The sequence below is a fragment of the Silurus meridionalis genome, chromosome 1, assembly GCF_014805685.1.
Source record: "Silurus meridionalis isolate SWU-2019-XX chromosome 1, ASM1480568v1, whole genome shotgun sequence".
Classification (NCBI taxonomy): domain Eukaryota; kingdom Metazoa; phylum Chordata; class Actinopteri; order Siluriformes; family Siluridae; genus Silurus; species Silurus meridionalis.
This window is the reverse complement of record NC_060884.1, coordinates 14,879,253-15,164,355: the sequence shown is the minus strand read 5'-3', so window position 1 is coordinate 15,164,355 and position 285,103 is coordinate 14,879,253. Positions and strand designations below refer to the sequence as shown.

Here is a 285,103-nt window from a genome sequence, read left to right as displayed (position 1 = left end):
CTGATTATCTGATTGTGACCAGACCGCACCACATTCTCTCGACTTAATCCACTGCTTGCCAGTATTTCGTTTTTCAGTGATGTATTTCCTCATCATATTTAGTTTTTGCGTTTCTGCCCTCAACAATTGTTTCATACAAATTGATATGGCACTCGCTCTCTGAAAAAAAAAACAAACACAACATTTGACATGTAAAGTAGAATGAACACTTTTTGATGCATGGGTTTAAACTGTTTGTTGGACAACAGTGGTAGGACTCCCCCGACAGCAGCCCCTGGTTTTAAATCAGTCTGTCCACCTTCCAACGTTCCGGTCGTGCCTCATGTCATGTCGTCATATCCGTGTATTGGGTTTGGAACGTCGGTGCTCATGCAAGCAGGCCTAAACGCTTCACCTTGGCCGAGAGGAAAGAGTGAATGATGAAGACAATGGTCTTGGGACAGGCATGAAGATCCAGATGCTGTAGGGAGAGAAAATGGAATGAAAGCAAAGTGAATGGAGGAAGGAATGAACTGAATGCAAAAGAAGGAAGAGAAAATACAAGTGAAAAATAGGGTACAGAGTGGTACGGTGAGAAAAACCGTACGGAGGTGGGCAGAGTCTTTACAAAATAGTCCGTTGAATATTTCATCCAAAAGAATGGAGTCAAAAGAGAATAACTATGAGCTCACTGTGTATACAGACCTGTGATCTGGAATGAAAGTGAAAGAGAAAGACTACTTGAATTGAGAGAGAATAAAAGAACAGGACAGAAGAAGCAGTGCGTTCAAAAACGTATGAAGAGTTACGTATGTTCAGAAGAAAACTTAGAACTAAAGACGAGAAAAGGGGAGAAGAAAGGAAGAGGAAGGTAGGACTGAAAGAGAGAAAGAGAGATGGGAAAAAAAAGGGTGCTCTTACAATCTCAGCCTCCGGGCCTCCAAAGTCAAGGAACATCATGCGCACTCCGTCGTCGGAGGACATGCGGAGACGCTCAAACGGCTGCTGCAAAAGAATGTGTCTCCTCACACCTGCCTCCTCGGTGAACAGAGTAAAACCGTTCTCTATGTGCACACTGAGCATGCATGACTGACCGTTCCAACTGCATGCTGCAGGACAGAGAGAGAGAGAGAGAGAGAGAGAGAGAGAGAGAGAATGGGGCTATAAGGAACATTTTCCACACGCTTACACCGAGAAACATTTGAAAATTCAGCATATAAAATCATTATTTGTCGAGTACCAGAAATCTGTCACCTGTAATAACGCTATAGCAACCTGACCTCATCAAATTCATCATTAAAAACCTTGAAACTTACGTGAACACCTCGATCCTTGATTCTTTACAGAGTATATAACAATAACCTTTTCTGTTAAAATTCTGTTTCATATTTTTACAATTCAGTGAAGTTGCATGGCATCTGTTGTCTCTAATATTACCTTGTCTGTACACCGATACAGGAATCCATATGTAGTGATTTATTACACTTTTGCAGTAGTTGAAAATGAGTGACCTTGGTGACAAAGTACGCAAACCATTCACTTGAGAAAAAGTACAAAATGATTCGCCTCCACATGTACTTGAGTGTCCTTAATATGATTTATTATGGCTGTAATGTTCCTATTTAAATTTTTCTACCAAGATTCTTTTCTTGAATCAACTCAGTTTATATAAAAAAGACTCTAATGTTACTCTTAGCACATTAATCTATTAATAGAATGGTATGAATTAGTCTTATTTTAAAAGTAAGATATTTGACTTTGAAATGTAGTGAAGTTTAAATGAAAATACTTCAGGACAGTACGGATACGCGAAAAAGCTACTAATTTCCTTCGTTGCTGAACACCACTGCTGACAAAGGAAGAATTTTCTTCCCATTTACATTTGTTTCAGATAATCAACTAATTTAAATATTAGTAAAAGATAACACAAGTGAACACAACATGCAGATTTTATACAATAACTGGTTGGGTCACCCTTCGCGTTTGCGATAACTTGCAGTGAGTCTGTTGTTACAGTGCTGTGGAGGAATTTTGGTCACTCATCTACGCAGAATTGTTGTAATTCAGCCACATTGGAGGGTATTTCAGCATGAACCGCCTTTTTAAGGTCGTGCCACAACATCTCAATAGGATTCAGGTCAGGACTTTGACTAGGCCACTCCAAAGTCTTCATTTTGTTGTTCTTTAGCCATTCAGAGGTGGACTTACTGGTGTGTTTTGGATCATTATCCTGCTGCAGAACCCAAGTTCGCTTTAGCTTGAAGTCACAAACAGATGGCCGGATATTCTCCTTTAGGATTTTTTGGTAAACAGCAGAATTCATGGTTTCATTTATCAAAGTAAGTCTTTCAGGTCCTGAAGCAGCGAAACCATACCCCAAACCATGCCCCAGACCATCACAATACCACCACCATATTCTACTGTTGGTATGTTCTTTTTTGAAACGCGGTGTTACTTTTACACCAGACGTAATTGGACACACACCTTCCAAAAAGTTCAACTATTGTCTCGTCAGTCCACAGAGTATTTTCCCAAAAGTCTTGGGGAACATTAAGATGTTTTCTGGCAAAACTGAGACGAGCCTTTATGGGTGTGGCTAGAGAAATTGAACTCAGTTGTGATAAACCACAGTTTTAACCGAGGGTGCAAACACTTTTTCACACAGGGCCATGTAGTTTTGGATTTAGTTTTCCCTCAATAATAAAAACTGAATGTTGTGTTCACTTGTGTTAATTTTTACTAAAATTTTAATTAGTTTGATGATCTCAAACATTAAAGTGTGACAAACATGCAAATAAATAAGAAATAACACTTTTTTACACCACTGTAGAAAAGGAGAGTGCAACACACAGCATAACCAGCAGAGGGCGGCACAATGCTGTTCTGACCTGCAACTGTATTCAGCTTTTCACACACTTGTTGGGTGGTCTTTATTAACATGCATTATTAGTGTTTTTCTAGCAACATGACAAAGTTTTTTACATTCTACTCTCAGTATGCACTTGTTTTTATGATGTTTTATACTTTAATACGTTGATTTCTGTTATAATGCTGGCACTATAAGGAATTTTAATACAGAGTTAAGGTGTGAAAGTGTAATAAATGTACCTGTAGTGACTTCCTGGATGAGCTCAGCAGCACTGTGACAGCCTTCCACCAAGAGGTGGCTCCAAGTGGAAAGTTCTTTGGCAGTGTCCACTCGGAACAGGTGGGTCTCCACACCATGCTTAGTGCCTAAACGCAGGCCGAATGTTAAATCACAGTCCTGTCCTGATGAACTTTTTCCAGGCCCAGAATGAACAAGCCTACATGAGACAGACCGAGAATGGGATATGGCAAAATGCATCTGCTTTACAGATTGTTTACTCCGATATATTTACTGTAGCACAAACTACCGGGGGTAAAAACAAAATTACAAGAAGCATCAATGAATCACATAAAACTTGGCATAAAAAAAGAAAAAAATTTAATGAGAATGAGAAACAAAAATATCTTCAAATTGCAACACATACTTCCTAGTTAGCCTGTATATATCTAGTTTCACACACACACACACACACACACACACACACACACACACACACACACACACACACACACACAAAACCATTCTCAATTTCTGTCATGCTTTTATTTATAAGCATTTACTATAATTATTTTATTTATTATTGGATGTGAAATTAATAAATGCTTACGAATGCTTACTGGTACACTTTTTTTTCCCTCCTTGCATAATTGTCCCAATGGCCACAGTGAACTGAGTTTATATTAAAGAACAGCAGAGTGGAGCTTTCAGCATCACTACAACGTCTAATATTATTTACATATTGCAAAATATTGAACTGAGAAATTCAATGTTTTGTGAATTATATACTATTTATAGAAGATGGCACCAGTCCAATACGCCAGGGTCAGTCCCGAGCCAATACCAGCAAACATTGTGGATGGGATATCAGAGAAACATATCCTGTAACGAACAGCAAAGATTGGAATTTGGTTTGAAAAGGAAAAGCATTCTTGTGACTGGAACAGTTTGTACTGTATACAGAGATATACATAGATGTATTTCTTTCGGCTCCTCCTATTAGGGGTCGCCACAGCGGATCATCCACATGTTTAATTTGGCACGTTTTAATTATCATATACAGCACTACAGACTGTAGATTTTGGATTTTGTTGATGCTGGTGGTACATTCTAGTGTATATGTTGTTGCTATGAAATAATAGTTCAGTTTTAGGTGTCTAAGTTTTGAGTTTAATGTATTGCCCAAAATACTCCTATAATGTTACAACCCCTCAGCTACCAAATTTATATTTATTATATATTTTAAAATAAAAGTTGTTTTGAGTGAAAAAGACTTTTTTAAGCATATCTAACAATGCTTTTTTGGCATATCTAACAGCTGATACTCTAAGTTTTAGTATTTGTATCAGAATCTGAAAAGAAACTGAAAAATCTACATGGTATCCTGTACAGGATCACATGGAACGGAGTTTAAATTCGAGTTTCCGGCAGGAGCGTATTAAGTGGCGGACCGCAAGTTTGTTTAGTCTCCCCCTCGCACCTTGAGTGCATTTTTTAAAATGCTTACTATTAATAAAACTTTCTTTCGGCTTCTCCCACTAGGGGTCGCCACAGCGGATCATCCGCATGTTTGATTTGATGTTTTTACGCTGGATGCCCTTCCTAACGCAACCCTCCCCATTTATCCGGGCTTGGGACCAGCACTAAGAGTGGCTGGGGTTGGTTCCCTGACCGGGGATTGAACTCGGGCCGCAGCGGTGAGAGCGCCGCATCCTAACCACTAGACCACCAAGGGACCTGCTTACTATTAATAAAGGTGTAAAAAAAAAGAAACTAGAGTTAGCGCAGTGTCACCGTGGCTACTCGCTCTGTACCGGAAAATAGTTTTTCACATGCATGAAAACGCTAAAGATCCATAGCGCTAGCCAGGAAGTGGCTCGTGGGTAACGTTATGTCCAGCTTCAAAACTTTTCTTTAAAGGATGAAAATCCTGACAATTCTGCATATCGGAGGAGTAAATGAATGAAGGATGGATTTAATTGGTGGCAATTTAATTGATTACTCAATTTTATCAATATAATAAAAAATTGTATTGCGTTCCTTTGATTAGATTTTTTTAAATATTAAATATTATATATATATTATTTAACCAAGCATGCATTTTATTTAAAATTATTACAAAAATGAAAACTGTTGATGTTCTCAATAATAATAATCTGCGATAATTAAAAAAAACTAATAACTGAACAAATTATTTGTATTAAAAAGCAATTTTATGTTTTGCATTTCTTTTTCCCTAACTGTACAGAAATTGAACTGCACCGTGAGTTAATAGCGATGTACGTACCAAACCGCGATTTTTGTGTACCGCCACACCCCTACTAAATAGTGCCAATGGCTTAATCTCGTTTCTCTTATTTCCTTCCACTGAAATAATGATCTTACTCCCAAGCTTTCTGCAGGTTGTTCCCACGTGGGTATAAGTGCATGATTTTGTATTATATATGGATGCCACCACACTATGTTTTCTGTGTGATGGAAGTGATCATAACTCTTAGTTTGTGTGTCTCTCTGTGTACCTGGTGGTAATGAGGGGATGGTTCTTGTCTGGGCTATTAAGACTCTCTCTGCTCTCAGGGAAAGAGCTGTACAGGAACAGATCGCAGTTTGTTAGCACTGCCAGTATCGGCTTCTCGGATCCCTGCGCACACACAAACACTTAATATTCAGCTGGATTATTCACCTCATGCACATAAAATTGATTCTAATTAATAAAACACACACACACACACACACACACACACACACACACACACACACACACACCTGTTCTATTATCCAGCCCATGTGTGTAATGTCCATGCCTGGCTGCAAGGCTCTGAGGCTGTCTTTAGCTGTAGGGAGAAGTGCAGCACAGCCTGATTGGATAGCATTATACCAGGACTGGGCCATTGCAGGATCCTTTGCCCTCAGAAATGCAGACTGCTTCCTGTCAGCTGACACCACCTCAAAATATCTACACACACACACACATGGATAGGAGGAAGAGAACAAACAAATTACAAAACGACATGATGCAGAAGGAGGGGAGGTTTTTCTAAATGAAAAGCAAATATTAATAGTTATTAAGAATATTGATTCAGTACATATTCTTCTTCACACCCTGATGAAGAGGCAAAATAAATTTGCACTCTTCTCTCTATTTGTACGTGTGCGTGCTCTGTCTGTAGTGAGTTTTACCTGTCCTCGGTGTCTGGTGGACATTGTTTGCGGGTAACGTGGCACATTTTCAGCGGGATGGTTCTGGTCTCCTTCATGACTGGCTCGACATGCTTCTGCGGTGTGGAAGGAGGAGAGTCCAGGAGAGAAGGAGTGCCCGAAGAGGCGTTCTTAAAAAACGTAGACATCTCTTTTATGTATTTCACTACAAAGTGAGATAAAAGGAGAATGACTGAATGGTTAATAAGAGGTAAGAATGCAACACAATCTGAGCACCATTTATTAAAATAATAATTAATACATATTGACTGTGATTTAACCATTTTCAATAAACTGCAGGGTTAGTTGTTAAGAATTTATCAGCTGCCTTTAACAGCATTTCTGGGGTTTTGAGGCGGCACTGTGTAGTCCTTTAAACAACTTTCTTAGCCACAGCAACAGTTTTGGTCTACTTTCTACAAGCTTTAATGTACCTACAGGGAGTGCAGTGGACTTTCTACATGCACTGCATGTGTATGTTGTCCTGAACCCATTGTCAATGATTGGTTTCTGACTACAGAGCTAATGCTAACTGGGAATTATACATTAGTTGGAGAAGTATTCTACAGTGGCCGAGAAGTGAAAAACTCATTAACAAATCTGAAAACAAAATAACAAATGCAAAAACAAAACAACAAATTCAAAAACAAATTCAAAAACCAATTAACAAATCCGAAAACACAACGACAAAATTCAGACAAACTGGAAAAGGTAGGTATAGTTTGTGAATGGAAGCTTACCGATCAGTGGACAAGACACCTGTCATTCACATGTATATCTTGAATGACAGGTGTCTCGTCCAATGATCTGTAAGTTTCCATTCACAAACTATACCTACCTTTTCCGGTTTGTCTGAATCGTTGCACGAAACACATTAACAAATCACAAATCCAAAGACACAACGACAATTCAAACGACAACCGGAAAATGTAGGTATAGTTTGTGAATGAAAACTTACCGATCATTGGACGAGACACATCAGATTTGTTAATGTGTTTTGCACTTCTCGGCCACCGTAGTATTCACATCACTGTTGCATGCTAATATCAGTGCCTCAAACTCATCACCTTTCTATTACCAGACCCCATGGTGTAGGTTAAATGTGGGATAAAATAGTGTAACTGTAGTATTAATATACCGTAATGTTGAGAAAACGTTAATAATTAGTGCTGTTTTGCAAACTGGTGAATTTGTAAATATGATTGGTCAAAAGAGGATTAATGTTCCATAACAATGCAGCTCTCACAGTATGTTCATTCTAATATGTTATTCATTTAGGAACGAGATTAACATATTAAACTGTAATGTTTTTCATAACTATATATTACATTTACATATGTAAATTTACATGAACAGTTTCATTGGTCTTATATTAACATATTAGACCTATAAACGATTTTCTTTTTAATTATTTAAAGCCGTCTGCACAGTCAGGGCGTTGTGAGTGAGACATAAAGCTGTAACTTTCAGTATTTAATTACAGAAGGGTCTTTAGAATTAAGGGATCTTCATGATTTGAGCATTTTTGCCTAACTTCAAGTAAGTAAAAGAGAAAAAGCTGCTGGAGTAATGATGTTGTTTATAGCTGTAATAGCATAAGTGATAACAGGAATCATGGGTGCCCTTCAACATCCTAGAAAGATAAATGGAAAAAAAAGTAGAATGTGCTGTTTATTTCTAAATAGAAATTTGTTCGCATTCTCAAATCGCAAGCGAATTAAAACTGTTGTTTCATCATTATTCAGTAGCCATGACACATTATTCTGTACTATTGTACACCAGACACTTCAGCACAAAATAAATGCTGCTTGCTACATGAATAATATCTGCCAATGACAAACACAAGTGGACCCTAGAGGACCTTCAGTACCTCATCCTTACAGTTCACGGCTCTGATCATCTGAAATAATTAAGTCTTTAGTCTTTTATGTCATCTCTCTCTCTATCTCTCTCTCTCCATCAACAACTCTCACACAGACATACATGCACACACACACACACACACACACACACACACACACACACACACACACACACACACACACACACTCACACGTAGTGAGAGAATATTTATAGCAGGCGCCACTAAGGGCCACAGCAGATCAGATTTCAGTCAGTGTTGGGACTGAGGTCTCTGAGAGTGTGTCTGTGAACAGCAGTTCCTCGGCACATGAAAAGTTCAGCCTCTAACTCACACACACACACACACACACACACACACTGAGTCACCGAGTCAGCACATAGACCAAGTAGTGGGGCACACACTACTGTGTTGAGATCACAGTACACAACCAACACTTGTGCAAAAAAGTTAATCACACCCACACCCTTTTAGCACTTACACACACAGCTAAAGCTGCACTTTCCCATACAGCTAGCATTCCCCCCCCAAAAAAAGTATGCCTGCCATGGAATTTCTGCATGGTGGTAATCTCTTAGTAAACAGTAATCATATCCAACAAAAGGATCCTGACAGTCACAGACACGAGGTAGAGAGTATTTCTGTGTGTATTTTTGGAAACAGGGATTTTGCCGGTACAAAAGCCTCTTAGGACTTGATATTAAATGACCTTTTGTGAAATTAAAGAGACCAGGCGATGCCACAAGTTGGAGAGCACACTCTATCCTCTTCAGAGAGAGTGATGAAAAAGCACAATTTCAAGCTGGTGGTAGGGTTTGGGAAACAAAACAAAGCAAAGCTCAGTGACTTAAACGTAAAGACTTTTTAATATCATTTTAATAATGTTCACGTCTTTAATGCATAAGGTGGAATTAAAGTTCACAACGTCTACAATACAACGACAGCCATTTTGTTATCCAGACTACCACGTGGCCTCTGAGACTTATGTGCAAAATTGATAACACCCAGATGGTGGTAGTATTTTGTTAGTGCAAGTCCCTGCATGTAGTTGTTCCCACCTTCCATGGATTTCACTGGTGTTTTATAATGCCAAGTCAAGAAATAAGCATGAAGAAGGTGAACTATCAGAAACTTGATCTTGGTACATGAGTAGGTCACCACCATTGCTGCACATTAACACTTTTTTTTTTTTACAGAGAAAAAAAATGAAAAGTGTTTGAAAATACAATCAAATTTTAGACGAGTTTCAATTAGCATCAGCAGCAATCGAATCAGAGATGAGAGGTAATAAAGTACAAATGCTTCATTACTGTAATAGATTTGTGCAGAGGGTGGGCGGGCGCTGGATAGAACCTGAAATTTCCGTCCCGTGCAGGTCTCTACTGCAAACAGCTTCAGAGATTACCTTTAGATTTAACCTTTAGAGTTACCCTTATTCTCTTATCTGCTCCTCTGACTAATGACATCCTTGTCACTTACTTATATTGGATGGTCTCCTTTAGGCAAAATCATATTGATGCCACGTTCTTAACAATTTCTTTCAAACAACAGATTAAATGTTGTGTCTGATGTTCAACTTTTTTTAAATATTATTTTATAACCAAACTCTGTCTTTTCCAGAACTTTTTCCTGTATTCTCGAACAAATTTCAACAAATGTATATTTCTACTGAGATCATATTAAACTTTGAATTGCACACAGAAAGGGTCCTAGAGAATGTGCAATTTTTAGGCTACTGAATAATGGATTTTAGCATGGATTTTAGATTCTAAACTTGAAATTAAAATATTTCAATAATTTAGCAGTGATTTATTGTATTATATTATAAAACTAATGGAATACCACTGTAAATGTGCCAATAAATAAGTGATGATATGTCAGGGGTATAAAAAAGAAACTGGAGTTAGCGCAGTGTCACTGTGGCTACTCACTCTGTACCAGAAATAAGATTTCTTTTGTGCATACATGTAAACTCTAGAAAATTTCATAGCACTAGCATTATCCGCTAACTAGGAAGTGGCTAGCGGCTAAACAGAAAGTGGCTAGTGGCTAAACAGAAAGTGGCTAGTGGCTAACGTTAACGCTATGGATTCTTTAGTGTTTTATGTCCAGCTTCAAGAATTTCTCTTAAAAGTAGAAAATCCTGACAACTTCACATATCAAAGGAGTGAATGAATGAAGGATGGAAGGAATGAAGACATTTGGTAAAGTATTCTGAAATAAGCAGAACAGTTAAGTAGATAATAAGTAGATTTGTGATTTAATTGATAGCTCAATTTAATCAATATAATATTTTTTTTATTGCATTCATCTGATTTGTTTTATTTTATTTTATAAAATATATAATATAATTGTATATTATATTTAAAATTATTTAAAACGTGTAGACTGTTGATGTTCACAAATAAACTGTTATTAAAAAATTACAAGCAATTTTATGTTTGTATGTTTGTATTTCTTTCTCCTAACCTTTTAAAATTTGTTTACCATTTTACCCTAATATATATATATATATATATATATATATATATATATATATATATATATATATATATATATATATATATATATATATACAGTGGAACCTCGGTTACGAATGCCCCGGCATACGTATAATTCAGGTTACGAATCGCAGTTCATCAAAATTTTGCCCTGGTTACGAACAATATATCGGGATACGAACGTCGCTCACCAAAAATCGCAGGCAAGTTAGTTGTTTTGCTCTATCCACGCAGCTCGTCACATCAGTTAGCGTCCTGTGTCCCTAGCGAGAGCATCGTGTTACTTATCCGCTTGAACTTTTCCGGCAGAAGCGTAACAACTCGTTAGTTGATGCTCGTGGAATGATGAGATGGACAACATTAGCCGATGCATAACCACTTTACTTGTTTTTATGAAGATAGATTAGCAGGGTTACAGTCTTTTCCGAAGTACAATACCCATAATGAATTTCACTCTGGACTTCAATACCAACTGATAGTAGCCTTAAAGAAACAGCTCTCATTTTCCTCTAATGCAACAATTGTCTCAGCGTTCGTGTTAATAACACTGTCTTTAATATTCTATAATATAATATATAATAATATATAATAATATAATATAATAAGATTCTCCTTCCAAACAATAACTCTCCCTCCTCCCCCTTCTACGAACGTCGTCTCCTGCAGCGAGTCTTCTCAAAGGGAAAGTACCCGGTAAAGATCTTTTCCTCTTTTGTATGTTTTTATGTGGTATGATTTTAATATAACATGTTAAAAGTAAATAATATTAGTGAATATTGGCTTTATTTTTATTTAAGTAATATTTTTGGTTGTCCAGAACAAATTACCGAAGTTTCTGTTCATTATTATGGGGAAATTTGTATCGGGATACGAACTTTTTAGGTTACGAATAAAGTACCGGAACGAATTAAATTCGTAACCCGAGGTTCCACTGTATATATATATATATATATATATATATATATATATATATATATGTAACCTTGACAGTCGATAGTTCACGACTTTTCATTAAAATCTGATAGTTCACGGGAAGCCGTGAGAGGCTCGAAAGTTCAGAGTAACATTTCAAAACTTTAACTTATTTTTTCCTAATAAATTACATAAAAATGTTTGAAAACTATTTTATTATTGTATTATTCATTTAAAGTAGTAAATAAAACATTTGACAAGTAATTCACAATTTTTGTTCTGTATAAATGTGTATTGTTCATTATATGGTAAGTACACAGATAAGATAGGATAACATAATTAAAATGTATGTGGAATACAGCTCTAGCCTCCTACTGCTGTTAGCAGTTTTGCCTTAATCAATAAAATTATAGGAGCACATTTTTTATTAAAATGATCTAAACAACTTCATTTATAATTAAGAGGATTATGTAGGAACTTGGAAGTAAGGGAACAATGCAGGGAGGAAAAGCTGCGGAATTCCCCAATAAAACAGAGACCAAATGAAACTAATAATAGCATACACTAAAGTAAACTACTGAACTTCTTTTCAAACTGAATTACTACTGTATTGAAATCTAGGGAATGTGAGAGGCCTCCTTAAACCTTCAACATTCAACTAAAGCTTTAAAGCTTTCATGAATCTTCTGGAAGTTTAATTCCTAAAAGTCTGAACACAAAGGAGGTAAAGAGTGATATGTGGGTATACTGTGGTTTAAGAACAGTGATTCTTCAGATTTTTCTTATTGGTCAGTGTTTCCATTGGAGTTGTTTATCTTGCTGCCTCATTGGACAAACATAAGACTGGGTTGCCAAGTCAAAGTCAAAGGCGTCCTATCCCAGTGTTCTTCTGCTCGCTGGTTGCCGTGGGAGCTTCTGGAATGCGCCTGATTGGCTACTCAATGACTCCTGAAGCATGTTTGGCTCTGTAAAGTCTCTGTTAGGCCAGGAATGTCCCTCAGAATGCCCCCGCAAAAATGTACCAATAAGAATAAACACACACATATACACACACACACACACACACACACACACACACACACACACACACACACACACACACAAAGGCAGCAACATCACTGCTGACAAGGGTACAAATTAAGCACTGTTTCTCATTTGCACGGATAATAGGCTCTGAACAGTTTTAATCACATATGCAAGACGCAACAATTTGAAACCATATAAAAATGTGAGCTTGTGTAAACATTGTGTGAAAGTGTAAATGTTGTGTGTGTTGTGTGTGTGTGTGTGTGTGTGTGTGTGTCAGGACATAATTTTACTTTTAAACTGATGCTATTGTTTCTGTGGGGATAAGGGCTTATGTGGTTTAGTTTGTTGCAACCTCCAGAGATCAGGCGAGGAAATTAGCAGAATAACTAGCAGAACTCAATTTACATAAGATCCCCTTATCGGCAATGTCTCACATGAGCTCATTAAACGAGTGGCCCACTGCCAGAGAGAACCATGCTTTTTGGAATCCGACTCTTTGGATCATTTATTATAAGTACGAGCTAGCACATTCTGATGATACAGCACAAAAGGCCATAATGGCTAATGGTGTTAATTTAGTTAAGTGTGAAACTTCAGTTAAGTGAGAAAAAATCAAGTCCTGACTTGGAGAGCAACCAACCTTTTGAAAGAAATAAAGACCGTATTGTACAATCTATTCACATCTCTGTTAGCATTAAATGTAAAAGGACCAACCTGACAATTTGGATTCTAGGCCAAATTTAATAAAAATATCTGGAAATCCTTCTCAGGAAAAGAGAAAAATGGATTATTACACACACACACACACACACACACACACACACACACACACACACATATATATATATATTCTGTGGTTTCCTTGTTCCTTGAGAATATGAAATATTTTGAAGACCTGACCGCGAGTATTTTAAAATATCAACCATAATAATATTAAGAAGAAGAAGAAGAAATGTTTAATTTTCTGTGAAACGGTATTAGGCGTAGCTTCAGTGTAAAACTATACTGTGCCCTGCGGTTCACTGTGACTCCCAAAAATCATTTGAAGTCTGTTCATGAAATCTAATAAATGTGCATTTAATACATCATGGTCATATTTGCTGTCTAAATTTTCTTCATGTGGTGGTGGTCAAAGGTTATACTACAGGAGTTGGCCTCTATCTGTCTGCCCATGTAAACTCTATAGGTGAATGGATTTACAAATGTACATGTATACTGTACATATTTAAGCACTACCAAAAACCATACACTAGCACTTTTCCCATTTGATTCTGCCTTTGTTTAAATATATATTTATTTATAAAAAAAAGTGTGCTATAATTCCTCTCAGCATCGTTTTCAGGCTGAAGGAGTGTTAAGTTTGTAATCTTGTGAACTAGTATTGATTTATTCATTGATAGAGACGCAAAGCACTTTCGTATGCCGCTCTGGATAAGGGCATCTGCTAAATGCTGTAAATGTAAATGTAACATGGCTGTAATTTTCCTTAGGCATAAGGCTGTAGGTAAGCTTCAGAACACCAGCTTTTATACAAACATACTAAAACATGATAATTCAATACTGAGTAACTGACATAGATACAATATGGACATGATTTTGCTTTTCTTCTTGTCTTTTTTTTATATTTTTTATTTATCAGGAAAAATTGTTAGGATAAATGCTAGATAGGGTGCTAAAACATTAACTCCTGCCCAATCAAATAAATTGATCAGAACTAACATGTGTACAAATTACAACATTAGTATTTACGGTTCCGTTAAATTGTACATAATAATAATAATAATAATGAAAAATGTTTAAATTCTTTTCTGAAAGTCGTAGCTCAGAGGTTAAGATGTTGCACTTCTGATCAGAAGATTGTGAGTTTAAATTCAAGCACCACCAAGATGGTGCTCCTGGGCCCTAGAGCAAGGCCCTTAACACTTAACTGCTCAGTTGTATAAATAAGAATACCAGTTGTAATTTACTCTGGATAAGAACGGCTACCAAATGCCTTAAAAGTATATGTAAACTTGCATCAAACTCTTTTATGTTTTGGATATGTTTGCTTGTTGTAGAAATCGAATTTAAACTGACTTAAATTGAAAATGTCTCCGCTGCATGGCACTGTTTACTATACTTCGATAGTATTAATAATGAGAATTTAACCATTCCCTCTTTCAGTTTGTCAGGCATTATTTTCAGGTTGTAAAATGCGCTCAATTTCACATGCACTCAGATCAGATATTTTATTATATAATGAATATATATAAAGAAACATCTGTGAAGTTGTAATAGTTTTCGCAATACGCAGGTATCCTGCATAAGAACCATTACGATTGTGAATTATGAAGTGTCAAACATGATTTTAAACAAATCAGATTGTCGTGTAAAGTTTGTGTAGTTCCGTCAATGTGAATTATTGCCAAACATCAATTTGAAGTGCTTCACTAAAGCAGGCACTTGTCTAATGAAAGAGCAAATTTGATATCTTGAGGCAGTGAGGGAAATTAGAATGATTAAAGCGGGACTACATTAAGCCTGGCTTCACCAGTCTGCATAGTGAGGTCCTTCTATGTGTTAAGATAGTGCTGGTATTTTTGGACAGAATTGTCTTTTCTCAGGGTGGTATTATATGAGCTTCCACATGGTGCTGTTAAATTGAGAACAAATGACGCACAGCCAAATGAGATTATTATTATTTTTTTTTGTAATATTGTATTAATGTGAAGTAAAATGCAAGTCCTTTCATGGTTTTACTATTTACATTTCAGAATACTGTTGATCTTCTTGCCTGCTCCTGCTGGAAATGCATGACAATTTTTACATCCCCATCTTCATATTCCTCTTACCTTTGCAGCTCTTTGCTACACAGATGGCAGGCACCACACTTCTTTGCCAATGCTGCTGATTTTAAAGGTATTTACATGTATGAATTTCTGTTAGTTGTTTTTAAAAACGTGGTAATAGCTGACGTCGTAATTAATTCGATATGCATCACCCAAGTAGCTGCCTTAGTAGTCAACCACCAGTAAAACCACAAACAGGGAAAGTTGATGTGATGGAAGTTGGAAAACTTGCCAACCAACCGCATAAGAGCAACTCCATGATTCATCAGACCAGGCGATGTTTTTTTCCAGTTTTTATCTGTCCAGTTAATGACGCTACTGTGCCTCTGCTTTCTGTTCTTGGCTGACAAAAGTGAAACCCAATATAATGTCTAATGTTGTAGCCAATCTGCCTCAAGTCTCTGCGTGTTCTGAGATACATTCTGAGATTTTCTGCTCATCGCAATTGTATAAAAGTGGTCAACTGAATCACTCTAGAATTCTTTTCACCAAAACACCAGTCTGATTTGACCATTCTTATCAACAAGGCATTTCTGTCTACAGATTTCTGGGTGTTTTCTGTTTGAAAATCTCAGGAGATCAGCATCATACCAGCCCTTCTGGCACCAACAACTATGCCACAATCAAAACCTCTTAGATTTTCCCCATTGTGATGTAAACATTGCCCATATCTGCGTGGTTTTATGCATTACACTGCCATACCATTGCACAAATCCTGTATTTACGTTGTATTAAAGTCTCTGTGAGAGTAACTCACGGAATAAAGAACTGAAATATTCTTACCTAACTCGCTACAGGCGGGAAACTATCACAATATAATGTCCTTTAGCTCTTAAAAATCAGAATAACTTTAAATCACAGAAATTTTAACAGCATGGGAAGCAGAACTGAGCTTGGATGGGCTTGGATTTCACTCACAAGCTCTGGCTTCTATATGATGCCCAGAAGGACTGGTGTGTAGGACATGAAGAAATGGAAGCCTAAGGGAGCATTTGTTCGTGAGTAATGGAGTTTAAGATGCGCGAAAATAGCTGGTTTCCAATGCAGCTTTTTTCACCATACAAGAGTGAGAAAAGACCATAATTCACAGATACACAAATACACACACATGAACACACCAGACTGGTAGTGCTTGGCTGTTCCTATCTGTGTAAGTTTATTTAGTTTATTATAACTGTGAGAAAATTAGCCTGCTTCATTCTCTCTCTCTCTCTCTCTCTCTCTCTCTCTCTCTCTCTCTCTCTCTCTCTTTCTCTCTCTCTCTTTCTCTCACTCTCACTCTCACACACACACACTTTCCTTAATTACTCATTGCCCCTTTCTGCAACACTGTTCCTACTTAATTATCAATTAGTGGACTTGCTATCTCTATTTCTCAGGGATACAATAATTGTTTTCCTCTGTTCTCTCTATCGGTCTTGGAAAAGGACCGGGTGGACAGTGAATGTTCGCACACAGACATTACACACACCTTTATAGTTGCACTATTCCACTTCTAAGAGCCTTGTTACAGAAGCTAAAATGCTGATATGGCACTTCACAGCACTTATCATATCCAATAACTCCTGAATCTTTATTCTATCATTCCATCTATTTGGCAGTATCTCTCCCACAGTTTCTGAATTCATCTATTTTGAACATCCTCGCTACTAGCACGCCATTGAACAACGATCATTAACACATCATATGGCGTCCAAGCCGTTCTCAATGATTTATTATAGAACAAATGTTGCGCTGCGATCTGGCAACCTGCCTTGGCCGCAAATCCACAGCTCTGGTGTGCTTTGCTTCTCACATTGATTTACTCACTGAACCCATGCCTGAGCTTGATGTCTTCTGGATGAGATAGAAAGCTAAACTGAGAAAGCAGTAGTAGTGTTTAGGACATGGCTCGCTCTCAGCACACTGTCCAAAGTGTTTCGTTTGTTTAGCCCTGAGGACAATGACAGATTGTTGTATGACCATATGCACGACCACATGTCTGTTTATAATGACGGTGGTAAGAATTAACAGTGTTAACTGTGGTAGAGCGTATGCGTGTGTGTGTGTGTGTGTGTGTGTGTGTGTGTGTGTGTGTGTGTGTGTGTGGGAAGGTGTGGGAGTGTATTTTTTTCCTGTGTGCGGGGGCGAGGCTGGGATGAGGTCATCGCCAGAGACCAGCTGTAGCTTTATGATATCATCTGCACTATTTTATGCCTACATTCACCTGACCTTGCTTTGTGTAGCCTGTTGGCTCCAACGGCAGAACATTACTCACATGGAACCTTAAATTCACTTGCAAAATTAAACGTAACCGCAAATCCTAGAAAGAGTACCGTGTGATTTATTGTAGAACGTCATACCTCCTTACTCATTTCCCATTTCTCTAGCACTCTTGAAATCCGGTAGGTTTAATATCACATCAAAGAAGGCGGTATTTTTTTAGAAATGGAGCTGTCTATAGACAGTTCAGCACTTTAAATTACAATTGAGCATAATAGAAAGTTGAATGGAATGCATAGACCTTGTCCAGTATTGCAGCTCTGTCTTAAAGATATGATGATGCACTGTGAAAACTCACAAACAAATTTTTAACTCAGTAATTCTTCAACTTTGGGCTGCTGATCAGCAGTTTCATCCAAAATCCCAAGTAAAAGAACATCCTGAGTTCATGCTGATCTCAGTGTTTACTAGATTTCATACTCATCCCTGCTTCTGTTGCATTTGGGTGTGCGAAGGTACAATTTTTCAGCCTCACTTAAGATCACATTTCCTGTTTAGCATCAACCAAAAGTGCAAATGTACATTGTTATATGGCCAAAAATATTGGGACACCTGACTTTTCTATCCGTATGTGATTCTTCCCCAAACTGTAACCACAAAGTTGGAGGCACTCAGGTCTATAGGATGTTTTTCACTTGAACTGAGGAGACCCAATTCTGATCCAGCATGACAGCACAATTGAAGCTCCTAGACGATATGATTTACATGGGTTGAAGTTAAAGATCTAAAGTGGCCTGCTATAGAGCTCTGACCTCAACCCTATTGAACACCTTCGGGATGAATCGCTTTACATCAGTACCTGAATTTCCTAAATCCTGGTGGGGGATTGAGCACGAATCTCCACAACCACACTCCAAAATCGAGTAGAACACCTTCCTAGAACTATGGAGGTTATATATAGAGGTTATTATGAAGGGGAAGTAAATGTGGAATGGGATGTTCAATAAGCACATAAGAATCTTATGTTTGAGTAATATGTAGTTTCACTGTGGAAATGAACAAAGTGCAGCTAAATATGTATATCTGAAGACGTATAAATAAATAACAAGTCCATGGCCAGTGAATACGTGGCAACTCATAATTATGTAATTTCACCCTCCAAGTATCAAGCTGCATGTTTTGTTAGCAATGAGCTAGATAAACATGATGCGCCTCAAAACATCAAACTGTACATTCGGCGTTATGAAAGCTGAGATGTCTGTATGCTAAATGATTTCAAGATTTCATAACATATTCAAATGTAAGAAATGCTACTTTGTATACTGTCATGCTGTGAGCAGACATTTTGACATAATGTCACTTGCTGATTTCAAAGCTGAAGATTCTGAGTTATGGGTTTTTACTTTTTACAGCATCAGATCTATGATTTCTTACCCTCCAAGATGACTTCTTTCCCTGTCTTTTTCAGAGCTTGTACGGCTTCATCATGAGTAGCTTCTCGCAGATCGCATCCGTTGACAGATAAAATGGCGTCACCGACATACAAAGCCTCAGTCTGGTCTGCGGCGAGTCCTTTAAAGATCTTAGAAATCAGGATGGGCATCTTGTTCTCTTTACCACCTGAAAGATAGTAAATAAAAAAATAGTCACATTTAATTCACTGCCATACTGTTGATTTGTATTTTTACAGAACAATTATATTTCAAAAGGCCTGCAGAATTATATGATATTTCACACTGGAAGTAAAGCTGAAACAGAAACTGAAAACCAAATTAAGTTGTCTAAGTTTGAAACAAATAACCAAAGCATGGAACTCCATATTTCTCTCAAAAAGTAATACCGTATTTTCCGGACTATAAGCCGCTACTTTTTCCCCACGCTTTGAACCCCGCGGCTTAAACAATGAAGCGGCTAATTTGTGGATTTTTCCTGGGTTTTTCCCGGTTTCACAAGCTTCAAGCCAAAAATCTGAGCCCCATAACATTAGACCAATGAAATTGCCGAACGGGTTCAGGTGAACCAATGAAATTCTTTATATTAAATCAGATGCTCTCCCACTGAATCGGGCCGCAGCACATCATAAATATGGATGATGTTCCTCTGACGTTTGACCTGCCGCTCACTCGGACTGTCAGCAGGAAATGCAAAATATTCGTCACGCTGAAAACAACCGGGAGTGAAAAAACACACTTCACCTGTGTTCTGAGCTGCACGGCATCGGGAGAAAAAATTCACCGATGGTGATTTTTAAACGCACGACGATGCCAAAAGTAAAATTGTAATTTACACAGAATGCACAGAAGACTAAGGTTTACAACTCATCTTAAACCAGACATCAACATTTCATTATTACATCTCACTTCGCTAGGCCAGACGTACAAGACATTCCGCCCTTTCTCAAACTTAACTGATGTAAGCGTAACCATCACATCAGCTTCCACTATAAACATTTTGCTTATGAGTTGTGTTGTAGAGCCCTTGAACTTCATTGCCATTTAAAAATAAAAAAAAAACCAAAATAAAATGGATTATTATCACTTTTGTTTGCACATGGGTATAATGTATTTTCTAATGAATTGTGGTTGTTCAACATTACAAAGTAGAAATGAAAAAGTAATTTATACCATAGTGATGCTGACCACTAGTGCATTTACTGAAGTGGAACGAATAAACGATCACAACACCGAAACACCATCCACGTTCGATGCACTCCCGTGATAATAAATGTTATATTATATCTTTGCACTTCCTGAGATCATAAAAATGCCACTTTTACTTATGTCTCTCATGATTCTAAAAAACAAACTTAGATAGCGAATTTAAACACATTTTATTTAATCCGACATACTGTAGCACACTACTGCCAGCATTTCCGGTAATAGTGAAATCAATTAAATCTTAGTTTCGGGATCTTGTGTGGTTTCTTGAATTGATGGATGACATGAATTCTTGAAGGTTATCAATTATTTTCAGTAGAAGTACAGTGCTTATTTTTCTAACATACATGAATTGTATGGCAGCTCTTAGGCTTTCGATAACACACAATAATATCTAACCAACTAACTAACTACACAATTGAGATCGGCTTATACAGTATGTTATAAACACAACAAATGTGGCTATGTAACAATATTTATGATGAGAAGAACCCTTTATTTCTTACATACAGTAAAATTATTTTCTTTGAGCAAATGATATGGTGCACCTAAAGCAGAAAGGTTTCAGGGCAGCAGCAGTTTGAACCCCTGACCTTCTTATCAATACCCGAGAGTCTTAGACCAATGAGTCACCACTGCCCCGGTTGAAGTCTTGGGTAAAAGAAGATTGTCTACCAAATATGGTAAAAGAAAAGGGCTATGTTTGTTAGAATGCACAGCTTTTACATAAGGCCATTTCCTAAACATTGCATTTATATTCAAAATTGTTTCAGACTGCCTGTTGTTACTGACATATTGAATTGAATACCGGAAAGAGGTCATGACCAGAAAAAAATGTCCTGATCCCAATTTTGTGCAAGAAATTCACTCTCAGCAGGCTTCCCAATTGCTGCAACCGGAAGTGAGCATTGTAGCGTCCTGGCAGCATATGTTAATGGCCCAGGAGACCAACGAGCCCCAAAATGAAGAGAAATATGTACATTCTCTTAGGGCACAATCATGATTTTTACAAAATTCTAGCCTGTCATACAGAGCAAGTGACTAATGTGCAATAATATTGCAGAAAGAAAAGGAGCAGTAAGGTAGAATCTTCACCCACCGTATTGTATAAATAATTCGGAAATTTCAATGCTAAAATTTGTGTTGCGTGCATACAATGTACTATATTTCTTCATGCAATATGCTAGATAAAGCTAAATATTTATTTAAGTCATTTCACACCAGCTTGATTTTTTTTTTCCGCATTTGGCACTTGGTTTCTTGGCGCTAGGTAATATGACCGGCTCTCGAGCTGATTCTACAGTATTCCCATTAAATGCTTCCACTGCAAGAGGTAGCTCTTTGGGAATAATTTCGAAATCCAGCCAAACATTCGCTCCTCAGGAAATTAATAATGTTGATGAGAGCAGATTAAATCATGCTAATTCTCAGCCCCCGTCTCACCCGCTAGCTCCTGGAATGGATTTATGAGGGTTGGAAGAAGGTTAGATGCTAATGTCTCCATCTGTGTCTATTTAATGGCCCTGTTTAAGGAGGGGTTTCAGATAATTCTAATAAATACTACATGTAATACACCAGTGGTTGCAAGATCATGTTGAGTGTATCCCAGAGTGCATTTTTAAAGAGACTCCAATATTTGGTGACTGAACACATCAAATTAAATGTGAAAACTAGAAAGTTTTTATCAGATTTTCGAAGAAATGCATTGCATGCAATGTATAAGTTGTGCTAGGTAAAAAAAGAAAAAAGTACATCTCAGAATATGTAATTTCATTACACTGACCACTTTCCTATATCAGATGTCCTCTACCTTCCAGTGAATTACGCTGAACACTCTGACAATGAGAATTATGCTCGGTTTGATCCTTGCGTTAGAGCATGCTCCAAAACAAATACATAGATCTTCTTCAGTACAGAAAGGTTATGCCTGCAGTATATCTTCAGAGGAAGCATCTTTAAATCATTTTCAATGAACATTGGGTTGCCACTGCGACTGGTCTCAAGGGTTTCTGAATATCAGACATCCATCTGGTGATGCTGGAGGAAGCAAAAAATGCCCTTGAGTTTTGCCTTGTGAAGCACTACATGGAAAACAAGGTTTACACATTTACCCAATGGACCAACAACGATACTTTAGAAAATCTTACTTAAAAACCTTTAAAAACCTGCAAATATTCTTTTCACACATTCAAATTGCAACGGTTCTTGTTTTCATATACACTCAACGGTCACTGTTCATTTACACAGTTATCTAATGAGCCAATCATCTGTCAGCAGGTCAATGCATAAAATTATGCAGATTCAGGCCAAGAGCTTCAACTGATATTCACATCAAACATCAAAATGAAAAAACTCTTTGACCTTAACCATGGCATTGTTGTTGTTATCATCTGGTTTGAATATTTCAGAAATGTTCTGCTCTCCTGTGATTTTCACACACAGCAATCTGTAGAGTTTCTGCAGAATGGACAAGCCTTGTTGATAAGAAAAAATCACAGTCACATGAAAATAGAAAGATTGGCTTATTTGTTTAAAGGGTGTTTTCTGTATTTCGCACCACTCTATGTAAAGGGTAAAGACTGTTGTGTGTAAATATCTATGGAGATCAGCAGTTTCTAAACTCCTCAAACCAGCCCATATGATACCAGGAAGCAATGACAGGGTTAAAGTCCCGGAGACGTCATTCACAAGTTCTTCATTCTAACATTGTAAACATTAACTGATGCTCTTGACCTGTATCTGCATGTTTTTTATGCACTGGGCTGCTGCCATGTGAACGGCTAAATAGAGTACTGCATTTATATGATGATAAATGAAGATGAAGAACCCTACCTTTATTAGGGTTGATAAAGTGGACAATGAGCATATTTTTGTCAAAGCTATGCAGCATTGATTTCATTCACTGATTGTGATTTTGTGATTTTTGATTCAAATATAATTAGTAAAAACTGTGAATCAACCTATTATCACAGGAAAAGTATAATTTCCACAATTTCTGGTTTGGATCAATTGTGGGATGTGTACAAATATCACCCCAAATAAATGGTAGGATTTTATGTAATTCTGCTGCAATTCTTATTACAATTTTTTTTTATTGCTTGTACAAGGTCCATATAGCTGAAAAAGTGTTTGTTTGCCACTCCATAGAATGTTTGTTTAGTATGTTGGGTATATTCGCATGATGAATAGATAGTAGACGTGGTAATACCGTATAATTGGGAATAAATGTCACTGTATATTGTGGCAACACAGTATCACATAGACATGATATATAGACCTGAATGATAAAAGCACATTTCAATGATAGAAATGTAGGAAAACATTTGGTATGTTTGTTCTGAAAATAAAATGCACTTGCTATTTTCTGTAATCATACCCACAAGTTGGTGGTCAAGCTGAAGACCTAGAGTGACAAACCTCTGCTTTATTTGGGTAGATACCAAAACAGTTGTATGTTTGAAAATGTGCCACAGCTATGTTTTGCCCTTCAGATCGCTCCCCATCGCTTTAAATAGGCACCATTCATAAAAGCCTAATTGCTGCACTTTTGAAATACTGTCGCTTTACTCCAATCATTCTGGCCCCATCTACTGATCCTTATTGAAGATCTTTGACCTTTAAAGACCTTCTAGATGGTTTGTTGTTGCCCTCAATTCCGTTGGCTAAATACCGATACTGATGGAAGGTTGGAACTGTGCCACTGGCTTAGATTTAGTTATGACCCTTTTAATGGATCTTTGTCACTCTACCAATCATTAGTTCACCCCTGTGCTTTTACATGCTACTTTTTAAACATGAACATGCTACTTTTACAAACTTACTCAAACTGTTTGGGCTTAAAATTGCCTCAATTGATCTGCAAATACATTTTTTTTTCAAATGAATTGTATTATGTACAGTATCGTACTGATGTTTTCTATGCTGTCGAGTATTATCCTACATTTTCAGTGGGGAGATCTTCCTGCACCGCTGCATATAACTTTCTCTGAAACATCCTGACCTTTGAAAAGAAGAATAGGGACATATTAGTCATTTATATACGTAATAAGAAGGAAGGGTTGACATTTAATATGCTGACAGAGAGAGGGGTAACTTCTTAGCTTATTGCCTTCATTAGAGGAAATGAAATGATATGTATGAAATGTCAGATTAAAAATCTGGGGGGGTGAACAGCACAAGGCAGAGCTGGATTAAAAGTATCAGGGTTTGCCTGAATAACTAAGCCAGTTATGTAACTTTTTATTCTGCTATGTTGTTCCCTGGTGACATCTGTGAAAAATGCACTGAAAAAGCACTGAGCATCTAATAAGCTTCTGCCTGGTTAACATTGGAAAACAAACCACAATTTAATGACATGTAGGGAAACTGCAAACCAGAATTACTGGGAGCTGGCAAAGGTATATAACCCGATGGAAATTCTTCTCAGTGGAAAATTTCAGATCATGGAACTCTTTCTTGGTTACACTTGGGGTTTCGACAAGAAAAAGCACAGCAGATCTGCTTACATCTGGCACTACAGTAAATGTAAAAATACAGCTGCACTTTAGACTCAATGCAAGGTCGTCTCTCTCTCTCTCTCTCTCTCTCGCTCTACCTAAAATAAATACCACCAAAACCCACCACTCCTCCTTGCTCTCGTTCCATAGCTTTCATTTCAAGCCAGTGACAACGCTGAGCATTGTGGGTAATTCTCTTGTCAGCTGTTGGCATTGGGGTGCAACTCCCTTCCCCCTCATACACACGTTCTGCCTCGACCCATTCTGACCTCCTCCTTAGTTATTGACACAAACAACCGCTCTCAGAGGAAAGGCCATTTCATTAATAAATGATTATATCTGAACCCAACAGAGTGGAGAGCATGAATCATGGTGTTCAAGCAAGACCAGACACTTCTTAATAAAACCCGAACAATTTCTCAAGGAATAGAACTCTTTCTTGACTCTTTCTTGGTCAGACACGAGTGAAACAGCTGCAATCCTGAGACATTCTCAAGGCACTATATTAAATATAGACATACAACTCCAACGTGTTTGTGGGTGTATGAGGAGGGGGTGTGTATGTATGTGTGTGTGTGTGTGTGTGTGTGTGTGTGTGTGTGTGTGTGTATATAATTTCTAAGTGTGTGTGAGGGCAAGGTTTGAGTTATCAGTCTATGCTCATTCATGCACCGAAAGTAAAATTATGCAAGTTGAGAAACATTTCAGAGCAAAGACTGCAACAAGCTGGGCTTCACAGCTGCTATAATATGCCAATAACTCAGCCATGAAACTACCCGCTTAAAGATATTATCATTAAATCTATTTCACGAGCCTGTTCCCAGTGTGGGTGTAATCCAGGGAGCTCTTAACACTCGCAGTTCTGAGTGCGGTGTAGAACTGGATGATTTGTGGATGACTTTTTTTTAGTCTTGAAATACAAGAGAGTCCTGGTTTGGACATGCGGATGGTTTCGCGATGGGAATGAGAGCATATAACGGGTTTATAACACTCCACTGAAGCGGATTATACCAGGAATAACCCAAATCTGTTGTAGTTCTGTGACAGTTTTTTTCCCGTGTTAACTATTGTTTAATATTCATCTGGATTGATATATGTAACTCTTCTATTAGTCCACAGTGATGAGTTTAGAGACATGTAGATAACAGAAAGTTCATATGGACTCGTAACTTTTTTTAGTACTACACAGCTTTAAATGTCAAGCATATGTATGTGGATGTGGATCAACTTTTTAGCTGTTTAATTCAATTCAGGAGAAGTTTATGATGTTGTAAAGTGTAAACTTAGTGGCTACCTTTAATGCTGATGCCGAGTCCTCCCACGTCCTGTTTGGTAACACGCACGGTTCTCTTCACGTTGCTGATGGAGTCCGGGACAGCGGGGGAGCTCAGGTGGCCCGGTTCTCCATTCACAGTACCGCCGGCGGCCGGCGTGCTTTTAGCCGCCTCAGCGCTCACCTCCCCCGGACTCAGAGTAAGCGTCTCACCGCTGAGTGTAGCCAACACCCGGCTCCAGCGCTCCGCGGCCAGGCGAACCTCGAGCAGTCCGCTTTTCGGAGCCTTCGCTGCGGCCGCCATGTTCCACACATTCCTGGAATACCGGCCTGCCAGAGTCCCGTAAAGAGATAGGGGTGGAGAGAGAGAGAGAGAGAGAGAGAGAGAGAGAGAGAGAGAGAGAGAGAGAGAGAGGAGGTGGAGTGGGGGTTGTTCCTTCCTCTCTCTCTCTCTCTCTCTCTCTCTCTCTTTCTCGTTGACTTTACATACTTTTCCCTTATTCAGTTGTTTAGGTGAATTATCAGTTCTTTCTTTCTTTCTTTCTTTCTTTCTTTCTTTCTTTCTTTCTTTCTTTCTTTCTTTCTTTCTTTCTTTCTTTCTTTCACTTTATTGAGGTTATTCCTTTTGGACTGTAAATATAGTTAAATGTATAAAATATTGAAAAGTTTCTGCATTTTTTTTCATATCATGTCACATCAGTACCTATTCAGGCAAAGATTTAGAAAAAATATCCTAAATTTTGCTATGATCAATTTCAGATTTTAACATCTAAAAAATTGGTATAATTGGATTCCTGAAATAAACTATGAGTACAGGCAACCATGTACTTTTCTACCATGAACTACAATAGTAAACGTTTATTGTGGATTGGTCACAAACATTAAAAACCTATGGAACAGTGCACATTCATACAATAATCTAATATGCCAATGAAGTGGTAGCAGCACATTGCAGGAATAAATATGCAGATAGAAATTAAGATATAGAAAGATTAAGAAATATGCAGATACAGAACAAGAGCTTCGGGTAATGTGCACATCCAACATCAGAATGGGGAGAAAGTGTGATCTTTGAGGTAATCCCCTCGGCTGGGTTGTTGGTACAAGATGGGCTTGCTTGAGATTTCAGAAACTGCTAATCTCTTTGGATTTTTCATAACCAGTATTTTTGTTTGGCTGGTGCAAAAAACAAAAAACATTCTGCGAGTCGAGGGTCTGCAGGCTTAATCTCTTGTTTATTAGAAAGTTCAGTGGAGAATGATTAGACCATTCTAAATTTATCGGAACTCAAATAAGCACTTGTTGGAAGTGGTGAAACATAGAACACACAACACATTCGATGCGCTCCAACAGCAGAAGACCATATCACGAAAATCTGAGGCCATCATGAGCACAGACTTATACAAACTGGAAAGTTTAGGATTAGATTTAGTTTTAACTAGTCATTTTTTGACCAGTCTGTGCCAATAACCTCAAATTCCTGGCTGAGAAAACTGAAACCTAATGTGGTCCTCTGTATTTGTAGTCCGTCCATCTGCATTATGTGTTCTTAGGTGCTTTGCCGCACACCACAGTTGCAAAATGTGCTTATTTAAGTTACTTTGTCCTAATAGATCATGCCAAGTCCTCTTACCTCTTTTATGATCAAGGCATTTGCACCCACAAAACTGTCCTCCATACATTGTTTTTTGTTTTTTTTCTCACCCTTCTGTGTAACACTGTTGTGTGTGAAATTCTCAGGTGAGCAGTTTCTGAAATTCTCTTATCAGCCTACCTGGTACAAAAACCAATGCCACGAAAAAAAGTTAGATCACATTTTTGTCATCATGATGTTTGATTTGAAAATTAGCTTAAACTTTTGATCTGTATTGGCCATTCTTTACCACATGATTGCCTAGAAATATATCTATATGAATGTGCAGATGTAGAGGTGTTCGTACACGTCATAAAGTGGACACTAAATGTATATATATAGGATGCACAAAATCTTTTCAGCATTAAGCCGATCTACAGGCAAATCTTTGTCTCCCTCTGGTGGTAAAGAAATGACCCCCAAAAAGATTAAAGTAGGAATTATTTGCTTGTGTTCGGCGGCTCTTCTCCGTTTTTAATTTGTTCGTATCCGCGAAAGTACGTAAAGTAAATGTTCGTAAGGTGTATCTTGAATCAAAATGGTTAAATTCTAAACATTATAAACACGTGATTTCAGCTGTCTGTCACACATTGCGTACGTTGTTGGACTGATGGAGTGCAGTTATGGGACAAGTCCCCACTGCCAACGAGACGCTTGCGAGCTATCTCTCCCCCGGTGCTGCATCATCCCTTAAGGCCCTGGTGTTGCCTACCAAGCCCCTTCCGACCTCCTTCAGCTTTGGTGGGCAAAGCGAACATGGCGGCGGGTCAGCTCGGTGGCTACCTGCACACCATGGCAGTATTGCGGGTGTACCAGGCTGACCTGCTTAAGGAGCTGAACGAGGAAGGAGATATAAAAAGTGACAATGTCCTGTAGTTGCATCATGCCACAGACCTGTCTCTTTGGGCCACTAAAGAGACTGCTATAGCTATTGGCCAGTCTATGGCAGCCCTGGTGGCTGCCAAGAGGCAACTGTGGAGATGTGGATGCTGCGCTGCTGCTCTGGCAACTTAAAGACTCCAGGGCATGCACATACTAAAATATTTTGACAATTGGTTGATATTACCTCTATCTGAGCATTTGGCAATTCAGCATTGAGATGTCGTTCTCGCCCACATGATGGAGTTCGGGTTTAGACCAAATGGCAAAAAAAAGTGCGTGAGGACCACATATCTATGCATAGTGTGGGATTCGACCACAATGCAGGCAAATTTGTCTCCTGCTCGGATCGAGTTGCTCCTCACGGCCATGAAGAGAGTAAGACAAGGCCAGTCACTCAGTGAAAAGGGTTTTCGAAGAATGCAATGGTGGCTCAGGAACAGAGGGTTTCCTGGAAGGGCAAGGTCAAGGTCACATGGTGAGCCTCACAGAACTCCTTGTCATTTCATTACATTAATGACAGATGCCTCCCTCACGGGCTGTTGTGTGGTCATGACCAGCCGCTCTGCCCTAGGTCTCTGAAAAGGGACCCCATATCTTGTGGCACATCAACTGCCTGGAGATGCTGGCCGTGCTTCTAGCATTGAAGAATTTCCTCCAAGACTTGAGGGGTCATTAACTGCTGGTCCGTACAGACAACATATCCGTGGTCTCTTACATCAACCACCAGAGGGTCTGCAATCTTCACCCCTCACCTGGAGTTGTGTGGGTTGGGTTCCTAAGGGTGTACAGCTTGTAACCTCTGGTCACTCAGCAGAGGTTGTAGAGACCCTTCTCCAGTCCAGAGCTTCATTCACGAGGAGGTATATCAAAAATGGTGCGAGAACCATCACTTAGATCCATTTAACTGCCTGGTTGGCCCAGTGCTGGAATTCCTTCAAGAAAAGTTCGCTAAAGGGTTGTCTTCTTCCACCCTACAGGATCACATCTGCTATTGCTGCATATCATGCTCCGCTTGCCGAGCAGTCACTAGGGAAAAACCCATTGGTGACACGTTTCCTTTGTGTTACTCAGAGGCTGAGACCTCAGGTGCGACCTAGAGTGCCTTTGTGGCATCTGGCCATAGTTCTGGAGGCCCTGTCCAAGCCTTCCTTAGAGCCTTTGTATCAGGTGCCTTTAAGATTTCTTGCAGTCAAGACTGTTTTTCTACTGGCCATCTCGTCTCTAGAGACTTGAGGAACTTCAGGCCCTTTCTGTGAACCCCTCTTGTCTAGAGTTTACCCCAGGCATGGCCAGTGCCTTTCTCTGCCCCAGGCCGAATTATGTTTTTAAGGTGCCCTCTGTTGACCTACACCAGTCCTGCTCCAGGCATTCTATTGTTCTCCCTCTTGAGCCTCTGACGAGGAGAAGCTTAATCGTGTGTTGGCACTGAACACATATTTACACAGGACTGCCCTGTAGAGGAAGTTAGACCAGCTGTTTGTCTGCTACAGTTTGTATAATAGGGGTCTTCCTGCAGACAAGCAGACCCTCAGCAAGTGGATTGTGGATGCTATCTCCTCCTCTTATGAATCCTCTGGTCTCCCCGCTCCTTTCGGGGTCAGAGTTCACTTGACCTAGAGTGTGGCAGCCTCTAAGGCTTTTTCCTCTGGGGTTTCTGTCCAGGACATCTGCAATGCTGCAGGCTGGTCTACCCCCTGAAATGAAGAGGCCAAAAGCGTTGTGTACACAGTGCCTTATTCCCTCTGGGAACCACGGTTACTTATGGGACAAACGTGGATAAGACAGAGGGAGTCAGCGATGTAAACATGACTTAGAACAGAGATATTCCTTATCACCTGATCATCAGCATCTTATTTCTGCTTGTGTTCTATATGGTGGATGTTCAGCCTGGAAACATTCATTACAATTTTTTTATTTGTTTTGTACTAATATATTAATTAGGGCTGTCCGCAAATTAATTTGAACAGCACTAATGTAGCGTGCATTTCTGTTGGAACAGTTTTATTACAAATATAAGTAAAAACAAAAAAGGCGAAATTAAAACCTTCAGCACAATATACATCTATTCATAACGTCCTTTATTTATTCAGATATAGAAAAAAAACTCCACAGAAAAATAAAATGTAATCAATAAACATTTCTTGTGTGCCAAGTCTCAAATCAAGCACCAAAATCCATCTTGATGCATACAATTAATCCTGTGGGGTTGTTTTGGGGTCTTTTTTCCTCATAACGCCAAACAAACTTAACTCTTTTTTATCGTAGATATGAGAGCAATACATCATTTGAATCTGTAAAGGGTCAATTTCCATTTGTATGCACTCTCAATAACAACAAAATACTGTGCTTTTGTAAAATAAAGAAAATAGACAGGGAGCATTCTCTGTTGTCTTTCATCTCTCTTCACACACATAAATCCAACAACCTGAGTCTCAGTGAATACTTGCCTTACAGATTTAATAAATATATGAATGGAAAGCTTGAAATGATTAAATATTTTAATCAATTGACAGCCCTAATATTAATATGACGTGAGGTCCAGTTACCACCGTCACCACTTTAGCGACACTAAAACAGGTAGTATTAATGGCTACTTTGTATTTAAGTACATGTCTAAGAGCAAAATTCTTTACTTTAACTTTAGTAAAAAAGTATATTCAGCATTTGAACTTTTACCAGAGTATTTTAAAACATGAGTATTTGTACTTCTACTTAAGTGAAGGATGTGTGTACTTTTGCCAAGTCTGGCCATGTGTAACATATAACATGTGATGTCACAAACTTTAAATTACAACGAGAAAATAAACTTTTTAGCATTTTTCCGATCAGTTTCAAATGTGTTATTTCTAGCAATTAGTTACACTGTAAGCACCTAGTAACATAAGATTTTACCTTTGCTTTGCAGGGCAAAACATTAATGATGACTTTAGATGTCTAGATATCGGGAGATTGGGGGAAGATAAGGCAATTCTTTTATTATCTGGTCCTCAAGATAAGGAAAAAGAAGTACAACGAAGTACAATGCAAGCATCTACCTTAATTTCAGGATGTTTCCTATTAATTAGAATTAATATATATAAGAACAAGAATGCATATATTACAAAGTGTTCCTAAGATATGGATTTTTATATTAAAGAAAAGTGTTCCTGTGGTTTAATTTGCCCCAGATTAGGGCTGAGTTGATCCGTTAGTAGGTAAATTCCCCAGTCTGAGGATAAATTGACTATCAAACTAACCATTAATCAAACCTTGTTTGTAAATTTTTAAATATAATTTACCTTTTTTTAATTCAATTTTTTACTAATTTTATATAAATTTGTATTTTACAATTTATTTTCTTAAATATGACCCTAAACCTAACTTACACAGCATAAAGCCAAACAAATTAAGTTCAAATTTCAATATCTTTATTGTATTATCTTACCAGTGTGCCCCAGAATTCTCTTCAAAAACTTTGCACACAATTCATTGCTCTCAAGGCTCTAAAACAAGCCAATGTATTGGTAGCTCTGGCTTCTGTATCAAATTTTGCTATTACAAAGTCACAGACTGACAAATCTGAGATGCCTGGTTCACTTCTCTCATCGTCGAAGGTCTCAGAAATGTCATCAAATAGAATGGGAAGATCATTCTCCTCAGAGCTGCTGTTTTCTGTGATTTTCTTCTTGGTTTGTTTCTTTAGCAGCTTTCTTTGCTCTTTGTTACTTTCTTTTTCCCCTTCTGTTTATTCTTTCCCTTTTCATGTTCCATTTCAATTGCTTTTCAGTTATATCAGTTAGGACTCTTTTCTTCAGACGCTTTTGATTTGTTTTGTATCCCTAGACAGGGTAGGAGTAACATTTCAGTAGGAGACACATATCCAAGTTTAATGGTGTCCAACTCTTTCCCACTTGTTTAAAATGAAGGCAGCGTTAAAAAGCGTTTTATAGACTGAATTGGTAAGCTAGCTAGTTTTTTTTTTTTTCCAAAATAAAAACTAGCTAGCTTACCAATTCAGTCTATAAAACGCTTTTAAAACACTGGTAAATTACCAATGTGCATCTTATATATTTCAAAATGCTGATATATTTGATTTTGCAACCTTTAAATCTGACATGCAAAAAGTTTACTTTGACAAGCCAAAAACAGTTTTTAAAGTATTCCAATCTACACAAATGTACCCTGTATAAGATGTATCACTGCTGCAAAAAAAAAAAGTATAAGAAAAACTGGAAATTCAAAAATCTGATTTTACAAAAAGAAAATCCTCAAAAAAAAAGGAGCAGCTGTAATAAGTGCTGTTTTATATATATATATATATATATATATATATATATATATATATATATATATATATATATATATATATTCATATAAGAAATAAAGGAACAGGAAGAACATTAAACTGTCTCTTAAACTGTCAACCATTGCTATTAAAGACAGTTGTTGTTTCTGGTTAGAGTTTCTCCATACACAAGTGTCCTTTATTATCACAGCTCGAAAGATCTGATGTGGTGAATGTTTCCTCTCTTTGGACCTGACTTCTCTACATCTAATATATCAGAGCTACATTTAGGCTACAGGAAGTGCTGGGCAAGATATTTTTAAGCTCCTCTTGCACTTTTAAATGCATAGTAATCAGTGATTGTGTCATCTTCTGGGTAAGTTCTCTGTTGGTGCTTATTAGAGGAAGACCACTGAGATGCTCATGTTCAGGTTTAGGTATTGATTAGATTTAGTAATCCTCTGCTTTCTTGCAGATTTTGTATCAGTTTTTTATGATATTAAAAAAGAGCTTCTTTCTAACCACATATAAAAATTATTATTAAAGTGACCAGTAGTTGCTAGATGCTTCAGCAGCTCGCTTCAGCAGCTCGCTTCAGCAGCTCGCTTCAGCAGCTCGCTTAAGATTCTTCTTGTCTTTCTGTCCTGTTTAGAGGAACGTCCTTTATCTTTTATACCCCTCTGCTGACTAATAACAATAATTAACAATAAATATAAAGATGAAAAGAATATCCTGCACAAGCAGCATATATTTATCTGGTGTGAATCAAAATCTTGGCAGGTGTATGATTACTTTTGTACCTAAATGTAAATCTGATTGGTTTATTTATCACATAGTCATGTGCTTCAGTATTCCATTGTAAGCACTTGTACATGAAACACTTGATTTTTTTTTTTTTTTTTTTGCAACCGTGGTCTCCAAATGTTATTGTTGTTGTCTGATGTGATTTAAAATAGTTTCATGTTCTTACATCACAAGAACCTGCAATTACTTTTGAATGAAAACATGCACAGTGTAACCTAATAGATTTGTTTGATCGTTAAGCATTCTACATTTTGTCCACAAGGGGGCATTAAAGCAACATGTTTTAATATTCTTTCCCTGCTTTTACACTACACAGTTTAATTTAGTTTTTCTCTTTGGAAATTTATAGAAATTCACCATTAATTCAAGAGAATACACATTTTTCCACAGCAGACAAATGTTTACTCAATAGAGCCACCACCAGAACATAATCCATAAACCAGTCTGGTATAGAAGGAGCAGAGGGACATTGCACACCTGCTCAATTGAGGTATGTTTGCATAGAGGGTGGAAACATTTTATAAAAGTTTACCAACCAGTTACTCTTTCTGTCCATGTGGAGCAATAATGCAGAGGACTTCAGTAATTATGTATACTTCATATATCCGCCACCAGTTCTGAATGAAATGGAATGACAAATTAGATTAAATATTTTATGCTTACAGTTAATACTCCCAGAATGAAACCTATAATCGCAATAAGGAGTGGCTGCATTGTCCCACACATGAGGTTAAACTGAATGTGGCAGTATAATGTTTTTGAGGAAATGTTTCCCAGGCTACATGTTGCTTGGTTTATCTTCAAATCAAACTATATTGATTTTTATTATTTATTTATAAGAACTTACAGCATATTGTGACAGATACTAAAGATATGATAGACCTGCTTGCAAAAAAAAGCAATTTTATACAAGCTTATAAAAACACCGTAGCACTGTAGTTTTAAAAAAAAAAAAAAAAAAAGTGTTGTGAATGTAATATAACATTTCTGAATTAATTTCATATTACGTATAGAATGATGAGAAAGGGGATTTTGATCTTGCACTACATTTTTTAATCAAAGAGGAAATATTGTTGCATGAGGATTTGGAGGAAATCGTGTCACTAAATAGTACTGCATTATTATCAGTTTAATGGACTTGGTTTTAATGAATATTTGTTTGTTTCATGGTATTAGTCTTATTTTCCAATTTTCCCTTTTCCACTCTTTCAATACGATGGGCAGTATTTTATTTTTATTTTTCATAGAAGCTGAAACACTATTCAGTGAGAAACTGTATCCAAATGTGCCTTCCGGAGTTTTCTGCTCCTGCGTTGGCACATTTGAGTACGGAAAAACATGAACATCTCAACAAAATTTAAACAACATGTTAGCTCACGTTAGTAATCCTAAGTTTATTATACATCCATAAAACATTCAACTTTATTGTCATTGTTACAAATGTAACCACATAATATATATATGCATTTTATTCTGAAGTAAAAACTACATTTAAAGCAATGAAGTGATATTTATTTACTGATATTTTATTATTGATTATTATTCTGTATAAAAGATAAGACAAGTTACAACTAACAGACACTATTTGCTTTTTTTGCTGACAACCACAAAATGTCTTCGTCCTGTGTGTTGCATGACATACAGACCTGTTTACAATTCACTTTATTCGGTTTCTATATATTATTTAGTTCCTATTCTCTCTAGTTCAATTGTCTGACAGTTTGGTCTGTGAAGACTCCATTTACAAGTTGCGTGGTTCTGAATCTTGAATTGCTTACATACCTTTACTATGTATGATTAGGTTTCGCCCTTTAATGCCCTTTTATTTTGTCTAACATAATTTTTGATGTTACTATGGTGATCTTGCTATTATACAGTTCAGAGTTAAAAGTTAATTAAGGCTAAGGACTAAATATATGTAGTGCCCGTCAAAAGTTTGGAAACACCTCATGGATTTCATTTTTGAGACACATGCATGTTCCTTTTGTTGATATGCAACACACAGATGAGGGCAAAATTTAAATCTTTTAGCTCCAACAGAAGAATTTCTGTTAGACAGTGAACAGGAAAGATATTAGCACCCTGTGTGGGATTGTTTTGGAGCAGGGAAGTTGGATATTTATGTCAGGTGAAAGGAATACTGAACCAGCATGTCTACAATTCTATAATTCAGCACCATGCAATACCAAATGGACTGCTGCTAACTGGAACAAACGTCACTATAAAACAAGACAATGGCCCAGAGCAGACATCCAAGCTCTGTAAGCAGTATTCATAGAGAAAATATGGAATGCCCTGCCGACGACCTAAATCTAATTAAAGTTCTCTGGGATGAACTGGATGACAAAGTAAGAAAGAAATATCTCACTAAAGCAGACCAGCTTTGGCGAGGCATGGCAAAGCATTTCAATGGAATGTTTGTAGAAACTAACTGTACAGATGCCAAGAATGTGTAAAGCTGTTACTCGTGCTAAAGAAGGAATTTTCATTATAAATTAAGTTTAACTTGTGTACATTTATCCATTATATTTTTGTCCAACTAAATGTTCATACTGTTATTTTACATGGTTTGTTGCATATAAACAAAAGAAGCATGCATGAATCTCTCAAAAACAATAAAAGACTTGGTGCTTCCAAACTGTGGATAGGCATTTTAACTAAGGAAATGAATACTTAAGTTCTGAAAAAAAAATAATGTTTTACACTGTCCTGTTTTTTACAAGTTTGCTTTGCTCTGGTACCCTGTACATGTCACTGTAAAGACTGTGAAAGAAACAGCCTTAAATGGCTGTTGAACACATACCGAGGGCTTATCTTCTCAAAAACAATAGCCAGTTGGTCTAGTGTTGTATCTAATCCTGGTTTCTACTGAGTGCCCATATGGAAGAGGAACTATGGAGATTCTGTACAATGTCTCTGTCTGACACACACACACACACACACACACACACACACACACACACACACATACACACACACACACACACACACACACATACACACACACACACACACACACACACACACACACACACACACACACACACACATAGAGTGCACCGAGATAAATGCATGACGTTCTAAGACAACACTAACTTTATATGGTAGGTATTAATAATTCAAATCTGATGTATTGTATCCTTTATTGATTAAATAATTTCATGTTATGACTAGTCTCATTTCCATTAGAAATGCCCACAAAGCTATATACTTACTAGCTATAATAAAATTTGTTGTCACTGATATGTATATCTGTCCTTATCTAGGCAAGATGTTAACAAAACGAAGATTTTCTTCAAAATGTGTCATTGTATTACCATTAATCATTGTTACATTTCCTCTCAAGTTATTTAGCGTCAGCTTTTTAAGTAATAAATATAATGAATTTTGTGTTGTAATTTTTGTGTATTCAGGACACGATACAATATAAATACACCCATTTACTTCATATAATAACAGAATGCAGAATGCATTGAGTGTTTTTCAGTTACACGCCTCAATACTCAATACCAGTTGTTTGAATGCATTTATACCATCGTTGAAAAGATAACTATCCAATTTCTGTTTTACTTTTAATATATACGTGGCTTTAATATATATGTAAATACATGTCTAGGGTTAGATGTTTGATTGATGGGGCTGTGGCCTGCATTATGCTAACATGATAAGCAATTTTCAGTTTCCATCTGGCCATATATAATCTTTCTATTTGTCTGTCTGGACATGGCAACATGGCATGCACGTGTGTGTAGATGGCTTTACTCTGGAGGTTTAACCAGGCGTCTGCTGGCTGACCTCGTTGACCCCGGACCTTTTGCTTCATACTGAAGTGGTCGAAAGAACAGCAGGTACACATATAACACACACGGACATACACAGACATGCACTGATGAGCTTCGGTATAATGAACAGCAGGAGAGCAAGAGGAGTGGGGGAAGATGGATGAAGGCCTTTGGCATTGTTATCATGAAGGAACAGTACAGGCACAGTCGGGTCACTTAGAATGTGTAAGTGTGTGTGGTACATGCCTGGGTCACACTCAAGCTGTTGCTCAGTGACAGACCTGCTTGTACTCTACAAAGGCCAATGACAAAAGACCCACATTCAGAGAGGCAATCCCAGCTGTCAAATAAACACGTGCATGTGTACGCACACACACACACACACACACACACACACACACACACACACACACACACTGCCACGAGTCACATCACCAGGGTGACTTCTGCCACTCTGTCTAATTTATAGCTCTCTTTGTTAATAACACACACAGACTGGCAAGCTTTCTGTTTACTTTGTCCGTTAAAAATTATCATCACAAAAGGCATCCCATGTGACATGTGTGTTATATTCATAAGAAGAATGACCAATGATTTCCCCCAAAATCAATTTGTATGGTAAATTTGAGAAAACAAATGGCAACTGGACTGGCTTATCAATTTCAACCGTAAAAAACTAAATCGGGCTCACATAATGGCTGGATTAGCTGCATCTAGAATTTGCAATAAACAAAATTTCACCAGCAAATATAGACCATTATGATCTCTTAATGCCTAATATTAGCCTTTTTAGAATGTTGGATTTTTTTTTTTTTTTTTTGGGGGTATTTTGCATTGTGGAAATAGGAAAATCTAGCTACTTTCTATTCTAGTATTAAAGATAATTAGCTTAACTTACCAATTAGCTTTTGCTAGTGAGCTTGGTTAGCTACTAACATCATTTGCTGCTAGGAATGTGACATTAGATTAGATCATTTTTTACAATGATATTGTGTAATCAAAGATCGGATTTTAGGCAAGGAAGTTGAAGATGTGACGAAAGGAGTATTAGAAAGGGCAATATAAGCAAACCGTTGCAAATAGGTGGATTAATTGAAGAAATTAAAGAACGAACACAACAATGTAGGTTGGAAGAATTGAATTAATTAAATTGTCTTGCTTTTTTGCTGAGTCTGAATCATTGTATATAGATCTAAAGTGCCTCTAAAAAAGACACAAGTGGCAGCAGTCACAAGGAAGACATCTCGTTTGCTTTCTCTCTCTCTCTTCCTAGTTCACGCTCGTGTTCATTTGTTGTTGCGGGCTGGCAGCTGTGCAGCATGTTCTAGAGCAGGTGGCCGGCTCGCAGGGTGGACAGGGAAAAAAACGAGTGCCATGTGTTTGCGTAGGCGGTGGAGAGAGAGAGAGAGAGAGAGAGAGAGAGAGAGAGAGAGAGAGAGAGGTGGGGATGGAGGCAAGTCTCAGCATCCCATCCATATATCCTGTTTTGAGATGGGAACCATCTATGAGTGTTCAGCTGTCATCACTGGCCATAAAGCATCCGCAGACCATCCATGTACCGAACACTGATCCCGACTTCAAGAGCCACTTGTTGAGCATGCAGTGTGTGTAGAGTTTAAAGCAGTAAATATTATAGTGAGAATCATAAATATCTGTTATCTTTATTCATTTGTGTCATTTATTTGATTGTTTGAACTAAAATAGATGATTTCTATGAGGAAAAATGGTATTATGTACAAAACAAACTAACAAAAAAATATTTTTTTTCATCAGTTATATAAGTACCGTTATTTAAGTTCCAAATCTAATAAGAATATTAACTGATATGCTAAAATATAGTGTATTGATTTAACAAAACCCAAACCTTAAGGGGTCTTCCCATTCACAGACAGGCACGCTTTAGATTCATACTTTGTAGAAGAAAACATCAATTGCTGTATGTTCCACCTAAGTGTTTTTGTAGCAGGCACATAAATATCTTATGAGTCACATAAATAATATTTATGAGTGGAGCCCATTTTGCACTTTGTCACTGCAGAAGTCTTATAAGATTACTACTTGTCACACTGTGTGATTATAACAATAAAACTGAGGCTGAATTCTATAACAGAATATGTTCACTTGTTCTTCATGTCAGATTATTTGATGAAGAAATATATATATATATATATATATATATATATATATATATATATATATATATATATATATATATATATATAAATTGAGTAAAAATTGTACAGTGTAAAACTGGCTTCCATGAACCAAGTTAGTGGAAGAGCTGCAGTGTGGAGTGTGGAAGAAACAGAGCTGCAGCATACAGAATTTTCTCATATATTGCTGGAATATCAGACAGTTTCATTTGCTTTATCTTATCTGACAGCCATGTGTTACTTAGTGGATTTCCCTTGGTGTTACTCTGATACGTCTTATTTCCAGGTGGTGTGTGAAAAGCAGAACGTGCCATTATGTTGAAAGCTAAACTCAGTTTTCCGGCAGTTTTCCCAGGGACGTGTGAGCCAGAGCAGGTGACTATAAGACATTGGGCAACCAATGTGAAAACTAAAACCACATATAATCCTATAATATCTAGTAGTTTGCATTCATTATGTCTTTGTTCGTTTGAGGTGTGCATCTGGATGGGCTAACAAAAAAAGTTATTGGAGAAGGTGATTTTTACTCCAATGTGCACAGCAGCGAAACTGAGCAGCTTTAACGCTTGTGGCACAAAGAACGCCACGTTGATTAACGTGAGCATTTACCATGTGTGGTGTTGGGCTTTACTCATGTTTTTTTTTTTTTTATCTCAGACAAGGACATTGTGGTTTAAAATACATTTTGGAACATAGAATTTATTATGCTTATTAGAAAATAATAGAAATTGAAAAGTAGTTTACTAGCTTGCTACCCTAATTGATCCCTTCCTTTAATTGCAATCAGCACAGCACACAGCTATAGCTTTGTTAGTTATGCTATAACATCAAATACCTACCACTGCTCTCTTCGTAACCGGACCCTGTAACCCAACTATAGGGTCTTCAGTCTATCCTGAGCTAGAGTTACTGTCTGTGCTAAAATTCACACATTCTCCACATGTCCCTATAAGTTTCCTCTAGGTTCTCTGGTTACCCAGAAATATACCAGGAGTTGGATTAACTCTGAAGTGTTGCTGGTGTGAATGCGCAGGTGCATTCTTTGAACCGCCTTCCCATCCAGGCTGTATCTCACATCCAGTTTCCCACAATATCCTTGAGATCAACCACAATTCTTACCAGGGTAACAGTTACAGATGATAAATAAATGAACGGACAAACAACATTGTTAATTATTTTTCTCATGCTCTGATTAGTGATTGTTTCTTCTATGGGTGCATGTGTTTTTAACTGTACTTCATTAATCCATTTACATTTATGGCATTTGGCAAACATTCTTATACAGAGCCACTTACAATTACCTCATTTATACAACTGAGCAGTTGAGGGTTAATGGACATTGGAGACATTTATGGCATTTGGCAGATGCCCTTATCCAGAGCGACTTACAACTTCTTACAGCTGAGCAGCTACAAGGTTAAGGGCCTTACTCAGGAAACTAGGAGTGGCAGCTTGGTGTGGCTGGGATTTGAACTCATGACCTTCAGACTCAAAGCCCACTATCTTAAACACTAAGCTACCATCTCCCCTAAATTACCACCTCCCCCAAGACCACAGCAGTGGCAGTTTAGTGTTGCTGGGACTGGATCCCACAACCAGAAGTCCACCATCTTAACCACTGAACTACCACCTGCCCTTATTACCAAAGGGCACTTGTAATTTTTTGCATAACCCAGCTTGTCGGAGCCTGGGATCAGAGTGTGGTTTCAGCTATGGTAAGGCACCCCTGGAGCAGATTGTGTTAAGTGTTGGCAGCACTGAACCCCCATTGTGTTTTGGTGGAGGCATTGTGAAGCCAAAGCCAACTGTCCAAAAAATATACAATTATCTATCTATCTATCTATCTATCTATCTATCTATCTATCTATCTATCTATCTATCTATCTATCTATCTGTCTGTCTGTCTGTCCATGCATACCTGCTAGTTTCTAATTAGGTGATTATATTTCAGCAGCATATTAGCTCAATGGTTAAGGTGCTGGGTTACTGATCATGGCTGACCTCAGCTTCTGACAAGTTGAGATATGCAAAGAAAATAATGTCACTGTGCTGTAATGTAGAAGTGACAAAAAAAAGGCTATTCTGTTAATCTTGGAGCTTTTGTGTGTGTGTGTGTGTGTGTGTGTGTGTGTGTGTGTAATGGAGTAAATACTTATTGGCCAGTCTAAAGCGTTCTATCTGTCTATCTGTCTGTCTGTCTTTTAATACTTATTCACCAGTCCTACTATAAATCATTAGATTTTTCACTTGGCCATCTGCCAGGTTCATAATTAAGGTTTGCACTCCATATTAGTTTGCATTATTTAGCATGCAGCACGTGCCTATTAGCTGATCAGGAGCTGATCGGATGCAGGTGATTATTGGCCACTTATCAAATTAGGAACGGTTGTTCGCACGTGGTGAGGCACGTGATGCGGCAGCACGCGCTCGCGTGCCTCTTCAGCGTTATCCCGCCCCTCCGAGGCCGCGTTTCAGTCGGTCTGTTTTTTCCTCTCCTTCTCCTTCTCTCGCGCGCGCTGCAGTCGCAGAGTTGAGCAAAATTTATTCGTCTTTTCTTTTCTTTTTTTGTGCTATTTGTGTTTTTACCGGACGCGGCGCCGATATTTCGGACCCGAGACCCTGCCTTCAAGGAGTAATGGTCGGAATTTCGGGCACTTTCCAATGTAAGTTTTACCGTTTACTGTTATTATATTCAGGTCGTTACTCTTTAAGGACACCTTTCACACTCGGGTGGTCCGTATTTATCATTTCATTTTACATAAGAATTGGAGCGGCGCTGCTCACTTTATTAGCTTTAATGAGTTTATTTATTGCTCAGAAAGGTTTGAAAGTTTTGGGTAAAAAAAGGCAGTGTATTTGGGAAAACGTCATACAAAACTGTAACATTAACAGTATCGTTGTTAACTGTTACTGCGTGATTTGGTATTTAATTATACTTTACATTGGAAAAGAAAAGATTTGTAAAGAATATTAATGGAAATATACCTTCTCAGGGGAAACCCAACACTGAAAATAAACCCTGCTTTTTATTGTTCTTGTTGTGGTATTAATAATTTATGTATTGTACATCTTTTGTGTATGTTTTACATAGTGTTGATGTAAATCATTACATAGCCTGTCAGGTACAAACCTCGACCCTGAGGACCACTCGTGTCCTTTTCTAAATGTCTGAGTAATGCACTACATACACCTTTTTTAGGTAAAGAATATCCCATTGACAACGAAAGGGTACAGTTTAATAGAAACATTTATTTGACTCTTCAGAGATATAAAACTCCTAAACTGTTGACTTCTGCTCAGTTTGCTCATGTCGAATAAACACAAAATAGTCTCCAGGCGTCCACTCAGTGCTGCTTCGAGGTGCAGAATGTCTGTCTTGTACAGTTCAATGAATAAAATCTTGCTTATGTGAGAAAAGCTTAGAGGAGGATGAGCCCCCTTCTCCATCCGTTCCTCATACTGAAGGATTTGGAGCTAATCCACTCAGCGAAGTTTCACACCATCTGGACCTTAGTGCTGCTAAAGAACAGAACTGCAGGAGGCCTCGCCGTGCCGGTGCGTCTGTCTGTCCTGAGGCACGCTGGTGCCAAAAACCCAAACGAGACAAGACCGCTGTTGTTGAACCATTGGGGTGTAGCCAAGGCATAAATAACAAAACTTGGTGATGAAGACGTGGATGCTGATGTGGGTAATGATGGGAATGAAAAAGTCTTATAAGTGTTTGCACCACAAGAGGGCAGTGGTTAAACTCTCAGTTGGTAATGGAGGCCGGACTGGCGTTCATTTGTTTATTTTTCGAGACCTGGTCAGTCAGGAGTATATTCCTGCCTCTTGTCCTGTGTTCTTTAAAGTGTGGAGGCTGTGGCTCTAGGATTGGCTCTGGATGAATATGGGGCATGAGGCAGGAATATACCCCGGATAGGGCACCAGTTTATTGCAGATTACCAAATACACACACATTCACACTCGTGTGTATGAGCAATTTTATAGCCAACAATTGCCATGCTTTTGAGAATTGAGAGGTATGTGACACAGGCACAACATGCAAAACTGGACCCACAGTAACCCAAGCCCAGGAGTGAATTGTGGACTATGGTTCTTTGAGAGGAACAGTGCTACTTGCTGTGCTGCCGAGCAGGTGCTGAACCATCTTAAACAATAAAGTACACAAGCTGCCAAACAGATTGTGACTTTGTATTATATTTATTCCATATTCCTCTATCGTTTTTAACCTTTGAAAACATGTGCCCACTTAGACAGTGGAATGTTCTATTAGAAAATAGCGGTGTGTGTGTTTGTATGCATGTGTGAATTAGATTCCCTTTCTCTCACTTGAAGCATGTAACTGTGGACAATGAGGCCCTTCAGGTTTGAATTGGAGCTCTAATTGCTTTTGGCTCTTGCTACTGTGGGGCTCCATTGCTGGCAGTCCAGCACTTTGGTCGCACGGGAGAGTTTGTGAATGTCAGAGAGGAAGCAGGGGATTGGAAAGGCTGGAGTTTAGATCTCTCCCCCAGCCTTAGCAGCTGTAAGTGTTTAAAGGAGCCCTAGGCTAGGACAGTCTTCCCAAATGTGTTGACCTCCTGTGAACCATCATGCATGTTGTTCGTGGAACTGGAGATTATTTTGGAAAAGGAGTTCTTTCTGCAAAAAAAAAAAAAAAAAAAGTTGATGGTTCATTTAGTTTTATGCAACCCTTCAGAAGTCTATTAGAAGTAACTGAATTTATTTCTAAGAATGTATAATAAACATTATGTGCTTTAGTCATTAATGAATGTTTGGTTATATGTGCGACAGATTCCCTGTACGTATATAATGTACGTAGTGAGTTCATCCTATATGATACTGGTGTACATGTCCAGAAGAGATATCTAGGTGCAGCAATCATTGGTTTAACAGCTGTGCATGTTCCTGGTATCATTTTGTTGCTCTGTGTGAGAGAGAATGAGAGAGGGAGAGTGTTTAAGAACAGATTATCCATGAAGGGAAATGTGATGAAGTAATTGACATCAGCTTCAGCAGATGTTTCTTGTTGCGTGGCGCTGTGTGGACAGGCTGGGAAAGATGGGATCCAGATGTCTGCTCCCTCCACCAGCGCCTGGTGCCCAGAATAGCGCTCCACTGGAGACGGGGTTATTAGTGGGACCGGACCTCCTGGAGTCGGTCCTCTGCCTTGAGTTTAGAAATGCGGATATGAGCTTGACTTTAATGCTGATTGCTGCCTTCTGTCTTTCTTGAAGTTGTCCAGTCTTGATTCCAAGCTGATAACACTGAACTGCTGTTGGCTCTCCTAAGAAGGTGACTGGTTACTTTAAAACAGAACAAAATTAAATAATGAAAAAAAATATATAAACTGAAATAGAAGCAATAAATGTCCCTATTCTTTTGTCATTAATTATTTTGTATTCTAATTAATGCACACAGTGGTGCTCATTCGATGATTAGAGCACACATCATTTACCAGCAGTTCATTCAGTAGCTCACTTTCACTGGCACACAGTAGTGAGTGGTTTGGGTTTCTCTTTCTGATTGGGGTCATCCCCACCCCCTCTCTCTCTCTCTCTCTCACACCAGTGTGCTTGAGGGGACAAAGACACCAGTCAGTAGGCCGTCATAGGGAAAGTGTTCAAAACCTTATGACCACATTAAGCTTCATCGTCTTAAACTCATACCCCCAACCCTGCTCGCCTCCCACTTTCAATAGGAAAGCCAGCTGTTCCATGGCTGTCAGCGGTCAATGGATTATTGAATAAAAAAAGGAAAATGTTTCCCACCCTAGACTGTGAGAACTCTCACTATGTGTTGACAGACTGTATGTGCATGCCTCTGTGTGTGTGTGTGTGTGTGTGTGTGTGTGTGTGTGTGTGTGTGTGTGTGTGTGTGTGTGTGTGTGCATGCGCAGGCACACCTCTCTGTGTGTGTAAGACTGGCTATATCTGCATGCAGCATAACCTATATAAATTATAAATATTAGCTTTTTTTCTTTGTTCTGATTTCATTTGAACATTGGGCATAAACACCCAAACATTAGTTTTAGTATTTAAATTCTATATCTTGAATTGTTCACTAGGTTTTCGATTACTATTAAAAATGGTGCTTGCCTATAGTGTGGATGTTGCATTTAAAATTTGGATAAAACGCTGTATAAGTCCTCATAACTGTAGCATAAAATTAAAGCCTGAAAGCCTGTTGGTCTCTTTAACTGTTATTTTGTGCAGTAAACATATTAGAAGCTTTTATAGAAGGTTTTTCTTTGTATTATATGAAAATAGACAGCCTTGGAAAGAGTCGCAGAGGGTGTCCTTGACAAGTGCGAACAGGTCCTGCAATCCAACCTGAGGAAAGGCACTCTCCCACAGTCTCTTCTTACTACCAGGTGTTTCCAGCACACCACAGCTGAGCCACCTGCACAGCACAGGTGTGTGTACGCGAGCGCGTGTGTGTGTGTGTGTGTGTGTGTGTGCGCGCATGTGTGTGTGTGTGTGTGTGTGTGTGGTAATAACACAGCTGCGTCTCTTGCCTAGAGGCCAGTAAGAGGCAGAAAGACGGATTAAAGGATACATTTCGGGTGATGAACTCGGAAGCCATTGAACAAGGGTTTTTAGCAAACAACCATTTTTGAGCAGCGGAGCACTTGCATATGCAGTCTCTTTCCCATCTTTCTTTTATTATTATTTATTTATTTGACGTATATAACCTTACTTTCTATGCAATATTGCTTTCTTGCATCGTCCCATCTGGTAAGGAGACAATTACTTAAACAACATTTGATATTGATATTGCTGTTCTTAATGCCAAATATTCTTCCTCATTTGCTTATGATTTAATTTGAAGTCGTGATCAATGCAGTACATTCCTTTATCCAAGAAAATTCACAAGCAATCACTAAATTTAGTTTGGCCAGGTAGTTTGTTGGCTATGTAATCTTGACATGCAACTAGAGGATTTAGTTTTTTTATTATTTTAAATTAGTTACTTGTATAGCCCACTAAATTATCACTTATATCTTACTGTGGAAGTTCCAAACGTGTGTGAATCGATTTCGTCATACATGATTTAATGCAGTATATAATTTTACCAATGCTATAAAGCAAAGGTATCTGCAGGGATTTAGTTCATGCATGAAGAAACAAAGAAAATCTAAATAGTCTTTTTATTACACATAATCTGGACTGTTTATTGTTGTGCTGCCATGAAAGAAACACTGTTTAGCTAGCTGACTTAGATCAGAGGTGGGTAATTAGCTAGCTAGCATATCTGCACATTTTTAAACTGAGACTTTTATAACTATATGACAATATGTGATGCTGGTTTTGAGACCTTTTGATGATTACATCCAGTAAATAATTATGGGCTGTTTTATAGTTATGTTGCAGGGCAAACAAAACAATTCTAATACAAACCCAGCTGTTGGGACTAACGGCTTTCCAAACCTACTTTTGTATTATATTCCTCTCTAGGTGTAGCTTGTTTAAAGGATGGAATTACTGTGATGGATTAAACTCAAAAACTGAAACTTTCAAATATCTTTTTATGTATTTAAACACTCACAGCAAGCATATGGTTTGTGCACACTACTATAATGCATATAATTATATGCATATAATATAATTATAATGGTTAGCCCAGTGGGACAAACACTGTGTTTCAGATTTCTCAGGGCATAATACACTTGGATTTCAGATTTAAGACAAAATGACTTGAAAGTTTGATGATTCATGTGTGTGTCTGTGAGTGTATGCGCGTCTTGTGTGCTTTCATATGCTTCATCTATACTCTTGGCTGCAAACTGTGGAAACTCTGGGTTACTGTAGCCAAGTGAGCGTGTGACCCACCTCTCATAAATTTTAGTGCAGACTCATGCACATACTAACGCTCTTGTTACTCCTGGTCTTTCACTTTTGCTCTTTTACTCATTCACTCATTCTGTCTTTTTCATTCACCCCTTTTCCCTCATTTATATATACAAAAAACCCAAAAATATATATTTTAAACTCTCTCCCTTCTTGATCACAGACAATCATTTACTATCACAACACTTTTTGTTTTTCTACCTGTCCATTTTTCCACTTTAAATGTTCTATGTATACACAGTCTCTCCCTCCACAAACCATGTGTGTGCTCATGTGGCTATAATGGGGGTAGGCAGGGTGCGTCAGGCTTTACTTGAACTAATGGCTCCCAGGCGTGCAGCATGGCCAGACATACTGGAGCCGAGAGCAGAGAGAAGGAATGCCACTCCAAAACCCAGCATGAGAGGGGAGAGATAGAGGGAGAAAGGGAGGGAGTGCGTGGCTGGAGGAAGGTTGTGAAGAATTTTGTTGGCAGGGAAGACAGCGGTTTTGGGTAGGTAAGACAGGAATGTCTGCCCACCTTTGATTCCCCCCCAATGTGTTGAACATCTGTGTAAACGTCTATCGGTTCGAATAATGTATTAAAATGTAGTGGAGAATAAACGTAGGTTATGAATTTTTTTTTTTTCCATTCACTAATTGGATGAGTAGATGTTTATTCTTAGAGAATGGAATTCAGCAGGAGTTCTATGTATTTGCTCTCAATTTCAATTCACTTTTAAACCCAAGATCATATCCATAGCTCATGGAAAGTCACATTTTTTTCTAAGTCTAGGACTTTAATGAGCATAACACTCCACACTGTTTTTATTACCATTCATTTATACCCTACTCTCTTTTCAAGCAACAGGCCTGCTGTAAAGAGCATGGTGCAGATGAGCAGACAAGCATTGCTGACTGAAATTTGGAAAATAAGTGAAATCTGGTTAAATTACCAAACATTAGCACTCGTTTTCTCACATGGTATTAGAAATGTAGTAATTGTACCTATTGCAACTTGAGCAGTCTTAAGTAACGGCGTCCTAAAATGTTAATGGAGAGATTTGTTTCTCACACTCGTGTATTATGCCATCTTAAATTTTGTATGCAAATTCTTTAGCTCTACCCCCACAAATTGTGTAACATCACATGGGCACACTCAAGCACACACCGCCTCACTTTTATGGGTCCTGAACTTTTCAGGGGAGAGACCTATAGCTCTTTATTAGCATGTAAATGAAATCAGTTGGCATGAACTCGGATTAACTCGGGGCTATGAGCATTGACCCCACTTGATTGAGTTTGACTTACTTGGATCAATTCTATAGAATTTTTTTGAATGAGTTTAGCGTTCTCCAAATGGACTGACATAACCAGGACTGGCTTGGCATTTAAAACATGAATAGATGTTGAAATCATGTGTAAATAATCAGTAAAATTAAGTATCTGTTGAGTATGCAGACTTAAATGGGCAGTAGATGGGATTTGTAGGGGAAAGACTTTTTTCACATTTAGGAGTTTGTCTTCTCATACATTTCCACATGCTCCCTCTCAGCCTGGGAAGAGGAACACTTCCTATGTGCAGCTGTGTGAAGACTGGCTACACAGCTGCTTCCACTGTACGCATGTGTGCACGCACATGCATCTTAACTTGGTCACACTGAAAAATACAGCCACATCTCTGAATGTGCTTTTTTTGCTGCAACTTTTGTTACAAACGTTAGTGTACACACTTTAAACTGAGGAGCTTCTGTTGCAATCTGCAGTAATGTAGCAAAATAATCATATCTTTATACCTAACCCTGATCTTAACCTCTATCAAATAATAAGTTTTTTATTTTTATAGTTTTTCAAATGAATTTTAAGGGGACCCTCGACTTGGATATACTTTCTTGATCCCGTGAGGGAAAAATTATTGAAATATTGTATTTGACCTGCAAAAGTGCTTGTGATTATTTATTGGAATTGTGCATATAAAGGGGTTTAAAATGTCCCCCAAAACACATATTGGGAGAGCCAGGGAGAGATGTTAGAGATTCCCAGTTGTGAAGTCTGTTTTCACAAGTACACTTTAAGTATTTAGCAGTTGCTTTGTGCCTCGTAGCTCCACTGTGACCCTTGAAACAAAGTCTGCAAAAGAGACATTTAACGCCTTATAATGCTATTGACACTAGGTGTTTGGCTCACCTAATTAAATACAAAAATTTATAGGATACCCTATTTTTTTTTATTTGAACTCATTCACATTTTCTTTTTTTAGTTGGGTAAAATGTGAACATCCAATTAAATTAAAGAAAAATTTTATTGCAGTAATCAGGGTATTTTCATTAAATGGCCATCTTTGCCCCTATTTCTGGCATATACTTTGTTTGACCTTTTAGTGCCAGAACAATTAGTTATGTTAATCACTAGACCCGCCTCACTAAATACATTAAATAGATTATCAGATGATTGGCTAGGAGCCACCAAGTGGGCGTGGTGTTAATCCAGCCGGCTGCGCTTCAAGTGAGCATCGTGAAGTCGGGGGAAGTGTGGGTGCGTTTTGTGTGCGAGACAGCGATGGAGAGAAAAACAAAATGAGATTGTTAAGAGAGGTGAAAAGGTTGGATAGCTGAGCAACAAAAGAACGAAAGGAAAAAGAGACTCGGAGACAAATAGAGCTGTAACCCAAGTGAGAAAGGAAGCAAGAGAGAAATAAAGAAGTCTTTCTGAATCTCCTCGCCCATCTGGACTCCATCTGTGTTTCTCTGGCTGCAAAAAGAGGTTGGACTGCAGTTCGCATATGCAGGGGGCTTATGCACATGCCCCACATATGAAGGAGTGAAAAGAGGTGCAAAAAGGAGCTGTAAACAAGCAAAACCAAGGGACTCACTTGTTTATGGAATAAGAGAGAAAGAAAAAAGGGCTGTCCAAAGAGAGGTAAGGGGTGTATGTGTGTACTGTATCTGCAAATGTACTGATGTATGCCTTATATATATGGGACTTTTTTGTTGTTGCTAGAATGTTATCTGCATTTAAATTAAACATTATCACTAAAAATTAGCTGTTCTTAATACTTACACTGATAGTATTTAGCAGTTTTGATGCAGTGATTATAATTCTTTTGGATGTGGATAAAGGTGGTCAGTGGCTTTTCCACATGCCACATACTTGAACCACAAATAAGATGACATACTGGGAAAGTCTGACATTCATAATCATCTTTTGCTTTGCTGGATCTATCTGTCTAAATCTCATTTAATCATATTAATTAATTAATTAATTAATTAATTCCTTTTTGTTTATAAATATGCTTTGTGTATGGTATTGGGTTGAGATTCATAGTATGCTTGGGCAAAATGTGTAATAAATACATTTAGCTTGAAGGTAGTGTTGGTGTTTGTTTGTTTAATAACAGCACATTTCCCAGACTTGCTTGAAACTGTGCTGAATCGGACTGGAAAAGGTGCTCTATGGCAGTGTTTGTTGTAGACTGCTAGTCATCGCGGGTCTGCATAATTTCAGCAAACACAATCTCCTGGCAAGCCCTGACAGACAAACACCAGAGCATGCTGTGCACTGTCAGCTTGACAGTTCTGAGTGTTTGTGGAGGTGTGTGCGTACGTGTGTGTATGCCTTTCTGCAGACTAGCTGTCTGCTTAGTTGTAAAGGTAAGAGTTTTGGGCTGTGTAATTTTTTTTACACTCCATCAAGAAAGAGAAGAGGGCTGTGGAGGGCAGGACAGGTTGAATGGTATGCTTGTTTTCTTTATTTGGTTAGAAGTAAATCTAAATAGGTGTGGGGCACATGTCGGTGGGCATGTTTTCAGGGCTGAAACAAACCTCCAAAAATTCATGCTCCCCATGTATACCAGCGTGCACACATGGGTCAGCTACAGGAACCACCACCAGGAAGTACCCTATTAGCACTAACCCACAATAACTGTTGCTATGTCATGAACCAATCTATTGATCCGGCTGATTTACTATGTATGTGTACGTGTCATGCTTAATAAGCTTGAGATTGTGACCCTGCGCTTCCCTGGGTCACGCCGAGAATGGGGCCCCGAAGGACATCGGCTGTTCTCAATGTGCAGTATCAGTAGCCACAGTGGCGCGCCTTTTTTTTGTATTCACTGACCCCAAACTTTAACCTACACTGTCCATCAGATTTCCCTAGGGAAACAGCTGTAAGGTAATCTCCTCTTGGGCCCTGCAATTAGAGAGATGGGATTTGGGCCTGACCTAATGTTCACAGGCTCTGCGTGGGAGTGTTGGAGGGAAAAGTATACCTTTTTTCCTTTTTTACATGAGGTAGTTGAGTATTCATTCATTTTGAGTTGTTTTCTATTCTAGCTGATCACATTGGTCCAAATTAGCATGCACAAGTTAATTATTGGAAAGTTTGAATATTCTAGAACTTTACCATTTTATTCATGTCATTTTAAATGTCCTGACCTCATTAGTCTCTACATTTTTAGAGCTGTTGTAATAGCTACAGTGTACAAAGGCTTAAAGTATGTAGAAACCACCTTCTTGCTACCCTTTCTTCCCCCTATTAAAATGCAATTCTTTTTAATGTTTATATGCCTCTGTTTGATTCAGTCGAGTCGCTGCTAATGAGAAGACACATACGTGTATGGGGCTATGTTGATTCAAGACCCATGTGGGAGATCTCTGAATTGCTCCTGTGATTTGTTATCGAGGAACTTAATAAAAGCCACAGGCTTGTCCTTTCACAGAAAGAAAAGCCATAAATGAAGTTCATTTGAATACAGTCGATGAGTGTGGGGTCAAGAGGGGGTTTCCTTTGTTGCAATTAGTAAGGCCAAAGTAGTTCTATACAACAGTCAGACAGCCGTGCAACCTGTTGCTGAGCACACACACACACACATGCGCGCCTACATTGCTGGAGAGGAACAGATGTGTGTGTGTATTGTTGGTGTGTGAGGGCTGACAAGCACCAGGTGCAGCCTTTGTTTTGCTTGCCTTTACCCAACCCCCCTCCCCCCACACACATATACACACACTCCCCATCAGCCATGTATTCTATCCTCTTCGTCTCCATGTCCCCCGCTCCCCTTTCTCCCCTTCTGCTGAGACACAGGTGACTGTTGGAGCCTCCAGCTGCCAGCATGCTGCCCCATTAGGTCCATATGGTAGGGATGCTCTGAGGCTGCTGCCACCCTTCCCCCTACAACCCCCAACACACACTCGCGCACACACACACATCTTCGCTTTGTTGAAGATTTGCTAGCTAAACCCTTTGTATCCATGCTTTGAGGGGGGGTTTGTGTGGGTGCTGAGTGCCCGAAGGTGGTACAAGTCTTTCAATCTTTTGTTGTGCTGTGTTTAAATGATTTTCCAGTCTGGACGCACTCAAGTGCTTTTAATGGAAAGTTGTATATCGTTTTAAACAAAGGTGGAGCAGGGCCTTTAAATAAGCTCTTTGTGCAAGTTGCTCCAATGTTAAGCGCTTTATCCAGTGAAGGGGGAGTAAATATCTCTACTTATTCATGCTAATGGACTTGGTTACGCTTTGCAGTGCTCTATGCACAAACCGATGTTTATATGTGCATCTTAGCTTCAGTGGTTGCTGGCTTGGAGACGCATTTGTTTTTAAAGGATCCTATTTTCAATGCAACTGTTGTTTTGTGTGTTTTTATTGAAGGTGTAGTGTAAATCATGCAAAAATTATGCTTACGTTTATTATTCTCAAATTTTCATATTCTCTTAATTCTCAATACCATTTTCTAGTCATTCTGTCAACTAATAATTGCTGGTGCCATTGTTTTTATTACTGTTTTCTTTGTTTCTGACTTGTCTGTAAGAACTGTAAGTGCAGAGCAGGAGTATGTTTAGCTTTGAGGTTGTACAGGTTTGGATGGATGTTGATGTGTATGGTGTGGATAATTGTGTGTAAGTGTCAGGTAAATATGTTGCCCCAGCATGCAAAGCTAAACACACACATGTTCCAAAGCTGAACCTTCCTCGGTGTGTTGATAAAGCTAAACAACAATATTTAAATAACAAAAGACAGGTAAAAGCTGTGTTGCTTTATTTGCATAACAAAGGTGCACACCTGTACATATAAAACTAGGTTTTTGTTCAAGCTTTCTTCTCTAAAGCATTTTAATTTATTTTTATTTTTATTTTTTCTACACATTTTAGTCTGCCCTGTTGCTCTCCCACTCCTTCTATACACATCAGTTTATATTGTTTAATGCTATATAATAACAGTTGGTGTTCAGGGGAAGTGACGGTCAATGTTTGTTGTTGTTGAATCAATATTTAGCTGAGCAGATAAAGATGGGCTTTGTTAACCGCAGCATGTTCTTGCCAGGTGATCAGTACAAAGTCCCGTGCGCCAGCTGCCTTTTGTGTGTGTATGTATGTACCTGTTTAATGTAGCTTGATCATCTCCCTGCTGTAACAAGTAATGCAAAGCAGAGTCCAAACATAATCCAAGAGCTACTGTCTCACATGACTTATTTGCCAAAACATATGAGGTTTGTGTCCATAAACAAGACGTAGAGATCTTTTAAACAGTAAAAAGGCAAATCATTTTGGTAAAAAGTATAAAATGATCCATTTCCTTCTCACCAAAACCTGCATTTTATGGTGTTTATTTGTGTCATTTAGAAAGACAGTTAATTTTATGGCACGATGCCAATCCACCGTGCTCATCTGCTTATATCCTAATGACTTGTTCTGTCTTTTATTCCTGCCTTCTGGGTAAAACAGGTGGTCACTCAAAAAAGAGAACCACATTTGCAGTAAGGTATAAGTAGCTAAGGTTTTTAAGATGCAAGTAGGCAGGTGGGAGTCTTTCACCAAACTGAGCCGTTTGTGTTGCACATACAAGATTATGTGCTGTCTCACCAACTTTATTTGTAGGAGTAAAACATATGGGTCAGAAGCTTAAAAAAGGCATTCATTTCTAAGAGAGATGTCTTCTTTTAAAACTATTCCATTATACCTATTCAGCCTATTAGTCATAATGAATAAACATAGATCAAAAATATTCCTGCTTACAATGAAATGCCCATAAATCTATAAAATGTCTCATAAGAAGCATATCATGACCTTTGACAGCTTGAGCTATGCTTGTCTATTAGCCACTATTCTAAAAGTATTTTCAAGCATCAGATGTACTCGGAATGGAGCTAATGGCTCTGCTCATGGTTCTTTTAAGGACAATAGTTTCTCTGATCTACGACTGTTGAGCTTGGTGGTCCATTCAAAGGCAGAAAGTATGCAGTGAATGTTCTTTGTGAAGGCTAGTTAGCAAGCGTGAAATAGCCAAGCCTCTCTTTTCTAACTGGGGGCTCAATGATGGACTATTCTTTCCAGGGACAAAGCTTGGTTCATTTGCACCTCAGCTGTGGGGCCTCCATGGTTAATAAGCAAAAGACATCTGGCATCCTTCAGCCATGGGAGAAAGGTTCCTCAAAGCCCTATGTTGGGCCAAAGCTCAGTTTGTTTTGTGTAGATGGTGTGAATCCCCACTGACGTTCACTTATTAACCAGAAAAATACATTTGAGTGATGCATAAACATATTTAGATGTTAAAATTTCTAGTATAAACCCAGTTCCTTTGAGTTCCATCTCTAAACATGTATCTGTTACTTTCCAAAATAATCAAAGCAGAGAATTTTTATGTTTTTGCTTCTAATGCATATTTTAAATATCAGAATATAGCAGATAAATATTGGATGACATTATTAAGAAATCTGAAAACAAATTTCATCACTGTTCTCTCACCTACCAGACATTGGAGAGAAGAAGGTTCCTGCCATGCCCGGTTCTCCAGTGGATGTAAAGACTCATTCCAGACCGACAGTATCCGCCATGCCCCCTCTCCCCTCAGTCAACCCCAGTGGGCCTCGGCCTGCTGCCTTTTCTTCCACAGCATGTATGTTCTTCACACAAATGCATCATTAACCCAGTATACATTTTTCCTTATACTGCCTACTAGATATGTGGGAATTCCAAAAAGTGTAAAGAGCAGGAGGTCAAAATGGGTAAAAAAAAAGTCAATAAATATAGGACAATATTCTCCATTTCTGAGTGTTCACAGCACCTACTGTTATACATTTGTGTAATATAATTATATAAGTTTATTCATCTTTTATAATGGCCTTTATCTGTTGTTTTGTAACTAAGTGTATTCTAATATTGTGACTAATAGCCCCAAATTTTTTATAAATGATCACATCTTAATACAAGCAAAATATTACAGAAAAGGAAGAATTGGTCAAAATAAATAGAACTGGTTATAAACAACTCTCTTTTAGGAAGGTAATTTCCATGAATGGTTACAAACTTATCAATTAATTTTTTTACTTTTATTTTCTTCAAAAGTGACCAACGGGATGAACCATTCTCCACCAACCCTCAACGCAGTCCCCTCCCCACCTCAGCGATATAGTAACGGGCCATCCTCATCCTCATCCTCTTCATTGGCCAATCAGCAGCTTCCAGCCACATGCGGTGCTAGGCAGCTTAGTAAACTGAAGCGGTTCCTCACAACACTGCAGCAGTTTGGAAATGACATCTCGCCTGAAATTGGAGAGAGTGTGCGAAGCTTGGTCCTTGCCTTGGTGGTACGTTCTGTCCAAGTGTGTGTTTTTGTGTGCGTACACGCACGTCAACTGTTCAGCTTAACAAAACACTTAATTTCCCTGCTTCTGACAGAATTCCACCGTCACTATTGAGGAGTTTCATTCCAGACTACAAGAGGCCACGAATTTCCCCTTAAGACCATTTGTTATCCCTTTCTTAAAGGTAAATACATTAAATACTCTAAGCACTTTTATCCATTTTGTTCCTCAGTGTGTGTGTGTGTGTGTGTGTGTGTGTAGTGTTCTGAGTAAATGTATGTGCGATCTCTTTCTTTCTGTCTTAGCCATGTATGAGGAGTGGAAATATGTTAAATTTAACATTTTTAAGTAAAATCAAGATTAAATATAGAGAATATAAATGAATTTGAGTTTATTTAATGTACATTCATACTTCCAAGTGCATGTACATCATGCTTAGTGACCCTCAACAACCAGCTATTTATGGAAAGCTTGAGGCGGTGAGACAGAACAGAGATACTGTTTTGAAAGAATATTTGTTAAGAAACAAAATTCTTTAGCTTATGGAGGTGAGAACATTTTCCAACAAGCAACATTGCCGGCTGTGCACCAAAAGTTAATCAATTTTGATTTTTGGCATTTTATAGGAAATATTTTGGGCACCTCTGCTGTAAATGAACTGAAATTATGGCCTATTGAGTTCATGTCCCAAAAGAAATGATTTGATATAGATGGTAGTTATAGACCCGGACTTTGTACAGCTTTAAATAAGATGAATGGAATTTTATGTATGGTTTCACCATGTGTGCTGAATCACGTTCAGGCAATGATATCACGAGGTTGGAAATTGTAGATGAAAGAAAACTTCCTCTCCGAACTCTCAATTCTCTGAGAACAAGAATTTCTCTGATTAATGCACCAGGGGAGCAGAACAGTCTCAAAAACTCAGGGACATAAATCTAAGACACATTCAAAACTTTCGGAAGTGTGAAACATGGCTGTAAATTGTCCCAGCACTTTTTATGTGGGGCTGAGCGACATATGGACTCCTGGTTGGATTAACGCAAGCATCCAGAGGATTGGCTCATGCTGGAAACGTCTTGCCTAAATGATGGCCAGCATATGTACTGGCAGAGGATTGAGAATGAGAAAGGAATGGTAATTATGCAAAGTGTGGTCTTATTTAAAAAAAAATAATTGGAGGGAGAGAATAGGAAAACCCATCTTGAAACGGTAACCTACTAACCCAGGTCAGGGTTAAACATGTCTTAACATGTAACTGTGGGTAGGGGTGAAACTTGTGTTAGATATTTACATAGTGTTGTAAATGCAGTTTAAATTGCCTCCAAAAGGTTGTTTTTTTTTTTTTTATTGAATAAATGTATCAGTATTGACAGAAACCAGCTTTTCATAATCAGCATGTCTGTCCTAATAACACGGTCCATATACCAGTACTGTGCAAGGAATGCTATAGATCTGTTTTGTGTCATCTTGACAACTTTGCAAATCTTTTCTCCTCCCTTCATCTCTGGAGTTTTCACATGACAGATTTAGTGTGTATTTTGTCTGGAGACGTTAATGCCAACAGTAGTCTGGAGGGGGACGTAATGCTAAGGGAGTGTTTAGTAATGCTGAGCAGGGCCTCCATCAATCAAAGACTGCATGCAGACGCCACAGTCCCAGACAAGGAGGCTGCTTTGAGGTTTTTGCACAGATTGATTCTTAGCCCTGATTCTGGATCAGTGTGTGGGCGGCTAATTTGAACCAGCTTGAGGGGAAAAATTTAACTGCTTGCAAATCTGCAGCCGGTAAAAACTTAAAGCAATACAAAAAACTCATGGAATGATTTGCAATAAGCACCCACTCTACCATGTCAAAGATTCAGAAAACTAGAAACTATATGTAGCCCTATCTAAAACATTCCCCTGTTTTTGCCTTGTTTGAGCTTCATTTTCCAAAGCGTTTAGACTTCTTGGAAAGCTCCTATATTTTTCAGTAAAGTTTTATGTATATATATATTTTATTTTATTTTATTTTATTTTTTTTTCCTCACAGGCAAACCTACCGTTGCTGCAAAGAGAGCTTCTGCATTGTGCACGAGCAGCTAAGCAGACTCCGGCACAATATTTGTCCCAACACGAGCACTTGCTGCTCAGCACAGCTGCACCTTCTCCTGCAGACTCCACTGAGCTACTGTTGGAGCCAAGTGACAACAGCAAGAGACATAGCCCTAGCAGGTACCCATATAACACATACTAGACAAAGCTATTCTCCTGGTTTGACTGCAATATAACCCATTTTTCTTTATTAATTAATTAGAGCCAAGGAAAATGGCTTCCACGAGCGACCCCCAGCACCATTAGAGCCTCCAGCCAAACGAATCTGTACCATTAGTCCTGCGCCAAGACATAGCCCTGCCCACCCTGTGCCACTCCAGATTCATCCAACCCCACCCCCTCTTCAGCACTATGCCCTGGATGACATCAGCACCCCACACCTATACAGAGAGCCCCATCGCATCCTGGAGCTCAGAGAACTGAAGGACAGGCCGCGACTACCAGGTAATTACTGTACTTGCATACACATTCAAATAGTAGCAAATATCATGCAAATCAAATACAGACAATTGCACAAATGAATGTGGTTGGATAAGGAGAGTTGGCCAAATGGAAAAGTTTAAATGGCTTAAGCCCATGCTGTAAAGCTATCAGGACAGTGGTAGGGAGCAAATTAAAGCAGAAAGAGGAGGTCAGTTAAGTAAATTGATATTCGCCTGAGCTTAATCCTTCCATGCTTGTCTTGAGCTTCTTCCAGTTCCCTCTGCTCAATACACAATCTTCCTTAAAGATCGTTTGAACTGCAGTAGGAGTAGAAACATCCCTGCACTGATGGTGGGCCCTGTGCGAGTGCACGCGTGCAAGTGTGTTGTTAGGGCCTCGTATCCAAGCCTTGATTTGTTTAGAAGTGGCCTGCTCCACTCAGCCAGAGCGGCTCCCTGAAGGAATGTTGAGTGTGTGTGTGTGTGTGTGTGTGTGTGTGTGTGTGTGTGTGTGTGTGTGTGTGTGTGTGTGTGTGCACTATGGGTTGGAGAATGTATTCTGACAGCTGAGTTCCAGATGTGGGTTGTGAGTGATGTGGTCTTTTTGCAGTCTGGTTCTCATCAGTGTATCTTTCTCTCATAAAGTTTTTCTGTTCCTGTATTTTTTCAATTATGTTTTATTTGTCCTTTCTGTTCTTTTTTTGTCTTTCTATGTTTTTATCATATGCTATTTTGTTATAGGACATAATTATCCAAAAAAAGATCAATGCCCCTGTCTGATGGTAAGTGACTTTTGTGTAATATGCCTCATAGAGCTGAATAGTCTTATGTTTTGTAATCAGGTACAAACGGGGGCTACCATGAGGAGCCAGTTGACCATAGACTGACTGAGAGAGAGTGGGCTGATGAGTGGAGACATCTAGACCATGTAAGATCCACTTATTTTGCATTCACAAATGATTCTTATGATGTCTGATATATATAAAATATGCTCAAAATTGTGATGTACTTTCATTGTCAATATCAAAACACATGCAGTATTATAATGTAGGGATCACACAAGCATCTTTTTTTTTTTTTTTTCTTTCTGTTTGTGACTACGAGTCTATGAATTTGAACATTCACAGAGGAATAGATCTGAAAAAAACAATTCTGACAATTATAGGTGCTGAACTGTATCGTGGACATGGTGGAGAAGACGAGGCGCTCGGTGAGCGTCCTCAGGCGCTGTCAGGAATCAGACCGTGAGGAGCTCAATTACTGGCGACGACGGTCCAGTCAGCTCGATGGTGCACGCAAGAGTACTGTAACTCCCAGCACTGTGTCCTTCTCCAAATCACACAGTCCTCTCACTTCTGAGGCAGTCAGCTCTGGTGAGTCATTTTCTAGTACACTGTTATTAAACTAGTTTGAAAATAATTGGAGGAAAAAAGAAACGAGGTGCAAATATATTTCTGCCCCCTTGTGGTAGTTGAACACACTACAGCCTTAAGCCCTAACTAACTTTGTGCGCTGACTATCGGGGTGTGCGCACGCACCTTTTTACGTGTTTGTTTGCGCATGCCTGCCTGCCTGTGTGCCTGCTGAGTGAGCAGGTGTTGCATGCTTGTGTCCAGGCTGCTACATTAGGAGAGTGTGTTGTTTGAGGTCTGCTTTCTGGCGTTCACTCATTTCAACCATCTGTGATCAGTCCCTGCCCAAAACCAAGTTGCCTTCTTTGAGTGCCCACCCTTTCTCTCGCTCTCTCGCTCTGCATTGGTGTTGAGAGCTGTGTTTTAAAGTGACCGTTCTCTTCATCTTTCAGATCCTCAGCGGGAGCACTCTCTGCATGCTGGCCCTGGCTATGTGCCTGATGAGATCTGGAGGAAAGCTGGTAAGGGTGGCAACCCTAGGAAACCTGTTTACTACCCCCACATGCACCTGTTCCTTGGGTTTTGTCGTATCTGGCATTTATAAACATTATGAAACCAGCCTAATCCATATAAATGTCCACCACAGACACTTTATATTTCTGAAGAAGAGAAATATTTGATTGTTTTTTATATTGTTCAGAATGTAAACTATTGATTCTGTGCCTACTGTAGAGGAGGCAGTCAACGAGGTGAAACGACAGGCAATGGACGAGGTGCAAAAAGCGGTGGCCGAGGCCGAGCAGAAGGCCTTTGATATGATCGCAGCTGAGAGAGCAAAGATGGAAAAAACCGTGGCTGAGGCCAAAAGGAAGGCCACAGAAGATGCAATTCAGGTCATCAATGAACAAGAGGACTCCAGCGAGGTAAATGTTTAATTATTCTGCCTTGTATCTGAGCCTGTATCCCAGCCTAACTATACAGCTCTGTTTATCTGCTGAATTAAGCATGCACTCATTCCCACCCACACAAACTCTTGCTCTTGCTTTCCCCTCAGTGCTGCTGGAACTGTGGCCGGAAGGCGAGCGAGACATGCAGTGGGTGTAATGCAGCTCGATACTGCGGCTCCTTCTGCCAGCACAAAGACTGGGAGCGCCACCACCTGATCTGCAGCCCGGGCCTGCAGGCTCAACCCAAAGCAGTGGCCACCCTTAACTCACGCATCCTGACCAAAGCCCCTGAGAGTGGCCCCACCCAGAGCCCCAACCTGGAAAAAAACTCCAACACCTCACGAGCATCCACTCCCCCAAGCCCCTCCTCAGTCTCCACCCCTGACACTAACACACATTAGAGGACACACAAGAGGAGAGATATGGACATACAACATCTCAGTGACATGAAAAAGGCTATAAACATCAGAAAACAATGCAAATGGAGCCAAATTAACACACAGTAATTGGATGTTTAACACAAATAATGGTAGTAATGGTTTGTTTTTCAGTTTGATGAAAAGACCATTTGGATGGATATATATATATATATATATTATATTCGTATTTTTTTTTGTTTTGTTTTTCTTATTTTTTTTTTTTCTTCAAGGAAAGTAGAAATGTGAATTACTTTTCTGCGAGGTAAAACAATGCTCCGTGTTCTCCATTTAAGGAATAGAAAGAAAAATCGAAATATCAGATGATGGCTGTATCGCATTACTGACCATTGTGGTTTTTAATGATTCTTCTTGCACTAAACAGGTCTGTCTTTGTGAGTACATGTGCATGTTTGTGTATGTACACGTGTATGTTTCTACTGCATGTGTTGGACATTTGATCACTTGTAGAGCAATGCCACGACGCAGGAACACCATTGCTGGTCTATACCAATACAGTTTTGACCCAGAGAGCGTATATTTGAAGGTCAGCATATTTGAAATTAATGGTAATATATATTAACAGCTCTACAAACAGCAAACAAACTGTACAAGGGTGCAACAACTAAATTGCATGAATTCATGTGTCTGTATTGTGAGCATGGCTACCAAACCCTGGGAAGTATTCCACAAAGTGAGTTAATAAAATTTACTTTTATTTGAAATAGTTGGGCTTGTAAATGATTCGGATGGTCATGTCTCAGAATGATTGAGGACCTAGTAGACTGAATACGCTCCACTCTTGGCTATTATCAGTTTAAGATTCATTTTATAGAGATTTTGGCCATTGTAGATTACATGCATACTTAAGTTTCTGGTATTGAACTTTCTAAAATGTTAATGGATCTACAGTATGTAGGCTACTTTATTTATTTTGCATTATTATTTAATAAGACTTAGATTTTTGGGTATTACTGGGGGCACTGTGTCAGTTTAGCGGTGTAGTTATGACATCATGGGACTTGTCCAGTGGAATTGATCAAGCTAATCTAAACTTAGCTTAATCAGTTAGACTGACACAGTGCAGGCTCGTCCAAACGAATCTTTTGCCATGGTAACCGAGAAAAGATGTAGCCAGGCTTGCTGAAGTCAACCTGAAATAATGTTAGCTCACTTTGTGCAAAACTTCCCCTGATCCAGAGGGTCCAGGCTGCAGCGATGAGCAATGCATAATCACTCACAATGTGAAAAAACACATTCACAAAAATAAGGACAAACAAAATCGTCTTCAGGACATGTGACCGCATCATATTTCCAGCAAAAGGGTGTCAGCTATGTATTAGCAGGTGACTATCTTCTCAGGTTTTGCTTTCTTAAAATTGTCATAAGCTTGGTTAAATGTGAAAACAAAAATTAGGAACTTTTAAACTAAGCTTTGAGCATGGCTAGGTTTCATTCAAACAGGTGTCCTTCTCCTTTACAATGTTTAATTTGAGCAGTTCACAATTAATCTTCCACAAAGCATCCACAAAAATGTTCTTTCTGAATAACGGTCAAAAGAAAATAATGTCTGTTTAATATTGTGAGGTTCTGTCTGGGTTCAGAATGAATAGAAGACTTAACCGTATAATACTAAGCTTGTGAAATTACCCTTGATGTCACTTGATATTATTTTATAATGTGGATTACAGATCTGTGATAGGTGGCGTTAACTCAACATTTTTGTATTGGGCTCAAATCACCCAATGAGGCATGTCCCTGTTTCCTATTTGATTTAATTGCATCTAATGTAATAAGATCCTTCAGTACCAGGTTTAAAGCTCTGTGAAATTGATCTGTTTTCTGGTGTTGCCTGTAAGTGTTGCAACTGAATTTGTTTAAATCTCAGGAGTGCATTTATGTGTACATTTCTATATTCACATTTAGAGCGGCTAGAGTCTTTTTGTTTTGTTTTTTTGTTTTCAGCTTTGTCAACATTCTTTTCACATTTTATGTAACAAAATAAAATCCATTATTTTTTCATTATGAAATGATTTACCTGTAAAATATTATTATAAACAAGATCTGTATTTTGTGAGCCATGTGTGACTAAAATGTTTGTTTTCTCACAAAACACAAAAGAATCTTGATATGAAGTAGTAATAAATGAATAAATACATCAAAGTTTGTTTAACTTCATTATTCACAACAAAGTTTTGAGGTTCAAGTTGATTTTTGGATGATTCTGCAAATATCTTAGATGTTTGATGTTGACACCAGTTAGAAATAATGAATGAAGAAATCTCAAGGTCTCTGACTTTTTCTGCTGCGTTACAGTAAGAGTCTGTAGTGTAGCATGTAGTAAATGCCTATGGTGTGTAAATGCTGCTGAAGCACAAGATCACATTGGTTACACACAGACTCGACATCAGCGGACATCAAATCAAAGTACTTTATAAATTTTAGCTGAAGAAAAAAATATCACAGAAAATACGAGCATGATTTCGAACTTCTGATTGGATGGGCAGCAGCCTAAAACTAATGAACTTTAACAGTCCTACCCAAAGCCTCACCCAAGCAGCGCAGAGTGCCGCTCATTTCATCCTTCCTGGTACCGCACAAAACCATGGCTGGAGTACTCTGTTCTGCAGAATACACGTTTCTGTTTCCCATGTAGGAAATCTGCCACTGCCTATGGGACAGATGTCTTTATTTTGTGGTTTAACAACTATTTAACAATGAAATTTCAGGTTCATGTTCATTCATTTTGTTTTTATTATTTGCATTGACAAAAAAAATAGTAGTAGTATAATGTTTTGAATTCTTTTTTTGCTTAATAAATTTAGATGAAAGGAAAGTTCTATAATAGTCAAATAACTTTTTCTTTAGTTGATGTAGGACTTAAATTTATTTAAAAATATATCTGATCCAATAAAACAAGATTACTGGTATTTAAAGTTAAAATACAATTAAAGGTTTTAAATATTTGTTTCAGTTTTAGCTCGAATCAGAGTCAGGGATTTTGTAGTTTTTACACCCACTGTACAAGCTCAGAGTAAAGTTAACTATTACAATTTTTTTGTTTTATATATATATATATATATATATATATATATATATATATATATATATATATATATATATATATATATATATATATATATATATATTTGTGAGTGGTTCACAGTCACCATGATGTTGCACACATATTTTCTCCTTCATTATTTACATTGCCCTTTCCCAAAATATCTTACAAGTGAAATTGTTCTGTGCCTCACAGCAGTTAGGTTTGCCTTTGTTGATTAATATTACTACTACTAATAATAATAGTAATAATTTTTTATTCATCCTCTACATCTAAACATTTAATTCTGCTACAAGTACAACATCCCGGTAGCTTTCATCCCACAAATGAATATATATAGTAATAAATACAATAAAATACAATTAATAAATAATAAAAAAAAAATGGCAAATCCAACTTTTGGGGGAACTACAGAAAAGGAATCCTTATTTGACATTGGGGCTGTACACCGTTCCTATCAGTATACAGACTTGCATCATAGGAGCAGAACAATGTATTTATTTTCAGTGACCTTTGCTTTTCTTGAAGCCGATCAAAATGACAGCAAAATGCTACAGCAATATAACAAAAGCACTGCTTTTTGTCCAGAATCTATAGTTGAGTTGGTTTTTCATTCATTTATACACCTTCAGTAACAGTTTTAGACCCGTTGGCTCATTATAGATCAGCAGCTTAACAATGGACACATGGATGTGAGGAAAACATTCCAAACACTTCACATTACTTAAGCTTAGGGTCGAACTTTGCAGCTGGATATTGGAGGGACTGACACTAAGGGAATTTATTTAAAAGCATAAAAAGAAAAAAATGTGTATTCCATGTGTTGATCAGAGTGAGTTGATACACTTTGTGTTTCGGTAATACTGACAAACCAAGTTGGATCGTTTGGAAGCGAAGCTTGCAGCGTGATTAATGTAGAGCCACCCACGTACACGCCCACAACATGCATACACAAACACACAGAGACTGTTAATACGATTCATCAAATCTTTTCATTCAGCCACATGTGTGTTAGTAAAATCAGGTACTTATGTAGGGTGAGGAGGCCTGGTGTGCAATCAGCGCAGTCCCAAAAGTGTTTAATAGATTTGAGATAAGTTCTATAGCAGGCCAATCAAGATCTTTCACTCCAACTCATGTAAACCATATCAGCACGGAGCTGGCTTTATGCTCAGGGGAATTGCTTGAACAGATTTAGGTCTCAGTTCATGCACAGGAAAATTTTAATGCTACTGCATCTAAAGACATTTTATACAATTGTGTGCCTACAACTATGTGGAAACAGTTACTCAAATCAAGTCAGGAAGCTTTTATTTTCATTGTAACCATATACACAGTAGCTGATGTAGTACACAGTGAAATGAGACGACGTTTCTCCAGAACCCTGGTGCTACATAAAACATAATAGAGCTAAAGGCTAAAGTGAATTGTTCGAGCCACATTAAGTGCATTGTGTGCAACCGAGTGAAAACAGTGCAAGACAAAAGACTGCACCAGACAATACAAAACAGTGTAGTACACAAAACAATAAATAGTGCAGATCAGTAAACCGACTTTAAATTGTGTAATACAATACAACGTGGAAAAATGTTGCGCAAAACCACTACAGCAACAATCAAGAGCTGTGCAAAAACATAGGTGGTGCTGTGGACATGTATGTGTATGAAGAGAAATGAGTATTAAGTCTGAATTTGAATTCAGGTTTGTAACAGTTCAGTAGCACACAGTTGTGGAAGAATCAGGTGTCCCAATACTTTTGTTTGCATAGTGTATATAGTATAATATAAGGTAACTGAGTCAAAAGTCATCAATTGTTTGTAGATGAAAACCAAAAATACCACCCTGATACAAATTACAGTCTAACAACTATATTTTGTTTGACAGAGAAAGTTTAAATAAGTGAATCTTTTGACAATTTCTCTCAAATGAAACCTTTTCCAAATAAGAGAAGTGAAAAAGGGTTTATTTTTTACACCTGAATATGACACATTGACAGTTATTGCAATGTATCATCATCAGCATGAATGGCTGTTTACCTCAGTTGAATAGGAAAAGACACACTGTCCATAAAAACGTAGCCTATTAGAATTTGAAGTATTTTTCATCACTATTTTACAGTTTTTCTCAGTTGCTTTGGAGCGTTTCCCAGATCAGAAATGAAATTCTCAAAACTACTTGTTCAAAATCCACATCATTTAGTCATTTGTGCTCATCATAAAAGCATTTGTTTTTGTGTGTTTAATTGATGAATTGGGCAGATTAATCTTAAATGTCACTAATGAAGGAGAGTGTACAGCATCAGATCAACCAATAGTCAACTCTTCTTCTTCTTCTTCTTCTTCTTCTTCTTCTTCTTCTTCATCTTTCAGCCCACTAGGGGTCGCCACAGCAGATCATCCGTCTTCTCTATATCTTCCTCTTTCAACCCAACTACCTGCATGTCTTCCCTCACCACATCCATAAACCTCCTCCTTGCTCTTCCTCTTTTTCTCCTTCCTGATGGCTCCATCCTTAGCATTCTCCTACCGATATACCCCATGTCCCACCTCCACTTGTCTAAACCATCTCAATCTCACCTCCCTCACCTTGTCTCTAAAACGTCCTACATGTGCTGTCCCTCTAATAAACTCATTTCTAATCCTGTCCATCCTCATCACTCCCAACGAAAACCTCAACATCTTCAGCTCTGCTACCTCCAGCTCCACCTTCTGTCTTTTACTCAATGCCACTGTCTCTAATCCATACAACATCGCAGGTCTCACCACAGTCCTATAAACTTTCCCATCACTCTCGCAGATACTCTTCTATCACAAATCACTCCTGCCTCTCTTCTCCACCCACTCCACCCTGCCTGCACTCTTTTCTTCACTTCTCTAAAACACTCCCTATTGTCTAAAACACTCCCTACTCCTCCACCTTCCCCACTTCTTCTCCCTGCAACCGTACCACTCCACTGCCCTCCCTCTCATTCACACAGATGTTCTCTGTCTTACTCCTACTGACTTTCATTCCCCGATCATTGATGCATCCCAACCTCCACCTTGAACCAGTTTGTCGTTCCTACTGCACACTTCACTGCTGTCACACTGTCCTTCCTCATACAATACCACAACTTCTCTCTTGGCACCCTGTTGTACACTTTCTCTAAATCCACAAACACACAATGCAACTCCTTCTGATCTTCTCTATACTTCTCCATGAACATTCTCAAAGCAAATAATGCGTCTGTGGTGCTCTTCCTCGGCATGAAACCATACTGTTGCTCACAGATGGTCACCTCTTCTCTCAACCTGGCTTCCACTACTCTTTCCCTTCATGGTGTGACTGATCAACTTTTTCCCCCTGTAGTTACTGGAGGCATTCCAGAATCTTGTTAAACAATCTGGTTAAAAACTAAACTGCCATCTCTCCTAAACATCTCCATGCTTCTACCGGTATGTCATCTGGTCCAACCGACTTTCCACTCTTCATCCTCTTATTCACTGCTCTCACTTCCTCCTTACTAATCCTATCCACTATCTGCTTCAACATCTCCACATCATCCACCCTTCTTTCTCTATCATTTTCCTTGATCATCAGCTTCTCAAAATACTCCCTCCATCTTCTCAACACACTCTCCTCACTAGTCAACACAGTTCCATCTCCATCCTTTTATTGCTCTAACTTGCAGCACATCCTTCCCAGCTCGGTCCCTCTACCTGGCCAATCTGTACAAATCCTTTTTTCCTTCCTTAGTGTCCAACCTCTCATACAGCTCCTTATATGCATTTTCCTATGCTTTTGCAACATCTCTCTTTAACTGCTGCCGCATCTCGTTGTACTCCTGCCTCTTTTTAAATCACCCTGTCGATCCTAAATCTGTCTTTCTCCTTATGCTTTCCTGCACCTCCTTATTCCACCACAACGTCTCTTTCTCTTCCTTTCTATTTCCAGATGTCACACCAAGTACTCAGTTCAATTCAATTCAATTCAATTCAATTCAATTCAATTCATTTTTATTTGTATATTAACAATGAACATTGTCTCAAAGCAGCTTTACACAGATAATGTGGTGATTAAAAGTGAATATGTTCTTTATAAGTGAATTTGTCCCTGATGAGCAAGCCAGTGGTGACTGTGGCAAGGAAAAACTCCCCGAGATGGTATAAGGAAGAAACCTTGAGTGGAACCAAATTAAACAGGGAACCCATTCTCATCTGGGTTGCACCGATTGTCCATTTATAGCAGATATACGATGTTGCGGGGTACAGTGATGATGATCAGAAGCGAACTGTAGTCGGATTCAATGTAGCAGACTATTGACATTAGCTACAGTCCAATCCATCCTCAAAGCGCCCGTTCTTACTCCGGAATTTCATGGAACCACCCAAGGTGTTGCTGAGAAACCGTCCCAAGGTGTACAGAGTGGCCTCCAGTCGAAGAGAACACTATCCAGAGGAAGGCCTGGACGAAGTGGGAAGATCCACTGAGGGGAGAGGGGCAGGAACAGTGGTCACTGGAGCCTCAGGAGCATGTTTAAATCGACCGAGAGAGAGAGAGAGAGAGAGAGAGAGAGAGAGAGAGAGAGAGAGAGAGAGAGGAGGGGTGACAGGAAGAGAAGGATATGGATTATTAAGTGTCTTTATTGTTGTATGAAGGTTAATGTCACTGTGCAGTTTGGACTCCGGCAAGACTCGCTATGGCAGCATAACTGAAAGGGAGAACCAGAAGGTAACACCGACATGAGGGATCTCTGGGATAAGAGACGAACCACCACACCACCGTCAACAAACCTGAGTGAATGTGTGAATGTGAGGGGACGACAGCATACAAATATCCCAGTTCACCAAACACTCTATATCCATGTTCCCTCCAGATCTGCGCCTTTACCGTGGAAAAAAATCTACTGATAAAAGTCTTGACTAAATAAATATGTTTTCAGCCTCGACTTGAACACTGAGACTGTGTCTGAGTCCCGAACACTGATTGGAAGGCTGTTCCATAACTGTGGGGCTTTATAAGAGAAAAATCTGCCCCCTGCTGTAGTCTTCATTATTTGAGGAACCAACAGATAGCCTGCACCTTTTGATCTAAGTAGGCATGGAGGATCATACTGGTACAGAAGTTCACTCAGATACTGTGGCGCGAGATTGTTAAGTGCTTTATACGTCAGTAGTAGTATTTTGTAATCAATGCGAGATTTGATTGAGAGCAGTGTAGACTGATGTAAACAGGAGTGATGTGGTCATATTTCCTAGATCTAGTGAGGACTCTTGCTGCTGCATTCTGAACTAACTGAAGCTTATTTATGTACTTACTCGCACACCCAGACAGTAAAGCATTACAGTAGTCTAATCTAGATGTAACAAAAGCATGAACTAGTTTTTCTGCATCCTGTAATGACATAATTTTTCTAATTTTAGCAAGTACCACTCTAGCTGCCTCCCTAATCACTTCTGCAGTAGTTGCCCAATCATCCAGCACCTCTTCACCACCACCGAGCCCCTGTCTGACCTCTTCCCTGAATCTTACACTACACTCTTCCTCTTTCACTTTCCACCATCTAATTCTCTTTTCAGTCCTTACTCTCCTCCTCTTCTTCACCTCCAAAACCATCCTACAGACCACCATCAAATGCTGTCTAACTACACTGTCCAACACCTTACAGTCTCCAATCTCCTTCAGGTTAGATCTCCTACATGAAACATAGTCCACCTGTGTGCACCTTCCGCCACTCATATATGTCACCCTATGATCCTCCTTCTCAACCAATAATCAACTACCGTATTTTTTTCACATTCTTTGAACCCCGCGGCTTAAACAACGAAGCTGCTAATTTATGGATTTTTCCTGGATTTTTCCCGGTTTCACAAACTTCAAGCCAAAAAACTGAGCACCAAAACATTAGACCAATGAGATTGCTGAACGGGTTCAGGTGAACCAATGAAACTCTTTATATTAAATCAGATGCGCTCCCACTGAATCGGGCCGCACCACATCATAAATATGGATAAGGTTCCTCTGACGTTTGACCTGCCGCTCACTCGGACTGTCTACAGGAAATGAGAATCATTCGTCACGCTAAAAACAACCGGGCATGAAAAAACACACTTCACCTGTGTTCTAAGCTGCACGGAATCGGGAGAAAAGCTTTACTGATGGTGATTTTTAAACGCATGACGATGCCAAAAGAAAAACTCGAGAGAGAAATAGTTGTGAAAGGAAGGAGGAAGACAGTGAACAATGACTTTCTTGGTCGGCTACTGTTTAGATACAAGCCGGTGTAACGCGTTAAATCTGGGTGAAGGGAGAGCTCGCTAACTCCAGTTGCAGCAGAAATCATATAAGCACAGACAGGTTTCCAAAACTCGTGCTTTTTTATTTTTCTTGGCAACAGCTTTACGGGTTAGTCAAAGAAACTTAGAAATGAGCATCAGAAAATAATAAGGACATATTCCTCGGTCTCGGTCATATTCCTCGGTCTTGCACACATGCAGTAATACCGGAAAAACGGCAGGCTATTCCCAAAATGCCGCTCTGCTCTTAAAGGAGCCACAACATATTTCACCTGTTACACCGTGTAACAGACACTGTCTTTCATTAAAGCCTGTGTAAAGTTCATTAGTTTCAGTGTAGACATTACACTGGCTTATAGACAGGTGCGGCTTATTCATGTTCAAAATAAAAATCTTTGTCAAATTCAGTGGGTGCGGCTTATATATGGGTGCGCTTTATAGTCCGGAAATTACGGTAGTTCTCTAAAACAGGTCAAAGTTGAATCTTGTGAACCTTCAATTGGAGAGTGTATACAAACAGAGCAAAACATAGAATTATAAATTCGGAAAATGGATTAATAACTAAGAAACAAACACTTGTATAGTACAGTAAAAGTGTGTCTCCGGACTCTTGCCATCAAATAAAGGAATTTGTGCTGCTGAAATTCATAGATGCCAAACAGATGGAAGTTACATTTTGTGATCCAAACCATAGTTTATATCAAGAAATCCTAAAACTGTGCAGCGTCATACTGACAACACGACTAAACATTTAGATGATTTTGTTTGTGAACAATGACAAAGGGACTTTCATTCTGATGGGAATAAGATGTTCATTGACACAAATACTTACTTTTGGAAGATGAACTATGGATTTTGAGGAAAGTACAGGTTTTTGCAAGAAATCCAATGTTTTGTGCTGCTTGTACAAATTGTTTTGAGAATGCAAATATTATGGATGATTCAAGAAATGTTCCAAAGCAGCTGAAAAAAACTGTAATAAGGAAATAAATAAATAAGGTGAAAAGCAAAAAGTCAACTTATATAATTATATTAAAATAAAATGTGTCATGGTTGTCCTTATTTATGACTTCATACAATCAATGAATCAATCAATAAATAAACAAATGAATAATAACATTACTCTGCAATCTGCTTGACGAATTTATTTTTACTTTAAAAGTTTTCTAGTGCAAAGAAACCTATAAATAGTACACACATTTATAACACTTTGCAGACGCCCTTATTCAGAGCGACTTACAATTATCTCACTTATACAACTGAGCTGTTGAGGGTTAATCACATTGTTTAAGGGCGTAGCCCTTGTAAAGTCCCATGTAAAGTAAAGGAAATATTAATGCTTAATACAGCTATTCAGGCTATAAGCTATACAGCCATACAGTTCTAATATCAATGACCGCACAAAATATTATATATCAAATATTAAATTCTGAACGAAGGTCTGTATCAGTGGCTTTTTTTTTTTTCTTTTATCATTTATGGCATGGCAAACCTAATAAAAATTCACCATGGGCCTCTGTTTCTGTTTAAAACACAGATAGATAGATAGATAGATAGATAGATAGATAGATAGATAGATAGATAGATAGATAGATAGATGGATAGATGGATAGATAGATAGATAGATAGATAGATAGATAGATAGATAGATAGATAGATAGATAGATAGATGAAAGCTATTAATCAGGTGCAAGATATAACCACCAGATGGCAGCAAAGATCTGTGTTGCTCATGCAGGACTCAGTCACTACTTATCCCACTGCAGCCTGTACGTCTGGCTAATAAAATAGAATAGCTGTTATCTAACACGCCACTTTTTATATTTGAAAGCAGCATAATGCTTTTCATTTTTTTTTTTGTTGAAATGTTTAATGAAGTTTAATAAATGAAAAAAAATGATATAAAAACATTAAACAACAAGTTTCACCCCTACACATTTATTTGTACCTCAGTTGCTGGGTTTAGATAAACTAGAATAAAGGGAACAGGCACAAAGAATGGAGATTTCTAGCACTTTCCATTGAAGAGAGACAGAAAATCAAGAGCATCAAGAGCAGGAAATGTTGAGCAAAAACATGTTTTCTTCAACTTTTTCGAAATGAGATGTTTGTAGACATTATGTAGGCAATTTACAGTTTGTTTGTTTTTCATTGTGTTGTTGCTGTAAACATTTGAGGAAAATATGTGGTTAAAGTTGGTTTTATAATACATGTAAATATAAACGTTTTCCTCACGTTTTGATTTCAAAATGTACATGGATATGACATCAAGCTACAAATAAATTATGGATGTGACATTAAGCTATAAAATATACATGGCTATGACATATGGCTTTTATAATTTAGTCAATTAAGGACATTTATTTTAGTAGATATAAAAATTAAAGGTGCTCAAATATTATTTTACCCACAATTTCAGATTAAAGAGTCTCTGAGAGCTACGAAAATAATTTAATTACATAAATACATATAACAATCTGCACTGAAGCTTGAAAACCCCAACTTTCTGATCAGTAACTCAGAGCCTTAACTGTTGAGCCAACACTGCCCACAAGTCACTTCTAGAATTACCATTCACACACACACACACACACACACACACACACACACACACACACACACACACACACACACACACTGTAGAAAATACCTGCTGCATTCAGAAATACCTGCTGTAATTAATAATCTCAAGGGCCAATAAGAGCAAAGAAAAGACACAAACACAAGAATATGTATCAATAAATCATTTTAGTTAAGTTAATTGAATATTTTAGCTTTTAAAAAACATTTCTAAGAGACTCTCAACCAATAATCAACTACCGTATTTTTTTCACACTCTTTGAACCCCGCGGCTTAAACAACAAAGCTGCTAATTTATGGATTTTTCCTGGATTTTTCCCGGTTTCACAAACTTCAAGCCAAAAAACTGAGCACCAAAACATTAGACCAATGAGATTGCTGAACGGGTTCAGGTGAACCAATGAAACTCTTTATATTAAATCAGATGCGCTCCCACTGAATCGGGCCGCACCACATCATAAATATGGATAAGGTTCCTCTGACGTTTGACCTGCCGCTCACTCGGACTGTCAGACTGTAGTCTGACTACAGGAAATGAGAATCATTCGTCACGCTGAAAACAACCGGGCATGAAAAAACACACTTCACCTGTGTTCTAAGCTGCACGGAATCGGGAGAAAAGCTTTACCGATGGTGATTTTTAAACGCATGACGATGCCAAAAGAAAAACTCGAGAGAGAAATAGTTGTGAAAGGAAGGAGGAAGACAGTGAACAATGACTTTCTTGGTCGGCTACTGTTTAGATACAAGCCGTTGTAACGCTTGAGTCTAGGTGAAGGGAGAGCTCGCTAACTCTAGTTGCAGCAGAAATCATATAAGCACAGACAGGTTTCCAAAACTCGTGCTTTTTTATTTTTCTTGGCAACAGCGTTACGGGTTAGTCAAAGAAACTTAGAAATGAGCATCAGAAAATAATAAGGACATATTCCTCGGTCTTGCACACATGCAGTAATACCGGAAAAAATGTGGCAGCAGGCTATTCCCAAAATACCGCTCTGCTCTTAAAGGAGCCACAACATATTTCACCTGTTACACCGTGTAACAGACACTGTCTTTCATTAAAGCCTGTGTAAAGTTCATTAGTTTCAGTGTAGACATTACACTGGCTTATAGACAGGTGCGGCTTATTCATGTTCAAAATAAAAATCTTTGTCAAATTCAGTGGGTGCGGCTTATATATGGGTGCGCTTTATAGTCCGGAAATTACGGTAGTTCTCTAAAACAGGTCAAAGTTGAATCTTGTGAACCTTCAATTGGAGAGTGTATACAAACAGAGCAAAACATAGAATTATAAATTCGGAAAATGGATTAACAACTAAGAAACAAACACTTGTATAGTACAGTAAAAGTGTGTCTCTGGACTCTTGCCATCAAATAAAGGAATTTGTGCTGCTGAAATTTATAGATGCCAAACAGATGGAAGTCACATTTTGTGATCCAAGCCATAGTTTATATGAAGAAATCCTAAAACTGTACACACACACACACACACACACACACACACACACACACACACACACACACACTGTAGAAAATACCTGCTGCATTCAGAAATACCTGCTGTAATTAATAATCTCAAGGGCCAATAAGAGCAAAGAAAAGACACAAACACAAGAATATGTATCAATAAATCATTTTAGTTAAGTTAATTGAATATTTTAGCTTTTAAAAAACATTTCTAAGAGACTTAATCAAAAATAAAAGACTTTTTGGTTTACTCAGCTTTGCAAACACTTACTTCTCAGGGTCACTCCAGTTCTCTATTCATCTCATGGTACACTGGATCAAAACAAAATGTAAAAAAGAGCTCAAATACAAACTTATAAATGTTAAAATTACGTATTATAACTTAGAAACTTCACCATCTGAATGCAGAACATTTTTAAAAGTAAATCTGGGTAACTGTGGTAATAGAATTTTAGGGTAAAAAATGTGTAGTGCAGAACTTGCTCAAACATACAGGGTCCTGGTCCTGGTGTTACAGTAGACCCAAAGCCAACAACTACACTACTAGGCATATAGTGGGAGAATTCACCAGCTACCACTAGTCCATCACAGGGCACCATGCATACACACATTCATGCACACCTGTAGGGCAGATTAGCTTAGACTTTCCACATATTTGAATGTAATTGGACAATAGGAGAATAAGTAAGAACCCTTTTGGAAACCCATGTGAACGAAGGGAGAAACTGTGAATCTTTTGCTTTTGTATTTTGTGACATTTATGGATTCCTGTCTCAAATGAAGCAATTCATTTCCATAAATTTTGGACATATCAAATGACGAGAGCATGTTTTTTCCCTGTAATGGATTGTCTACAAAGGAAATAAACTTTATAGCAAAGAAATTAGTTTCATGCTGTTTCATGCTGTTTTGACTCCATTATAAAGTGTGTACTTGTGAGAAAGACCATCTGATTTTAAGATTACAAATGTGCAGTGTGGTTGTGTAATTGGTAGTGTTAGTGTCGCTCAGCTTCAGGCTTTAATCCTGAGCGTGAGTAACTGTCAAGAAGGGGATTGCCTTCCTGAATGTTTAATTGCTCATTGCTAATGAATATATGTGTGTGGTGTTGCAATCGATTGGTGTTCCACTTATTGGGTCCCTGAGAATGGCTTATTCTCAAACCTAATCTCTGTGAAACAAAAAGTACCTCAGATTTTAGCCGAATTTCTATTTTTTTCTTTCCATTTACCAAATGTGGATTTAATTGAATAAGTCATTAGCTGTTTTCCTTCCATCTCCATTCTATAAAGATACTAAGAACTATAGTTGTTAATATCTACCATTAAAACTAGCCAAATTTGGCTCATGTCTCTTGGCTTTTTTTTTTTCTCTTGGTTTCCAAATAATGAATGAAGGTGTAAAAAGTGTATGAAATGTTGGAAGTGCTCTGCTGTAGAAGAAAAATAGATGAGGTTTAGATTTCCTGCATTGTCTTGTTACTGGGAGTTTCCTGCCTCATCAAGTTCTACAATAAACTGCGTTTTGCTGCAGCACTCACTTTCAGCCATATTTGTTTCACATGTTCTGTTATTCGACTGGGTTATGAAACAGATCGTGCTGCTGTTATCCAGTCGCAATTTTGCAGTCGCAGAGAGATGCATTAACCCACACGTTGCTCATCGTCCCAGACACATACACCATTATTTAAATGCAGAGAATTTATTCGACACCTCCAATTTTTTTTTGGCACAACAGAAGATGTGATTCATTCAGCAAATTCGGAAAATGGTGTGCTTTGTCATTGCTGAGCCCAGCAAGTAAGAAATGAATACCGGATGAAATAATGTAGGAGAAGGGGAAAATAGCACAGCTTGCATCAGTCTCTTTGATATTTCTGCATTTTTTGATCCGGCATTCAAGTGAAATCCTGTTTAGCTTTTAATCATGGAAACACACATGCTGCCTTATGTTCCAGCACACACACTCACTATCTGCATGAGTGCAAGGCAGTAATAATGATTATATAACTGCATGAATTTACAGGTGTACAGATGTAAACTTAAATAATACCTAATGAACTGGATGGTGAGAGTATGAAAGTAGATACTTAACTGAAAATTCTGAAGGAAATATGTAACAGGCAAAATGTATAGAATATTTCTATCATGCTACTAAAAGTAGTCAGTGCTGTTTTTCTTTTAAATAATGAGCATTTAATAAACTCATTTAAATTCTCAGTTAAATGCTTCTTCAATATTGACACAATCATTGTGGCTAAGATATTTATTTATGTGTGTGTGTGTGTGTGTGTGTGTGTGTGTGTGTGTGTGTGTGTGTGTGTGTGTGTGTGCCAGTCAGTGCTAACAGCGGGTTCAGGACCGTTGCCATTTTCACGCCAACTTCAGCATCACTATTTTTGGAGAAGGAGTGAAAACACCACTGAAGCAGAACAGAGTCAGCCATGGTAATGTGCAAAATTTTTACATTTTCAGCTCACCAAGAAAAAAAGAAAAGGTCTGTGCTCACTTTTAATGGCTGTTACACATACAGCAAGAAGAAGTATAAAATGGAGTGTGTAAATGAGGCAAAAATGTAAGTGTTTGCATTGTATATGGCCCAATATCCCGAGGAAGAGAATGAAATAAAAGAATGAAAGAAGCAAAATTAAGTGACTAAAAAAGTAACAGTGTGCCTATCATTTAAAAAGATATAGTCAAGCAGAGTAGACATTTTTAATGTCTCAAGAAATTGTGAAGAATTTACAGGAGCATATTTTCCAGTAAGAGATGTATATAAGAGAAGTATACACGTCCTTTACTTAAGTAGAAGTACAGATACTCATGTTTTAAAAGAATCTGGTAAAAATGTTAGTACTGACTATATATTTTACTCTAGTTAATGTAAAGAAGTCTGGGCTCTAACAAGAACTTAAGTAAAAACATTTGCAATTACTTCTACCTGTTTTAGTGTCAAGCTTGTAACTTGACCTCACATCATTCATCAATCAATAAAAAAAAAATTAATAGTGGTTAATCATGTGTTTGTCATGAGTTACCTTGCAATTAATCGCACATTTAATCGCACATTTCTATCTGTTTTAATGTACCTTAAATTAATACTTTTCAAGTTTTTAATACTCTGATCAACATGGGCATGGATAAATATTGATGCTTTATGCAAATGTATGTTTATTATGTTTATGTCTGTGAAGAGAGATGAAAGAGACGACAGAGCACATACACTGTTTTTTTATTTTTACTTTTTTTTACAAAAGCGTTTTATTGTTATTACGAGTGTATTCAAAAAGTATTCAAATTATGTATTTCTTTTATCTATACGATCAAAAAAGACATAGCATTTTGTTTCCGCTTTATGAGGAAAAAATGCAGAGGGTTCATTCTGTGCATCGTGGTGGATTTCGCTGCTTGATTTGAGGCTTGGTAAAACAAATGTTTAGTAATAAAAAAAAACCTATTTATTAAATTTTTTTTTTAATTTCGCCTATTGTTATATTCGTTTGTTTATATTTTGAATAAAAATGGTCAAACAGAATTGCGTTGACCATGTATTTGCATTAACAGGTTATTAACGTTAATTTTGACAGCCCTAAATAATATATGAATACAAAACTTAATTCTAATTTTGTTATCTAATGAATGTATTCAGGCTGAACATCCACGATATAGAACACAGGCAGAGAAAAGATGATGATGATCAGGTGATCAGGAATGTCTCTGTTCTCAGTCATGTTTAGATCGCTGACTCCCTCTGTTTCATCCACATCAGCCCCATATTTCTTATTGCCTTCTGCCTGCTCATTGTTTGCTTTGTAAGCTTGCATTCATTTGTGGTGTGTGAGAGCCAGGAAATCATACACCAGTGTTAGATTAAAAAAAGCAGTAGCAATAACAAGAAGAAATAATGACACTAAATAGATTAAAACTAAAGAAACGAGTTTGTTCTGAAAATGTAAGAAGTAGAAAGTACAGATATTTGTGTAAAAATTTTACGAGTGAAAATAAAACGTTGTCCAAAAAATACAGTGAATTAAAGTACTGATACCAGAAAAGTCTATTGAAGTACAGTAACGAAATATTTGTACTTTATTACTTCCCATCTCTGCCAGTAACCGCCAAGAAATCTTTCGGCTGCTCCTATTTAAGTTTGCCACAGTGGATCATCCATCTATATCTGTCTCTTTCAAATCAACCACCTGCATGTCTTCCCTTACCACATTTATAAACCCCCTTTCTCTTCTCCATTCTTTTACTAATATACCCCATGTCCTCCCTCTGCACACGACCAAACAATCAAAATCTAGACTTTCTCACCTTGTCTACAAAATGTCCTCCCTGCGCAGTCCTATATTAAATTAATTTCTAATCCTGTCCATCCTCGTCACTCCCAGGGAAAATCACCGCATCTTTAACTCTGTCACCTCCAGCACTTCCTCCTGTCTTTACCTAAAACAAATGATTTACCAAATAAATCATTATCATGACCTGCAAATTCAAATGGTTTGAGAAATGTATGAATGTGTGATTAATAGGCCTTACAGTAAAGAGATAATTATATTTGGATAACCAGCGAATGGAGGGTTAGGCAGAACTGTAGTTCAAAAAAGAAAATGAGTAAATAAGATACAAAGTATTTGGTCACCATGAGCCTCCAAAACAGCCCCAACCCGCCTACAGACTTTACAGAGTCAGTGTCTGAAGCTGTACCTGAAAGATGATCATTTATTAGCACGAATACTACATGTTCATAATCTTTAAGCAATTTAGTGAGTCCTTGTGCCCTGTGGATGGGAGTGGATCACTCTGGTAAAGGCCACTTTCATCAGTATAAAGATGTTTCATCATAGGCAGTGATCAGGCCAAAGAACTTTGTATAGATTTTCAATGACCTTTACTTCTTTTTCTTTAAGTGGATCATAACACCATATCATTCATTTATTTACCTTCAGTAACAGTTCGACACTTGCTGGCTCATGGTGGATCAGCAGCTTAACAATGGACACCACATGAATATGAAAAGAACATCTGAAACTCTCCACATAGAGTAACTTACAGTAAGCTCAGGATCGGATGACTCACATGTATCTGTTGAAGGAACCGACAATATATTTGAAATATAAAGATCTATTTTCAAAAAGAAATTACAGTTACAGACCCAAAAGTGTTGCTCTTTCTTTAAGCTAATACTCTCTGTTTGTGTGTTTAGGTGTTACTGATAAACCCAGCTGGATCGTTTGGAATGTATGAAGTTCCTCAGGGACGCTTGCAGCCCGATTAATGTAGAGCCACCCACCCACATGCCCACAACACACACACACACACACACACACACACACACACACACACACACACACACACACACACACACACAGTCTGTTTAATACAAATCCTCAAAACCTTTCATTTTGGCTTTAATGTTATTTGCAGCCTTAAGATATCACACACCAGACAAAAATGTGTACTAAGTTCATTATCATCTCAGAAAGAAGCTTCCTGGAACAGTTCTTTTGAACAGAACTTTTCAGCTAGATAATTGGTCCAAGTTGGCTATAGTGAATTACTTTCTTCTTCTTTATTTCATTATCAGCTGCTCATCAATGACAAGAAATACCATTTTCTAAACAGTTTCATAACTGTATACATTTTACAAAGAAAGTGAATCATTAAGCAAATTATTAAGCAGTGTTCTGGACTTTTGCACTTCAGAACTTTAGTTCTTCTCATTGGTAATCTGTGTGACAGCCAGGTGACAGTTTCTTTAAAAAAAGAAACCTTTCACAAGCAGGGGTTTCTTTTTCCCAGCCGAACATGTCACACTGATGGTCAGTGATTCATGGTCAGACTGCATTAACTGCTGATCAGAGTGAAATGAACATTGAAAAATGTTAATATTATGGATGAACTGGGGAATAAATTTGAAATAATTTCCCAAACCAGCAGCTATTCTTTTTTTTTTTTTGCTTTAGAGCTCCCTCCACAGACTTTTTCCACTAGCCTTACTGAACACGGTGCTTAATGCTTCCAGTTAGTCTTATTGATTTGCCACTACAAATCTCTGACAGTTCATTACTATTGTTGCACTTTTACACAGTCCTTTGTGATTTATGTGCAACTTTAATGCATAGTCATTCCATTCACAAACACCAGTTAAATAGGTTCATATTTGCACCAAGAATAGAAACACAGTGTAATCAAATACTGAAAAAAAATAATAATACTGATAGCTTGGAAATAAGATTTTAACAAAATAGCAAAAAAAAAAAATATGGGCAACCAGAGAAGTACACAAAGCATGTTTTCAGTTTTATTTCTTCGTATATGCTTGAATACAATAGATAGATAAGCAAATAATAAGTCAATGCATAAATAAATAAATCTGTTCAACAGTAAGTCAAGCAAGTAACATATACAGGCTATTTCATCATCTAGAGATATTCTTATTCATCAAACACTCTGAAATCAATAAAGGAAACTGAGTACTACTGTAAATGACGTATGTAATATAAATATGTTAGTACATAAAATAACGAGCTGAAATTGGTAGGACTTGCGTAACGACTGAGAAACCACAAGGAAGAAGAGTCAATTTCCAGATACTCTATTCACATAATCACACAGTTCAGGTTCATATTTAGAAACCTTAAGCAAGCATGGATAATGGTTTGTCAACCACATCTTAAACTAAAATTTCTAATAAGCATGCAGCTCAAACAGCAATTTTTCTTTTGTTCTATGGTACCCAAGGAAGAGTCTAGAGTCGTCAAAGCAAATCGTTTTTTTTTTACACTTTTACTTGTTTTAGGTGAAAAAAATGCATCTTTCTTGGTCTGTACACAGTTTCCACCTCAAAGCCATGTAAGCTCTTTAATTGCAGGAGCTCTGCCGACAGCCTCAGCATGATGCGAAAGTCACTGATTTTCTATACATGCTAGAGAGATTTGAACCATGCTTGAATTTGTTTGATCATTTTCATACAGATGGAATGATAAAGGAACACAAGGAAGCCATGAGGTGGAAGGAAGACAATTTTTTTGTCTGAGCTATAGGGAGCAGCAAGACACGTACACACAGGGTCAGTTTGAGATGTTTCTTTTTCCCCCTTCATTTGCGAAGGCTTTATACTGCATATTGGAAAGGTTAATTGTTTGTCATAATCCACCATGATGCTGAGAGAGAGAGAGAGAGAGAGAGAGAGAGAGAGAGAGAGACTTTGTGTTAGTTTTAACACATTCAATGTTTTATTTTCATGTAACAAAGGCAGCGGTCAATGTAAACCACATGCTAAAATAGGGCACACCAAATTAAATACTTTTTAGTTTTATCTACTATCATTTAACATCAGCTTCTATTTTCTTACATTAAAAATGAAATGTACAAAAGTTGTTTTTTTTCCCCCTTAAAATTGCATTGTTTGCTTAACTGAACATTACCATTCAGTGCATTAACTAGTACTGGCTTACAATTTACATCTTTACATTTTGTATTGATATAGCTGACTGCATAGTTCTTGCTAATGCTTTCCAGCTGTATCTTCACGTGTCTTTCAGCTTAAGGTACAGTGAGGAAAATAAGTATTTGAACACCCTGCTATTTTGCAAGTTCTCCCACTTAGAAATCATGGAGGGGTCTGAAATTGTCATCGTCGGTGCATGTCCACTGTGAGAGACATAATCTAAAAAAAACTGGGGCTCCATGCAAGATCTCATCTCGTGGGGTCTCAATGATCCTAAGGATGGTGAGAAATCAGCCCAGAACTACATGGAGCTGGTAGGAGCTGGTCAATGACCTGAAAAGAGCTGGGCCCACCGTTTCCAAGGTTACTGTTGGTAATACACTAAGACGTCATGGTTTGAAATCATGCATGGCACGGAAGGTTCCCCTGCTTAAACTAGCACATGTCCAGGCACGTCTTAAGTTTGCCAATGACCATTTGGATGATCCAGAGGAGTCATGGGAGAAAGTCATGTGGTCAGATGAGACCAAAATAGAACTTTTGGGTCATAATTCCACTGAACGTGTTTGGAGGAAGAAGAATGATGAGTACCATCCCAAGAGCACCATCCCTACTGTGAAGCATGGGGGTGGTAGCATCATGCTTTGCGGGTGTTTTTCTGCACATGGGACAGGGCGACTGCACTGTATTAAGGAGAGGATGACCGGGGCCATGTATTGCGAGATTTTGGGGAACAACCTCCTTCCCTCAGTTAGAGCATTAAAGATGGGTCGCTGCTGGGTCTTCCAACATGACAATGACCCGAAGCACACAGCCAGGATAACCAAGGAGTGGCTCTGTAAGAAGCATATCAAGGTTCTGGTGTGGCCTAGCCAGTCTCCAGACCTAAACCCAATAGAGAATCTTTGGAGTGAGCTCAAACTCTGTGTTTCTCAGCGACAGGCCAGAAACCTGACTGCTCTAGAGAAGATCTGTGTGGAGGAGTGGGCCAAAATCCCTCCTGCAGTGTGTGCAAACCTGGTGAAAAACTACAGGAAACGTTTGACCTCTGTAATTGCAAACAAACGTTACTGTACCAAATATTAACATTGACTTTCTCAGGTGTTCAAAGACTTATTTGCAGCTGTATCATACAAATAAATAGTTAAAAAATCATACATTGTGATTTCTGGATTTTTTTTTATAGATTATGTCTCTCACAGTGGACATGCACCCACGATGACAATTTCAGACCCCTCCATAATTTCTAAGTGGGAGAACTTCCAAAATAGCAGGGTGTTCAAATACTTATTTTCCTCACTGTAACTGGATCGCTAAAAAAAGCAGATATAATAAAGAATTTTACAGCTGCTATATACAGGCAACCGCTCTAAACGTTAGACCCTTCAAACCCAAACGCAATAACGTACCAGGCATGAGCATGGTGGAGACGAGTTCAGGATCCTCCAGCATATCTATGATAGAGCGCTGGAAATCTTTACTTGCTTCAGACTGCAGATAACTGAAAGAAAGAGAGCAAGTGACAAGACTCACTACTTCATAGTCTAAAAATACTACTTGCCACACTACAAGCTTAAAGATTCAGTAAAAAAAGAAGGTCTATGTTGAGGATGGAGCAGCGTCTTATAGAAGATTTGCCATCTGCTCATCAGCTAAGTGTGCCTTTTAAACAAACAGGAACACAGCTGATACACATTGACCTCATTTCTTGAGAAATGAGTACACATGCGTTGGCATTACACACAAACACACACACACACACGCACACACACAGACACATCCGTACCTCATCCAGGATAGACGATCTTGCCAGAACTCGTATATTATGTAGCAGTTCTTCTCAGGAAGCTTTTGGATGGACACACTGGGGGAAAAAAGGGGCAGAATGACCGATGAGTTTCGAATCAATATCTAGTGGTTGCGGTTATTTACCCCGCAATACCTTCTTTAGTTTCTGAGCATGACTGATATGACAATGAGATTCAGTTCATTTATCATTCATTCATTCATTTATTCATTTGAGCAACTGAGCAGTGGATCCAGAGTTTATCCTGGGAGAACCTGGCGTGAAGTGGGAATATACCTAATCCATTGGTCCATTCACATACACATTTGCATAAGGACAATTTAAGCAATTCTGTTGCTAGGGCATTTTTTCGGGCAGGAATAGAACCCAGAGGAAACCCATATTTGTGGAGAATGTACAAATCTCCACACAGTAACTCAAGTCACCCTTTAAATAAAACAATCTATTGGTTATTACCGCATGGGGAATCCATAGGAGAATAGTGTGATTAAAAAACATTTTAATAGCTGTGCAATTCAGGTAATGTCTGATGAATTCTGTGGCCTCTGTTGCATTGTTCCATATTCTTATTATTAATAGCCATATGGTGGAATGTAATATTACTTTTATAAAACAGCTCAATGAAGAAAGTGGAATTTTATGTAACCCAGACACAAGCAATGAAACATCCCAGTGTGGTTATACAAAATATCAGAAAGAAATAATTCCTTGAATGGCATTTTTACCAAATTGAATTTTTTGGACCAGAACTAACGGTTCTGTGTTTTGTGTACACTAATTGGCCAAAAGGTATGTGGAGACCTAATCCGCACAATCACAATGTGCTTTTTAACATCCCTCCCTCAGTGTTTAGTCTTCTGGGAAAAATTTGCACTATATTTCAGAGCTTGGCTGTGGGTGTTTGTGCTGATTCATCCACAAGAGCATTAGTGAAGCCAAGAGCTGATGTTAGGTAAAGAGTCTTTGTGTGCAGTCAGCATTCCAGTTCATCCCAAAGGTGTTCACTGGGTTTGAGGTCAGGGCTCTGTGCAAGCTACATCAGTTCTTCCACTCCAGCCATGTCTTCATGGGCATCTTTTTGCTCACAGGAGTATTGTCAAGCTGGATCAAGTTTGGGCCTTCCAGTGAAGGGAAATTTGATTCCGCATCATAAGACAAAGACAAAACTTAACTTTTTACTAGATCAGACTAGATTAGGAACCTATCCCAGGATCACTGGGTACAAAGCTGGAATGCATCCAAGTGAGGACACCAGTTCCCAAGGCTGGGTGCCATGACCACATACTGACAAATTCTTTCATGCCTAGAGAGCAATTTAGCACAGGCAATGTGCCTACATGCATTTTTGGAAAAGGTGGCAGAAAAGCAAGTCAAGTCAAGACAAGTTTATTTCTATAGCGCTTTTCACAACGGACATTGTCTCAAAGCACCCTTACAGAATTTAACAGTTAAGGTGAATGATGTGTATTTATCCCTGATGAGCAGTCAAAACTCCCTTAGACAGAGCAGACAGTAACTCTAGCACAGGATTTAGCTTCTGGGTTTCTGGAGATTCTGGGGCTGCACCACCATCCTGCTATTGTGTTTATACAATGAATATTAAATTTAGCAATTGGATCTCTAATCATAAATTGTAGAGGTGCTAGGGTACACGTTTATTGTACAATTTTATTAAAATAAAACAAAATTCAGCGTTCCCATGCATTTAGGTTAAAAATATCCTGCCAGCATGTTCACGTAAAGATATTTTGGGGTAAGTGTGAAAATGTAAATTCTCACTGTAGGTTGTCACTTTGGTTGGTGGTGGAATCAGCATAGCTTTTTAGGGCCTTTTGAAACTCCTCGATATTGTCCTCTGTCACTGCCATCTGCCTCTGCACCAACAGAATGTTCTAGATGGAAGAGAAGGAGCAGAGATGAGAGAGAGAGAGAGAGAGAGAGAGAGAGAGAGAGAGAGAGAGAGAGAAAGAGAACATGAAAGATATAGTGAGAAACAGGATGCTAGATATAGAACAGAGTGAAAGAGGACATATAGGGGTTCACTGCACAAGGGAAAAAAGGTTAATGATAAAGTCAATATGAGAGCCAGAAAAGGAAGCACTGAGAAAGATAATATGAAGCTTTAAAACAAAGTCAGACTGTGAAGCCTATTGATCAGCAAGACCTGCATTCTCAGATTACAGAGCTATCTCTTCAGTGTAGAGAGTAGTGCTGGCCAGCTTCTCAGAGCTGTTAGTGTTACTTGGCGATACTTGATGGTGCAGGAAGCTCTGCAGCAGATGCAAACACTCACTGATTTATATGTGCTGGCCAGCGGGTCCTCTTTCAGCGGCTCGAGCTTTGGACTCTGGAAAAGGAGCGGATATTTAGAAAATGGCATGAAATATAAACTTTGCAATGAATCCAAGTGCAAAGTGTTTAACTGTATTAATGACTGTCTTGTGAATGGGTGGATGAATGTCACAAATTGTAGTAAGCAAGTGATGTTGATGTGGAAATGTAAGAGGTGATATAGCAATAAATTCATGTAAATGCAGGTAAAAAAGAACATCTGACAGATAAACTTTACTTAGCATGAGAGGGTGGATACACTACATCAGGGGTGTCAAACTCAATTGCACAGGAGGCCAAAACTCAAAGCACACTTTAGATCGCCGGCCAAACAGGATAAACATTTATTGAACACACTTAAACTAAATGTTTTTTTTTTAACATAAATATGAATAAAAACAGACAGGAATATTATTCCAGAATAAATCAACATAAACTTTAAATTACCTAAAATATTTTGCTCTCCATAAAAATATTTCCTGTCAAAATTATACAAGTTAGAAATATGAACATGCTGCAAAAAACCCTGAAAAAATATATAAAAATTGTGCTTTTAAGTAAACGTTAAAATAACAACAAATCAAAACAATCCGATTTCTTTGCTCTTATGCCATTTTATAAAAAATAATCTTAAACTCTAAATAACTTAAATCATAAAAATATCTCCAGTCAAACACCAGACGTCTCACACCTTCATCATGCAGATCTTCAGAAACTCTTCCTCAGTAAATAACCGGCTGATGTGACTCTGATTTCCATTATTGACCATTATTGGAAAGTGGAAGCTGTAAAGACCTGCACCAACTCAGCCATGAAGCAGAAGACCAGGTAAAGATACAGTGGAAGTTTAAAACTCTTTAGCTATGAAAACACTTTGCAGAGTGTTGGTGACTTTTACACACCACTGCACAAAAAGTCTGCAGTTGGAGCTTTGTGGAATGGCTTTCCATGGCTAAGCAGCTGCATGTAAGCCTTACATGATTAAGTACAATGCCAAACGTCGGATGGATTGGTGTATGCTACCACTGGAATCTAAAGCAATTGAAATGTATTCTGTGGAGTGACGAATCACGCTACTTTAACAGCTACGCTGTTTGGCAGTCTGATGTATGAGACTGTTTGGCGGATGGCAGAAGAATGTTACCTGCAAGTGAATTGTGCCAACTATAAAGTGTGGTGGAGAAGAGACTGCCGTATTGGGCTGTTTTTCAGAGCTAAGAATAAGTTCCTTAGTTTCAGTTAACATATACAGTATATATACAGTACAGACCAAAAGTTTGGACACACCTTCTCATTCAAAGAGTTTTCTTTATTTTCATGACTATGAAAATTGTAGAGTCACACTGAAGGCATCAAGGGCTATTTGACCAAGAAGGAGAGTGATGGGGTGCTGCGCCAGATGACCTGGCCTCCACAGTCACCGGACCTGAACCCAATCCAAATGGTTAAGGGTGAGCTGGACCGCAGAGTGAAGGCAAAAGGGCCAACAAGTGCCAAGCATCTCTCGGGGAACTCCTTTAAGACTGTTGGAAGACCATTTCAGGTGACTACCTCTTGAAGCTCATTAAGAGAATGCCAAGAGTGTGCAAAGCAGTAATCAAAGCAAAAGGTGGCTACTTTGAAGAACATAGAAATGACATTTTTCAGTTGTTTCACACTTTTTTGTTAGGTGTGTCCAAACTTTTGGTCTGTACTATATATATATATATATATATATATATATATATATATATATATATATATATATATATATATATATATATGCTTCTGTATAGCAAGACATTTTGGACTTTGCTTTCATATTTGTAGAAACAGTTTTGGGAAAGCCCTTTTGGATAAACTTGAATGGAGTTTGCAAGCAAGGTCTTCTCATCAAACGTTAGTTTCTGACCTCACAAATGCTCTACTAGATGAATGAGAAACAGAAACACCATTTCAGAGGAGTGGAAGCTGTAGATGCAATAGGGGTTGGGGTCCATACAATGTAGATGGGTAGATGGATGGATGGATGGATGGATGGATGGATGGATGGATGGATGGATGGATGGATGGATGGTTAGATGGATGGATGGATGGATGGATGGATGGATGGATGGATGGATGGATGGATGGATGGATGGATAAGATTCAATAGGAGGTTAGGGTTGTATGGATAAATGAACAGGATTGGATTGATGAATTCATAATGGATACACAAACATCTCTGGATGAATGGCAATTGATAGATTGGATTGGAAAGATAGATGGATGGATTGATAGATGGGTGGGTAGGTAGGGGAATGAAACAAACTGATAGATTGAAAGGGAGACATTAGTTAGTTCACATAACATCTGACGAGAAAGGAAATGACAGATGAACACAAAGGAATTCTGAAGGCATGATGGAAGAGGGTGAACAGAAAAAAATGAATGAAGAACAGCAGTGTGTGGTCACAGGTGTTCACCTGACACTCCAGTTTGTCAATGAGCTGTTGCAGTCTGTTGATCTGAGAGGACCAGTGGTCATCTGTATCCACAGTAACACCTGAGCCATAATAGACATTGTCACAAACCACGTAAGCTTCTGCTCAAAGAAAAAGCTTAAGGTCTAACATTGGGAGGCAAAGTAAAGACTCACTCTTCTGTCTGTTTGCTAGCAATAAACCAGACAATCAGACATGTTTGTAGCTGAGCACTATAAAAGAGCCTTCCTTTTTTCCAGTTATTTAAAAAAGCATATGGTGGGTCACATTAAATGTTTCTGAATTGCCGAAACAGTTAATAATCACCTAAAGATGCCATAAATTATACTTACTAGTCCTTAGCCCTGTGTTTTCTGTTCTCTGTGATTACTGTTGTATGTAGCACCAGGGGTCAGGAGGAACGTTTTTTTTTTTCATTTCACAGTGTAATGCGTCAGCTATATATGGTTGAAATGACAATAAAAGCTTCTTGACTTGTTCCTCATGCTAAAGAAGGCTCTTTGTTGAAAATAAATAAAGTTTAAATGATCTACAAGACACAATGAACTGACCTTTTTCCCTATAATTTGTCAAACACTACCTTTTTTGATCTTTTGAAGCAAATGCATAAAATCTATTCTAACCATGTTTGGGTCATGGTTGGGTTCACAAGAACTGCATATGCATATTAAGCATTTACAATTATATAAGTGCTGATTTCTGACCCTGAGCTCTTAAGGACAAGATCTAACACTCAAACCAATTTCATCATATCAGTGTGACACCCAGACAACTGCCATAACGTCAAGGCTAGAACTCCTTTGACAGTAATTGTAGCACCAACGATGAGGACTGTTGGCGGGAATGACACGGCATTCAGGCCCAGATGAAGTGTGTGTGTGTGTGTGTGTGTGTGTGTGTGTGTGTGTGTGTGTGCGCATCAGCTTGTATGCGCATCACCTGTAGTAAGGATGCCAGAGTATGGGTCTGTAGGAGAGAGGCACATGTTTTTCTGCACTCTGCGGCCACACCTCCTGTTATTTTTCTGAAAGGAAAGATACTCTGGTACCTTCACCTCAACCCTGGGCAAAGAGAAAGAGAAAAAGAAAGAAATAAACAGAGAGAGGAATAGAGAAGAAAATCAGTTAAAGAACAAAATTGATTGTCAATCTTTTTAAAAGCATGATTTTATGGTCATTACCACCATGCTCAGTTGCTCTGGCAACAGTGTAAGAAAATTATTCAGGCCAAAAGCTTAACAAGAAATGAATTCCAGGTGGGAAAAAAAACTATATAAAAGGATAGACAAATAAGAAGGACACTAGGCCTGCCATGGTTATGAAATCTTGGCTGGCAATTAATTGCAATATTAATAATTGTGATTTAACATATATCTTTACTTTATGCTGCTGATACATATTTCAGGGTAATTATGCACAGTTTCCCTCCCCAACATACGCTTTAAGAAAAAGAAATTACAATGAGAATTGTTGTCAAATTGAAATTGCTGTATACTAAGCGAAACATTGTAGGAAACAGGATTAGCTAATCTGGACTTTTTGTCCCATTGCTGTTTGAAAACCAGATCGCTACATGCAGAGCTGAAGTATTTAGGTGAAACTTCCACATCAGAAATAGTCCATGTTCAATATGTTAAGAGGGAAAACAAAGTTAGGTTGATAAAATACAAAATAATTTCTCCATATTAATAGCATGTTATATAAATTCAATTGCAGTGGAGCTGTCATGAAGGTATTTTATATCAACATTATTAATTAGTCTATCCTGAAATTTATTTTTACTAATGCCACTGATCTATCCACTCAAAATGATGCTGAGATTAATTATGGATGCCACTGAGATGAACATGAGTTTGATTTCAGGCTTATGGTTAGAAAGCAGTCCTGGCAGTGGTTTAGAATCTGTGAATTGTTTGCGGGTGTCTCACGGTGCAGGGCTGCTCTGCTCCTCCACAGCCTCCATGGCACACTGCAGAGACATCTGAAGAGAGAGCAGCTGGCTGGACGTCTCCCTCAACATAAAACGTGTCACAAACTGACCCAAAACGGATGAGCCCTGATACTCCTGAGAGAGAGAGAGAGAGAGAGAGAGAGAGAGAGAGAGAGAGAGATGCTAACTCTCTATATAATAGCTTATCATGAGTAATTAAGCATAATTGTTTATTGTGTCTGTGTAGCACCTATATATTGCACTGGCACTGCAATCAAATTAAGTCACATGACATTTGAACCTGCCCCTATTGTAAGGTTCCTAGCAGTCAAGGGAACTGAACCAGGGCCATTTCACTCATCCACAGTCCGATGAACTTTCACTAAACCAAACAGCTCAAACTTGACTAAAGAGTGCTAACATCATCCTGTCATTCCCTCTCTAGGAGTTTAGACACCAGCATCTTGTTTTTATTAGACCAATTTTTCTTTATGATGCTTATGATGCAATCCCAAAATCATGGTAAATTTGAGGTTACATTGGTAACATTGTGGCTTGGATTTGAACTCATGACCTTCAGATCCATAGTCCAATGTCTTAACCACTAATCTACCACCTCCCCAGGTAGGTAAAAACTTTGCTCTCTGCAAACAAAGTCTCATACAGTTTGGTAAAATAGTAATCTAAAAATGAGTTCCACATATTCATGACCCCACCCATCCCTCCATGTCTTACAACACATACTGGAATATTAGGTGCATTTAAATATACTGTATTTACTTTTCCAGCCTTTGTGCTTTTGTTATCTGAGCGAACATAAGCTATTAAAGCAACGAAATTTAACCCAAACCGATGCAACCATGTGAAGTTTAAATGTGGTTAGTTTGTATTTATGCAATCATAATTTCTCATTTCAAACACGTTTTTTATGAAATGAGCAGATTTAACATGGTACCATTGTGGAGAAGGCTACGAAGTCATTCAGTCGGCTTATAATTTAGTCAGTTTTTAACACTTTAGTTGTACAATTGTGCAGCCGATTCCAGCATGTTGGCTTGAGCAATGAATATTAATAATTATAATGCTCATTATAAGTTTTTATGAAGCCGATATATGATTGGGCTTAATTGTATTTAAAAATCTCACTTTCAGCCTTCTTCTTCAGTGGCTTTTGTAGCTTCATTATCAGCTGTTGCTACTCCAATACTACCAAGTACATTTTTGTGTAATTGTTCTGGCCAACAGGACAGAAGTGTAAAAACAATCGTATATCTAGATCACTGTTCACTGATAATCTAACTAGTTAACGTATCTCTGTTTCTATTTTTAGTGACTTATTATTCACCACAACAATGAAGACAATATGCGGCTTTGCTACTTGTTGTCTAGTAAGAAAAAAGTAATGTGCTGTTTACGTCCTGCTGTCCCCATCATCCCATGCAGCTGAATTCAGGTAGCTGAAGGAGATGTTTACTAGCAGTATTTTCAGAAATGTCCACCAAAATTAAATTTATATTATGTTTGGATAGAATGGATAGATGAATGGATAGATGGCTGAAGGATGGATAAATTAGTGATAAAGGAATGGACAGATAATGGACAACAGATAGATGGATAGATAGATAGATGGATAGATGGATAGATAGATAGATAGATAGATAGATAGATAGATAGATAGATAGATAGATAGATAGATAGATAGATAGATAGATAGATAGATAGATAGATGGGGGCTGGATGGATAATGGATAATAGATAGTTGGATGATGAATGAATGATAGATCTGTGGATTAATAATGGATTATAGACAGATGGATGTTGGAGGGATTGATGGATAATGGATGGATGGGTGAATGAATGGATAAACAATGAAGGGATGGATGATGGATGATGGATAAATGTAATAATGGAAATGTAGGCCAGTAAATCTAAAAACTACTCTTATGAGATTTGTCTCTGACTGTGTTTCTTCTTTTGGTATTCATGTGCTGCCTACTGAATAAACATGAACAGTGATGAAATATTTAAAAACATGCAACTGATTTAAATGATGTTTTTCTATATCAAGTCCAATGTGTAAATCTGTAAATGTTCAAACTTTAAATTGTCTAAATAAAGAGATCCATTTGGGTGACACACCAAGTTCAACCAAATGCTTTAGAAGATATTTAAAAATTGTGAAAGTGTTTTTTTCCTTATTAGGCAAAACTGCTCAAAAAAATGTACTGAGAGCCTGTGGCTAGAAATTATACATGAATAATTGCCTTCCTTCACTGTGCAAAATCTTACTGTGAAGTCTTAGTCATTTAATGTTTTAACATCTGTCAGCTACAAAAATATCTAGCATGAAAAATGGAATAGTACAATTTCTTGATTATACTTTATTAATCTGCACATTGGTGCGGTCTGAACTTTATATCAGACCACATCTGGACCATTTGAACTGACAATTCATCAGTGCCTGTATGAAAAATTATTTGTGACATAGCATAAGAGTGCACACGCCGTTAATGAATCAAATTGCAAAATATAAAAATATCAACTATCAACTTCCCTTTTCTCTAGCTACATTATTGTAATATATTTTAAATAATTCCTTCTGATTTTCTCATTCGCTTTACATAACATATTTCTGGAAAAAATTTAAAATAATTAAATCAGTAAAAAATAAAACAATGTTATAGACTCAGAATTGTACATACAGCATCTCATGACATGTTAGTTTACAGTTGTTCAGCTTTAAATATGAACCATGTTTCCATTTGTAACATGTTGCTTAACAATGTATTTTAAATATATTTCTGGTGAAAGATAAAGCAAAATTGCCACCAAAGAACCACATTTTAAAATACGGTTGATCATACAGTACATGACATTAACGTATCACAAGAACTATGAATAGTGGTGCAATTATTTTACCTTTTTACACACAGCTTGTCATGGTCCTTTATTTATGCTAATCAGCTTATTTAATGCGTTCATGTTATTCTTTAAATTTGTCATTTTTTCCCCCCATGCCCATGATAACAGGCGCAGCCCGGACACCGCATACACACTACAATATGTGCTGCGCACGCACTGCTAACAGAGAATGCATGAACTTGGCTGTAATTTTGTTTGGAATTAGTCCTGCATCCATATTGAGACATCAATCATGGTCTAACGTCAGTTGTCATAAATGATGGAAAGTGTGAGAATAGTGCAGTTTTTAAAAGGTGATACAGACAAACATGAATGGATGAATGAAGAATTGATTAACTTACCCCATTAATTGTCTTAGTAACTATTGACAAACCATTAATTTCTGGATTAATGCAACAAATGATGTCTACAATAGTCCGTGTGATTAGCATAAATCCAGGCTCAGCAAAGATATGACTAAATTATTACATACAAACAATCAGACTGAAAGCAACCATGATTAGTTATTCATGATAATTAACCACATAATTTGTATTAACTATATATACATTTGGAATTGGAATTGTAAACACTTCAATTGTAGTTTTAATTCTAGTTAAATTAAACATTAATACAGCTGCACATGATTTGACATCATGCGGCTCTTGCATATGGAATAGTGTAGTTTAGTCGAATCAGTAATAGTGAGGCACAAACTTCAGCAGTACTGTAAAAACACCATCAGTACACAATGTGTAAAAAAGTACTTAAATAATCAAAATACTCAGCCATACTAATGGTTAATTAAAGTTAAAGCCTTACTCTTACTGATCGATTGATTGTTTGTTTGTTTCATTACTTGACTGAGAATGTGAAACCCAGACCATACTTCGTTCATCAACGCTAATTACTCTATTCCATATACAAAAGTAGTTATTGATTAGTTTGGGACTTTTATTGATCAATTGGAGAAGCTCTATCAGACTCCCAGACATAGCTGACAGTGGTATTTCCAGGATGGCAATTCATGCTGTAAATCAGGGGTCACCAACATGGTGCCGGCGAGCATCAGGTCACCCGCAAGGACCCCATGAGTCGCCTGCGCGCCTTTTCTAAAAATAGCTCACCATAGCGCCACTTACCAGTGAGCTGCATCTAATTTTTTTGTTGTTATTCTTTTTTAAATCACACTTGCATTGGTGTGAATTTGAGAATGACAATATTTAAATATAGATGACTAGATATAGATCAATATAATTATTTATTAATAATAACATAAAAATAAGGTAAATTGAGCTAATTTGTTATTTCAGAAGTGTGTATCAAACTAATAGCCCTACACAACAATCGGTACCCAAGAAGTAGCTCTTAGTTTCAAAAAGGTTGGTGACCCCTGCTGTAAATAACGTAAATGAAGGTATCCTAATGTACTTGTGAACTAAATGCAATGCACTGAATGCAAGATGAATGAATAATAATATTAACAGTGTTAATCATCGCTTCTATACCACAGAACTGTAGCTTTTCTTTTTGTTTTTGTTTTGATCTTATCCAACACGGCCTAAAGGAACAATTCTCGAAGTGAAGTCAGAGTAAAGTTCAGTAAAGTTTCCACACAGCTCTAGTCTCTCACCTCAGGGCTCTCCTAATATGTTGACAAACTGCTACAGATGCTCAGAACCAGCATCTCAACAGCGAAGCTCCACCAAAGCGCTGTTCTACTTCTCCAGAACAACAACCCAGCGGCGTGAAAGCACTTTAAATGCTAATGCATGCAAACAAGCAGTCTGGAAATTTTCACTGCTTAAAACATTATGTATAATGCATCCAAAAATCTCCATGTGTGAATTTGTTCTTCGTGCATGCTTCAGGGCAGATTAACATACACTTTCCAAACCGCACTCCTTTGCAATGTCTTCATGGTGCTTGGAGTTTGTTAGAATCAGGTTTTAATGGCCTAGAACCATCATCAAAACATTCATTTCAATCACATCAGTGTTTTGATAGCTCTTTTTATGTTTTCTCACCTCTTTAGTCTTGTCCATTGCTTTTAGGATGGCAACATTGAGCTTCTCTAGAGCTGAGAGAACATTCAGATACTCCCCAAGATGTTGAGAAAAATAATCTGAAAGGAGGCAACAGGAGAGCACAGAGAATGCAAAGGTTGTGTAGTGTTTAGAAAAAGAAAATACCACATAAACATTTCAGGTTTGGACAAAGACAAAGTGCTATGAGCTACTTTTATTCTCCCAAAAATTTCACAACCCACTCTCTGCACTCGCACAAAATCATACGCCAGCAACTTTTGTTTCTGTACACAGGAGAATTAACTCCCTGGAAATCGCTGCACTGGCTGCGAAATTCCATTATTGTTGAAAACAGTACATTACATTGCTACCTCCTCTGCAAGTCCTAGCACATATATATATATATATATATATATATATATATATATATATATATATATATATATATATATATATATGTTGTTCCATAACTATAATTTTTCCAAAGATATATGTCACAAACTCTTATCTGGTCTGGTGAGGTTTACTAATAGTTTATGCCCTCCAGTAAACCCTGTGCATTTACCCTGGTGAATGTACTCTTGATCGTTGGCTTTGACACAGAAACCTCCACAGCTTGATCTTTCTAACATTGTATTGGTTTTTTTTTTCATCAGGGTAAGAATTCTTCTGTCACCTACCACTTTTTGTCCCTTTGGCTGTTTCTGCACTAATCGTTGACTTTCTTTCCCAAATTGTTTGTCAAATGTTATCATCTTCTAAAATATCCAACATTACTATTCCTAAAACACATTTTTGAATGTAAATCTTGCCAAAATTGAAATTCAGACTGGAGATTGAACTTAAACTGAGCTGACTATCGTTCCATTGCTTGAATTAATGACTTGTATAACTTAGATTCTCCTAGTCAAAATCTACCATCACATTAATCTCAGCCTCCATTAGTCACTCACAGATCATTTAACTCAAGGACTATGCCACAGAAAGCAACATTAAATGCTGAAATTATCAAAACGTTTTTAGACCCATACAAATATTAGACGGAGTAACTGCTTCTAACAATACTGTTTCTGCCTTCTTCACTGTATCTCAGTGACATTTCTTTCTTAGAAACATGGATCTATTGAGAATGACCGTGATTGATTTAATGCCTTTCCTGAAGTGGTGCAACATGGGAGAACAGCATTATGCACAGAATCAATGTAGTCTGGCAGGCAGTGGTCAGTATACTGAGAATCACTGTCGATATAATAAGAAGGGCAATTCAGAGTTGTTTTTGATGAAAGGGGTACAGGCCAGAATAATCGACAAGGCAATCAAAGTTGGCAAGTCTTTGCAAGATTTTCATATATGGTGTGAGCTGTTAGAGGAATTGACACAATGTGTATATTCTGGAGATAGTTTCCTTTTGATCCATTTTTTTGTTGATTTTAGCAACATAACTGCAATGTATATTCGAACTTCTAATGTTGGATAAGGCAATGTTTCTTCCATCAGACAAATAGCAGTCATCAGACAAATGGCATCATGAGTCTGTAGGCACTGCCACATAGGGCTGAGTGGTATGTCATAACTCTCTCTGAATGTGATGCAGATTTTGAAAAAAACTGTTTCCTGCTATCATTTTACATTTACTCAATAACAGAAAAAAACACCACTGTTTCTATTATTAAAATAAATAGAATGATTTCTGCAAAACAAACATACGATTGAATAGTTGAAAGCGATTGGCCAAAATGAGAGCAATATTTTTTATATAACAGCACACATTACATTTCCATCAATATTAATGCACTCATTGTAATACAGTATGTTAGTGTTTCTATAGTAACAACTCAAACACAGGGACTTGTGAACGCTCTACCCAATCTAAGCCTATTATTAAATAAATATATAAATATGGTGGTTTAATAACGTTATTTCTTATAATTGGTGGTCATTTTTTTGTGTTGTAAATTAATTTTTACATTTATAGAAAGCAGAATCAGTAGTAAGCTCTCTCAGTTTCTGCACTGCCGACTGTTACCTCAGTAAAATGAGAGGCTGTGCTGAGAGAGAGAGAAGCTGGTGAGGAAATGACTGTTTATAGCCACTATAACGCAGGTGAGAACAAGAATTAACTTGTCTCTAGGTCATTTTACAACATTAAGTCTAACTACGCACTTTTAAAATGCAGGATGCCATTCATTAATAAATTACACATCACATTTATTGGAAAATCACTGTATAAGTAAAACATTAGCCCACACTGTTTTGTTATACAAAACTACACACTTCGGGGGGTAGCAACATGTCTCGTGCAGGATCAAACCCCCTGGCATGCATTGCTTTTGCATAACAGCATGATCTGACGTGTTGTTACTTACAGGACAACCGCAAACATTTTGTATTGTATAGTTTAATAAAAGAAATATCAGAGTATGCAAACATTGCTTTTACAAATATATTAAATGATTTCACATCATCAACATGCCTTCACAAAGAAATTAATCAGTAAATGGAAGGAAGCACTGCCAAAATGAGGTTAAACCAATCTCCAAACGATGCCATTTACTGTTTACTTATCCAGAATACATAAGGGATTACACTTAGCATTTTTTACACCGTATGCACTGCCATATATACTTTCTTTCGGCATCTCCCATTAGGGGTCGCCACAGCGGATCATCCGCATGTTTGATTTGGCACATGTTTTTACGCTGGATGCCCTTCCTAACGCAACCCTCCACCTTTATCCGGGTTTGGGACCGGCACTAAGAGTGGCTGGGGTTTGTTCCCTGACCGGGGATCGAACCCGGGCCGCAGCGGTAAGAGCGCCGCATCTGAACCATAGTGTACTTTATTAGATATTCAACCACAGGAAAATATTTTTACAGAAATACAAAGCAGAAACACTCTAAATGTGCATTTCGGTCTGTACACATTTAATCGTGTAAAATGAAATGGTACAAACACTTTTTTTGTTCGTGAATCCGCAAACAAATTTCACATTAGTATGTTTTAGCAGCGTTGTCCTACCATGCTTACAACTCTACCCAGCTGTTTGGGAAGTGCGACCTTATATACAGTACATTCACATTGTAGAAACTCTCAACAGGATAACAAAATATATGATTGATCTTTCAGCCCTTCTGCCTAAAATCACCCCTTTACTTCCTCTGAAACAGCAGCAGTGACAATCCAATAAAACCGAAATGCTGGGGATGTTGAAGTTGACGAATGAAATGAAATTGACACTTTTATGAACTGGGATACACAGCAGACCAATATGTCTGAATTTGATTAGATTGAAGCTGTGACAAAAGGTTTCACAAACTCTAGCATCTTGTGTTCATGCAGAGTAATGCAGCAGCCCTAGATTATGCCAGAGGCCAGGATACTGTTAAAAAAAACAAAAAACAAAAAAAAAGCAAGTCTGGAACTCAGTTTTAGTGAAGATTACATCCCATTGCATTAGATCCCCAAGGGGTGCATGCTGTCAGGGGGAATATATGAGCCAGTTTATCTGGTAGTAGAGCAGCATTACACACTATAGAATTCCCTCTGAAAGTATTAAAACGACAAGCATGATTCATTTGTATTTTGATATAAAGTGATGACATTTGAGTTTGAGATCAATAGAGGATTATCAGATGGCAAATCTAAGCTATCGTTTCCAATATTTACATATTTACACCTGCATGTGTTTAACAACTTGAGGTTTTGGTGGTAGACCACACACATTTCAGGGGAGCCAAAATATAGAAACAGATATCTTAAATACATTAATTAAATACACAAAATTATAATAAGATGTATTACAAATTATAAAAGTTTTATTTTTCTTTTCCAAGCTTTAGAGTCTTTTTAAATAATAAAAATGTATTAAAAACCCCAAAAGCCAGTTATATTGTGAAATATTTCCATAATTACTAACAACATGATAATAAATGATTTTTTAAAATGTATATTTGTGTTACTGCTCCATATAAAGTAAAAGCCCCAGCATCATCAATAGTGTCTCAAGTCTGGAATGACTTCTGAAGACTGCCATATTTGTCTGACACCAATCTGTTACTCTGTTGCCCTGTGCAGATGACCAATGAAATGGCTCATGAAATGGCTGTATTGCTGCAAATTTATTTCACCATTCCAACTCTGCAGGCTCAAACAAAAAACTATTTACTAACTCCACCAGGTTCCATTTTTCCACCTCCACAAGGCCCTGACACCTTTCCAAAATCTCTAGATGAATCGGTAAAAAGCTACATGTAGCCAGGTCAAATTAAAAGGAGGAATAAGAGGAACATAGTTGTGTTTTTACTTATGAAACTTATTAAACAGAAAATAATTATTTAAGCCTACCTGATAACTTGTCAGTGTCAAGGTTGCTGTAAAGAGAAGAAGAAAATGAAAGGAGGGAAAGTGGAGGTTTAATAGATGGAGAGTGATTTTTACTGTACTAGTTCTGCAAATCCCGGCAATAGGGTTGGACTATAATGCGACATTTATCAGGTTAATAATATAATTGTGTGTCATGTAAGGGTATAAACAATGACATACGTTTTTGGACAGTGGCATAACTTGGAATCAACTCTAACACTTTTTTGAATCTTCTGAAATAAGGAGGAAACGGGCCATACCTGGGCATTATCAATAAATAGTCCAATTAGTTTTGAGCCTGTGAAAATAAAGGACTATGTAAAAAAAATGCAGTAATTTCAAAATGGTTAATTAAATATTTGCATTTAAAAACCTTCTGAACGTGTTGAAATTTAAATCTATTTTTGTGATATAAAAATTGTGCCACTGTCCACATATTTTTCAGAATACAGCAATCCACAAAAGCAGCCAAAAAGCTTTATGTGGTGCATATAAACATAAGCAGTAAATCCGGGTCAGTTCTGTATGATTTGTATATGTATCTGTGTAGCTGTATAATGACAGTAGCTGTTCAAAATTGGCAAAATGAACTCCAGTTAAAAACAAGATAATAGTCACTGTCATATTCAGTCTGATATGTGAACAGCCTGGTCTCTGTGTGAAATGCCTCATCGAATGAGCGATCAAAACAAATTGTAATCTTGAGCAAAGAAGCTTGGACTAAATAATTGTTGGACTTGTCTCAAGTGCTCCCTGGAGACAGTAATGGAGTTTTAATAGAGGTGAGACTCAGTAGGCTAAATTAAAAGCAAAAATAGGGCTCTTTAATGATTTAAGTAATTAAAAATCGTGTACACACAAACACACACATGCATGTTTTGTGGCCAAACTACTGTGCTATAATGGCACATGCTTGACCTTGTTTGCTTAAAGTGATGGCGATTTGTCACTGATCATGCACTTCTGTGGAATAACTGTTCTTTATTCATATTATGACATCTAGATGATAAGGGAAAGAAATTATGCCAATTATTACCATTGCATTTATGGCTATGACTGTGTACTAAACTTACTAAAATAAAAGCATTTCAATTGCATGAATTAATATTAAAGTTTCAAAGAATAAATCAATTACAAATTATGAAAATATTTATTTATAGCACATTGCAACAATGCGCAGGATAAAATATTATTAAAATTCAAACTTAAATGTTTAACTTAAATAACATACATTAAATAATAATGTACAGTCCCTCTGGCCTGCTGAAAGGTTGTAAAATTTAACATGTACTTTTATAAAAACAAAGTGCATTCAGAACAAGTGCAACCACTTAAAGATACAACACTACAACAATATCACTGGGAAACTTCCTGCCTTTTCAAAAACGTCCACCACAGATGGAGTACGCATGCTCGGAGGGGTTTTGCTTTTCTGTGCCGCGTTCCTCTCATATTCAGCATAGCGATCGGGATGTTTGGATTTCAGGTGATAAATTAAACCCGACGTCAGTCTTTGCAGACGCACCCCCTCTTGAAATTTCGGCATTACATGTTTTGCAAATCGCTATCCGTGGATCTTTCTCAGATATACTGAAATACGTCCACACCGCAGACATGTTGCTTTAGACATGCACGTGCAGGCCGCGGTTTCTGTTTGCATCATCACAACAAACTGTTTCGGCCATGTTTTTTCGGTGATCAAAGTCTTTCGGCCGAAAACCGAAAATCGAAAATGCACTTTTCGGTGGCCGAATATTCGGTGCATCCCTAATATATATATATATATATATATATATATATATATATATATATATATATATATATATATATTTATACACATACAGTCGAACCCACTTATCTCGACCTCGGTTAACTCGCCAACCCTATTAAGTCGACGTTTTTGAAGTGGAACCGCCAAATTCTCGCTTTGTCTTAGCATTTTTTATCGGTTATGTCGATTCTTTTATGTCGACGAACCCTAATATCTCGAAAAAAAGGGGTGAAAAATTTGCCACTTAATGTCGGTTATCTCGATCCCCATGACCAATCGCCGGCTTTTGCCACGTCACCATCTCACTACTGTATTTTCGCGTATATAAGACGCGTCTTATAGAAAGTTTTACATACCCATCACCCAGGGTGCGTCTTATATACGCGAAAATACGGTAGTGAGACGGCACTGTGCAGCCGCAGAAGAACTCGTGGAAAAATCAAGCCTTACAGATGCTACAGGTGTAGGATTTTCAGAGCTGTGTGTCAGAGTGAAATAACTCGAGAATTTAATTTTAACATTTTTTAATTTGTTCGTTTTATAAAAACTACACCCCGCACGTTTTTTGTGATTTTGTGAGCAATCTTTGTGTTTGCAGTGTTGGAGAATATAATAAAGGTTTGTTTTGAGAATCGACGGTTGTTTGTATTGTATACTGGTAAATCTCTGCTGTTAGTTGGTGTACATGTATGTACATTATTATAGCATGCCTTCATCAAACAAATCGCGGCAACGCTGTTGTGTAAAAAAACTCCAAAAACACGTGCATGTACATTCTCATTTATTAACGCACATCATGTACATAAAGAAATTTCAAGCACGTTAATAAATTGCCGCCATATTGGTTTTCGTTTATCTCGATCATCGTTATCTCGACGCTTTTTGCCGACCCCCTACGCCGTCGACATAACCGGGTTCCACTGTATATATATTTATACATACAGTTTATTCAAATGTATAATCTAAGTAATAACCAAACATGCAAAACAGCAAGGATTTTATTTTGATGTGATAGTATGTAGAAAGGAGAACTAATAGCCAGGCTGAAAGATACACCAGCCTCTGTATAACTCCTGGCTGGATTAATGCTTTAATAAGGATGGGCAACTTGGCTTGGTTTTGCAGGGAACCAGATGCATGCTGAGCACCGAATGGATCTCTATTTTAGGACTACGGGACTCAAATTTACCCGATTTCTGAATGCTGTAATTAGTACGCAATTGGTTGCCATGATTGCAGATTGTGTGCCATTTAAAAAAGTCTGTCAAGTGTTTTGATCAATGCAAAAACCCAAATAAAAACCATTCCCATGTGGTTCTACATTGCAGGAATTTTTAAGCCCAAGTTTATATATATATATATATTTCTTTCATCTAAAGACAGAACCTACTTTTTGGAAAACTATGTGTGGAATCTTTACTTTTGCCTTGATTACCATGACAGCTTCTGACATTAGTCTTTATTTGTTTCGTGTTTAGAAAGTCATTAAAGCCAGGCTGTGCTACAGCTTGTCATTGCTTGTCACAGGGAGCAGTAATTATATAGAATGATAACGGGGAAAGATCCCATATATAGTGTAGATTTAAAAATAAGGTATAAAAATTCAGGTAGTACATACTTTGTCTGTCGCCCATCAATAGAGTAGAACAGCTCCTGCAGCTCTTCAGTCGTGAGAATCCCATCTGAAAAGTATGCTTTGAATTCTTCAAAGGACAGCTTGCCATCATCTAACATACAAAAATAATAATAATACAAATACATTTCACGACTCTCACTTAGTAGCCAAGCTCTCTAACAAAGTCATATTTCAAATGAACTATAATGATTGAATGATTTTATCCCTGTATCTTGTAGAAAATAATAGATTCACTTGATTAACATGTGCTACTGTTAAGCATTGCCAGAAGCAAGAGATGGTTTTGACAAGATTTCTTCATGAGTTTAGTTCTTGCAATGCAACACGAGTCAACTCACACAAGGACTTATCCCATAGATGACTGGAGTCATACATCAGTCCTTATAGATGAAGTACCATTTGGCTTCTGTGCCCTTGAACCTCTGATTGTGCCGTATCGTTCATCAATCCCACAGATAGGAAGTCTAACAGAGCATGCCCACTGGAAGAACTCAAATATCAAATCACCAGTTTGAACCCTCAGTGCACAGCTTGATGGTGCCATATGTGACCTAAATCACAGCAGGCATGAACACTGAGCATCTCTCACTCCTCTGAGCACTTTCATTCATTTTTCAACTTTTTATTGGAGCGCTGCATTTGGCCGCTCAATTGTGATGACATAACATCAAGTGCATGTTGCGCTTCAATATTACAGCACAAAAATCAATCATTCCAAGTTCACACCTCAATGGAACATGTGCTTCTTGAGCCACCGAGTTTCTTCTCTGGGCTTTGGCTTTCCTACTGCCTCAAAAAAAGTTTTGATCGTAAATTAGGTGAGACAGCTGAGAGACAGACTCCAAGGAAAAGAGTCAACATGCAGAACCAGAGCAGCTGAAATCTGATTTATCTCAGGCAAGTTATCGAACTGTAAACCTGGTTAAAAAAGGGGGATTTAATACAAAAAAATGAAACAAAGAATACCTGAGTGAAGGAGCAATGTGTAAGAAGGACACTTATTACAATATAGTGCATAAGGAACATCCCGGAAATAATGGTGAAAAAAAGCATTTTACTGATTTTGAATGTTTTGTTGCATTAAACACTTATATGCATGCATAAAATATTTCTTTTTGTGGAAAATCGTACCTTAATACACAAAGAAGGTCAAACAAACAGACGACCTAACAATGAAAATGTCAAGACCTAACTATAAAATTATCTAAAAAAAAAAAAAGTCTTTAGACTATCTAGGAGGCTAGCATGCTGGCTAAATGATCAGACTCATAATTACCCAGGGGGCTAAAAAGGTCCATATTATGGTCTGTCAGAACGACATCCAAGAACTCGGCCTTTACTTGGTTATTTCAAGGGCAAATTTGGCAGCCATCTGGTCCAAAGCAGCATGGTGAAAAAAGACATCCCTGAGCAGCATCTTTAATCTCCCCTTCTGACTTATTTACTTTTAAAGTTAAGACTCTTTCAATCTCAAAAGAAACAGACCAGGAAGGAAAGGAACACAGGCAACTTGCAATATGTGGTCAATGAAAAAGAGAAAGAGCTCATATCTTTTTCTTAAAATTCACTTATCTGGAATAGAAGACCATACCAGGCTCATTTTTCTAACTTTACAAGTCTACAGCATTACTGAGATCTATAGAAAACTAGAAATCAAAGAAGCCACTAATGCACAGTATTTGGCATTTTTTTCTGCTATATTGTTGCATAGGCATGGGTTTGTCCATCTTCGGCACTGTTAGGTCACACAGAGCTGTGAAAGGCACGTACCAAAACAGGAAAATGCTTATCAGCAAGGACACAGTCTCATGGATTATTATTGCAAATTCAGCTTTAAGAGGTCTCAGCAGAGGAGGTGTGCTGTCAAGCAAAATTCGAGTGCTGTGTAAGAGCTTCACTCTGCTCACTTCAGTCTGTAGGATGGTATTTGATGTACATCCAGAGACTAGATTTAATTCCACAGGGGTTTCATCTACTCTACTGCTCTGTCTTATTCAGGCTAAATTGAATGTGCTGGTTTGTCTTATTCACAAAGCAGATTCAAAGTCAATGGTCGAAAATCATTCAGTAATCGTGCTTCTTTAACATAATAGGGGGTATTATTTGGAGGGAATTTATACTTAACTGGAGTGCTACTAAAATGTAATACTTGTATTTGAATTTCCAAGAAAGAAAAAGAATCCTTTACTCACTTAAAACATTCTCTTTCTTCAAACCTTCAAAGTACTCTTTACAAATCCTGAAGGTCTTTTGTTCTCTTATCCAGCCAATGAGCTCCCATGAATTAAATCTGATTAATAGGTATGATATTAATTTTTTAGTTCAAAGCATCTAGACCTATTCATAAATGTAAAAAATTGTCAGAAAAATTGTCAGAAGACCTCATATTCCGATAATCCTTCAGAATCTCGCAAATGTCTGTGCATCAACTATGTCACACAAGGGAATGAAAGCGTAATAGATTTTCTTTTCTATCTAAATCACATTCTAGCGCTTTCCAGATAACTAACTTGTCATCTCTTTCATTCATTCATTCATCTTCAATAATTGCTTTATCCTGGTCAGGGTCACTGTGAATCTGGAGCCGCAGGTGGTGACTCACACGGAACAGGACGCTAGTCAATCACAGTACGCCATGCACACACAATGCATGCACTGATTTCCAACTAGCGCAATTTAATGTACTCTTCCCACGTCCTTGCATGGGAAGAAACCAGAAAACCCAGGCAAAAACATGCTCAGAAATGTTGACGACATGTAAACTCAGACATAGACAAAAGAGGTCAGGACTGAACAAGGAGCCCTAGGGCTGTGATACAGCAACCTCTTGGGTGTAAACTATTTATGAGAATCAAGTAATGAAGTTGTATCGGCTTGAGCAAACCCACAGGGATTCCCTCATTGGAAAATCATGAGACACAGTCAGCATGTGCGTGCTAAAAACAATACTGGAAGGCACCCAAGGTTTATGACACTTACCACTCTGTGCTAGAAGAGCACTGCTTTCATTCTTCTTCACCATCAGCAACCTCATATTAAATAAAAATCACTTTCTGTAAAGAGATTCAACTGGTTTGTCCATTCATTCATATGCCCCTGCAATTGAGCTTTCCCTTACACTTGAACGATCAATAGGCTTGAAATCCAATAACGGTTATTCAAAGTAAGTATAAGACTAGGACTGATTCACCACTAGACTGAGTTTACACTTGTTCTCACACAGACACTTCAAATGGAATTGCAGTTCAGCTCTCAGCTGGATGACACGATTTAACAACACTTTAGTATAAACACAGTGTTTTCACTTGTGTTACAGACTGGCTACAGAAGTGACCACAAAACTTATTGTGCTCTCATTTACAAGTACAAACAATGCGTGGCAAAATAGCATGCAAAGCAAACATAAAGATGCATAAAAAGACATGTATTTGAAAAACGTGCCCAAAATAGTAGCAAAAGATAACAAGGAGCATAAAGAGGAAGCAAAAGAGATACAGGCAGAAGGATAGCTATAATATATATAAATATAATTCAGATCACTGTGACTGACCATGTCCCTGACCATGAACAATGAGAGAGGCTCAGTTCGAATAGTAATAATTTACTTCAATGTACTACAGGGAGAAACAACAAGGATTTTATCTGAAGTTAATGTATTGTCTTACATAATTATATAGCCCTGTATTGGTTAAGGTTAGGTTAGAATTAAGGTTAGGGTTTTGTTGGGGTTAGTGGTAAAGATTATGATTGGGGATAGGGGTTAATATTAAGGTTATAATTAGAATTAGGGTTGTGGTCAGAGTTAAGATTAGGGTTTGAATAAGGGTTGGGTGGTAGAGTTAATATTAGGGTAAGAATTTGGTTTAGGTTTCAAATTAGGGTTGGGGAGAAAGTAAGGGTTAGAATGTGGGATTGGACTAGAAATAGTGTTAGAATTGAGGTTAGGGTTGAGGTTAAGGTTTAAATTTGAATTAGGGTTCAAATTAGGTATAGGGTTAGAGTAAGGGTAGGACTGTTAGTGTGGACTACAATTAGAGCTAGGGTTAGAATTAAGATTTGAACTAGAATTGGGATTAAGGTTAGAATTAGGGTTTGGGCTAGGGGTTAGGGTTAAGATAAGGGTTAGAATTTGGGTTACAGTTAGAATAGGTTTGGGAATAGAATTAAAGTTGGATTGGTAGTTTGGTTACGATTGCAATTATGATTGTGGTTACAATTAGGATTGCGGTTAGAGTTAAAGTTTGCATTAAGGTCGAGGATATAGTTAGAATTAGTGAGAATTAGGTGTTAGAATTAGGGTTTGGCCTATGGGTTAGAGTTAAGGGCCGGGTTAGAATTTAGGTTAAGGCTAGAATAGGTTTGGGGTTATATTTTGAGGTTAGGGTTAAAATAGAGGTTAGAATTAAGTTTAGGGTTTGGGTTAAGACTAGAGTTAAGGTTACAGTTAGAATTAAGGATAGGATTAGGGTTATTGTTATAGTTAGAATTGGGGATAGGATTACGGTTAAAGTTAAAGTTAGAGTTAAAATTAGGTTTATAATTAGGGTTGGTGTTAGGGTTAGATTTTGGGTTAGGTACAAAATTAAGGTTGGGGTAAGAGTAAGAGTGGGGGGTGGTGGTAGCCTAGTGGTTACATCATTAGACATTTGATCCAGGGGTCTTGGGTTCATGTCCTGGCCATATCAGGCTGCCACTCTCTTAATCCCCCATGAGTGCTATGATATGGGGATAAAGTAACAAAACTGCTAGAAAATTCAACTGTTAGAATGACATCCGTCAGATGAAAAAAAGTAACGGTGAATGTGAAACTGGTCATGTGAACGAAATTACGCGTATAAGAAAAACGGGGCATAACATATTTTCCTGGCAGGACACACAGCTTGTGTTATGTGGATGAGGTCACTGACACCCACTAAACATATACATTTTGAACTGGACATTCTGTGAGATGGTGTTGTTCTGGATTAAATAGAAGAGTGTCTGATTTTATGTTTATTGTTGCATTTGGATTATAGGTTTGAAGATGATGTGAAATGACTATTTTAGGTTTAGACAAAATGGATCTTGAAGCAGCTGAGAACACCTGTAAAATGAGTACGCTTATATTCCTACAGAGTAGCTTTTTTTTACTATAACATCTTAAATATTTAAGGTAAAGGCACATATGCTAGAATTGTCTAAGTTTCAAAATTTAAAGTGAACACTACAAATGAATAGCCAAGCAAATACCACAGAACACCAGAATAAAACGTCTCAAATATAATTGAATTATTAATAATTGATATTAAGCTATTGTGTACTCAGAATAGTCAGATGATATGAAGCTTCGGGGACTCAAATCTTATCTGTTCAGTCGTCCCATCTGTCCACAGCCTGCTCTTTATCCCTTCTTCTGTTCACTCAGCCTATTTCCAGATTCTTTCTGTTGTGCTCAATCTCCTCTCCTCTCTAGGTACCCATCCCTCTCAAATGAGTTAATTTCTCCATCTAAATCCTTAATTTACTAAGTTTGGGGATGATCTGAGAATGAAATAGTTTGGCTTATTCTTTGTCTTGATGATTATTGCGTTATAATAAGAATGGTGCAACTGCATGGCCAAAGTAAACACACAGATGCGATTTTAAGTTTATTTTTACGCTCAACTAATTACTCAGATTTCTAATAGACTGCAATCTGCTCAAGCTACTGCGCTTCTCATCTCTGTGCACAAACTGGAAGGTTTTTTTGGTGTGACTTAATCCAATTATTATGTTGTCCCTTTTATTAGTACAGCCTTTATTATTACTTTACATGGGAAATAATGTAAACTCGTCTATATTAAACCTTCACTAACATTTAGAGATTAACTATGGGTTAAAAAGTTTGATACACAACTCCAAAAAAGTTCCATACAAGGAAGGCTATATGACGCAATGTTATGTATGTACTGATAGAATAGTCCATCCGTCTCCATACCACCCTGTCCTCTACATCTGCCTCTTTCAAACCAACTACCTGCATGTCTTCCCTCACCACATCCATAAACCTTGTCCTTCCTCTTTTCCTCCTTCTTGGTGGCTCCATCCTTAGCATTCCGATATACCCCATGTCCCTCCTCTGCACATGTCCAAACCATCTCAATCTCTCCTCCCTCACCTTGTCTCCAAAACATCCTACATGCGCTGTCCCTCTAATAAACTCAATTCTAATCCTGTCCATCCTCATCACTCCCAACGAAAACCTCAACATCTTCAGCTCTGCTACCTCCAGCTCCACTTCCTGTCTTTTACTCAATGCCACTGTCTCTAAACCATACAACATCGCAGGTCTCACCACAGTCCTATAAACTTTCCCTTTCACTCTCCCAGATACCCTACTATCACAAATCACTCCTGCTACTCTTTTTTACCCACTCCACCCTGCCTGCACTCTTTTTTTCACTTCTCTAACACACTATCATAGATAAATGACAGGTTAAGATAGGTTAATAAAAATGTGCTCATTCTATTACATTATTCTTTCAATAGTAACGGCTCATACACAGGGACTTGAAATAATCTAATAAAACTAATAATAAACAGATTTTAAAGAAACATCGTGTTTAACGACGTAAAATTTTATTCAACATTTACAAAAGGAGTCCTGATTATAAGTGTTTTGTAAAGTTTTCGAGCTCAGGAAAGTCTTTAGAATAGAAATGTTTTACGCTTTCTAAACTGTTAAAAAAAGAGAGAGTGAGACTGATAAGGGAATAGTGTTATAAAGTAGTTATCCTCAAATAAATTGTACATAATACATAATGCATGATTGTTCATTAACAAATTAAATGTTGAAATTGATAGCAATTAGCAATGGTACAAGTTGTTAACGGATGTTCCTGTATAACAGCATGATCTGTAATTTATTGTCATTGGATTACTAATAGGTTTTTTCGTTGTTGTTGTTTTGGCCTGTAAGTGCAAAACAAACCAAAAAAAAATGCAACAGCAAAAATCTGAAAACCCAAGGAGAAACCCAAAAAACAGAACATTTCAAAAATACAGAAAAACGGTGCATTTCTGAAGTTGCTCTTGTATTTAAAAATGAGCTTTCATGTTTAACAATTCTTTATTTTTATTTAAGTTAATAATTTTTTGGGATTGTTATTGTATTTTGCACTTACAGACCACTGTATGAAAGTCAACAACAACAACAAAAAAAAAAACGTTAAAAAAGCCTTAATTTTTGATATACAGTAATCCCCCGCTTTACCACGGTTGGAATCTCGCGCCCCGGTTTATCGCGGAATTGCTTTTGCCAAATAACTCATTTGTTTAGCTGATTTTCCCGGTCTCTCGTGGATAGCACGGTAGACCAAAAAACTTATAGGGCATTACGTTTTTTGTTGAAATAATGAAATTAAATTAATGAAATTTTTTTGGATTAATTAAAAAAAAAGTGAAATGTTAATACAGTACAGTACTGAATACATAAAATAGATTTTATGAAAAAGAAAAAGCATATGTCCATAATATATGCATATGTCCACTCATAGCATGCGCCGGCTCACCATGATGATACTCACTTCCATGTATGTTTAGCCATTTTTTTTTTTACTCATGACTCATCTTGTGATTTGTCATTTTTCTCATGTGTCAAGTTATTTCTGCTGTTTTCAATTTAGCTACAATTAAGAAGCCATGTTACTGTTTGATATTTTCCTGATCACCTTTCTGTTTCTTGTTTAACGTTCTCGTTTATTCCCATGCACTGTTTGCTAATCTCCAGATCTTTGCCTGGATTATGTTTTCGAGTTTGCCTGCCTTTATGGATTGTTTGGCAGTTTATTTATCACTATCGTGCATTCAAAACATACATGACACGAGCAATGTCAAAAGCTGTAGTTTCCAAAATAGTTATTTCACCAGGGTCCTCTGTTGTGTGGTGTTTTTATATGACATTGAATAAAAACCACTGCCACAATGACATTTCAAATGGAACCCGATTCTGCAAGGCGACCACGCACCTGGGAATACTTGAATAAATGAGTTTTTGGAAGCAACCAAAATCCTGCACATGTATGTCAAGAGTGAACAATGCTTAATTTAGGAATTATGCTAGTTCCGTACATAACAAAAAGATATTTTTCATAAAGAAAACATGGAAATGATACCTAGAACTGCTGCAAACTACTTTCAAGCATCTTTCTCTCAATTTTTCTAAACGCTTTCTGAGCAGAAGTAAAGAACAAAATGCCAGGAAGCCATCAGACATGTTTAAGGTTTATCATTTGATAGACCAGCAGGATTGTGCTGAGGCTGAGACATTTTTATATGATGCAGCTCAAAAAAATAAGTGACAAAATGTCTTCAGACAGGACAGAGAGACTGATTTTGACAGTAAAACACATGTAGCCACTTCATACTAGTATTTTATATATTAAATATTTGCACAAGGAATCTGTCATTTTGGGCAAATGCAATTCAAAAACCTTTGAAAACCTTATGAAATTGAAACCCGCTTTCAGAATAAAAAAGCATGCAATCACATAAACAAGCATTTCAAACAAACATAAATTGTAATATCTGTAAACTAAACATGAGTCCAATCTCTCCTCTCTTTCTTATATCATAGATCACAGTTGGGTGGCCTTTGCCTCCAACTTTTCTTCCAACCTATTCCTCTGTATAACTTCCTCAGTCGTGTGATGGATGACAACGTTCTATATCCTGTGACCCCATGCACCTGGACTGGATGAGATCTTCATGTAGGTCCAGTTGCTTCGTTTTGTTCTTTCATTGCTTGCTTGTCACAGAACCAACAATGAATCACATATAACATAATGCTTCTTTGCCAACACCAGTGAGGAAGAGCTTAAGTGATAAAAGGAATCAGTCCATATCTAGCAATGTAGGCTTATTTGTCTTTACCACATGTGCAAACATCTGAATAACCTCAGAGTCAGAACACATGGCTCTAAAATTTCTCAAACCCCTTCAGTTTCATAATTAGCTTGATGCTTAGCTACAGTGTGCAGAGAACACTCTGCTTTAAGTGCAGTTAAATGTTGTTCAGAGGTCTGTTGCTGTGGTAATGCTGCCATTGTTGATAGTGGTGTCTGAGATTGAGCAGTTCTTTGTGGTATCGAGATAGTAGAGATGGAACAATGTTAATAAAGCACAGGTGTTTGTGGGTTTTGGCAAAAAATGCGAAAAATCTTGCATGGCATGATTCCCATTGTGCTGTTTTTCTGAGGCAGCTCTATAATATGCATTATATTCGTTCCTTTGAAAAAAAATGTAGTCGCACTTTTCCATGCTAATACATTTCCTTACATCCTGTTTCAGTTACCACAGTTTTTGAAAAAATCAATAGAAAATTCCATTACACGGTGAAATCGACAATAATCATCACTTTCGTCCGGCTTATTTGTGTTGTATATGCAACCATGCCATTTAGTCACTTAGTGCCCATCTCATTGTTTAGATCCACTCCTACGTTATTGCACGGTAGTGCTTGTGTTCGAGTAACCCCCTATATTACTTAATAATGACCCCAAAGCACAAGAGACATGATCCTATTGTTAATGTTTTATTAAGCCTAATCTACAAATGAAACTTTTCACACTGTACAGTAAATAGTGTTATAGTGCTACTACTCATATTTTCAGGCACTAGCTGAAACCACGGCGGTTTTACTGTATAGCTACTGACACTTTAATATAGTTAAATGAGTGTTTTAGCCCTCGAATCCCTAAATGAATGCTGTTGGTGCTGCTCAATCAGTCTGTGTGATGTCAAAATATAAAATGATAAACTAACTTGTGTACAAAATCTTTCGAGAAAATAATCCACCTCTTAATCCCACCACTATCACTTCGCGATTATAGAAACCATCAATACTATACAAAATCGCAATATAACAACGCGTGGCATTACAAAGAGAGGGGAATTTCACATATGAATACCATTTTACTAAAGCAAGAAAACCAGTTAAGACTCCAAACTTCTACACTACAACCCCAACTGGGCACCTACATCATCTGGAGTGGTTCAGAATCAATATTTGTCTAATAATGTGACAAAAACATAAAAAATGTAAATAAAATACAACCTACACAACAGAGATGCAGACTCATAATTTGCACTGCTCTTCAGAGGCTGCAAGCCAGTGGTACCACTCGTATTCACTGGTCTTGAAGTGGTAAACAAACCCTTTGCCGGGCTGAGACAAACTAGCTAGCTTCGGGGTTGGCCGATCTCTCCTCACAATGTCTAGCTTTTCTAGAAAATTAATTTTTTTTAAAGTATGTCCGAGACCAAATAAATTTCTCTTCCTCCGTAGGCATAAAAAAGTCTAACTCTGATGCATTAATGTGTGCAGCACGCTACAGACGTGTTTTTCCAGTCAAACTTGGCTGTAACAGTTTCCCTGACCAGCCAATCAGAGGACGGAAAAATGCTGACGCTATTCTGGGCCAGCTAGCTGCCCTGTGAGGTGAATATTAATCTGATTGGTTAAAGAAACAGAGTTATTTATTAAGGAGACTATGGTAAAAAGGCCAGCAGAATAGACTTTGCAGGCACTGGGCAGATCAGATTGACATGGCAACACAGGCTGAAATCTGATTGGACAAAAAAATCTAACATACACATACACATACTGGAAGCAGTGCAGCCAAGAGAAAAGCTACGAAATGAAGAGAACAAACTGTTGGGAATAAATGAAAACAATTTCATGGAACAATTATTAGAAATTTAGGTTGTAAATGTAGGTCACTGCTTCTAATAGTGTTTCGGCCAGCAGAGAAGGCTTTGTTGGCACTCACCGCCCGCCACTGACTTTGGGCTCATTTTGGGGAAGTAGTCTTTGTTATCTCTACCAGCACTTTTTGTTAGAATATGATGCCATATAGTTTGCAAGCAACTAAATACTTTCCCCTATGATGCTAAGAAATATACAATTATGAAAAAACAGCCAATCATGTTATTTCACTCATAGCCCTTGAGAGCAGATTGTTTTCACATGTTACCATATAGTCCACATTCAAGTTTATTAGAAGCTAATTACAGCCCACTGTTTTTCCCCAATTGGATCTCTCTTTTCCCAATTGGAACCTGGTTTCAACTAATCACCAAATACACCAAAATACCAAAAGAATTGCATTTTTTTTTTATTACATCATGCTTCAGCTTGTGCAAAATCCAGCAAAGAAAGTGCTCCCTTTAAACTTTCACTTGAGTAAAAGTACAAAAGTATTTGCCTTCAAATGTACTCTGTGTTTAAGTACTACGTTTTATTAGGGCTATAACGTTATTATCATTTATTATCATTATCAAAACTCTTTGCTTAACTAACTCAGTTTATTTACATGAACTGTATGTTGGTGCTAAGTAAATACCACCAATCGGCAATGGTGGTTTTAGCTTGAATGACTCTCTGGGTGAACCACGCCATGACCCAATGTCTCCCCCATTGATTAGTTTCAGCTTTGAAAAGCTCCTCTCTGCTTCAGCTACTGTCACTGAATAAGTAAAACATATTCTCAGAGCAGTCCACAAATTTGGAGACATTCCAAACTCCTTAGCTAATTGTAGCCCTAAGATACGTGCAACATCTATATTCTTTTCATATATGTTTTTAAAATTAGCCTTTCAGCTGCACTGGAGGTTCCCCATTACTGAACTCAGTTCAGCACCTATTCAGTACAATCACAGAAAACCCTTGACATCACCTCTGTTAAAGGTAAGCAAATCAATAAGTGCTGTTTAACTTCAATCCAACTAGACTAGTGAGGTTGCAATTGTTTTGTTGCTACACACATTATGATAAAGGACATACTATAAATTATAATGTTATGCAGCTAAAATAAATATTGTTGCTCTATGCATAAAAGCATAGCAATCAACACAGCATAACCTATGTGATATACAGTTATTCAGTGTTGTGCTAGTTACTAAGAAATAGTAACTAGTTACAGTTACTAGTTACTTAATTTAAAAAGTAACTCAATTACTTTGTTGATTACTTACACCAAAAAGTAATGCGTTACTGTTAAAAGTAACTTTTAAGTTCTTTAATGTTCCCATTTATGTCCTGTTATGGGTTATGGTCTATACAAACACTTTTTTAAACACTATTTTATTTAAGTCAGACCAGCACAAACTAAATATATCACAAGGATTTCTGAAATAAATAACAAAACAAGCTGAATAATATATTCAGAATCAAAAACTAAAGTGGCTTCTGCATCATAAAAGCTGTTGTGTTGAGCTCTTAAAAATGTTATAAAAAATATCAACAATGTACAACATAACACAAAACATTTTGAAATAAATAAATGAAAGCAATCTGAATTATTCATAATCAATTTGGAGAAACTCAGCACCAAAAAACTGCTATTATTGGCAACCATAAATGATATGCATTAAAAAATAAAATAAAATAAAATAAAAGCTGTTTAACTAAGAGTGTGTCCACCGACACCGGGTTAGGTTAGAGCTTCGTCGAGGCATGTAGTTTCTGAAGGAGCTTCCACAGATTGGAGTTGCTGCTATCGCAGTAGATACGGGCTTCGAACCAGAAAGACACAGCTTACATTTGACTAAAAGGTTTTTGTCTTTATGCTCAACTAAAGTGAAATAAGGATCATATTTTCACTTTGAGAAACTTGTCTTGCAAATACTGCCGCACATACTTGAAAAAAGAGAAACACGCCCACAGTGCGTCTTCTTCGTGTTTACAGTGGTTCTCATCCACCAATCCTACAATGCGTCGCTGCTGTAAACAGGTTAGACTGTAGTCTACACTTCAGCCAAAATTAATTCATTTAAAAAAGTAACGGGTAACACACCATATGGTAACGGTAACGGAGTTACTTTATTTAAAAAGTAATGCGTTACAGTATTAGTTACTGTCAAAAGTAACTGCGTTACTAGTAACGGGTTATTGCCCAACACTGCAGTTATTAGCCTATTTCATTCACTGCATTAGCCTTTACTATCCTCATAACGAGATCTGTATCCACACCTTTATCTTTTGCACGTTTCCCTCATGCTGAGGGTTTAGACCTTTTTCTGTCATCCATAAATTACCAGTGTGACGTCACTCCAGGTCTTGTCTGTTCTCTCACTTGAAACCCTGAAGGCCGAGGTGATATCACCCAACCCCCGCCTCGCCTTTCTGAGTGTATGAGTGAGAGAACTTCTCCGGGCATCCCGACCAGGTTTATTGATAGTGACATGATATAATAATTGATGAGGCGGTGCAAATGAGTGGCAGACACCTAGTGATACCCCCCAATACAGTTGCAAATGGAATTTGCTTTTTCATTTAAAATGTGGCAGTCACTGTGCGTTCGCGAAAGCGAAAAACAAATACTGCAGTTTGCAATGCCTTTTGAATATTGTTCAGAATATCCTTCCATATTTTATCTGTTCTTAATTTACCTTAAATTAAGTTTTTAAAACTCTAATCAACAAAGGCATGGACAAATATTGATTATTATTAGTGAAACAATACTCAACACAGAGCATGAAGACAAAATATTCTTGTTAATGTTTTTAAAGTTTTTATTGTGGGTTTTTTGTTTTGAATTACTCAAAACATCAGGGCACCAAATTGAACTTTTGTTATGTTTTCACACACACGCTTTTAATTGCCGGATGTGTGCATCATGACGGATTTTGGTGCTTGAATTGAGACTTGGAGCATCAATGAAACAAATGTTTAGTGATTAAAAAGAAAATTAGCTTTTATATTTATTGATTTATATTTGAAATAAAAATGGTCAAACAGAAATGTGTGCTGCATTTATTGCGCGTTAATAAAATTAGTGCTGTTAAAACTAATTTGCGTCAATTAACACGTTATTATTTTTACAGGCCGAGTATATAAACTCCTTTATTTCTTAGTTTTGTCATGAAGTAACTAGTTCAGGACACTGTCGATTACCAAGTTTTTGTTTCATGTTCATGTTTTGTGCTTTTTTTTTCTTCATTCTGTTTTAAGTTTCTCATTTGTTGTTCTTGTTTTGCCTGAATATTATTGTTTGGAAATCGCCTGACCTTTGCCTGTTTGACATATACATGTTTGCATAACAATTTGGATTAGCTGCCACACTTGCATCTACTTCTGCTATCGTGCATTTAGTACAGATTTCGCCTACATCATCGATGCAGCATGTGAGCACAGAGTAATCTTTATGCCCGCTGTGCCATTTTTTTTCCAAGAGTCTGCTGGAGCCCAAGCCTGAAGTGATTCAAAGGTTTCTCAGTCAGCTTATTAACTTATTTTTGGGTGTGGTTCTGACCATAATGTGTTGAAGACGTTCAGTCTGACTGATGTGTTTGCAAGCCTGTTCCCACTGTTTTACAAGGAAAGGAGAGCCAAGGCCCACACCACACTCCAGCCCGAGTTTGACAAGGGCTAAAGCTGACGAGATCCTAATACACATTCCAGCCCGAGGCCGACTGCATACTGCTTACACCAGCGAGTGACGTCAATACCTTCCCCCTAAGCTCTCCCCACTCAAGGGCGCGACGCTAAGGACCCCTAAGATCTGCACCAGCCAGGGGGTGACATCTACCTCAATCCATGATTAATAACACCAGAGAACAGCAGCACGGCCTCCCTTACACAACCTGCTCACGCTCAGGGCCAGCGGCGCAGCATCCTTCACAAGCTGCTCATGCCTAAGGATGACAGCACAACCGCCGTCCATGACCTGCTCATGACAGGGGGTGACGACGTGGCCTCCAACAACATCCTGCTCATGCCCGGGTTCCAGCAATCTGTCCCCCAGACAGCTTGTCCAAGTTCCCCAGCAAATTATATACTCAATCGATTTCTTCAAACCCTCCAGCAATAATGTGGCAAAAGGGTTTAAACACTTAGTCCCAAACATGCTCTCAGCCACATTCTCTAGACCAGTGGCTCTCCAACTCGCACCCACTCACAGAGCAATACAGCATGAATGTGGCACATCTTGGCTGCCACAAGGTCTGCTTTCCAGAACCACAAATCAGTAACCAATCAGCCACTTGCTACTCTTCTGTGTCTAATGAAACGTGTTAAGGCAGTGAGTTGAAATCTTTCCTACACCCTCTGTCTGACTCACACATTCGCTCTTCCTCCTCTATCGTTTGCTCCGATAGAAGGATGATTGAAGTAGATGTTGAAGGTAATTGTCATTTTGGGAGCAGTGATTATCATTTCTGCGACGTCGGCTCAGCTCAGCGACTCCATTCCTTTCTGATTTGTTTGGACAGCATGTAATTTCATCCATGTCTCTCATTCTTTCTCTTTATTCTTTACTTTAAAATAGAAAAGGCTTCAGATAAAAAAAACATCTGCCATCAAATGAAACCTCTTGTATAATAATGCTGTCGATGCATTATATGAAAATAGCCAACCTCAGTTTACAAAGCACTGCGTATGCTTGCCTTTTTAAATCTTCTCAAGCGATTTTGATCAATGCGTTTTGTGTATCAGGCTGACTATTAATTGTCAGCACAGAGCTTTTCTCTTTATTAATTATTGGGTAGCTAATTAATCAAAGTACTGAATGCAGGCACTGATGTTATAAATAAATTCGCTGAGATGCTCTGGAGTGGTGAATCAGCCTGTCTCACAATGCAAAATATATTTATGCAAATCATTCACTTATAGTGGCTTATCAAATCTGAACCAGAAAGAACATGAAACTCAAAACCCATTATGGTTTCAGCTTCTCGTAGTATTTTACAGCTAAATTCAAACTAACAGTAAAACTTTTTTTTTTTACAAACTGCGGTGAGAAAGTAAACTGTACAAGCGAAGTTATGAAATGGCATTATCAACGAAAACTATTTATTTTCTATATAATACCTTTATTTTTAAAAAAGGATAAAGCCAGACCTACCATTTTTGTCTGCACGCCGGAAAATCTGTAGGAAGAGGAAAAAAAAATTAAGGTATTCAGTGTTAGGTATATCTGATGTGAACACAATTTATAGCAAAATTTAAATTGGAAAAGATACAGATGATAAAATAAAGATGAACAGACTTTTAAGAAAACAAAGATTTTAAGAAAAAAAAAATGCTAGCTGATACTGGCATGTCGACTTTTTGTTTCACATTAATGCTTTTCTGCTATTATTGTAATGGGTAATAAATGACCTTGGCTGACTGTAATGATGTAAAAAAAGGATTGTAACATTCAGAATAGTCCAATGTAGAAAACATTTTGATGCCCTTTTGTTCCAGAAATGTATGTTTCATTAGCACCTCCTCCCGAGACTCCATCTTAACAAGTCTGCAAGATTAATACAGCATTTTGGTGTTTCAGCGCAAATTCTGTTCCGTTCAAGTCAACAGGGCAACTCATAAAAACCCACAAAGTAAGAAATTTGCAATGAATCATATTTCGAAAACAACAGCTTATATAGTGTTTTAATTGTTGATCTGTGCTACACAATGTGCTCCGTGCACATGACTGTGTTGTGACTGGTGACGCTCTGTGTCTTTCTATCTATAGTCGTCAGTTACCACTTTTTTCCATCTGTGATTTTCAACATCATGTAACCACCTGCACCAAACAACATGACAATACCATGAAATCATGAAAATGAAAGCTATTATATTTTCTCCCTAATCAAATGTGCCCATCATTTGGGATTTTTAGGCAAGCACATAATCGCACATTTTGATGCTCCCTACACAAAAGGAAACTGATAGTCATGTTCTCAAAGACAGATGGACCATGTAGCCAGGCTACAGCTGCTGAGTAAATATCTTGTGTGTGTCCTGCTCACGCAGCACTGTGTGTGAACATGCACAGGCCTACTGCGGAGGCATGGCGCACAGCCTTGTAAAAACACCTACAAAATTACAGACTCGGAGCAATCCGGTGAGAAAAAAAGCGCTATAGTGGAATCTGGATTAGCCTGGGTTTAACAAACGCAAGCAACCACCAAAGGTCAGGCTGCTGATACTGAAATGATAGCAATGACTCAGGATTATCATTTAAATAAACCTGGATTCAAATAGACTCTGTAATAAGTAAAACTGAGTCATCGCCGTTAGGGCAGCGCAACTCCAACAACAAGTCATCAGTCCTACTCACACAAACTTTATTCTCTGTACCTGCTAGTAACAGTCCATAACAGACTGTTAGCAGCTAAGGGCAGGGTAATACATCATTAACTATTCACTTTAAAGGTCAATCCAAGCTTCCTAGAGAGAGATATACTGCATCTGGTAGCTCTTTGGCAGGTGTTGAGACCGTAGGGAAACTCGGTTCCTACTGTCTGCTTCCCTCTGAGACAAATAGAGGAAGATAGAGATAGAGAATGAAAAGAAAAACAACCTTGAAAAGAGCCTCGAACAAAGTGCATTTTATTCTACCCTTATGTGTTACCGTTACACCAAATTACTGCTGATTTTCTCGATTCTCACTGGTCAAAATTCTGACTGCTGAATGCTGAATTGTGTAAACCAGCAGGTCTGACAGTAGTGTCAGACTGCAAGACAATCATTTCTATAGTAACGGCTCACGTAATCTAAGGCTACATTCATTCATATAGTTACGAAAACTGCATATTTCGTTTTACAAAAATGCTATCTGTCTTCAGCTCTTCCGCTATTCAAAAAAATGCTCATCATTTGCTTTTTTTCTTTCCATCTTTTGGAATTTATGTGATTACAAGTGAGCATTGCATCCCCTTTGAAAAAAAGAGGCCTGAAAGTTGCACAAAGTGATATTAATCTTTAAAAATGCTATCAACTTGAACAGCAAGCACTATCTGCACTAACTGCAGTACAGCACCTTTCACCATCGTGTTTGTGTTGCGTCTGAAGGGTTTGTGTTGAGCTGAATGGGTCATGTGACTGCAGCACTGATTTCTAAGTCCACAAATGTACTTTAGAGGGCATCCTCACAAGAGCTCTGTTTTCACTGGATAAAAACTCAGTGTAGCTGTCAAGTAAGAATTTATCTGGATTGATGTGGATGTGGCCTAAGCCTAATAAGTGCCTAACAAATTGTTGTTTGACAAATTAGAAAATCATTTTTTATATTAGGTTTTCTGATAGTAGACTGTAATTTAATATACATGGAAAAGGTCTACAGTGTCAGCGCTTATCAAGCAAGGTTGAAGCTTTTCCTTTAAGCTTTGTCAGTACATTCCTGACACAGGATTTTGTTATTTCTCTGTAACACAACACTGAAGTTCCGGAGTTGAAAAAAGCATTCGCCATCTCATCAATAGATACTGAGATTTAATTCTCACAATGCTACAACCACAGATAGCTAGGAGGCAGCCATTAATCTCCCTGTTGTCAATCAGAGCGACCGATAGTGGGTGTCTGTCAGCTCATGTCTGTCCACCAAAAAGCATGTAGAAAAAAACGAGATGTAGTAGATGGCTTCATGTGTCTCAAAGGCAAAAGCTGCTAACTTTCACCTTCCCTGATTTGCATCTATCATGTGATGGGAAGAGCTGCTAATGGGTGGGGATGCACAAAATGGTCATATTGGGAGAAAATTGCATGATAACTGTCAGAGCAAAAGTGCTGCCTGGAACCAATGTGTTGTTCAGGCATTAAATAACATTACCTGTAACTATTCATCATTAGTTATTTTCCTATAAGAACACACCCAGTAGACCAATTCTCTTTTGAAAGACATTGGATTGGGCATTGTTTAATTCTAAAATATATACAGTAGTAAACATTTCTAAAAAAAAATCAACAATGCAGTGCTCAGCGCATAACGATAGCATGTTACCGCGTATTTAAATATATTGCAAAGCAGCATAAGGGAATATTATGGCAGTATTGTGCAGCCGTACTAAAAATAGCTGAAAGACCTAAAGCAGTTCCTGAGTTCTCTTTTTCACCATGAGCTACTGTCAGAGATATGAAATTGTGGACTTAGATAGAGCCAGACCGTTATTAGCCAGGAGGAGTGAAAGTGGGCTCAGAGTAATATCAGTTTGTGAAGACCTCTATCAAGCAATTGCTCTTGCCATTTACAGACAGCAACAAGCTCTTTCTGCATTTGTGAGCTCTTTGTCTAATTGAATTATATAATTTATTACCAGGTCATGTTCTTTATTTCCCATTAAATGTTGTTTTTGTCTGTGTGCCTGCCTGTCTGCCTGTCCTGTCTGTATGTCTGTCATAAGGAAGAACACATGAAATCAATTTTTCATTTATGCTGTACTTTTGATTTTATTGTCCACGCCTTAACTTAATTTGCCCGTGTTTTCCTGAGGGAGCATGGCATTAATCGGTGGTCCGTAAAAATAATGAACAGGGAGGATGGGAATTGCCTGTCTGGGTTGTTAAATAGCATGCATATCCCCATCTATTCATGATAGTGGTGTAAATTAAGGAATTAATTGATTTGACCTGCAGTCGTTCTCATATGCGGGGCCACCATGACAAACAGGCAATTTAGAATTGTTTCATGCTTTCATGCAATCCACAGCCCAGTACATACTCCAGTAGATACTCCTATATACTTGAGTACATAACCCCTGAAGAACTAAAGCCTTAAAAGTTAACAGGCTTGATTTTTTCAAAGACAAATATACAATGGGGTTCAGAAGTGTTAAACCACAATATATAATCAGGTTTAAGAATTTACAAATGTTTAAAACTAAGTAAGTAAATGTTTAGTATCTTCAGTATAGAGTTTTAGGATTATGCAGTATTTCTAGTCCCTATTTATGGAACTAGAACAACTGTAAGCAAATGTGTGATATTGACCTTGGTAACAGCTTTATATAAAAGGTCAGATTTTCCTCATGCCCAATCTCTTCTGTTGAAGAATGTGTTTGACGACACACCAGTGGATTTCATCTACGATGGATCATTAGGTTTTGCACAAACTTATAGAGGTATTGCCAGCTCGAGTGCACACTATCGTTAGCGCAAAAAATGGGGCATACCAAATACTAAGAAACTCTTTTATTCATGTAAATATTTCTAGGAAAAAATCTAATTTTCTCTTCTGCTTTCATCCATAATATAAACTGTAATAGAAATTGTGGTATTGAGTTAGAATAAGGTGCAAAATACAACTCGTTTTTTAACTAGCAGCGTCACATTTTTGTAGCCAATAAAAAAAAAATAATAATAAAAGCTTTTTTCAAGCTTAAGTTTTATACTCATGTTTGAATAGTAATATCATTCACTCTCGTGCATGAATATATATTACGTTGGGCTAAATGGGGTGTATTACTCAATTTGCTCCAAGTCACGACATGCAAATTAGAACCACCCTGACTCATCAAACATTTTATTATGTTCACATCAAACAAATTCAACTGTCTGTATAAGCGTGGGTCTGAAATGTGAACCACAGAAGCGAGAAAAACGAAGAGTTGCAACTGCTGAGAAGAAGCTGGATTTTGTGCCTTGTGGGTCTGTTTGCAATCTCATCCCCCAGATCTTCTCTTGTCAAATCTTCCAGTGTGACACACAGACAGAAACACACACACATAGGCGTGCAGCTTTCAGACCCCTCTACAGGAGCTTACTTAACCATGCAGAGAGAACATCTGCACCTTTTTTTCTGCATAAAGCTTTAACACCTTCATCACTGTGCATCATTGTGCCTATTGCAAAAGAGATTATGTGAAAGTGGTAATAAATATATTATTTCAAATTCACTCGAAAAAAAAATCCATACAAACTGAATTTTGCTTCCCTGCATTGGCAACCTTCAACTTAGCTCTTTGATTTTCCAATGAAAGCAGCAGAAACATCTCACAGATGGCTTGCTGACTTCAAATTCAAGACATCCTTGCCAATCATTATATTGTGTACAGAGTTTTTTGGTGAATTATGTGTCTGGAAGTGTTCAGTGTTCCACAAATGTGATGCATGTAAAGTCAAAGATCTAAAATTTGTGATTTTTTTTTTTTTCTGGCGCATGGATCTCACTGTAGTTTTGGAAATCACCTTTCAGTTGACTGATTCCCCACTGGTCATTACAGGAGGATTGGGAATAATCAACAGTCATATCATTTGCATGTTTATGTTCACATCTATGCAGCAAATGCAGAAGTCCTCAGCGTGTAGGTCAAGAGACTCAAAGGAGAGAGAGAGACTTAGAGACTCGGGCTTTCAGAGAACCAGAGACCTGAGTCTGTCCTAATATTTAACACGCTCTTATTCTAATCTCCACTCAATATGATTTCATGACAGTCATGAGAACAGAACTGGTGTAAAATTCAAGGCTGTACTTACGTCGTGAAAAATGGAAAGTCCGTGGTTGTGCTGCAGCTGCTGCTCATGTTCGGAGCGCAGATAATCTCGTTTCGCCGACTGAAGGCACATCGTGATCATCTCCGTGCATGCCAGCATCTTTGTCCTGTGCTATCAAAACCACTAACAAGAAGAAGACAGTTAGAGTGAGTCGCTTTGGTTGCGGTATCTGAAACAAGATACAGGGTGTTCTGTTCAGAGAGCGATGCTGCGGTACTGTAACCTGCTCCAGCTAGCGGTCCTCCTCAACCAATGATGCTGAAGAACTTTCGCTGGCTGAAAGCTCCGCCCACCTGCACGCTGATTGGCCGCATCTTTATTTCTATGTCTTCCGGGAAGACATTGATGTGCATCGATTAAACTACTAGAATAGCACGATATTTAAATAAATTGAGAGGCCAAAAGAAAAAACGGAACCCAAAAAAAGGAACCAATTCCGAATATTCATTGCATACATCAATGTTTTGGTGTACTGTTCAGTGATAGGTCCATGATTGCAGATCTGTTCATGCACATTGCATTCCTGAGCCATTGTAGCAGACTTGAAGTTAACTACAGTCCAGATCCATTCTCATAGTTCCTGAGATGCTCAGTAACTTCACGGATCTTTAGGTTGTTCCTATCCAACCAGGACCTGAGCTGCACAGAGCAGAACGGGACAAAGAAGAAGGGATCGGTGGTCACTGGTACCTCAGGAGCATGTTTAAATAGATAAACAAACAACACACTAATTAGTACTATTAATGCTTTTTTTGTACATTATAAAACTGTTTAGGGGTTTTCAAATGTACGAACAATACCCCTGGATGTATATATATTTATTTTATATATAACATAAAAAGCTTGTTTTTGTTAAGAGTTTCAGTCCTTTAAATATACCTGAAGTCAACACTGCTATCTGGTGGCGTTTACATTTATTTATGGTGTCTGGCATATTTTTTGTAAATAATCTCCCATGTATGAACAGAGGCCTGTGTTAATGAGTTCATATGCTTTACCTGAATATTTCATAACTGTTTTATTATTATTATTATTAATTATTATTAATTATTATCATTATTATTATTATTAGTAGTAGTAGTAGTAGTAGTAGTAGTATTTTACATCGTTGCTGTGGTTATTCAATACAAATAAGTTTTATTTATATATTGCTTCTAACAATGGACATTGTCCTAAAGCAGCTTTACAGAAATAAATAGGTTATACAATTTGAATTTATATATTAGTGCCTATAAGTATATCACTATTGAGTAGGCCAGTGGTTAGAGCAGCAAGGAGAAACTCCCTGAGATTGTATAAGGAGGAAACCTTGAGAGGAACCAGACTCAGGAGGGAACCCATCACATTATAGTTTTATCATTTTTGAGCTGTGCTTTTGAAAGCTGTTATGGCAGTATGGAACTTTTTACAGTTTGCACTGGCTGACCTTTGCCTTTTGTTACTTTTACTTTTTAACTTTTTTGTAATTAGTATATATAAAGCCAGTGATTAATGTGTGAAAGTGTGTAAAAGTATCAGTATATTTAAAAAGTGCAGTGACTTCATGTTAGGAGGTCATTGCCAAGCCAAGGCCTAGACCATGACTGGGTCACACGTGACTTTTGTTACTTAAAAAAAATAGATAAATGGATGAGTCGCCACAATTATGTCCCTAAATTATGGAAATGAAATGAAATGTTATCTGGTGGTCTTCCAATATAAAGTAACCAGTTTATGTTTCTAGGAAAACCATGTATTATGAATGTACGTGCAGTATTGTATTGTCTTAATTATTATTCTTATTATTCTTATTCTTATTCTTATTAATATTATTATTACTAAATTTGGGGTGGTGCTGCTGCTGCTTCCATGTGGAGCGTTTCACCAGACGTCACGGTTTATTGAGTCACGTGACCGGTACAGGAGGCCGTGTTGAGGACCTTTGGTCAATGGAATAACACGGCGAGATGTTTGAGCCGAACCCAAGCGTGGAAGTCTCCTTTCTCTTCGGCTGCTGAACTCCAGGTACCGCGTATTTTCATTAGAACCCGGTAATGTCTCTTTGTGTACAAAAACATACGCTCTAGGGAGGGGAAATAGCATTGTTTCTGTATTAGCGTTGGCTAGTTAACTAGCAGTTTCCACCTGACAGTATCGCTAGCAGTGCTAGCAGGCTCCGTGAGCTAGCGCGTGAGAGTCCGGGAACTTCCTCCACGACTCTCTAGTTATCTGTCTCAGTCTGTGTAGAAAAATAACCACCAATTTAACTTTAAGGACAAAGTTATTACAATTAAATAATATATTTGAAGCTCGGTATTTAAATGAATGTCAGCTGGTTATAGCGGTGCTGGTGAACTTGTTGGCTAACTGAGGTAAAACTGTGAGCCGACGATAACGCTGAGATTTACTGTATATCCAGTTTAATACAGTGTGATTATAATACGCCATTATATTATATAATATAATATAATATAAACACCAGACTGGAAACCCAAAGGCGTGTTTGGTGTACATTAGAGCCAGCATTACTACAGAACTCATAACTGTTCAGATCCTGTCAGGGAGTTCCTGTGATATAAACACACAGCAGCTTCTGGGGTTTAATACAGCTCTGGTTTTACACTTTATCCTTTTTTTAAATTTCGAAAATAAAAAGTGACAAGAAACCTAATCTTTCTCGTGTGTTATGTAACTCTTGGCTTTACAGTGGACTTTTGATATTGAGTTCTAGAAATAGTAACGCAGACGTCACGCCTCGTTGCATGTCGGTGCAACTACTCGTGTTGGACTCTGGGTGTGGGGGTGTGTGGGGGTGTGGGTGTGTGTGTGGGTGTGTGTGTGTGGTGATCCATGTCACCTGTTATTATGACAGTGTTAAGTAATGCAACCTTCCATCAGCAAGAATCTTTCTGGTAGAAAGCTAGATTCAACCAAGGGAATCTCTTTTTTCACTTTACTTTCTTGAAAAAGACAAGAAGGTGATTAAAAAAAAGGCGACCCCTTGACCGTGTGAAGGAAAACCATCACATTCAAATACAGCCCTGCAGCAACGATAGTGTGTTGTCTGCATTTTCATTCCAGTCATTCCTACTAACTGACCAATATATCCAAATGTAATGGTTAATACCATCGTATTTCTTATCACACCAAACACATTATTAGACCCACCCATTCTTGCAATTATCTAACCAGCCAATCACGTAGCAGCATTGCGTTGCACGAAATCGCGCAGCATCGATGATCATAGTGGGGAGAGATGTGATCTCAGTGATTTTTACTGTGGCATAATTGCTAGTAAAGGCTGGTTTGACTGCTGATGTCCTGGGATTTTCACACTCAACCTCTAGAATGGTGTGATTAAAGAATTAGAGACCCCCTTACAGTAAAGAAAAATGTTCCAAGGCCCCTGTTATGATTATGGCAGTGATTAAGCAGTGATTATTCTTACTACCTAACTTTATTTATTTATTGATGTGATCAGATTGTACAGATACCTAGCACAAATTGTACAATGTCTCTATCTTTATTTATTGCTTTACACTTTTATTTAACTAATTTAAATAAAATTTAATAGCACCAGCACACCATGACAAATTCCTTGTACATGCAACTCATGATAATTGGCAATCTGATTCTGAAGAGATTTGTCTGTGTTTTTTGAACATCCTATTCAGCTTCATTCGCTGTTATAATAACCTCCACTACTATGGGAAGATCTTCCATTAGATTTCAGAGTGTAGTTATGGAGAGTTATTCTCATTCAGGTTCTGTTGTAGAGTTGGAGGTCTGGGGTGCAGTTAGCATTCCATATTATCCCAAAGCTGTTCAATAAGTTTGGGGTCAGAGCTCTATAGCAGCCCACTTAAGATCTTCCACTATATCCCATTTAAACCATATCTATATGGAGCTCACTTTGTGAACAGGGGCATTGTCATGCTGGAACAGGTTTGAGTCTCCTAGATCAAGTAAAGGGGACATTGTATTCTACCGCACCAAAAAACCTCCTATACAATTGTGTGTCTCCAATTTTGTGCTAACAGCGTGGGGAAGAACCACGTATGGGTGAAAAAATAAGGTGTCTCAATACTTTTGTCCATATAGTATATGAGAATGAGTGGACAAATTCATCTCTGGCCAGGACTAGGCAGTTACTAAGATAAAAAAAAATGAATGTAATATACATTTTATGTAAGGTAGAGCTCTAATGTTGAGAAAGAAAACATTCGGGTGCGCATATGAGAGGACCTCCTGTTTGTATTGCTGCTGGGTCACATTCAAGAATAAAGTGTTTCCAAAACACTTTAATGACTTGCTTTATTTTTGTGAGAAGGAAATGCACTTTATAATGACATTAAAGTTCTAGTTGCATTATATCCATAATCTCTCTTCTCAGCCTATTAGATACAGAAGTTACAGCTGAACTATAAGTTATCTTTACAATTGTGGCCCAATAAAGAAAAGTAACTTGCTCAGCAGGCAAACAGAGACCAGCAACCTAAACAGAAGGAAGTGAGAAGACATAAAGATAGTAAAGAAAAGGTGCCATGAGAAACAGAAGCAATAGCAGTGATAGAAGTGCAGCAGAGCAGAGGCCAGAGAGGCCTGGTGACATGTGGAGCAGATGGCAGTAGTGTCACATGTTGTGGTCATTCAAATAATAAATAAAAAAAAAAGCTTTTAATGCCCCCAAATGTTTGCCACACAGTACATATTAATGATATTCTACAGTGAACACCTTGAAACTGTTTATGCACTTAAGCACACTGTGTGCTTTTGTAAAAACTCTGTGGGTGAACTTGAAACCATGCCAGTTTGCAAAGGCTTTTGGAAGCCGTGCCACAGTCATTGGACCACGCAATCGGAATTCACTGGAAGGATCATTTTCCAACAACAAACAGTCACACTGATACTTAGCTTCTTGGCATTACACTAAATAGAGCTTTTAGGATTATTCCTAAGGGGTCAGAGCCGGTCACAAGAAGTCATGGTCCTTTCCTTACAGTACTGTGTCCAGGTGAAATGATTTTGGCAGCTTGTTCGCATTGTTGGACTGCAGTGGAGATTTTATCCATAGATTTTTATGGCCCCTACCAGACAAGTGCTTTTGACCAGATTCCAAATGATCAGACAATAGTTAATGCAGTAGGAGCAAAATTGTTTTGTGTAGTTTTATGTCCGAATGTTTTTTTTTTTTTTAAGTGCATAAAAAAATAAACAGGATTGTAAATGTTTTTTTTATTGCAAATACAAAAACACATGAAATGAAGTTAGGTGAAGTTAAGCCCCCACCACCCCACCCCGAGTGCTGTGCTCCTTATTCAAAACCAACAAACAGCCTTTTTTTATTCTTTAGTTTTAGCCTTCATACAAACTCTATTAATTGTGAGATAAAACTCAAATTTGTACTAATTTGTAAATATTTAGTCATAGTTCATCATTTACTGCAGAATTCTTATTAACACATCAGTTTGATGAACTTTTCCTCACCCATTCCAGTAAGTACTGCTGATCCTTATGACCTTTATCTAAACATGAGGAAAGGAGAACCCTGGAATGAACTTCCTTAAACTTGTTAGCGCTCAGAACATTTAGTTCTGCTTTAGGTATGATCATAACCTGACCTGTTAGGATTTTCATCAGAGTTTGCACTAAAGAGTGTTTCCGTGAAGACTGCTTATACTCCTATAAGATGTGTAAATCTAATGAGCAAATAATGTGACTTCTATTACAGCTGTGTCTGCATTTTGCTTTGTGGTAAAATAAATAAAAAGTAGTCAATCTAGAATTGATGTATGTTGTAATTTTAGACTTTAGATTATTTTTTCATGTGAGAACCATTTTCATATTGTTCTTGTTCGTTAGAGATCTAAAGGGTTATATGCATGTAAAATTATTTTATTGTATCAAATAGTGGAAAAAAGTGACACTGTTTACACTGTTGTCTAATTCAGATTTTTCCCCAGTGACACTGTAACAAAGGGCAGTTTACGAACATCAGTTAAAATAACCGTTGCATAAGGGTTAATTCTAGAATCTTCTGTCACAGTCCTGTTGAGCATACACAGTGACTGCTTTCTGCACCATTGTTGTGGCTTTAAATAAATCATTACTTGTGAAAGCAAGCTTATTGAGAGGCCAAGAGGCACTTAAAAGGCAACAAGAAAAGGACTAAAGATAAACAGTTGGAGTTGCCTGCAATAATTGTTTTTTTTTTTTTATGATTACGTTACAGACGCATTTCTGCCTGCTGCAGTTTCGTTTGGGCTTGTGATCAGCAGGTCTGTTGTTATGGCAGACACATTTAGAGATTAGAATCACAGTATAGTAGAGTACAGTAGAGATTCTTCACAGTATCTTCTCTCCTGTCTTCAGTCCCTTTTTTAATTTATTTATTTATTAATGTCCATTTTAACTGTGTTAATCTTTTCCCCAAACTACAGATGCATCTGAACCACAACCAGAAGCTACTGTTCATGGCTACACAATGAAAGCCCAATTACAGATAACAGGTGAGTATTTCTAGAAACACGGATGTGCCTGGTTTAACCAATTTGTTACGGCGATTTGATAATGTCATGTTCATGATCTACATCTTTTAGTTATTTGTCTACTTAATATTAGTTCAAGGTCATTATCTCTGTATGTGTTTATACTATGGTTTGATCTCTTGGTCTTTAGTTTTGTCGGCTAAGCTGAAAGAGAACAAGAAGAACTGGTTCAGGCCTAGTCCGTATGTGGAAGTAGCTGTAGATGGTCAGTCAAAGAAAACAGAGAAGTGCACCAACACACACAGACCCAAATGGAAGCAATCACTCACAGTGTAAGTTTGATAGGACGATATTTCTCATTGCACTTAGCGTTTCTCCCAATTATTCTTTCTTCCTTTGCTTATCTTTTGCACTTTTTTTTTTTATCTTCTGTAGAATTGTTACCCCGTTCAGCAAGTTAATTTTCCGCGTCTGGAGTCATCAAACTCTCAAAGCAGATATACTGTTGGGAATGGCAACTTTAGAAGTCAGTGAGACCCTCAAATCCAATGACATGAAGAGTAAGTCCTGTGAAAACTGCCTCTGTGTATGTGGCTTTCTCCCTGCTTTGCTGTTGAGGAACTGGATTAGTGCATGATTCACAAAGGCCTTTATAGCAACTTTAGACATGTGAACATGAGACATAAGCTTGAAATATTGTTTCAATTTGCAAAGGCAGTACCTTCTGCTGGTTGTGAGGGTGAATTCATTATTTATACTAAGCATCCTTTTCAGATATCAAGCTTTTCAATACTATGGGGTGTCTGGGGGGAAAAAAAAATAGCCCTTTATATGTGACTGTGGTGGTTGCTATATAATGTGACATAAGACAAGCTTTTAAAAAAAAAAAAAATAAATGATAAATATATCTAAATATAGATTAAACCTATAGCATCTCAATTTGTCATATGTTTCTGTAAAATTTTTTTAGTTGTGTTTTAATTTGTGCTTATTATTTCTCACATAAGTGTCCAAATCTTAGAATTTTCTGTTAAGCTCATGATGGGTAAAGTAAATGCCATTTCAAGTATTGATTGAATTTCTGGTATCTGACCTATTTAAAATTATAGATGTTTGTGCCATTGTCACCTCTGGCTTTCTCAGTGGACATTTAAATCGACAGGCAGATTTCTGTAAAGCTGTTTTATGCTAATGTCTATTGTTTAAAAGCAGATTTCTCAAATGATGCTCAATTTTCTCTTATAGTCCACGAGGTGATACGGACTCTCCCTCTGAGTGCAGACACGGACAGCAGTGACTTGGTGGGAGATCTGTCTGTGTGTCTGGATGGAATGCAGGTGGATCCTGAAACATTTGCTTCAGAGGAACAGAAGCTCAGTAAGACAAATGTTTCATAATAAAACATCAACCATGCTTAGATTTGCCTTTTACTCTGATCTGTGCAGAAGATTCAGTGATTGAGCAAAATGCAATTATACTTATTCAAAAAAGAAAAACAATAACAAGTGTGTCATTTCATCATTTAAGCCTAAAAGCAAACCCTTCAGTGTACTTTGTTGTCATTTTTTTCTTAGATGATCTAGCAAATAGGGACTCTAAGCAAGATACTGGAGGAAGGTAAAACATATACATTTCTGTAACCAGCATCAAAGTTTTAACACAATGTTTTGTCCATCCTGTATAAAAATGGCATTTTTTAGTATGTTTGTTTGTGTCTCAGATCGAGTCGAGATTCCTCACCCTCCAGTGATATTGCCGATGATACTTCTCTGCCCAATGGTCATGCTGTGGGAAGTACAGAGTCTCCCTCAACTTCCACAGGAGCTCTGCGACCTCCAAGGCCCCCCAGACCCCAGAGACCACCTCCTTCCTCCCACCAAAGACCAAACTCCTCCACAGGTATCTCTTACAATGCTGTAATAAGTAAAATGAAATGCATTGCTCCAACCTGGGAATGCACTGCAGGATTCACTGCAACTCATTTGTAGTAGCACCTTTGTTTCCTCAGTGAATGCAATGTACCATTGTACATGTACAATTCTTTATTTATATGGAATATATAGTAAAGAAATAAGACTGTTGTAGAAGTTTCTGAGCTTATTATTCATTAACTGGTAATCTCTTCAGCTTCCTCTACTGGCTCTACTCCAACTCATGGCAGTCGTGGTCCAAGTCCAGACTCATCCCCGCGCCCATGTGTGAATGGAGAGGCGGCAAACCAGGGATCAAACTCGGGTTCAGGGTCGGCTCTGACAGTAAGCCCCACTCCCCGCCAAGTGTCCCCCATCAACAACGGCCCCCTTCCTCCTGGGTGCATTTCTTCTTTAATCTCTTTCTTAATGGAAATAAAACAAAGCTCACTCTGAGCTCAAAGAAAATAGAACTCTAGCATTATAATTCAGCAGTGATTTTGCTATAATTGGTAGAATTTATGGGCATTATCTGACTTGGATTTCTCTTGTGTGTTTTGCATGTTGTAGCTGGGAACAGAGAGTGGATCAGAATGGTCGTATCTACTATGTGGATCACATTGAGAAAAAGACCACCTGGGAGAGGCCTGATCCTTTGCCTCCGGGGTACTGTAGTGTAATGAATTTATATGTGTGTTATATTTTAACATTGCAGCAAACTAATTAAATGAGAAAAATAAACAAGTACTTGGCATATCTGATCAGTGCACTGATTGAATAGTTATTAGAATGTTTTTGTCTCTGTTAGCTGGGAGCGTCGTGTGGACACGATGGGCAGAGTGTATTATGTGGATCACATTAGCCGGAGCACGACATGGCAGCGGCCCACTGCAGAGTCCGTGAGGAATTATGAGGAGTGGCAGAGCCAGCAGAACCAGTTACAGGGAGCCATGCAACAGTTCAACCAGAGATTTATTTTCGGGGTTAGACCGCACACATTTCACTATTGTTCTAGCTGTTTATTTTTTATGTATTTACTTCTTTTTTTTAATTGAAAATTTATTACCTGCCATAACGGTCCCTTTTTTTTTCCTTTCTGCATTTTGATCTTTCTGTCTCTCTCTCTCTATCCCCCTCTCCACCTCTAGCTACAGGATCAGCTAGGGCCAACTCCTAATAAAGAGTTCGATCCACTGGGTCCTTTACCACAGGGCTGGGGTGAGACAGTCACTCACACATTTTCAACTCCTAGTTTACACTTTTTATTAGTCTCCATCGCAGATCTGTTTAATTAAGTGTTTTTCAGTAAATCCTAAATTTCACCCAGTCTTTTAGCTTAAGCATCTACCCATCTTGCTTACAGAAAAACGAACTGATGCAAACGGGAGAATGTATTTTGTTCATCATCCTACACGGACAACACAGTGGGAGGATCCTCGTACTCAAGGGTAGGAAAGTATTCAACATTGAAGTGATACGTTTATTTATATACTAGCTGTACTTGCTTCAGTTCAAAAATAAATGAAGAAAACAGAGTTAGTGTTAATAGTGATGGATTTGGAGGTATAATATTTGTATGGTTTAGGTTGCTGAATGAAAAGCCCCTGCCAGAAGGTTGGGAGATGAGGTTCACTGTGGATGGGATTCCATATTTTGTTGACCACAACAGGAGAGCGACCACCTACATTGACCCCCGCACAGGCAAATCGTCTCTGTGAGCTCTTCAGCATTTTTTTTATATATTTTTTTGGATGTGTGTATTTTAAAATCAAGAGCTGCAGATGTAATCCAATAAAGGGAACTCATTGCTGTTAGTTTCAGTCATCTTTTCCTTTGATGAAAAAAGAGAAATATTTGTCCATGCATCTCATGAGTTCTAACTTTGTGTTTATGCTACACAGTGAAAATGGACCTCAGATTACTTATGTGCGCGACTTTAAAGCCAAGGTGCACTATTTCCGCTTCTGGTGTCAGGTATGTTCAAAATCTGCAACAATGCAAGTGATTTCACTTTAAATAAGCAATTAGTACATTTAATTTATAAAATAATTTTTTTCCTTGTAATCTGATTTGTTTTTGTTTTGTAGCAACTAGCAATGCAGCAGCACATCAAAATTCACGTCAGTCGCAAGACACTATTTGAGGATTCGTTTCAGCAGGTCAGCATGGTCACCATCATGCAGTTGACTCTGTTAATCACTTGCTGTACAGCTATTTATTCACAGTTGCTGCTTTCTCTCATTCATCGCATAGATCATGAGCTTCCACCCGCAAGATCTGAGGCGCAGATTATGGATCATCTTTCCAGGAGAGGAGGGATTGGACTATGGAGGAGTAGCTAGGTGTGTGTATTACTTGGCTACATAAGATCTTGAACCTCTGAGATGTTTGCCATAATTAAGTGTTCTCATTTTGCTCAATTTATCTCTGTGTTCATTGAGACATTTTACAAGTGCTAATTTGCCCTATTCTAGGAGCAGCTGTGTTCCCAACTACTGAAACAATAAATGTATCTATGTGTCCATTACAGGGAATGGTTTTTCCTGTTGTCTCATGAAGTTTTAAACCCCATGTACTGTCTTTTTGAATATGCGGGTAAAGACAACTACTGTCTGCAGATCAACCCTGCCTCATCCATCAACCCAGACCACCTCAAATATTTCAAGTTCATTGGAAGATTTATTGCCATGGTACACATACATTTTCATTTTCTTTTGTAAATGATAAATGAATAATAAATAAGTGATCAAAGACTGCTTTTCAGCATTAGGAATTTCCATTTTGTCTCAATTCATCCAAATGATGTAACTCATATATTTGTGTGTACTGTATAATGCAAATTAGAGTGGAAGTGCAAAGATTTTGAGAGAATGGCAAAGATTGTCAGACAGTGATCTAATTATTTGTAAATCTATGTTTAAAAGCCATTTGTTCATTGTTACTATTAAGCCTGTTTAAATAATACTTGTGTCTCACTGCATCCTAACTGTTTGTTTTCGCCCCAGGCTCTGTTTCATGGCAAATTCATAGACACCGGCTTCTCTCTGCCCTTTTATAAGCGGATCTTGAACAAGCCTCTGGCTCTGAAAGACCTGGAATCCATTGACCCTGAGTTCTACAACTCCCTAATCTGGATCAAGTCAGTGAAGCTATGCTGCTATCTACAATAATCATAGAAATCATGACAGCAGTATCTGTCAAAGGCTGCTGTGTGATGAGCAAAAAAAAAAAAAAAAAAGAAATTGAAGGATTCATGATGTTCACGAAAAGGTTATTTTCTTAAACATAAGAAGATATACAGTAAGGGTTTGAGAAAAGTGATCCTGATATTTTCTCAGAGAGATGTCCCTGATAATGGTATTTACTCATTTGATGTATGTGGGTCAAAGATGTCATTCCTACCATCCTTGTTATAAAGATACAATGGCATTATTTTATGACTAGAAGAATCAATTATAGGCTGCTGAAGTATTTTTCCGAAGTTAATATTACTGAATGAAGTTTTCATTGGCATGGACACACAGGGAGAATAACCTGGAGGAGTGTGGGCTGGAGATGTATTTCTCAGTGGATAAGGAGATCTTGGGTGAGATCACTACTCATGAGCTGAAGCCAGACGGAGGAAACATTCTCGTAACAGAGGAAAATAAGGAAGAATATATCAGGTAGCAACACTCTTAATATCTATTGTACTATGCCTGAATAAACTTGCAAGCCAGACATCCAGCATCTTTATAGAGGCTGGTACATTTGATCAGTAAATATGGGCTGTCTTCTGTTACAGCAGGATGCGACTTGACTGCCTTTTTTCCTAAACATTCAAGAATAATTTGTCACCACAGAGTGCTTTATTCAGTGCTCATAAAAGTGTTCAAAATATACGACATTCCGTATGTGAAAGACGGAGCATATCTGAGAATAATTCGGGAGCAGTGTATAATTTTAGAGCCCTCTGCTGATCTCACAGACTCTATAGATTCCATACCCTTTGTGAGTTGGATTTTAAGTGGCAGAGTGCTGAGCGTTTCTGTACTAGTTTGGGGTAAGGCTTTGTAATGGCCCAGAAACCAAACCTTTGCATGACAATATTGCAGCCATGTTTTTTTTCTTTCTTCATCGATAAACCTGTTTAAATATCATAAATTGCACCTTCAGTTAAAAAAAAAATCTTTTAAATGGCTTTATTAGTAATAGCTTCTTAAATAACCAAGGTACTAAAATTCCTTATTTTATTAATTTATTCTTCCAGGATGGTGGCAGAGTGGAGATTATCCAGGGGGGTTGAGGAACAGACTCAAGCTTTCTTTGAAGGTTTTAATGAAGTCTTGCCTCAGCAGTACCTGCAGTACTTCGATGCCAAAGAGCTGGAGGTAGACATCAAAAGCTAAATTGTTATTTCTTTTCTAACTCCTCTAATTATTGGAAAGTGTTTATTACGAAACCGCATATCACAGTACAATCCCATGTGTCCTCAGGTGATGCTGTGTGGAATGCAGGAGATCGATCTTTCAGACTGGCAGAAGAACACAATCTACAGACACTATGCTCGTAGCAGCAAGCAGATCGTCTGGTTCTGGCAGGTAAGTCAGGCTTCTTGTTTAAAGACACTCAAAAAGCACTAAGAGAGATGAGCTCAGTGCTTAATAAAAGTACCTGCCATCTCGGTCTTTTACTCTCCATCTGTAGCTCATGAAAGAAATGGACAACGAGAAGAGGATGCGTTTGCTACAGTTTGTGACTGGTACTTGCAGGCTTCCTGTTGGGGGGTTTGCTGACCTCATGGGTAAGTGTGTAAAAAGCTGCTCTTGAATGCTACTTCTAACATTAAGCTTCCCTTGGAAACGAGTATAACTACTGTTCTAAACACTTGTTCAATAGGGAGCAATGGGCCGCAGAAGTTCTGCATTGAGAAAGTGGGAAAAGAAAACTGGCTTCCACGGAGCCACACATGGTGAGTTTGCTTAATTTCTCTTAATATTTATTGGCTCTAGAATTTACAGTGCAGTGATATGTTCAGTTTTGAGTTTCTCAGTGATTAAGGCATTCGGTTACTTTACATCTTATTGGAGAGTCATGAGTTTAAAGCTTGGGTCCCACTGATGGGGCCCTTGAGCAAGTCCTTTTTAAGTTGTTTTGGATAAAACTTTCAGTTTTTGCAGTAAATGTAAAACTGTGTGCCATGTACTAAAAACATTTTAAAATAAAGATTATTCATTTATTTTTACAAAAACAGTTTCAACCGTTTGGATCTGCCTCCCTATAAGAGCTACGAGCAGCTCAAAGAAAAGTTGATGTTTGCTATCGAGGAGACGGAAGGCTTTGGCCAAGAATGATGCATACATCCGCACCCCTGCATGTCCTTTTGCACGTCTCCTTAGCAGCAGTTGACCATTCAGACTCATCTAAGAGAATGCTGATGAACGAATGAGAGAGCGAGAGAGCGCAAGATGACGTGAGAGCATCATTCCTTCATCACATCAACCAGGCTCACATGTTCCCTCTGATTTAAGATGCGTTCGAAATTTCACTCTTTTGCGGTAATGCTGCCTTTTGTTTCATTCAAGTCATCTATGCACCAGAATGCCTGGGCTTAAATAAACATAAATAAACCCCACTTATGACACACGCACGCACACAAACACACACCCACAGTACAGGCTCTGCACCCTGGTTGACTGGATTCACAATTAGGAGTTTACTAGACTATTTTCCTATTTAGTTTTGAACCTTATACATGCCTTGTTAACAGTTGGGCACATTTTTCTGGCAGCACTTATAGCTCGACCGCATGCATGAATATTTCATTTCATTTTAGGTAACTGTCCAGATCTGCAGAGTTTTAGAATCTCATTCAGAAAGTTTTCACACTGATAAAGTGCTTTGAGATATGAGAAATTTACCTGAGGGTATGAGAGTCAATAAGCATATAAAGCATCGGGTTATTAAATAAATCTCTGAGGAAAAACCTGGAGCGCATCATCATCTACTTTTCATCTCCAGCTCAGTGGAACCATTCCCATTTTAGAAATGGGTGCATGCTTTTGGTGTACGTTAAGCCATCTGATTCCTGAACCTTAATAACCCTAATGTGAAAGCAGTTATTATTGGTCCAAGTTTGTTTTTCCCATCTTTTTAAATGATATACAAATCCCACATATTTTCTGAAAATCTTTTCGAAAGTGAGCGAGGCAGAAGATGCATAAAGCATATTTTAATACTAGCACAGACATCATCAAGGTAAACTGACTTCTAATTCTGGTTGATGTGATTATGCTTTGATCTGGGAAAGAAAAAAAAATTTAACCAAAAAAAACAAAAGGTTAAGGTGCACCTTAAATGCATTTAATATCCATTTCAAAAATCCATTTTTTCCCCCTTTGTTGTCAAGGCCCTGAAATGTTCTGAATTGAGATGATTTTCATTAGATGCAAGTCTGACCATGCACTTGTCACTTTCTAGTTTTCTGAGCAGGTTTAGATTTCTCCAGAACTTCTCCAGAAAAGCTCTATCCCTTTAAAGACTCTGCCACGTTTTAATATAAGAATCAAACATTGAATACATTCACCAGTACTGATATTGCTTGGGCATTTCAGGTCTCCAACTGCTAAAAGGTGCTTCATTTTCATTTCTGTTGGTTTCTTTTTTTTTTAAAAATAATTGATGGGGTGTTTGCTTTAGCAAGTAGAATTATCGAAGCAATGTTGTGTATTTAATCTGCTATGTTAATATACAATTTGAAAAGAAAATTCTAGCATCCTAGTTTTGAAAAGAATAGCGAGGTATCTGCTGTTACCATAGAGTCCGATTACATCTTGTTGGGGAAAACAAACACATTTTTCGTAGTAAGATTAGCATATCCCTGAACCAAACCACTCCACTCTCGAAACTGTGAGCCTTTGTCATTAATGTGGATGTGGTAGTAGTTTTTTTTTTATTATTATTCATAAAACTAACAGATATGCCTGAATTGGTCAGGCGTATTGATTTTATTTCCATGTATCAGCACAATAATAAAGCAGATGAATGCACTGCAGTTTGAATTAGTTGTCTGGTTTTAAAAAAGAAAGAAAGAAGTGAACAGATCTGCAATCTGTTTTGTTTTCTAATTACTGAATTATCTTTCCTGATATGGAATTGATGCAAAATTGTAATACCATGTTGTGATGTGAAGTGAGATGGATTCCAATGCTGAACATTAAATGGATGGAGTTATCTTTATTTCTGTGAAATCTATAATTTATTTTGTGAAACGTAGTGGTTCTCATTTTTCAAAGAGCTTCAATGTCAGGAAGTGTTTGTGCACCACTGTTTTGAGAGTATCGTTTCAACTTACAGACAACACAATGCACACCAGACATAACAGAGTACTCCGTACTTGATCTTGATTTCAAAACCATGTAGCCGAAATGAATCTACATATCAATACTGAGATCATCCACCGACTTGTTCTATTGATTGCTAATGCAGCTCTAAGCGCTTCAACAGAAGATTTATCAGCAAATCGCAGTCGATATTTTGTTTCCGATGCCCATCATCCTCCACCCCACCCCTGTAATGTGCTCATGACTTAACCATTTGTAGGTAAGCAGAAAGTTTCAGACTTTCATCTCTTTATTTTCTTATCTAACAAAGACATTGTAAATCTTGTAACATTTAGCTTATCTTTTAATAAGTGGGGTTTAATGTTATTTTGAACGAATTTTATTTTTCTTATGTGGATGTGTACAGTTGGTTGATTCTTGTCGAAATATTCTGAACTGAAGAAATAAATATATAATGCATTACTTGTTCTGGCTATGAGTCCGATACTTCTAATGTGATCAATTGTACAATCAAAACGATGTTTTTTTACAGTAGGCCTTTTGAACACTGACTATTTTAGCTGGGGTATATTACATTTGCATATAAATTATTAAGCCCTTTATTACTTTCTGTGTTAAATGCCACTGTAGCTCTATTTTTCTATTAGAAATGTTGCCTTTGTATACAGAATACAGGAATACAGATGTTATAGTAATGTATAAGGGTGAACTGAGTATACACTAAACCTTGAAACGACTCCCATGAAATACGATGCAACAGTGTGCAGCTTCTCTATTTGGTGTGTTCTAATGAGGTATGTACAGCACTACTTCTTGCTGCCTGCATTGTGCCTAAGAAGGCGAAAAAGGAGAGGGAGGGAAATGCAGAAAACAGATGGGAGCGCTGAAATCTGGCGTGTTGCCTCTGAGCTCTTGTCACGATTCACAAGCATCTGAAGTCTTAAGAAATCAGGGCTTTGAAGTGGCTGTGAAGCTATGGAAGGAATAAAGGAAGGTTTCACGGTTTGTACACATCTCTCTGTAAAATAAAAATAGAATTGAACATATCTTGAGGACATGTTCAACCAGAATTTATGTTTCCTGCCAAATAGGGGGGGGGGACTGATCTGCAAACAGTAACCACTAAAGGACAACCAGAATGAGTACCACTAATAATGTGAAGGAAACTACCGGTCTGGAGGAAGATTATTACTGTTATTTTTTGTTCATAATAATAACACCATGTTTATTATCCAATCCTCACTGATAATCAGATGAAGAGAAATGAATATTTCTTTTCTATATAATAGTTATGGTTGCTTTTCATAAACTGATCACAAATGAAGTAGAAAACCTCAAAATCATTTACAATCTTTCTATTCTTTTCTTCTTTCTGCTGCTCCCATTAGGGGTCGCCACAGCAGATCATCCGTCTCCCCCTGTCCTCTAAATCTGCCTCTTTCAAACCAACTACCTGCATGTCTTCCCTCACCACATCCATAAACTTCCTCCTTGTTCTTCCTCTTTTCCTCCTTCCTGGTGGCTCCATCCTCAGCACTCTCCTACCGATATACCCCATGTCCCTCCTCTGCACATGTCTAAACCATCTCAATCTCTCCTCCCTCACCTTGTCTCCAAAACGTCCTACATGCGCTGTCCCTCTAATAAACTAATTTCTAAACCTGTCCATCCTCGTCACTCCCAACGAAAACCTCAACATCTTCAGCTCTGCTACCTCCAGCTCCACCTCCTGCCTTTTACTCAATGCCACTGTCTCTAAACCAGGAGTGCTCACACTTTTTTTGGCTTACAGGCTACTATATATATATATATACACACACACACACACACACTCACCCACCGGCCACTTTATTAGGTACACCTTACTAGTACCGGGTTGGACCCCCGTTTGCCTTCAGAACTGCCTTAATGGCATAGATTCAACAAGGTACTGGAAACATTCCTCAGAGATTTTGGTCTATATTGACATGATGGCATCAGGCAGTTGCTGCAGATTTGTCAGCTGCACATCCATGATGCGATCTCCCGTTCCACCACATCCCAAAGGTGCTCTGTTGGATTGAGATCTGGTGACTGTGGAGGCCATTTCAGTACAGTGAACTCATTGTCATGTTCAAGAACCAGTCTGAGATGATTCGCGCTTTATGACATGACGCGTTATCCTGCTGGAAGTAGCCATCAGAAGATGGGTACACTGGTCATAAAGGGATGGACATGGTCAGCAACATTACTCAGGTAGGCTGTGGCGTTGACACGATGCTCAATTGGTACTAATGGGCCCAAAGTGTGCCAAGAAAATATCCCCCACACCATTACACCACCACCACCACCCTGAACCGTTGATACAAGGCAGGATGGATCCATGCTTTCATGTTGTTGACGCCAAATTCGGACACTACCATCCGAATGTCGCAGCAGAAATCGAGACTCATCAGACCAGGCAACATTTTTCCAATCTTCTATTGTCCAATTTTGGTGAGCCTGTGCGAATTGTAGCCTCAGTTTTCTGTTCTTAGCTGTCAGGAGTGGCACCCGGTGTGGTCTTCTGCTGCTGTAGCCCATCCACCTCAAGGTTCGACGTGTTGTGCGTTCAGAGATGCTCTTCTGCATACCTTGGTTGTAACAAGTGGTTATTTGAGTTACTGTTGCCTTTCTATCAGCTCGAACCAGTCTGGCCATTCTCCTCTGACCTCTGGCATCAACAAGGCATTTGCGCCCACAGAACTGCCGCTCACTGGATATTTTCTCTTTTTCGGACCATTCTCTGTAAACCCTAGAAATGGTTGTGCATGAAAATCCCAGTAGATCAGCAGTTTCTGAAATACTCAGACCAGCCCGTCTTGCACCAACAACCGTGCCACGTTCAAAGTCACTTAAATCACCTTTCTTCCCCATTCTGACGCTCAGTTTGAACACCGCATAGCAGGTCTCACCACCGTCTTATAAACTTTCCCTCTTGCAGATACTCTTCTATCACAAATCACTCCTGCTATCACTCTTCTCCACTCACCCCACCCTGCCTGCACTCTTTTCTTTACTTGTCTAACACACTCTCCATTACTTATTTATATGTCCTATTAATTCTCCAAATGTCTCATGCACCTCAGAAACACTTATTCACAAATGAAAAATTGGAACTTTTGCACACACCCTGATGTTCTTCTATTGTAGTGCACCGTTCACATATTGTTGGAATCGGGATTATGTAGCGTAAACAATCCATCTACTGATATGTTTCTGGAAAGTAGGAGGAGACCAGAGAAACTGGAGGAAACTAACATACACATGGAGAACATATGATGTTAACTCTTTAAAGATGGTGACCCAAGCTCAGAATTAAACTGGGAACTCTGAAGCTGTGATGTGGCAGAGCTACCATATGTCAGCCATCTCATCTACTCCTTATTTAAAAAGATTTGTAACAATCGTAATGGTCAAATGATCCATGACACCATTTTTCATTGTATTTTTATGTTCACTTATAACTTAACATGATCTAATAGCCAGTAAATTAAGTGTGTGAGAAAAGCATTTTCAACAAAATTGATATATGATGGAAATAGTTAATTTTTCTAACTGTTGATACAATGATAGATTGTTACTTCTAACAATAATAGATTTATGAATAAAAGCATATTACATGAGTCTTATCCATTTAATTTATTCACTATTTATAGTGAGAAACATTAATATTCTATTAATATCCTCATTTTGCGGTCATCTGCCTCAATACTTCAAAACAAGATGTTGGAAACAATAGATAAAACAAAAAAAAAGATTCTGGTCCATGCTGATGCAATCACACAATTCCTGCAGATTTTTTGGGTTTCCTTTCAAGCTATGAATCTGCCATTCTACCATGTCCCAAATGTAATCTTTTGGATTTAAATCTGGGTAGTCAGTTTAGAAGAGATGGCAGTGGAGTTTTTAACCAGATTGTTAAACATTTTTTTGAAAGGTGAATAGATGCTTGAGGAATGGAGTTATGAAGGAATGAAGGAGTTTGCTGGTACCGGTCTTTAAGAATAAGGGAGATGTGTAGACCTGCAGTAACTACAGGGAAACTGAGTTGATCAGTCACACCATGAAGTTATGGGAAAAAGTAGTGGAAGCCAGTCTGAGAGAAGAGGTGACCATCTCTGAGCAACAGTATGGTTTCATGCCAAGAAAGAGCACTACAGATGCAAGATTTGCTTTGAGAATGTTAATGGAGAAAAATAGAGAAGGTCAGAAGGAGCTGCATTGTGTGTTTGTGGATTTAGAGAAAGCGTACGACAGGGTGCCGAGAGAGGATTTGTGGTATAGTATGAGGAAGTCGGGTGTGTCAGAGAAGTATGTGAGGGTGGTGCAGGACATGTATGAGGACAGTGTGACAGCAGTGAAGTGTGCAGTAGGAACGACAGACTGGTTCAAGGTGGAAGTTGGACTGCATCAAGGATCGGCTCTGAGCCCTTTCCTGTTTGCAGTGTTGCTGGACATGTTGACAGACGAGGTCAGACAGGAGTCTCCATGGACTGTGATGTTTGTGGATGATATTGTGATTTGTGCTGAGAGTATGGAGCAGGTTGAGAAGAGCCTGAAGAGATGGATGCTGAAGAGAAGAGATGCACTGGAGAAAAATGTAATGAAAGTCAGTAGGAGTAAGACAAAGTACATGTGTGTGAATGAGAGAGAGGGCAGTGGAGTGGTGCGGTTGCAGGGAGAAGAGGTGGAGAAGGTGGAGGAGTACAGGTGCTCGGGGTCAACAGTGCAAAGTAATATAGAGTGTATTAGAGAAGTGAAGAAAAGAGTGCAGGCAGGGTGGAATGGGTGGAGAAGAGTGGCAGGAGTGATTTGTCATTGTCTATAATTTATACAACAGATTTAAACAGATGCAGAATTCACAGAAAAATCTGTAATAAAATACTTATTTCTTGTTGATAACTTGCTATAACCTATACAACTTGCTGAACAAATTGGGATTGTTAGCTAAAGTCTGACAGTGAGGTCTGGTTTGATTTTCTTTTTGCTTTTTTTCCTTTTGATCTGCCAGTTTTAGAGCAAAACTCTATCCAGGATTCCATTTTTGCCTCACACCTCTGGCAGATATCAGTCTTTATTTTCTCCTAACACATTTACTGTTTTCTTATCTTCGAGTAAGTCAGCATTTCTTCATTCATCCCTGCACTGACCGAGGTGGTCATTATTTATACTTATCTAATACCACTTTTATGCATCACTATTGGATTTTTGTATCAGCACAGGCCCCTGAGACTAGAACTGAGAATCTTTGGTGTGGGCACATTATGAGACACAATAAATCTGAAATGTGGACCATCTGGGATCTTTGGAAAAAAATCCCCACTGTTTTAGTGTATGATGTCAAATGATATTTGGCTCATTGAGTCTCTTGTGCTGAGCCTGGGGGTCTGGTGATGAAATCTCAGAGTCTCAGATAATTGGTTGTTATTAACCTCAGAAAAAAGTCAATTCTGTGCTGTTGAATTTAGTGCCCATCAAAACTACATTTTGTCATTTATTTCAGTAAAGGAAAAATACAAAAGACAAATTTGTTATTTTTTTTTTATCTTTCTTACAAGCTTCCAAAAAGAAAATGTTTATTTCTAGGAAAACTCAACTAACTCAGTTTATATTTACTGCATTTGTCTGACAGAGCAACTAACATTTATTTCATTCATACAACTGAGCAGCTAAAAGTGTGGGATTTGAATCCAAAGTGCAATGCTTTAACCACAAAGACCTTCTTACGCCACAGTTCCCTGGTTGTACTTGTTTTCATGGCACTTGAATAACTGTATGAGACTTTTTGCTTTAAAAGCTGTCACAAAGTGGTGACAGGTTATGTCTCACAAAACCAGGCAATGTTTTGTCAGTGTCAATGTAAAAAATACAAACATTTTAAATAAAACCAATTCGTAGCAGGTGCCTATTTATGAACATAACACACGGTTATTAACGTCCATTCAACATATTCATACAGTGTCCCAATAAATTGTACACCTGTTTTAAATCATAAATCTCATTTTTTACAAATATTTATTACAATATGGTATTAATATATTTGTGTATTCTTTATTATTTTAAAATACAGCTTATTGTTTAGTAGGTAACTTAAAAAAAGAGAGTTCTGGTGTGTGCTTTATGCATGCAGGGCTTATCATAAGGAAAGTAAATTCCTTTTATAATTCAAGATTTAATATTTGATTTGTCACAAAGCTAATTATATACAGAATACAACTTGCAGTGAAATGAAAACATGATCGACTGCTCAGTGAATTGTGCATCACATAAAAGGAGCTATAAATGTAAAAGACGAGTAAATATAAGAAAGAAAAAAAAAAGAGTACAACTTGTATAAATAAAATTAAGAAATGACTATAACAAAACCAATGATCGAATCTTTTTTATTACTGCACAATAAAAACACGTTTTAAAAGGTGTTTTGAGAAAATGATACATAAATCCTTTAAAAGTGAGACTTTTTTCGGGCGGACTGATATCGTCCTCAGGAACGACTGAAGCGCTGCGTGTTTCCGGTGGGGACATTTTGAGGAACGGATCCATTTCCGTTCAACCAGCAATAAAGAAAGCACTCGGCGGCGCCAAGCTTTTGGCTTCGCGGGTCAATTTTTTTTGAAAGTCTTTTGGCAGAATCCGATCTTAATCGGAGCCATCCCAACAGCAATCATGGTAAGACTGGCCGAATTAAACGGCATCCTTTATTTCTTTATGCTATTATTGTTGTATTTTATGTCAGGACGAGAAATAATTAGCAAAAACTTTTATTGTTGTAAGTCAATACGTTTGTGTTACGTTCTGCTCTCCTGAAGCTGCTAGCCCTGCTAAATCAGAGAAAGTTTCCACCATTATTATAGCTATGATAAATGAATATTTAATGTTACACCACGCACTGTTTTTATTTGTTCAACTTTTAAATATATTGCGTTTGAAAGCCGAGTATAATGTAATAAAATGCAACGAATGGGAAGCTACCGAGCACCGAGACGTAGCTAAAGAGTAGCCATCTTGCTAACCGGTTCGTGTAGATTATACAGTAATGTATTTTGTTTCAAATAGAATTCTTCTACTTAAGTGGCGTGTAAAGGGAGAATTAAAAGCTACTTGGTTTATCCCTGCACGACTGAAATGCTAAGCTATGGGCTAACTAGCTTGGGACACTATGTATAAACTAGGCTAAGAGTGTAGAGCTTAGGACCTTTTGACGCATGCGCGACGTAGCGGTGGACCTGATTTTATATCATAATAACCAAAGTGGCTGTTTTGTGTGTTTTCTTTCCTCTTAGACGGTCGGAAAGAGCAGTAAGATGCTGCAGCACATCGACTACAGGATGCGCTGTATATTGCAGGACGGCCGAATTTTCATCGGGACCTTTAAAGCCTTCGACAAACATATGAACCTCATTTTGTGTGACTGCGACGAGTTCAGAAAGATCAAGTAAGAACTTCACGGGAACTATAGTGTACAATTGGGAATCTCATCAAAGTCTCTCTCATCCATACACCCCAAAAATCTACAAGTGAAACTCCTCATTCCCACCTGGCTTTTCAACCAGGGTTTCTCAAGATATGAAAAGATGCATCATGATGTCTGGTGCTGGAATGAACTTTTTTGTAGGTCTCTGAGCAGCTAGTCCTTAGCTTCAGGTCATGACTGAAGACGTGGCCCATTAAACAACATTTAAATGTTTTTCTCTCTCTCTTGGTTTAAGTGGCAGATCCCGAATTATGTACGTATCTGAGGTTTTGTAAGTTCACCCGTCGTGTACGAGAGGCGACTAGCCACTAAGAAAAATGTAGATTATGGATTAAAATGATTCTGAAAACTTACCAAAGTCCTTTTTTTGTGGGGGGGACCGGTTTTCATCCACTTTAAATTAGTTCTTTGAACAGGTCAGAACAATGGGGTCTACTCCAATGTTTTACCCACAGGCCAGACCCTGTTCATCAAAGCCTAGCAGGAGACCTCCTGCACTTCCTGTTGCCTTTTTAAGATTTCACACTCCCTGCATCAGATCTGTAGTACTGCATTCGGTTCTTCAGTGTAGATACAGCTGATCAGGAATGTATTCGTGCCAGTTAATTTAGGGGTTATGTGTGGATCCAGCTCTTACTTGGAATGTTTAGTGTGGTAACATACATCGTTTTAAGGTTTAAAAACAGGATTTAACCTTTTTTTAGCCCATGTAAAAGTGCTTATTTCTGTGCTTCTTGTTTTGTATGGTTGTTACAAGTTTGTGTGTAGGTTCATGATGTCAGATTCTTGAGGTCTTACTGTAAAGAACAAGCTTTGCTGAATGCTTTGAATGTGTTTCATAGGCCCAAAAATTCCAAGCAGCCAGAGAGGGAGGAGAAGCGAGTACTGGGTTTGGTGTTGCTCAGAGGAGAGAATCTGGTATCGATGACTGTCGAAGGACCACCTCCCAAAGATGTAAGCTAGACAAACATCACAAGATTTTGGATTTGTAATCGTGTTCAAATTTGAACGTCTAATCTGATTTCTGTTGTAGACTGGCATTGCCAGGGTGCCCCTGGCTGGTGTGGCAGGAGGCCCAGGTGTGGGCAGAGCAGCAGGCAGAGGTGTACCAGCTGGAGCTCCAATGGCCCAGGCTCCTGCTGGACTTGCTGGACCGGTGAGAGGAGTTGGTGGCCCATCACAACAGGCAAGTTATTAGTTATTTGCTTTTTTTTTTTTTGAGATTTTAATAAGGGTTGTACTATACACATCTGACTGGTAGGTTCATGTAATTGAGGCAGGGTATGTTTGAGGGTTTTTTTTTTTTTTTTTAAGGAACCTAGTTTCAGCTAATGGTTACTAAAATACTCATCTATGGTCTCATGCTGACGAAGCATTTCTGGCAAATTAGATTTGGTTGCTTAAAAAAAAAAAAAAAAAAAAAAATTTGTTCCTGGTGAAACTCATGACTTTTTGCTTGTACCTCCTTACAGGTGATGACCCCTCAGGGCAGAGGCACAGTGGCTGCAGCAGCAGCTGGTGCCAGCATCGCTGGCGCACCCACACAGTATCCACCTGGCCGAGGTGGCCCTCCTCCTCCCATGGCCAGAGGTGCACCACCTCCAGGTAACCTACATCCACAACTTCTGATATACCTAAAACTGCTTTTGGGTCAGTTTAAAGGGGAACATCAAACCGCAGACCAACTCCCCCGTCAGTTTGCAGAGTAGAGTGGCAGTGGAGCTTGTGATTCTGTAGCCATGATGAACACTTGTGCAAACTGAGACTGATGAAGAGGCATTTGTGAACAGGATTACTCTGAGCTCAGAATCACACTCTCATGCAGTGTTTGATTCTGGGTCTCTGACTGTTGATTGAATGTTAAACTGAAGGCTGTTGTCTTATATTGTCCCCAGGCATGATGGGTCCTCCACCAGGCATGAGGCCACCTATGGGCCCCCCAATGGGCATACCACCAGGCCGTGGTGCCCCAATGGGCATGCCCCCTCCAGGAATGAGACCACCACCACCCGGAATGAGAGGTTAGGATCTGGATTTTAAAAATAAACCCTAGGGTAAAACACAGTATCTAGGCATTACACATAATGTAAATTGAAATGTTTTACAAAGAATTTACTGCATGATATTCAAATTAAGCAGGTTCCAACAACCAAATTATTTAAATGTGCCTTGTGTAATCTTTGTACATCTGGTCAGTTTGTCATCTGATTTGAGAGACGGACATTTCAACATTAGTATGATCTTGGATTTTAGTGTTTGGCTTTTGTTTATAAAACTGTTCTAATTCTGTTTTTGTTTGTCTGTCAGGGCCTCCTCCTCCAGGCATGCGTCCGCCAAGACCTTGATTTGCCACATTGGAAGAGAATGTTATATGAGCCTGTTCTGTTCTGCCAGCTCTGGGTTGTTGTATAGTTTCAAATGGTTTTGCTTTTTTGTATTTTTCTTTATTTTAAAATAAAGTGTCTATTTGACGTCTTGTTTTAAATCACTTTGTCTGTGTACGTTCCCCTGTCCCAAAAAAGAAAAAAAAAAAAAAAAAAACTCTATCTTGGGGTAAGCTCAATACAATGAGAAGATTGTGAGGCCAAAGCCTGCAGTTTATGGTGGAAATTACAGGCTGAAATGATATGGTCTTATTTGAAGGATAGATGGAAATTACATTATGTAGCATTTGTGAACAAGTTACACGGCCTCTTTTCAGCCACTGAACTTTCACGTCAAATTCATTACATTTTTGTGTAAGCTTTCCAAATCACTGCATCAGTATACATAGTCCATTTGACACTGTTTTACATTGAGCTATAAGCAGGTTTGATCCTGCCCCCGTTTTATTCCCTGGGGCTGTAGAGCACCTATGCTAGAAAATGAAACCACCCACAGGACAGTATTAGTCCAGTCTCCTTTAGCTGAGTCACTGGTTTGTTACCCTGCTCCTAGAGAGCCCTCTGTACTTTCATGATGACTTAATTTATTTGATCGTCCAACTGATCAATATTTAATTTAAATACTTGTGTGAATATTAGTGTGCATGAGGGAAATGAAACCTCCTGGTTTGTCTTTGCTTAAAAAAAAAAGTGTCCTATAATTCCTTTCAACTGAGTTTTAGGCTTATTGTACCTTAAGTCTGCAACCTAGTGACCAGTGTTGGTTTGTTTATTGACAGGCACTATGGTTTTTGTGCGTCGCTCGGGATGAGTGCATCTGCTAAATGCTGTAAATGTGAAACTTAACCCTACACCTTTAGATGTCACTGTTGAGCAATAGAAAGAGCAGCGGAAGTGACGTATCTTCTTCTTGAACTTTTACAACACGTGGGCCTTGAACGATGTGGGTTTAGTCCTCGTGCATCGTTTGAAACAGTTTTAAATCTCGGTATTTAAAAACATTTATATATTAATAGCACCCAAGAACAAATCGCAGACTGTACCAGGAGTCGGGTTACAGTGTGCGTTAGGTGGTAGGAATTGAATGTGTTTGAGGTTGAATTCAGCAAGACGCTGAGATCTGCAGTGTGGAGCAGAAGCATGTTGTCGGATTTTGATCTGATCGGAACCATTGCAGACGATGTTGATGTTCCAGAAGACGAGGAATCAGGCTCTGATGATGAGGTGGGTAAACGCCACATTCTTCTAGACTTCTTTATCACAGGGTTTCCTGCCTGTTATACACTGCTAGCTAACCAGCCAGCTCCATGTTCTCGCTACTAGACGCGAAGAAGCTCTCACGTGTATCCGGTAGATCACAGAGTGATTTCAGACGAGGTCGGAATTAATGCAAAAAGCTCTGAGGACACATGAGCCGTGATCAAATAAAACTGGCTTTCCTAATGTTGGCGACAATGTGACGTCATCGTTTCTTCAAAGACAATAAAAATAATTAGTAACGCACTTAAACAGGAAAATTAAATCTGATTACAAAAAGTGCTGGAATGTCGGCTAATACCACCTGATTGAACAAAAAAAAAAATCACAAGTTGCATTCACTGAGTTTTATTTCCTTATGTCATTTCCGTTTACCAGAAAACATACATATATTCACAGTTTGCGACTGATTTTTACCTTAAAATCTCTTGCTAACAGTGGATAGCTTGTTAGGGGATAAAACTGCTAGACACCAATCAGTTTAACAGTTCACAATGTATGACTTCTTTAAAGATCATTTAACGTATACAATTCCCAATCGCTGTTCCCACTTTTATTATGATGCCACTGTACCACGTTATGTTCTTCTTCCTCTCCTTCTTCTTCTTCTTCTTTAATTCGGCTTCTCCCACTAGGGGTCGCCACAGCGGATCATCCGTCTCCATACCCCTCTGTCCTCTAAATCTGCCTCTTTCAACCCAACTACCTGCATGTCTTCCCTCATCACATCCATAAACTTCCTCCTTGGTCTTCCTCTTTTCCTCCTTCCTGATGGCTCCATCCTCATCATTCTCCTACCGATATACCCCATGTCCCTCCTCTGCACATGTCCAAACCATCTCAAACGCGCCTCCCTCACCTTGTCTCCAAAACGTCTTACATGCGCTGTCCCTCTAATAAACTCATTTCTCACCCTGTTCATCGTCGTCACTCCCAACGAAAACCTCAACATCTTCAGCTCTGCTACCTCCAGCTCCACCTCCTGTCTTTTACTCAATGCCACTGTCTCTAAACCAAACAACATCGCAGGTTTTACCACAGTCCTATAACCTTCTATAATCAAGTTTAGTTAAACTTCTTGTATTTCATCCAATAACTTCGTTGAACGTGTTGAGGAGATGTACAGAGCGAAAGACCAGACATGCCGTGGAAACTCTGACACAAGTGTCCTGTTTTCTTATTTTTTTTTGCCTGTTTTTTCACACTTTAATGTTTCAGATCATCAAACTAATTTAAATATTAGTAAAAGATAACACAAGTAAACACAACATGCAGTTTTTAAATGAAGGTTTTTATTATTGAGGGAAAACAAAATCCAAAACTACATGGCCCTGTGTGAAAAAAGTGTTTGCCCCCCTGTTAAAACTGTGGTTTATCACATCTGAGACACTCAGGCCTGATTACTGCCACACCTGTTTGCAATCAAGAAATCTCTTAAATAGGACCTGCCTGACAAGGTGAAGTAGAACCAAAAGATCCTCAAAAGCTAGACATCATACCGAGATCCAAAGAAATTCAGAAACAAATGAGAAAGAAAGTAATTGAGATCTATCAGTCTGGAAAAGGTTATAAAGCCATTTCTGAAGCTTTGGGACTCCAGTGAAACACAGTGAGAGCCCTTATTCACAAATAACAAAAACATGGAACAGTGGAGAACCTTCCCAGGAGTGGCCGGCCGACCAAAATTACCCCAAGAGCACAATGACGACTCATTCAAGAGGTCACAAAAGACCCCACACCAACATCCAGAAAACTGTAGACCTCACTTGCCTCAGTTAAGGTCAGTGTTTATGACTCCACCATAAGAAAGAGACTAAACCGAAGAAAGAAAACCGCTGCTGAGCAAAAAGAACATAAAGGCTCGTCTTAGTTTTGCCAGAAAACATCTTGATGATCCCCAAGACTTTTGAGAAAATACTCTGTGGACTGACGAGACAAAAGTTAAACTTTTTGGACGGTGTGTCCCATTACGTCTGGCGTAAAAGTAACACCACGTTTCAGAAAAAGAGCATAATACCTACAGTAGAATATGGTGGTGGTAGTGTGATGGTCTGGGACTGTTTCGCTGTTAGCATGAAAGTCAAAGCTTTATCTCAATCTGTGTGGATGGAGTGTCCAATGTAAGAAGGACAGAACCATGAAATAAAGCACTGCTGCATTATTTTCTTTAGGTAGAAATAAAGCAAAGGCCGACTTACACTGCCACCAGCATCCGCAGGTTGTCTAACATCATTTTGGTGAAAGAAAGATCACTTTATTCAAAGTGAAATGATATCAATATTTTATTTATCATTTGAAACTAAAGCAGTCTGCTCAGAACAACTATACAATGTCATTGCAGATGACCTGTTAATTGCATGCAGATCAAAATGAAAGTCGTTCAACGTGTATTTTTAATTTAAATGGACAGGAGCAACCCATCGTATTGAGTAAGGAGAAGAGAGCGCTGAAAGGACGAAGCAATGGCGACTTCAACGCAGACTTTGAGTTTGGCGAGAGAGACGGGTTGTACAGCGAGGACTGGGCCATGGCGGACGTTATGAGCCAACTTAAAAAGAGAGTGAGTGTAATACGGTGTCATGGTTCAACAGACTCCTTTGCTAAATGTGCTTAATGTCATGGCTGATGTGTTTTCCACTTTCTAGAAAGCACCCACCACGCTGGATGAGAAGATAGAGAAAGTGCGTAAGAAGCGTAAAATCGAGGTAAGACTCTGCTGAGTGCTACTTTCAAATGTGGTATCATTGTTGTGCTGTGGCTTATTTTCTGCTTCTGCTGGTGTCTAGGAAAAAGTCCAGAAAGGAGGCAACAAAAGTGATAAATCCGTCATCACGAAAGAGGAGGACAAAGATGATGATGATGATGACGACGATGACGAAAACGATAATGATGCTGAACCTGATGACGATGATGCTGACGATGGAGCTGAAGTTCAGGAGGATGAAACTGTTGAAGATGACAACGGTGGGAGTGATGTTGATGACGAAGACGAGTTCGATTCTGAGGATGAAGTTGTTTTCAAAAAAGCAGGTGAGTGCTGAAGAACTGCAGGATAAAGCTGGAGTATAAAAAGCGAAAGCCTTTTATAAAACTTGTTATAAATTCTCCGAAAGTTCTCTTTATCAATGGGCAACAAATAGTTTTTTGTAAACGTGTGTAAGTATTTGAGCTGAGTCCATCCTGCACGTCCCTGTGAAAGAGTTGTTACTTTGGAAACCTATTAGAACCACTGCATGCATATAAACCTGTGTTTTGACTAGATTTAGATTGTTATGGTCCTGATTTTGGTCCCAGTCAGAACTTAGATGCTCTGATCTACCTACTTTTTCAACAAGACAATTAATTTTGCACTATTTTGCAAACAGTATGTGGACACTTCACCATCACACTCGTATATCTTGTACTTACTCGATCTGCTTCCACACACACTATCTTCTAGAATCTATCTTTTTTTGCCCCTTTACTGGGACAGACATGGCCGAATCTGTTTGTGCAGGAGAGTAAACATTGCACCAAACCGGTTTGTGGTTTACAGGGGTGTGTCTTGCAATCCTTGGCTTTATTGGCCAAAGGTGCTTGAGCATAGTAGAAATTTAAACTAATTTATGTTTATAACTAACACAACTAAATGACAAAGCATAGAATACGGTACACATTGGCCCATGACCGAGGGACATAATAGTGCAGCAATTGTTCAATTGGTTAAAAAATCCTATTGCACATTGATATGATATTTCAAGACAAAGACTTCTACAACAATAACACAAAACACAACCAGACATAACTAAATGACCAAGCATTGACAAAATTACACATTGATCTGTGGCAGAAAGTGACAGTCTAATGCAGTGAAGCAGGATTGAAAAAAAGAATTGCACGTATATGATATTGCACAAAGTAGAGAAAATGGTGGTAGTAGTAAAATGTTCAGTGTAGATTTGGGTTATGGGAGAGTGTTTATAATCTTTAAAACTTCCAAAATAAAAAGTGCACGTTTGTGTGGTAGGCTTGCTTTGGTTTTTCAGCTTCCACATGCAAAACTATTGTAATACATTCTCATTACAGATACACTAAGAGAAAAGGGGAAAAAAGGAAAACGAAGGCAGCAGAAGAGGTATGTAATCTCATTGAACATCACACATCGTGTAAAATGTCTAATGCACCCTTGAGTTCATCATCGTGTTTTTCTTGTGAATGTATTAATTTTTTTTCTGCAGCCTGAAGCCTTCTTTGAAGATGCCTCGCAGTATGATGAAAATCTAACATTCCAGGACATGAATCTCTCCAGACCTTTGCTGAAGGTCAGGTGGCATGACTAGTGCTTGGGTTCGCCTCTTGAAATATAATTCGAAATCAGACATGTATTTTGGTAACAGATTGTCCTGATTTTTTTCCACAGGCCATTACCACCATGGGTTTCAAGCAGCCCACACCTATCCAGAAGGCGTGTGTTCCAGTGGGTTTACTGGGAAAAGATATCTGTGCATGTGCTGCCACTGGAACTGGTATTGCTCAAACGTGGCAGTATTATTTACTATGGGTGCTGTAGAAAGCATGTGTTGTACCTTCCAAATCTTCGTATAAGAATGATATACCCTTAATTGTTAATAATTAAGGGTAACAGTCTCGTGCAGAGTCCTCAACCCGTTTAAAGGGATCCTCTCCAGGACATTTATCAATTCAAATCATGGCAATGAATGAAAAATTATAGTATGGATAACAAGGTGTATACAGCGATCAGGCATAACATTATGACCACCTGCCTAATATTGTGTTGGTCTCCTTTTCCTGCAAAAACATTCATGACCTGTCGAGTATAAACAGCATTAACCTCTTCAGCAATTTGTGCTACAGCTGCCCGTCTGTTGGATCGGCCAGCCTTTGATCCCCATGTGCATCAATAAACCTCGGCCACCCATGACCTTGTTACTGGTTCATCACTGTTCCTTCCTTAGATCACTTTTGATCGACACTGACCACAGTAGACTGGGAACATTCCACAAGAGCAGTGATGTCTGACCCAGACATCACAGTTACAATGTTATAAAGTCATAATGTTATGCCTGGTCGGTGTATATGCACTGCTGACAGAAAATTGTGTAGCTTTTTTTGCTAATGATTAAATCTGTGCTCCAAAAATACCTAAGCACGCATCACATTCACTATACATCACAGATGAACGATAGCATATGGGCTCTTTTTATTTAAAGTGAATCACTGGGTGTAAGAGTGTGCAGCTGCAGACAGTCTGGAAATGCACACCATATGTATTGGAAAAAAAACGAGTTTGTGTCGAGAACATATGGTTTAGTGTATTGATTTTGGTGAAGCAAACTGCTGCTTAAGCACTTTAATAGGATCATTTCAATTCACTGCAGAGAGACACGTGTGATTCCAAGATGCTTTGAAGCTGCTTTTGGTGGCTTGTAAAGTCGAATATGTTTGGATCATAGCACTTTATTTACCTTTCTCTCTCCCTCTGTCTAACTCCCTCTCAGGTAAGACTGCTGCATTCATGTTGCCTGTACTGGAGCGTCTCCTTTATAAACCTAGAGTAACGCAGGTGACTCGTGTGCTTGTGCTCGTGCCCACCAGAGAGCTGGGTATCCAAGTGCACTCTGTAGCACGCCAGCTGGGCCAGTTCACCAACATCACCTTCTGCCTGGCCGTGGGTATGTGCCTCATTTTCATGCCGTCTGCTTTTGGTTTTAAAATGAGACTTTCCCATTATTGAAGACTTGTGTAATCACCTTAATTCTGTATTAATGCTCCCTGGGTACCTGACAATCAGTGGCAGAATTAGATCAATATTTCATTCTGATAATCTTCAATAATCATATATTTTTACTTGCAGTTTAACTCTAGCTAATAGCCAATAGCTTATATATATATATATATATATATATATATATATATATATATATATATATATATATATATATATATATATATATATATATATATATTTCATAGAAATATAGCAGCAATTGTAATTAAACTTATTTTTATTAAAATTGATACATTTCTATGATTAATACATGATATATATCATCCAAAAGGTTATTAAAAGTGCAGCACTATTCTTTTAATGGCATTTCGTATGAAACGTTTATATGTTGATAATATTTTTAAACTCTTTTGTTTGTCAGTCACATGTACACTGATATCTAGGTTATTTTTTATCATAAAGGTGGTTACTGAATCATGTCAAATTGCCACAGGTGAGGAGAGTAAAAATGTAGCCTAATTTTGTATATAAAATATGCAATACACTTCTTTAATCTTTAAAATAAGTCGAAAAATTATTGAATTGTATTGTTTGGTATTCCAGGCCTATGTACAGAATAAGTAATGGACTGGTTTTAAATATTCTTGTTCAGATGACTGTTTTATTCTGAACAGAACGTCATTTTGTTCAAAGGCAGCAAAGTTGAGAATGCACACTTACTCTTCTTTTGTTGTGTCTTTGCTCAGGCGGCTTGGACTTGAAGTCTCAAGAGGCAGCACTGAGGCTGGGTCCTGACGTCCTGATTGCCACACCTGGCCGCTTGATAGATCACTTACACAACACTCCATCTTTTGAGCTTAGTCAAATTGAGGTGCTTATTCTGGATGAGGCAGACAGGTAAGACTTCACATCAAATGTTTACATTTACAGGAAAAACATAATCTGTCTGTCTGAATCTTTGTGTGATGCTGTTCTCTAGAGAAACATACATCATGCATATACACTGGGATCATCAGTGATGTATCCTGGGTTCATTGGGTTTTTCGGGTATTTAAACATCAGACACCCTTGTCCAGACAACCTAGCCAGGGTTGATCAGACCCTGGTCTGTGTCCCAGTAGCGATTGCCCACAGCTCTTAATCCAAAGCCACCTAGTGGCTTTATCTGTGGCTTCAGTTGGGTTTTTAATCACCTTTCTCTTTGCTTCCTCGGTGATGCCTAGTAGTGCAAGTGCTTTGCGTAGTGAACACCCTGCAAATCATTTGCAGCCCACCCCAAAGGCTCACAACTAGTTTTCCAGCTCTGCCTTCTACACTCTTCGACTAGGCCTTGGTACTTAGCATGCTTTCTCCGATTGGCCTTGTCCATGTGAGCTCCAAAGAGATCAATTGCTTGGTGGGAACTTAGGCAATGATTGTCTGGATGAAGCAGTGTGAATGTAATTCTATTAGGGTTCTTCAGCTGTTTATCAAGATCCACTTCCAATTGGCAGTCAGTAGCAGTGGTGAGGAGCACAGAGTTTACTCTCGGTTGTGGGTGGGCCGGCTCTAAGAAACTTGGTGATCAATGCCTTGTGGTGGCCCTTGTTTGCCTTGATGGCTATGGCTAAGCTCTCAGCAACTGCCTTGAGCACTTAGTCGTGGTGCCAACAATAGCACCCATCTTCAAGGGCTTTTGGGCAGCTGCTAAGGAGATGTCCTAGGAATCCACTTCACGAACAGAGGGGACAGGAAGATGTCTCGTGTTTGCCCTAGACATGTGAAGGTTTGCCTGACTCGGTAAGACATCATAGAAGCTTTGGTCCAAGATCCTTATACGATGGAAATCTGCTTTCCGGAAATCAGCCCAGGTGATTTTACGTTGTCGAACATTGACCTATCCAGTCCAAGTTCCTTGCTGTCCCTTTCCCACCATCCGGATAGCTTTTACTTCCTCCACGCCTGTTCGTACTTTCTCCTGAACAAGATGTTGATGTACTTTACCTTGAGCATAGTCAATTCTCACAACCAAGAAGTAGTAAAAACCTGCACGCCCTGTTGCTATGGGCCCCACCAGTGCCTTGCGCATCAACCATGACTCAGCGATTTCTCTGCACTCCATTTTTTTTCTCTGTTTGCACCTGTATGCCAGCTGCTGCTACTGTCGGATCCCTAGACTCTCTATACTGCCATACCTCCGACGTTCTTGACACCATGAACTTTTTCAATTAGGCTACTAACCGGGAGTTGCAGAATATTGCTGGTGCCGTTATAAAGCAGCACTGCTCAGGCTTCGCGGTAGACCAAGCCACTTTTGCAGATAGATGCTTATTTTTCTCTGCAGGGACTCGATTGTTGTTATGGGCACTTCATACAGTACCATGGGCCACAGTATCCGATGCAGGATACTCTTCTTTGTCCACCTTACTGAGCCAAAACTCAAGTTCTTTACTGGCCTTCTGGAGAGAAGAAGAATCCTTGAGGCCACAGTCAGACAGCTTACCAAGGCTGTCCACCACTTTCCCACTCTTGTGCACTAACAACCTCGGTTTTGCTGGTTTAAAACTCATCCTTCCCCAATTAATGAGTTTCACTAGCCCTTGGAGAATTCATCTACTACATAGGACAGATGTCGTGGTGACTGTCCGGTCATCCATAAAGGCTTTTATTGGGGGCTGTAACACTCCAGTTCTCATCACAGGGCCTCTACACTCTGCTCTACAACTCTGCTGTCATGACAATCATGTTCATGGCAAGGGCAAAGAGAATGACTGAGACTTTACTAATCTAAAAGAGCAGCGTTAACCTTGGCTATTAGTTTAGGTTGAATTCTGGCTTTAAGAGAGTAGGTTATGCAATCATTATGCACAGTCTTAACATTTGATAGTTGGATGTCAGCTATGGTTTATTTATTTGACTGAGATTATACAGTTATTTATATGATGGTTGATAATGTTTCTATTTTTTTTCTTCTTTTTTTTTTTTTTTTTTAAACAGGATGTTGGATGAATATTTCGAAGAGCAGATGAAGGAGATTATCCGAATGTGCTCTTATCAGAGGCAGACTATGCTGTTCTCAGCCACCATGAGTGAAGAGGTAGACTCACTCTTAATGTCCCAGTACTTATACTGGTGGTCTAACACCATGAATTTGCTCTATTTGGAACTGGTTTGGGTTTAAAATCTCCATCAACCACTAAAAAAATGCAATTTGTGTCATGTTGTTGTAAACAAAAGGTGGATCAGCAATCTCTTTAACAACCTAAAAAAATATGAGGAATGAACCCAAATGCATGCAACAGATATAACTAGAGGCGGAGCATGCACATAGACGAGCATGGCTCCCACTCAGCAATCAATTAAGTTTTTATTCGCTGCCAGCATTCTTTTTGACAAGACGAGCAAAAAATAAGACATAAGTGCAATAGCACATCGCATCGCGGAGGACATTGTACCAATTCAAAAGAAAGAAGATACGAGATGAATGCAAAACAATTTAAATGCAAAATTTTAATTAATGAATATGTAACGGCATCCACTGTATAGCAAAATCCATATCATGGCAGAGCATAATACTGGTAGTCACGTTCATACTGATATAGCGCCCACCCCTAGTGCCCAGTACTATTAAAGAAACAACTATATGATAATTATGCATCTAGTAAGGTTACCAGTGTAGACAGTAATGTTTAAAATCTAATCAAAAAAGTTACCATTCAAAGTATTATAATAATAATAATAATAATAATAATAATAATAAAGATTTATGGCAGGAAAGCGATGAAAGCATCATGTTCTTTTGCTTTGCTTCATCCACCATATTTTTTTGTTGTATTGGGTCTCTGTTGTAAGTCAACAGCCAAATAATGCAACAGAGAATTTTACAAGAGTTGGTGTGCTTAGAATGCTCAACCTGACTCTATGTGCATAGAATTATGTAGTTAATAGTTTATTGTATAGTTATAGGGTCATGCGGTCTCTTAGTGGTTATGGCACTGGACTTTCTGAGAGTTCAGCAAGTTAGTTGAAATCCCAGCCACACCAGGATGCCACTCCTGGGCCCTGAGTAAGGCCCTTAGCCCCATATCTACGGAGTTGTATGATGTAATAAATGTTTCTGGATTTGGGTTTTTGCCAAACGCCATAAACTGTAAATCTAAAAACTGCGTCCTGATTGAAAGCTAAATGTTGTTGTCGTTGTGTAATGCAGGTGAAGGATCTGGCCTCAGTGTCACTGAAGCAGCCAGTGAAAATCTTTGTGAACAGTAACACGGATGTGGCACCATACCTCAGACAAGAATTTATAAGGATTCGACCAGCAAGAGAGGGAGAGAGAGAGGCTATAGTTGCAGGTGAGGGAACATCTTTTTTAACATCATTTTCTATATTTCATTTGTTTTTTTGCTCCTCTCTAACTCTGTTTCAGCCACAGGAATTGCTCATGTAAACTAATGTTTTACTTGTTTCTTACCCTGTAAACAGCACTCCTCACACGCACGTTTCAGGACCATGTGATGTTGTTCACCCAGACCAAGAAACAGGCCCACCGCATGCACATCCTCCTCGGCCTCATGGGGTTGAAGGTCGGAGAGCTCCATGGAAACCTGTCTCAGACACAGCGAATAGAGAGTCTCAGGTACACACCGGTGACATTCAGTGCTCCTGGAAATGTTTCCCTCATAGCAGAAATGTTCATAGGGTTTATACAGACAAAAAAAATTCAAATGCGTATTTTTGCACTCAAATGCTTAATGCCTTTGTCTTTACTCTCATTATTAGGCGATTTAAAGATGAGCAGATTGACATCCTCGTAGCCACCGATGTAGCAGCCAGAGGTCTGGATATTGAGGGAGTCAAAACGGTAGGTTTCATTACTTTTCCAATACTTTTAAAAAATTTTTTAGAAATGTATTTTTCGTATAAAATATTTATTGCCAAAAGTATTGGGTCACCTGACTTTCCCAGCAATATGTGGTTCTTTTTCCCAACCTGTTATCGCAAAGCTGAAGGCACACAGAAATGTTCTCTTCACTTGAACTAGGAGACCCAAACCTGTTCCAGCATGACAATGCCCCAGTGCACAAAGCATACTCCATTAATATATGCTCTGCTTGGGTTGGAGTGGAAGATCTTCTGCTTCAGAGCTTTGATCTAAACCCTATTTGAACACCTTTGGGATGAACTGGAACACCCCAGGCCTCCTCACCTCACCTACTTCACTACCTGATTTTACTAACACCCTTGTGTCTAAATGAGCAAAAATCTCCACAAGCACACTCCAAAATCTAGTGAAACATCTTCCAATAAGAGTGAAGGGAATTATAAGAGCAAATTGGAACTAAATGTAGAATGTGACGCTTAAAAAGGACATCTGATACTTGACTAGGTGATCCAATACTTTTGGTAATATACTGTATATATATTTTATAAGAGGGATGTGATTGTAGATTTACAATGCAATATACCATCATGAGAAGATCTAAATTTTACCTGATGAATCGTAAAGCGGTATAAAGAAATGATTCAATAATGTGAATCGACAAACTACTATAGATTCATGTAACCTGTCGGCGACAGTCATGTCAGGTGATTACAAACGGACACAACCCTAACAAGGAAGCTATTAATCCTGCAGCCTTCTTTGCTGATGTGTCCGTTATACTCTGACAGCAGTCCTGCTGTAGACTCAAGTGCACGTGTAATGCAGTGTAAATTAAGTGCAGTATTGATGTCGTCTTCCTTTATTTTTCTCCTCAAATGGTTTTGGAAATGTTTTATTTATTTATTTATTTTTTATTAGAATAAAGTCATGTCTTTTCTGTTTGTGTTTGTTATTTAGAGGAAGCACGTTATTAAACCAGTCTTTCTCCATCTGAGTGTTTGTAATAATAATGTCTTATATTTAGTGTATAGTACCTAGTACTCTAATAATCCCCAAGGGGAAATGTGGTAATTGTATATATTTACAGAATTTAACATGGAATACACCTTTTATCCAGAGCAAGCTTAAGATTATTATTATTATTATTATTATTATATTATTATTATTATTATTATTATTATTATTATTATAATATAAGATCACAGGATTATATATTTCACAACCCATATAGTATCTTTGTCAATATCAAATTTTAGCCCTACCATCTATCATCCCAAGTCAACACTTTTTGCCTAAATTAATAAATGGCCAGGACTAAGGTCTCTAACAAACAAGCTAATTCCATATATAGATGTATTCAATTCTATAAATGAATGAATGGATGAATGGAAGACTTCATATGGTTTGGTAAATAAGTATTTATTTATATTTTTCTTTCTCTGACCTCTGTCAGACGATACCACAAAAACTTGCTTTCAGGTGCAGGACGTTTCACTTTTGTGTATAAACTGTGCTGTCTACTTCGTAAACGATATGCATACTAGTGTGAATTATGAATTAATTCAATAATTAATTAATATTAACTATTAATGCATTACATTTTAGGTCATATGTTTCTATATGTTTGCGGAATATGAAATGTAAATGGTTTCAAACAAAAACGCAACTTTTTAAATGAGTATGTATATAGTGCTTACAATTCATAAAACTGTGTTGTTACCTGGATGATAAATGGTTGTTTATATGTTTAGTTGTAGTTCATTGTTCACAAGTCCTTTGTTCGTCCTGAGCAGTTAAACTGCCTATTTTTCTTAAGATAATTATTTAGCTTTTCAGTGGCTTTTGCATATTTGACCCCGTTCCAGCGGGGACAATGAGTTTCACATCCATTTAGTCATGATTTGCACCATTATAATTATTTATTAATTAAAGGCATTTCTGGATGACAAGTTATGCCTGTGTTCAAACTTTTTTTGTTTTTGTTTTTTTTGATGGCTTGGGCCATCATTAATCCTTGTGCAAGAAAGGCAATATGCAAATTGGGAGCATGAACTAGTGCTTATCTGTGTGGAGTGTAGAACAAAAGGGAGATTGTAAGCGAGCTGTAAGCTAGAATGTCCTTGAAGCCAGGCATCGACAAAATTTAGGGAGCATTTGTTAGAAGAGGATCCATATCTCTTGTACTTTGCATGCTCAAATAAAGCCCATTATCCTTTCCACAAAACGAGTGCATGTGAACTTGCATTTCTCCACTTGAATTGATAATAAAATGCAACACTACAGCAGCAGAGCGTTGCCCTCTTAAACAAAAGGGAAGCTCTGAGCTCTGAGCTGCAATGTGTTGTGAAATCATAATTGCAATAAGGCTGCTGCTATCAATGATTTTAGTTTGTTTTTTTTTTGGTTATTTTTTTATTATTTTCTGTCTTTCTTAAAGAGCAATACTAAATAAGAGCGAGGGGAAAAAAAGGCCTCTAAAATGAACAAGTAATTAGTTTATCTTCTATTCATTTAATGAAATTCATTATTTTTCTTACTCATGTATTCATTAATTAAATCCCGCACAGTATTTTGTCTCCCGAAAAGCCGCTTGAAATTTTCCAAGCACTAAATCGGCGTATTTATCTATTTATCTAATATTTATTTATAAGCTTTAAAAAGGTGCTGCACTACCTGCTCCAGTTCCTCCACTGCGGTGGGAGTTTATAAATACAAATATAAAAAACTATTTCAAATTACTTTATAAAACGGTAACCGCATTACGGGGTGTGTTTTTTTTTTTTTTTTTTTATATAAACACTTAAACTGCTATATTTCTGCTGCACAAAAGCAACAATGGCAACTAAAATAAAATAAAACGGTTTACAGGCACAAGGTCGGACTTTAGTTAATGTGCGGTAACTACTAGAGCGTACACAGGCACAAGACAGAGGAGAATCACAGAGTGCTTCAGATATATTACTTTATTATTGAAGAAAGGAACATAAAACACAACAAAACCTTGGCCTGTTTTTTTTATTTTTATTATTATATAATTTCAGATGATGTTCTATAAAGTTAATTGTTCATGTCCATGTTCATCTTTTTTTTTTTTTTTTTTTTTTTACAAAAAGTTTTTACGTTTCTTTTTAACTCATATTTAAAAGGGAAGTGGGTGAAATACACAAACAAACAAAAAGCAGAGTAGCAGGAAGAAGCAGTCAGAGCACTAAAAATATAACTACTTATAGGTTTTAGGGAACAAAACTTGAACAAAACTGAAAAAGCCGTCCCATGCAGCTTTCCAGTGCAGAGATTAGTGACCAGTGCTTCAGTAATAATGGCTTTTGGGTGGTCCGTGTTTTAGTAATTTTTGTATTCGAATTATTCATGTTACTCGAGGAATTGTTATACCCCTACATTACATTGCTTGAAATTTATACAAGACAGCATGTTGGTTTCTGGTGAACGTTTTTTTATAACTGTTGTTAATGTTTTGCGGATGAAATTTATTGATTTACAAAAAAAGATTGCATGTGTCTGAAATATTATATGCTATATAATTATACATGGTAATATTTTAGGTATGTAATATCACAAAAATTGTTTCATATGTGGGTGATTCTACAATAGATTAGATGAGCCAGACTTGATGTAGCATGCTGGAAACATCACATTGCTAACAAAACATACTATTGGCTAAAGTTTTAAAGATACGTAGTGTTGGTGCATTTTATAAGGATCTAGCCAATACATACCTTACATTCATAAGCCCATTTTGTTAGCTAGTTTAAATAATTATAAAATTATCAATTACCAGTATCCTACGAAATAAGTAAATAGAAATAAAGCTAGCTACTTAGCAATCTAGAGCTGAAACTAGCCACTTGTCTTTCTAGAATAAAAAAAGTTACTTGTCTATAAAAAACTAAAACTAGTCACTTAGCTATACATGAACAATGTTTGCAATCATAACTAATCTACTATATAAACAATTAGCTAAGTGTAGCTATAAATCTGATTAGCTTTACTAGGTGCAAGTGATGGATTTTTTTTAACCTGTTTACCGTATTTTCCGGACTATAAGCTGCTACTTTTTCTCCACTCTTTGAACCTTATGGCTTAAACCATGAAGCGGCTAATTTATGGATTTTTCCTGGGTTTTCCCGGTTTCACAAGCTTCAAGCCAAAAAAACTGAGCCCCATAACATATTAGACCAATGAAATTGCCGAACGGGTTAAAGTGAACCAATGAAACACTTTATATTATAACGGGTGCGCTCCCACTGAATCGTGCCGCACCACATCATAAATATGGATGAGGTTCCTTTGAAGTTTGACCTGCCGCTCACTCGGACTGTCTACAGGAAATGCAAATCATTCTTTGCGCTGAAAACAACCGGGCATGAAAAAACACACTGAGCTGCACGGCATCGGGAGAAAAGCTTCACCGATGGTGATTTTTAAACGCACGACGATGCCAAAAGAAAAACTCGAGAGAGAAATAGTTGTGAAAGAAAGGAGGAAGACAGTGAACAATGACTTTCTTGGTAGGCTACTGTTCAGATACAAGCCATGTAACAGACACTGTCTTTCGTTAAAGCCTGTGTAGAGTTAGTTATTCAAAATAAAAATCTTTGCGAAATTCAGTGGGTGCGGCTTATATTTGGGTGCACTTAATAGTCCGGAAATTATGGTATCTTTTCCCCCACCGCTATGTTTGTTAATGATTTTACCCACATTTTGGAATAAATTTTAACATGTTTATTTTACCCAACTTTCCTCAGGTTATAAACTTTACCATGCCCAACACAGCGAAGCATTATGTGCACAGAGTGGGCCGCACAGCGAGAGCAGGAAAAGTGGGTCGTTCCGTGTCACTGGTGGGGGAAAGCGAGAGGAAGATGCTGAAGGAGATTGTTAAACAAGCCAGAGCTCCTGTTAAAGCTCGTGTTATTCCTCAAGGTAAAAGCACAGTCACACCAGTAACTACAGACTATATTAAGTCCTGTTATTTATTTATAAATTTTTTGGCAATTGAGAGATACAAATTTGATTTCTTTGTGTCAGAGGTGATTCTGAAGTTTAGAGATCTGATTGAGAAGTTGGAGAAGGATATATATGCTGTCATGCGTTTGGAGAAAGAAGAGAAAGAGATGGTGCATTCTGAAGCACAGGTAATACACTTTGTATATGTTTAAAAATTCTTATTCCACCTGACTTTTTTTGTGTTTTGTCTTGCTTTAAATGCTCATTTCTATGTGTGGTTTTTAGATTAATATGGCTCAAAAGAGACTAACCCAAACAGCAGATGAGAAACAGCCTGCAAGATCTTGGTTCCAAACACATGAGGAGAGAAAGAAGGAGCGAAGTGAGTGTTTGTTTTTCTTTATATTCTTCTTTTCCTTCACAATATTACACCACATGATGTGGTCACCGCAATTAATTTATCAATACATAAATTGCGGTGACCACATCATGTGGTGTAATATTGTGAAGCAGCACAGTTGAGACTTACTTCACATTTGTTCTTGTACAGTGAGCAAAGCGCTTCAGGACTTTGACCTGGCCCTAAGGGGAAAGAAGAAACGTGCTCAGTTCCTGAAAGATGGCAAGAAGAAAGTGCTGACGGTATGGGTCTTCTGTAACCTACTGCATTTTTACAACCACTGAATTATATGTACATAATATTATATACATAGATAAACATATAGTACATAGTATTTGATACATGTCAATTTAGTATTTCCCCCGTCTTGAGCCTTTTCTAGATTTTTGAAGTTACAAAATGTCAGTCACATACCAGCACTGTGCAATTGGTGTCATATATTGGTGTTTATATATATATATATATATATAACACAGTGCAAGAGTGTTGTAAAATTGTATGATGTTAAAGTTAATATTATAGATGCAGATATAGATTTAGGTGTAATTAAGATGGCAGTGCAAACATGTTGGAGACTTCCATAGTTACACAGAAATGTATACCAAGAGACTGTGGCTTTTATCTGTTTTTCTCTGTGAGCAAGCTGCTCAGAAAATCAGTTTCACTTTTGTTTCTGATTGGTTTATCGGTTTTCCCTGTGTGTGTGTGTGTGTGTGTGTGTGTGTGCGTGTGCGTGTGCGTTTGCATGCAAGCCTGAGGAAAGAGCTCAGTTTGAAATGCTTAAGTCTCAGATGTATGCTGAGCGGGCTGCGAAACGTGACCGCAAGCCAAAGCGAGCCAGAGTTGTGCCAGAAGAGGAGCCCAAAAACACAGGTTTGTGCTTCCATTGTTAATTCTTTGTTAAAAAGCTTTTTAGAGTAAATTGGCTTCAGCCTTGAATCACACAACTTAAAGGTACACTGACCAGGCATAACATTATGAACACAAATCAGGCATAACATTATGACCGCCTGCCTAATATTATGTTGGTCCCCGTTTGCTGCCAAAACAGTCCTGCCCCACTGAGCATTAACAGCATTAACTTCTTCAGCAATTTGAGCTACAGCTGCTCGTCTGTTGGATCGGGCCACACAGACCAGCTCCTCAACCGCATTAATGATCCTCTGCCTCCATTGGCCCTGTTTCTAGTTCACCACTGTTTCTTCCTTGGACCACTTTTGACAGACACTGAGCACTTCAGACTAGGAACATCCCACAAGAGCTGCAGTTTTGGAGATGCTCTGATTCAGTCATCTAGACATCACATATTGGTCCTTGTAAAACTCACTAAAATCCTTTGCCTATTTTTCCTGCTTCAAACATCAAATTTTATAATTTTTTTTCATTTGCTGCCTAATATATCCTGCCCACTAACAAGTGCTATAATGAAGACATCAGTGTTATTCACTTCACTGTTCATAAAGTTAGGCCTGGTGTATTTCCTGAGGCTGAAATCATGTTTTTTTTTTTTTTTTTTACTTATGTCTCTTTTTTCCCAGCCATAAAACAAAAAGGTGGAAAACCCACTAAGAAGTCTGTGTTTGACAAGGAGCTCACGAATGTCAGCAAGAAAGTCCTGAAGCAGTACAGATCTGGGTATGCTCTGTGCAGACATCCAGAACCGATTCTTACCAAACACACAACTTTAGTATTATATGATTTTATCCTTGTTATGCACAAAAGGGAGATTAAACCTTATGACGCTTATAATAAATCCACTAAGTATTATAATATTTCTAAACATTATAGCGTTAACAGCTTTCACATTTTTCTTACTATTTCTTATTTCTAAGTCCAAATAGCTTTCCAATATTGTATATAGTATGTTATCATAATGGGAAATTTTATTCACTGATTTATTTATTTTTTTAAACATATCTTTATTTATATGTCTGCAGGCCTTCCTTTGAAGACAGAAAAAGACTTGGTCTTTCTAATAAGAAAGGAGGACGCTTTAAATCTAAAGCAAAGTATGTTGTATACTTTTAGAATCTCCATCTATCCATCCATCCATCCATCCATACATACATTCATTAAACATACATACTTGCATCCATCTGTCCACCAAACATACATGCATCCATTGATCCATCAAAAATCCATCCATCCACCCATCCATCAAACATACATAAATCCATCCATCCATCCATCCATCCATCCATCCATCCATCCATCCATCCATCCATCCATCCATCATACATACATCAAACATACATATAATTAAATAACTAAATAATTAATTAATCAAACCTTAGTCTATGTTAGACAACTTATATTTTAAACCTAAATGTCAAGTTTTGTTAATCTGCTTTTATCTCTTGTTTCAGGTTCAGGAGAAAGTAAAGTCTCAGATACAGTGGTTTTCTTTGTTCCTTTCAGAATCATCGAAGATGTTTCCTTTAGGCGCAGCATCAACTGGGCAGTCAATAGGGCAATTTGATACTCATTGTGTGTACCTTTAAATAAATGATGGACTCTTTGCTGCTGTGTGCGACATTTGTTAAACTGATACGAACCAACTGATTCAACTGGTATTTGTATTATAAGCCATGTAAAAGTAAAAATGAGTTGCAGATTGAATGGGTGTTTTTGCCTTCCGATTGTAGAATGGTATTGGTTTTACTAATTCTTTTTCAATAAGCAAAAACTTTCTGCAAAGATTGAAACATTGTCCAGTTAACCAGATCATATTACAAATGATGTATCTGAACTCACCGACTTAGTAATCATCACCTATAGTTTATACAGAGCGCATAATCATATTGGTCCAGCACTGGACCAACATCAGCCATTCTGTTAAACATTCGGTGCCATTATTACATCCACATTGCATAATCTAATGTTGACCCAACATTTAGCAAAGTGTACGTTTGCTTGCTTTCTGTTGGTAGCATGATATGTATAGTAGATACTATTGTCCTATAGATTTCTACATTGTAGGTTTCTACAATGGATTATTTGGTTTCATGATGATTTAATAATGTAAAGACACACAATACATAATCAAACCTATTTAATAATGAGTTTAATGGTTACCAGCAAATTGATAGTAATGTATTTATATCGGAAACCATTATAATTTCTGGAAACCGTTACAATTTTTCCTTTCAGCAGAGAGGGTAGAAAACTATTTTGTTTCAGAAGATGGACAGGGTATACTTGGAGTCTTTGTCTCTTATCAGTCTCGCACAAAGCAGTACAATGTAAGAGAAGATAATGAATCTCCACGAACCACTCCTCAAAATCTTCCATTAAATCTGCAAATAAAAATAATTCATGTCTTTTTAAAGTTCACACACTCAGAACTGTGAAAATGTCAACTCCATTGTCAAAAGCCTACACATCAGATTCTTATCCAATGTTTTCACTAAAATATTCATGTTGTTTCACATTGTACAACTATTTTTTGGGAACTCTTTTAATAGTTTATGCTGTTTAATGCCCCGTTATCTCATTCATCATAACAATGTAAAGCGTTTCCCCTACTGGTACAGCCGCAAACTCTCGCGAGAACTGTTTGTTTACGTGTGTAATCTCACGACAGGTTCTCATTTAATGTCACTTTAAAGAGTGAAGAATTCCTTCCCTGAAATGTAGTGAAGTAAAAAGATAAGCTTTTAGTGATAAAGTTTTCCCGCATTAAAGCACCATGTTCAATAAAAACAACTGTTAAAATAGTTCCATTATCATCCACCACTGTGTTACACTGTAAAAGAGTGATTCGATGGTGGAGAAGATACCGGAAGTACAGTAATCCTGTACAAACTGATCATTTTTAGGCATCGTTTCGCCTGAAAGGACCCTAATGTGGATGTAATGCGGGTATAAATGCTTTCAGGGGGTTAACAGTGACACGGTGAGGGCTTGTGTAAGTTTCTCTCTTTGCGGTTTCGATTATGATGAAGCGAACACGAAAGCGAAACTCAGAGCCCGGTATTTAAAGCTGCGGCGGAGCGTCGCCCGGTTATACAGCACACAGGAGCGACTGTATTGGAGATAACCGGTAAGTTCCCGAGGCTTCTGTCAGCTGCTTCCTCATAGACATACTATAAGAAATGTTTAAAACTGATGAGACGTTTCCTCGACCTTTCGGTACATATCACGGTTGATATATTTATATATATTTTTTTCTAAATAGATTGTCTTCCGGTTTGCCTCAGATGATGTCGCAGAAAGCGCGGTGATGTGCATATTAGTCTATTAGGTTTAGGGTTTTATATATATATATATATATATATATATATATATATATATATATATATATATATATATATATACTACAATTTGACAATTCGAATGAGATCTTAAGTGGTGTATGCTACCCCTGATTCTTGGGTGAATCATTTTTTCCGAGAAATTAAACCATGCTGACTCATATCCTGATGATTATCGATATATAGAGAGGATAAACAGTATCAGAATGATGGGAAAAAATTAGGTGATATAATATGAAATGCAATCATAGTTCTTGATTGTGTGTGTGTTTTGATGCGCACTGTTTATCTCACCGGAAATCATCTCTCTGACTACTTCACCAGGGGTTTGTTTTCTGAGATGAAGTATGAATCATGATTTCATTCCACCTGCAATTCATTTCCCTGTGCTGAAACTGCAGGCTTTAGGGGATGAAACGTTATAAATACCGCATGTTTTTAAAATTCTTTGTACTATGTTGTTAATACAATAATGTGATACACGCCGAAACATGAAAAGATGTGTGTTAACGCGATGGTTGTGGTTGACAGGTTTGTATAGGAGGGGTTTCCTGGAAAAGGAAACATACCGTGACACACTCAGGCCTAAGGCTTTATTTTTATTAGAATAACGAACATTTTGCAGAATATGACGTAGCAAAACATACAAACAAAACCCGTTTATGCACCTTTGTATTCACTACGTTTTTATACTACTACATCCCTCTATCTCTAAATGCAAAATCATCCTTAAATGCGTTTATTTTCTATATATGTTCATCCTTGAAAATATTCGATATATAGGAATAAAGCACATAGACACAAATGCACCGTGTTGATGATTTCACATCCTGACATCTTGTTAAGATGCTCATATATGTCGTGTTGACGTACAAAGCATTTGTATATGCATATTATTAAAAAACGCTATTTGTATGTGGTGTTTTGGGAAATCCGTGAGGAAAGTGTTTTTACTGCCCCCTGCTGTTAACTGGTGGGAAAATGGGGGCGCATAGAACATACTGTACGGTCCTTGAATAGTCCATGTACCAGAGAAGTTAAAAAATGAAAATAAAGGAGAGGTATTTTACTTTTCTTCAAATACTCCACAACCAAACTATGGAAAAACAAGTCATTTTCCCGTTTCTTCTTGGATGCAGAAGAAATGATGTGGAAAATGATTTCGTGTAATTAAAAGCTGATGTAGAGCCGAATGTGTCACACCATAAAGCTTGGGTTTTAGTGACAACGTCAGGAGTCATACAGATGGCAGGGTGCTCATGTAGTCATGCAGCTGCCATTCTGTGAAAGGTCAGTAAATTAAGTAAAAAAAAAAAAAAAAAAATGATGATGAGGAGGATGGTGATGATGATGATGAGTACCCACGTTACATAAAGTGTGTTTAACCACTATCTAATTTTAACATTTACATCAATCATTTGATACAATGCACTGTGCACGTTTTTTACGTTGTATTTTCGCAAGTGCAGTCCATTCTAACTGAAGTTATACCCATAATCTGATTTTATACAGTCTATATACGTAGTTGTGCTAGTGATAAAGTCAATTTCTTCCAGGAGATATGAGTCTTTTTACATACATTTTTATTGTATGTATTGTATTATGAGTATATTATGTAATATGAGTATATGAACTAAATTAAATATAAATAAATAAAATATATATATACTGATTTTGCAAAATCCTTGGCTAAAAATGATGTCTAATCTATAGGGATCCATAATCATCCATAATGTAATGATTATTGTTTTCTTGCAGCTCGAGGACTTGACAGCTCTATTGAACCATGGAGGAGGAAATCCAAAACAGGCCACAAGCACAGCAAAGACGAGGTCCTGATTTCTTTCATCTTATTCTTTTTTGGCTCCTGTAATACCACTATTTTTGTTCTTCGTGTGTTAAGACCAGTAATTTGCTTTTAATATTTAAATAAATAAAAGAAGATATTTATTAATTAATTTATTTATTTTTTGTGCAGATCAAGAGCGCGGTTCTTTAAGTGGTAGATTAAGAGATTACAGAAGAGGAGGTTCAGGAGGAGGACGAGCTGGACGAGCTGGAAGTGCCAGAAGAGGAGCACCAGGTGGAGAAGATATAAGAGGATGTGCAGGCGGTGGACCAAGTATGGGTGGTAGAAGTTTAAGTGTAGGAGGAGGTGAGAGAAGAGGAGGTGGAGGAGGAGGTGACAGAAGAGGAGGAGGTGACAGAAGAGGAGGAGGTGACAGAAGAGAAGGTGGAGGAGGAGGTGACAGAAGAGGAGGTGGAGGAGGAGGTGACAGAAGAGGAGATGGAGGAGGTGGTGACAGAAGAGGAGATGGAGGAGGTGGTGACAGAAGAGGAGGAGCAAGAGGTGGACCAGGTGGAGGTGACAGAAGAGGAGTTGGTGCAGGTGGAGGTGGAGGTGAGAGGAGAAAAGACACCAGGTTGGATGCATCAAGGGAAAGAGGTAGAGTGGAAAGTGCTCAAAGAGGAGAAAGAGGTGGAGGATATGGGCAAAGAGGAAGAGGAGGCCATGGAAGAGGGAACAGCAGAGATGGTATCCCTGAGGTACGTAGACTTGGATACCATGCACTGGAGGAGCTGCTAGAGAAAGATGCATCTGTGGTGGCCATTACGCTCTCCTCTAATGCGGGTCTGAAACTTTTGCTGAGGGACACGATCATGCAGCAGGGCCTTATACAGCTGCTTTGCCAAGTTCTCTGTAAAGCTTTTCAGTCTAAGAATGATCGCAGAATAGTGCTTCATTTAGCTCAGGAGGTGAAGGACTCTGGCTTCTTCCAAACTGTGCTTCCTCACTATCTGGCCGGAATGATGTCTGATCATGTCCCTGCTCGGAGACAACAGTATCCACAGCACCTGGACAACATTATAAATCTCCTGTCTGGTGTACTCAGCATGTTTCCATCCAGCTCTATCCGTTCCATCTCAATGTTGTTGGCTCTCTTGAAACCAGTGATCAACCAACTGCGTGCTTCTGGTGTAGACATTCGAAACACGATTGATGAGGATCTGGAGAAGGTCCAAGGTATGGCAGATCATCTCCAAGAGAAAGCAAGAGATGGGACATTAAGATCAGACAATTACACCATTCTTATCGGCAATGATAATACTCCCGAAGCAGAAGAAGACTTCAGATACATGACTATCTACCCAACTCCTGAAGAGTTCCACCAGGAAAAGAAACCTTTTCTGCGGGCTAACATCATGTCACAAAGTTACCCCAGTGTCAATATCTATCTGGATACACATTTTAGGCTTCTGAGAGAGGACTTTGTAAGGCCATTACGTGATGGTATCAGGGACTTGCTCAAAAGCCAGCATGATGAGCCACTAAGAAAGAGACACTTTGATGACATCAGGGTCTACTTTGACACTCGATTGGTCATGCCTCTTTGCACTTCTACAGGCACCGCCTACAGAGTGCAATTTGACCCACAGCCTCTTGAGGTCAGACAATAATAATTTTTTTTTAACTTTAATAAATGGCAATTCATATAAACAAAACAAACAAACTAGGAACATATCAGTTTTAAGTTAGCTTTATACAATTTACAGAGAAGTTACTGAAGATAACAGGTTTGCTTTTTTTACTAATTCACAGTTTGTTCGTTGGGAGAATTCCAAACGGTTGCTGTATGGGTCTCTGGTCTGCTTGTCTATGGACAATTTCAAAACGTTCCTCTTTGCTACGGTATCTGACCGTGACCCCAAAGACCTGAGAAAAGGCCAGGTGCAGCTAAGTTTCTCTAGAAACAGTCGAGCTCAACTGGCCACCATCCAGGCCTCTCATTCCTTCCTGATGGTTGAGACCACTGCCTACTTCGAGGCCTACCGCTATGTCCTGGAGGGGCTTCAGGAACAAGAAGAGGATGAGCTCCCCTTCCAGAGGTATACAATGTGAATTAACTTAATGAGTATGGTATTGACCTGTGGCTTTCTTCTTTATTTATAAGATAATTCCTTTCTAATCAGTTATTGCAGAATCACTTTTTTTGAGATTGTATGCACTGCCATGTGTTCAGTAATAGTTGCTGCGAATTACATAGTCAAAAGTATGAAAGTGAACTTTGATTTCTACAGTTTCACAAAAATTGTTTACCGTAATTTCCGGACTATAAAGCGCAAATATAAGCCTGAATTTTACAAAGATTTTTTTTTTTACATAAATATGCCGCACCTGTCTATAAGCCGCAGGTGTCTACCTTGAAACTAATGAACTTTACACAGGCTTTAATTAAATACAGTGTCTGTAACACGGCTTGTATCTAAACAGTAGCCTACCAAGAAAGTCATTGTTCACTGTCTTCCTCCTTCCTTTCACAACAATTTCTCTCGGGAGTTTTTCTTTTGGCTTCGTCGTGCGTTTAAAAATCAACACCGATGCCGTGCAGCTCAGAACACAGGTGAAGTGTGTTTTTTCATGCCCAGTTGTTTTCAGCGTGACGAATGATTCGCATTTCCTGTTGACAGTCCGAGTGAGCGGCAGGTCAAACTTCAGAGGAACCTCATCAATATTTATGATGTGGTGCGGCCCGATTCAGTGGGAGCGCACCCGATATAATATAAAGAATTTCATTGGTTCACCTGAACCCGTTCGGCAATTTCATTGGTCTAATGTTATGGGGCTCAGTTTTTTTGTCTTGAAGCTTGTGAAACCGGGAAAAACCCAGGAAAAAAACATATATTAGCCGCTTCGTTGTTTAAGCTGTGGGGTTCAATGCATGGAAAAAAAGTAGCGGCTTATAGTCAGAGAAATACGGTAAATATGTTAACCATTGACATTTCTGGCATTTAGTCTACTAATCTAATTGATACAACTAATTGATACAACAGCTTTTTTATAATCAACAAGAACCAATTAAGTTAGAGTTGTTGTGGGTCTGTCAGAGAACATTGCAGAATACTAATCTCCAAAATACTACTATACTACTTCCACCCTCAAATAACACATCTGTTAATTGTCTCATTTTTGCCTTTTAGATACATTGTAGAATGTAACCCAGATGTCCACCCACCAGCATACCTCAGGACAATTGAGAAAAGTTATGATTTGGCCTGCATCGCTGCAGAGGATAATAAGGACAGTATAAAACCATTTAACCTCCTCAACGCTGATGCTTGGCCAACTGAGGAGCAACTAGGCCTTGATGAAAGCCAACTCCAAGCCCTTAAACTGGCTCTCACCAAGGAGCTGGCCATCGTACAAGGTCCACCAGGCACAGGTAGAGAAGTTAAGATTTTAATTAAATTTACGTCAATGTATAGCTAACCTTCTTCCTAGTAGAGCTACTACTTCCTGAAGTTTAACTTGAAGTATGCAATCTTGATCTAGCTTCTTAAAACCTTCAGGTGGGTCTCAGTAGAGTAAAATGTTCATGGTGCTGTCAATCAACCTTGCACCAGAAGAAAGAAAATTGCTGATAAACATAATTTCCTTTTTTTTCCCCCTTTTTTTTATTTTAATGTTTTGCAGGGAAGACATATGTGGGGCTAAAAATTGCCAAGGCTCTGTTGCAGAACAGTAATGTGTGGTCTGCTAATTCTCCTATGCTGGTGGTTTGTTATACCAATCATGCCCTAGACCAGTTTCTGGAAGGTAATATATGGCAAATACACTGCTTATTTTTTGTTTGTTTGTTTGTAATAATACTTCTCACATATGTGTGAGATTTTAGCAGAATTATAATTCAGATAAAATAAAAATATATCCATGCATGCTGTTATTTAAGGCTAATTATATACCACACATTTCTTTCATGGTGAAGATCAGATAATACTGGTTTTATATGCAGTAAATAAGATCATGTATCGTTTTGCAATAATGCAGTCGTGCTGTGTTTATCTCAGGTATACACAGTTTCTTGGAGAAGGGCATTGTGAGGGTTGGTGGCCGCAGTAACAGTGAGATCCTTAAGCGCTTCTCTCTGCGGGAGCTGACCAGAGAATCAAACTTTCGCAAAGACCTGCCAGCACATCTCAGAAAAGCATATTATGAGGTTTCACATAGGTTTTTTTTTCATATTAAGCATTTTGGAATACCTTTAAAAGTGGTTTCGAAGTGAGGAAATAGATGCAGTATTTATAATACACAATGATTTTTTATCTATATTTTATGATATAGATTTTTAATTTAAAACTTGTTCTGTAGTAGTAGAGCAACTTCTGTCAATTTTAGGACTTCCAATTTCTTCCCATAGTTCAAGTGCGTTTTAATATTCCACAGATCCACAAGGAGATGCAGGAAGCACAAAACCATATAAAGAAACAGTCAAGTTACCTCGAGTGCAGTCTACGTGGAGTAATTAATGAGCAGTTTCTGCAAAAGTACATATCTGATGACCATTGGTTCAGTCTGAATCAGCAGGTCAGTTAAAAAAGCTTTGATTTGTATGTGTAAATTGGGTTCAATTATTATTATTATATGTATTTAAGCATTATTAATGGAAATATGTATTATTATTGTTGTTATTATTAATATTAGTATTATGTAGTAGTATAATTATGTTGCTTGCTTGCTTGTGTGTGTTAGCCTGAGATGCTGGGTGGATTTGCACTTGTTGGAAAGAAGCAGTCAATGGTCATGGAATGGCTTTGCCTTGGGGCGTTTCAGCAGCAAACTAACAGTGGTGAGGCAGGTAAAAAAAAGGTTCATTATGTTAATCTTTTTTTTTTTATGCTCTCTGATTACAGAAAGGACCATAAAAAGTATTTGCAACTATAATTAATTTAATTAAATATAAATATAATTAAAATGTATTTACAACTATAATATATTTTCATTCCTGTTTTATCTGCTCCCTGCAGTTCCTGAGTTAAAACTGGGGAAAATAATTGTAAACTAAGAAAATGCTAAAAAATAAAAAAAAATGAAAGCTGCAGTAATTATGAAATTTTATTTACACCCGAATTGGTATTAATTATTATAAATATAGGATAATATGTTTAAAGTAGTAAACATATCAGTAGTTTGCAGTAATTCATAGATATAGAGCAATAAACATTCAAAATGAATTTTTAAAGTGTCAAACTCTCTTTGGTATCATTACGTTTCAAGCAAAGCTTACTATTTCATAATGCATAATAAACATTGCTGTAATCTGCAATCCATTTTCATAAATACTTATGTCTAATAAAAACTAAATGCATCAAAATATGATATTAACATGTTCATATTTCAGGAGATTTGCTTGCTAATTTATCTTCCTTTTTCCAATTTTCATTTCATACCAACACCCTCTCTATCCTCAGCAGAAAATGATGAGGGGGACCCAGGAGAGGACGAGGAGCTGTTGGAAATAGATGAAGAGGCAGCTCTAATTGAGGCTGAAAGAATCCTGGAGGATTCAGACCCTAAGGACCGAGATGGCCGTGAACGCAAGAGACAGGAGGAGACCATAACAGAACTATCTGAGATCATGCTGGCCGTGAACCTACATGAGGCTAATGAACAGCCTTCACAGGGACAGGAACAAGCACATGGTCAAGCTGATCAAGAAATGTGGCAGGTAAGATTTTTCTGGAACAGTCATAATGATAATTATAGCAAGTGTAGTTTATTTTAACTCAATTTAACTTATTGTTATTATCAGAAACTCAAATGGTTTTGTATTTGCAGTTTTTGCAGTCAATTCTGTAGCCATTGTAAATACATTTCTAATTTATAATCTAGTATATCTACTGTATAATGTTATCTTATACTTGGTATTACCTTTCATAATGCAATTAAAAGATATATACTTGCGCATAGAACTTGTAATTACATAGCACTTTTTACTACCATTAAAACCAGTATAATTGTCTTAAGAATCACAAGCAATAATGTTATAATGCATTTTAACATTATTGTATATATATATATATATAATATAACAATTATATTAACAATAACATAAGCTATAGTGCAGAGCCTATGTTACAGTGGATTGTAGCTTCAATAGAATAGAATAGAATAGAATAGAATATCTCATATCTTATATGAACCTAATGTAATCTGACATTATGATGTTACCTTAACTATTTCTTAAAGCCTATGATAGGCATTATTAAGTATTATAAATGCAACATGTTGTAAATGCATCTTTACCATTTATGACTATTGGATATACTAGTATTTCACGAAAGTAAGTACACCCCTCACATTTCAGCAATATTTTTTATTATATGTACTTAAGGGACAATACTATAGAAATGAAACTTGAATATATTTTAGTCAGTGTGCAGCTTGTAAAGCAGTAGAGTTTTACTTTCTTTTAAAAATAACTGAACATACAGCCATTATTGTCAAAATATCTGGCAACAAAAGTGAGTAAACCCTAAGTGAACATGTTAAAATTGTGTCCAAAGTGTCAATATTTTGTGTGAGCACCACTGTTATCTGGCACTGTCTTAATCCTCCTGAGCATTGAATTCACCAGATCTGCTCAGGTTGTTGCTGGGATCCTCTTCCACTTGCTGGATATTAGACACATGGTGCTTCTCCACCTTCTGCTTGAGGATGCCCACAGGTGCTCAAAAGGGTTCTAAAGGGGTCTGAAGACATACTTGGCCACTCCATAATCTTCACCTTCAGCTTCCTCAGCAAGACATTTGTAATCTTGGAGGTGTGTTTGGGGTCATTGTTATGTTGGAAATCCGACGTTCGGCCCAGTTTCTGAAGGGAGGGCATCATGTTCTGCTTCAGAATGTCAAAGTAGATGTTGGAATCTATGCTTCCCTCAATGAACCACAGCGCCCCGGTACCAACAGCACACATGCAGCCCCAGACCATGATGCTACCACCACCATGCTTTATTGTAGGCAAGACACAGTTTTCTTGGTACTTTTCACCAGGGTGTCACCACACATGCTGGATACCATCTGAGCCAAACCTTTTTTTTTTTGTTTCATTAGACCACATGGCATGGTTCCAGTAATTCATGCTCTTGGACAGGTTGTGTTCAGCAGACCGTTTGCTTGTTTTCTTGTGAGCCAACTTCAGAAGAGGCTTCCTTCTGGACCAACGAACATACAAACCGTCTTATTGCAGTGTGCGGTGTATTGAACACATCACCATTTAGAGTTTCCTTGGCTGTGTGTTTGGGATCAAAAGTCCACCCTCTTATCATATTCATCATCCTGGAAGATCGCAGCAGATTTTTGATTAAGAATGTCTCGGTACATTTTTCTATTCATTCTTCCTTCACTTATATACATTTGCCAGTACTGTATGCTGAAAAACAGTTCCCCCTCCAAACTTCACTGTTGGTGTGGTGATGTGCAGTGCCATTTGTCCTCCGAACATCGTGTGTATTATGGCATCCAAAGAGTTACATTTTGGTCTCCCAGTATTTCACAGGCTCATCCAAATGTTGTGCAGTAAACTTTAACCGAGCTTCTACATGCTTTTTCTTCAGAAATGTAGTCTTGCGTGGTGAGCATGCATGTCATGGCGGTCCAATACTTGTTGTTTTCTTTGAAACAATTTTACCTGCTAATTCCAAGCTTATTCTGAAGTTCTCCACAAGTGGTCCTTGGCTCTTGGACAACTCTTCTGATATTCTTTTTTCACTCCTCTGTCAGAAATCTTGCGAGGAGCACCTGGTCATGGCCGCTTTATGGTGAAATGTTCTTTCCACTTCCGGATTATGGCCCCAACAGTGCTCAAGTTTCAAGTTTAGAAATCCTTCTGTAACCAAAGCCATCAGTATGTTTTGAAGCAATATGGTTGCGAAAGTCTAGAGAGAGATCATAAAAGTTTTCTTGTGTGACACCTTGGTAATGGGACACCTTTATGTAGGCCATCAGTTGAGACTGAACCATCTGATTTTAATTTGCACTGACGAGGGGCAGAATTGATTTCTAATTACTGATTGATTTCAGCTGGTGTCTTGGCTTTCCATTGCCTTTTTTCACCTCCCTTTTTTATCTGTTCAATACTTTTTTCCTGTGTCACTTCACATTATTACACAGAACTTTATTTATTGACATGTATGGTTTGATTTCTTTGTATATTTGAATTGTAGGGGTTATTACCAACATCTGGTAAAAAATTAAATGTCAATAGCACCTTGAGAAATATATTTACTGACAAAAATAGTGACGTGTTCGAAACTTATTGTACCCGCTGTATATGCATACAAATACTTGGTGTACTTAATTATCACCTTTTGCACTGCCTCAGACTTATAACCTTTTACTTGTAATTTTTCAACAGTGTCTGCACACTTTTTTACCGCTATAGCCTTTATAATTATTTGCTGTTCATATATTTACATATATGTATTACTATCTATCTATCTATCTATCTATCTATCTATCTATCTATCTATCTATCTATCTATCTATCTATCTATCTATCTATCTATTTAAAATGTATGCAATGTGAGGGGTGTACTCACTTTTGTGAGATACTGTATATGGGGTGGTATAAAAAATTTTTCTGTGTAAAATCATTGACACATCAATTCTTGCCTGGGTGTTCATTTATGCACTCAGATGCAGCGTCACCAGAAGAAGAAGATAAAGCAGATGGTCCAGAAGGAGTTGAAAAAGAGTGAGGCCATGAGTGAGGAAGAAGAGCGGCAAGTGTGGAACGTATGGCATCTTAAACTTAAAGACAGATGGAGACTTTACCGGTAATTATTGTGTATACCAAAAGCAAAGCACCCTATAAATAATTATACAGACTTTGTATGAGAACCGAATCATAAAATCTGTACAAAATTGAATTGAATATAAACTAAACTTTATAATTGTCTTAGGTCAAAAATTAACTTAAGGGATTTGAACAATTTGTTGTTTTGTTCTTTTCCTGGCCCTTATCTCAGTGACTTTTCCCCTGTTTACTTCACTCAATCACTCTCTCATTTGATAGCCTCTGGGTGTTGCGGTATCAGATTGACCTTCGTGGGAAAGCCCTCCAGGCTGAACGAGTCTATCAGGATGCCGCAGAGCGTCTTACTGAAATCCGCCGCCGTGAGGATCTGTGTGTGCTCAAACATGCCAAAGTCATTGGCATGACCACCACTGGGGCAGCCAAATACCGACAGGTCCTGCAGGAGCTCGGGCCACGGCTGGTGATTGTGGAGGAGGCAGCTGAAGTGCTGGAGGCCCACACCATTACCACACTCAGCCGAAACTGCCAGCACCTCATTCTAATTGGAGATCATCAACAGGTACAATTGACATATACGACACATCAGAGCTATTCACTAACAAGGAGGTCAGATGGGAAAAAAAATGTGATGCTGATTATGTAGACGGTGCGTCTTATTGGATCTTGTAATTTTTTTTATATTCACGAAACACAAATCGTTCTTAACAAATAAAAATATATGCATGGCATACAATCTACATTTTAGTTTTTGCTTGTACTGTAAAAAAATTATGTTCATAAGTTTATAAGGCAACCACAGGTTGCTGATTAAATACGATTGGTGTGTATGCTCAGGCAAAACTGTTGGATTTTGTTCACAGCTGAGACCAAGTGCCACAGTGTATGAACTTGCCAAAAACTTCAACCTGGAGGTGTCTATGTTTGAAAGACTTGTCAATGTGGGATTTCCTTTTGTCAGGCTTAACTACCAGGTGAGCTACTAAATTTCATACATGGTGTTCTTTATTATATTTTATAATATTTTTATAACCCAAATATCTTTCGATATCTTTCAAATCCCAGACCTGAATCATTATAAATATGTTACATTTTTAATTTTCTTTATAAACACACTTATACAGCATCGTATGAGACCGGAAATTGCCTGTCTTTTGACTCCTCATATCTACTCTGAGCTTCAGAACCATGAGTCTGTACTGGAGTACGAAAATATCAAGGTAAATTATTACGTTAATATTTTAATATTAGAAATCAATATACTGGCAACTGATTGTATTTAAAAAATGTCTTTCATAATATCAAATACTCAACATTTGCTTGATTATAATTAAACCTGTCATTTGTTTGCACCTTTAGGGAATTCTTACAAACATTTTCTTCATTGAACACAAGTCCCATGAGGTGGAAATAAAGGATGGACGAAGTCATCAGAACGTTCACGAAGCCAATTTTGTGGTGGAACTCTGTCGATACTTGTTGCGTCAGGACTACCAGCCCTCTCAGATTACTATCCTCACCACCTACACCGGGCAGCTCTACTGTTTGCGCAATCTCATGCCCTCATCTGAGTTTTCAGGGGTCAAAGTTGCCGTGGTTGATAAGTATCAAGGCGAGGAGAATGATATTGTCATATTGTCATTGGTACGCAGTAATCCGGAGGGCCGGGTTGGGTTCTTGCAAATACCAAACCGTGTTTGTGTAGCACTTTCTCGTGCCAAGAAGGGACTATACTGCCTTGGAGACATGGATATGCTCAGTAAGGTAAAGCTATGGAGTAACATACTTCACACCCTGAGAGAGAAAGGTCAGGTAGGACGTTTTTTGACACTAAGCTGTCAGAATCATCCAGGAACACAAACCCTTGTGTCATCTTCCAAGGACTTTTCAAATGTCCCCGAAGGCGGGTGCAGCAAGCCCTGTGAGTACCGATTGGACTGTGGCCATGTGTGCATTCGCATGTGCCACCCTTATGATGCCGACCACAAGAAATACAAGTGTACCAAAACCTGCCCCAAAGTGCTGTGTGAGCTTGGGCACAAATGTCCTAAAAAGTGCTACCAGGAGTGTGGTAAATGTGAAGTACGTTTAGAGAAGGTTGTTCCAAAATGCCTACACAAACAAAAAATGCCCTGTCATCAGGATCCAGAAGAATTTGTCTGCAGGATTCCTTGTCAGAAAAAACTGAGATGTGGACACCCATGCCAGGCCAGCTGTGGTGAGGAATGCACTGTGAATTGCAATGTACTAGTTCCTATGGCGTTAAAATGTGGGCATACTCAGGAAGAACCATGCAGCTCCTCGAGGAATTTGAAGTATATGCCGCCCTGTAGAACCCCATGTGACGCAATTTTGAAATGTGGACATTCCTGCTCAGGGACTTGCCACAAATGCCATCAAGGTCGCTTTCACACAGCTTGTAAACATAAGTGCCAGCATGTCCTTCCCTGCTCACACAAGTGCCATGTGCCTTGTCCAAAATCCTGCCCACCGTGTACCCTACCTTGTCAAAATCGTTGTGTTCACAGCGTGTGCATGAGGAAATGTGGAGAGCCTTGTGTCCCTTGCATGGAACCTTGTGAGTGGCATTGTCCACACCAGAGCTGTGGCAAACTCTGTCACGAGCCATGTGACCGTCCACCATGTTCAAAGAAATGTAAAAATGTCTTGCCCTGTGGACATCCTTGCATAGGTCTTTGTGGAGACCCTTGCCCAGATAAGTGCCGCATATGTCATCGTGATGACGTGATTGAGATCTTCTTTGGTAACGAAGATGAGCCAGATGCCTCCTTCATACAGTTAGAGGACTGCAGGCATATCATTGAATCTTCTGGCATGGACCGGTACATGGCCATGGATGAAGATGAGGGAGCTGATCAAGATCAGCGTGCTATCCGGTTGAAGGTGTGTCCTAGGTGTCGAACCCCCATCCGTAAGAATGTGCGCTATGGCGCCCATATTAACCGCAGCCTGGGAGAAATTGAGAAGGTGAAAGAACAGATCAATGGTCTGGAGTCTGACATTCAGGATAAACAAAACAATCTCAAGTTGCTTTTAACAAAGCAGGACAACTTTATGGAACAATTTCCTGTAGAGCATTTGATGGTCACTCAAAAGCTACAGAATTTCAGCTTCAGAAGTCTTCTAGACCTCTGGTACCAGGAGAACTTGATAATGTTCCTGGAGAGGCTTGGGAAGCTAAAGATGCAAAAGGATCACATGTCTTTTCCCATGGGTGGTTTATTTTCACTACGCATTACCGAATGCCTCGAGTTCCTGCTTGACAGATTCCAGAGGTTCTCCGATCAGCAGATTGAGGATATAGAACGTGAACTGAAGAGGCTTTCCTATCTAGCTGATCTCAATGTGCGTTGCAGTATGGCCAAAAACAGTGTGCTGGATGTAAAAGTCAATGCAAAGGTGACACAGGCAAGACAGATCCTGGAGGAGACACAACCTTTTACTGAAAATGATGAATTTAAAGTGAAGGAGATTTTTAAAGAGCTGGAAAATAAACTTCCAATCAATGGTTTGGGGATTTCTAATGAGGAAAGGGTGATGATTGTAAATGCCATGGCTCTGCGAAAAGGACACTGGTATAAGTGTCCTAATGGGCATGTGTATGCTATTGGAGATTGTGGAGGTGCCATGGAACAAAGCAAGTGTCCTGACTGCCACGCTAATATTGGTGGAATCAACCATACCCTCACTGTGGGTAATAATGTAGCTGGAGAAATGGATGGAGCACAACATCCTGCTTGGTCAAATGCTGCAAATTTGATCGATTTTAACCCAAGGGATATTTAAAACCCTTTGTCCACCCTGCAAAGAAATGGAATAAAATAGCTATTTTATGTATGTAATCATGGATTATCATTTTAAAGACATTTAAAAATCTCATCATCTATAAAACCTATGTATTTCTGTCAATGTAATGCACTTTATTTTAGTTTAGAAGCACATATGTTCGTATATATACTCTGGATTCTAAAAATACAATCACTGTAGATGAAAAAAACTGCCCTAATAAAATTCTAAAGTACAGCACAGTTTTTTAATGCTTCTTTTTTTATCACCAGTAGGGGTCAGAAGTGTGCTATTGAAAGTTAGTGAATCTGAAATCACAAAAATGTATTGTTGCATTATTTGCATCTGGACCTAGATAGGTGTTTGTGTGTGTGTATGTGTGTGTGTGTGTGTGTGTGTGTGTGTGTGTGTGTTGTGTTTGAGACTGAGCAATTTTGTTCTCTTTTTTTTTCTGGTCATTATTAATATTACTCCCCTACTTATTCATACTATACGCTCTATCAGTGATGTAAACTATCTGCAGAGACTCTGTGTGCATTTGTTGGCTTTTTGAGCCTCACAGATTTACTATATCATAAAGTGGCAAGACAAGGTCAGCAAATTTATCTTACCCTCTGAGAAAACATTGCAGCGCTTCCATTTAACCTGCTTTGTGGAAGCTTGTATCAGTTTATTACATGATAAATGTAGCCTTTTCACAGTATGAAGCCAAATGCAAACTTGTGCTCTTTTCATGGAAAAAAAAAAACCTGCAAGGGCAAGAAAAAAATGTTGTTTTAGAAAATGAGGAAAAAGCAAGCCTACAAATGGATTTTTGTCTATGTTTATGGCAAGTGTTTTTAGAGGCAGGTCAGATGGGAGACCAAAAAAACAAAAAAAAACAAAAAAGAAGCTAAAATATCCTGATGGGTTTTCTGCCATCGATCAAATTTATTTTGGGAAAACGTCTACTGCTTAAAATGAGCCCTGGTAGGAAAGGGATTCATGGTGATGTACTGCTCTTATATGACTTATATGGCCTATGACCAGGAAAAAGGTTAGGAAAAAGCTAATACCAACATAGTGTTACATAAAATTAAATACAGAGAAATCACACAAAATATATTATTGGATATTATTTATCTAGTGCAAATCTCTATGTATACCTTATATCTTTTTACAACCCTTATAAGAGGCAGATGAAGGAAAACAACATGCAATACTTCATACTGTCTAGCAAATTATTTGGCACGGTTTCACACCCAGTGTTGATCAACTTTGTTTGAGGTAATATCACCAAATTGGGTTTACAGGTTTCAGCTACATTTCTACCCCAACAATATCTCCAAAAATATTTGGGCAAAAAGCAAAACAATTTTGATGCATTTTTGATGATTTAACATTATCCCCTTTTTAATTGTTGCATTAAATCTTACAATAGAAAAGGTACAGTACAATAAAGACTGTCTCCATAAACATATTTGCATATTATTATTGCATATATTGTATTTTTGTATAGTGCAATATACATATTTTCTGTATTTGATATTAAATAAACAACACTTTTCTATACTCTGTGTGTGCTGCTCATACCTGAGAATTGGGCAATGTTCTTTGTCCATTCAATAGACCTCAATTAGCGCTTCAGTTCCAATTTGTGACCACAAGGTGGAATAATAACCTTATAAAAGCTATTGTGCAATCTCCTTAAAGACGAGAGACAAATCAATGAAATATTGGTTTATACTGTGTGTCAAATAGATTTCTTTTTTTTTTTAAATATCATGGTTTATTATTCATTATGGTAATTGGGTATTTCAATGGAATTTAAAATGTAGACTTTATGAAAATTAACATTTGTTGAACTGCTCCACTCATATTTTCAACTTAATACAAGAAAAGTAGACTATGATATGACAGACATCTGTCTTAATGACAGATATAGAGTTCAGAAGAAAAAAAAGTGAATTCGAACATATTAACAAAACCAGTATGAGTTTTCAGACAATACGAAGTGACAGCATTTATATTTTTTTGAACTATTACATTTTATCGATACTATGAAACAGTTTATTGAAGTCACCACCGAGAAAGAAGTTGTACGTAAAATACGTACATGTGAAACGTTTCAAAAGCCGAGCTGCTGCAGTGAACCGAAAATTTATAATGTTAAGATGAATAACAACATTTTTCTCAGCGGGAGCATCTGTAGCCTGCAGGTGGATCTGCAGAATGGCATCTGGAGCAGTGGCCTTAGCTGCATTTATCAGGGCTGCCTGGCTGCTAGGACAGAACTGATTAAAATTTCATCAGGCCTGGTGGTGACTGCTTCTGTGCTTTCATGAAATAATGTGCATGTGGATGTATAAATATAGACCTGCCAACATTATAACTTTTCAAGAAAATCCCTACGATGGAATTTCTTTATTTTTAACGAAAGCGTGATAAAGGTAAATGCATTCTATATGTGTGTGTGTGTGTTGCTTATTATCTGTTAGCTCATATTCAAGCAGCTGTATGCTTTGCAAAAACAGCTATGAATTAATGATGGATTATAATGTCTTTGAAGCATCACGAGTTGATGTTCAAAAGGAAGGTTGTGTCATTATGTAGCAAGTTGTTATCCAGAGAAATGTTTCACCATGTTCATCATAAAAGGTTGGGCTGTGATTCTGAGAGCTTTTAATCATTATAATCAGACCTAAAAAAAAAATAAAAAGAAAGATAGAAAGCTTCTAAATTATTTTACTAAACAAAAATCAAAGTCATAATGCAGATTTATTACAATGAAGTTAAATAAATCTATTGTAGAAAAGGTAAAAAGAACTACTAGAAATGGAAAATAGAATCTGAAGTTTTAAACTCCATGTCTCTGGTTTGTGTCTTGACTTTAGTAGATGACATGCTCAAACATAATTGAAAAAAAGAATGGTTTTGTATTGGGTTACGTATTTCAAAATTGAATAATATAAATGAAATGCCAGCCAAGAACAGTAAACTGAGGCTAAAAAATGGAGACAGACTGAATACTGACGGATTACTGGACGTTTTCTGCTTCTTTGTTTTCTTCTTCTCTAACACGAATTTTACCCAGTGTGCTTTTTTTTGTTTTAAAACCCTCCACTCCAACATTTGATATGTTATGCACAATGTGCTGCTTTTCTGCTCATAATGATCGCAAAGAGTGGTTACTGTAGTCTTCCTATTAAAGCCCCTGGAGAGTACATAAAACCTATTCATCCAAATTTCATGTTTGAATGAAGTCAAACTGAAAATGTGATTCATAATCACTAATACAAATGGCTGAATTAAATGCAGACTACAAAAAACGAGTTCCTTTCAGTTGATTAGATGCTTTAGATTTTTTTCAGCTGTTTTCTGTTCTTTAATAAGGATTGTATGGTAATATTTTTGGTGGATGTACATGAGGTACCCACTTTGTCCTAGCCACAGAAACACAAGTGACTTTTTCTTAATCATGTCATAATCTCTGTGTATCTGAATAAGAGAGAGAAAAACTACATGTAGCCGGAACCTATTTGTTTATGTGAAAAATCTTACATACATGATTTTGTCATTTATGTGCTAACTGCAACAAAATACTCATTTGGCTATCAAAATGGGGGAAATAAAGTTTCAGTTTACTGCAACGCATGTATAGAAACATGCCCAGGGTCAGCAAAACAATGAAAAGGGCTTTACTCTTATTATAAACATGGGTGCACTGAAATGAGTAAGCAGATTCAAATGCCTCAGAGGTTAAGGATTTGAACTACTGTAGTTTAAAAGATTGTTAGTTCAAAGAGCCACAATTGAGCTCTTAAGTAGGACTTTTTAGCCATGTAACTGCTCACATCTTTTCCAGCATTGTATCTGCTCGTGTTTAGTCACTGTGGCAGTATATATACAGTAATCCCCCCTTGATTGCGTGGTAACGTTCCAAAACCGCACACGATAAACGAAATACCATAATAAACGGACCCCATCCCAAAAATGGTATTTTATGTATACAGTACTGTACTGTATGAACATTTTACTTTATTTTATAATTAATAGTTATATTTCTATTCATAAATTTCATTATTTCAACATAAAACCCCATAAGAAACATTGCCTAATAGTTTTTTGGTCTATTGTGCTATCCGCTAGAGATCGGGTAAATCAGAGAAACAAATTAGTTATGTGGCAATATGCAATTCCTCAATAAACCGGGGACGCGAGATTCGAACCGCAGTAAAGCGGGGGATTACTGTACTATCAAAAAGCACTTGGAATAGATGTACATCTAAGGAATAATTTGACAAAATATGTAATAAATGTGACAGAACAACTTACCCAAGTGAAAGTTTAAAAGGGAGCACTTTTACTGAAGTAATATTTTAGCTACTCTCTACTTTAACTCTAGTACATGGTTTGTGTATTTCATCCACCACTGATTGCAACCAGAAAACAAACATTTTAACTTAAATATCTTAACATGCTTGGCTTAAAATAAATCATAAATGTTGCTGCTAATTGCCCCGTCCTTTGAAGAGCCTTTATTTTGTCACATATACATTACAGTACATTGAAATTATTTTTATCACATATTCCAGCTTGTTAGGAAGCTGCAGTCGGGCCAGACATGATACAGCAGCCCAGACGTAGAGAGGGTTGAGGGCCTTACTCAAGGGCCCAACAGTTGTTTTTTTGCCAGTTCTACAGCTTGAACCCCCAACCTACTGATCAGTACCACAGAGCCCTAAGTGTTGAGCCACTGTTCAAACCCCGGCACTACAAAGAAAATAATTTAATTTGTATTGTTGCACTGTATATATAACAAATAAAGATATCTCCTCTTTTGTTGTTGTTGTTCTTCTTCAATAAATTAATAATTTCATTTGATGCATGCAGTCATGGTTTATATATATACATACATATATATATATATATATATATATATATATATATATATATATATATATATATATATATATATATATATGGCATTACACTAGTAACAACAGGTTTTTCACTTCGTAGTTTTCTGCACATTTTATCCTTACTGCCCTGGGAGCCACCAGTTGACTGCTAACATACCCCTGTGGAATAAAAAAAATGGTCAGTAGGCTGCTGACCTTTCTTGACTGCATTGGAGTAAAAAAAAGATGAGGTCATGTCATGTGGATACAGATCTGCACTGTCTCTGATGTTGTGAGCATGTCTCAAATGCACCACTTAAGTGCAGTGGCAGAACCATGAACCTCAGCACAACTGCATCTCTGACTCAGCATGTTTTGTCATTTCCTGGCCTACATAAAGCTGCCACTGCAGAAATGCATAAAATATCTACACTTACATAAAGTTTGCTATTGGACCTCTATTATAAATTCTGATAAGTATATAGACCTCTTATTCTATGGTCTGCTAAAAAAATAGGACCTTCCAATATTTTTTTGAGTATAGTTTATAAAGTACATAACAGAATAAAACAAAACAATACACATTTTCCCTGCACAGTCCATGGAAATATACGTAAATAATTTGTTTTTTATATTATTTAAATTGTGGCTAGTCTCATAAACCAGACTTCCAGCATTTACTAGAAAGTCAGGTACGATTTATCAGTGAACGTAACAAAGAAAAGATTTAAAGTGAAATCTGACATGGCACACATACACCACTGACTTGCTCTGATGAAAGAAAAAGGTTTCACACACAAAAAAGGGATACTTTGAATTCTCCTATTCCAGTAAATATTACTTTTGCCCTAAAATGGTAATCTTCCAAGTAATCTTGCCCTGAAAAGTTTATAATTTTGTAGTGCTTAGATCTTTTTCCAATGGGAACCAGAACAATTGGATAGTTAGCAAGTAAGATTGCAACCCTCAATATCCAAAAGCTTCCAGCTAGAAAAGTGTACAAAATAATGCTATGTGGCCTGTGGATGGAGTCTATGATGCTGAAGCTATTTTTGACCTGAGAAAAAAAAAAAAAAGAAAAAATTATTTTAATTTTTTTTTTTTTATTGCTTTTAGTTTTTTATGACCTATCTCAGTCCAGTACTGCATTATTATATTAAAATCCAAATGAATTTGTAATGTGACACCTTAAGTTTTAATTAAAAGAAAGAAAAGATTTAATTGGATCTAGTCCATGTTACTACCTCATGTGGCAGACTGGGAGAATGCACAAAGTAACACTGCCGTCAAAGTAAAAGGTAAAAAAAATAAAAAATTAACATATTCTGGGTTATTTAACATGTTTCAGTTCACTAAATAATTCCATATTAGCTCGGTCTTAATTTTAATGTCCTCAGTACTATTATACAATGTTGAAAAAAATAAAAACAAAGGAAAACTACTGAATAAGAAGGTGTGTCCAAACCATTGCCTTGTAGTGTATGCTTATATGACTATAATATACAGAGAAGAATTATGGCCCACTGTACAAACTCCTGATTCCATTATTGTCAAAATGATATGACTGATTGGTTTTTAAGAGAAAATCAGCATTATTACTGATTAATGATATATGCTCACTGACAAATGTGCTATTATAAATTATAATAAAACATTCGTGTCAGAACATTATTCAGTCGCTAGCACTGAGTGCACTGGAAGGAAATTGAAAGTCATATTTTAATATTCAACGTGTGACCTGCCTTTTTGTGAGATTCCTTTCCTTAGATCAGCCATGATATCATGTTAAATAACCAGTTTCCTCTACTGTATGACATTCAGCCAGTATGTAGAAAAGTCCCTAACACTTTGGTTTAAGTCACAATGTCATATTCAGCATTATGTTCAAAAGTCATAGCAATCTTTATGCTGGTAAATCATGACAGATCCTTCACACTTCTTCTGCTGATGATCTGTTTGTCCTCCCTGCCTGATTCATACTGATGCTCTGCATCTGTTTTCAGATTCTGCACCTGTGACTCACCTGTTGCTGTGGAGGGTCCAATAATAACTAAATATTTGCACTTCCTACAAAACAGTTTATTCCCAGCTCTTGCATTATTGGATAATCTCACAAGGTTTCGGTAGATACAACTGCTGCTGTAATCATGAAGACTATCATTCATGTGCGTATCCTGGATTGTTTGTACTTTTCTACAAATAGATTGTATATTTTATTTAAAGTGTACAACATATTTCATTTAGAAGGCAATGGGTTCCCTTTTTGTGTCTGGTTATTCTCTTGATTTCTTCTTCAAGTCACTTCAGGGATGTTTTTTAACTATTCCAAAGCTTATGGAGAGCATTGGAGATCTAAATCTACATCTGAATTTATGCACAGCTACTCTACTGTTAAAAGCACTAGTCATGTTTCTGTAATTCTAAAGTACTAACTCACAGTCAGTTCTGCGTCGAAATGTGACAGAACTGGCAGGTAATTTGTATAGCTACATTGTACAATCATGAACAGATTACAGTATTATATACTGTATGCTATTTTGGTGTCATTCTTTTTAAAAATGTCCTTGATGCACATATGTGTTGAGATATGGCTTTGTGCAAGCACTAGCATGTTTCTAAAACGTGTGACAGGCTTGAAAACAAAACATCTAAGCACATTTTAAAACACAGAAAATACATGCACACATACAGTATATATAATATATATGTAAGGTACATTGTATTTTAGCTGGTTTTAGCATTACAAATGCATTGACCAATCTGTAATGCAGACACAAGCCAACACAATAACACACTCTGAAATTACAACTAGCTGTGACTCAGAAACTGTTACAATCATATTGAGGTGTTAAATTGGTGGCAGGGGGGTGGCATGAGAACTATGAGGGATAGAAACACCAGAACAAGCATCAGGGCTGATTTCTTGTAGTGTTATAGCCCAAAATAAATATTCAAAGCAGACATATGCATTGTTCAAGAATCCTTAACAACAACTCTTGGGTTATTATCTTGGCTCTTAGAGAAGCTTGTCACTCAACTTGTTGCTCAACCTGGCAAATTGGCCTGGCTAACTGTACCAGTCAAAAGTATTTTTGAACACAATTTAAAAACTATAAAAAACGCAACGAATTGTGTGGTAAACAAATAAGTGTTACACAACCGATCAGTTGTCTTGTGCAGAGGAGAGGGTGAATACAGATTCAAAAGCCCTAGTAGTGCTACCACAACTACTGTACAATTTATACAGTAATATGGCAAAAAACACTCAGTTAAGTAAAGATAAAAGACAGTCCATTGCTTTAAGAAATGAAGGTTAGTCAATCTGACAATCTCTTTAAATGTATTTCTATGTGCAGTCTCCAAAACTTTCAAACAATATGATGAAACAGGCTCTCATGAGGACCGTCTCAGGAAAGAAAGACCAAGAGCTACCTCTGCTGCAGAGGATAAGATTTTTAGAATTACTAGCCTCATAAACCACCAATGTACATAAATGCTTTTTGGACTTGATGTGACTGTCATATTTTAACATCCACTGTTCAGAGGAGACCGCATGAGTCAGGGCTTTGCCTCAGAAAAACAAAAAGCAGAAGGGACTTTCTGGGGCCAAGAAACACAAGGAATAGAAATTAGAGTGGGAACCTGTCCTTCAAATATAATTATATATTTCGAATTAGACATTTTTGGTTCTAACCAGTGTAGACATACAGAGGGTGAACGGGTGGTTCTTGAATGTGTGGTTCCCACTCTGAAGCACGGAAGAGGAGGTGTGATGGTGTGGAAGTGTGTTGCTAAATCACTGTTGGTAATTTTGTCAAAATTGAGGGCATGGCTATCACAGCATTTTGCAGTAACGTGCCACCCCACCTGATTTGCACATATTGGGATCACAATTAGTTTTTCAACAGGAAAATTACCACAAACACAGGTAATGTCATATCTATTTGTCCAAGATGGAGAGTGATTGAGTGCTGCATCAGATGACCTCCACATCTGTCTCCCAAAGTATACATCTTTTTGATGTCAGTTCTTTTTGTGAATTCATGCCGTCTGTTTTTCCAAAGTTTCTTAACGCTATTGTGTCTCACCTCTTGTGTTTGAATGTAAGTCTAAATTGGGAGTTTTGCTCTTGCTGGTCACTTATTACCTGTGTTTTGGATTGTGGATTTATTTAGTTAAACTTTTTAGGAATTATATATATATATATTTTTTTGTGTTTTGGTATTTATAATAAACACTATTGACGTTACATCATCTCCTAGTATGTCTCTTCACATGGGTTCATACAAATGGGTTCACACTTGTAGCATTAAATCCACACTTGTGGCCTGCCTCACGTGCAGCCGATTTGGGTTCAAACTGCGGGGCTCACTGACAGAACAAACCGGCTACCAGTGAACCCAACAGAGACCACTGAATACTAGATAAACTTACACCAATATAGTGTGATGCGCTATGATGCACAGCCATCGTTTGGGAAATTCTTCAAGACTCATGGAAACAACTGCCTTCTCAGCTACAATATTTTTCTAGAGATCCTGACTCCTGCTGGTTGTTCCTTGTTCGGTGCCATCTCTTATTTATGTCAACCTTACTACAGCGTTCATCTTTTCCTTCCTCTCAAACAAGGCTCTTAAGTGTGCCACGGCTGTCTGGGAAGCCAAGGGTCCTTGCTGCTCCAGCTACCCAGCTTTTTCTGGCAAAATTTAGGCTCCTTTTTGGCCACCCCAGCAACAAATCAATTCTTAAGCCTCTAAAGCCTCACTGGGGACATCACTCTATGATCCCGGCTGTGGATGCCTCCCAGCCTCAGAGTATGTCTCTGCACATGGGATCACCAATGTACCTGCCTCACGCATGACCAATACAGGTTTAAGCCAGATAAAAAAAAATAGATTTCACCAGTATCTAATATTGGCAGCACTGCATGTGACAGTAGTAAGCAAGGATTCAACTTATATGCATTTAATGTACATGTACATACAGTATGCAGTGATTTCATGAGGTGCAATTGCACCAGTTTGGTATGGTCTTGTAAGTAATCATCTGCATCATCATCAAGGTATTATCTTACTCTTATGTAAAATTCTAATGAATAAGCCCCATGATGCACTAGGATCTGGTGACTCAAGCTCTTTTGGAGCCCTTTCAATGTCTGAGCTCTCTAAGCCCTCTGTCTTCCACCTCGTCATGCTGCATTTGTTCTACCACTTCACTTCCTTCTAGCTTTTTGTTGTTCATTTATATATATCTTTTTTCCACCTCTGCATCTCTTCCTTCTTTGCCAGTTATACCTCCACTTGCACTCTTTTCCTCACCACTCCTCCTGCTATGTTATCCCTCTTATCATGCATCCTCTTTACTTGGGAAAATAAATCTACAAGACCAACAAATGTGTGTACACAAATGCTCAATATAATTCAAACAGTTGAAAACCTAGCTAAACCATGGCAAACTAGATAACCAGGTAGATTTTATAGACATAATTGTGTTAAATTTAGCCTGCTAAATAAGCTCATCTACCTGAATTTATACACTACAGTTGTGTCATTTTCTCAGTTAAATTCTACATCACTTTGCTGTTCAGAATTGCTAGATATCAGTAGTTAGTTGCTACCCAGCTACTAATGAATCCACTGACACCATGAACCATTATAAAAGCAATCAGTAACTCTTTATTTTAATGATCAGAAATTAGACAGTAATAACTGCTTTTAGAACAGGGAACATATTCTATATTTATTTCATACTTATAAGCTTCACATTCACACAGTGTACTGAGCACCTATAAAGTGAATATTTTGCACAATACATGCTATTAGTACCTTTTATGCTTTTATGCCCCTGTGGTAGATCCACCTTTCTGATTTGCACATTATTGTAAACAATTCTGCAATACTAATGATTGGGTTGTATCCCAAATTGCATATCACTCTAAGAATTTTTGCAGTACATCATTGGTTGCCACTTGCAGCTGATAAATGCACATATTGGTGATAAGCAAAACATATGCTATATAGTATTAAAATAGTTTTTCCACATGCATTTAGCAGGAATATATTTCTACTAGAATGGGTATAATTCTAAAATCTTATATTGAACAACTTTATGTAACTGTTGTGTTTATAAGGCTGCATGACAGCCACATAATCCATTCTGTACAGCTGACAAAAAATACATAAAACAATCATAAAATGTTAGTTTCAATAAAATTCAGCTCCATAAAATGGCCTTTGTCAATCAGACATCACATTTCAAACAAGTGACAGATTTTCATTGGGATAAGTGCTTGTTTTAGGGCTGTCGTCATTTGTAACTGACTTTGCAATTCTTTGTGTCAAAGGTACACAATAGAAACAAAACACGATACTAACTGCCAGAGAGAAATACATTTTTGTTTTAACAGTACATGTACAGTGCATGTCACTGTTAAGCCCTTCATCCAAGTAATTTTTTTATACAGCAGGCTTTTTATATTATGATTTCCATGAAATGTCAAGCTCAGGAGACATGGCAAAACATCTTTCTTAACTTCTTTCACATGCCAAATCATCATACTGGGACTCGGACATACTTGAAGCAAACTGAGCTACAAAGTCAGTGTCAGTACGTCCAGCTGAAAAATGCCATGTCACATTATGTCAATATCTACTGCCATGAATGTCAGTTTTGTCAAATAAACACCCTCGTGTCACTGGACTCAGGTGTTTCACTAACAAAATAGAGATTTTTGACAGCTGATGCCTCTGAGAGGATTATATATATATATATATATATATATATATATATATATATATATATATATATATATATATATATATATATATAAATATTTTGTAGGTTGTAATTTGTCTATTTTACTTATGTATGAACTATGTATAAATCCTGCTTTTAAGTTAAATATTTCTTAGAATTTATAATACCTACTGTACAGTAAATAAAGAAAAAAGTCTCTGTTTCTGTCTCTCTCTCTCTCTCTATCTCTCTCTTTCCCACTTTCTCTTCCTGGTGTATAGAAATACATCTCTGAGAAGACTGATATTTTAAATTCTCTTTCTTTGTTTTGCAGCTTTAACCTCAGCTTGCTATCATGTAACCAGTCGTTTAAGGATGGTGGAGCAATCAAACACATTTGTATTTTGCAACACGCTTGTCCATGACCCTCATTGTCCCAATTTATCTTTGAGTATAAATTTCAAACACGTAGAACACGCTTGTTAAGGAATGTAAGTTTCAATTCAAGAATACTCTATTAACATGGTTTCCGTTTTAAATTGAAAGCTGAAAATTGAACATTGTAAAGAAACCATGTGTAATAATTAAGTACTGAATCAATCACAGCTCTACTTGACGTGTTTACACACACACACACACACACACACACACACACACACACACACACACACACACAATGCAAACACACTTTGCTGTAACAAGTGATTAAGTCTTGTCACTGGGGGTTTAATCTTAATTGTTAATCTTTGTGTGGTCTGGATTTTTTTTGTGCTTCCCTTGAGTGGAGCATTGGATTAGAAGAGCGATGTTCGATACAAAGATGCTTGACTAGTCACTTGGAAAGATAAGATGACACTGTTTATGTTTACTACTTCAGGAAATCAACTCCACAGTATTATCAGCATGTAACGTAATTTATATGACACATGGATGCTGCAACATCTTGTCGTCTTGTACACAACTATGAATAATGTGTGGATGAAAAATGATGTTACTTATGCTTAAAGCCGTTCTATTAAAATCTACCTTTGGTAAACATTGTTTTAGTGTTTGGAATAACAATAGCTTGCATGATGGATGTCTTTTTACTGCCCCTGTATCTAGTAATCTTGTGGAGGGATTTTCAAATGTGTAATATCATAATAGGAGATGATCAATTGTAGTAATTAATTACTACCACAAATATTTAGATTTTTTTTAAATGCCACTTTGTGTACACATAATAGAAATAGGAGAACTTCTACATATGCATCAAACCTGACCTCTACAATTGAAGATTGGATAAACATCATCTGGTCTTTTTCCAATCCTCAACTGTTTAATTTTTGACTGAGCTTGTGATCAATATAACCTCAGACCTGAAGTTTCAATGTGTCGTGCCTTCTGGAGATGCTTTTCCACTCACTACATACAGAAATGAATTTAGACTCAAACACACATATTTTGTGTGTTGTCTTGCACTGTCTTGTATTGTCTTTGCACTGTTTGCACCAGGTTGCACACAATGCACTTTATGTGGTGAGGACCTTAGCTCTGTGTTTTCTTTGATGTAGCTTTATGTTGTTAAATGTAGCACCAGGGTTCTGGAGGAACGTTGTTTTATTTTACTGTGTACTGCATCAGCTATATATGGTTGAAATGACAATAAAAGCTTGACTCTTGACTTGACATTTGTAAAGGCCATTCTGCAACTCTCTGACCTCTCTTTTACCAACAAGGCATCTTTCCGTTCTTTTGTGTTTCTTTTGCCAAATTTTGAGTAAACTCTAGAAACTGAAGCTTACACAAAATGGTGCAAAAGAGATGATTTAAATTGAATCTGCCTGTCCGGTAAGAAAAAACAATGAACTGATCAAAATTCACTGAGATTACGCTTCCCCACGTTTTGCTGTTTGATGTGAACAGCTCTTACAATAGCTATGCATGATTTCATGCATTAGTCTGCTGCCACATGACTTGCTAAATTTGATAATTGCATTATTGAGCTGGGTTACACATGTTCCTATTAAAGTAACTGGTGAGTGCATGTGATTTTGCTTAAATGTTTAAGAAACAAAATCGTAACTTCTTCGCTTCTTTCTTTTTAAATTCTGATATGACTTACTCATGTTTTCCTGTCTGTAGTATACAATATTCAGAAAAAAAGCAAGTAGATATCAGGCCATGTGTGATGCCTGCCGGCTTTGCTATTATGTTGCTTTATTTCCGATTGATATTCCATGCATGATTTCTGTTATTATTTTAAGTATGTTTTTTATTTTACTGAATGAATTTCAGGGTTCCAGTGCCAAACTTGAGTAAACTTGTTAAATTGGTCTGTTTTGAATAAAAAACATCTGCTAAATGAATAGAAAAATGAACATAAATGCAGATATACTGATAGACAAAGATATACTGGATATACAAAGGAACATAAAGGGGAATGCAGATTTCACCATATGCATAATACACAAAGAGGAAGTGGAGAGCAGATTTTATCTGAATACTGAAGTATTTTATGTGTCACATTCAAATATGTTGAATCAGATCAGTTAACTGGGCTTTAACACAGAAGCAGACACTCATATTTCCAAGTAATTAAAAGTAGCTCAAGAGGAGAACAACTAATTGCTTTCTTTAACTCACTGGAGATGCTTGCTTTACCCCCTCATTGTCATCATGTCAAGTTTTATCAGAATGTTGATGTTGGCATTGAGAAATATGAGCTCAAATATGATTTAGCCCCTCACTGATTTAGCGAGCTATATTAAATGTAAATTTATTTTGTACATTACACCAACGCCGCTCTCTTGACATTGAAATAAAATCTTAGCCGTGCTTTCTTGCACAGGTAAGCGTATTTACCTGGAGTGATGCTAAACTAATTTGAATAAATCTGCGAAACCCAATTTTATGTAATTGAAGCTCACTTTGTGAACACCTGCAACTGGATTAGAGGGTGACATTAAGTTGTTTTGCTGCAGTGGGCCGAGAAAGGGCTCCATAAATTTGGATTTCTTTCAACATTTTTAATACTGCACCATATGCGCTTTACAGAATAGGCAACATGCTTGGCTGGTGCTTAAAAAATGACTGAAATGAATCCAAGAAACTGAGACTAATGAGACCTAATCCAGTGCTCACATTTTACAGCAAGTGTACATTTTTTTTTTTTTTTTTGAAAAGCAAAAACTTTTTGTAATAAATAGCCAGTTTTTTAATTTAGACAAATCCAAAAACTTGGATCACAAAGAGTTATAAAAAAGTAAAGAAGCACAATCATTATTTAAATGTATTTTTGCAATTTATATTTGAAAAAAAAAAGGATATTGATGATACTATTCAAAGTGTGAATAACAGATCCCACGACCAACAAATTGATCTTCCAAATTTGGGGCCCTGTTTGATGGAACAGTCATGCTCTGTATTATTATAGAATTGCCAACCTGCTTGAAAAGAGCTAGAAATCATGGTGTGCCACCTTGGTCAGCTCTGCAACACGCCAGCTGTGTTGAATGGCTGTTTGTGCACAGAGTGTGAGCGATCCCTGACAGGCTGCTTTTTGTTTGCCTGTGTGGATGCGTGATTTGTGCGCGGCCATCGATCCGCTCCCAATTAGAACAATTACTGCCACCTCGCTTCCCCTTTTCGATAGCTTTCATTAAAAATGGCTCTGTCAATAGCCCTGTTTATAACAAGACTAATGCGGTGGCGCATAGACAGGATGGCATTAGGTGATTATTTCATCCTGCGATGGCACAAAAGAAAGCAGCGTGAGAGAATCAAGTTGAAAGGAGCAGAAATAAATATTTGTTTCCCTTCTGGCTTCCCTTTTGGCTTCAAGTCATCAGAAATGCTCAGCAGCCAGCTATTACACATTGCTGTGTAATCTATTTGATGTTTTTCACTATTATTCAACCATCAGTCTAATTTTATTTAAACATCAACCCCATGCTGATGTTTGCCATTAGACTGTAGATGCACCATTGGCACATGACACACCTCACGAAGCAGTGCAGCATGTCAGATTGAGGATTCAGCTACATTTCTATTATTCACACTTTCCTCTAATGATGACCTTGATATAGGCACGTACAGAGTAAATGCGTGCATCCGTTTGATGTCTTAAAGCAGACAGACAGATGTAAGTATTCGGTGCATTGAATTAAGACCAGTGCAGGCTTAATCTGGAATAGAAGAGACCATACAAAGTCAGTAAATGTATAGCATGCTTTGGTCAAACCCTAATCAAACCTGGAGGGAACAAAGAATTGAAATTATCAGTGACACATTGCTACAAGACCTGGCATTTGCAAGTAACATTAAGAGTTCTCGTGATTATAATCGAGTATTATTTAAAGTGATTGCAGATAGGCGAATTTGATTAATAATCAGGTGACTTTGACCAGAGAATGGTGCCTGTGCAGAGGTCATGTGATGAGATTGTAACCTGAGGAGAGGGGGAATTCCAGACAGAGATGTGATACCTTCTTGAGGAATTTTTTAATGTAACTACACTAAAAAGGTTTATAAGGTCTTGAAAACAAACAACAACAAAAAAAAGAAATCAGTGTATCTTGGAACAAAATAACAATCCCTAATATTAAACTAAATTTGTGGACAAATAGGTTGCACACAGCTCACAAATTCAAACAAGAGACAAATTTAGTTTTGTAGTGACAGTCTCAGTCTCCAGACCTCATTTGAAACACGTAGTATATGTGACATCAGTATATGAGGTCTGAGTTATAAAAAATGGCCGAATTAAATCAGATGTGGAGAGATTAACATGTAAAAGGTGAGGGTGCAAATATTAAAACAAAAAATTCCCTAAAGGTCCTTAGAGGATACACAAAGATGCTGAATGCAGCTATAATAGCAAAGTTTAGAGATTGAATAAGAATTTTCTTTATAAGTATAACTTTGTCCCTGTTCAGTGGTGACTGTGGCAAGGAAAAAACTACCTAAAATGGAAAAAAAAAGAAACCTTGAGAGGAACCAGACTCAAGAGGGAACACATCCTCATCTGGGTGGCACTGAATGTCCATTTATTACTAATCGATGTCGAGGTATGCAGTGAAAGTGATCAGAAAAGGGGTGACAGGAAGAGAAAGATATGGATTATTAAGTATCCTTATTGTTGTATAAATGTTAAGGACACTGTGCCATTGGGGACTCCTGCAAGACTAGCTCTAGCAGCATAAATAAAAGGGAGAGCCAGAGGGTAACACAGACATGAGGGATCTCTGGGATAAGAGCCTGCCACACCACTGTCCACAAACCTGTGTGAATGTGTGAGAGTCAGAGGATGGCAGCATACAAATATCCCTGTTCAGATTTGCTCCTTCACCTAAGACAGGGGTGTCAAACTCAGGCCCATGGGCCAAATCTGGCCCACGGTGTAATTATATTTGGCCCGCGAGATCATATCAAATGTGTATTAGAGCTCGCCCGCCACTATATAGCGCATACACCGCGCATACACCGCTAATACTACAAATCCCAGAATGCTTTGTTAGTTCGTAGGCGCATCAGTCAAGACCTCTGAAAAACTCCGCGCTGAAAAACTCTGCGTACTCAGCGCTGTATTTATCCGGTGATTTACGGACTTTGAAGCCCAGAAATGCAGATTTGAACTGCTCAGTAATCCGTTTGTGGTTGATGTGGAAAGCGCACCAACCAACCTCCAAATGGAGCTGATTAAACTCCAGTGTAGAGACACGCTCAAGTCAAAGTACGAGTCTGTGTGTGCTGCACAGTTTCCATGTTTCCTCCCCGACACTCTGCTCCAACTCCGTGCCCAAGCTGCTCAAATCCTCTCTATGTTCACCAGCACATATCTGTGTGAGAAACTGTTCTCTTTAATGAAGATGAACAAAACACCACTCAGGAGTCTCACTGATGAACACCTTCACTCAATCCTGAGTATTTCCTCAGCTCAGAGCCTAAACCCAGACATGATGCACTTGAATCAAAGAAGAGATGCAGGTATCTGACTTTAACCAATCAGAGTAAATCAGAGTTTAGCAAACTGAGCTTTAATGAATGTTGTCTTTATGCACTTTTTCTACTCCAAGGCATGAAGTGTTAATAGTTGAAAGATTGGTTTTTTTAATTGAAGGAAATTATTATTATTTTTGGTTGTTTTGTTGTTGCCCTGTAAAAAAAGGTTTACATTAAAAAGGAATTTAAAAGGCTATATATATATATATATATATATATATATATATATATATATATATATATATATATATATATATATATATAGAGAGAGAGAGAGAGAGAGAGAGAGAGAGAGAGAGAGAGAGAGAGAGAGAGAGAGAGACATAATAAGTATCAAATACCACTGATGTGTTTTATTTCAAAGTTCATTTCTCATGTGTTTATTACATTACATTACATTACACATTACATTTATATAGCGCTTTTCTGCAGCTCTCAAAGCGCTTTACATATGAAAGGGGGGATTCTCCTCAACCACCACCAATGTGCAGCATCCACCTGGATGATGCGACGGCAGCCATATTGCGCCAGAACGCCCACCACACACCAGCATATTAGTGGAGAGGAGATATAGCCAATTAATATGAGGGATGATTATTAGGCCAGGGGGCAAGTTTTTTTGGCCAGGATGCCGGGGCACACCCCTACTCGTTTTTCGAAAGACATCCTGGGATTTTTTATGACCACAGAGAGTCAGGACCTCGGTTTAACGTCTCATCCAAAGGACGGTGCTTTTTGACAGTATAGTGTCCCCGTCACTATACTGGGGTGTTAGGACCCACACAGACCACAGGGTAAGCACCCCCTGCTGGTCTTACTAACACCTCTACCAGCAGCAACCTGGTTTTTCCCAGGTGGTCTCCCATCCAAGTACTGGCCAGGCTCAGCCCTGCTTAGCTTCAGTGGGCTAGCTGTCTTGGGCTACAGGGTGATAATTTATAATATTAAACTTTTGTTGTTTTAGATTCATTGTTTATGAAAAACTAAAGTTTGTTTCTATATGAAAAGGTTCAACATTACATATCTGGAGAGACGAAAAACAGTCAATTTTTCAATAAATATTGAGTTTGGCCCTCGTCCCTCTGCCCTCGGCCCTTGGCCTCGGCCCAGTTTTTAATTTTGGCCAACTGTGAATTTGAGTTTGACACCCCTGACCTAAGAAAAGCCTACCGATAAAAGGCTTGGCTAAATAAATGTTTTTAGCCTTGACTTGAACAATAAGACTTGGACTTGAACACTAAATGGAAGGCTGTTCCATAACTGTTGGGCTTTTTAAGAGAAAGATCTGCCCCCTGCTGTAGTCTTTATTATTTGAGGCACTTGACGATCTCCATGGAGAATCCATTGATGGTCAGTGGAGAATGGCTGCTTTGTGCTCTCCTAAAGTCAACAAATATCTCTTTGTCAACATTCAGAAACAGGTTGTTGACACCAGACTCTTAGTTGTTGCACCTCTTCTCTGTATGCTGACTCGACATTTCATGGTTGTGTCATCAGCAAACTTTATAATGTGGTTCGAGCTGTGCATTGCTACATGGTCATGAGTGGGCTGTCTGAGGGGCCCTAGCACTTATTGTGTTGGTGCTGGAGATGCTGTTCTTGATCCGGACTGACTGAGGTCTCCCAGTCAGGACGTTCAGGATCCAGTTGCAGAGAGAGAGATGTTCAGGCTTAGTAGACTCAGCCTTTCAATCAGGTTCTGAGGGATGACAGTATTGAATGTTGAAAACTGAAGTCTATGAACAGCATTCATATGTAGTTGTCCTTATTGTCCAGGTTGTGGGGGAGGAGAAAACATTTTGAAAATGTTATTTCTAAGTAGATGTGAGCATAACTGCTGTGCTGCAATCTTTTATAAAATCTTGAAGAAAAAAGGGAGGTTTAATATTGGCCTATAGTTGGACAGCTGTCAAGGATCAAGGTCAGGTTTCTTAATTAGTGGGTGGATTTTCAAATATTTAGGTACATAACCAGTGCTTATAGAAGAGTTTATTATTTTAAGAACAGGTTCAATTACTTCTGGAATTATTTGTTTGAAGAAACTTGTAGGCAAGGGATCGAGAATACAAGTTAACGATTTTGATAAGAAAATAAATGAAATTATCTTTTCTTGCATAAGAGTAAAACTTTGTAATTGATTGTCTGTTATAATTATAATGCTATCTACAATGTTATTAAAAATTTATATAAAATAGTTTGCATTTATATTAATCATCTGGATTGTTTGCCTGATGTTTTCAATTTTATTAATGGAAAGGTTCATAAAATCATTACAACCTATTGGTTTTAAATAATTTAGACCAAGCTGGTGTATGTAAATATACCCAGAAGGATTAGCTTCTTTTAATGCTCTATATTCATTCGGTTTAATCCACGATACTGTAAAACACATTACATTAAACTCCTGATCGGTAATAATTTATTTTATTGTCAGCGCTTTTGACATGAAAGATCAAATATTCAACAATCCCATTTTTAGATTAGAGGCACTGTGCATTCAGCCTTGTTTTGTTTAATGTTAATCAAGTTACTTAAACAGACTTTCTGAGAATTTCTACATTTTGCTTGGGAGACAGACACAGTCTCAATTTGGTGAAACCTGAGTGACAACTACGTGCAGCCAGCAGTCAGTCAGTTTAGTCTGTTTGTCTGCTCCCTGGCCTTGGCTCTGGATAGTCACTGGCTAACTATAGTTTTGAGACTATAAACTATACTATAAGAAATCAGAGCAGCACCTTCCCAAGTGGGATGGATACCGTCCCGCCAGGCCAGCCTTGCCCTCAAAATTGTTTCAATTATCTATGCAGCCCACATTGTTTTTTGAGCACTATCTGGACATCCAGCATTTAAGTCACCATAACCTTCTGTAAGCTTCATTGCCACACTGCATTGGATATTGCCTTTGCTAATTTACACACATTTAAAATGTTACTCTTAGTAACCTCTAACTGTTAAAGGCGTAAATCATTAGCTCCTATGTGAAAAACTATTTTAAAGAACATATGCTTTCCTAAAAACCTGATTTGACCTTCTATCTCCGGCGCCCTGGCTCCCAGTATGCCTCTGTCTTGCTGGTGCCCCTAACGGTCTAGTTAATTTCATGTGTCTCAGAATAGAGTCTCTTATAAGCAGAGCTCAGATTTCTTAGCAGGTGCTTCACTGAGGAGAGCAAACATGTCGAACATGTGAAGCGAAGGAGAATGGTGCTCCATGGGCGAGCCTTAGCGGTATCTTTGTGAGTATGCCGCCACATCATCGCCCACTCTACCACATCGCTGCGAGGGCTAACGCCACCTAGGGTATCCAGACTGTTCCCTGCAGAGCTTGTATTGCTCTCGCACTCACTAATTTTCTCTAGACTCTCGAAGTGCTCCTCTAATGCTAAAATCTTCTCCTCAGAGGGCTAACTAACTTACACTTCTCATAGATAATATTATCGCTAGTGACGAAGAAAGAATGACTATAAATTTCACACTTTACACACTGGATGCTTGCCATATCAGAGAAATAACATACGTTAATGTGGTTAATGTAGTGTGTTTTCGCAGTTCCGATGGAAATGGCCTCCGCGCACTGCTTTAAAACAGAAAAAAAAGAACTTGGGTTGCAAGGATCTAAACAAAGTATATAAATATATATTTGTGTGTGTGTGTGTGTGTGTGTGTGTACTGTTTCTTATTTGTACTATGTTGTGAGGTACTTTTGCACTTTTAATGTCTTGTAAATGGCTCCAGGACGCTGTATCAACAATGCTTTGGGAACGCTTCCGCTTGTCCATGCTCTGAGAGAGGTGCAAAGTCACCGGTGGTGTGACGTCATGACCAGGAAGCTATAAATGTACATGCGGTGGAGTCGGTGCTAGCTTCTGAAGAGGGAAGGAAGTGCTGCAGGGACGCAAGCAATGTGGCTTGGAGGCATAGTGTCTTGTTTCCTCTTGGAACCAGGGTTACATATGTAACCTGGAGATGTTCCCCTTCACGAACTAGAGCTGAGAGGACAATCCATCCAGAGGACAATGTCTTAGAGACCGCCACACACATAAATAGAGTGAGCTCTGACCTCGAAAGGTGCGGGGAGAAAAGAAGACTCAGAGGATAAGATAGCAGCCACGATCCACCTGCTCAGAGTCTGCTTGTTCGCAGGGAGACTCTTCCTAGAAGGGCCATAACAAATAAACAGCTGCTCTGACTTCCTCCACAGTTCCGTTCTGTGGACGTATGTGTCCAGTCAGTTAAGTTTTTCCTGGTCCAGGGGCTGAAAAAACAGGAGGACAGAATGCCTGAAGCACAACAGGTCATGGGGCTACCGAAGGCACCTTTGGAACATACCTGGGTCTAGGGTAGAGGAAGGCACTGGTCATGCCTGGAGTAAATTCCAAGAAAAAAAGGGGCCACAAAGAGGGCCTGAATTCTCTCTCTTGAGAGAGGAGGTGGCCAGAAGAAACACAGTCTTAACTGAAACATCAAAGACACCTTGGGCAGAAACTCAAAAGGAGGCTCAGACAGGGCCTCAAGAACAACAGAAAGGTCCCACACAGGCACTCTAGGTCACACCCGAGGCCTCAGCCTTCGGGCACCATGGAGGAAACATGTCACTAGCGGGTTCCTACCCAGCATTTGCTCAGAAAGCTGAGCATGACAGGCCATGATAGCGGACACGTAAACCTTCAGAGTAGAGGGAGACAACCGTTTGGTGAACTGTTCCTGCAGGAACACCAGCACTGTGTCAACAGGGCAGTTAACTGGATCCAAACAGTGGTGCTTGCAGGCGCCATCTCGTGACATACAACCTCTTCATGAATGGAGCTCTAGATTGGAGAATGTTCTCTACCACCTCTGTGGAAAGACCAGAGGCTAGAAGCTGTGACTTCTTAGGGGCCACAGCCACAGTCTCCAAAGCTCTGGGTGGGGGTAAAGTAAGGTGCCCTCCACCTGAGAGTGAAGATCCCTCCCGTAAGGGGAACTCCCAGGGAGGGTGCTCGAGAAGGGCTACCAGGCTCTGAGAACCATTCCCTGCCCGGCCACCAAGGGGCCACTAGAAGGAGATAGACTGCATCCTGGCGAACTTCTGGGAGCAGCATGACAGCAGAAGCGTTCCCAAAGCGTTGTTGATGCAATTTGAGTTCCTGAAGGAGAACTCTTAAGTCATTATGGCTGTTGTGACACCAAATTTCCCCTTGGGGATTAATAAATTAGTCATGATTGTTGACTTTATTTGAAGCAAGAGAAGCCTGCAGTTCGATAGAAGTTCATCTACTGTTTCAAGTGCCCCCCATTTTTTTCTCTTCTCTTCCAGACTATTTGATTGTGGCATAGGGAACTGCATTTTGAAACCTTTTAACCTATATTTCACATAAATAAAGAGTTCGACTTTTCAAGTGAGTTTTCGATTCAGCAGGACTTGCCTGGCTATGTCTTATCTAATTAAACCCAATGAACAATTCACCTTGGTTGACTGGTAATAATGTAATTTTTCTTTCAATTAATATAAAAATACTTTTTAAAAATATAATAAAAAAGTGTAAACACCTGACACAATTAAGGTTGGCAAAAATTTGATGAATTGATGAAGGGAAACATTTTTTTCACAATATAATGTTTCATAGAGCTTATCCCACATCTGTACACCATGCACCACTTTTGTGTCACAACAGGAAGGATTCATAAACATACACATTCCTTATTTTGTTGTAGCATGTTTCTAGCCGTATCCTGGTTCAGTGCTTTCCATGCAAAATCCATCCAAGTGTGATGCCCTGTGGGCACCTAAGCAGCCGCCAGCCGTGGTGAATGAATTTCGACAGCTGCAAGGGTGCAGATAGTCACATTGTGCCATGACAGCAAAGAAGCGGTTCTAGCAGGTGAGCCAAAAGAAGAAGGGGAAAAAAGTGTGTCAAGTTTTTTTCTTCTTCTTTCTGCCTCCTGCCTCTGTCACTGACCCAAGACATGTCAGGGCCTTGTCAGTTTGCCACGCAGCCATGTCAACAACATCTGCTAACAATCTGCACACAATTAGTCATCTGCCCAGGATGCTTTAGTCAAGTCACACCTGTGAATTTTGTTAACATGGTAGGCAGGCTCTTAGCATCTGTTGCATGCTCAAAGCACACACTTTGACTACAATGTCCCAATTTTGGAAGATTTTTAGAGAAGGTTTAATGTCAAACATTATATTATTGACTTATCAAAGATCCAATTTTTGTTGTTCAGAAGCTTTTACATGCTATGCTTAGTTACAATTTTTCCTGTCCTTTTTTCTGAGTGCTTTTCTGAATCAGAATCGACCAATGAATAGGAATTATTTTACAGCTTGAGGTTTGAGAAAACTTATTGGATATTGGATCAACTAAATTTTGTGAAATAGTTAAAATTTACAATCAGGTAAGGATCAAAATTATGTACTTAAGAATGCATACATATATTTTACTCAAACAATGTAAATTCTTTTTTTTATTTCGGCTGCATTCTAAACTTGCCTTGGCTTTCTGCCCACAGAGATCATTTTGTTTAAGTTTAACAAATGCTGTACAGGATGTTTTATAATATATAAATGACCTAATAAAAAGCATTAAAATAAGGAATTTGGCCAACAAATTAAAACTTACTGAATAAATCAATGATTTTTACTACAACATATGTAATAGTGGAGAAAGATCACTCAAGTGAAGAGACAATGATGATCCTCATGTCTTAATGCCATTAGTGATTTGAATTCAGGTGGACGATACTTATAATCAAAGTGAGAATTCTTCGTACACTGGGATTTGCTTTACTTTTTCTAAAGTTATTTTAAAATATATCGTTGGATTCATTTTCCTATTAGTAACAGTGGAACTTTGTTTAGAAGTTTTATATTTTTCTTCATAAATAAGACTTAAATTGTAATCAGATTTAGATCAGTCCTAAAATTAGATAATGAGAACAAAATTTAATAAATGAAACAAAAATATTGTATTTGGTCATCAATTTACTGTGGAAAAAACCTTCCAATATTACATATGTGTGAGTTGTAAAATATGAAAAAGTTTTGCTTTTAGTATCTGAAACCAAATCTGAAATTCCCAGTAATCTGAAATCTCAGCAACTAAAGGTTTCTGGGAACAGTTCATCAGTCCTTATGGAATGATAAAAAAGTCTAAATTATTGCTTATGTGACTGACCATGTGCAGGTTGTTGACTTAATTGCAGATAGTTCAGGCAAAACAAAGAGTTCGGCTCATATCTAAATTTAATTTCTGAGTTAACTGCCTTTAATTTATTAATTCTTTTGGTTAAAACTTTCTTTGAAATGTTATTTGTATATAAATTATTAACCACACAGTAGCTAACTAACTGAACAGAGAAAGTGAGTTTCAATCAGTCTTTGTTCCTTGTTTTGAGGGTCTGATTTTAAATGCCTTAAGCTGTCAAACTTTCTCAATGGTCATTTTTGCTGTATTTCTGTTGGAAAAACCCCCAGAAATCTCTTATCTCATATCTCATGATACCTGTCATAAAGGCTCCAAAAGGCAAGTCTAGGTTTAGAGGGTTTTTTCAGTGAATTGATAGACAATCTGCACTATATCCACTATTTGTGCAGAAGGAAACAATAACTATACAGGCATAAATTCATGTCCATGTTTTATGTAATGCAATGCAGAAAAGTTCTGAAAACATTTTTCATCATCTTTTTTTTGTAACAAGCTTATGGGAATTAGTTGTATTAGTAGTCTGGTTGATTTGATGCTACAAATATTAATAGTAACACAAACAACAGTAACAGAACTCTGTTGGCAGCCAGAAACTGACCAATGCTAGAGTCTACAATTGTTATATTAAGGAATAACACAATGTGCTAAACAACAGTTCACACTGGAATGGCATGATACATCAGAATGCTTCTCTTTGATAAATAACTGCATAATTTTTACTGGTTTATTATTAGCTCTAGATTATGTGGAGCATTTGCTAGTCCCAAAGCTGTTCTATAGAAAATATAAAGCATATGAGTAAGTGCATTAAAATAAACCTATCATTGATCTTACCACAGGAGGTCCAACCTGTTTTTTGCACTACAATGCCCAAAATGATCTCCAGCCAATCTACAGGTATTAAGATATATATACTTTATTTTCAACCACATAGTAGCAGTAAAGAGTGCTGTGCTATGTACTGTATATTGTTCTGCAATCCAGATCTGTCATTGGTACCAGCATTTTGTGCATTTGCATTCTTTTAGGCTTATGGTAAGGTAATTTACTCTCATCAATTGCTTGGGGTCAATGAATCACATGAAGCTATCTATCTGTATCTATTTATCTACAGTATCTACAGTAAATTTATTTTTTATCATTCATCTTTAGTAACTACTTTACCTGAAAGTAGGATGCAAAGTGCGAGTATGCACCCCAAATAGGAGGCCAGTTCACCACAGTAAAAAAAAAAAAAAAATATACAGAATATATAAATAACTGCATTGCACACACAGGGTAAAAATAGTAAAATAGTTGAGTGCGCAACAGATTAAAACCGGCCAGCATGTGAAGTTTTCCCATTTCTATTTTTCGTTTTCATTATCTGCTGGTGAAAGTATAAATGCCACAAGGATTAGAGAAATTACATGTGCTCTCTCTTGCCTGCCCCCATCCTGCGCTTATCCGTTTTCTCCTGCTCTCTCTCTCTCTCTCTCTCTCTCTCTCTCTCTCTCTCCCCCTCTTTTCCTTTCCCATGTTTTCTACCTCAATCTTAACAACCTACAAGCATTCCTCTCATACTGTCTGGGTGAGACAAAAAAAAAAAAAAGCCAGCCCTGTGCCCAACCAGCAGCCTAGCCCCAGAGAGTCTAGAGTGCCCAGTGCAGTGTCTTAAGAATTTCTATAATCCCAGAGATCTATTACAGATAGTGGTGGTGACACAGGCGACAAAGATTAGGAATGGCAGATACTGAATGTATTGATTGGCCTTCTCATTCCCTCAGTCGGCTGCTGGGCTGCACAGCCATGTAATGGAACACAGTAATGAATTCCAGCAGCTGTGCACAGTTGCAGCAGTCCAAGTGAGACAGAAGTGAGCAGCAGAGTTGGGCATGAGTGTAAAAACTTGCCAGTCTTTAAAGGGGATTAACTTCTACTAATCACTGGTAGACTGCATATGGTTTTGTCACAGTTCACTTTCCACATTTGCGTTTGAAGGAATAATAAAAGCTACACATTTTTTTTTTTTAATCACAGTGATTTACGTTAGGGTCTTTATCGGTTCGGGAAGCTATAATGATGCATATCTTATCTCTAAGAACAAAAAGGTTTTCAGTCTTCAACACTGGATTTTATAAAATTGTTTGCATTGATGTGTCATTTGAAGATTTAGTCTGAAGCATTAACTTATTTTCCTACAGAAGAGAAACCAACATTAGTGTGTTATTGTTGCTTTGAACTAGCCAGGTTCTGCCTAAATGCACTATTACATAATTGAGGATATCAAAGATAATTTCGCTCTGAACTTCCTCTGCGAATCGTGAGGCCACCAAATGCAACACTGGCTCAAAACAATACACTCACTGACAAGGCTACCCTAGTGTAAGTAATCAAACCCCTATGAGACTGTCCAATCCTCCGCATTTAGCACATTAAACACACCTCCCCAGAGGCACCAGTACTGATACGATAGTTTGCCAACAAGACAATACCTACAAGGTTTTTTGCTAATCATAGTATTGATCCTGTAACGCACCCCATTTAGAACTGTTTAGCTTGGTGGGTGGCTCTGAATGAATCAAGTCCAGCTCTACTGCAGTGGTGGGAGTTGCTGGGGAAAGCAACTGAGACCTGCCGACTGACTAAAAAAGAGTTGCTCCTTAGTATTCAGGCCCAGTACTGCACACAGTCTCCAAAGCTGATGAACAAATACTTTAACCAATTCATTACTGCTTATCTCTTAGGCAGAGTGAGAAGCAAAGTGGTTGGAAACAAAGCTATAAAGAATGCATACGTGCTTCCCAGTATAGATGGTGAGCTTTTTCCACTGATATGGGGGCTGTTTTCTTTCAAGATAAGTATGATCTACAAATCTACAATTATATTTAAATAAAACCACTTATACGATAGGGATTCATTGATACTGTCACTGATGCTGATTTGATAAGGTTTTAATTTACTTGTAAAAGATGCTTCAATACCATCTAATGCGATTTGATGTGTTCTGATACTGTAAGCCTAGGATATATTGTGCTATGAATAAACAAGGCAGGTAATATTTTGTGATTTGAATTGTAAGTAAAGCGGATTGCAAAGCAAACTTTGCTTTAAAGAGAAAATGTAAACATTGAAAGAACTACTGAGGCACCTTTCTACAATTCCTTGATAATAAAAATAATAATGCATGTTCAACATAAATCTTTTGTACAAGGCGTTCATTGCTAACAATATGAAGCAGCAAATGCTAACTATTCTGTACAGACATGCTTTTCTTAATTAAATAAACCCTGCTTTTCGCTTTTGCAACCCTACTTGAACCAAGTTAACTAATTAGCTAGCTAATATGCTTTATTTCGAATATAGCAGTATAGCAAACATTATAAGTTCCATGAACTCACTGTTCATGGTCAAACATATACTAAATTAAATGTTCTGTGATAATCCAACTAAATAATAATAATTAGATTAATACAGTTTATGTCACTATTGGTGTCTGTATTAGCAAATACATTAAACGCTCTACCATCCCTCGCCCCCAAAAAGCATTTATTCTTAATAATATGAATGCATTCACACTTCAGACCCCTTTCATATGAGAACATTTGGTGCCAATGCACTAGGATTCTTTACAAGCAGGAAGACATAGCCAATTTCTAATATGTTATTCACACTAACAGGAACAGCAGCAAGCAGTTGAAGACCTAAATGTCTGTTTGTTAGCTGGAAAAAGTCCATACTTCTCTGGAGTACCAATACGTGCCAGACTTACTGACACATCATTCCTGCATTTCCTCTATTCATGTTTTTTTTCCTCAATTTTCTGTCATCCTGCCACGTAGCGTAGGTGAACTTTTCATAACAGACATGGTGGCTGTCCATCCCCCACAATAACACCTCATGGCCATGAAAGTAACACTTTAAAAAACAGGCATTAAATTCATGCCATTTAAGCTATGTTATCTCCCAGCAACAAGAACAGATGGTACCAGACTGCTAATAGTGATCTGGTTTATGCATGGCACCGTGTGTCTTGTAATTGACCCTTTTAGAACCACAGAGTACGAATTCCAATACTCCACATGCGCACCTCCTTATTGGAATTTTTTTTTCTTTCTCCACCATTTAGTTTTAAGACGTTGGTATGAGTGGTACAGGTGCTGAATTGGCCTAGAAGGGCACAGTTGGAAATGCCCTTGGATGTTAATGGGAGTAAAAAAGTGATGGTTGGCAGTTTGTATGTTAATAATCTGAAGTATAACACCTGGCTAAAGGAAACATTTCTGCTAAGTAAAAAGACCAAGTATTGGAGAAGTGAAATCCTTTTTTGTCTGTCCAATCATAAAACCATTCCAAAATTAAAAAAAGGACTATAAAGATGGGGTGCTGTTATGTTGATAGATAGATAGATAGATAGATAGATAGATAGATAGATAGATAGATAGATAGATAGATAGATAGATAGATAGATAGATAGATCACTTTATTCATTCCAAAAAGACATTCAAGTATTACTGCAGTATGGAGAGAAAAAAATATATTAAAAGCATATACACCTTACATTTTGTGTAGAAATTTCATATCAGAGCAGCTCCATAAAAAATGTTTATGGTCGAAAGAAATCACTTAATCTGACCAACCACTTTTTTATTGGGGTTTAGCGGTTCTACACAAACCTGATTGAATGCCAATCTCACTGCCATTTAGTCTGTTCCTGGCACTTAGTGTTTTACAGTATGTATAAAAAAAAAATTCCACTTCCATCACATCTCAGATTTCCATGCTTCAAAGCAACTTACGTTCCCTTGCACATAGCTAGAGGGGTTTTGAAGTATTCTGAGCCAGAAAAAGCTGGCTGCAAGAGCTAACCTACAGTGCCATTAATCGCATTAGCCAGACTCTGTCTCTCAATGGACTGGAGTCAGGGCCCAGGATTAATTGGCCTCTACTATGTAAAGTAAGCACATTGGAACAGGAAATCAATATCGAGAAGTGTAATGAGTGATTAAGGATGCATTTTACCGTTCATCAAAGTTTAGGAGGTTAAATAACAGAAATATGTTAAAAATATTCTTCTTCAGTCATTTTTCTTCAACTCTTTCTAAGTCTGGATTTCTTTCTATGATGGTTTCATGATTAGTTAGTCATTCTATTTTTTATAAGCCTTCTATCAGTCTCTTAGTGCAAGCTAGGCAGATTGCGCTACATGTCCCTTCTGAGGCACCATACTTCACCACTTATAGTACTTATCCCTCAGGATAAAGGTCAAGAGAGAATCCTCATTTATTCATGAAATGGGTGCAATTTTTGCAGGCACTTTTTTCCTCCGCATAGTAAATTTGAGTTTTGACACTAAGGTTAATTTTTTTTTTTGCCGAACATCTTTTAGCTTTATATACCAGGAATTATTATGAGGAATTACTTTGTTTCTCCCATTTACAGATTCTTGGCATTGGTCAACTCACAGGTTTTTAAAAGCTCACCCTTTAGTGACTTACTTCAAGTCAAAGCTTAAATATAACTTTTAAATTATATATTTTTTATTTTTATGAACATCACAGACATTATGAATTATACACAATAATTTCCAGAGTAAGGAAAGCCTTTAGACTAATGCCATATAATTGATATATTGCTATAATTGGCACTATAGTTGCAAATATTACGATCAGATTTTGTATTATTAAGCTTTTTTAAGTCTTGTTTAAGGAATTACATTTAAACCTCTCATATTTTGTAAATTTAACATAGATCTGGTGTATATAATACATATTTTACATTTTTGGACATTTGAACATAAAAATTTTCAGTTGCATTCTTATTTGAAAAGCATTATAGATGTTTCTTTTTATTTTATTATTCCTAGACTATACTACAATTCTTAAGATTCTAGACACTGCAGAGTGGCTTTGTCTGTAAAAGCAAAGAGAATCATGAATCTTCCCAGAAGTCATAGACAATGGCATTGACTGTTGGTCCTGCTGAGAGAATGCCTATGTTGACCATAATTATTTATTATTAAGAGACAGTTGCACTGGTGCTCACAAAAAAGTGGTTGCATTACTGTTTTAATGATTCCTTTTTATAGCATTCGGCAGACACCCCCTTATCCAGATTGACTTATAATTATCTACATTTATACAACTAAATAGTTTGCTCAAGGCCCCAGCATTAGTAGCGTGGTTTCCACATGCAGGCACTCCATATGGGGCCATCCTCCAGGGTGTCCTAAAATTCTGATATATTGGGGAAATTTCTATATAAACACAAATTCTCAAATTTGCTCCTAGACTGGCAACAGTATTGCGTGTTATGTGCTGGTTATGTTTTCTTTTAAAGCCCTAGATTCAATATAACTACACCCTGTATATTTCACCCTGTATATTTCAAGAACGTTTAAAAGGCACCCAGCTTAATGAACATAATGCCAAATTAGCACACAAACATGGTGCTTGTCTCTTTGGTTAACCCAGGGAGAAGACATGTCATGGTTTCAACAGATGCATTTATTAATCATAATTTAGAAAAATGTGTTTAGGAAGTTACAAAACGGGTAAAACTTTGCTGTAAGGGTGCACTAATAAACACCACTTAATACAGTATTGAGCATTACTAAACAGTTTTGTCATGCTTATTAATGAGTTTTTAGAAGTTAAAAAAGGAATTTCAAGGATTCATGAACAAATAAAAATAATTTTGTTTATTATTAAAAACTCAATTAATCAGCACTCTACCCTACTAGATAGTAATAACTAAGCGTTTCCTTATTAATTATACAATTATGTGTCGATATATATATATATATATATATATATATATATATATATATATATATATATATATATATATATATATGTTAAGAAATGCTTATTTAATTACTTACATCAAATACTGTTATGAGAATTATTCATGTATTTTAAGATGTAAAATTTATTTTCAGGTTTTAGTTGCTGTGGTTTTTTTTTTTTTTTTTTTTTGTTTGGTGTTTTGTTTGTTTGCTTATTGACTTATTGAATTTGATCAAGGATAAGGAATGCATGTTAATAAATTCAGGGCTGCATTGTTTAAGCCTGGACTACTGGAGTATTAAATAATACAACTAAATAGACCATTTCAATGATATTTTCTGAAAATTAATTGATTTGACATAAAGCCACAGATAAAAACAAACAAACAAAAAAATGCAGAAAAAGGCAATTGTTATTGACCTGTTAGGGAAACCACAGCTGTCTGATCATGATCTAATCCACCATTCTGTTGGTGGATATTTAATTTTTTTAATACAGATAGGAAATTAGGATACTACAAATATATACTGCAGTATTTTGTGTCCTGAAATAGGACATCTAGATGCTGAATTCGCCACAGGTGTTTTATAAGAATTTATGAGAAATATATTTATAAGATAGTGAAATCTCTAAACATACATCTAAGCATACTTATTATATGCATTTATCAAATATTTCTGCATATTAAAATACAGCACCAATTCCAAAAAAGTTGCAAATCTTATAAACCCACATTTTATTTACAACAGAACATAAACATTGAATGTTTGAACCGAGGAAATCTACTATTTTAAGGAAAATAGTCATTTTGAGTTTAATGGACACAACATATCTTGTATCTTTAACTATCAACCAACTGTCAAGATTTGGCTTTAAATGTATATAACAGAAAACAGCAAAAAAGAATACATGGATATCAAAGTATATCTTCACATCACATGCTCATTATAAAATGAACAGTTAACACACTATTTAACTTACATCACAGATGCTTAAAACTTTGCTAAGTCAAAGTAAAAAAACAACTTCAGCTATACATTTTTACAAGCACTGCCAAGAATTGAACAACATTCGCAATGAACTGGGCATGAGTTCAAAAAATCTAAACAATTTAAAATGGTAACAAATAGTATTCTCACCTAGCCAGCAGCTTTATCATTTTATTAACCCACATTAAGTCCCTCCTTTAACCCCCAAAAAAAAAAAACAAAACAAAACAAAACAAAAAAAAAAACAGCCCCCCACCCAAAAAAAAAAGAAACCCCAAACAAACAAACGAAAAAAACCAAACAAACACATATTGCTCAAGCTTCTCCTGTTTTCAGTACATCCATGGTTCTTGTTCTTTTGCTTTGAGGTGTTAGTTATTCCTCCAACCAAATCCTACACAGTGTGGGCACTAGAAAATTCAATAAAACGTAATTTAAGAGTTTGGTCCTTAATGCGGATATGCATTGCTGCAATGCAGGAAAAGATATAACAATTATCTAACAACAATAGAATCTCATTGTCCCTGTAGGTTGGAATATATTTTGCCATTCTTTCATCGTTTTGCATGTCTGTTACAGTTATATCTGTCTGTAAATGGTTATAAGTATAATAAACACCTTAGAAAGATATATAGCAAACACATAGGTAGGTAATATTTGCTGGTTAGTTATTATTATTGTTTTTGGTGCAAACTATCTCATGGTCCCGGCTTTTTATCTCACACACCATACCTGGGCTTAAGCATTATGAAAAGGCTACTGTGGAGTGTATCACATTAATGGCACTGCATCCCTGTTACAATGAGGATTCTATTTTACATGTTAATGCACTAAGCAGCACAAGATATAATAGACCATTTTTTAAAAGTCAAAGATAAATGCCGCAAAAATGCAAATAAAAATGTTAAACCTAAAAAGGATTTTGTTAATTTCAATATCAGTGTAACAGAGATTTTACACCAAAACCATTATACCTCACAGTAAAACTATTAAGGTTAACATTTAAGCACACTATTAGAATTATCATGGGGTTTGGCCATTCACTAATAAATGACAATAAAATCTAAATTCTACTACACCCACTAAAATCGATTTTTCTCTAATTGTGTCTATTGTATTGTCTTCAGGGGACAGTTATAATTCAGATAAAAGGCTTATCTTAATAACCAATTTGGCTAAGTAGACCTTGTTGAACAAAAAATGAAAAATCATTTATAACTCATTATAAACAATCTTTCTCCCTATAGGTACAATGTGAAATAAGTGTGTGGGTGTGACCAGTTTCCTAGGTTTTTGAAGGCTTTTTAAATATAAGAGATGAGGTGTTTTGCATAAACTGAATTAATTGCCTGTATAATTGTAATATAATTCCATAAAAAAAGTTATGATGTCAAAATCCCACCAGTACATGCCAATATAAACCCTATTAGCTAATACACAAAGCATAAACAAATTGTAGTCAGAAAGCACTATTACATCATACATCAGCAAAATTGCCATTAAGTGCATATAAGCCCGAAAGAACAATTCAAACAATCAAATCGATATTTGCTTTCGAAACATCCTATTGTAGATTTCCCAGTTTCCCATTTGCTCTTATAAGAGTTACCACTCTTTGTGCATTAATGAAGTTAAGAACTGATGTCAGGTAAGGAAGCCTGGTGTGTGGTCAGCATTTCAGTTGAACAGAAAGGTGATTTTCAGGGTTGAGGTCAAGGCTCTTTGCAGGCAGACTGAGTTTTTCCACACCAACTTCGGCAAACTGTGTTAATGGACTTCAATTAGTGTATGGTCATATTTTTGCAATGGCTTGATCTGACTAAAAAGTTGATCCTCTTATAATATTAAGATTTTGACACCTTCACTTAAACTACACTTTATAGACAAAGTATTGGGACTCCTGACTTTTCCAGCCATATGTAATTCTTTCCCAATTCGTTACCACAAAACTGTAGGTACACAATTTTATAGGAAGTCTTGTATGTGGTAGCATGAACATTTTAACTTGTGAACCAGGAGATCCAAAACTGGTTCAGAATGACAATGCCCCTTGTACACAAAGCCAGCACCATTAACATATTGTTTACATGGGCAGCTATTGAGCTCTGACCTCAACCCTTGCACACCTTTGGGATGAATTGACATTCTGACTGAGCACCAGGCTTCCTCATCCTACAGCAGTACTTACTTACTATGTCCTTGTGGCTAAATGAGCACACATCTCCACAAGCACACTCCTAACTTCTCTTTAATGTAACATCTTCCCAGCAAAAAGCACATATAAATCTTATGGTCAGGTTTCCACAAACTTTTGTCTATATTGTGCATATCACTAAAACAACAACTACCTTTTAATCTTGCCTTGGCTTTGTTTTCCTGGAAAGATCATAAAGGAACATGATGGATGTTTAACCAATGCAGCAGTAAATCTAATCAGTCTAAATGTGTTTAAATTCTTGCTTTTCTTACAAAGTGTATATCACTTCTTAATCAAACTGTTGGATGGATATATCTATTTTGTAATAAGGTAATTACAATCAAATATGTATCAAAAAAATTCAAACTGCTAGCAAAACAGTGTGCTTATAATCAATTGACAAATTTCTACAATGTTTTTATGATCAAATAAAAAGGCAAGGCATTTAGCCAAAAGAACATAAATCACTGGTTTAATCTGTGATTATTTTCCTTCCAATGTTAGCATGAACAGATATCAATCATGAGAAGACATGACAATGAGGCTTGTGTTTAAGTGCTTAAGTGACATTTACCTCAGGTTCCTATAAAATAAGGCTATTATTATTCAACATAGAATGACTGCTGAATAGGTAAGCCTTCTAGTGTTACCTTCTAATCAGTCATGGTATTTTCATATTTCATTGCCATAACTAATTTGCATATATTGCTTAAATCTAAAGCAAATCAATAATAACATTTGGATTTAACTATTGGCATGTTGGTGTCTTTTAGTGAATTCTGAACGCAATATTTAAATACAGTTTTCTGCTTTTTTTTTTACTCCTGCATTACACCAGACTCAAAAAATTCTACAACTAGGTCTTCATCTGGTTGAGATATATGAAAAAAGGAATGTATTTCAACTCCGAAAATCCTGTATTTTTATATCTATAAATAGCAGAAAATGTGTCAAAATGTCACCATGGCACATCACATATATTTGCTTTTAAAACAAGACAACTGTGATGCCAGTCTGCTGTCTACATTTTGCTTTTCTGTTTACCTCTTATTCAGATGGCACTGTGTTATTGGGTAACAGAAGGGACCGACTGCATGCATGTTGTGTCATTTCATTTTGAAAATACTATTATCCAACAATGCATTTTTGCATGATGCTCATATTTGCTTTTACATTTTCATGATTTTATGCATATCCTTGTTGCTAATACTCTATGGCCTTTATACATTAGCACATGAATATTCTTTTGCTTTCATTCATACCATGATGATTATGATGAAGATTAACAAAGGACATGACGTTTGCAGTATTTCCATTGGTTGACTGCCCAAATGAACATCACAACATGAGGAACTGCACTTTCAATCTTTTGACAAAAGGGTAAATAGAGTGAATTTTGTTTAGCAGTATTTTTACATTTCCTGCTCAATAATGATTTTTATATTTAAAAATAAAATGCTATGCTCTGTACCTCACTCACTACATCCTCCATTCTTGCGCAAGGCTAAAATATACTGTATATGCAGTGCTCCTTGACTCTTATCATTTACTGCTCTTCATCCTAGAAACGTCTTTGAACAGAGCCTTTTAATGACTTCCTGTAAATTATTTTGCACAGTGGCAAATTAGTGCACAGAAAGTAGGTGCAAAGAAGAGGTCAATTATTCCCCGAAGGAATTTAATAAAATGACTTCATAAAGCTAATTCTGCAGCAATCATTGATCAATGTATTTCCAAGTGCAGGCATACCAAGATATACATCATAATGATTTGAATAGTGTGTCAAATCAAACTCTTTAACTGTAAATAGAAATTGTAAACTGTAAGGATTTGTATGCGAAATGCCCAGCCATCCCAGATTGAAGGATATAACCAAGTATTTTTATTATTATTATTATTATTATTATTATTATTATTATTATTATTATTAGTCCTGGTCAATGGTATTAAGCAGCGGTCCAAAACCATTTTTTGCGCCACGGACCGGTTTAATGTCAAGACAATATTTTCACGGACCGGCCTTTAAGGATTGGCAGATAAATACAACAAAATAAAATGATACAACCAGCATAAAAACTGGTATTTTCTAAATATAATAATAAACGTGAATCCACTGTGGTGTTTTTTTTTTTTTTTAGCTTGGAGGTTTCATTTTAGCGGTAATATATTATGTGTTACTGGCCGGGGCAGCCCCTTTAAGAAGGTAGCGGATGGAGGTAAGACATGTGACCGAGGCAAACATCTTGACATGCATCAAGAGTGAGTCATATACAGATGTAAGTTATGTATTCTTTCTGTGCGGCCCGGTACCAATTGGGAGTTGGGGCACACTGGAGTAAATCAGAGATATGCAAGATAGAAGACATAAAATGTTGAGATTTCATGAGAACAGTTAAATGTCTACAGACTAAGAAGGAAAGAGAGAGCTCTAGTTTTTAATCCCTGTGGATTTAAGTTATGCATTCAGACATGAAGTTAACTGAAATAGACTGAAGGCCAAAATTCAACTCTTTGCATTTGATCTTCCTCAAACTTATTTAAGTTTGCTTGGCTTAATATACCAATTAATTTTAACAAGTGAGAAAGAAACAGAGAGATTGAACGAATGGAGGGCATTCTGTTTTAGAGCATTTTTCACACAAACATTGTATATATATATGAAAAAAAGAAAACGAAACAACTATGCATTCAGACTTTTCATTGTAAATGTGTCATAATTCACTCATTGTGTCAACGGTGTTCAATGAAAACCAAAAAAAATCAACATTTTCTAAACAAATGTACCACAACCTTGCATACTAATGATGTTTTCTTCTATGTTGATACAAGCTCATTAGTGGTAACAGGTGGCATTGTGTAGAGAAGACAACAATAACCTCTTGACACAGTGACTATCACTCTGTATTATAGAATGTGCTGAGAATGTACTAGAAAGGTATTTGCAAATGTTCATAATAAATCTCTTCAGGAAAAATCTAACAGATACTTTGAGGTAAGCATGAGTAAAGTGTTGAAAGGTGTCAGGGACCACCCTGCTACGTCTCCCGCGCGTGCACCGCCCACAAGGAGCTCCTCGCTGTCATACTAACCACACGCCTGACTCCTATCTACACGCTAATCATGCCGCCTATATGAACACTCACGGCGCACACTCTTGCGGTCCTTTATTGTATGTTGCTCATGGTCCGACGTGGATGTATGCTGGTGGTGTTCCTGTTTGCTCTTTTGGGACGTGTGTGCGCTTTGCGCTGACCGTGGTTTCGCTCAGGTTCATCCCCGCTACTTACCGTCTCTCTCTTGCTCTCTTCGTGCAGCCTGCGCCTCTTTCCGGACGCACCTGGGATTTACTCTTCCTTTGTTTCACGGATCCGGGTATGTTTTTTTTTGTTCAATAAAGTTTTCTTTGTTTGCTGCAACTTCGGCTTCCGCCTCTGTGTCCGCATGACAAAATAAAGGACCCCCGAAAGGGACACAAAAAAAGGAGGAGGACCTTCCAAAAAAAAAAAAAAAAAAGGGAGAAGAAGAAAAAAAAAGAGGACTTTCTCTGGAGGTGGACTTTTCCAAAAAAATAAAAAAAACCCTGCTTAAGGGGAGATCGAAGTGTCTTCGGACTTCGGTGTCCCCTCGCCATGCAGCCGCAAGCAAGTACCTCTTCCGAACTGGTTCGGGATCTCGTCGCCGCCCTCTGGGCCGCTTTCCTGTCCACTGCTGCCTGCCAGAACCCACCTGTGCCTACCAGCAGTTCTATGGCATTTCCAGCCACCTTCTCAGGAGAAGCTGCGGAGTGCCACGGATTCCTGCTCCAAGTCAGTCTGTACATCAAGATGCACCCGCGGTTTCCTACCGAACGTTCGAAGGTGGCGTTTGTTATCTCCCTCCTCTACGGTAGAGCGCTGGCATGGGCGCAGTCACTGTGGGAGGGGGCCAGCCCCGTAACAGCCACCTACGCTGCGTTCACCGCACATTTCAAGGAGGTGTTCTGCGCCTCTTCTGGGACCCTCTCCACGGCCGACCAGCTACTCAGGTTACGCCAAGGGAGGGACAGCATCACTGAATACAGCCTCCGTTTCCGCACCCTGGCGGCCTCCATTGGCTGGAGTGAGTCAGCACTACTCAGTGTGTATCGGCTGGGTCTAGCCCGTGAGATTAAACAGGCGATGGCGGTGCACAACGACTCTGTGGGCCTGGAGGAGTTCATCCAGAAGTCCATCGGCTCTCCCAACGACTGGCACCGATGCAGCTGGGTTCACAAAAGTTGTCCCGTAGGGAGAGAAAGAGCCGCCTGGCAGCCGGGAGATGCCTGTACTGCGGGAGACCGGGCCACTCCCTCTCGAGATGCCCCGTCTGTCCTTCACGTCCTGCGGTGAGTACAGTCAAGCTCCCTGCCGACATCTCGCCTCTATCTAAGCTCGCCATAACCCTCCTAACCCCCGCTCTCTCTGTCTCTGTGTGCGCTCTAGTCGACTCCGGCTCAGCAGGGAACTTCATCTCCCAGGCCTGCCTCGACCGCCTACAGCTCTCCAGAGAGAGGAGCTCCCAGGACCTAGCGGTCCAAACCATCCAGGGACGTCCACTGGGCCGGGGTTGGGTTAGGTACCACTCACCTTTCATCACGCTGCAGGTGGGATTATTTCATTAGGAGGAGATTCGGTTCTTAGTGCTGATGAGCTCTACGGTTAGTGTAATCATAGGGAGGCCGTGGCTACAACACCACGCCCCGAGGGTTGCCTGGGATCCCTGCGACATCCTCGAGTGGAGCCCTCACTGTAAGAAGCACTGCCTCACACGGCTGACGGTCAGAAACCACAGGGTCACCATGGGTGCCACTCGGGTAGAGGAAGCCACAGCCCCCTCACGGGTGAAGGTCCCTGAGTGCTACCAAGAGTTCCAGGATGTGTTCTGCGCACGGGCAGCCACTTGCCTCCCCCCTCACCGGCCCTGGGACTGCAGTATAGACCTGGTCCCTAACGCTAAGCTGCCCAAGGGTCGGGTGTACCCCCTGTCAGCTCCTGAACAACGAGCGATGGAGGAGTATATCCAGCAGGCGCTCCACCAGGGGTACATCACACACTCCACCTCCCCGGCCGCCTCCAGCTTCTTTTTCGTAGGGAAGAAGGACGGCGGGCTTCGACCCTGCATCAACTACAGGCAGCTGAACACTCAGGTCGTCCCTCTCCCTTACCCCCTCCCGCTGGTGCCATCTGCGCTGGAGGACTTAAGGGAGGCAAGGGTGTTCACTGGTGCGGATCAGGAAGGGAGACAAGTGGAAGACTGCCTTCATCATGCCGTCAGGTCACTACGAGTACCGGGTCATGCCCTACGGCCTCTCCATCTCTCCCGCGGTCTTCCAAGGCTTCATGAACAAGGTGTTCCGGCCATTCCTCCAGAGGTGCATCATGGTGTACATCGACGACATTCTGATCTACGCCAAGAATCTGGAGGAGCACCGGAGGCACGTGCGGGACGTTCTGGAGGTACTGCGCTCCCATCGGCTATACCTCAACTGCTCCAAGTGCGAGTTCCACCGTTTTGAGATCCACTTCCTGGGGTACGTCATCAGTGCGGAAGGTATAAAGATGGATGAGGGGAAGGTAAAAGCCATGAGGGACTGGCCGGTCCCTGGGTTCGTAAAGGAGCTCCAACGGTTCCTGGGTTTTGCCAACTTCTATCGTCGGTTCATCCAGGGGTACAGCCAAGTCACCGCCCCTCTCACGTCTATCCTCCGGGGTAAGGTGAAGACCCTGAAATGGACCTCCGAGGCCCAAGAGGCCTTTTCCGAGCTCCGCCAGCGTTTCTGTCAAGCTCCGGTGCTGCGCCATCCTAATCCTCAGAAGCTGTTTGTGGTGGAGGTGGATGCCTCCTCGACCGGCGTCGGGGCCGCTCTCTCCCAGTGGTCGGGAACCCCTCCACAACTCCACCCCTGCGCCTTCTACTCCCACAAGCTCTACGCTGCGGAACGGAACTACGACATCGGCAACCGAGAGCTCCTGGCCATCAAACTAGCCTTGGAGGAGTGGAGACACTGGCTGGAGGGGGCCGAGCACCCATTCACGGTGGTCACCGACCACAAAAACCTGCAGTAACTGCGGGAGGCTCGGAGGCTGAACCCCCGACAGGCCCGCTGGGCTCTCTTTTTCACCCGATTCCGCTTCCACATCACCTACCGGGCCGGAGCACAGAACGGCAAGGCCGACGCCCTTTCCCGGATGTTCGGGCCTGAGGGGCCCAGCGACCTGGAACCAATCCTTCCTCCCGCACTCATACTGGGACCTATCCTCTGGGACCTCGACAGTGAGATTCGGGCGGCCACTCGCCAGGAGCCCGCTCCAGAGGGCTGTCCTGAGGGACGCGTCTATGTTCCCACCCCCTGTCGGCGTGGGCTCATTCAGTCTGTCCACGAGGGTCTCAGCTCAGGCCACCCGGGGGAGAAACGGACAGTCCAGCTCGTCCAGACTCGCTATTGGTGGCCTGGGATTGTCAGGAAGGTGACCCACTATGTCTGAGGTTGCCCTGCCTGCTCCGTGTCTAAGGTCCCCTGCCACTTGCCGGTGGGCAAGCTACGGCCGCTTCCGGTGCCCCAACGTCCCTGGTCTCACTTGGGAGTCGACTGCGTGACCGACCTGCCCAGGTCAGAGGGGAACACCTGCATCCTGGTGGCCGTGGACCAGTTTTTAGAGGCCTGCCGCCTTGTACCCTTGAAGGGCCTACCGACTGCCCTCGAAACTGCGGAGGCTCTCTTCCACCAGGTATTCCGGAACTTCGGCCTCCCGATCCGATCATGTCGGATCGCGGGTCTCAGTTCACCTCCCAGGTCTGGCGGGCCTTCTTCCGGCTCCTGGGGGTTTCTGTGAACCTCTCGTCAGGCTATCACCCACAGTCCAACGGACAGGCGGAGCACAAGATTCAGGAGCTAACCCGGTACCTGCGGACCTACTGCGGCCGGAGCCAAGGGGACCGGTGCCGTTTCCTGCCATGGGCGTAGTATGCTAAGAATACCCCGTTCCAGTGCGTGTTGGGGTTCCAGCCACCTCTGTTCCCGTGGTCCGACGAGCCTTGTGATGTGCCCTCTGTGGACTACTGGTTCAGGGAAAGCAGCCGGGTCTGGGAGTCGGCACACACTCAGCTCCGCAGGGCCGTCCGTGAGACCCGCCGGCACGCCGACGCTCGGCGACTGGAGGCACCGCGTTTCCATCCAGGGGATCTGGTGTGGCTGTCCACAAGGGACCTCAGGCTAAGGTTGCCCTGTCGCAAGCTGAGCCCCCGGTTCATCGGGCCATTCAATGTGGCCAGTCGGATCAGCGACGTGGCTTACCGGCTGGAGCTGCCGCCCAGGTACCACATTCATCCCACCTTGTCTCTGCTCAAGCCCTGTGTTTCGCCTGTGTCTCTCCCCCCAGGTGGCCCCGTGGCTCCCGCCCAGCCAGACGTCCTGGACCAGCCCGGAGTCTACGCTGTGCGTGACATCTTGGAACTCTCGTCGGCGCTGGGGTCGCCTCGAATTCCTGGTGGACTGGGAGGGATATGGCCCGGAGGAACGTGCCTGGGTGGCCCGTCGGGACGTGCTGGACCCTGCGCTGCTGGGGGACTTCCATGCCTTGCGCCCTGACTGCCCGGCACCCCGGGCCAGGGGCAGGCCTCGTCGCGGAGTTGGGGCATCGGGTGCCGCCCCTGGTGGAGGGGGTGGTGTCAGGGACCACCCTGCTACGTCTCCCGCGCGTGCACCGCCCACAAGGAGCTCCTCGCCGTCATACTAACCACACACCTGACTCCTATCTACACGCTAATCATGCCACCTATATGAACACTCACGGCGCACACTCTCGCGATCCTTTATTGTATGTTGCTCATGGTCCGACATGGATGTAGGTTCCTGTTTGCTCTTTTGGGACGTGTGTGCGCTGACCGTGGTTTCGCTCAGGTTCATCCCCGCTACTTACCGTCTCTTTCTCGCTCCCTTTGCGCAGCCCGCGCCTCTTTCCGGACGCACCTGGGATTTACTCTTCCTTTGTTTCACGGATCCGGGTATGTTGGATTTACTCACAGACACAGAGCTGTTGTATTTCGCGCAGTGAGCGCGCCGCAAGACATTTCCTGCCCGCAGCAGGTGTTCGCGTTGGCTCCGCCTTTTTTGGTCTGTGTTGTTTTTTTTTGTTCAATAAAGTTTTCTTTGTTTGCTGCAACTTCGGCTTCCGCCTCTGTGTCCGCATGACAAAAGGTTTATAAAAGTTAATGAGGGACAAAAGTACATACACAATAAAAATAGCTTTATGAATGTTGCATTTTATTGTTACAACACAGTCACACTGAAAAGCCTTGTTGTTTTTGTTAACTAATCACATGATTAGTACATTTATATACTGACACAGCAAAAAAAGGAGAAGGTGGTCCACATTTTAAGTTCAAATTTTAATCTTTTTTGTCCAGCAAATCTGCTTGCTTTCCAGACATCATCTTGTAATTGATGAGTTAGCTTTTCAAGATCATCAAGGATTTTTTCTGGCCTTTTTGTGGACAAATCAAACTGCTTACATCAGCTACCCACTTTACCCTAATCACAGAAAGTAAAGTGACTTATTTCCTGTTTTCTCAGCTTCTCTGGGCCTGAGTGTGAGCAAAACTCCATCTAGTTAGAATCTTGAATACTTTATATACACTATTTGGTCCAGTGTGGTAATAAGTCTACCTCATGTAATTTTTTTAAAGAACACTTCCATGCTCTAGTGATAAGTGTAGCTTTTAGACCTGGAAGTGGAAAATAGCAGGGGAGTGCACACAAACCACAATATTACTGTAATTGTTGCCAAGGTGATCTAACATGCCCACATGGTCCTCATAAGGAGCAAAATAGGACATTTTGTAGCTTTTTGTTATAATTAAGTTGTATTTGTATAGATCATTCATGAATCTACAACTGGTAAATATGAACAATGTTTACAGCGCTTTTGTATCACAAAATAATATATATTTTCACTATTATATACAGACTACAGAATGTTCCAGCTTTGATTTATTACAGATATTAAAACAATTGCAGTAGTTGCTGAATAAATAGGCACTGACTTTTAAGCTGATAATAAGCTGCGATTTTTAAGTCATTACAGTTTTGACAAGACATTCCAGAATTACAAAAACGCTTTATATTGAACAATGCTTTCTTGCAAACATTGAGACAGTGTTAGGGGGATAAAGCCTTTGTTGCTAGGTTTGGGAAATATTTAGACCCCATTAATAACTTAAAAAAACAACACCATTAGCAACATTCTTTGAGCAGACATTAGTAACAATTTAATACAATCTGTAGCTCACACAATTTGAGCTGATTTGGCTCACCTTTACACCATTACACCTATTGTGTAAAGCCTTAGTGCAGGCCATTGACAATACATTGATCATTTTATTAGAATAACTAATTACTGATCACAACTACATCTAATAACCAAGCCCCATTATTCCCAAAAGACCACTGACTAATTACCATTATTCAGAATGACCATTTATTGATTACTATAATTCCAAATAACAATCACTAGTCTCCATATTGCATTAGCCAATAACTGATTCGCATTATTCCCAACAACAAAACATTACCGATCACCATTATTCCCAAACACTATCCACTAAAAACCATTATTGCCAATAACCCACAAATTTAGTTTTTAGTCTATATTTGCGATGGTATTCAGAAGTAAGTTACATGTTTTAATGTGCAAACAAGCATGATGATATAATGCTATTTTTAACCATGCATTAGCTCCTTTCTCTTGAATAGATCTGGCAACACAATATTGACCCACTTCATTAAGTACCTGGATTGTTTGATCAGGATGACTCAGTGTTTAATGCCTGTTAACACTGGCCAGTTTGTGTGGCTAAACTGAGCTTAACTTCTGTTTGGAACAGGAATGAATTGTAGCTGGTCCTTAGTGTCTTGGCCTGGTTCACACCTGGTTAACCTTGTTTAAGTAAGATCGATAACAAGTTGTGCTGGACAGATAAGGAAATCGACTAGCAATATAAAACGAGAGGCATCTGTATTGACATAGCCATTTATACTGCTTTGACTTGGCTCTCAGGTCCTTAGTGTTCAGAATGCTTTTTTAGAGTCTAAACATGGTAACTGCATAATGTTGCTCTTTGTTTTTTTGGGGAACTTTCATCTAATACAATAATATAAGGTCTAAGCCTAGATGTAAGTGTAGGTGTTTTTACCTTTATTCTAAAACCTGTCTTGATTTTATTTCTTTCTTGTAATTTAAACACACACACACACACACACACACACACACACACACACACACACACAGACAAATGCACACATAACCTAATTTCTATTTTTGTTCTTAATAATACAACATTGCGTTAATGCCATGTTTCCACTGAAAATGAACACAATATTTTTCAAACTTGATTGGACAATGCTTACTTAGTGAATTTACTTTTAGCTTCTCCAACAAATGTATTTCAAGATTTGAAAAAAAAGTGATATACATTTGAATAAACAATTCGCCTTGTTTGCCTTCATTACGCCTACTCACGGCTGAGTTATGTTGTTACTGAAAGGGTCTTCACAGTGATGTAGGCTGAAAAACATCAGTTTAAATGCATTAAAAAATCTACACCTGTTGCAACTGTCACTGATACGTCACTACAGTTTCAGCTAAGATTAATTCAGCTAAGATTAGTTGGATGAAATTCAGAAATTAGTACCTGTTTCTTCGGTGAAATATCAATTGATCTAATGAAGAAAGTGAGGTAAAGCAAGCTTATGCTTTTTTATGCAATTTTTATATATGCACTGTGTGTTGTTAAGGCTGCACAGCCAAAACCTCTAAAACCAGTCATTTATTTCCATAATTGGAGCAGTGCAGCCACATTTGTGTAGTCAGCAAGCAAGTGTTTGGCTTTTCTGGACATGTTTTTATTTGCAAAATTGGAACAGCACTACTAGGAATTACAGAAACAATCTTCTACCAGATGGTATATTCGTTATAAGCTTCTGCATTTTTTCACAAGCTGCTCGTTATGATGGTCTACAACACATGCAATGTGCACATCAAACACTTAAATTTGCTGTCTAATTTATCTTGATCCTGTTAAGAAGTGTGCTGTTTAGTCTCCTGTACTTTAATGTGTATTTTTATATAGCAATCTGCTCTTGTCCTAAACTGCGTAAACTACTTGTATTGTATATATTATAGTATTTGAAGCTCAATTACACAAGTCTTGAAACTAGTACAGTGAATCAGCAGGCATTTTAAGCATGTATATGTATATGGCAAAATATAAAATTAGCTGAACACCAGGGAGGCTGAGAGTCTATTTGAAAGAAAAAAAGAAAGAGAGAGAGAGAGAGGTGAAAATTAAATCACAGTTTACTAATAATCTGATGTTAGGTATATTATCCTCCTCTAGTCTATTTAAAGTCTATTTAAAATGAAAGAAAAACCTCCAATGTTGCAGAGGGGTATTAGCCTAAATGCACAAAAACAGCTTCTCATATTCTAGAAGATTTCCTTATGGCACTACTGAGCCTTGAATGCAAGGCATTCATGTTAAAATAGCACAGCAAATAATTGTAGTGGGTTTCTGAACATACTGTTTTTGACTCTAAAAACGCTCCCCCCACTAGTTTTTTAGTTGCCTGAGTATGTTTAAAACTAACATTACCTACACAATACGAACAAAAATTTGTGGACACGTAATTCATATTCCCAATTGCATTTATTATAACCTTCAATATTCTGGGAAAATGCTCCACAAGCTTTTGCTGTGTGGTTGTGAAAATTTTGCTCATTCAGCCACATGAACATTAGTAAAGTCAAGCGCTGAAGATGTTGAAAAGGCCTGTGGTCCAATCAGCACTCCAATTAATTTTAAAGGTATTCAGTAGGGTTGAGGTCATTGCTTTATAGAAGGCCATTTAAGATCTTCCTCTCTAACCCATGAAAGCCATATCATAAAGCTTGCTTAATGCACAGGGGCATTTTCATATATGAAAAACTCATGTTTTAAAAGTTTTATAGTTACTTTGTGATTATGCCTGCTACATTTTGTCCTGTTCAGAGTGATACCTTTAGTCTACTTTTTTCTGACCCAGTGCTCGACAGGTTAGCAAGCAAGGGGGTGTTGAACCATTAGGCATAGTGTTGCATCTGTTTTGTCTGGAGATTGTGGAGAAAGCTTTATGACCCTGTTTGGACACATTTCAGCAGAAATTGCACCAGCCATGGCCTCAGCTGTCTCAGCTTGTCTAGAGATGATGAAAAAAGGTTATAAAAGAATGTACACAATTTTTGTGATCTAAAGTTCTCTTATATCTAAAGGTTTGCACTCGTGAAGACTGACTGAGACTGTTGTATAATCAGCCTGATTTAAAGTCATCGACATGACTTTGGAGTTGCGATGAATAGAAACATAATAATTGACTCAGAATAGATATAGGCTTAATATATGGGCACTGCTGAGTGGTGAAGAGAATCAGTGTTTCTGTTTCTTCTTGTTTTTTTTGTTTTGTTAATTTGTCAGTCATCCAAAAGTCCGTCATCTTGCGGTCCAATTCTAATTTACACTTCTCTGAAAGACTGTGCCTTGGAGACAACTTTACAAGTTTCCTAGATTATGAAACAGGAGTGGAACTCACTTTAAATCGTTATTTTATGATGCATTTATGACCAAGCACGGAACAATTGTTGGGGTCCCCGTGAATTTCAGCAATTTTGAAAAGAATACACAGCTCTTAAACATGCAATTATTACCAACAAAATGAGAAAGGAAAACAAACAAAAAAAAATTTCTAATTTGATACACTGGAAACTGGAAAGTAGATTGTCTTGACCTTTGTGTGAACTTCTGTCCCATTGTCCACATTTTAAAAGAGGGACAGTTTGACATTTATTGATTTATATAACAGTTCTCTTTCCCTGAGGATGAGTGTCCCTAGTGTATTAAAACTTGCTGGACATCTTCAGATAAAGCTCCAAGTATGTTGAGTGAAGTTGGCAAGTGATTTTAAAGTTGAAGATTCTCCAAATGCAGACCCTGAACCTTCTAAAGATGTGAAATGTTGCATTTGTGCGAGATTTCCCAAAATTTCTTGTACACTGAATGCTCTGAGAAATATACTTTGTATGCTGAGAGGGTATCAAACTGTTTACTTAGGCCACTCAGCAATAGCTCATAGCATGAAATAAAAAGATTTTCTTTTAAAAATCTCACCATTTGTTATAGTTTTGCAGTATGTTGTGTTGTTCTGAGTCTTTGAAATATTTTAAATACTTGATGCCTTGCTATCTTTAAGAGAGTGTACATGTTCACTTTGAAATAGTTATTTTTTTGGGGGTCTTGTCATTGTCTGGGTGCATGATCTAGCACTGAGTGAAGACTTTTAAGTATGAAACTTTCACAGTGTGTGACATAATGAGCAATGCTGCATGGCATAGAAATGAAATGTATTGATTTTCATATGGTGGGCTGCAGCTCTTACAAGATTGCTTTCATAATGGGAAAATTAGCATCACTGGCTTTGATGTTTTTTTTTTGTCAAGACTGGAGTCTGCACAAGGCTGATCTGCTTTGTCTGCAGTGTGAAAAAATTCAAGTACAACATTCGCTGCATACATACAGCGAGGTACAGACAAATCTATGTAATACACGGCTTTATGCGCTTGGCGAGAAAAAGAAGCCGCTACATCTTGAATGGCTTTGCATTCTACTGTCTCAAGTTTTTCATTTTACCAGGTTAGAGCATATATTGCTGACAAACACTTAAGGGATTTGAGTGAGTATTGGAAATACAGTTGTCTTATTTATTTGTTGATGGAGAACATTTGTAAATATTAAATCAGCACTTGAGCTGTGAAGTTGATTGTGTAATATTTTTTATATAGTTAAAAATTAAGTAATAACAGATCCTGGATTTTGGATTGCTGTCTGTGTTTTCTTATAAACTATAGATTCTAATACCTACAGTAAGAGCAGTAACACAGTCCAAACCCTCCTTTGAGTTTTTTCTTTTTCTTGTGTCTTTCTTGTATCTTTCTACACTGTGTCTCGTGTAAGGTCAGCATGATACATTGGTTATTGTAAATAGTGTAAATGCTAGATATGTGTGGATGTGCAGTGTGTGTGTGCCTGTATATGAGTGAGAGAGAGAGAGAGAGAGAGAGAGAGAGAGAGAGAGACTGTGTGTCACAGCGGGGATGCTCTGTGAATCCCATGTCATCGTCTGTCATAATGATTGAATCTGGCAGGCCAGCAGATGGTTGATATGAGCAATGCACCACTTAGCTAGGACTTGCTGTATCAAACCTATGTCCCCCAGGACAATGTCTCCATGGTGTTGAAGAACCAATAATGTTCACCAGTGCTTTATTGAACAGCTTGCAATGATACATGTAGCACCACTGATAACCTTGTCTCCTATCTCCAAGCTGTTCCGATTTATGGTGCACAAAATTTCTCTGATAAAAAAAACCCAGCTTCAAACTCCCATCCCATTATTCCATATTCTGATTCATGGATTTTCTGTCACACTATGTGCCAGAATGTGCAATTTTTATTTCTTAGTTATTGAATAAAAAATGTGGCTAGATAAAATATACAACTTGTATACAATCAAAGCCACAGTGGTGAAGTAACTTGCACAATGGTGCAATTATAAAATTGACAGTATTTTTTTTTCTGCATAATTATTTATACTTGTAAATGAAGCATATGGATATACTGATATTTGTTGATGCTAGTAGGTGCCATCCAGCAAATCAAGCAAATAAATTAAAAAACAAAACAAAACAAAACATGCCTGCAGTGATGTGTAGATATATTTCTATTATTTAAATTCTAATATTTATATTTGATTACATTTTAGTAAGTAGTTTACACACCACAATATGAAGCCCCATTAAAATTGAATTAGTTTCACATGAGAAGTGTTGGCACTTATTACTTCCAGAGTATTGTTAGAAATGTGGTATTTTTAATGGATGTATAAATGAAAGATTATCTTCTTTTCCTTTTATAAAAAACAAACAAGCAACCAGAAAAGGGGTGTTCTGTATATCCCATTCAATATATTGATTTAAAATTCACTGTGTCTTGTGGGAAAACAGGTTTTGTGCTTTGTTTTCAGTATAGAGGAACTGAAACCAAAATGAGACCACATATTGACTGAGTTTAAAACATAAGACAACACAATATAGGCAGCATTTGAAAAGGGTGGAAGTACTGAAGTGACCACCCAACCAGAATGCAGATAAATCCCTACATGAAGAAACAACTCTTTTGCTGTATGGCTACAGCAACAGAAGAAAAAAAGGGCTGAAGGCTCAGATGCTCAGCCCCTTGGAATAGAAAGAGTGAATGCATTTAGTACATTGGAATGCAGACTGAAGAAACTTGTAGTGGGCAGGAGCCAAATACAAGAGCTTTTAGTGAAAGGCACCAGCGTATTGAAGTACAGGTGTATACTGGTACAGTGGCCTTGCATACAGAGACAGATTTTGATATAATCTTAGTGGCTGTGTCTCATTTTCTAAACTTCAGTGAGTGCTGATAGACCAGTGTTTATTGATGATTAAAGCCTAATGAAGTAGTGTGGCTCAGCAGTGGGAGCAAATGTGCAGAATTTTGGTATCGAGCATGCCTTAACAAAAATTAAAGCTGGATTTTCCACTTGACCCCTGATCAAATAACTATCCCTTTTGTGGTATAGTTGCCCAACTGGGTGATTCCACAATGTACAAATTTCAGTATAGACATCCTATGCATATTCAGGAGCACATTTGAACCACAACCTTATAAAAGAGCAATCAGATTGGCTGCAATGTCAGATGCAGAAGTACTGAAGTTGAGATATTGTTTTAGGTAGAATCCCTGGAGGCTTTTCTTGTAGAAGGGCTGACGAAACTCTCTGTGTAAATCTGTGCTTCATGTAACCCGAATATAAGAACGATGCTGAATAAAAACCTCCACCTCAGAGTGAATAAGTCAAGGCCTTAACTGAAGATGTGGAGTAACCATAACCCATTCCTCCACCCTAGTAAATCCTTGGCAAAAATATCTAGTACAAAACACATCTAGCTATCACACTATCACATGAAAATGATTAGGACATTATTTAGTAAAATTGCAGAGGCATACGCTTCATATTTGATTGAATCATTTATACTTTGAGTTTAGAAATCAGGAGTGAATTTTTACATTTGCACTTTAAATCAGCAAGATATTGTTTTAGCATTGTGCTAAGAGGCCAATGGTTTTGCAAATACCACTGCACTGGGGAATTTCAAATGTCAGCCCAACCCTGCCAAGCCCCCACACCCCTGTTGTGTTGCTCTATCCATGCCAGTAGACACAGGGTTATTTTGAGACAACCAAAACTGATGTTAACAGGAAATAAATCGTAGTGTAGTAATGTAGTTCAACTACAAACATGGAACCCTTCATCTTAAATATGTGTACGTCAGATAAAACACAAAACATAAAACAAAAGAGCAAGGAATATACCATAACATTCATTGCCAGAGAGAAGGTAAAAGGTGATGTCTTAAGGAAGCTTATAGTCTTCACTTGCTTCAGACTGTACAAAATTTGTATGTACAAATTGATTGGGCCTTAAGTTTAATTGTGCTGTGCTTTCTGAAAGGCTTCTCAGCCTGCTTCAATTCTATCTAACCTAGCAGAAACAGGGAGAAGAGCAAAGATAAGCTGGCAAAATCTAGCCATTTTCCCCTGTGTAGGAGGCTTTTGCAGATAATACCCCTCTAGAGACACATTCAAAACAAGAGAACTTACCCACAGCTGCGCCAGTACCGAAGCACACCTCGGAAAATAGTCTCAGAGATGAACCGCTTAATCGGAAGTAAATTGCTCAGAGAACGAGCGAGCCTATAATAGGATAGGTGTGTTTTGTGGTGCACAAAGTGGAGCACTTCCACTAGGATTAGCCAGTGATCAGCAGAGTGACCTTCACCTACGGTGGAGAACTGCTACAGTTCAGGACCCAGCATGGTGGGCTGTACACTTCATGCTCGAGCTTGCAGATCGGCCTGAGTTTGTCATTTAATTATTGAGGATTAACAAACATTGTTACATTAATGAGATATTCATTTTGTCCTCTTTGTATTAATTGGGCCATAGTCACAATGGTGTTAGAGCTGAGAAGATCAGAGGTTGTTGCGTTGGAGTATATTATCTCTAAAAATAAAATTAACGATATAGCTATTTCAACTGCAGTGAACATGCTAGAAAATTGCTGCCAAAGTACATCTGGTACAGATTGCCTGTTTCATTAAATGATTCAAAATCTCTTGACCTTATCCAGACTTTCATTTTTCAAAATACTGGTAAGACTGAGAAAATCAGAAAATCCCAAATCCAAAGAATCTTTTTTTAGTTCTTTGAAAAAAATTATGAAAGTCTTACATGAAACCTTACATGACAACCATGAAAAAAAAGTCTTATCAGGGCTCGTCTTATGCAATTTTGAATACAGGAGTAATGCAAGAAAAAGATTTCTTGGTATACTTACAGTTTCACTAAGACTGTGGTATTCATCCATGAACAGAACCATAACCATGTTTCAAGTGCATAATCCAAACATGTTATTAAAAAAGTTAGTCCCATCTCTAAAAAAAAAATATGGAGATAGGTCTAGCACAAAATAAATATACAAAGCTTATTTACAAATTCCCTTTGACGTGAGAATTCTTCGAAAGCATGTTTCCTATAAAATCACTGACTGCTCTGAAAAGCAGGCTTTGATTTCCATTGTAAATGTCTTCCTATACTTTCTTTCATCAGAACAGGGAAATATTCTGAATATGTATAATAACCTCCATGCTACCGATATAGTAGATAGAGTTTGGATTAAATTAGAGAAAGAGTATTTATTTAAAACTGAGATACTGTAAAAGAGCAATTGTAGCAAAGCATTTTAATACAACCAAGACTAAGATGTGTGACCTTTCCTGAGTTCTAAATCTCTTGAATGAGACTTCAGTGATTAAACAATGAGTGTGAACAGCATGTTCACATTCTTTTGCTGACCTTCCATAATTTAGACACTTATCCTGGAGTACTATAGGTTTAGCGCATTGCCATTTTCGGTGCAGTAAGTCCTCGTGTCTGCTGTGACACAGTCATATTATAGATATATAGCGCAGTATATCACTATATTGATAATTGTGTTATGACCTTCATGTGGTTTTCACAGGAGCCAACATAGCAATGCAGTATGAATTCAAACAAGAAAGCTGGCGCTATAATCTGGATCAGCACTACCAATGCCGATCAGCTATCCACTAGAGCTGTTTCTCTGTTGGATGGTAGAGCATTTCTTTTTCCAGCAAAAGTAATCTGGAGCAGCTGTCACTCTGAGAGATTATCTTATCTTTAATAACATTTTAATAGATAAGATAAATATTGAATCTATGTGTTGTCACGTATGTGCAGGTTGTATCTGTTCTTTTGTTCAGAAATGATCTTAAAAAAATCATAAAGCAAGTAACAGTCTAAGCTCAAGGTACTTTATGAAACATGTGTATAAAGTGCTAAATCCCAATAAAAGTTTGAAAGCATTTTAAACTGAGAAGAGATTAGGAAACTAGAGATCCTGTACCTCTGCATGCTGGAAGTGTGACATGAAAGCCTTAGATGGTCCTGGCTTTCAGTCCTGGCTTGTGAATTGAAGAACCTAAGAAAGATGAGAGGAACTTTGGTGGCCAATTCAATCCTTCCTTTGATGTTTTGTTGTGCAGGGAGATGGATTATATGGTAAGATTTACCTAAGAAGCCAGCCCTGTTTGTTTTTCCTTTGCTGAATTTAGTCTTTGTACCATCCTCCTATCTTAATGGAGACATATTTCCCATTTTACTTATATGTCTAAACGTATTGATAAAAGATATTTTAAAATGTCAACAATGGAAAAAAGCCAAGAGATGCATCTAGTAAAACTGATTAATTGAGCTGCATGTTCATGTTTCTTGTTTCTTTTGCTTTGTGCAATAACATCTATTTCCAGTGACACAAGCCAGTAACTTATTATTCTTTGTAATACAGATATGTTTGTATGATTATGTATCTATATCCTTCCTGTCATTATGGCTACAAAAAGGCATGGTGAAAAAATTAAAAATAATAATAATAATAATAATAATAATAATATTAATAATAATAATACTCATCATCATCATCATCATCATCATCATTACCATTATCAAAAAGTGCTGACCGTGTGAGAAAATTATTCATCACAATTATTTACATGGTTTACATATGGTTTTCTTTTACAAATAATTTTACATAATTGTTTCAGTGCATGTCAAATATTTAGACATTAAAGAAAAACATTTTATATATAGATATACGTTCAAAAACCTAATGCAGTGTTATGCTAAATATATGCACTAAATTGTTTGCTATTTCACTTGTGTCTGATACAGGATTCTAGCTGCTCAACCATCCTGGTTTTTTGTCATATGTTTTGTTTCATGATGTGCCAAATGTTTTCAGATGGTGAAAGGTGTTTCAGCAACCGGACTCTTTACTGAAATATTCAAGGCCTTAGATTTAATTGAATGATTTATTAAAAAAAAAAAATCATAAACATGAAAAAAATATATCTTAAAATGTGCTGAGTAAAAGCTTTTCAGAGCTTGAGCTTTAGGCCACAGGAACAAAAAGCAGATTCCCTGCTTGTCAGCTGAGAAATAGCATTTAACAGTTGGGGAGTGATGAGGATAATGCTGAGTGCTAAGTGCTGAATTGCCTTTTGCTCTCAGATATGACATTAATATGGTTGTCTGAACTGATAGCTTCTCTTTTTTTCACAAGGTTTTGAATCAGACCTGAACACAGGAAAGTTAGAGAGCAGATGCAGAGAAAATGTTGAATGAAGAAAAAGCAAAAGCAAAAGAATTTGAATTCACACCCAGGCATAGCATTTTAACATATATGGAAATATAATCAACAAATGAAACAGAATGTTCCATCTTTTATGATTCTTTCTATTTTCAACATTATTTTCAAATTTTTCAGATGCATAATTGTTGAGAGTGGACAGTAGATGAACGAATAGTCTGCTCTCCTACAATAATTTCCCATTAATCATTAAGACCTTGCAAAGACCAGTGGATAGATGACCAGTTAGAAGAGATAATGTGACGAGAGAGAGCAAGAGAGTGTGTAAGAGAGAGAGAGAGAGAGAGAGAGAGAGAGAGAGAGAGAGAGAGATACAGACATGAGAGTGGGACAGATCTAATTTCTACACAGGCTCCCGAGAATAAGACAGATGGGGAAAGGAAAGTGGCTACGAGTGTAATTTATTTTCTAATATTTTCCCTCCACTCTTTTTGGGAAGCCAATCCAATTAATCCACAGGAAGACAGAGCAAGGAATGCTGTAACGGAGACAAAGATGAGGCCTGTTTGATTTCAGATCAGAGTAAACTGAAACATTTGTCTTCTCAACACTTAGCCTGTCTTCCTATTTCTCCCCTTTACAATACTATCCTGCTGATTAAATCTTATGTGACAAAATCTCAAAGACAAAGTGAGGCTTTTAAGCACTGCTGAAAAACATATTTTCCTGGCAGCTGTTTATTGCTTATTTCCAAAGACCAAATATTTCCATCTGGGTCAGCCTTTCCCACCTTTAGGAGAAAGCAGGGCTTTGCGTAAGTGGGTACTGAAGGGAGGTGGGATTCATCAAAGCCTTTATTTCAAGACTTATTATGACAATATATAATAATATTTTTGCATTTATTTAATTTATTAACAGAATATGTATAAATAATATGAAGTCTGTCAGCATTCTTAGACACTCTAAAGTTTACACAACACTTTAAGTTCACAACCTTATAAATAGTCGAAAGCTATGGAAATTATATATTGTCAGGGAGCCACCGGCCAGGCCTTCCCTCAGCACCCAGCACGCTTGCAGCACCTCACCAACTTACTAATCACCGTCACCTGTTACCCATCATCTCTCCCCCTACTTAAGGCCCTCACTCTCATTTAATCATAGTCCGTTCTACAGTGCATTCTGGAGATCATTCATGGACTACCTATTCTATGGACTTTACCCGTTTTCTGGTTCTATTACGGACTACACCCGTTTTCTGGTATGGCTACTTCCTGGCTGTTTGTATTCTGTTTAAAGACTACTAAACCTCGTTATAGTTACTTTGGTTTCATCTGCTTGATACCAGCCTGACAGAGGCCAGTCCCGTACCAAGACTTGGGTCACTTGCGGGTCTCGGGAGAAGATGAGAATGTCATCAATGGAGACTATCACAAATTGGTGGAAGAACGGTCTGAACACCTCAGTCATGAACGTCTGAAACACCGCGGGGGGGTGGTCAGATCGTCCGGCACGACGTGGTACTCATAGTGTCCAGCATGGGTGATGAAGGCTGTCATCCATTCATCTCCCTGACGGATGCACACGACGTTGTAGTCGCTATGCAGATCCACCTTTGTAAAGATCCTAGGTCTTACAGGGTGGCCTGAGCGATCTGAGCGTCGAGATGCTGGTAGTCGATGCATGTAGTCGATTCTGGTAGTCGATATATATATATATATATACATATATACATGCATCGACTACCAGCATCTCGACTATATATATATATATATATATATATATATATATATATATATATATATATATATATATATATATAATATATAGTAACACAAGCTGACCATTTAATGCCATTCTTACAACCTAGATAGAATCACTCTAATTCTATTTTGCTGTTACATTGGTTCCCCTCCAGAACTCTCCTAGGGTTCGGAAGCACGCCTTTTGGTTTCTTCCCCCTGTAAGGCACCACGCTCCACCTCTCTTCCCCCTGAAGAGGGGGAGGGAATGGACGCCCAGCTTGAGGAGCTGTTGGAGGTAGTGACTCGGGCTGTAGCCAAGCTGGATAACGCCTGGCCAGCCAATATGCAGAAACAATGCCCCCTAAGCAATCTGAACAAATGTTTCCTGCAACCGACGTTGCTGCCTCCACTCTGGGGTTTGCCTTTTTTCCCAGACCTGCAGACTGGTGTGACCAGGTCATGAAATAACCCTTATTTGCCCAGCCTCTTCAGCTCCAATATTTCTCACTACGCTAATGTAGTAGGGCTGAAAGAGTGTGGTTGTGAAGCGATGCCCCGGGTTGAAGTGACGCTGGCTGGCTATCTCACCCTAGGTGCTGCATCATCTTTAAGGCCCTGGTCCCACCCAACAAGCCTCTGAGGACTACCTTGGCTTTGGTAGGCAAGGCTTATATGGCGGCAGGTAAGGATGCACATAATGGCTGTGTTACAGGCTTATCAGGCTACCCTGCAGCTAGAGTTTGACAAGGGAATGCCTACGGGCAGCGACGAGGGAATGCCTACGGGCAGCAACGGGGTTAAAGAGTTGCATTGTGCAACAGACCTGGCTCTCAGGCCACAAAGGAGACCGCTAGGGCCATTGGCTGGTTTAAGTCTGTCCTGGTCTCCATGGAGAAACACCTGTGGCTCACCCTTTCGGACCTATATTACAGAGTTAGAGCCATTTTGCTGTGGTGCCGACTGGCCTGTTCATCGAGGCTGTAAATATGATTGCCGACAAGTTTCAGGAGGCCAAGAAACAGTCAGCAGCGTTCCAGTGGTTTCTTCCAGCATGTATTTACTTATTTTCACGCATCCATCCTTCTTTTACACAGGAAGCTCCTAAAGTTTGCTTTCGGGGCTGAAGCTTACCAATATCGGATCCTACCATTCGGCCTTGTACTCTCACCCTGCACCCTCACAAAGTGTGTGGATGCGGCTGTGGCTCTACTGACACTCCGGGGCATCCGCAAACTGAACTATATTGACGACTTTTGATATTAGCTCGATCAGAGCACCTGGTGACCCGGTATCGAAATATCGTTATTGCCATATAAGGGAATTGGGGTTAAGATTGAACACCAAAAAAAGTGTACTTTCACAGGTACAGAGAACCACCTATCTAGGTGTAGCATGGGATCAGGTGCTGGGACATACGGACAACACATCAGTGGATTAATACATCAACCATTAGGGAGGTCTGTGCTTTCGCCTCCTTTACAAGCTGGCATGACAGTTCCAGCTGCTCTTAGTGACAGCACTATACATCCCAGGGTGATTGAATCAAGCAGCAGATGCATTTTAAGGCAAGCGCCAAGGCCAGAAGAATGGAGGCTACACCGGGAAGATTTTACAGAGCACAAGTGGACCTGTTTGTGACTCAAGAGACATTGCACTGTCCCCTCTAGTTTTCCCTTACTCACCCAGCCCCTATTGGGCTGGACACCATAGTACAGGCATGGCCAAGGCTCTGCTTGTACGCCTTTCCCCCTGTAGCGCTGCTCCCGGTAGTTTGCCTGGATGGAGTCAGTCTCCTCCTGGTAGCCCCGTGCTGGACAGGCCAAGTCATTGTTTGCCGACCTGGTAAACCTTCTCGAACAACCTCCCAAGGAGTTTCCCCCCTAGGAGCTACCTTCTCTTAGGCAGGGGATACTTTGCTACACCCTCGCCCTGAGCTATGGAGGCTGTGGTCCCTGAAGAGGCACAGCTCTTAGCCACTGGTCTATCTGCTGGGGTTGTGGAGACCATGCTCCAATCCTAAACTCCCTCCTCGAGGGGGTTGTATGCCACAAGGTGGTGCCTGTTCACTACATTGTGCGTAGGTCACCACTCATTTAACTGCCCAGTTGCCCCAGTGCTGGGGTTACTTCAAGACCAGTTTGCCAAGGGGTTGTCTCCTTCCACCCTAAAATTTTATTTGTCCACTATTGCCTGGCCATTGTTCTGGAGGCCTTGTCTAAGCCTTCCTTCAAACCTCTGTCTGTTTTTTTACCGCCATCTCCTCTCTAAAGAGGGTTGGGGACCTTCACGCCCTTTCCATGAAACCTCTCCAGGTTATGTATGTAACCATGTTCCCAGAGGGAACAAGACATTGCGTCTTCATGCCGAACTGCCTGCATTCCTGCGGCTCTTCCTTCCCTTTTCAGAAGCTAGGGCTGGCTTCATTCCATCTGCTTTTATAGCTTCCTGGTTGTGACGTCACCCTACCAGTGACACCGTGCGTTCCATAGGACTGATTACACACGGGATTCAGAGCATGGACAATGCGGAAGCATTCCCAAATCGTTGTTGATGCAGCATTTCGGTTCCTCTGGGAACCATGGTAACATACGTAACCTGGAAACAATCTGTTTTCTGTTATTTAGCTCTTATATACTGTTAGTATCTTTTTTTTTTTACTACCTGTGCTGCTGTAATATGTGAATTTTCTTCTGGGATGAAAGTGATCCATTCACCCACCCATCCATCTAAATTTGTGAATATACACTTCATTGTTCTCATTTTGCACAACAAAACTAACTCAAAAATACAAAACAGAACAACAAAAACAAAATCATCTTTATGATTAATTATAAAACACACACACACCCACCTAGATGGTATTTAGTGTAGATCATTTACCTACCTGCATGCTTTTGGGAGATGGTCAGACATAGAGAGGCACAGACATTACCATGAGCTCAAGACTAAACTGCCTGCCCCTGTATGACCTACCTTTTACAGGGAATAAGTTAAAAGCAGATGGGAAAATTAATAACGACACGCAAGATTGACAAAAAAAGGAGTAAAATCGAAACAACAAGAGATTCATTTAAAATTTAGCACTCTTCCTGTCTGGTAAAGAGAGACCTGCTGTCGCCCTCACTTTTCTTCTCTATCATCTTCAAGACTGCAAAACACCTCTGTTGAGTTCACTTGACCTTCACGAGCTCACAAGCAGATTTTGGTCAAAAAAAGTCTACATTTTCTGACTAAAACAGACCTTATCTTTCCCTTTTGACTTTCAAGCTTTAGTCTGCACCTATACCTATATTCATTTGCATTTTAATCTGATGCTTTGATGTTTACTCTTTTGTTGCTGTCTAACCAAATGGCCCAAGATGTCACAATAAGCTTCGACAAACTTTTTAACACAGGTGGATGAAATGATTGTTCTAAACAGTTGTTGTGTATTAATCATAGGCATTAATTACTCTTAATACTCACAGAATCAATTCGCGATCTGAATGAAAGGAGAGGGATTCAGGACCAGATCTTGCCAGCAGCTCTGTCCACTAAATTAATCTTGTGTGTTCTGGGGAAATAATTAGAATTTGAGCCGATCGTTGTAGATTAAGATTGGAACGGAGATAAAACTAAAGCAACATTAGCTCCAGGGGGAGGGCAGTTGGTGTTAAGTCTTTAGGCTGCAGATGAGCAGCATACTCAGCACACCCGGAAACAAAACTCTTCAGTTTTATAGAAAAAGGACAAGCGCCGCCCACGCTAAGGAACTCCTCCGCTAGTGTGCATCCCAAGGCCAGCAAATGCAGCCTTTGTGTCTGTGCACAGTCTCTGAACAAGCCCCCTGCTATTCCTTAGCTCTGACCAGAGTGCATGCTGCTGAATATTGATTATGTACAAGCTCAGATCAATGGGACCAAAATTGGCCTTAGAGGAGAGCTGGAAAGGCAGGTGAACAGAACCAATTATGTCATTCATTATGTGCATGGCCACATACATCTAACTCGATTGTGAGCACAGAGGTATGTTTCAAAGCCATTAAAAATTGAGAAAGGCAGTTCTTCCAGGACTAGCCTCTCATAAACATCCTAAAGCTCCTAGGTTTTGCTAGGCTAGGCTTAACTGTGTTCTTCCGTTTGCTTTACCTTTTCTTAGTTACATGTTTGAAGCAGTAGGCTCCCAAGGTACCCATGGCGCTTTTTGGCTTGTCACAAGATATCGCTTTGAAGCTTTAGTGGGAGTGTGATGGCTGGAAGGACTACACAGGGTGGCAGAAAGGAGTTTATGCTAAACACATTTACACTGTAAAATCACTTTTTCAGCAGGTGCTTTGCTTCCCTTGTGTCTGAGCTTACCAAGGACATGGCTCTAAAGACGAATGTGTTAGAGGTGTAAACTAGGTGATGCGCTAAACTGGTTGCTAATGTTTCAAGGCATCTTAATTTATTTTACCAGGATGTGTGTTATCTTAGAGTACATAATAAATACATGAATGAAACTAACTGACTGATTCATCCCAAAGATGTTCAGTAGATTTAAGGTCAGAATTTTATTGCTAGCCACTCAAAATCTTCCACTTCATCCACGAATAAAGGGAAAACTGAGTTCCACTAAATCCGAAGACATCTTACACAAATGTTAACAGTCTAAATTATGGCCTGTTACACTTATTCATTATGAATATTTATTTAATTGTAAATAAACAAAAGATTAAGCATAGTTTATCAGGTAATACATTCATAATTGTCAATTGGTTATTATTTTACAAAGTATGCACAGACACTCCCCACCTTTGTTCGTAAGTTGTTACTGTGTTTTTAAATACATTTAAATACATGCATATCTCCTAATAATGTAAGAGCTATAAATACTAACAAATAAACAATAAAATATACTAAAACAAACCGAAATAATCGAAATACTGCATGCAATATTTTGTATTAAGTAATAAAAATAAAAAAACATACCTAAAAAAATATATTGGCCCTAGTCCAGTGCGCATCATTTAGACTCGTTAGGGTCGACAACTAGCTAGCGGCGGCTCTCCTCCGTTTGGAATTTTTTTCGACTCTAAACTAATTTTACTTTGAGGAAAGGTTTGTTTGTATCCGTGAAAGTTCGTAACGGGAATGTTCGTAAAGTGGGGAGCTTCTGTATATTTATTTTAGCTGTTATGTATTTTTATCTGATATATTGAGCATTTGCTATTTGGTGTGATGTTGATGTACACAATAAATGAATAAATGGACAAAAAAACAGAACTGATTAAAATTCCAGGCTTTATTCACAAGTTTCTTTATTTTCTGTTAAAAGGTGTTTAAATAATGTTTCTGTCCTGGCTGTTTGACAGATTTTAATGTTGAAATACACTCAGAAAGACAGACTGTAATTAACATCATGGATTGTATAAGTGGGAACTTAGGTTCTTAATCAACTTATGTATGAGCACTTGATCTGGACTTTGACATTTCTGAGTGTGCTTAGAAAACACATTATCTAAAGTGTCAAGCAATTCTGAATTGCTCTGTGTTTATTATCCAATATTACTTAAATACAACAGCTGTCAAATGTTTCTAATTAATTGTAAACCTGCTGAGATCAAGAATAAAACATTTAACAGGATGTCTCATCAACATATTGTGATGTATTTCTCTGAAAGACTACACAACTTTTACAGGCATAGTTATTTACAAACAAGTATAACACAAACCTTTCAAATCATCTTCTCAGAAAAATCTCTGCATAGTTCAAGACTTAAAATTCAAGTTGAGCAAATGATTTACATGCTAAATGCACCAATAGTCAAAAGTGATAATGGCATGTTTTCTGACACTGCATTTAAGCTCAGAACATTAAAAATTAGCATCACAGCTTTTTGACAAGCCTTCTCCAGATATTTTTAACTCTGATATATAAAAGAGCTTTTGGTGAAACACTGTAATCATCATGAATGTACAGACTCTCTAGGGAAAATAGCAGGGAAGGTCTAATTACCTTGGGCAGTGCAGTGCTCTGAGGCAGATTACCTGTAATTCAATTCAATTCAATATTTTTTTGTATATCGCTTTTAACAACGGACATTGTCTCAAAGCAGCATTACGCACATAATGTGGTAATAAAGAATTTAACAATTTCCTAAAGTGAATATGAATGAATAAGAATAAAAATAAAGAATTAACAATTTTCTTTACTTCCATTGGTTTAAATAAATTGCATGCTATTACCTATCTCTAACAGTGACCTAATAAGTCTAACTGTACATGAACACTTTGCTCTAAAACATGCTCCATATAGAGGCTTTCCACTGCCACATTATAGCTATTTGGCAACTTCAAATTAGAGAATGAAGGTACGTTTGGTCAGGCAGGGTGAAACTTAATTGAACTGTTTCACCTCCTTAATTGCAGCTAGTTGAAGCTGACAGGAACAACTGAAAGTGAGACACAATAAGAAGAAAAGAAAGAGATGGAGAGATATAGACTCTTAAAAGGTCACCATGGCCTCCTCACCTGCATGCATTTTTTTTTTCTGTGAAGATGGTAAACAACTCAAACAAAAGCTGCATTTGGTGCAAATGGCTCCTAATTTCAGGCTGGTATAGAAGGATAGGACATTTGAAAAGGAGATTTGATCCTAATTATCTGTCAGTAGGAATTCTAGTGATGTGATTAACTGCTATATTATGAGCTGCTTTGATAGTACTACAGTGTGGAGCCACTTTAAATTAAGTGTCCTTAAACAGATGAACTTCATTAATCGTGAAGGGTTTACTTACTCAGTCAAAGAGGAAGCAAACTATTCAGCTTAACTGTATTCTGCAATGAAATATAGAATAAATGTATACAGTAAATGTATAGATCTGTTTTAAAATAGAGTGATGCTACTTGAGTTTACATATACATAAGCCCGATATTTAGGAACAGGAGTCACAAATGTAGTAAGAAGGCTGCTCCATACATTCTTTATCCTACTGCCATTTAATAAGGTGGAAAAGTGGATGCAAGTACAGAATGTTAAATTTACAGTGCAAACACTGAAAACTAGGGCAGAGAACTCACAACCCAGACATGAAAACAATGAGCAACAATGACAAAGACAAACAGTAATGACAAGTGGTAGGAGTGGTAACAGTGGTTAAGGTGCTGGTATAATGATCGGAAAGTCAGGGTTTAAGCCCTGGTATCGCCAATCTGCCACTCTTGGGCCCTTGAGCAAGGCCCTTAACCCTCTGTGCTCCAGAGGAGCCGTATCATTGCTGACTCTACGCTCTGACTCCAGCTTCAAGCTGGGATATGCGAAGAAAAGAATTTCACTGTGCTGTAATGTATATATGATAAATAAAGGCTGCACTACAAACATTAGACACGAGTGCAGTGCAAGGTGAGACACAGACACTAGTGCATTAGCATAAGCATTACTTTATGATATACATATATTGTGTGCCAACTACTTAATAATATAATAATAAGTAATAATATACAAATACATACCGAAACCGCCAATAACCTAATTATTACTATTTAACAATCTTATTAAATCATTTTTGGCAGTAAATCGAGGAAACGTATTCTGTGAAGTTATATTACACAGTATTATATTTTATAGTAATGGTTTGCTTTTATTAAAAATTTTGGGGGTAACGTTGTTGTATCTTCAAGGCAATCTTAATAGTCACACTCAAATACGAATGTCATTTTCCAAAAATAAGAGAAAAAAAACAACTTCTTTGAAAAGCATGGTGTAGAATTAGGAACTAAATGCAATTTTTCTGGACACATAATGTATAAATAAGACTCATTACTTGATATGTATTTACATCCATATTAAATGTTGTTATTTACCACCAAGGCCAGACTCTGAAGTGGCAATACATGAGAAGTCACAAATCGTTGGAGCTCTGCAAACAATTAATTATGAAATATTTTGGAAGGTGGCTTTGAAATTCTAGGACAGATTAATATGCCTAATTAATATGTTGACAGATTAAAAAAATAAATAAAAAAAACTGTCCTGTTAATGAAGAGTTAGTCCTCATTAGGAATTGGGATGATTTATGCAGTTACTCAGACATGACTTGGGAGTTCATGAAGTTTTCCGTGAAAGTCTGGCTCGAAAGAATGGATTTAAATGGCTTTGCTTGAACTGTCAGAGCAGCTCGGATGGAAAACAAATATGATTGCAAATGAAAGTCAAGGGGCAGGCCATAAAAATTTCATCTTTCATGAACATCATTTTATGTTGGTGCCAAAATCAGCTCCTACCACACTTTTTTGGAGTCTATATTAAATTTTTTTTTCTTTGTATCCATTATACTCATTTGATATCCATATGGAAAAACTATATAAAATTACAGTAATCAACAATCAGCACTCTGACACAGTGAAACATAGACATACATTTATATATGAATTACATGCTATTATTTCTGAGGCAGATAACAGAGCCAAAATTACACATTGATTACTGGTCTCTCGATGAAACCTAATATATAGAAGTAGTATGAACATATACATACAGTGCTGTGTAAAAGTGCATGTGAAGAAATGCTGTTAAAAAAGGATGCTTTTAAAAAGAATGAAATTAAATATTTTATGCATTACATGTATACTGTATTAAGAGTAGCAATAAAGGAAAGAAACTCAAGAAACTCAATATTCGGCTTGAGAACCTGCTGTTTTTAAACATGCAAAAAAGGTCTCAGGCAAGCACAGTTTTCGCAGTTTTATAAGTAAATTGTCTGGTAGGTTATTTGCAAGCTTCTTGAAGGAACTGCTACAGTTGATCTTGAGACTTTGACTGTTGCACTTGCTATTGTTTATGAAAAAAAAATGCTTTACCAATGTTAAATAAATAATATATCTAAACATATAATGTACAATATATAAAAAAAATTGGCAGCATTATTTTTGTTTCTGAAAAGTGGTTTATACTGTAATGTACTTAATGACCCAACAATTAAAAAGTCATAAAATAAACTTATAAGAAAAAATAAGAGTTTCTATGAGACAAAATTAGGCTGAAACAGTTGCACTGCACATTGTCAAAACATTTCCATTTCCATATTGTATAAAGGTTAAAAACTAATATTATGAATCAAAACGTACAATAACAACTAAAGTCAAATATGGAAAATCTCAGTTTAACAAGTACAAGTACAAGAGGAATGTTGAAGAACAAAGCTTGACTTGAGGCAAAGCAAGGTAAGTAAAAAGCAAAGGATATGTGTTCTGTCATAATTAAAGTAAACAAGAGTCTGGGATCTTATTTCAAGATCAAGTACAGGCTGCACTAAAGACAGCAAGTGGAAAGGAAAATAGTTTAATAGAAAGACCTGGTAGGACTGACCAAATAAACTAAAAGTGCCATTTTACAATAGTTTTTTGCAGATTCTAAAGACATAAAAAACAAAAAGCTGCATTAACTAGTTTATATTATTTTAATTTTAGTTAATTTAGTAAAGAAGTTTTCCATGGCTTTATTTTCCTGGTCATTTCTAGTGTAAATATAATAATAAAAGAAAAAGATAAATTGCCTTTATAGGACATTCTTTGTACACATTTAATAGCTTGATTGCAACACTTTTTCTAGTTATTTAGAGCATGTAGGAAGCTAAAAGCTTTAAGGCAGTACTTTTATGTTTATGATCTGATTGGTTGGTGGAGCGGTACAGTCTGTACAGATCTAGTTGTGTACTAAGAAATTCTTTGATAAACTATGACATGGCATTTTTCTGTGATTTCAATTTGTATTTATTTTATTTATTGTGCTCTTATATAGCTTTCTGAAAGTGAAACCTGTTACAAATATTTTAGCAGATACAGATAAAAATTGCTTTGTAAAAACAAATCTCAGGTTAGACATATTCACTCTGTTAGTTATTTATACCTGTGTTGCCTTCTGTTAATTTTTCCTACAGTAAAACTTGAAAATGGGTTTGTGTGACACTGCCCCTAGAGGAAATGCTCACATTACATGCAAATATGAAGTCTTCACCCTGTACTCACAGACACACACTAGCAGAACTACAAATCCGACTGTATACTATTGGGTATAAAATGCTAGCAGTTAATTTTAGATCTTGGATCAACAAATTATAGGACAATTTAGTTTTCATTAACATTTGTGGCTGGATTTCGATGTCTAATAACATGTCCCTGATTAAAATGTTTTTCTTTGGTACAGAATATTTAAAAAGAAATCCTAATGCTTACAAATGTGCTTAGACAGAAAATGCCCTTGATATCATTATAACTAATAAAAGAGTCGTTGTAGATGCATATGCAATTATTATTCATTTGAATAATTTTGAATCCCTTAATCATATTGAGAAAAATAATGATAAGTTAAATTGAACCAATAGAAAACTTAACAGGATAATTTCTTAAGTAATAAATAGGATACAGAACAGAAATAAGTGTTAGCCGTTTTCCTTTCATTCTATTCACATTACCTTAATACAATAAATAAGATATGGGGTAGTTATGATCAGATAATGGAATCTTGGCGAATTCTTAAAAGACTTTTTTTTGTTTATATAGTTAGATTTTGGACATGAAATTAATGGTTATAAGAAGCTCTGTGTTTGTGAAGAAAGATGTTTGAAGTGAACTTGGTGGTGAATAATGGTTGTAAGAAACTGACTGCATAGGCTTGTTTTGCTACTCTTTTTATATCTAATAAATGTGCCCTTGTGAAGAAAAAACCCAGGGTTTTTCAACTCCAGAATAGTAATAGCTTTTCTTGAATCTGCAGTCAACAATACATGTATCTGCCAACAGCCAGTCAGGTGATTGTCACCAGTTGAGGTTAATGATGTTTAATAGATAAGCTGTACACATTCTACAGACTTTGAGATTAGAATTTTGCTTTTAATTTAGTGATATAAAAATAAATAGTTTGTGAGAAATCTGAGCGGCAGAATTTTACTAACATGAACATCAGCAAAGCTAAAATCATTCATCTCTGAATGATACCTTATAACAAATTCATGCTCATAATTCTCCTTCCTATGCTAGGGTTAAGCAGATTTAGCCATGACTATTTTAAATTGTCTATAGAACATTTATATAATGCAGGGAAAGTACTGTGCAATTTTAAAGTTGCAAACTGTTCATCAATTAAAATAGCTAGCTAACTTAAAACTACCCAAACCACAAAAAACTATATGTGAGGCTACATTGTCAGTGTGTTTTATAATTTTATTTAGCAGTTAATTTTACAGCTAATATTGGGGGTGGGGGTGGTCAATGACCACAGCAAAGCAGTAGGGTGAGGTGACATCCTCAGCCGAGAGGGCAGAGCAACCAGGCAGCGTGGGGGAAGTGGAAACACCAGCTGGGCAAGAAGACCAAGTGATGCTCTCAGCTAAGCAGGTAGGCAGAGCTACATCCTCAGCAGAACAGGCTTTGAATGATAATTTTTCTTGCTTGTTTTTGCCTGACTACTGCATGATATACAAAGCCTTTGCTTTATAAGGGCACAGCGACTCAGCATGAGACACATGAAATACTGCAGGAAAGTGACAGACTATGGCTTTTTAGGTGAAGTAAGGAAAAGCACACGTGTTGCAACTACTAAAGCCACTTCACCATCCATGAGCCCTGTTTTTATACTGAAGTTGAAATCTGGTAAGCTATTGTGAACTATATTTTCAGTACAGATGATTTGTAGGATTACAGCCTACAAAAATATGTGGGTGTGCTGACGTGTACTACCCTCAAATGTAGGTAGATACCACTGCTCTTCTTTGTTTTGAGTGGAGGTGTTACCTCAGCATAAGTAGTTTTAAATATTATCCTCACAGATGAGCAAATGTTGTCTCAGGTCTAATTTACACTGAAGGTAACAACATCGTGGCACCCTCAGTGCCAGTAAAGTGAACCAGCTGCTCTTGGCACAACTTTTATGGCCTCACTCTATTATCCTCATGAAGGAGATATATTCAATCATTGTAACAACCTTATCATTTGTTAACTGGCCTAATGTAGATAAGTCTTTATAATGACTGCACCACCTGCGAAAGTAGATATTTAGTGACTAGTAAAAGTTTTAAACATTAATCTCCGTGTTGTTTGTACTGTATGTCTGTTGTGATTGGCCCAAGATAGTGGTCTATGAGTGAGATCAGTAAGGTGGAAATGCAACAGCTAAAACTTTTCTAGACCAAAGTTGTCCTTTACAAAAGTGTTTTGTTCCTTTGCAGTTTTCTTTAAAAGTGCACAAAAAAAATTGTAGAGTTTGAAGAAGACAATTTTGGTAGTGTCATTTTTCTTACTTTTGCACTTTGCACTGAGCATAGCACCTGAATACATTCATTTTATATACCTTTGCCTGCTTTGTCTCTAAGAAGGTTTATACAATACTACTTGGATAATTTCTGATTTTTTTTTGCAAGCCTTCCGGCCTAGATGGCCTCTGTCTGCCCCAGTCACAGAAGGTGTCGCTCTGCCTCCTGTCTTTACAGAAAGTGTTGCTTGACCTTGTTTTATTGACCTGTGCCTTATGACTCCTGCTTTCAGAGAGGATGTCATTCTTGCTCTTCATCTGTCTTGAACTCCCTTTTTCTGCATGCAGTGCAGTTCCAAGCAGTGCATTCTTATTTTGTTCACATCACATGGTTTATTTCGACATCGCACCTTTTAATTTGGTCTAAATGTACCTTAAATTAATGATTTCTTTTTGTACTATAATCAACATGGGCATAGACAAATATGGATGCTTTATGCAAATGCATGTTTATTATTAGTAAAACTAAATTCAACATAAAGCATGAAGACAAAATATTCTTGCAAATGTTTTAAAGTATATTATTATTTAATTATTATTATTATTATTATTATTATTATTATTATGTCTGTGAGAAAGGTATTCAATGAGATTCATTTTGTTTTATTTGTGTCTGTGAGGAAAGATGACAGGAAGAGACGGCAGAGTGTATAAAATAATAACCTACAATATAAGTGGACCCTTTACAGATTCAAATGATGTATTGCTCTTATCTGTACAATCAAAAAAGAGAGTAAATTTAGTTAGTTTTTGTGTTATGAGGAAAAAATGCCACAAAACATGTCGCTGTGTTTGTCGACCCCAGAGGGTAAATTTTGTGCAAAATGGCGGATTTTGGTGCTGATTTGAGACAAATGTTTACTGATGAAAAAGTTTTTTTCAGTGGCATTTATTTATTTGTTTATATCTGAGTGAAGAAAGGATGTTGTGAAGATACGTGTTTAACTAAAGGCTCTAATTTCACCACTTTTATATTTATTTATTTATATCTTTGATAAAAATGGTCAAACAGAAATGCACGCTGCATTAATAGGTTGTTAATAAATTAGTGTCATTAAAATGAATTTGCGTTAACACGTTAACTTCGTAAACTAGCCTACATCTGTGGTGTGAGTTACCTGAAATGATACAACAGTAGCAGATTGAAAAAGTCACACAAAAACAGAAAGGAATATTGAAATTTCACCATATAGATTAAAACTAAGGTGTTCTCAGCCATATGTCAAAGGGCACTCAGATGGCATTTTGGGATCTGAAGGGATGACTCTCCCTGCTGCTTGTGTGAGGTAGGCAACAAAGGTGGAAAGTATAAATACTTTACTTCACTATTTATTATTCAGACAACTTTTTACTCTCACTCATTAATTTTTTACTCAATTATCTGTAGTTTCTACTACTTACATTTTCAAAACAGGCTTGTTACTTTAGTTCCACTAGTGGTGTTTTGTCAAATGTTGTAAATGTGAATGTAAATGGGTTGGAACAGCCTGACAGCAGTCTACCTGAACAGATCTGCTGTCCCAGAGAGATTAGGTGGTCTCAGCAAGGCTAGTTTGCCACTGGCTTCTAGCCCCTGTGTATTAAACACCAACTGAGGACTGTGACCCAGCAGTCCACTAAACACTGTTCACACAGCCCTATAAACACAGATCATGCATACCCTTATATGAAAGGTGTCCTGTTCTGTTCTGTAGCAGAGTCTCTCAGAAGCAAAGATGGGCAAAGGTTTATCAATTCTCAAAAAACTGTGAAAATAAAATGGAATAATTTTAGAATAATGCCTCTCAACATTAAATTGCAGAGACTTTGAATATCTAATAATCCACAAGACATAATATCATCAAAAGATTCAAAAATCCTGGAGAAATCTCTATGTGCAAAGAACAAGGATTTTCAAGTCCTCAAGTGGCACTACATTAAAAACAGGCATGATTCGGTTATAAAAATCATTGCATGGGCTCAGAAACACCTCCAGAAATCATTGTCTGTGAACACAGTTTACCATGTCATCCACAAATGCTTGGGTTAAAGCTTAATCCAGAAATGCCACCATCAAGGATAATTTAAAATAGACTGGGGCAAGGTGAAAAATTGTTCTGATTAATAAAATTAAATTTTTGTTTTTTTTTAAACATTCTTTGGACTAAAGAGAAGAAGTAGAGACCATCTTTCTCAGTTTAGAAGCCTGCATCTCTGATGGTATAGGGGTGCATTAGTGCATATGGGCAGCTTTAAAATATGGTAAGGCACAATGCTAAAAAGTATATACTATACAAGGTTTAGGGCAACAAATGCTATCCTCCAGATGACGTCTTTTCAGGGAAGCCCTTGCATGTTTAAGCAAATGCTAAACAAATGCTAAATCACATACTGCATCTATTGCAGAAACATGGCTTTTTGGTAGAAATGTCCAGGTGCTAAACTGGCCTGCCTGCAGTTCAGACAGTTGAAAACATTTAGCACATCATGAAAAAGAATAATGTGACAAAAAGACCCAGGACTTTTTGCACAGCTGCGCAAATGGGACAACATTCTTCTCCAAAAACCACAGCATCTGGTCTCCTCAGTTCCCAGATGTATAAAGACTGTTGTTAAAAGAAGAGAGGATGCTGCACAGTGGTAAACATGGCCCTGTCATAAGTTTTTTTAGACATATTTCAGCCATCAAATTCAATATTACCTTATATTTTTCTTGAAATTAACATTTCCTTAGTGTAAACATTTAGCATGTTTTCTATGTTCTATTGTGAATAAAATACGTTTTATGAGATTTCCAAACTGTTGTATTTTTTGGATGATGTTTCCATCGGTGTGCCGAAACATTCGAAATGCGAACAGCATTGCTCAAACAGTCACCTTGGCTCTGATCTTATAAACATTCAGAAGATTTAAAAACTGCCATTTATTTTCCACTATTAGAAAAGTGATCATTGTTAGTCTGCGGTTTTAATGTTATGGCTGATAGTGAAAGTTAATGCTGAACACTTGCTTTAAAATTGACTTGCTTTAAAGGCAACATAGGGTTAAAACTGTAACTGTAATTGGAAATTTGTATTAATATTATTATTATTATTATTATTATTATTATTATTATTGTTGTTATTATTATTGAGTTTGTTTATTTTACATGTCAGAATAGTGAAAAGAATATAGCAGATGTGTTAGTTTAAATGCTATTTTCATATTAATTAGTAAAAAAGGAAGATTCTGAGCTTCTCTCATGACCCCAAATATAACTCACAAATGTGACCCACATGACCCCTAGTTTAAGAACACCTATTGTACCATTTAGTTAGCATTTCCAAATGCATTTCCCACATGTATGCTTCTATAAGTTTCATATAAACACATCTTCAGAAAAAGCATTGTTATATGAATAGTTAGTTTTTTAAAATAGTTTTTCAATTAGTTATCAAGCAGAAAATATTTTGCATGTAACTGAAGGAGCCTAGGTAATATGAATTAATGCTTGTGTTATTAATGTAATTTGTGTGCATGGCATCTCCCTTTAGATCGGTTCATTAAAATGTGCCTGAAATGTAGCAGTTATGTTGCCATGGTAATGAATGTCTGATGTATTAGCTAGTCTGGTGGATGACCTCATGTTAAAAGCAGCATCATACAGTTGGTCACTTCATTAGATGCTTTGCTCCTTGAAAAATGCATGCATGTTTTAATAAGAAATCAGGAAGGTGAAGTCACACACACACACGCACGCACATGCACACATACACATACACACAGGTACACACCACTAACACACAATACTCAAAGGAGTCAGTGTAGTGATCTGTCTAAAACCAGCTTTTAACAAATTATTATAAATATCCAATTAGGATATACTTCTTTGCCTTGTCACTTCTCTTGCAAACACACAGTACATGTGCTCACCTACTGCAGCGACCAGAGTCCACTGAGACATTATGAAGTAATGCATAGAGGAATCTATAAAAGGTTCTAGTGTCATATGTGTTTTGTTTTTGCCACTACGTTTGTCTCCATTTTACCCAAATGCAGTTTTTCACATATACACACACACCAGGTAGTTAGACAAGCTCGGAAGCGCACACACACAGCCCTTCAGTAATAGCCTCTCATCCTCAGGTGGACAATTCTTATCAGAGATAATTACATTTGCTTGACAGGGATAATGCTCTTCTAACTTGACCTATCCCATCAATTTGAACATCTGAAGGAAACAGGAAAAAAAGAACATAAATGATGAAAAATGAACCAGTGGATGGATGATGCCATTAGATAGAAGATAAATAGACAACAACAGTTTTATATTGTGATAAAAGGTTTACATGAAGTACAAATTAGGTAAGTGATAATTAAACAGGATTAAATTGTCCCATTCATTAGAACAATCAACTGTTTTTAGTTGTATGAAAGGGAACTTTGAGTTACTCTCAGTGTAGCTAATTTGTGAAGCTTTGAGTTCACTTGACACATTCTTAAAAATAATAAAAAACTAATCAAAGCATTTAAAAAAATAGTTTATAAACCTAGGTAGGAAATTAAACTATTAACTTTTTGCCATGTAAATTGGAGTGAAGAGGGTTGACAAATGTGAACAGGTGTTTTATTGAGGAAACAGAATCCAGAATCGCAATCATGAAAACAGGCAGAGGTCAGCAATAAATACACACAAGGAAAACAAGAACAACATCCAAATTAGCATTCCAAACATAAAACAACCACTGCTTATTACATGGAGAGACAAATGCTACTCAAAGCAACACTTTCCAAAGTACAATAGAAATCTAAACACAGGGTATAAATAGACAAACTAATAAAAAATATAAATAAAATGAATAGAAACAGACTTGTGAGGGAAACAAACAATGACAGGACAGGGTTGGAGACCAAAACATGACTACATAATCACAACATGTAAACACGGATGCTTCGTGTTGACATGCACTCGGTGTGAAGGGGATAATTTCTGAAATGTATTCACTCTTAGTAACTGGGACATTTTTTTCTTAAACAGTGTGTACCCTGGGACAAATATGGGGAAAATGTACATAACCTCATAGAGACAGTCACTTGACAACTATGGAGCTGTATTTAATTAGTAGCCTAAAGTAATTATTGGTAATCATTGAGCAAATTTGATTTAAACACCTTTAGCCTGTATTGTTCACTCTTCTGTTTGTTAACTAAATGAATTGAAGTTAAAAAAAGTTCCACAACATTGGAAGCAAAGAATTGAAAGAGTCTGTGACTAAGAGGAGGAATATATTACAGTAGCCAGCAAGTGAACATTTTGTCCTTAAAGTTAATGTGTTATAATCAGGAAAAAATTAGCAAGTATAAGGATTTGAGTGAGTTTGATTTCGTTGCTAGATGACTGGTCAGAGAATCTCCAAAACTGCACCTTTGATCGGGTGTTATCAGGCTGCAGTATATATCAAAAGTGGTTTAAAGAAGTAACAGTGGTGAACCCACGACAAGGTCATGGCTGGCCATGGCTCATTGATGCACGTGGGGAGCGAAGGCTGGCCTGTGAGGTCCAATTCAACAGACGAGTTCCTGTAGCTGAAACTGCTTAAGAAGTTTATGCTGTTAATGCCTGACAGGTCAGGAATATTTTGGCAGCAAAAGGGGGACCAACATAATATTAGGCAGGTGGTCATAATGATGGACTGTGCATGTAGGACATTTTGGAGACAAGGTGAGGGAGGCGCAATTGACATTGTTTGATCATGTGCAGAGAAGGGGACGTGGGGTATATTGGTAAAACAATGCTGAGTAGGGAGCCACCAGGGAGAAGGAAAAAAGGACGACCAAGGAGGAGGTTTATGGATGTGGTGAGGTAAGACATGCAGGAAGTTGGTTTGAAAGAGGCAGATGTAGAGTACAGAGTAGTATAAAGACAGATGATCTGCTGTGGTGACCCCTGATGGGAGAAGCCAAAGAAGGCGAATAAGTTAATTTAAGCTTATCAGTGGCTTTCCCTTTTCAATTAAATTGTTATTCAAGTTTTCTTTTTATTATTATTAATAAGTGATTGAACTGCTTGTGTTTACACTACAGGCAGGTCTGATGCAGAAGAACCGTGTAAGCAGGGACAAAATGTTTGCTGCTTTGATCAAAGCTTTTAGGATTTAGCATTTATTCCAGAATGATTATGACAGCACAGGAGTGGTATAAGCAGCAGTGGAAAAGTAGCACTTTATTGTGATCTTTAGTTCAGTGTTTTATTTATTTTAAAAAAAATTATATTCTGCTATTTTTTCTGATTATTTTGATTTAAGAAACTGTTCTTTGAAAGCAGACATAAAACAATGAAATCTTAACAAAATAAACAAACATAATACATCAGTTCAATGTGTATCTGCATACATATGAACACAGAATATATGCTATGAAGTATTTTTCTTAATTTACACATGTATCTTATGTGCTTAAACAATTAGATTTATATCAATGAGGTGGTTACTATGGTTAGATGCAATGATGGCTATATAATATTTGTCAATATCATGAGAATAAAACTATTAGGACTAAAAAAATGCATTGTCACATGTGACCAAGGATTTTTACACTGCCCTCACACCACCACCACCCACCCACACACACTCACGGATTTGTGATAACAGTAAAAAAGTGTTTCAAGTCCACTAACACTACCAAACAACTTAAATCTTGTGGTTTTGTCATCGTATGCTTTTGTCAATTTGTAGGCATTTTGGGCACAGAGGGTGATCGAGTAAATGACCCACTTTGTTTTTATTACACCCGTAACTGTATTTCCAGTGATCGTTCTCAGTCATTGCTGATGATGTTACAAACATGTCCCTGAAGCAGGCTAAAAAAATCACTGCATACCAAATCTAAGAAGTGAATCACTCACCTGTAATACCCTGACCCTGAAAGTCTGCATGATCTACCAAACAATCTACCATAAAACATTTGTTAACCGCAAACAATGTAATGGTGATAGCAGACAGAAACCTTATAGTAGCATCTTTTTAGCTTTGAAAGAAGGGAGCTTCTTAGCCTTGCTAGACCGTTTAATAAGAGCCATTGTTTGTCATGGGCAAGGCTAGTATGAGATAAGCACTGACTATAGACCTTTCTAAATAGTGCCCTTAACTCTTGTGCATGCATTATAGCACGAATAGTTGGTCTCATTTACAAACTTATTTACACACTCATTAATTACTGCGATCAATCAGAAGCTGAATTTCTTAACATGTATGAGCCAAGCTAGCTAGATAGCTTACAAACTACTACTCTGTAATATTAGCATTTTAAATAAAACTTACACTTTGCAATAGCATCACTAAAGCAATATTCATATGCACTCAATTTACCTTAGTTTTAGCTTTGTTTAGTCAGAAAAATACTGAGAAAATAAAACTGCAAATTTTGCCACAGCAGAGGTGGCCAACAGTTTATTTCCCACTCATCTTCTGTGCATGAGGTTGTGATAGAAACTATGTTGACTTGAATTTAACCCTTAGTAGTTATAATCATTGAAAATAATATATGTAAAAGTGAAGTGGGATGAGGGGTGCTATAAATGCTGTCCCTGCTTCCCACACCAAAAGTCAAAGCTACATTATTTTTATAAAAGGGTGATTTTTATTCCTATCACCAGTTACAGACATAAACTTGGCAGTTAAATGCACTGTGTGTCATATCCTCACCATGCAGACACACTGCTACTGCAAGAACCCGGAACAGCATCCTTCAATGCTTTGTAGCATCCTTCTCAATGTGTGATCCATGGTTATGATAATGTCGATCTATTAAGGGCCTGCCATTTTAGGTATGCATCACACATAATATCAGGAGAGTACCTGGGGAGATATAAATAAGTGTATGTCGTGGTTTTTAGCATGCAGCTTGCAGCTGGTCTCCGATGAGTATTCACCATGCTTGTTTAAGCAATCAGTTCCACCGGGACAGATAAGGGATTTGGTATAAGTGTGGCGAATAAGGTACATACTGAAATGAATTTTATTATTCATTGATAACCCCCCTCAGGCATGTTTTCCTCTCATGCCTACTGCATATTATAAAGATAAAAATTAGTTCTGCACCACTTAGGTCTTGTGTGAGGTTACTGCCACTTGCAGAAGCCCAATCAATGTTGTTACGTGTGACTAATGCAGATGGCCATGTCTATATATCCAGTCATGCAATCATCCAGTAAAAGGTTAGAGCGAGGATTCTTTGACAAACTTTGCTGAAGCTAAGAGGTGAGTGGTTACATAAAATGTCAGACATTATAAATCCTTATAAATCGCCTGGTCTGAATTGATTGAGTATGCCTGTGAAATGGAAATTCCAGACCAGACCATCTGTTCATAGTTAGACATTGAAAAGCTTTATGGATCCAAAACTCTGCAAAACTTAAACACACCTGAGACCTTGATGTATATTTGTTTTCAGAAAAAAACAACAATTGGGCTTATTCTGCACTTATCCAAGTGAAAAAAGCATTATTACATCATGCAATGGGTGGGTGTTTTGTCAGCAGGGCTTTAATTATGCAGCATTTAAGATGATTTTTTTCAATGATAAGAATGTTTTAACCCTACGTTTAAAAAGAAAAACAGCCAATTATCCAATCACAGTTCCAAATTATGAATCTTCAAGTCAGATAGTCAAAATCTTAAATGAGTTCTTGCCAATTCATTTTGCAAAGGGAGAGACATCAGAAATGGCTTTTGACAGTGTGATGACTTGTCAGAGTTGGAAAATAATAAGGGGGAGGGGGGCATTTTAGCATACTGCCATTATTGTGTGCTCACAGCAATTTCACATCTGTGTTAAAGATGTGTCAGAAAAAACATTACTTAATTTATTCATTTTATACTGTTCATTTTATAAGTAGTCTTTGTGTGTTATTCTTATTCACAAATAAAGAAATGCACTGCATTACCATGAATAGTACACATCTATCTATCTATCTATCTATCTATCTATCTATCTATCTATCTATCTATCTATCTATCTATCTATCTATAATTTATTATCTATCATTATTTATCTTATTTTTTTATTGTGTGAATGCAGAGCTAATAGTTTAAACAGCTTTGAACAGTGTTATGATATTGAAAATCAACCAGTTCACTGAGAGTTTTCATGATCCTCAAATAGGAACAAACAGCTCATTAGTGGCCACTGACCTCAATTTATATTTACTCTATATTTATTTTATAACAAACCCCTCCCCACCCTTCTAAAAGTCCTAGAGCCGATCTATATGTACATACTGTTTATAAAGTGTACATTCTTGAAACCCCGTTGCTGAGATTGCATTTTCCTAAGTGACTCATTTTTCAACTTTTTTTTACAACACTGCTTATAAAACAATTATTCTGTCTGATCAAAGGTTTGCCCTGTGGCCTGGTGCCAGACCTCTTTTTCTCCACTAGCTAATTGCTCACTTAAGACTAATTTTAAAAGATGTAAGATGGAATATGCTGGACATCATGTACAAGCTATAGATTAGCACTGCAGGTACTGTATGCAAAAATGAGACCCAATTAAGGTTCAGGGTCACATATTTGGCAAGTACATGTAACGAGTACACCATATTCTAAACATATTATATTGTATTCGCTTATATGCCACTCTGACCTGATCCATACCATATCTGAAAGAAGTCACCACATTTCTAGTTCTTATAGTGGAAGAAACATGCTTTAATTCTATGCAGGAGATTGCATGCAATAACCTTAACTCTTAAGGTATTTATTCACCTGCAAACATTTTCACATTTGCTTCACTCTGTGTCACTTTACCAATCTTATGCTTTGTTTGTGCAGATTGGTCACAAAAATTAAGACTTATGCTGTTTCCGAGTGTGTGTACCTATCATTAGTTTTGTCTGTTGTCATGGTTTCACTGGTAACACCAGGCTAGTGTGAGATTCACACAAGCATTCCCACTTAAAACAAAAATGCTATAGGGAACTGTCTGTAGCAGTGATATCACTGTTTACTTGAATCAGGATGAGGAAAAAGTTAAAATGTACCTTTATATTTCCCCTCCTTTCTGACAAGGTTTAAAGGCTTGATGGGCCAAAACTGAACAATTTTATATGAATTAAAGTGTTAAATTAAAGACTCCTGAGCTAGTATTTGGATCAGGGTGGCTTGACAATCCTTTTTCTCTCTTCTTGTCACCTCTCTCTCTCTCTCTCTCACTCTCTCTCTCTCCCTCTCTCTTTCTCTCCCCCTCTTTCTCTCTCTGTTGAGTTAAACATGTTCCAGAGGTACAAGTGACTAGCAATCCTGTCCTTTTCCTCTCTTCTGATCTACTCGATTCATCCCAACGAATTACCTCTGGATGGAGGTCTCTACAATTAGAGACAACTCTGTGCAGCTGGGGATGGTTCCACCTCAACAGCTTAAATATTCATTTAGATACTAAGCAACCTTGGACTGTTATTAATATCAACAGTCTACTACAATGGCTCACGACCACAGGTGGTATGAACAGTTTTGCATTTAAATGCCTCACACCTTAACAATGACGGTCCTGTAATGAATGGATTTTCAATGCCACCTAGATGAGGATTAGTTTCCTTTTGACTCTTTTATACAACTTTATACCTGTTTTATTTCTGTAAAGCTGCTTAGAGACAATGCTCATTGTTTAAAGTGCTATACAAATAAAAATTAATTGAATTGAATTATGTAAAGCGGTCAAAGCACTCAGCTTTGCTTTGTGTTTTCAGGTAAAGTATGATCAGACCTTTACATTATCAGGCCTGTTAGCTAACCTATGGGTTAATAGTTTGCACTCATACAAAAGTACTGATTGATGACTGGGGTTACCACAGATTTCATTCACACTTATTGGTGACAATGTTAAAGCAAGTTTAAACACACAAACTTTGAATTTCAAAAAGCAGAGTTGAGCAAGCCTTGTTGCATTCAAGCACTTTCAAAACAGTCAACAGATGCTATAATAATGGAGGCCATTAACTCATTATATTTTCAATTATAAGCTAAAGTTGAAATATGCCAATTGATCCACACTCATATTGAGAAGATAGCCTTTACTATTAGACAAGAAATATCTGCTCTTAACTCAGAAACCCAATTGCAAACCATGACTGTGCAACATGACTCAAATCTCACAGTTCTAGAACACTTAGTAATGCACTTTTTTAGATGCCATAACTAATTGAAGGGAAAGCGATTATGTGCAGAAGTGAACCTTCTTAAAAATTGTTACGTGCTGCAAAGGCAACATCAATCACAAAAACATCATATGTTACTCCTCCTGCCCTAGGCTTACAAAGGGAATGTAACACAAATAAATGCAGGGATCTGGAATACAAAATGCATTGCTTGCCAAACTGAAAATGGACAAGATCAAGACTTGTGGTCCTAGGTTAATTCCTGAGTTTAGCATCTGGCTGTGTGAACTTCTGCGTGTTCTGTCTGTGACCATGGAGATTTCCTCTTGGTTCTCCTGTTTACTTCCACCTCCCAAAACATGCAAAGAGGTGAAGTGGCAGCAATAAATTACATTTACAACAAAGTTACCTGTGATAAACTGCCACCATCCATCCAGGGGGTACATAGGCTCTGGAGCTACCATGATCATGACCAGAATAAATTGATTACATATAAAAGTCACTTTGCTTTACTCTAATGCACAAATATTTAACATGTTAAAATATACTGCTGAATACATTATGCAATATACTGCATTTTGAAAAAAATAACATAGTTTTAAATGTTTTCCCTGGATCTGCATTGCAGGGTGTTGTAATGACAGCTGCTTGGGGATGAAGGGGATGCCTGCCAGCTATAGCTGATGACCTCATATCCAAAGCCACATCCTGGACCTCTGAATCGATTTAATGTGACTCTCACTAAAACTAGGTTCAGAATAGAAATTACCTTTGGGATGCTGATGCTTCGCTTCAATTGTTTAAGGCTGTTAAGACCAGACCCTCACTGGGCTTGTAACATAACCGTAGTTTGTGCAAGGCCAGGCAGTGTAGTCATGATTAGGATGGAGAGAGTTTCTCCAATAGAAAACGCAACCCCCTGCTGTTGTGGAGGCAAAACCTACACAGCAGGGTTTTGAGACATCCTATTGCCAAACTGTTCTTCAGTAGTTAAAATGATTTTAAAGATTACTTTTCAGAACCAGACACGAAATACTGCACACAGTCTTTGGAATGGTTTAGCATTGACCTTTTAGTTTTAACATTTTCAGTGACCTCATGTTTTCTGTAGAGGAAACAAAAGCAAATCTGAACATTTTCAATACTCCAGCTCATTCTTTGAGGTCTGTTTCTTGGAGATGGCCCTTACATGTCCTGTTCGATTGAAAAAACAAAACAAACTGTATAAATCATTGTACTGTCAGGGGGTGTATAATAAATGTTCTCCCATGAATTTAGCGTTCAACAGTCATTTAATAGGCTATGATTATTTTTTGGCCAGAAGATGTGTGAACTTCTATAATTTGGCAACACATAAAGCTGGCATGGAAATATTGACATTATAAAACATCATTGACTTTTAACACACTTCTAAATTTTAAGCATTGAAAGAGTGTTGAGCTTTCATAAAATGTGCACGAAGTGTTTACACACTTCAGCCACTTATGTGACAATTATGTGAAAGCATTGAGTGCCTTTGTCTACAAAAGCCTCTCACACAAATATGGTGTCTTCCTCTAGGGCCACCAGCTGTTTAGAGTTTGTTCTTTTTCTAAAATTGGTTACAATAAATGCATTACAGCATACACAAGGCATATTATACCGACAGCCAGCTCTGTGTGGTAAAAATTATGTGTGATGATTTTAGTCTCTACCAGTCCAACCTGATCTTGTGAGAAATTCATATAAATTAAAACTATTATTACAATTATTTAAGCTTGTTCAGGCATTAAACATAGAAAAGTTTAATTTCCTGCCAATATTTTATAAATCCTTTATGTGTTAGCCTTGGCTGACTCTAAAACACATCTTTTACACTTAACCTGAATTTTATTTTGTCCTTGAGGTCTATAAAATTTTTTAGAGTTGTAACAAGGACACATGTTGCCATAAATGGGAATCTCCACTCTTCCATAAGAACCCTAATGCTCTGCCCATGTTCATCTCAACAAGGTCATAGACTTGGAAAAAATATTAAGAGGTTTATTTAAAAGATGTTTAAAGGACTATTTTTGCTTCCAATTATTCATTTTACCCTAAATCCTAAGTTAATTGTGCTGTTTTATAAATGATAAATGTGGAAGGATGAAACTAATATTTGAAATAATAATAATAATAATAATAATAATAATAATAATAATACATTTAATTTTAACATCTAAATTAAACTTAAAGACTATTACAATTCTAATGGTTACACTACAAATACTATTACAAGCATCAAACCAAAGAACCCATTGTAGAAACATAATAGAATCTAGGTGTTACCAAAAGTGTCCTATTGGTCCATACTGGTATCTTCTATTCTTAACATGCCTCCAATAGAAGACAACAAATTACTAATAAAGTATAATTACAAATTTCTATTTAAATTACCACTATTATCATCTAAACCATTACAAATTCAATTATATTTTCTATTTCTATATGTGTTTGACACTTTTGCAGAATATACAGTAATATATCTTGCTGAATGACAGTTCAACAACAACAAATCACTTTGTATGAATCCATGTTGTTTTTTTAGAAGTGAGGTTATTATTATTATTACTATTATTATTATTATATATAATAATAATGGTTCAGGTTTTTTCAAGGTTTTCCCCGTCCCAAGGTTCTTCAGAGCACGTGACTCAATCCCAAGGTTCTTCAGAGTGCACGGCTCTGGTTCAGGATTCTCCATCCCTGTGCACCCAAGAACGCAAAGCTCAGTTCCAGGGCTTCCACGGGCACATGGCTCTGCCCCTGGGTCTGTACAAGCGCGCTGCTGTGTTCCGGGGTTCTCGTGGACGCTCTGCACCATCTCCGAGCGTCTGCGAGCGCGCCATGGCATCTCAGAATCCCCACGAGCTGACCGTGCCGCCACAGAACATCTACAAGCGCGCTGCCCTGTTCCGAGGTTCCCGTGGGCGTGCCTCCCCGCCACAGTGTCTCCAGGAGCGCGCCTCTCCGCCACAGTGTCTCCAAGAGCGCGCCTCTCCGCCACAGTGTCTCCAGGAGCGAGCCTCTCCGCCACAGACCCTTCACGAGCGCGCCGAGCCGCCATAGACCATTCACGAGCGCGCCGAGCCGCCACAGAGTGCCTTCGTCGTGGACGGCGTACGGTTCCGGTTCCCCGCCGTGGAGGTCGCGCCACCGCTGATCTCCGCCAGGAACTCTGCTCAGCTTCCGGTCTTTTCGAAGGCCGTTGACCCGTTTCTGATCCCGACCGAGGACACCGCCTCGCTTTGGGCCCCTTCCGATCTTCCCCTGTTCCGCTGCTATGCTCACGGGATCTCCTTTGTCCCTGGTTGGTTGGAGAGGCCTTCCTCAGAGTGCCCCGGCCCGCCTGGCGTTGGTGGGTTTTGGGGCGTCAGGTGCCGCCCCTTCAGGGGGGGGGTACTGTCAGGGATCCCCCTGCCACGCCTCCCTCGGCCGCTGTCAGGGATTCCCCTGCCACGCCTCCCTCGGCCGCTGTCAGAGATTCACCCTGCCACGCCCCCCTTGGTAGCTGTCACACTGCCTCGTTATCCTTTGCCTGCCATGATCACCGACAGCTGTGGCTCTTTATGGACTAGACTATATAAACTCACGTTCTTGAGTCACAGGCTGTCGGTTCTTGAATTGTCATGCTGATCATTCCGTGACCGCCAGCCTTCCCGCTGGTTCTGGCTCCAGACTCTGTTTCCGCGTCGGATTACTCTTTGCCGTGGAGTTACTTTCGTTTCAGGTTTTGCTTTCCGTTGGACATTTACTTTCGTGTTAGATTACTCGTCCTGAGCGGATATTCTTTGTTTGCTTTTCTTCACAGCTTGTGAGTGTTTCTTTTGTTGAACTGATTGAATAAACTATGATTGAGTTATTTCCGCTTCCGTGTCCTGTTCATCCGCCTGACAGTCACAAATAAAATGTGAATTTTAATTTTAATTAATCTCAGCTTTTTATTTATTTATTTTTTTTAATCACTAATTTTGACTCAACCAAAAACTGAACTGCAACATCTGTCTTTATAATGAAATATTAAACCGCAAACAATACCATCTAGTCTGAAAATGCACTGGACAAACATATTGATGTTTTTTCATGATTTTTTTTAGCTATATATTGTTCTTCCCTCAAACAGTCACCACAAAGTTGGTGAAAAAGAATTCTATTAAATGCCTTTGGTCCAGAATCACTACATTTTCCCTTTTCTAAACCTGTTCCAGCATGACAGTGACCCTGTGTGCACAGAACAAGATCCATGAGGAAATGGTTCAAATGGTTTGGAGTGAAAGATCTTAAATGGCCTGCTATACCTCAGCCCTACTAAACAGATTTGGAATGAATTGGAACATTGATGAAAAACCCAAGGTCATTTTATGAGGTTAATGCTGATGCTGATTTTTGATTTCTTGCTAAATAATATTTATTTAACCAAGTAAAGTAAATGTAATATAAAAAAAGTGTCACTTTTTCAGCACCCAGTTTTTTTCTGTAGCACTCATTGTTCTGGGTGCTAAGTAAAGTTTTAATTTCTAAAATGATTTATGATATAAATGACTCATAAATATAATAAACAATAAAAGACAATATTTCTTTGTAAAAATGGGTTGAGGAGGACATTTGCACATCTCTGTATTTTTCAACTAATTCTGGATTTTTTTTTTTACATTTTTCTGACCATTTTTATGTAAATGATGTATGTAATCGATTTTTTTATGTCATTAGTAAAGAACAAACAAACAACAAAAAAAAAAAAAAAAAAACTATGTTTTATGACACACTCACCAAAGAAGCCCTGGCCTGGACATTTGCTTTGTAACCAATCCCTTTGCTGAAAGAGAATGAAAAATCAAACACATGGCTTCCCTCTCCATGGTGAGCCAGGCATGCTAAATAATTGAGAACCTACAAGAGCTGTAGCGCACATTAGAGACCGACTCACTAAGGTTAAGATCTGACATACTCTGAGTAAGTCTTCCAACCACAACATGCTAGCATCTTTTAATATACATACATGCCTATATTACAGCACTAACCTCACCCTTTCCGTGTGAAAAAATATGTAAACGTACTGTTAACTGCCTTTATCTAGCTTACAAAGAGGGGAAAATGTATATTAAGTGATTAAATTTCGCAGAAGAATGTTTACAATGTGGTGTTAATTATAAATGCATCTTGGACGATCACAGAAAGATATGCTTTAAACTCTTTGAATAAGGAGTCAGCTGTATGTTTACTAACTTGAGTGTTTTTGCACTCCAGTCTTTTATTATTTATTACTATGCCTTGCTCATTTCCCTTTTATGACACGGAGTGTTTACTGATCTGCTTAATTTAAAGGAGTTTGCCTTCACATTTTTTTGTGTATGCTGTGAACGGGTTCTACAATCTACAGTATACAAAAGTATTGTGGAACAAACTGAATACCATTCAAAACACATAGCTATCACAAACTACAATTGGCTTGAGCTGAAAACAGATTTGTGATACACCACACACAGGTGAGTTTGATGTCTTAAATTCTGTTTGTACTTTATTATATTATTTATGTCTCTTATTGAATAAATTACTTATTGGCCCACAAGGGTACAACTAGGAGCATATTGGTATAAGCACTAAAGTAATTCCTCTTATCAAGTGTAACAATAAAGACACTCTGAAGAAACTTTTTTGCTTTTACTGCAGAAATGTGCTAGCTGGAAATTTGTTTGCTTATAAAGTAAAAGCTGGATAGTTGCACTTTTAGAGTGAAGTACATATAACTTTTTATATTTTTACTTAAAATACCCAAGTTGATTTTCTAGTGATGAACATCTATCATAAGATTATGGATACAATTTTCACTTGTTGGTTAAATAGCACTAATAGCATCTCCCCCTCTCTGACCCCTCTTACCATGTAGATTTTCTGAGTCACTCCCCTCTGGCATTAGACTGCGGTCCATCAAGCACAAAACCTCACTCCACAAAAATAGTTGTGAAGTCCCCTTAAGAAACTCGAGCTGCATCAACAACGCTTTGGAAACGCTTCCGCTTTGTCCATGCTCTAAATCATGTGTTAATCAGATGGTTCAATCAGATGGTTAATCAGATGGTTCCAAGATGGCGGCGCGGCAGTAGCTCGCAGCGGCCGCTCCGGACCCAAAACGTGCTAACGTTATTCTGTAGCCCGCCCTACACAACACATGGACATCGGAGCAACCGGTGTCCCTGTGTACAACCGCAAAACATTGAAAGAACTCAGAAACAACCCAAAGAACACCATTAATGATGACCTGCTGCGGCTACGCGACCTCGGCGTGCTCCGAGAACCAGGCCTCCAGACCTCGGCATCGCCTGCGGAGGACAGACGGAGGAGGCGGAATCGGAAGCGTTGCGCAAGGAAGCAGAAACGCGGAAAGCGAGCGGGTGCTAATGCTAGGCTAAAAGCTAACCCTAGCCGGCCCGCTCTACCATCACTACTGCTGGCAAATGTCTGCTCCCTGGACAATAAATTAGACTACATCAGACTCCAACAAGCTACTCGGCGTGAGTACTGACACTGCTGCGTTTTTGTGTTTACTGAGACGTGGCTGAGCGTCAGAGTTCCGGATGCCGCCATCCAGCTGGAAGGGCTAGCCGCGTTTCGTGCCGACAGAAATGCAGCTCTGTGCCGTAAGACTCGCGGCGGCGGTCTGTGTGTTTACATCAACACGGAATGGTGTAAGAACTCTGTGCTTGTTTCTACCTACTGCTCATCGCTGCTGGAGTTTATTGTTGTGAGATGTAGACCTTTTTATTTACCCCGGGAATTCACCACCGCTATTGTGCTCGGAGTGTACATACCACCTAGCGCTAATGCTAAGGAAGCGCTCAGCGTGCTCTACGGAACCATTAGCGGACTTCAAAACACACACCCTGACGGACTGTTATAGTCGCCAGAGATTTTAATCATGCAAATCTCAGGACTGTGCTTCCCAAATTCTATCAGAATGTGGACTTTGCAACCAGAGGAGAAAACACGCTGGATGTTGTTTACACAAACATCCGGGGCGCATACCGGGCGAAGCCCCACCCCCACCTCGGGTACTTAGACCACATCTCTGTTATGTTGATCCCAGCATACAGACCACTCAGCAGGCGTTCAAGACCAGCTCAAAAACAAGTGAGAACCTGGTCAGCAGGATCCATGTCTGCTCTCCAGGACTGTTTTGAATGCACTGACTGGGACATGTTCAGGGAAGCTGCAACCAATGGCGATTTCATCAACTTGAAAGAGTACACGTCAACAGTGACCAGTTACATCAGCAAGTGCATTGATGACGTAACTATCTCCAAGACCATCACTATATGTTCCAACCAGAAGCCATGGATGACCGCCAAGGTTCGTGCGCTGCTAAAAACAAGAGACTCTGCCTTCAGAGCAGGGGACAAGACGGTTTTAAAACAGCAAGGGCCAAACTGTCCCGTGCCATCAGAGAGGCGAAGCGCGCACACGCCAAGAGAATCCATGGCCACTTCCAGGACAGTGGAGACACCCGGCGCATGTGGCAGGGCTTCCAGGCGATCACGAATTACCTGCTTGTGACTGTGACGCCTCCCTTCCAGATGCGCTGAACGACTTCTACGCCCGGTTCGAGGTGCAGAACAACGTGGTGGCGAGGAAGACAATCCCTCCTCCCAGTGACCAGGTGCTATGTCTAACCACAGCTGAAGTAAGGAAAACTCTATGCAGAGTTAACCCACGGAAGTCTGCTGGACCTGACAACATTCCTGGCAGAGTGCTCAGGGAATGTGCAGAACAACTAGCAGATGTCTTCACTGACATCTTCAACATCTCCCTGAGCAGCGCCACTGTTCCTTCATGCCTCAAGACGACAACCATCATTCCTGTGCCGAAGAAGTCTTCTGTGTCCTGCCTCAATGACTATCGTCCCGTTGCACTCACACCCATCATGATGAAGTGCTTCGAGAGGCTTGTCATGAGGCACATAAAGACCCAGCTCCCACCCGCACTGGACCCCATGCAGTTTGCGTATCGTCCAAACCGCTCCACGGACGATGCCATCTCCACAACCCTCCATCTGGCCCTCACCCATCTGGATAACAAGGACTCTTATGTAAGGATGCTGTTCATAGACTTCAGTTCAGCATTCAACACAAACATTCCCCAGCACCTGATCGAGAAGCTGAGCCTACTGGGCCTGAACACCTCCCTCTGCAACTGGATCCTGGACTTCCTGACCGAGAGACCTCAGTCAGTCCGGATCGGGAACAGCATCTCCAGCACCACCACACTGAGCACTGGGGCCCCTCAGGGCTGTGTGCTCAGTCCACTGCTGTTCACTCTGCTGACTCACGACTGTGCACCAACACACAGCTCGAATCATATCATTAAGTTTGCTGATGACACGACCGTGGTGGGTCTAATCAGCAAGAACGATGAGTCAGCATACAGAGAGGAGGTGCAACGGTTAACAGCCTGGTGTGGAGCCAACAACCTGTCTCTGAACGTGGACAAAACCAAAGAGATGGTTGTTGACTTCAGAAGAGCACAGAGTGACCATTCTCCACTGATCATCGATGGATCTTCAGTGGAGATCGTCAAGAGCACCAAATTCCTTGGTGTTCATCTGGCGGACAACCTCACCTGGTCACTTAACACCAGCTCCATCACCAAGAAAGCCCAGCAGCGTCTCTACTTCCTGAGAAGGCTGAGGAAAGCTCATCTCCCTCCCCCCATCCTGACCATGTTCTATAGAGGGACCATCGAGAGCATCCTGAGCAGCTGCATCACTGCCTGGTTTGGGAACTGCACCGTCTCGGATCGCAAGACCCTACAGAGGATAGTGAGGACAGCTGAGAAGATCATCGGAGTCTCTCTCCCCTCTATCATGGACATTTACACCACACACTGCATCCGCAAAGCACACAGCATTGTGGATGACCACACACACCCGTCACACACATACTTCACCCTCCTACCATCAGGAAAACGGTTCAAGCATTCGGGCCGTCACATCAAGACTGTGCAACAGTTTTTCCATAAGCCGTCAGGCTCCTGAACAAACATCTGGACTGAACTCTCTCTCTCACACACACACGCACACACACACACACACACACACACACACACACACACACACTTACACACAACTGAGTGACTGATCTGTACAACCGGACTCAACACACATACACTTCACACCCAGGTTTCAGCACCATTCACACCTCTCATTATAGCAAAATGTTTACATGCCGTTTATTGCTAATCTTCCGGGACTTGCTCTTTTTGCACAATATTCTGTCAATCCTTTGGTCACTGATCAATTTATTTTGATTGCTGCTATCATATTTTTATACTATTATAGAATTGCAAAATTCTGTTTACATTTCTGCTACTGTGCACCTTATCCTGTCACGACAGGTTTTACTGGCGGAGCTACTGCTATTTTTATATTTTGTGTATTGTGTATTGTCCTGCACTGTCCTGTGTTGTCTTGCGCTGTCTTGTGTTGTCTCTTGCACTGTTTGCACCAGTTGCACACATGCACTTTATGTGGCGAGGATCTTAGTTCCTGGCCCTGTGTTCTTCTGTTCTGTGACTGTTGTTTTATGTTGTTTTATGTAGCACCTGGGTTCAGGAGAAACGTTGTTTCATTTTACTGTATACTGCATCAGCTATATATGGTTGAAATGACAATAAAAGCTTCTTGACTTGACTTGACTAATCAGTCCAATGGAAAGCTATTAAAGCACATGGACTAAAACTGGTGCTAGCTTCTGTTAGTTCAGGAAGCACTTAATGTGTGTATGTCCTTTGAAGAGAGTTCGGGTTCTACAGCCGGTACTTCATAGTTCCCAAAAAGGATGAAGGGTTGCATCCTATACTGGATCTACGTCAGCTGAACCGCTCACTTTGAGACTCAGGTTCAAAATGCTGACCCTGAATCAGGTCATGTCCCAAATTAGGTCCGAGGACTGGCTTGTCACAATAGATCTGAAGGATGCAGAGTTTCATGTATCCATCCTTCCAGCTTACAGTAAGTTCCTGAGGTTTGTTTTCGTGGCCGAAGCTGACCAATACCGCATCCTTCCATTTGGTGTTTGCCCTCTTACCCTGCACCTTCTTGTGTGTGGATGTGGTACTGGTCCTGCTAAGACTTTGTGGTGTCCACATTCTAAATTATATTGACGATTGGTTGATATTGGCTCAAGTGGAGCAGCTGGTGGTCCAGCATCGAAATGTCGTTCCTGCCCACATGAAGGAGCTGGGGTTTAGGCTTAATGCCAAAAAGAGTGTGCTTTTTCCATCACAAAGAACAACCTATTTAGGCGTAGTATGGGATTCGACCCTAATGTGGGCACAGTTGTCCCCTGCTTGTGTCGAATCAGTCCTCACAGCTGTCAAGAGAGTTAGAGAAGGCCATTCACTTACTGTGAAGCAGTTTCAAAGACTGCTGGGTCTGATGGCAACAGTGTCCAATGTGGTCCCACATTGCCTTCTACAAATGAGACCCCTCCAGTGGTGGCTCAGGGCCCGAGGGTTCTCTCTAAAGGGGCAATCCACTCCATACGTTCAAGGTCACATTGCGAGCCCTATGTACATTAGATGTGTGAAGAGATCCGGGGTTCCTGTATCAGGATAATGCTTACGAGAGACGCTTCCCACGGGGTGGGGGGCGGTCATGAGTGGCCACTCCGCCCAAGGTCTCTAGGGAAGGCTCCAACAGATGTGGCATATCAATTGCCTAGAGATGCTGGCCGAGCTTCAAGCTTTAAAGCATTTCCTTCCAGACCTCAGAGGCCACTATGTGTTATTCTGTACGGACATGTAGCAAATTTCGCTTGCAAAAAAGGAAAATATCTATAAGTAATTATAATGGGCAAGAAAAAAAACAACTCCCTACTTTATACTGTACAAGTTGTAATTTAGCATGTACCAGCATGTTTGAGCAATGTCTTCGAAGTTAGGTGGAGAAACCAGAGAATGTTTCTAGGTTATGTATGTAACCTTAGTTCCCTGAGGGAACAAGCCGCTGCATCACAACACTTTGGAAATGCTTATGTGTTGCTCACGCTCTGAATCTTGTGTGAAATCCGGCCAATGGCAAGGCGTGGCGTCACTAGTGGGGTGAAGTCACGACCAGGAAGCTACAAAATGTGCATGCAGTGGAGCCTATGCTAGCTTCTGAAAAATAAGAAGGGAAGCGCGGCAGGGATACAGAAAGTGTGGCTTGGAGATGTGGCTTGGAGATGGAACGAGTGTCCAATCATGCCACACTGACCAGTCCTTGCCTAGTGTGTGTGAGCACAACCAGAACACAGGACAGAGGAGCCGAAAGTGGCTCTAAGGTCGAGGTCATACGAAGGTCAGTGAGGTGGACCAGCCCGCAGCGTTGCAAATGTATTTGAGTGGGACTCCAGCGGACCAGGCTGTAGAGAACTAAAAAAGGAGTAAAAGGAGTGGGGAGACCAAAGGACTTATATGAGGACAAGATGGCATCCACAATCCACCTACTAAAAGTCTGCTTGTTGGCAGGAAAAACTATAGGGGCCATAGCAGACAAACATCTGCACCGACTTCCTCCATGGACTCATCCTGTAGATGTACGTGTCCAGTGCTCACACTGGACACAGTCGGTTTTGCTTCTCCTGGTCTGGGGATTTGAAGGAAGGAGGGTAGAATGCCTGCAGCACGACAGGTTGTGGGGGAACCGCAGGCACCTTAGGTATGTACCCTGGTTCAGGGTAAAGGAGGGCACTGGCCATGCCAGGGGTAAACTCCAGGAGAGATGGTGCCACAGAGAGAGACTGTAGGTCCCTGACCCTCTTCAGGGAGCATATCGCCAGAAGAAAAGCAGTCTTAATAGACAGGTACCTAAGGGCCATGTCAGCCAAGGACTCAAAGGAGGCTCAGACAGAGGCTTTAGCCTCTGGGTGCCGCACAGGAAACGTGTCACCAAGGAGTGTTTACCCAGCGACTGCCCCACAGGCGGGGTACAATAAGACGTCAAAGCAGACACGTAACCCTTCAGGGTTGAAAGAGCCAACCCTGTGGCACTGAACCAACAAGGCAGTTAACTGGGTCTGATTGGTGGTGCTTGCACCACGCAAGCCAGGAGGGGCCATCAGGAATATCCAACAGGGTGAGCCACCGATGCTTTTCTTTGGCTACTAGGGCTGACAAGGACTGACCTACAGCCTTAGTGTCTTTTCGAACTGTGGCATCGCCCCATAGCCACACTCCTTTAACCCAACATCGTTCATGTACAGCAAGGTTTGTTGGGAAAAGAGGCCAGCTGCATATGGGCTCTTCCAGGACCTGGACATCTCGGTGTGCAGATATGGGAAAAAAGGCGGGTCCCAGCGTGGAGGCTGTGGCACAGGGTGCGTTAATCCAGTTTGCTGGGTGTTCGCTGCTGCCGCTTCTTGTCCGGCCAAGCTTACTCAAGCTTGGACATGTCCTGCATCACTGCCTCCAGGAGCTCCTCATACAGCACAGGCTGGGAGGAGACCGTGGGTTTGCTAGCCTCCAAAATCTCTCCCTTCTCGGAGGAAGAAATGTGGAGCGCACCGGGGGAGGAAGCCACCACCATCAACTATCAGGAAGGCCTGCCATCTCACCTCCTTTACAGGCTAGCATGTCAAAACCATGTGTGGGCCCAGTGGGTCCACTTAAACAAGGAAGCAGACACTCTCTCGAGACAAGGGCCGTGGCCCGGGGAATGGCAACTCCGGATATGGTGAAGCAAATCTGGTAGAGATTTTACAGTGTACAGTTAGACCTGTTTGCTCAAAAGGCATCGCACTGTCCCCTCTGGCTTTCCCTTACACCTCCAGCCCTTCTAGGGCTGTATGCCATGGATGCCATGGTCCATGCGTTGGTGACACATTTCGCCGTAGTACCCAGAGGCTGAGGCCTCTGGTATGATCTAGAGTGCCTGCGTAGGACTTGCCGATTGTCTTGGAGGCCTTGTTGGAGCCTCCCTTTGAACCATTGACTGAAGTGCCTTTAAGGTTCCTCACAGTCAAGACTGTGTTCATCTTGGCCATCTCCTCTCTCAAGAGAGTAGGGATCTACTGGCCCTCTATATGGCCCTTTTCTTCTGGAATTTACTCCAAGCATGGCCAGTGCCTTTCTCTACCCTAAATTAAGGTATGTTTCCAAGATATCCTTGGTTGTCCCACAACCTGGTATGATCCAGGCATTCTTCCCTCCTCCTTTTCAGGCCCCAGACCAGGAGAAGCCTAACCAACTTTGTCCAGTGTAAGCACTGGAAATATATGTCTATGGAATAAAACTGTGGAGGAAGTCGGAGCAGCTGTTTGTCTGCTATGGCCCTCCAAAGAGAGGTTTACCTGCGAACAAGCAAACGCTCAGCAAATGGATTGTGGATGCTATCTTATTCTCTTTGAGCCTCTAAGGCTTTGTTCTCTGGAGTTTCCTTTCAAGACATCTGCAACATCATTGTTGACACAGCTCGAGTTCCTAAATGGGAACGTCTCCAGGTTACATAAGTAACAATGGTTCCCTGAGGGAACGAGATGCTGCGTCTCCATGCCACACTGCCTGCATCCCTGCAGCACTTCCTTCTCTTTTCAGACGCTAGTGCTGGTTCCACTCCATGTGCTTTTATAGCTTGCTGGTCATGACATCACCCCACCGGTGATGCCACGCTTTCCATTAGACTGATTACACACGTGGTTCCTAGCGTGGACAATCCAGAAGCGTTGTTGACGTAGCGTCTCGTTCCCTCTGGGAACCTTGGTTACATACATAACCTGGAGACGCTTCTTTCGAACCATGTACAAGGACCTGCAAGCATCTCTGATCTGCCTCGACAAACACAACCAATAATGCAAACCTCACACTGTCATCACATATGCCTTACATTAATGTAATCAATACGGAGTACTAACTCCCTCATTTTTTACATTATTATTTGCACTGCCTCACTTTACATACCATGCACAAATTGTACAGATAATGTCTTTATCTTCATCTATTACTTTTATTTATTTTTATTATTCTAGTTTTATTAGCACCAGCAGACCATGACAGTGTACATGCAACCCATTATATTTGCTAATTTAATGATTCTGAATACTACTGTATATTCCTTCATATAGATAAATTATGAAATAAAGGAACATCTGTCCTAACAAAGACATCATACAGACTGTGGATAATGTAATCTTTTTTTTAATGGTTAAATGCTTGATTCTCATTGGTCAGATGGTATTCATTATTTTGTATAACCGCACAGCTTGGAAAGTTCTGGTTTTAACCACTAGTATACACTAATGTGAACAGACTAATAAAATGACTACAACAAACCTGGTGTTGTTTATTAAACATATCAGATATATAATTCTTGTGGTGATAAAGTGGTGTCATACGTTTTAACTTTTATGGTGTTAATATTGGTACTCTGTACCATCAAAGTTTCTTAGTTCAAGTAAGTCTTCAGTAGGAAAACAAAAGTTAGAGAGAGGGAAAGTAAGAGAGATGACCAATTATCTACAAAATTTCCACAAAAGAAAAATATGATATCTCATACTTGGAAAAGGATGTTTCATTGTCTAGTGTTGATGTTTTAAAGTAATGCAAGCATGGCAAAAGGAATTATGGATTACAAACTGTCATACTTTTCTTCAGCAATGTAATTATATCTTGCCATGTCATAAGGTTCATAAGGTTCTTTACCTGTAGGAAGCCAGTGTATATTTAATTAGATTTCAGGATTATGAAATCTTGAATCTTGTGGCCAGTACATATAACTGCTCTTTTAAAAGACCTTGGTGTGCTCCAAAATTCATATTAAACTCTAGTTTCATAAAAGCCGTGGCAAAAAAATAGATAGCTTAATTAAAATGCTAAATTAAACACCTAATAGAAAATATTTTTTTTATGTTTAGTAATATATACTTAAAATCTATAATATTAAGTAGAAATACTTAAATAAATCCAAATCAACTACAAATGCATGATTTTGAAAGAATGAGATTTTTGGCTACGTTTTCATTATTCTTGCTATAGACAAGGTTTTTGCAGTTAGAAATAAAGTAAGATGTACAGACTTTCAAATAAATTACAAAGAATGCCACAGAGGAACAGGCATTCAGAATATCCATGGTTTCCTTGGTTTTGAGGGAAAAATAATATTCATAGGTTTTCAAGTGTAATTTTCTTCTGCTGTAAGAACACCTCTTCTGCTACCAAATTGTTATAGGCATGGCCCAGTGCCTTTTATTTAGATAGAGAAGTATTCTGTATCCCTTAATAACAAGAAAGAATTTATAGAGGCAAGTCTCAGATAGAAAACCAGGTCAAGCACTTTACTGACGTTATTAGCATAAACAGCTTTCAAGAAAAAAACAAAGACTTCATCAAGACAATATGAAAAATTTCTTTTTTGATTTGATTTTGATTTTTAAAACCGTACACACACACACACACACACACACACACACACACACACACACACACACACTAACTGTATCTACAAGTGTTTGAGCATCCCATTCCACATTTAGTCATTAAGTCTCCATATACTAATGCAGCTCTATAGCAGGCCACTCAAGATCTTCCTCCTTCAACCCATGTAAACTGTATCTTCATGGAGCTTGGTTTGCACACAGGGGCATTGTCATGCTGGAACAGATTTGACTCTCCTAGTTCAAGTGATTGAAAAATTGAATGCTACCACATTCAAATATATTCTGAACAATTGTGTGTCCAGCTTTGTGTTAACAGTTTGGGAAAGAAACATGGCTGGAAAATATATAAAATCAGGCTTATTAGGAAGAACTAGACTGAATGTAAAAGCATAGGCACTTAAAACCATTGCATTATGAAGCTGTAAAGTAAAGGAAAACAATGACACTGAATTAAATTAGTGTAATCTTTTATTCAATAACAAGTCTGTACTATTTTACTTAGAATGTTAATTCTTGTCCTGTGACAGGGGCCATTGCAATCTGTTTTATGAAGAGAGGTACAGGGAAAAGTGGAACCATTAAAACCAAGAGAGCAAAGACTCATCCGAGGCTAATTAAAGCAGAAGAGCTCAGATGAGCGACATACAGTGTAATCTACCTCTCCATTTTCAAAAGGGTCTGTCAGCAGCCTTCAGACCTGCCTTACTTTTGATTAGAACATTAAAAATCATTTGAAATAATTATGATAATCGTTAGAGAAGCATCTCTGAGAGCAGTGGGAGTCTTTTTCTTCAGTTGATTTTTTTTGTATGGCAGAGAGAAGGGTCATCCTTCAGGAGGGATTTCTTTTCTTGCAATTATGAATATGTCAGATTTGAGGAAGAGTTCAGAGAGGATGTGCTTTAAACCTACCAGCCCTTTTCAGTCATTTCTATTTGGTCAACGAGAAGACAATTTAATGATTCCTGGCAGGAAGGTGGATGGGGATAGGAGTGTGAGAAATAGGTTTTCCACTTAAATATGTTTTGGAGATGACCTTGAGCTATTGGGGCTGCATACTGTACTGCTTCACTTATTTGTTAGGGCAGAAAACCTCCAGTGCAACTAGTACCGCAAAGCCTATGCCTCTGTTATCTTGGTGAAATATACAAATATCAAAGCAAATAATTCTTATTATCAATCATTTATAAAATATTTAAATGCATACAGTGAAGATTGTTATAGGATATCCATGGCTGGCATTGTATCTTTAAGATGGATATTACTGAGGCACTGAGCACATGCAGTATCTGCTGCCCTTCTTCAGTATTCAGTTGATTTATTTAAAAAAAAAAGATCTTGGAGATTAGAAGGGGTTTAATTTGATCTAAACGTTATAAGAATTTGCTATATAAGTAGTCTTCAGTAAGCTTGTAGTAGCTTAACTGCTTAATTACTCGTCCTATTATTCAGTTATTAATCTTAAATCATGAATATTGTAAATCTGTCCCTGCAGATAATTCCTGGGTCTTATCTGGACAAGCAATTTCTACATATTTAGTCTGGTGTTCCACATGCCATTGAGACCAATGATTAATTGAGTTCCCTCTTATTTCATCTTGCAATAAAGAGAACAACTATATTTACAGCACAACTAAGTGATCTTTTATGGACCTTTCCTCATACCAATCACCAAACAAATCAAATGCACAGTCTTGGCAGCAATGGGCCATGGCTTCGGAATGATCACTAAGCAGGTTTTGGAGGGTAATGTATTTAAAAGCATTATATTATATTATTCATAATAATCCTCAGAGTCACATTATGGGCAAAATAGTACAGTAGTCCAGAGTAGCAAAACAGAAAAAACTCCTAGTGTTAGTTATTGAAGGCCCGAACTGTTCTCAGACCTTGTGTTTCATTCTTTGACAGCTTGGTTAATTATTTACACAGTCTATTATGTCGTAAAATAATAATAAGACCTTTTATACTATGTGACAAAGCTTAATTAGAAATAACTATATCTGCTGTTAAATGCGATGGCCTGATGCCATTGGAATTTAAGGACTCTGTTCACTCTGTTCTATCATTAACAACAGTGTGTTTGCGCATGTGTTTTGTGAATATGTGTATGCGTTTGTGTGTTGTAGATAATGTGAATTTGATTGATGTGTTAACCTGAGTGGGTTTCAAAGAGATTACTGTTTAAACTCTATTATTATCATCACTCTATCCGAATGCTTTATATTTATGTTGTTCTGACCTCTTGTATAACACAAATAGCAGAAGTAATTGAGTGCAATAATTGAGAATGGCATTCTAAAGACTACTAACTCAACCTGGCTGTTAATTTTCTTGAGCATTTTGGCACATGTCTTTGCTTCCCAACTGGATTGCTAGTTTTCTTCATTTAGTTTTGTGGAAATGTTAAGATTGCTGCACAACTATTGGCACAGTCTGGGGCACTGGAGTCAAGATAAACTTAACGCAAGTCAATTTCAAGCAATAAAAAACCTATAACATTTTCTGTCACTCTAATGCTACACAGTCTATCTAAAATGTAGTGGGAACAATGCCATTTAGAATTAGTCATTTAAAAAAAACGTATTGTCCATTTAATAAAACGAAACGAATGAATGAAATGATTTTTCTTTTCTTTAAAAATAACAAATTACATTTTTTCCTTTGATATTGATTTCAATATAAAAGTTATACATTTTTTTAAACAGTAATAATAAAAAGGCCAATAACAAAGTAAAAGATAGATTGAATCTTCTTAACTTTTCCCCAGCTGCAACAATGAAGGGGTTGCATAATCCAACCTTCTTCTCTGAGCGGATGCTAAACTACTTGTGATCTTTGCACACACACACATTTAATCCACTCAACAGCAGTTTTCTTGTTTTGGATCTTTCTTTCCGCAGCTGATGAGCCTTTCTCCCCTCCCCCCTGCTTTAGAAATACACAGAGCCCATCGCAGTAGGTCTGCATCCATACCAATGTCCTCCCCAAGGAAGGATTCAAGGAAATTCCACAAAGCCAGCTTTGACAAATCTCAGATGAGCCTCAGGTTGGTCCTGCCAAAGCACACACATTTCACACACTGGCAAACAGGAAGAGAGAAAAAAAAGAGTGTGAGTGAGAGAGTGAACTACCCGGCCCTGTTTAATAGTCTACATGATCCCTATCTGTTCCTCATCTTCAATCCTCTTATGGCCAATAAATCATCCAAACTATATATACACAAAACAAGTGGTGAACATTTTTGGGTGACTTTTCTTGGACTTTATACCATTAGGAACCCATATTGAGATTCTTGGTTTGTGAAATATTGTAGCATGCAGCCATAAAGTACAAAGATAATGCTGTTGGTTGGTAACCTTTTTTTCAAACCAATAATTTTGTTTCTTGGCAAGAAACAGCATGTTATTGGCACCCATCCGTTGTTTCCTTGATGTTGTCTTGCCACACACACACACACACACACACACACACACACACACACACACACACACACACACACACACCAACTGGCCAGCAGAATCTTAGTGTGGGCGTCATACCTTGATCATGATAAATATGAATGTGTGGGCTGTGCTTAGCACAGCTACATGTCCTCTGCCTGTTGACCAAACCCAGCAACTTACCAAAGGAGACAAAGAACACCCGACAATTTATCAAAGCTAATAGGTCATAGTTTACTCACTGACACACAACATACATCAAAAAGTATGACAATGGTGAAGAGAAACAGGAAAAAACAGCCTCTTATATACTGATGATGGCAGCTATTTCTCTATGCCCACAGCAACCATATTTCAGCCTGATAATTGCTGGTTTCTTGCCGGACTGTCAAGGTGCAGCGCAAATGCAAGCCAGGGTTCTTCTGATAGAACAAGAAAATCTTATTTGCGTTTCTCCACAGGTAATCAGTAGTCGCATATGTAAAGGCACGCTTCAGAAAATGACACTCAGCCTCCTGGGTTTACTTAGTGGAATTTACCTGGAGGTGTACAATCCATAAAAAAATTGGTGATTTCACACACAGTTCTTACAGTTGTTTAATGGACATGT

General features: G+C 38.3%; 7 protein-coding genes across 12 annotated transcripts in view; 5 read left to right on the top strand and 2 right to left on the bottom strand.

Moving 5' to 3' along the window:
* The window catches only part of snta1 (syntrophin, alpha 1), a 27,397-nt gene extending 1,002 nt beyond the window's left edge, over positions 1-26,395 (bottom strand). The window contains exons 1-8 of the mRNA XM_046859469.1: positions 26,043-26,395; positions 19,030-19,215; positions 6,245-6,428; positions 5,831-6,020; positions 5,584-5,705; positions 3,088-3,284; positions 901-1,088; positions 1-460 (exon numbers count right to left, since the gene is read on the bottom strand). The exon at positions 1-460 is cut by the window's left edge and continues 1,002 nt beyond it. Coding sequence (XP_046715425.1) covers positions 368-460; positions 901-1,088; positions 3,088-3,284; positions 5,584-5,705; positions 5,831-6,020; positions 6,245-6,428; positions 19,030-19,215; positions 26,043-26,325 — 1,443 coding nt within the window. The 5' untranslated portion in view covers positions 26,326-26,395 and the 3' untranslated portion in view covers positions 1-367. The remainder of the gene's footprint in view (positions 461-900; positions 1,089-3,087; positions 3,285-5,583; positions 5,706-5,830; positions 6,021-6,244; positions 6,429-19,029; positions 19,216-26,042) is intronic.
* Positions 26,396-41,941: 15,546 nt separating this feature from the next.
* cbfa2t2 (CBFA2/RUNX1 partner transcriptional co-repressor 2) lies at positions 41,942-61,910 on the top strand. Of its 3 annotated transcripts, XM_046855577.1 has the most exons (12): positions 41,942-42,202; positions 45,812-45,957; positions 55,121-55,264; positions 55,714-55,955; positions 56,047-56,136; positions 57,987-58,168; positions 58,251-58,492; positions 59,313-59,398; positions 59,636-59,843; positions 60,275-60,343; positions 60,555-60,745; positions 60,877-61,910. In XM_046855577.1, the coding sequence occupies exons 3-12, from the start codon at positions 55,147-55,149 to the stop codon at positions 61,168-61,170; spliced, it is 1,722 nt and encodes a 573-aa protein (XP_046711533.1). In that variant the 5' UTR covers positions 41,942-42,202; positions 45,812-45,957; positions 55,121-55,146; the 3' UTR covers positions 61,171-61,910. The 3 variants fall into 3 exon arrangements, with proteins under 3 accessions (XP_046711533.1, XP_046711513.1, XP_046711524.1); XM_046855557.1 differs by lacking the exon at positions 45,812-45,957; XM_046855568.1 differs by lacking the exons at positions 41,942-42,202; positions 45,812-45,957 and adding an exon at positions 49,875-50,290.
* Positions 61,911-80,861: 18,951 nt separating this feature from the next.
* On the bottom strand, positions 80,862-124,724 carry necab3 (N-terminal EF-hand calcium binding protein 3). The gene is made up of 13 exons (XM_046859037.1): positions 124,446-124,724; positions 119,110-119,134; positions 103,232-103,340; positions 99,825-99,850; positions 95,481-95,578; positions 90,551-90,687; positions 89,563-89,684; positions 88,606-88,685; positions 86,124-86,177; positions 85,610-85,722; positions 83,810-83,887; positions 83,433-83,524; positions 80,862-81,736 (listed from the first exon to the last, which is right to left on the bottom strand). Exons 1-13 carry the CDS (start codon positions 124,560-124,562, stop codon positions 81,708-81,710), a joined length of 1,080 nt encoding a protein of 359 aa, XP_046714993.1. The 5' UTR covers positions 124,563-124,724; the 3' UTR covers positions 80,862-81,707.
* A 1,605-nt stretch (positions 124,725-126,329) lies between these two features.
* itcha (itchy E3 ubiquitin protein ligase a) lies at positions 126,330-140,624 on the top strand. 2 transcript variants are annotated; one of them, XM_046851267.1, is made up of 25 exons: positions 126,372-126,467; positions 130,675-130,720; positions 130,883-130,951; positions 131,121-131,262; positions 131,366-131,490; positions 132,176-132,307; positions 132,505-132,547; positions 132,651-132,829; positions 133,058-133,241; positions 133,411-133,506; positions 133,649-133,823; positions 133,989-134,058; positions 134,204-134,288; positions 134,426-134,554; positions 134,742-134,814; positions 134,928-134,999; positions 135,094-135,182; positions 135,371-135,530; positions 135,846-135,979; positions 136,365-136,505; positions 137,090-137,210; positions 137,316-137,420; positions 137,527-137,623; positions 137,719-137,791; positions 138,074-140,624. In XM_046851267.1, exons 3-25 carry the CDS (start codon positions 130,927-130,929, stop codon positions 138,171-138,173), a joined length of 2,550 nt encoding a protein of 849 aa, XP_046707223.1. In that variant the 5' UTR covers positions 126,372-126,467; positions 130,675-130,720; positions 130,883-130,926; the 3' UTR covers positions 138,174-140,624. The 2 variants fall into 2 exon arrangements, with proteins under 2 accessions (XP_046707212.1, XP_046707223.1); XM_046851256.1 differs by lacking the exon at positions 130,675-130,720 and having other exon boundaries at positions 126,330-126,467.
* A 6,070-nt stretch (positions 140,625-146,694) lies between these two features.
* snrpb (small nuclear ribonucleoprotein polypeptides B and B1) lies at positions 146,695-150,128 on the top strand. The gene is made up of 7 exons (XM_046856000.1): positions 146,695-146,852; positions 147,467-147,618; positions 148,500-148,611; positions 148,691-148,843; positions 149,130-149,262; positions 149,553-149,678; positions 149,965-150,128. Exons 1-7 carry the CDS (start codon positions 146,850-146,852, stop codon positions 150,000-150,002), a joined length of 717 nt encoding a protein of 238 aa, XP_046711956.1. The 5' UTR covers positions 146,695-146,849; the 3' UTR covers positions 150,003-150,128.
* An 815-nt stretch (positions 150,129-150,943) lies between these two features.
* ddx27 (DEAD (Asp-Glu-Ala-Asp) box polypeptide 27) lies at positions 150,944-169,774 on the top strand. The gene is made up of 21 exons (XM_046845596.1): positions 150,944-151,265; positions 153,709-153,858; positions 153,944-154,003; positions 154,085-154,328; positions 155,364-155,416; positions 155,516-155,599; positions 155,698-155,803; positions 156,797-156,970; positions 157,773-157,923; positions 160,003-160,102; positions 161,216-161,357; positions 161,488-161,641; positions 161,785-161,866; positions 166,654-166,831; positions 166,937-167,043; positions 167,141-167,237; positions 167,406-167,497; positions 168,008-168,128; positions 168,794-168,890; positions 169,193-169,264; positions 169,622-169,774. The coding sequence occupies exons 1-21, from the start codon at positions 151,182-151,184 to the stop codon at positions 169,635-169,637; spliced, it is 2,364 nt and encodes a 787-aa protein (XP_046701552.1). The 5' UTR covers positions 150,944-151,181; the 3' UTR covers positions 169,638-169,774.
* A 1,260-nt stretch (positions 169,775-171,034) lies between these two features.
* On the top strand, positions 171,035-186,143 carry znfx1 (zinc finger, NFX1-type containing 1). Of its 3 annotated transcripts, none has more exons than XM_046845573.1 (15): positions 171,035-171,297; positions 173,267-173,340; positions 173,487-174,955; positions 175,110-175,396; positions 176,489-176,730; positions 176,982-177,104; positions 177,356-177,504; positions 177,732-177,872; positions 178,038-178,143; positions 178,760-179,013; positions 181,982-182,121; positions 182,361-182,661; positions 182,963-183,073; positions 183,224-183,319; positions 183,459-186,143. In XM_046845573.1, the coding sequence occupies exons 2-15, from the start codon at positions 173,295-173,297 to the stop codon at positions 185,904-185,906; spliced, it is 5,913 nt and encodes a 1,970-aa protein (XP_046701529.1). In that variant the 5' UTR covers positions 171,035-171,297; positions 173,267-173,294; the 3' UTR covers positions 185,907-186,143. The 3 variants fall into 3 exon arrangements, with proteins under 3 accessions (XP_046701529.1, XP_046701523.1, XP_046701540.1); XM_046845567.1 differs by having other exon boundaries at positions 178,757-179,013; XM_046845584.1 differs by having other exon boundaries at positions 171,202-171,297; positions 173,267-173,377; positions 178,757-179,013.
* Positions 186,144-285,103: the final 98,960 nt, after the last annotated feature.

Coding starts and splice junctions, on each gene's coding strand:
- cbfa2t2 (XM_046855557.1), top strand. CDS start 42,175: ATGGTCGGAATTTCGGGCACTTTCCAAT. Junction 55,956..56,046: donor GCTTGGTCCTTGCCTTGGTG/GTACGTTCTGTC, acceptor TGCTTCTGACAG/AATTCCACCGTCACTATTGA. Junction 56,137..57,986: donor TTGTTATCCCTTTCTTAAAG/GTAAATACATTA, acceptor TTTTCCTCACAG/GCAAACCTACCGTTGCTGCA.
- znfx1 (XM_046845567.1), top strand. CDS start 173,295: ATGGAGGAGGAAATCCAAAACAGGCCACAAGCACAGCAAAGACGAG. Junction 177,505..177,731: donor TCAGAAAAGCATATTATGAG/GTTTCACATAGG, acceptor AATATTCCACAG/ATCCACAAGGAGATGCAGGA. Junction 182,662..182,962: donor TAATTGGAGATCATCAACAG/GTACAATTGACA, acceptor TTTTGTTCACAG/CTGAGACCAAGTGCCACAGT.
- itcha (XM_046851256.1), top strand. CDS start 130,927: ATGAAAGCCCAATTACAGATAACAG. Junction 132,548..132,650: donor AAGCAAGATACTGGAGGAAG/GTAAAACATATA, acceptor TTTGTGTCTCAG/ATCGAGTCGAGATTCCTCAC. Junction 137,624..137,718: donor GGGGTTTGCTGACCTCATGG/GTAAGTGTGTAA, acceptor CTTGTTCAATAG/GGAGCAATGGGCCGCAGAAG.
- necab3 (XM_046859037.1), bottom strand. CDS start 124,562: ATGCTGGCATGCACGGAGATGATCACGATGTGCCTTCAGTCGGCGAAA. Junction 95,579..99,824: donor TGACACTGACAAGTTATCAG/GTAGGCTTAAAT, acceptor GCCTCCTTTCAG/ATTATTTTTCTCAACATCTT. Junction 86,178..88,605: donor TTGACAAACTGGAGTGTCAG/GTGAACACCTGT, acceptor CTCCTTTTCCAG/AGTCCAAAGCTCGAGCCGCT.
- ddx27 (XM_046845596.1), top strand. CDS start 151,182: ATGTTGTCGGATTTTGATCTGATCGGAACCATTGCAGACGATGTTGAT. Junction 155,804..156,796: donor ATGTGCTGCCACTGGAACTG/GTATTGCTCAAA, acceptor ACTCCCTCTCAG/GTAAGACTGCTGCATTCATG. Junction 157,924..160,002: donor ATTCTGGATGAGGCAGACAG/GTAAGACTTCAC, acceptor TTTTTTAAACAG/GATGTTGGATGAATATTTCG.
- snrpb (XM_046856000.1), top strand. Junction 147,619..148,499: donor GACGAGTTCAGAAAGATCAA/GTAAGAACTTCA, acceptor TGTGTTTCATAG/GCCCAAAAATTCCAAGCAGC. Junction 149,679..149,964: donor ACCACCACCCGGAATGAGAG/GTTAGGATCTGG, acceptor TTTGTCTGTCAG/GGCCTCCTCCTCCAGGCATG.